Source organism: Zootoca vivipara, chromosome 6, assembly GCF_965207765.1.
Source record: "Zootoca vivipara chromosome 6, rZooViv2.hap1.1, whole genome shotgun sequence".
Lineage (NCBI taxonomy): Eukaryota > Metazoa > Chordata > Lepidosauria > Squamata > Lacertidae > Zootoca > Zootoca vivipara.
Window position 1 is genome coordinate 89261183 of NC_142589.1, and position 282810 is coordinate 89543992.

Genomic DNA, 282810 nt, shown 5'->3' on the forward strand with positions numbered 1-282810 from the left:
GTCTTGCTCTGCTTTCCTTTGGACCCCCACCAGCGAGGCCGAGAGGGGGGGGTCTTGGTCATCTGGGCAGCCCAGGACCTCCAGACACCCTGCCCAGGCTTGCACTTAGGGAGGTCACTTAGTCGCTGCTCACGGAGTGGTTTGACTTCACCCCATTGTGTCTCGAGACAGACAGATCCTGAGACGGAGACTGCAAAAAAAACATGTACAGAGTGCTAAGACTGTTAGGCCAAAACTGAGGGTTTCTCCCTTCACCAATGAAGTTTGCTGGCTGACCTCAGGCCAGCTGCTGTTCCTTAGAATCATAGAATTGTAAAGTTGGAAGAGACCCCCCAGGCATCATCTAGTCCAGCCCTCCAGAGCAGCAGGAAACAAGCGTGCTCCCTCCTCCGTGTGGCAGCCCAGCAGATATTTGAAGTTGACTGTCTCCTCACAGGCTCCTCTTTTCCAGGCTATACATACCCAGCTCCTTCAACCCTTCCTCATCACCAGGCTCGGTTTCCAGACTCTTGGTCAGGGGTCAGCAAACTTTTTCAGCGGGGGGCCGGTCAACTGTCCCTAAGACCTTGTGGGGGGGCTGGGCTATATTTTGGAAACAAAATATGAACAAATTCCTATGCCCCACAAATAACCCAGAGATGCATTTTTTAAAAAAAGGACACATTCTACTCATGTAAAAACACCAGGCAGGCCCCACAAATAACCCAGAGATGCATTTTAAATAAAAGGCATAGCTGCCAAGTACCCCGTTTTCCCCGGGAAACCCCCGTTTTTACTTACCTTTTCCCGGTGGTCCCCCATATCACTTCGTCTCCCGTTTTTCTCTGTTATTTTCTCCTGCCGGCGGTCATTTTTTTCTTTCTGATTTGCCCTTCTATGGGCACCAAAAATGCCCTCCGCTGGCTTCAAAAGTCGCATCTACGCATGTCCGGAAGTGTGTAGATGCGACTTCCGGTGTTGGCGGCGGCCATTTTTGGTGCCCATAGATGGGCGGAGCGACACCGGAAGTTGCGTCGACGCACTTCCGGTCATGCGTAGAAGCGACTTTTGAAGCCGGCAGCGGCCATTTTTTGTGCCCGTAGAGGGCAAAGCGACACCGGAAGTTACGTCGACGCAACTTCCGGTGTCACACGGCTGCCGGTCCCGGATTCTGCAGTCCGGGACTTGGAAGATGTTATGTACTGAGCTGAATCATAGAACAATAGGATCCAGAATCAGCAGTCTTATTGGTCCGCAGGAGCCACCCAATCCAACTCCAGGTGGAAGTGAATCCGCAACCTGATTGGCCTGCAGGAGCAGCCAATCAGGCGGCTGGCAGAAGTGAATCCGCAACCTGATTGGCCTGCAGGAGCAGCCAATCCGGCTGCTGGCAGAAGTCAATCCACAAACTGATTGGCCCACAGGTGTAGCCCTGAAGTAGCCAATCACGCAAAGCCCATTGTGTAAATAATGTATATAAGCAGATAGTTTTGGGGAAAGGGCATTCTTCTTCTCTTCTTCTCCTTGATGACTACGAGCTGAATAAAGAGCATGAAATTCACTCTCGACTCCGAGTATATTTCAGAAGGTAAGATAAAAGGACACATTCTACTCATGTAAAAACATGCTAGAAGGCGATTGGGCCGCATCCGGCTCCTGGGCCTTAGTTTGGGGACCCCTGCTCTTGATCATCTCAGTCGCCCTCCTCTGCTGCACACCTTCCAGCTTGTCAACATCCTTCTTAAATTGTGGGGCCCAAAATTGGACACAGGACTCCAGGCAGAATAGAGCGGGACTGTGACTTCCCTTGATCTGGACACTAGACTTCTGTTGATGTATCTTGGTGTGTGCGACCAGGTCGCTGGACTCCAGGGGGCTGCTTCAGTGCTCACCTGTTCCCACATGCCCCCCCTTTCCCACTCAGGTGTGGTTGCTGGGTGTCAGATTCTGGTAAGGAGCACAGTCGACTCCCCTCGCCTCAATCCTGGCCCTCTTCCAAGAGATCAGAGACTATTTATGTATGCCACAACCGCAGCTAGGACTTTATTAGCCCCAAAATGGAAATTACAAGAGATACCGACGATCGAGGAGTGGCAGACGGAAATGATAGACTATGCAGAGTTAGCAAAGTTGGCCTGCGGGATCCGTGACCAGGGAGAGACAAAGTACCAAAGGGAATGGAGTAAATTCATTGAATATATGGAGAAGAACTGTAGAAGTTTAAAGACACTTGCAGGACTGAAATACAGTGGTACCTCGACTTACAAATTTAATGCGTACCCAACGCACATTCGTAAGTCGAAAAAATTCGTAAGTCGAATCCCATAGGAATGCATTGGGAGAAAAAATTCATAAGTCGAAGCAACCCTATCTAAAAATTCGTAAGTCGAAAAAAATCCTATCTAAACCGCATCCAAGATGGCGGGCGGAGCTCCGTTCATAAGTCGAAACATTTGTAAGTCGAGTCATTCGTAAGTAGAGATACCACTGTAAATTCTACGAACAGGTTTAAAATGTGGGTAAAAAGGAACTGCGAGATGTTGTTGTTTAGTCGTTTAGTCGTGTCCGACTCTTTGTGACCCCATGGACCAGAGCACGCCAGGCACTCCTGTCTTCCACTGCCTCCCGCAGTTTGGTCAAACTCATGTTCGTAGCTTCGAGGACACTGTCCAACCATCTTGTCCTCTGTCGTCCCCTTCTCTTGGGGCCCTCAATCTTTCCCAACATCAGGGTCTTTTCCAGGGAGTCTTCTCTTCTCATGAGGTGGCCAAAGTATTGGAGCCTCAGCTTCACGATCTGTCCTTCCAGTGAGCACTCAGGGCTGATTTCCTTCAGAATGGATAGGTTTGATCTTCTTGCAGTCCATGGGACTCTCAAGAGTCTCCTCCAGCACCATAATTCAAAAGCATCAATTCTTCGGCGATCGGCCTTCTTTATGGTCCAGCTCTCACTTCCATACATCACTACTGGGAAAACCATAGCTTTAACTAGACAGACCTTTGTCGGCAAGGTGATGTCTCTGCTTTTTAAGATGAACTGCGAGGAAAGAGTGAGTAATAAAGACGAATGGCGGGAGGGAGGGAAGTCACAGCTCGGCAGAGCGAACTGAACTGAGATGAGGGTATATAAGAGGAATTGTAATTGTGTTTTTATGTTTTTTGTTTATGTGTTGTTTGTTTATTTGGAAAATTGAATGAAAATTATTTATTTGGGGGGGGGGAACGAATCCTGGCCCTCTTCCCTTGTGTTACAGCAGTTGCCGGAGGCGAGCAGGTTAACAAGCCATGTGGAGACCAATCACAAAAGCGCCCATTCAGTCCATGCAGCTGCTCAAACTTGGCCCAGCCACTGCGTCCATCAGAGGCAAAAAGATTCTGATCTCAGCTAGAACAAACTCACTGGAGGGACGAAGGCACAGCTCTGAGCAGCTTAAAGCAAAGGGCTGGAGGAATCTGTGGACATGCGATCGTGGGATTTCAGAGATGGGAGATCCCTTAGCCCAAATCTTTGCTGAATGCCGGAACCTTGCAGCGGGGTGAACTAAGCGACCCTCCTCCAACTCTGCAATTTTTTGGTTCTGTGATTAAGGGTTTGGTGTGTGCTTTTTTAAGAGGGATGGCTCGGTTGGTAGAGTAAGAGCCTCTTCATCCCAGGGTTGTGGGTTTGAGCCCCGCTTTGGGTGAAAGATTCCCGAGTTGCAGGGGGTTGGACTAGATCAGACATCCCCAAACTGCGGCCCTCCAGATGTTTTGGCCTACAACTCCCATGATCCCTAGCTAACAGGACCAGTGGTTGGGGAAGATGGGAATTGTAGTCCAAAACATCTGGAGGGCCGAAGTTTGGGGATGCCTGGACTAGATGATTCCCCGGGTTCCCACCTAGAAATCTGAGGTTCCGTATCGTGAATGTGTGGAATTAGCTGCCAAATGATGCGGTGGTGACATTAATGTGTAAGGCAGGCATCCCCAAACTGTGGCCCTCCAGATGTTTTGGCCTACAACTCCCGTGATCCCTAGCTAACAGGACCAGTGGTCAGGGATGATGGGAATTGTAGGCCAAAACATCTGGAGGGCCGAAGTTTGGGGATGCCTGGTGTAAGGGGTCTAGGCATGCAGAGAAAAAGGACAAGAAAGGGTTAAGTCAGGTGTGCCGGTTAATTTTGGGGGGGGGGGTGTCCTGCACCTGCAACTACTTGAGCATGTGCGAGTGAGTCAGAAAGCCTGTGACAGTGTCTCAGCACAAACTAAAGCAGGGGTCAGCAAACTTTTTCAGCAGGGGGCCGGTCCACTGTCCCTCAGACCTTGTGGGGGGCCGGACTATATTTTTTGGGGAAAATAAGGAACGAATTCCTATGCCCCACAAATAACCCAGAGATGCATTTTAAATAAAAGCACACATTCTACTCAGGTAAAAAAACACTGATTCCTGGACCGTCCGCGGGCTGGATTGAGAAGGCGGTTGGCCGGAACCAGTAATGAGGTCCAGTATATGCTAAATATTATTTTTGTTGTATGAGAGTTTGGGCCTCTTTCCTAAAGGTTTCACTTTTCTTCGTAGCCACTGGTTTCAGGTCATTGCAATACCAGTTTCTGCGTCCTGAAACTCATTTGAGCTCTGCCCCTTTCAGATTTCAACAGAGTGTTTCCCAACCAGATGATGCAACCCAAACCACAAGGGCCGTCGTGTGCTATTTCTGAGAAGGCTCTTGTTCCCTCCCTTCCTCTTCAACTTCCCAGGGGTGGAGAACCTTTTGGGGGACCGGAGACCTCCTTGCGTCAATCCCTTGCTTCCACGATAAGGCAAAAGTAGAACAGGTCCACTGTGGAAGGGTTAGTTTGCTGGGCGAAAGCGACCAAGCTGCAGGTAAGAGACCCTCGACCTTTCTTCTCCCTGTCCTTCGTCCTGCACCAATGTCCCCTGGCTCATCTCAGCTTCCAAGAATCTGAATTGTGGAGGCTTCAGAACAGGGAGAACGCTATGTCAAAGCGAAGCTGCGGATGTGGGAAGAGGGAGGAACAACAACTACATGCAAGAGATTTGAAGGGTCTGGACATATTCTTCCTTCCTGTGGCTGCAAAATGCAGTACTTCTTGTTGTTTCCCCAAGTTTCTGGTTTTTACGGTTCTCCGGGGTATACAAGTGTCTTTCCCAACCTGGTGCCCGCCAGATGTTTTTGACTGCAGCGGGGCATGTTGTATTCATAGTAGGACTGAACCCTCTGGACCAGAGTTTCCCAAACTTGAGTCCCCAGCTGTTTTTAGACTACAACTCCCATCATCAGGTCAGGGATCATGGGCCTTGTAGTCCAATGGAGACCTAATTGGACTGGAGACCTAAGTTTGGGAACCGCTGCTCAGACTGTCCTTATGACAGTGATGGGCAACCTTTTGAGCTTGGTGTGTCAAAATTCGCCAAAAAAACGAGCATAACTCAGGTGGTGTGTCACTTCGAGAAAAAAAACATAATTTCACGATATTTATAGTTTAAATAACAAAAAATGTATAATTGTAATATATAACTGCATTTAATAAACCAAAAACTAATTATTTAACCTAACCAAACCAAAAACCCCTTATTTATCACAAAGTGCCCAGAGTTGTTGAGCTTTTTTGGGGGAGCTGCTGACCAAAGTTTTGGAGGGGTTTTTGAGGGGGTGCAAAAGTTGCTTTGCTTTGGGGGGGTGCCCCAAAGCTGCTGTGCTTTTTTGAGGGAAAGAGAACAGAAATAAATGATGAATAATACCTTCACTGGAACTAACACGCAGCACCGACATAGTCTGCCAAAGCGCCAAAAAACCCAGCACAGAACGGGTTAAAAAATGAACGTTGTTACACCCAATCATAGTCTGCCAAAGCACCAAAAAAACCCAGCACAGAATGGGTTAAAAAACCAATCTCTGGCTACCAGCAACAGCGGAGACAAGCTGTAGGAGGAGCGGAAGAACAAATGGGGGGGAAACAACAACAACAGCGCGAATGGGCCGATGGGGCGCGTGCCAGCAGTGAGGGCTCTACGTGTCACGTCTGACACGCGTGTCATAGGTTCGCCATCACTGCCTTATGAGGTTCTTTCAGCCACTCAGTGGGGATACATCATGCCTCCCAGATCGAGCACAATAGCAAACATCCTTTTAATACTGAGTCCTCATCCTGAATAGTGAGATTTTCTACCAAGTCAGACCATTGGGTCTCTCTACCCTGACTGACTCTCCAGGATTTCAGGCACCGTTTCTCCAGCCCTGCCTTGGATTGAACCTGCGACCTTCTTCCTGCATTGCTGGGGGTTGGGCTAGATGACCGCCGGGGACCCCTTCCAACTCTGCGGTTCTAGGATTCTAGGATTCGTGCAAGGCATGCGATCTAACCCTGAGCCAATCAACAGAAATTGGCGGACAATGTTTCCAAAGGTATTTGGTGCTCCGTACAAGCTCCTGCCACCCCCGCCCACTCGCCTCCGGTCAACAAAGACAGAATAAATGAACAAAAAACTAGAGATGTGATGCAAAAGCACTCAGCTGGCACAAGTCCTCCGAGCTGGAGAATTTGCAATCAGCTGGCCACAGAACATTGCGGAATTTTACAAGTGGGAGGGAGAAGCAGAGGAGGAGGAAGAGCCTTTTTTTTTAGAAAGAACAAGAGGGAAGAAGTTCATTTGCCAGCCAGCCAGCCATTCCCTTCTCTAGAGAGCTCCATTCCCTCCTCACACACACCCTGGCTGCCACATTCTGTTCCCGCACTCAACACTCAGCATTCTGCGGTCACCACTACTGTGATCGTCGTGACTTGTGGCCAATGCAAATATCACAGGATATATCCTGGGAACTGTAGCTTAGTGCTTAGTCCCAGAGGGTCTGGTTGGGCCCTTATACCTCTGTTATGCTTAGGACTAACACAGGAACACCACAGGGATGTGTGCTTAGTCCGCTCCTTTATACTCTTTATACATATGATTGTGTCGCTGCCCACCCTAGAAATAGGGTTATCAAATTTGCAGATGACACAGCCGTGATCAGGCTCATCTCTGATAAGGAGGGTGACTATAGAGATGAGGTAGAGCAGCTGACAGAGTGGTGCAGAGTTAATAACTTGCTCATAATGTACTTTTTGAGAATTTTAAGGAAGAACCATCTTCCACAAAAGCTGCTGCTTGCCTTCTATCACTGTGCCATACAGAGCGTGCTCACGTACGGTTTATGTGTGTGGTACGGAAGCTGTACTTCTCAGGATAGAGCAGGGCTGTGTAGAATTATTAAAACAGCAGAGAGCATTATTGGCTGCTCACTCTCCACCTTAGAACAAATCTACACCACCAGGTGCCATAGAAAAGCACTAGACATATCAAGAGATCCAACGCACCCTGGTCACCATTTCTTTGAGCTCCTGCCATCGGGACGGAGATATAGAACAATGCAGGCAAGAACGAGCCGTCTCAGGAACAGTTTCTTCTCTAGAGCGATTTTGGCCTTAAATGGAAAGCCTGGACTTTGAAGTCATCTTATTTTACTTTTTATTTTGTATCATATTTACTGTTTTTAATTAGGTTTTGTAGTAATTTTGGATGATGCGGAATGCTTTATCTGAGTGGATGTAGCAACCGAGTAATTCCGTTGTTCCCGCAAGGGGACAATGACAATAAAGATATCTTCTCTTACCCCTCTAAGAATGACAATTCCCAGCACCCTTAACAAATGACACTCCCACAGTGTGCTTTAAATGTGCAATGTGCTTTACATGTACGATGTGGATGTTGTTGTCTGTCTTGCTATGTTTCTCATCCTAGAATTGCAGAGGTGGGAGGGGCCGCCGGGGTCCAACCCCCTGCAATGCAGGAATCTTTTGCCCAACACAGGGCTCGAACCCACAGCCCTGAGATTTAAGGGTCTCATCCCAGCTTCATCCACTTTATCCACTCTGCCCAAATGATAAGTTTTGCTTTCTCAAGCTGGGCAGGGGACCATGCAGGTATTTACAGGGATGCGAATGAATGAATGGAATCTTTATTGCTAAAAGCTATAAGGCGTCACAACCGGTCACAATGCATAGAATACAAATAATTGATTTAAAACTGAACAACAACAACAGCACAGCAAAGCAAACACACAAAAATGCAAAAATCAAGAGCTCCACATCTCACACTCCCCCTTATGATACTTGTCTTGGTGCCTAGCTCTCAACTTACTTGCAGCCAAGGCAAATTCTCAGGGATGCAAATAAACTCTCTCTCTCTCCCCATCCATACAGAGTCACATGATGGATTCCTCAGTCCTGATCTTTATTGTTTGCGTGGTGTTATCCCTCCACTGCTGCTGCCTCCAGGCTCTCCAGTGCCCCCCTGTGGCCACCCCAAGCAACATCACCGAGTTTTCCTGCACCTCCCCGTTCCTTAGCCATTTCCCAGCTGGCTTCCCTGAGCAGACGACCCTGATCTCCGTCGAGTTCACGAACATCTCCAGCATCGGCGAGGATGCACTGCTGGGGTTGCCCAAGCTTCAGGAGCTTCACCTTTCCAACAACAGGCTGAAAGGCCTTCCCAGCGGCATATTCTGTGACCTCCCGGAGCTGCACACCTTGGACCTCACAAGCAACCTCCTGGAAGATCTGCCTCTGTCTATATTTGAGAATTCCAGCTCGTTGAACCACCTGTTTCTCAAGATGAACCAGTTGGCCAACTTGCGGCCACAGTGGTTCCAGCCGTTAAGGCGGCTTGAGACCCTGGATCTCTCCAACAACCAGCTGAAGGACGTTCCCCCCTCCTGCTTCAGCAAACTGGAGAATTTGACAGCTCTGGACCTCTCCTTCAACTTCCTCCGCCAGCTTTCTCCGCAAATCCTGGAAGGGATGCCTCTCCTGGAGAGGTTGGACCTAGGAGCCAACCAACTCCACTCCATCGCAGACAAGACCTTCCAGGAAGTCCCACGCCTGGGTTTCCTCTTCCTCCTAAACAACAGCTTAACCCATCTCCCACCAGGAATCTTCGAGCCTTTGAGGAATCTGGATACCCTGTTCATCTCTGACAACCAGATCGCTTCCTGGGACCCTCGGTTCTCAGGCCAGCTCACAAAGCTCAGCCTTGACCTCGCCAGAAACCCATGGGCGTGTGATTGCCTCATGCGCGCCTTCGTGAACTGGGTGGTGCGTCATTCTGCCGTCCTGTACTCCAGGGAAGAAGTGGTTTGTGCCTCCCCCAAGAGCCTCGAAGGCCGGGTGGTGATGTCTCTCGGCGAGGCCGAATTTGGTGTCTGCTGAATCCTTACTACATAGCCAGGGGTTTGCAAGAGCCAGGCCCTGTCCCAAAGGAGGAGGTCAGGATGAATCTCCAAAATCATGTATTAGACTATTTGTCCCAGGATTCAGCTATCTGCTCAGGCAGTGAGAAGGGTCTATTCCCCCGCCACCAACTGTGCTACCTGATCTTTTTAAACTGAGAGATGCTAGAAATCGAACTCAAGACCTTGCACAGGCAACGCTGGGGTTCTGCCGCAGAGCTACCCTATGGTTCCTCTCCCCAAATTGCTGCCATGCCCTCATCCGCAATCTGCATTTAAAACAGTACAGTCAAACCTCGGCTCCCGGATGCCTCTGTTTTGGAACGTTTCGGCTCCCCAATGCCAAAAACCCGGAAGTAAATGCTCTGGTTTCCAAATGTTTTTCAGAAGCCGGACGTCCGACTCAGCTTCCGCTTGAGTACAGGAAGCTCCTGCAACCAGTCGGAAGCTGCGCCTCGCTTGTCGAACATTTCAGACGCTGAATGGGCTTCTGGAACGGATTACGTTCGACAACCAAGGTTTGACTGTATCCATACAGTCATGGCTTCCTCTGAAGGCTCTTGGGAACTGTAGTTTGTTACAGGTGCATAAGAGCTGCTGGGAAGTGCCTACTTGTCTCCCCAAGCTGCAGGGCCTCGAGTGGTTTAACTATCAATCCCCCTTCTAAGGGAACTCCAGGAATCATTGAGCTCTCTGAGGGAAATGGAGGGGGGGTCACCCGGACAACTCTCTGAACCTTTAGCAAACTACAGTATCCTTTGAGGGAAGCTAGGGCCATTTAAAGTGGTATGATACAGACAGTGGTACCTTGGTTCTCAAACTTAATCCATTCCGGACGTCTGTTCCAAAACCAAAGCTTTCCAAAAAAAACCAAGGTGCACTTTCCCATAGAAAGTAATGCAAAATGAATTAATCCGTTCCAGACTTTTAAAAACGACCCCTAAAACAGCAACTGAACATGAATTTTACTATCTAGCGAGGCCACCGATCCATAAAATGAAAGCAATAAACAATGTACTGCAGTCACACAATCAATCAATCAATCAATCAGTAGCTGAACTGGGTTCCACACAGTCACAAAAACGAAACGAAAAAGAGCTGCGAAAACAAAAACGGCAAAATAAATTGCAAAAAACAGACAGACCTCAGCGTAATACTCAAAACGGACGTGTGGCACTCAAATGGGAAGTGTAACACTCAAAACGGAGCACGTTCGGCTTCCGAAAAATGTTCGCAAACCGGAACACTTACTTCCGGGTTTGCAGTATTTGGGTTCCAAGTTGTTTGAGTACCAAGGCGTTTGAGAACCAAGGTACCACTGTACTGCTCTCAATGGAGACTTAAAGTGCAGAAGGAGTGTGACTTGGAGAAGCTCAGAACTCTCCCAGTGACACCCACCCTCCCCTCCTCAAAAGCCCTCAAAGCTTGTCTACAGGGGCAATGCTCCCATGCACAGAGTGTGCCACAGGTGGGGGAAAGTTCCATGCTCCTCACTCGCCAACCCCTCTTGCAGTTAAAAGCAGATCCCTCCTTCCACCTCCCAGGGGCAGTTTTAAGTCAGCGCAACTGGGTGCCAGCACCCCAAGGGCAGTGCCGGATTTACGTGTAAGCTAAACAAGCTGTAAAAAAAACTTAAAGGGAAAAAACTGGATGTACGTTTCCAAAATATAAGATAAAAAACAAATAAAATAAAACCTCCATCCAGCAACTCCTGCCAACCTAGCAGTTCGAAAGCACGTCAAAATGCAAGTAGATAAATAGGAACCGCTACAGCGGGAAGGTAAACGGCGTTTCCATGTGCTGCTCTGGTTCGCCAGAAGCGGCTTTGTCATGCTGGCCACATGACCTGGAAGCTGTACGCCGGCTCCCTCGGCCAATAATGCGAGATGAGCGCGCAACCCCAGAGTCGGTCACGACTGGACCTAATGGTCAGGGGTCCCCTTTACCTTTACATCCAGCAACAGTGTTTTGTGTTGTGTAGGCTCCTAGGATGTAAGTCAGGCATCCCCCCCAAACTTCGGCCCTCCAGATGTTTTGGACTCCAATTCCCATCATCCCTGACCACTGGTCCTGTTAGCTAGGGATCATGGGAGTTGTAGGCCAAAACATCTGGAGGGCCACAGTTTAGGGATGCCTGATGTAAGTAACGGACCCCGTCTGCTAGCCTGCTCCCTAAAACATCACTGGTTTGCTCACTTCTATATAATACAGTGTCTACATTCTACGTCGACTGGTCACATGGCAACATGTGCAAATGGCTTGAGATACCTATTAGGTCCATCAATTACCATCTAGCATAGATTCAACACAAAAAACAGCGGCCATTTGTTGTCAACGAAGGACAGCTGGACATATAAAGGGTCCCATTACCTTCAGTAGCTGAGGGCCTCATCAAACCTAAATCCGGCCCTGCCCAGGTGGCACCGTAACGATGATGTGTAACGGAGTGCGAGAGGCAGGGGGCGCTATGTTATTAGCGCCACGCAGGACGCCCCCAAAATCTGACAGCTCCAAATCTGCCGTTGCACCTCCCTCTCTCTACCACAGTTTAAGGCAGCACCATGTTTGAAAATTAGAGAGCATTCACACAATTAGCCATTGCATGGCCTTCCCAAATACATGCAGCCAGCTTTCCGACATCCTGCTGGCACTCGGCAGCTGAGTTTGCAATTAGAGGGAGCAAGAGTAATGGTATATTTATTTGCCTCCTCAGTTAGTGTGGTTCCCCCCCTCCCTCATTCTCCTTTTCTTTTCCTCTCCTTGGCCCTCTCCCCATTAAAAAAAGAAAAAGAAAGAAATGCTGTTAATTGGGAACAAAACGCACCATCTTATCCACGAATCTCTCTCGCCCGGAAATTTATTGTGAAGCTGCGCTCCCGTGGAAGTTTTAAATTAAACCCAATTGCTTAAGATGCTGGGCAATTTGCTGTGATTTAGCTGTGCAATAAAACCAGAGCGTCAAAGTGTATTCGCCAACCCAAAGGAGGCTGAGTGCTTTGTCCTGTGTCGGTCTGGTCTTTCGTCCCCCCCCCTTTCTTTCCTTAAATAAGAATAAACAGAACTGTTTGTGCACACAGGAAAGAATAAAATTAAGAATCAGACTTGGGCGAAGAATCCTCTTCAGCCCGAGGGCCGCATTCGCTTGCAATGAACCTTCTGGGGGCCGAATGCAAGTGTCAGGGTGGGGCCAAGGGCAAAATGGGGTGGAATTCTTATGCTTATGTGCACATTTGTGCCTCGAAACACTGCAAGGTCGTTTCAAGCTGCCTTTTTAGGTGGAGAGTGTGGGATGTGATACATAAGTAGCAGTCAAATACAACATTCCTTGTTTTCCTAGAGTGGACATGCGGAGGAATGTTTGGTCCAGCCAGTCGAGAACTTCCTGTTTCCTCCTAGCTGGGACCTACTTCCTTTTGCATGTGACTTGAGGCTTACTTTTGAGTAAACTTGGATAGTGTCGCACTGTGCGTTAGCAATAATTTTGAGGACCGCTCCCCCCCCAAAGAACCAGTCTTGCCTATCAGATATTAATATTAAAGATATTGGGCTGTAGCCAAATAAATCCTACTCAGAGCAATTAATGAAGTTAATGGATCTTAGTTAATTGTGTCCTTTATGGCTCTGCCCCTAGGAGGACTAACATTGGGTATGAGCCATGCAGACAAATTCTTTTCTATTATAAAGTTGCAATAGTGTACATTGTTGGAAAATTGAGATTAATTTTGAAATAATGTAGGGAAATGGATTTAGTGCGCTTTAATGATTTTGAGCAATGTTTGCATCAGCGTCTTTTGTAGAGTAAAACAAAATGGAAGCTATTTTGAGCATTACCCGGTATTAAAGGGAAAACAGGTCCAGTTCGTTGCTGTGTTGTTGTTTATAAAGTACTATTTTATTGATTTACAAAGCAGCATCCTATATGGGTCTGTTTGGAAACTGAGCCCTATAAATTCAATGGGGATTGCTCCCAGAGAAGTGGGCACAAGGGTAAGGAATTTGGGGCATACCCAGCTAAGTCCTACTCTGAGTAAACCTATTGGAATGGATAGATCAATGCGAGCCAGGCCATAGCTGCCAAGTCTCCCGTTTTCCCCGGGAAATCCCCGTTTTTCCAGCTGTTCCTATTTTTTTGTTTTTTCCCGGTTTATTCTGGCGTGGTGGCCATTTTGGAACTGGGCGGAGCATGCTCAGAAGCGACTTTTGATGCTGCTCTGCCCAGTTCCAAAATGGCTGCAGTGCGACTTCTGGCGTGGCGGCCATTTTGGAACTGGGCAAAGCAGCATCAAAAGTCACTTCTGAGCATGCTCCACCCAGTTCCAAAATGGCGGCAGCGCTACTTCTGGTCTGCTATTTCCGGCCCGCTCCCTTATTTCTCTGACAGCAACTTGGCAGGTATGGAGCCAGGCCCATTAATTTCAACAGGCCAATTCTGAGTAGGGCTTCAAGTGCATTAGAATGAAAGGGAAATATCAAAAACAATGCAGAAAATAATGTAATTGATTGTGTAACATTCACAAGACCAAAACACACACCGTTTATGTTTCGCCTGCACTTCTGTTCCTAAGGTCTGGCGATGCTGCCCATTTTGGCAGCTTCCATTTCTGACAGAATTCCCCACCTTGTGCCTGAAGGTATGTTGTGCCAGAGCTGTTTCTTCCAAAACAACTCCCTTTTGTCCAAAATGGGACTCTGTACCCTCCTGCAGATGGTGACAGCAGTCACGAAATTAAAGGACACCTGCTTCTCGGGAGAAAAGCGATGACAAACCTAGAAAGCATCTTAAAAAGCAGAGACACCACCTTGCCGACAAAGGTCCGTATAGTTAAAGCTATGGTTTTCCCAGTAGTGATGTATGGAAGTGAGAGCTGGACCATAAAGAAGGCTGATCGCCAAAGAATGGATGCTTTTGAATTCTGGTGCTGGGGGAGACTCTTGAGCAGGGGCCAGCAAACTTTTTCAGCAGGGGGGCGGTCCACTGTCCCTCAGACCTTGTGGGGGGCCAGACTATATTTTGAAGAAAAAAAATATGAATGAATTCCTATGCCCCACAAATAACCCAGAGGTGCATTTTAAATAAAAGGACACATTCAACTCATGTAAAAACATGCTGATTCCCGGACCATCCGCGGGCCAGATTTAGAAGGTGATTGGGCCGTATCTGGGCGCCGGGCCTTAGTTTGGGGACCCTGCTCTTGAGAGTCCCATGGACTGCAAGAAGATCAAACCTCTCCATCCTGAAGGAAATCAGCCCTGAGTGCTCCCTGGAAGGACAGATCGTGAAGCTGAGGCTCCAATACTTTGGCCACCTCATGAGAAGAGAAGACTCCCTGGAAAAGACCCTGATGTTGGGAAAGATGGAGGGCACAAGGAGAAGGAGACGACAGAGGACGAGATGGTTGGACAGTGTTCTCGAAGCTACGAACATGAGTTTGACCAAACTGCGGGAGGCAGTGCAAGACAGGAGTGCCTGGCGTGCTCTGGTCCATGGGGTCATGAAGAGTCGGACAGACTAAACCACTAAACAACAACAACACCCTCCTTGCAGAGAGAGCTTCAGCAGAACAGAGGCAGAGGGGTTGCCATGGTAACTCGGGCCAGCAACACAAATGGAAACTGGTGGTTGAAGGCAGCGCCCTGCAGTTGTCATAGTCACAACTCCCAGGCTGCATCCATTTGGACCAGAAGAGCAGGGAACTCTTCCAGGTTTCAAATCAGTATTTGCTGGTGGGGCAGTGTGGGTGGGTGGGGAGTTCCCCCTGCGAAGAACCCACAGAGTCATGAGGTCTTGCAAACTGCAGCCCTCCAGATGTTTTGGCCTACAACTCCCATGATCCCTAGCTAGCAGGACCAATGGTCAGGGAAGATGGGAATTGTAGTCCAAAACATCTGGAGGGCCGAAGTTTGGGGATGCCTGCTGTAGTTCATCAGGAACCCCCCCTCCTTCCCCTGTTTGTTTCTTACAACAGCCCTGGGGTGTAGGGCAGACTGAGGGGGGTCAACTGGGTCAAAGTCACCTGGCAACACAGCATCATGGCTTAATAAGGAATGAGTGGCAGACTTAATAATAATAATAATAATAATTTATTATTTATACCCCCACCCATCTGGCTGGGTTGCCCCAGCAACTCTCATGGAAAGCTTCCCTAAACAGGGCTGCCTTCAAATGTCTTCTAAAAGTCAGGTAGTTGTTTATTTCCTTGACATCTTATGGGAGGGGGTGCCACCACCGAATAGGCCCTCTACCTGGCTCCTCACTTCTCGCAGGGAGGGAACCGCCAGAAGACCCTTGGAGCTGGACCTCAGTGTCCGGCTCTCCAATTTCAGTGGCACCCTATACGATGCTAACATCCAGCACGTGTGCCCCCCCCAACACCTCTCACGCTCCATTCTATGGCATTTTGTAATGGTGCCCCCTGCAGCGCAGTGAGGCCAAACCGGTCGCACTACCCCAAAACCGCCTCTGAAGGAATCAAGCCCAGATCTCCCTTGTCCTAGACCTAGAGCATTATATTAAGCATGGTTCTTGCAGAGACATACTTCCAGCTTGACAAACATCCAGGATTTGATCATGTGAAGGAGTAATCGGAGACGGGAACTTGGCTCTCCAGAAGACCATGGGGGATTCCCACAGGGAGCGGGCTTCTTCCTGTGAAGAGGAGCATGTGGTTTAGGGGTCAGGCACTTGCTTTCATGCACAGAAGGTCCTTGTTTTAATTCGCATCCTCCTCCAAGGAGGTCTGGGAAAGGTCTCTCTTTCTCTCTCTCTTTCTGCCAGACATCCTTTTTTTTAATTGCGCGTTCATGTCAAATTGTGCACCTAAACATTCATGTCAAATTGTGCACCTAAACATTAGAAAGAACTTCCTGACAGTAAGAGCTGTTCGGCAGTGGAATTTGCTGCCAAGGAGTGTGGTGGAGTCTCCTTCTTTGGAGGTCTTTAAGCAGAGGCTTGACAGGCATATGTCAAGAATGCTTTGATGGTGTTTCCTGCTCGGCAGGGGGTTGGACTGGATGGCCCTTGTGGTCTCTTCCAACTCTACGATTCTATGATTCTATGATTCTATCAGGGTGGTCAGACGCGGTCCCAATTTCAACTCTGTTTTCGTCTGCAAATGTTTCATTTCCAGTCAAGCTCATGCTCGCGGGATCTTCTTGCTAAAGTCCGGTAACTGGTTTCTACCCCGCAAATGTTCTGGTACATTTACGCCCTGCTTTTGTCAAGCTGTAGCAGCCCACTCCAGACAGCAATAATCTGTGAGCCTAATTGGGAAGCGCCAAAGAACAACTATATCCACCAATAACACACCATTTGTTCTGTGAAGAACATGTTATATAAGAGAGAGAGAGAGAAATCTTGGCCTGTCTCAAGAGACAATGGAGCGTGCCTTCAGGGGCGGCATTTGTAGTACTGAAGTGACCTCCCCAGACAGTTGTGTCCAGAGGTCTTGTCCTCGCTGATGTGGTCCAAAGGAAAGCTGAGCAAGTTGTCTGGCATAGATGGGGATTCGAACTCTGGTCTCCCAGGTACTAGCCTGACATGTTTGTTTGGGCAAGCCTATCCAGGCATCTGTGGGACAGGGTGTGCTCCCGTCTCCTGCCAACCTAGCAGTTCGAAAGCACGTCAAAGTGCAAGTAGATAAATAGGTACTGCTCCGGCGGGAAGGTAAACAGCATTTCCGTGTGCTGCTCTGGTTTGCCAGAAGCGGCTTAGTCCTGCTGGCCACATGACCCGGAAAAACTGTCTGCGGACAAACGCTGGCTCCCTCAGCCTGTAAAGCGAGATGAGCGCCACAACCCCAGAATTGTCTGCGACTGGACTTAACCATCCAGGAGTCCTTTACCTTTTAAGGTGCTACTGGACAATATTTTCAATTTTTTAATTTATAGAGCGAGATGAGCGCGCAACCCCAGAGTCGTCCACGACTGGACCTAACGGTCAAGGGTACCTTTACCTATCCAGGCACCTAGGAACGCGGATGGCACTGTGAGTTAAACCACTTCGCCGCTTGGGCTTGCCAATCGAAAGGACGGCAGTTCGAGGCCCTGCGACGGGGTGAGCTCCCGTTGCTCCATCCCAGCTCCTGCCAACCTAACAGTTCGAAAGCATGCCAGTGCAAGTAGATAAATAGGTACCGCTCTGGCGGGAAGGTAAACAGCGTTTCCATGCGCTGCTCTGGCTTCGCCAGAAGCAGCTTAGTCCTGCTGGCCACATGACCCGGAAACCTGTCTGTGGCCAAACGCCGGCTCCCTCGGCCTGTAAAGCAAGATGAGCGCCACAACCCCAGAGTCGTTCGTGACTGGACTTAACTGTCAGGGGCCCTTTACCTTTACCTTTTTATCCAGGCATCTAGAATGTTGACATTAATTTGCTTCAACTTGCTTTTAAAGCTTATTGTTGGTTTCAATTATTTTTGAATGTTTTAAGTAGTTTGGGGTGTTTTTAACCGACATTTTGATTACTTTATTCTTTTTGCAAAAAGCTTTGAGGTTTGATTACGATCAAGCAAGAGCTAGGGTTGTAAAATAAACAGATACAGTAAATCGGGCTCGGTGTCCGATTAGACACTACGGCCCTTAACGAAGCGGGACCACATAAAAGTGATCTGCAATTTACCTGGAAAGGAAACCATATGCAGAGAGGGCTCCGGATGTTTTGCCTTCTAATGTGAAATGTGACCAGTGTCTCTTTAAAAAATACCCAAAACAAATGAAAACAAAACCACTATACTGTACTAATTCCAGCGCCATGTTACAGAAGCAGAAAACATTCAGACTAGCTACTGGTGACCATGCATTAATACCAGGTCCCTGCTCCTCCCACGCCCACCTGCGACCCACGTGCAAGACGAAGCTCTTTTAAGTGTATTATTGATTTCCTTTGTAACAAGTTCGCGACGCCACGTTCGGTTCCCCGCCGCGTTCCGCCGCTCCCCATTGGCTGGGCGTCGATTCCACCCCTCGCCCGATTGGTTCCGACGCGCCGCAATGTAGCAAAGCTGGCGGGCCCACGTTCTGTCCCCACCCACGCCGGTGAGTAGCGAGTCGAGTCACCTCCCCGTTTAGCTGCGTGCCGATCGTTGCTGGAAGACCTTCGTTGTTGCTTTGGATCCGGGGGTAGTTGAAAGGTATGGTCGTGGTTTAATTGTTTCAAGGTTAAAAAAGCAGTTTCTTGGGGGGAGGGGGGGTAAATGAAATTCCTGGGTTTAACGGGTCCCAGATTTGTTAGGGAACGATTTTAAAAACTGGGTGGGTGAGATTTCTTAATTTTAATGGGTGCTGATGCGTTGGGACTTGCTGGTCTACGGCTTCATACCGCGCGTTTAAAATACCCCATAGACTCCCTCCAACTCCCTCTTCCCCCTCCCCATCTCACAGTCCTGTAAAAAACTTGCGCCGCGGTTTTACGGTATACCTGCTTACCTGGGAGCAAACTCCATTGAAAACTGAGTTGGCATGCCTAGGATTGTACTGTTAGGAACTTGGGATCGTAAAAAAAACCCCAAACCCTCCTAATTCCTAGAAAAATTGATTGTATGATACAGTATCTCCTTTAATTATGCGTACATAAATTTGGCTAAATGTTTTGGGATTCAAAACTAGCAAATGAAAGATTCCAAAATGCAAATAGTATTGTTTTCTTTTTAAATGCAAAAATGGGATCAAAATATGCCTCAAAACTCCCCGTTTGGATATTTCTGGAATGCTTTTGTTTAAAAGTGGAGCGGGTTGGGGGCAGTTCACCCCCCTCCCCCTCCATCCTTCTAGGGTTTGCTTCCGGAGAAGAGGTCTTTTTTTTTTTTAAAGGAACTTCAGCGTGTTGTGAGGATGTATTTGCATGTAAAAGTGTTTTCTGTGTGGCTTCAATAAAAGGAGATCTTGGCTTCACTGCAAAGCAATTCAGAGTTTCCCAAAAGACACACACACCCCGCCCCTAGCTAATAACAAAAGAACCCATGGGGTTTTAACTTCCAAGGCAAGGAAGTTCGGCATTGGCAAGTTAATGAGTAGGCCTACCGTAAATAACATCTTGGTGATCCTGGTGAGAACTTCTAGCTTTCTTAAGCAACTTGGACTTCCTAAGAGGGCGATTTGGTCCTGGTGTTCAGCTGCAGTCTTAACAACCTTCTCTGCTCTCATTCAAGAGGTCAAGCGAAGGCATGTGCATTTAAGGAGAATTGAAAAAGCTCATGTGCTATTTAAAACACTTTTTTAAAAAATAAAAGGGAACCCTTTTCAATCTAAGGGGGCTGCACTACATGCAAAAGCAGGCAGAGCAGTTAATGCAAATCTTAACTTTGTAAAGTGTAGAGCAGGCATCCCCAAACTGCGGCCCTCCAGATGTTTTGGCCTACAACTCCCATGATCCCTAGCTAACAGGACCAGTGGTTGGGGAAGATGGGAATTGTAGTCCAAAACATCTGGAGGGCCGAAGTTTGGGGGTGCCTGGTGTAGAGACACTCCTTTGCTCTATACAGGCAAGAAGCAGATTTAGATCAGGGTATCGGCAACGTTTTTTGAGGCCGGGCCGGCAGATGTCTCGGAGCGTGCGTGCCCATGTGTGCACTCAAGCTATTTCCAGTGCTCTTCTGACTCGGAAGTCTGTCTCCGCGGTGCTGTGAGAAAAGAAAGCATGGAAACCCCACGCCGATCCACAGAACGGCCATGGGCTGGTTCCAAGAAGCTTGTGGGCCAGAATCGACCCACGGGCCTTAGGTCGCCGACCTCTGGTTTAGATCTTTAGATCAGGGTTGCCCATACTTGGGTCTCCAGCTGTTTTTGGATGGCAACTCCCATCATCCACACTGTGGTCAGGGACGATGGGCATTCCAAAACAGTTGGAAACCCAAGTTTGTGAAACCCTGTTTGGGGATGTGGGCTTATTGCAGGTGTGAGGGAGCTGTGGCTGAAATACAACTCCCATCATCACTAGCTAGCATGGCCAATGGCCAAGGGGTGATGGGCATTGGAATCGAGGGGCAAAGGCTTCCCACACCTGGTTTATAAGGACCCAAGTTAAAGTAGCTGTGATGAGTGAGTCTTAACTGCATATAATTAGCCGCCAAAGCAGGCATATACAAAGTCCAGTCCAGGGGTAAAATCATAAAGAAAGAAAAAAGCTCAACAACTTTGGTCAGCCCTCATGCATGTTCACTTCATCAAACCTGGCCCTCTTTGAAAAAAGTTTGGACACCCCTACAAGGGTGTGATCCTATGCATGCTTTTAAGTGGGACTTACTCCTGTGAGAGGGACGCGGGTGGCGCTGTGGTCTAAACCAATGATCCTCTTGGGCTTGCAGATTGGAAGGTCGGTGGTTCGAATCCCTGCAACGGGGTGAGCTCCCGTTGCTCTGTCCCAGCTCCTGCCAACCTAGCAATTCTCCCGGTCGGTGAATTTTGATGGGGAAGGAGGCAGTTGTGGTGTGCAAATTGCAATGCACAAGCATGCTCCGAGGTTGCAAGGCTGGGCCTGTACGTGCTCTGAGTCATCAAAGGCTGACCTTCCAGGCAGGAGGTTGTAAGCTGCAGGCTGTGTTCTCAAATGAGTAAGGCCCTTCTCTGCCAGAGGCAGGCAGCCCACTAGGGCAAAGTTGACTCTGAACGGTACCTGAGCGCATTCGGCTGACATGCCCAGGCGGGTCTGCGCTTGATCACACTTGTCACTTCTTGCCTCTGTAGCTCAGTGCTGGCATGCAGGCAATTTGTGCAGAATGGTCAAGTTTCAATTCCCTGTATCTTCAAAGTCAGACTGGGGCTCTATTGATAGAGCATGGGACTCTTAAACTCAGGAAGGTGTCCCCTCCCAACATTTCTATGATTTTATGATTCTAATACAGTGGAACCTCGGTTTACGAATTTTCGGTTTACGAATGCCGCGGACCCATCTGGAATGGATTAATTCACTTTCAATGGGAAAGTTCGCTTCAGTTTATGAACGCTTCAGTTTATGAACAGACCTCCGGAATCAATTGTGTTCATAAACCGAGGTACCACTGTAATAATAATTATTATTATAATTATAATAAATAGTTTATTATTATTGTTGTTGTTGTTGTTGTTTAATAATAATATTATATTTATTATAATAAATATTATTATTATTAATAATAATAAATAGTAGTGGCACCCACCCTATGGAACACCCTCCCATCAGAGGTCAGAGAGATAAACAACTACCTGACATTTAGAAAATACCTAAAGGCAGCCCTGTTTAGGGAACTTTTTAATCTGTGATATTGGATGTATCTTAATGTTTGTTGGAAGCCGCCCAGAGTGGCAGGAGAAGCCCAGGGTATAAATAATAAATTATTATTATTATTATTATTATTAAATTTATTATTTATATCCTGCCCATCTGGCTGGGTTTCCCCAGCCACTATGGGCAGCTCCCAACAGGATCTTGGGGCAGGTGATTCACACTCACACACACACACCCTTGCTATAATAATAATAATAATAATAATAATAATAATAATAATAATAATAATAATAATAATAATTTATTATTTATACCCCGCCCATCTGGCTGGGTTTCCCCAGCCACTCTGGGCGGCTTCCAACAGAAATATTAAAATACACTAATTTATTAAACATTAAAAGCTTCCCTAAACAGGGCTGCCTTCAGGTGTCCTCTAAAAGTCTGGTAGTTGTTTTTCTCCTTTGACATCTGGTGAGAGGGTTCTTCCACAGGGCGGGTGCCAGTACCGAGAAGGCCCTCTGCCTGGTTCCCTGTAACCTCGCTTCTCGCAGGGAGGGAACTGCCAGAAGGCCCTCGGAGCGGGACCTCAGGGTCCGGGCAGAACGATGGAGGTGGAGACGCTCCTTCAGGTATACTGGACCAAGACCGTTTAAGGCTTTCAAGGTCAGCACCAACACTTTGAATTGTGCTCGGAAACAATGGGATTGTTAGTGTGGTGGGGAGAGCTGGATTGCACGCGCTGCAGCAGCAGCGGCCGATCGCGGGCCCGATCCGCTCTGGGGAGAGTGCGATTGCACGTGCAGCGGCAGCCGATCGCGGGCCCGATCCGCGCTGGGGAGAGTGCGATCATGCACGCGGCGGCAGCCAATCGCGGGGTTAATCCGCGGCGGGGAGAGCGCAATCGCGCACGCAGCAGCCGATTGCGGGCCTGATCCCCCGAGGCCGGCAGAAGGCCGGCCTTGCAGCGGCGGAGAGAGCCTGATCGCGCACGCAGTAGTAGCAGCGGCTGATCGCGCAAGGCCGGCAGAGCAGCAGTGGTGGCGAGCGCGGGGCAGCGTAAGTCGAAGAAATTCGTAAACGTGCGGTCATTTCCCCCCTTCGTAAGTAGAAAATTTCGTTTGTAGAGTCGTTCGGAAGTCGAGGTACCACTGTAGTTGTTTATTCCCTTGACATTAGATGGGAGGGCGTTCCACAGGGAGGGCGCCACCACCGAGAAGGCCCTCTGTTTGGTTCCCTGCAACCTCACTTCTCGCAGGGAGGGAACCACCAGAAGGCCCTTGGAGCTGGACCTCAGTGTCCGGGCTGGACGATGGGGTGGAGATGCTCCTTCAGGTATTCTGGGCCGAGGCTGTTTAGGGTAGGGATCAGCAACCTTTTTCAGCCGTTATATGGGGGGGGGGGAATGAACGAATTCCTATGCCCCACAAATAACCCAGAGATGCATTTTAAATAAAAGGACACATTCTACTCATGTAAAAACACGCTGATTCCCAAACCATCTGCGGGCCGGAATGAGAAGGCAATTGGGCCGGATCCGGCCCATGGGCCTTACCGTAGGTTGCCTACCCCTGGTTTAGGGCTTTCAAAGTTTCTCAGAGTTGTTTAACAATTGATACCTATTCACAAGGAACTTCTCCTAACAACTCAGTTGTCGCCTCCCTTCCCACAATTGGCCTGCAGCTGTCAAGTTCCTGGACCACTTGTGACGTTTTCCTTGGAACCATGTCCAAGCTTTCAGTTTTTTGCATTTCAAAATAAACATTTTACAAACTTTATAAAATATCCAATGACTTCCCTTCTTCTCCCTCCATGGTTCATATTACATATCATACATTCCTGCATATTTTGCTAGAAACATTCAAATCAATTTTCTGCTTTTACATCAATCAAACTGTCGGATTTGTTTCAATGCTGCCAGCGTTTTCAGCTGTGTACAATTATTTCCGACATTCAATAGATATTTTCCACTCTTCTTTAAATATATGTTCTTCTTGCTCTCTTACTCTGTGTTTTAAGCCTGCAACTTCTGCATATTCTAACGTCTTAAGTTGCACACATAAATAAACTTTTCTGGCACCTGGGAATTTCTGTCTGGGTTATTCCCAACAATAAGGACTCTGTTTTTGGGGGGGAGGGAGCTAAATTTAAATATATATTTTTTCAATTCATTAAAAATCATTTCCCAATAATGTACTGTTTGAACCCCATAACGGAAGAAACCTGAGTTTCAAGTCTGGAAAATGGGTCAGGTTGGGCTTAGGTTTGCCAGGAATTAGAGAGCAATTTCCATTGCCACAGAGCTTGTTGGTTTGCTTAAGCAAAAAATACAGCGTGACCCATCAAACTTGGACGCACTGGTTTCTGTTCACACTGTAACTTGGGAACCATTGTTTCTTGTCCACTTACTGGGATTTGAAACAGTGGAAGGTTTCGCTTATCTGCCAAGCATCCAGGGAGCAATGCAGGCTTAAATTTTTAGACACAGCGACAGCCACCCGCTTGGATGACTTTAAAAGAGGATTGCACAAATTTGTGGAAGCTGTCTTAATTCAGTTTCCATTTCAGTAAATCAGAGCTGTCGATAGAACCATCTTCCATGAATTTGTACAGCCCTTAAAAAACAAAAAACAACAACGAAGGCCTGCTCAGCGATCGTCCTTCAGCGTATCATGTGTTGGGGAGTTAACTGGCCATTGTGGGGCAGAAGCGGGGTCCCTCCCCCTCCTGCCTCTCCTGCCAACTTCTTCCTCCTCTCTTTTAGCCGTGCCATCATGTCGGAAGGATGTCCCGTGAGCGACACGGCTCCCGAAAACCAAGAGCCTGATCAGCAGGTATGTGGGGTTGAGTCGTACCCACCCCACCCCACCCCCCGCAAGCTGGGTTTTGGCTTTTTCATTTTTGGAGAGAGGGTGGAACATTTTATACAGTGACTAGCTGCCCCTGCACGCATTGCTGTGTGTTAGTCTGTGAGATGGAGGGTAATAGACCCCCTTCAGATCCCCCTGAGCCTCAGAGTCCCCCTGAGCCGAGGCGAGATACTGTGGAGAGGGCAGGTTTCATCCCTGTGTCTCCCCCCACCCTGTTCTGACCCATTATCTATCCCTGCCCCCTATTCGGACCCCCACCCCCAGACAGGGCCCTACCTCCACTTGGCAATGTTGGGCCTTGTTGCTGCAAAAGGCCTGTTGGTTTGGCCTTCATGGATCTATGTGAGTGGTGGATCTCGTGGTGGAGGCAGGGTTTGTGGGTGTGGTGTAGATTTCACAGGAAGGGAGGGGTGTGGGAGGAGGAGCTGAGGGAATAAGGCCTCTTGAGGGCGCTGTTTTAGTTTGTGGAAAAGCAGGTGTGTACCTGCGCAGGTATGAGATGTGAGGCATCCGAGGTTCTGCGAACACTTTGGATCGTTGTGTCCAAATTTCAGGGGGATCGGTCAAGCGGTTACCGAGAAAAGTGGAGCCCACAGTTTCACCATTTTTACATTTTTATATATAGAGATACTAAAATCCGTTTTGTCAGCTAGGAATAGCTGGGAAAACGGGGATTTCCCAGGGAAAACGGGAGACTTGGCAGCTATGTCGGACATTCCGCTTCCAACGGAACACTTACTTCCGGGTTTTCGGTGTTTGAGAACCAAGGTACCACTGTAAATGAGCTACCCGAGTGATAATAATTCTTCTCTTTCTCTCCTGCCCTGGTAGAATGTGGTCAGTCGAGTGGTCAGCCTCCCGCTGGTCAGCTCAACCTTCGACATGGTCTCCTCGGCTTACGCCTCCACAAAAGAGACCCACCCCTACCTCAAGTCCGTTTGCGACGTGGCAGAGAAGAGCGTGAAGACCCTCACGGCGGCGGCTGTTGGCGGCGCCCAGCCTCTCCTGACCAAGCTGGAGCCTCAGAGTGGGTGGCACTGTCAAACTGCTGCTTTTTTTGCGTGCGCCGAGGTTGAGAAACGGCGGCCTCCTCGCTGTATGCTTAAAGCGCTGGACTTTCCCCCCAGAGGATCCTGGGAACTGTAGTTTGCACCTCACCACTGGCAAACCATGGTTCCCAGGATTCTTTGGCGGGGGAAGGGAGTCGCATGCTTTGAATATGTTCCTGGTTCATGGCGTGACATAAAAAGCAGGATCTCGTAGATCACACCCATACTGTGCATTTTGTAAAAAAAATAAGAACTTTCCCAAAAAATAAGTCCGGGAACTGTAGTTTGCTTCTCGCATCACGCCCCTGGCAAACTACAGTTCCCAAGATTCCTTGGTTGGTGGTGGTGGGGAGAACAAGAAGCAACTATCCTCCATTTCTGGATCGCTCATTTGGTAGAGCATGAGACTCTTTATCCCAGGGGCGTGGGTTCGAGCCCCACGTAGGGTGTTGCAGTGGGTCAGGCTAGATGGCACTTGTGGCCCCACCCAACTCTCCATATCTGCGATTCTGCAGATATATGGTGTGGATGTGACTTTAAAAAACAGGGTCTCGGAGAAATGTAAAATGTAAAGTACTACACTTGGGCAAAGAAAATGAAAGGGACAAATACAGGATGGGTGACACCTGGCTTGAGAGCAGTACATGTGAAAAGGATCTAGGAGTCTTGGTAGACCACAAACTTGACATGAGTCAACAGTGTGATGCAGCAGCTAAAAAAGCCAATGCAATTCTGGGCTGCATCAATAGGAGTATAGCATCTAGATCAAGGGAAGTAATAGTACCACTGTATTCTGCTCTGGTCAGACCTCACCTGGAGTACTGTGTCCAATTCTGGGCACCACAGTTGAAGAAGGATACTGACAAGCTGGAACGTGTCCAGAGGAGGGCAACCAAAATGGTCAAAGGCCTGGAAACGATGCCTTAAGAGGAACGGCTGAGGGAGCTGGGCACGTTTAGCCTGGAGAAGAGAAGGTTAAGGGGAGATATGATAGCCATTTTCAAATATATAAAAGGATGTCATATAGAGGAGGGAGAAAGGTTGTTTTCTGCTGCTCCAGAGAAGCGGACACGGAGCAATAGATTCAAGCTACAAGAAAGAAGATTCCACCTAAACATTAGGAAGAACTTCCTGACAGTAAGAGCTGTTTGACAGTGGAATTTGCTGCCAAGGAGTGTGGTGAAGTCTCCTTTGGAGGGAGGTTTTTAAGTGGAGGCTTGACAGCCATCTGTCAGGAATGCTTTGGTGGACTTTCCTGCTTGGCAGGGGGTTGGATTGGATGGCCCTTGTGGTCTCTTCCAACTCTATGATTCTATGACCTCCAAACCGTGCATTTTAAGCGCAGGAGACTCTCCTCCCTGAACCATGGGAACTGTAGTTTGCCCTCACAGGGCACGAGCCACAGCACCCTTAACAAACTACAGTTCACAGGGTTCTCAGGAGTGGGAGCTGCGGGCACTGAATTTGTGACCGCCGCCTGCAGAAAAAGCAAGACAATCGCTAAGACGAAGGAATTCCAAAACCCTCCAAATTCCAAAGCGCCTCTGTTGCTGCTAAACTACAACTCCCATTCTCCCTGGCCATTGGGGGCTCATGGGAGTTGGAGTCTCACAACTTCTGGAGGGTCCACCCTGCTTTATTGGGGCCAACCCTATTGGGGGCAAGCCTTTGCATTCTTCAGGTGTTGAACAAAGCAGGGGTGCCGGGGTGGGGGGCTGACAAAGACTGTCCTCTCCCAGCAGGCCCCCAGTTCCAGACCAAAACCTTATTCAGCCAACTCTCCAGCTTCTCGGCTTTCACTAGGCATTGGGCACCCATGAGGACTAGCAGCTTGGCAAGGCATACCTTTACTGGAAATAAAAAAAAAATAGTTCCCTAGCCACTGCTGCCAAGATGGCCGGCATGCTTTCCCGAGTTGTCCTGTTCCCACATTGCTGGTTTTCGGAAGCTAGCAATATAATCTCTTTGTCTGTTTAGTTGCAACAGCCAATGAGTATGCATGCAAAGGGTTGGACAAATTGGAAGAGAGACTGCCTATTTTGCAACAGCCGTCGGAGAAGGTCAGTATTTTTTTCTTCTTCTTTCGTGGCATGCTCTGCTCAGTGGTACATTATCTCTGTTGAATGCAGAAAGCTCAATCCCAAGTTCCCTAAAACCATGGAGGGTTGCTGCCAATCAGTGTAGACAGTGCTGAAATCAGTGGACCTCTGGTCTGACTTTTCCTATGTATTTAAATCTGCCCTTTTTATACACAGTGGTACCTTGGTTCTCAAACTTAATCTGTTCCGGAAGTCCATTCCAAAAACCAAAGCATTCCAAAAACGAGGCGCCCTTTCCCATAGAAAGTAATGCAAGACGGATTAATCCGTTCCAGACTTTTAAAAACAACCCCTAAAACAGCAATTGAACATGAATTTTACTCTCTGAGACCATTGATCCATAAAATGAAAGCAATAATGTACTGCAGCCACACAATCAATCAATCAATCAATCAATCAGTAGCTGGACTGGGTTCCACACAGTCACAAAAACAAAACAAAAAACACACAAAACCGCAAAATAAATAGCAAAAACAGACACTCAAAATGGAAGCGTAACACTCAAAACGGAGCATGTTTGGCTTCCGAAAAATGTTCGCAAACCGGAACACTTATTTCCGGATTTGCAGTGTTCGGGCTCCAAGTTGTTTGAATACAAAGGCATTTGAGAACCAAGGTACCACTGTAATCATGGGGACTAGAATCCTGCATTGTTTTTTTAGAAGAACCACAGCTCATTGGAAGGCCATCTGCTCTGAATGGCGAAGTTGCCAAGTTCAGTCTTCGCTGCCTGAAACCCTGGAGAGATGTTGCCAGCCAGTGTAGGAAAAACTGAACCAGGTGTTTTTAGGCGATATGCAGAATAAAAACAACATTGCAATAAAAACGGCAAACACGTCAGTTGGCTGGCTGAGAACATCTGATTTGGAAGGCCTGCCTGAATAACGCAGGTTGGGGAAGACATCTTGAAAAATCAGCAGCGATGGCTCTTGCTGAACCTCTATTGGCAAGGAGTTCCGCGGGGCAGGGCCTGCCCCACTCAAGGTTCAGCCCTTGATATGGGTCGGCTGAACTTCAGAGCTGCGGGGACACCCAAAGTGCCCCAACAGGCAACCTTACCAATCAAGGAGCATAAGGGAAATTTGGGTGCCATTTTTTCTTTTTTGCCATATGACATATTCTGGACTTTGATCAGGAGGAATGCCCTTTGGAAGCTACTAAAACAGTGGATTAAGGGCCGTTTCCAGTGTTCTCTGCCTGCCAGCACAAGGGCTCTTTGCACTAGTGGACGGCTGAGGGTTTTTTTTTGCCTTTGTGCGACAGAGGAATGCAACACAACAGTTGCACCGGCAGAAGCACATTGTGCCACATGTTGCAGCTCTGGATCAGGCACCCCCAAACTTCGGCCCTCCAGATGTTTTGGACTACAATTCCCATCTTCCCCGACCACTGGTCCTGTTAGCTAGGGATCATGGGAGTTGTAGGCCAAAACATCTGGAGGGCCGCAGTTTGGGGGTGCCTGCTCTAGATTTAGGCCATGCAGACGGTTTGCCCACACTGAACCAAGGGGAGCGGGGACACAAAATGGTAAGAGATCCATTTGGGGGTAACCAAATTTCCTGTTGTGCCGTGATGTATGTGGGAATGTTTAGGGTGGCAGGAGAGGATATATTGTTTATTAATATCCTACCTAACTTGCGCTAGCAAGTTCCTTTATGTAGCAGAATTACATTCCCCCTTTTTTTAATATGCACAGCAGATAGCTGGTTGCTGGCTCGTGTAAGCCTCTCTCTACTATACAATTCAATCTGTCTCAGATAGAATTGTACTTTCCTGGTAAGTTCCCTTGAATCCCTCTTAAAAGAATAAAGAGGCCACAATCTTATTCAAAGTCAATAAAAGACGTTTACTCACATCAGTTCACAGTTGGATTCCTGAAGGCAGACCTAGTTACAAATACCGGTATGTACACGTGGTTCTACCCCATATGCGGGAATAATCTCAGTGCTTCTGCTAGCTGAGAGCTAGCAGAGCAGTCCTTTCTAAAAGCTGGTCAAACGAAGAAGGAAGTCAAAAAGAGAGAAGGGTGCTGTGTGACTTGTCCTTTTGTTACCTGGACAGGTAAGGCCACGCCCACCTTCTATCACATGCAAAAGGTAGGATGCTTCAGCCAGGAGAAACGGGAAGTTTTGACTGGCTGGACCAAACATTCCCTCGCATGTCTTCTCTAGCAATACCAGGAATGTTATACTTGACTGCCTCTGATGGATCAAATCCCACAATGTAAACAGCAACCTGCTTTATGTGCTCTTTTGCACAGCAAGATTCTGCTGGTGCAAAACTCTTAACTCGTCACTGCATTCAAGAATACCCTTGCAGCTGAAACGTCAGGAACATCCCATCGTATTTTATCTTGCAGAGTAGAGACTGACTCTCGCATGATGGGAACTTATCCCTGTCTGTGACGTAGGATTGCTTCTCCCCACAGGTTAGGGAGAGACAATACTTGCCTTACCCTGGACGCTAGCAACCCATGCTGCGCCACTGCTAAAGATTGAAATGGAAACATCCAACCATTTCTGCTGCATTTGCCAGAGTGAAACCTCCTGTCTGGCGCAAACTTCGGTGCATAGCATTTTGCTCACCATTTTCCAGGTGGTCGCAGACACGAAGGCGCTGGTCTCTACCAAAGTGACCGGAGCCCGGGACACTGTCTCTGGAACCCTCAATGGGGCGAAGGATGCTGTGGCCGGAGGCGTGAGCGGGGTGGTGGAAATGGCCAAGGGGGCCGTACACGGCGGCATGGAGATGACCAGATCCGTGGTGGCTGGCAGTGTGAACACCGTCCTGGGGTCCAGAGTGGGTCAGATGGTCGCCACTGGCATGGATGTGGTGCTGGGGAAGTCCGAAGAGCTGGTGGACCATTATCTCCCGATGACGGACAAAGAACTTGGTAGGTATCATCCTCATTAAGGGGATTCCTTCCTTCCTTCATTCATTCATTCATTAAATTTATAGGCCACCCTTCCTCCCAGAGTTGCTCAGGGCAGCAAACACACAAGCAGTAAAGCAATGAAAACATATTAGAAACCAATTCCTGGACAAATGCAGACTGGGAAAGATATCTGCTTTCGTGTTTTCTTTTCTTTTTTGGTTGCCAATTTTTATTGCAACACCAAATTAATTCAGATTAAGTTGACTTCCCACCTTGAGGTTTCAGTTCCCTCCCATACTTGCTGCTCAATGTTACATGCATTTCCAAATTACAGTGGTGCCTCGCTAGACGAATTTAATTCGTTCCATGGGTGTTTTCTTATAACGAAAAATTCGTCTAGCGAATCCCATAGGAATGCATTGAAATTTTTTTGAATATTTTTTTTTTGCCCATAGGAACGCATTAATTGAATTTCAATGCATTCCTATGGGAAACCGCGATTCGCTAGACGAATTTTTCGTAAAATGAATTCGTCTAGCGAGGCAACCTCCTCTCGAAAAAACCTTTCGTTAAGCAGGGCATTCGTTAAGCGAGGCACCACTGTACATTTCAAGAACTTAAAATATTTGAGCATTTTATCCTTATTTTCTTCGATTTTCCTCTACTGCTTCCATTTTCTTGATAGACCGCTGTGCTCGCCCGTTATCTGCATATTGTTTTTACATACGCCGCTCAGAAAGTTAGATGTTTTAAATAAATATTTAGAAGATGAGAGAGAGAGAGAGAGAGAGAGAGAGAGAGAGAGAGAGAGAGAGAGAGAGAAAGCACCTGCCTGATATTTAACAGGAGGGGATTATGTTTATCATACTATATTTATTTATAAGCTAAAGTAGCCCTCCTGTCTGAACGGGTAATCTGTGCTCACCATGAACCGTGATGTCAGCAGTTGGTCCTAGATGTCCCAAGTCCCTGATGTGCATGGTGGGAACTTTCCCCTGAACTTTCCCTTGTCTGTGACAAAGGATTGCTTCTCCGCACAGGTTAGGGGCCACAGTAATTTCCTTACCCTGGACGCTGGCAACCCACGCTGTACCACCGCTAATGATTAAAATGGAAACATCCAACCATTTTTGCCGCATTTGCCAGAGTGAAACCTCCTGTCTGGTGCAAACTTCTGTGCATGGCATTTTAAGTACTAGGCATTCAAACAAGCTTTTTATGCATATTTAACTTATACCTTTTACATATCTGTGGTGCCCTTGAAGCCGTAACCACCACCCCCCTCTCTCTCATTCCCAGCTGAACTCGCTACCTCTGTGGAGGGTTTTGAAATCGCCACCGTGGAGCAGCAGAAGGAGCAGAGGAGCTACTTTGTGCGCCTGGGGTCTCTCTCAGCCAAACTCCGTCACCGAGCCTACCAACACTCTCTGGGCAAGTTGAGGAATGCCAAGCAGGGCACCCAAGATGCCCTCACCCAGCTGCACCAAACCATTGAGCTGGTAAGAATGCCCCGAGAGCAGATCCAGAGCCTTTTATTCCTAATCTATGCTCTTCACACTCCTTAACTGGGCTGGGGGTGCTTATGTCTGGGGTGGCGGGCATGTGGTTTATTGGGATATTTTGCTATTGTGTATGAACTTAATAAATAATAGTGATTTACAGCTTGAGAATAATAGTGATTTACAGCTTGAGAAGTGTCCTTTTGCCTGCCATTGGCTGAGCTGCTATGACGTCACGTAAGGCACATTTCAGCTGCCCAGGGTGAAGGTTCCGGCGATGGAATGTTGGCAAACAATTAGGGAGGGGTTGGATTGAATGGGTAGGAGACACAAGGGATCTAGGGCATAAAGGAGAGTTTGCCAGAACAGGCCAGTGGTCTAGTGATCACCCAGATTCTTCTGGGAATCCAGCAAGCAGGGAACAAGCACAACAGCCGTTTCTGATTCCCAGAAAGCGGTATTCTGAGCCCCTACCACATCCGATGGTGGAGGTGGAACACAGCCATCGTCCCTAGGATCTGCCGATAGCCTTCTGGTCCGTGAATTTGTCCCATCCTGTCCCCAACCCTCTTTTAAAGCCACCCAAGTTGCTGGCTGTCGCGGCCTCCTGTGGCAGGGAGTTCCGCAGTTCAGCTGTGAGAATAAGGACTTTCTTTTGCCTGCCCTTCCTCTTCCAACACCCAGCTTCGTGGGATGCCCACCACCCTCCAATGTTGCGAGAGAGGGAGAAGAGCCAGTGTGGTGTAGTGGTTAAGAGCGGTAGACTCGTAATCTGGGGGACCGGGTTCGCTTCCCCGCTCCTCCACATGCAGCTGCTGGGTGACCTTGGGCTAGTCACACTTCTCTGAAGTCTCTCAGCCCCACTCACCTCGCAGAGTGTTTGTTGTAGCGGAGGAAGGGAAAGGGGAATGTTAGCCGCTTTGAGACTCCTTCGGGTGGGGATAAAGCGGGATATCAAATCCAAACTCTTCTTCTTCTTCCTCCTCTGTCCACTGTCAGGGGGCATCATGGTGGGTTGGGGATGGAGGTTCAGGACTTGGGGTGGTATATGCAGAGGGGGGACCGGAGTGAGATTTAAGAAGGCAATGTTTGAGGACCCTGGGGAGAACAACCACATGGACCGCAGAGGCGGCGTTGGAGTTGGTAAGCAATGGCCGTTTTGCATGGAGGCACAAAACAACCCTCCGTCCACATCGGGCCTTGTCTACACATAACTCAGAGCGCAGTGCTGGTTACGCCAAGGTTGCAGGTCCATTTGCCAGAGTGAAACCTTTTGAAAGGGATGATCTTTGGGGGTTCCGTCCAACTCCATGATTCTATAAGAGGTGAGGCTAATGGGAGTTGCCGTCCCACGCCATCTCCAGAGCCCAAAGGCTTCTTCTTGACCTATAAGCTATAGCAGGTTATGGGAGAACTGTAAGAGAGAGGGCTTGCAGAGAGCAGCCCACTCTGCTTACTTCCATCAGAGGGGAGAGCAGCAGCAAGAGCAGCAAGCCTGGGAGGGAAAACCAGGAACAGGAAGTGGTAAAGACGGGTCCAGGGCTCTGCAGGGACCTGGAGGCTCAGCTCCAGGTTGGAAGCAGGCGAGGAGCTAGCTTCAGCAGGGGCTGGAAAGGAGGGAGGAGGTAGAACGGCACCTCAGGAGCCTGGTTTGGGACCACGGAGGACCCGTAGAGCAAGGAGGAGGGGCGTTTGGATGCCCAGTCTTAAAAGGGGGGGGTCAGAGCCCACGAGACACCATTGCGGGCTTCTGCCCCATGCAGAGCAGACATGATTTGAGACATCTCACCACTGTATATAGCATGCACAATAAAACTCTGAAAATCCAGAGGATGTGTGGAGTGCTTACTCGGGAGTAGCCAACACCCTTCTGTGACAAGAACGATCAGATTTTTATTTTATTTTTTATTTTTTTAAAAAGCAAGCTTCTGGTGCCGTTCCCCTCCGACCCTCTCTTGTCCCTTGTCAGGTGGAACATGTCAAACAGGGCGTGGACCACAAGCTACAGGGCGGCCAGGAGAAGCTGCATCAGATGTGGCTGGATTGGAACCAGAAGCAAGCTCAAAGTGATGAGCCGCAGAACTCCTTGGTACAGCCAGAGGTAGCTCCTCCCTTTCTCTCGGCGGGGTGGGGCGGGGGGGAGACCAGCCCCTTCTAAAAAAAAACCCCCAAAATCCCTTGAGACACAAACCTGCAATAAAGAATCTGATGCTCTACAGATTGACCTAGTCCACTATCAATATACAGGTGAAACTCAGAAAATTTGAATATCGTCGGAAAGTGCATTTATTTCAGCAATGCAACTTACTGTTTTTTTTTTATTTTAATTTTTACAAATACTTTCCTTTGGAAATTCCACAGTAATAAAACAAATAGTTACAATAATACAAAACTAACATTGCTATTACTGTACATTTCATTAATTACATTCCATTTATAATTGATCCGCCTAACGACAAATAATTACAATCACAACAAATAAAGGCTTGACATATCTTGCTATGCATGTCATGCATCTATCTCAATATTGGTTTCACCATTTAAGTTGCATTACTGAAATAAATGCACTTTTCGACGATATTCTTATTCACCTGTATGTGTATATTAGGGTTATAACTTTTTTATTTAAAAAGAAATGATGGAGAATGAATTTTAAGGAATTGTATTTATTCATTCATTCATTTCATTTATTTCATTTCATTTCTATACCACTTCATATTTTAAAGAAAAATCTCAAAGCAGTTTACAGCATATTAAAACATCAATAAAACAATTCAGGATCAAACATTTCTGAAGAAAGTCAAATATCGAGTATACCGTCAAAGCAACATAATTAACAGAAAACTAAAATATTATCTTAAAGATTTCAAAACATTACAAAGGAGGTCAGCTACAGAATACATATTTAACACAAACAAAGTTAACAAAAGAAATCGTAAACATTTTTTTAAAAAAACACCCATCGCTAAGTGGTCAAATAATGCACATTTAAAACAGCAATAAAAACTAACAAATTAATAAAACAATTACATTTGAGGAACAAGGCATATGTCGTAGTGAATGATGGTATTAAACAGGCACCCCCAAACCTTGGCCCTCCAGATGTTTTGGGCTACAATTCCCACCATCCCTGACTGCTGGTCCTGTTAGCTAGGGATGATGGGAGATGTAGGCCAAAACATCTGGAGGGCCGCAGTTTGGGGATGCCTGGTATAACAGAACAAATACCACTAGCCCAGGGCACAAGAAAAGGATGCCACCATATCCCAATTTTATTTGTATTGGTCTTGTTTGAAACCCTGGCCGATTTAATTAGAGACGATGGAAATATACAGCCGAACCGCTACTTATCACAGCCTCTTCTTACGGTACAGTAGTTCCAAGTCGCGACCGCGGCAAACCCAGAAGTAACCGGCGGGTTTGCCGCCGTTCGCACATGCGCAGAAGCAGGCAATCGCTGTTCGCACATGCGCACAACAGCGCCTCTCCCAGTGACCCGTTTCATCCTCCGGACAGACCTCCGGAACGGATTATGGTCACAAATAGAGGTTCCACTGTAAAAGGAATAAGCAATAAAGGAAAAGAGAAAATATGCTTATTTGCCAATGACACCTTGCTAACAGTCGAGAATCCGTTGGAAAATATGCAGGTAATAGAGGCACATTTGGGGGGGAAATTTGGAGAAATAACAAGGTTGCAATTTAATTGGTCCAAATCAGAGATGATGATATTTAACTTCGATGCAAAGTTGGAATCACTGTACAGTATATGAAATGTTACTACTCACAAGTATTAGCCAGGGCCGTCTCAACCAGGTCGGGCGCTGAGGCACGGAGATCGCTCTGGCGCCCTTGCAGCGTGCATCACGGCTTCCGCACGGCTTTGTCGTGCAGCGCCCCCCCTGCCGGCCTGGCACCCTGGCGCCCTGCACCACCAGGACTACACCTAGAGCCGGGCCTGTTATTAGCACTTTCAAAAAAAAACTTTATGGAGCTGTTTAGAACTTTCACTGGTGTCTGAAACTACCTAAAACTGTTTAGAACATTCTAGAGCAGGGGTCAGCAAACTTTTTCAGCAGGGGGCCGTTCCATTGTCCCTCAGACCTTGTGGGGGGCTGGACTATATTTTGAAAAAAAAATATGAACGAATTCCTATGCCCCACAAATAACCCAGAGGTGCATTTTAAATAAAAGGACACATTCTACTCATGTAAAAACACCAGGCAGGTCCCACAAATAACCCAGAGATGCATTTTAAATAAAAGGGCACATTCTACTCATGTTAAAACTTGCGGATTCCCGGACCGTCCGCGGGACGGATTTAGAAGGTCATTGGGCCACATCCGGCCCCCGGGCCTTAGTTTGGGGACCCCTGTTCTAGAGGAATCCAACTGTTGGTCTGTATAAGAAAGAACAGGCAGTCAACGTGACGCGGGAACTTTATGGTGCTTGCCGCAGAAACAAAAGACAAACTACAACCTTGATTTACTCTTAAGCGGTAAGAAGTGGTGCACAATGTGCAAAACATTGTACCAGTATTAGAAAATTTGCAAGCACAGTTTTTCCTGTATTATATAATACACGCTATGCAAATTACAGAATTCATTATACAGCTACATCTACAAAAATCTATTTATTGATTTCAGGGTGAACGGCAGTTCATTCCTTTGTTTTTAAGGCCAAAGTTCATCTAACTAAGCTACGGGAACATGAGGTTGTAGAAAAAAAGTTATAACCCTAGTGTATCTAGGGATGCACAATGGTATCAGTTTTGGTATCATTTTCTCCTTCCCCCTCCCCAATCTGGATTTCCACATCAGCTTGCAGGTTTATTTATTCTTAAAGTCCTCCTGAATTTTTGCCAGAGTTTTAGTCCAAATGCCTCTTAATATGTTTGTACTACTGTACATCTTTTTTGCGTGGTTTTGTAGATTTCGTACAGCACTTTCCCCTAACGTTATGTATTTTAATTTGTTGCTTGCAAGAATGTGTGACTTTTTCTGCTACAGTTTACCCCAGTACACAGCATACACATTACTTGTTACTTGGGGGGGGGGTCTGTGGCTGGGGGCTTCAACGCTACTTGCAGATTCCAACTACCTCCCTATTTGTTTTTCAAAATACAGTGGTACCTTGGTTCTCAAACTTAATCTGTTCCGGAAGTCCGTTCCGAAAACAAAGCATTTCCAAACCAAGTCACGCTTTCCCATAGAAAGTAATGAAAAACATTTTCCCATAGAAAGTACATGTGAAAAGGATCTAAGAGTCTTGGTAGACCACAAACTTGACATGAGTCAACAGTGTGATGCAGCAGCTAAAAAAGCCAATGCAATTCTGGGCTGCATCAATAGGAGTATAGCGTCTAGATCAAGGGAAGTAATAGTAGCACTGTATTCTGCTCTGGTCAGACCTCACCTGGAGTACTGTGTCCAGTTCTGGGCACCACAGTTCAAGAAGGATATTGACAAGCTGGAATGTGTCCAGAGGAGGGCAACCAAAATGGTCAAAGGCCTGGAAACGATGCCTTATGAGGAACGGCTTAGGGAGCTGGGTATGTTTAGCCTGGAGAAGAGAAGGTTAAGGGGTGATATGATAGCCATGTTCAAATATATAAAAGGATGTCATAGAGAGGAGGGAGAAAGGTTGTTTTCTGCTGCTCCAGAGAAGCGGACACAGAGCAGTGGATTCAAACTACAAGAAAGAAGATTCCACCTAAACATTAGGAAGAACTTCCTGACAGTAAGAGCTGTTCAGCAGTGGAATTTGCTACCAAGGAGTGTGGTGGAGTCTCCTTCTTTGGAGGTCTTTAAGCAGAGGCTTGACAGGCATATGTCAAGAATGCTTTGATGGTGTTTCCTGCTTGGCAGGGGGTTGGACTGGATGGCCCTTGTGGTCTCTTCCAACTATGATTCTATGATTCTAATGCATAGAAAGTAATGCAAAACAGTCCGTTCCAGACTTTTAAAAACCCCTAAAACAGCAATTTAAAGATGAATTTTACTATCTAATGAGACCATTGATCCATAAAATGAAAGCAATAAACAATGTTCTGTACTATAAAATAAATAAGACAGTATTGTAGATGATAAAAATTAAAATTATTTTTCCCCCTTACCTGCACTAATTATAAGTCATTGTTTGGATGGGGAGCTTTTATCCATTTCCGCAGTCACACAATCAATCAATCAGTAACTGAACTGGGTTCCACACAATCACAAAAATAAACTCAAACCGAAAAAGCCTCAAAAAACAAAAACGCAAAATAAATAGCAAGAATAAAAGTTTGACTTCTGAAATGTTTGAAAACCAAGGCGCAGCTTCCGATTGATGCAGGTGCCCCAGAAACAATAGCCGACAGCCGCATCGGATATTCGGCTTCTGACAATTGTTCAAAACCCGGATCACTTACTTTCGGCGTTTGAGAATCAAGACATTTGAGAACCAAGGTACCACTGTACAGGTAGATTTTGGTCAAAGGCCAAGCTTCTAGTCCTTCTTGAGGTGGAGCAACACCGGTTTCTAGAAGGGGGGGGGGACGTTGTGCAAGGTTGCCAACGCGGTTCCTTGTGTCTCCTAGGTGGAATCCCACTCTCTCGCCATGCTCCGGGGCCTCACCCAGCAGCTGGAGCTCTCCTGCGTCACCCTCATGTCCAGCGTTCAAGGCCTTCCTGCCGGCATCCAGGACAAAGTCCAACAGGTCCGCCACACCGTGGAGGGTCTCCACTCGTCCTTCTCCGGGGCTCGCTCATTCCAAGACGTGCCGACCGCCCTCCTGAGCCAGAGCCGCGAGAGGATCGCCAAGGCGCGCAGCTCGATGGATGAGATGTTGGACTACATGGTGCAAAACGTCCCCCTCCCGTGGCTGGTGGGGCCCTTTGCCCCCAACCTGGTGGAGCTTCCAGATGTGCCGCGAGCCGATGGCGAGGAGGCAGAGGGAGTTGGCTCCCAGGCCCAGGAAGAACCCGTCGAAAAGCCTAAGAGCCCGCAAAAGGAGCCCTCCGAGCCGGAGAAGGAACTTTAGAGCTTCTGCGCTGTGCGTTCGAAAGTCTGCGGTGCCCGCAGAGAATCCTTGGGAACCGTAGTATTGCAGGAAAGTCGAGAATACAGAACCAAATGTTGTGGCTCTCAGCTCCCAGCAGCCCAGGAATACCTGGAGGCCCATAAGGTTCCTCGTTCCCCGTCTCAAAGACCTGGTGCTTTTTTATTTACTTATTGCAGAACTACAGTTCCCAGGGGTTTCTGGGTGAGCAGAGGTTCAAACAGCCCCTGTTGTAATTTAGATGTGCCTTTTTGGAATGCTGAATGGTGGCAGCGGCAACGGGAAAAAATGGCCTAAACAGTGAGCTGCTTTGTGTGTTTGACAAACACATCCCCCATCCTCTAGAACAGGCATCCCCAAACTTCGGCCCACCAGATGTTTTGGCTTACAATTCCCATCTTCCCCGACCACTGGTCCTGTTAGCTAGGGATCATGGGAGTTGTAGGCCAAAACATCTGGAGGGCCGCAGTTTGGGGATGCCTGCTCTAGAAAGAGAATATTGTCGTATTCCCCCACTGCCCCTCCACTTAGGAGCATTTAAAGTCCCTCACAAATTCTGAATTTTTGAAATGGAAGGAGAAGGGGCCTTGGGTAAGTTACTTACCCAGTCTGGGGGCCACTAGAATTTTTGGAATTGACTATTCAAAAAAAAAGGGAGAGAAAAATGGTTTTCTCAAGCTAAGTTCTACTCAACAGTTGACCGATTTAAATTAACGGTCCGAAGCATCTACTGCTGGCCCTACTCAGAAGTAGACCCATGCCCAGCATTTCATGGTTCTACTTCTGAGTAGGACTGACAGTGGCTGCAAACCTGTTGAAACGCCAAGTGAGCCATGGGTGCATTATTTTCAGCTAGTCTGCTCTTGAGTAAGACTAACGGCCATGATCTAACACGGAATCATAGAATTGTAGAGTTGGAAGGGACCCACGGGGGTCCTCTAGTCCAGCCCCCAATGTGGGACTCGAACCCACGACCCCTGGGATTAGGGGGTCTTATGCCCTATCGAGTGAGCTATCCATGTGTGTGCCTTAGCTGCCCTGTAAATCTTGGTTTTCTAGGACCTTGAAAGCTAACATTCAGGAAATCCCAATGCTTTTAAACATAGGTTTGAACTGCTGTTCTAACTATTAGCGAAATGTCTCCTTCCTTCACTCTCGCCAACCCTGTTGTGGCTTTCAGTTTTTGACAATATTTCTCTTCCCTACCCCCCTCATCAATTTCTCAAGTTTCTTCCCAATGCCATGGGGGTGTCGGTAGAGGTCTGACTCTCTTCGCATGCTGCAGGAAAAAAAGACCCCACCACATCAGCTCTTAATGTGGCTCCAGCATGAATCTTGCCTAGCAGCCTCAGTTGGTGGCCTTTCTTTTGTAACTGAGGGCTTCGTCACAATTCCTCTAGTCCTGCTGCTGCCCTCCAGGGTGGGAAACTGCTCTTTAGTGCTCATTCAGAGCAAACAGCCATTCAGGTTTCCAGTGGGCTGCTGCTTGTTCCTATTTTGAGCTAAAGAACAGGTTTTGTTTTTCTTCCTGGGAAAGGAGAAAGGCAAGGAGGCAAACCACTTGGAACTGCCTGAATGCAGGTCAAGAGGAACTTTGGATGAGCCCTGAATCAGTGCCAGTCCCGAGAAATCCAGCCTGACTTCTGAAGTGCCACTATCGTTTTTGTACCTCCGTAGAATTGTTTTACTTCCAGAATAAAGAAATGACTTCTTTTGAACTGTGGATCTCTCAGCGGTTTTTGATACCATCGACCATTGTCCAGAGGAGTTGGGGGGGGGACTGTTACGCAGTGGTTCCTCTCCTTCCTCCTGGGCCGTGTCCAGAAAGTGGTGTTAAAGGATGAGTGTTCAGACTGCTGGCCTCTCATTTGCGGGGTGCCTCAGGGCTCCATCCTCTCCCCCGTGCTTTTTAACATCTATATCAGGCATAGGCAAACTCCAGCCTGCCAGATGTTTGGAACTACAATTCCCATCATCCCTAGATAACAGGAATCAGGGATGATGGGAATTGTAGTCCCAAACATCTGGAGAGCTGGAGTTTATGCCTGATCTATATGAAGCCACTGGGAGAGATCATCAGGGGGTTTGGGCTGGGCGTTCAGTAGTATGCGGATGATACCCAGCTTTGCCTCTCTTTCAAATCAGAACCAGTGAAGGTCCTGTGAGAGTGTCTGGAGACGGTTGAAGGACGGATGGTGGCTAACGGGTTGAGATTGAATCATGACAAGACAGAAGTACTGTTTTGAGAGGACAGGGCGGGGGGTGGGTGGAGGACTCCCTGGTCCTGAATGGGGTAACTGTGCCCCTGAAGGACCAGATGCGCAGCCTGGGAGTCATTCTGGACTCACAGCTGTCCATGGAGGTGCAGGTCAATTCTGTGTCCAGGGCAGCTGTCTACCAGCTCCATCTGGTACGCAGGCTGAGACCCTCCCTGCCTGTAGACTGCCTCGCCAGAGTGGTCCATGCTCTGGTTATCTCCCGCTTGGACTACTGCCATGCGCTCTACATAGGGCTACCTATGATGGTGACTCGGAAAGAACTAATCCAGAATGCACCATCAGATATTATTATTATTAGAGTGGCTTCCTTCGAAGCAAGGAAATGTGCAACATCGTGTTCCACATAGTGACCAAGCAAATGCCCCCATGGGAAGCCCATAGCCGGGACCCGAACACACTGGTGTGTTCTCCTGCTCCTGGTTCCCGATACTCAAAGACAAGCTGCCTCCGATCTTGGAGATGTCTCACAGATGTCCTGACTAGCAGCCACTGATAGCTGGATCAGGCCAGTGGCCCATCTAATCCAGCATCCTGTTCTCAGAACTTGAGCATCATAATCATAATTATTATTTTTACGCTGCCCATCTGGCTTGGTTGCCCCAGCCACTCCAGGCAGCTCCCAACAAATAAAAAAGCATAATAAAACATCAGGTATTAAAAGCCTCCTGATACAGGTGTCTTCTAAAAGCCATGTACAGTGGTACCTCTACTTACGAATTTAATGCGTTCCAAACGCACATTCATAAGTCAAAAAAAATTGTAAGTCGAATCCCATAGGAATGCATTGGGAGAAAAAAATTCACAAGTAGAAGCAACCCTATCTAAAAATTCGTAAGTAGGAAAAAATCCTATCTAAACCGCATCCAAGATGGCGGACGGAGCTCCATTCGTAAGTAGAAACATCCGTAAGTAGAGTTATTCGTAAGTAGAGGTACCACTGTAGTTCTTTATCTCCTTGACATCTGACGGGAGGACATTCCAGAGGGAGGGTGCCACTACCGAGAAGGCCCTCTGCCTGCTTCACTGTAGCTTCCCTTCTTGCAGTGAGGGAACCAGCAGAAGACCCTCAGAGGGAGGACCTCAGTGTCCGGGCCGGACGATGGGGGTGGAGATGCTCCTTTAGGTATACTGGGTCATTGAGGGCTTTAAAGGTCAGCACCAACACTTCGATTTGTGCTCGGAAATGTCCTGGGAGCCAACGAAGATCCTTTAGAACAGGTGTTCTATGGTCCCAGCAACCCAGTCTGGCAGCCGCGTTCTTGTCGCTTCCGAGTCACCTTCCAAGGTAGCCGCACAAAGTGCATGGCAGTAGTCCAAGCAGGAGAGAACCAGGCCTCATTTGTTTGTTCTTGTGACCATGTTGATGGTCAATAATAATAATAATAATGTATTTCCATGCCACCTATCTGACTGGGTTGCCCCAGCCACTCTGGGTGGCTCACAACAACAATATAGGAAAAACACAATACAAAACTTCCCTGAAAAGCTTATATGCAAAGCTTTATATTTTTAAGAAAAGAATCTCAAGGTGGTTACAAACATACCTCAAAGCGTCGGATAAATCAATTCAGAATGAAACATGGCTGAAGAAAGTAAAATATAAAGTATACATTCAAAGCAACGCAATGAACAAAAGAACATTCTCTTAAATGTTTTCAAAATAAAACATTACGACACAAGCTATAGCTTAGGGCCCCTCTCTCTTGGGGGCCTCCAAAAAAAAATTAAAAGGAAAAAAAGATGTACATTTCCAAAATATAAGAGAAATAACAAATACAGCATACAGCAACGGTGTTTACTTATGATGTAAGTAATGGCCCCCGCCTGCTAGCCTGCTCCCTAAAATGTCACTGGTTTGCTCATTTCTATATATAGGGTGCCTACATTTTGCAGGTGCAGATGGCTTGAGATACCTACCGGTATTAGGTCCATAAATTACCACATTGCATATATTCAACACAAAAACCAGTGAAAAATTGTTGTTGACAAAGGACAGCTGGACATATAAAGGGCCCCATTACCTAAATCCAGCTCTGATTACGAAGGAGGTCGAGCGCAGAATGCTCATTGAACGCAGCAAAGTTAACACACACAAAAGTTTCGCTTGATTGTTTTGAAATGAAACATTGCTAAAGGTGGCCTCTGGCTTTTTCAGCAGCCTCTGCTTTTGTAGCTGGAGTCAGTCCGGGTCCCACCCTCCCAGGCCAGGAGAGGTTCTGCCAGACTCACAGCCAAGATTATGGCCAAGTCTCTCTTCTGGCAGGATACACAAACTTAGCATTTGAAGTCTCCTCCCATATCACAGCCTCTGCACCTGTGGGATTTCTGCCTGCAGTGCTGTAAGATGCCACGCTTCACACTAGCACCGGGAGTTCTCGCCAGGGTCAAAAGGAATGCTATAAAGAAGGTTATCTCTGAGCATAAGCAGAGTGATGGTTCCCCTTTCCCTGCACTCCACAATTTATCTGTGTCTCTGGGCGGACTCGAGAGTTGCCGTTTCCACCCAAATCGTAAGCACATCTTTACTCAGAAGTAAGGCTCGCTGTTTTCCAAGACGGGAGCTACTTACAGGGAAATTGTGCCGGCTACGGCCTCTCGCTGTCATTGCGGGCTTCCCGACCCAAGGACTCCCTACACTACAGGGCTTACTCCAAATTAAAGGAAGCATAGGATTGCAACCTAAGATTATCCGCTTGCTTTGCATATAGGGTTTCCAGACTCAATAGAGGACAGGACTTCTGTGCCTTTAATTGCCCTGCTCTCTTTTGAGTCTGGAAACCTTAAAGAGAAACCAGAATTCACATGATGCTTGGAAATTAAACAAAGGGTCTGCTGGTTTCTCTTTAAGGTTTCCAGACTCAAAAGAGAGCAGGGCAATTAAAGGCACAGAAGTCCTGTCCTCTCTTGAGTCTATTTGCATATCAGCTTCACAGTTGTATCAGGAACCATTTTTTAAGATTTGATTTTTCACCAAGAGGGAATGAAAGCAATGCTGTTTTCATTTAGCGGGCTGGGAACCACTAACCACCCCAAGAAAATGAAGCTGCGAGAGGGTTGCTGCCCCGGTTGGATTTCTGCCTGCCAGTGCAGGGAGAAAGCTGCTACAGAGGATCGCAACGTCGGCTCCGAATTCACCCACTTCCACTTTCATTTCCTCCAGCGGGGGTGGAGCTTCGCTTCACTTCGCTCGTTTTGAAGCAAACTTTCCAGAACTGGAGGAAAAAATCGCCTTCTCCCCCACCCTTTGCCTCTGGCCCCACCCACATTCCGGAATTCACATGATGCCTGTTTGCTTCCTCGCACACAGCAAGGGAGGGGAGTCACTCCGGAGTATATTAGGAGGTGGGCGCGGTCGTGTCTCTTACAGTTGCTGGAGCTGAAACTCCGTAGGACCCATCAGGTGAGCTAAAAGTTTCTTTCTTTCTTTCCTAATTCAGGTCAGATACTTCGATTTCACTATTCATCTCTTCTTTTAATGCTTCGTATTATCTCCGAGTCTGTATTTGTAGGGCTGTAGCTGGATTTGAAATGTTTAGCTGCCTACCGCAAGTTTTGGGGTCATGGCCAGCTTTTCTATTATTATCGCAAAGTCTAGGGATGTAAAGCTTGCTTAGTTGAGGTATCCTCACATCGCATTTCCCTGCCCCCACGAAATGCTGGGAACTGTAGCTGAGCGCTCATATAGAGCTACAGTTACCAGCATACTGTATTCCGCAAACTATAGTTCCCATGATTTGGGGGTTAGGGTTAAATGTGCTTTCAGTATGGGGGAAATGAATGAGTAGGGCTTAAAGTGTAAAGTAGAGGCAAAAAAGGTCCTCATTTCACATATAGAATTTTAGAGTTGGAAGGGACCCCAACGGTCATCTAGTCCAACCCCCTGGAATGCTGGAATCTCAACCAAAGCATCTCTGGCAGATGGCCATCCAAACTCCCTAAAAACCTCCAAGGAAGGAGAGTGCTCTCAACTGACCTGGAGTGAGACCTTGGGCTGTTATGATTAGTAATTAAAGGTAAAGGGACCCCTGACCATTAGGTCCAGTCGTGACCGACTCTGGGGTTGCGGCGCTCATCTCGCGTTATTGGCCGAGGGAGCCGGCGTACAGCTTCCTGGTCATGTGGGCAGCATGACAAAGCCGCTTCTGGCGAACCAGAGCAGCACACGGAAATGCCATTTACCTTCCCGCTGAAGCGGTACCTATTTATCTACCTGCACTTTGACATGCTTTCGAACTGCTAGGTTGGCAATTACCCATTGACAAATGTTAACACCAGCTCAAAACAGCTTGCAGTCTCAGAAATAAGGCAGTCGTGCCTTGGATCCTGAATGCCTTGGTACTCAGACGTTTTGGCTCCCGAATGCCGCAAGTTTGTGAACATTCTGTGGAACCCAAACGTCTGACAGGGCTCCGCGGTTTCTGATTGGCTGCAGGAGCTTCCAATCAGAAGCCGCGCTTTGGTTTCCGAACGTTTTGGAAGTTGAACGGAGTCCGCTCGACTTCCAAGGTACGACTGTATATAAAATCGCGATAAAACGAACAGAGCTACTGTATGAAAAAGGCTAATTCTCGCCTGGGCCAGCATCCTGTTCTCAAAGCCATCATTGCTAGTAGCCGTCGATAGCCTCTGTGCCTTCCTAGGGAGACTTGGGAGAGGGGCAGAAACTAGATTTCTGCATTGTTGGGTTGTGCGTTACTTGCAAAAGGAATCGCTTGTTGTTTCACCTGCTTAGGAAAATGCTTTAGACCTACCTGCTCAGGGCTGCACTCTGCATTTGAAGCAGGATTGTGCCGTTTTAAGCAGCCCCATCTTCCTTCAAAGAATCGTGGGAACTGTAGTTTTAAGGGTGTTGAGAGTCGCTAAGAGTACCCCCCCCCCGCTCTTTCCCCTCCCAGAGCTACAATTCCCAGAGTTCTCTGGGAAAAGGGATTGATTATTAAAGCACTCTGGGGGGGATTTTTGTTAGAAGAGGGGGGTCATCTTTCAGCATCCTTAACAGCACACCCGACTGTTGAGATTGGACTCCTTTCAAACTCAACCATCCTGTGATTCTAGTTTTGCGTTGGGGTGATCTGTCCTGGCTGCCATTGGCTCATGGCTGATCCTCATAACATGCTCTAGCGCATGTTCAGAGATACTCCTATCTTATTCCTCCACGTGCAGCCATGCTTGGATCTCTGTCGGCTTCCAGGCTGTCGCTATTTGGGGTAGGGTTCAGTCGCACAGTGGCAAGCTCAAGTTGCACAGTTTGGGGAGGCCTCGTGGAACAACACTGCTTCCTGAAAAGCACAGAATACCTTTTTGTGTGTGTGTGTGTGCTAAGGAAAGAGATGAAAAGTAACACAGTAACACAGGAAAGTGCAAAATGACACCTGGCTGTGACTCTTGTCTAACCCCCTCGCAAACAAATTGGAAGGAAATGCTTGGTAAACGTCGTCCGGACAAGCCTGTGGCTAATAATAATAATAATAATAATAATAATAATAAATTTATTACTTATACCCCACCCATCTGGCTGGGCCTCCCCAGCCACTCTGGGCAGCTTCCAACAGGATATTAAAAACACAATCAAACGTTAAAAACTTCCCTTCAGGTGTCTTCTAAAAGTCAGGTATAGTGGTACCTCGGTTTACGAACTTAATCCATTCCGGCAGTCCATTCTTAAACCGAAACCGTTCTTAAACCGAGGCGCGCTTTCCCTAATGAGGCTTCCCGCCTCCAGTGCCCTTCCACCGTTCGGCTTCCATTCTTAGACCAAAGTAAAGTTCGCAAACCGGGACGCTACTTCCGGTTTTGCAGAGTTCGTCAACCAAATTGTTCGTAAACAGGACTGTTCTTAAACCAAGGTACTGCTGAAGTTGCTTATTGCCTTGACATCTGATGGGAGGGCGTTTCACAGGGTGGGCGCCACCACCGAGAAGGCCCTCTGCCTGGTTCCCTGTAACCTCACTTATTGCAGAAGGCCCTCGGAGATGGATTTCAGTGTCCGGGCTGGATGATGGGGGTGGCTACAATTGCTTTGTTAAACATTGGCTATCCGGTTCATCTTAAAACAACTGCGATGGGTTTTGTCTCGCCAAAGAAAAGTGTGTGATGTCGAAACAGCTCTGCTTGAGTAAATGGTGGGGAGTCTTGCAAAAGTTAACTTTTTGGGTGAAGGTTACAGTCCTTCCCATCCCAGAAAATGTGGCAAGGGTAGTTGCCTAGGCTTATGTCACCACACAGGGCTTTCTCTTGCCAAACAAAGAACTTCTGAGTTGGAGGTTGTTTGCCAAGCCAGCCCACCTCCCAAAAGCAAATGATTCTCGGGAGCCTTTATACTGAGTCAGGCCATTGGGTCTTACGACACCCAATGGCATCAACTCTCCAGGGTTCTGCATCCAAAGCCAATTCTGCTACGCCAAGCTTACAGCGCTTCTCCAGGACTCCTGAGTGGCTCACAATTGGTCCATTGCCATTCGGAGTCGGTGTTAGGTTCAATTCTCATATCAAATCATATAGAGCCAGAGTTGGCATTTTGCAAAAGGGGGGAAAAAACACCCACCCAGGGCCAGGTTGAAGACCTCTGCTCCAAACAGGGTGGATTTGATTTAAATCAAATCGATTTAAACCATGATTTAACTCACCAGTCAGTAAGACTTGATTTATTTATTTTATTTTATTTTTTACAGAAAGACTCATTCTTGCTGGTATAATCTTAATATTTCCAACCAGATGAAGGTTTTGTTTTTGGAATAATAAATTTCAAGAGTGGTTTTCACAGTTATAGCAAAAATTACTGATTTGGTTATACTATTAGTATTTTCTTTTCAGCTGTACTTTATTGGAAGGAGAAAAGCAATCATTTCCTTCATAACAATTTAACTAAAACAATAGCATTATAGCATAGGTAACCATGTTTGTTAACTGATGTGGTTAAAAATTTTTTTTTTTAAAAAAAAAACCAACAGACTAAGTTTTAGCACACGTGAAAAACTTAAGATGAATAGCCTTTGGACTATAATGTAACTTAAAGAGAAAATCTTTAGAAATATTTTTCCTCCAAAAGCATTTTATTTTAAAAATCTAGTTTAATTTTTTTTTTAAAAAAAAAAATTACATTTTTAAAAATCCAATTTTTTAAAATTTAATTATTGATTTTTATCCACCCTGACTCCAAAGCACATTTTCCCCCATGTGGTGCACAGATTTGCAACTAGGAAACCTTGAGCCAAGTCCAGCCTCAAGGCCGGTTCCCTGTCAAGGAAAAAGAGTGGGGTGTCTTATTTTCTTTTTGTAAAGAGACTTGTAAGCAGCCCACGTCAAGGGCAGGCGTGATTCTTCCCCCAATCCCAAATCGACCTTCTGGACCTTCTGAGCTGCTAATCGCATGTGGCTGCCTTATCTCCTGACCTCCAACCAGGGAATGTCTTTGTGGCCCTGGATTTTACCCCCAAGATTATCTCTGTATGTGTGACTCAAGAGAGTTCCTTATTACTTCTTAGCTGCAAGAATGTCGTCTTCGGAAAGTGCTGCTGTTGCTTCTACAGTAACCGAAGAACAAGACCCGAAAGTAAGTGGCTGGTTTTGTTTTTTTCCAACGATTTGTGTTTTGTATAGTTCAACCTTATTACAATTTCCATTTGGCATGTCTGTTTCTCCGTTTCCTCCAAAGAGCTCAAGGCAGCGACTCTCCCTCTCTCTGCCCCGCATTTAATCCTTCCCGAAAACCTTCCGAGGTTGATTTTGGCTGAGGGAGAGTCCTTGGGCCCCAAGGACACCCACCGAACTTCCTGGCTTGAGTGCGAGATTTGAACCCGGGTCTCCTAGTCGGGCACTCTGACCGCTACACCACACTGCCCCGCCCCCCATCAAATGCCAGTGATGGGTTCCTCGGCACACTTGACAGATCCTTACGCAATTGCCAGAGGCCCAGGGCAGGGTTGGCGGCAAGGTCTAAGAGGAGGAGGAGGAGGAGAGTTTGGATTTGATATCTCGCTTTATCACTACCTGAAGGAGTCTCAAAGCGGCTAACATTCTCCTTTCCCCTCCTTCCCCACAACAAACACTCTGTGAGGTGAGTGGGGCTGAGAGACCTCAGAGAAGTGTGACTAGCCCAAGGTCACCCAGCAGCTGCATGTGGAGGAGCGGAGACGCGAACCCCGTTCCCCAGATTATGAGTCTACCGCTCTTAACCACTACACCACACTGGCTCTCAAGAGGGACAGAGTTCGAAACGTGTGCAAGAGACTGCGTTCGGATCTTCCCCAGAAACAATGGGGGCTACTCTAAAGAGTAGAAAGCTTTAAGCGCTGGAGCTTGCCGTTTCAAAATCCCTGCTTAAATGTGATTGCAACAAAAGTGGCACAAAGGCAGCCCCATCTCACGGGAGCAAAAGTCAACTCCCGGCTGCCGTGCTCGGACTGGCTTGTTTCCAAAGGAATTGCATTTGATGGGCTGCCCCAGGCCTGACCGTCTTGCAGAGCGAAGCTGAAATAACAAAACTGTCTGGTCCTATTTTAGAGGTTGGGCAGTGGCAAAGGTCAGCACCAAAACTTTGAATTGTACTTGGCAATGGCAGCCAAGTAGCAGATGGATAGACAAACAGGGCACCTCTGCAAACATTACTGCAGTTCACTCTCCCTTCCCACGAGTTTGGGCTGCAATTCCCAGCTCCTTTAAACTACAGTTCCCAGGAATCTTTCCTGGGGGGGTGGGGGGTAGAGAGAGAAGTCGTGTGCTTTAAACGCACATTGGATGTGCTTAAATGTATTTTGGTGTACTGTTGCATTGCCAGTCGAGGGACCTCAAAGCACGGCTGGCTGGTGTTTTAATTTTTTTGTGATGATTTTATTATTAGAACCCTGCCCATCTGACTGGGTTGTCCCAGCCACTCTGGGTGACTTCGGGCATATACAATAACACAATAAAACATGAAAGGAAAAAAAAAACTTCCCTTTGCAGGGCTGCCTTCAGGTGTCTTCTAAAGTTCCTCTGAACTTTGCCATTTTACAGCATCATTAGCCTGACTAGCCAACAGTGACTTTTGGTAGCCCTGAGTGCGCAGTTCATAGACGACAATTGATTCCATTGTGAGGTCGGCTGGGCCGAGAGATGACAGTGACTGGCCCCGGCTTGAGTCAGGATTCGAACTCGGGACGCTCGGACGCTCTAATCACTGTCTACGCATGGCAGCACAATTGTCTTCCCTCTGCCCATCGACCTGCGAGTCACACTGCCCCGGTTAACCACAATTTCTAGTTTTTCTGCAACTTTTATTGAGGTGGAAGCGCCATGCCTAAACTCAGAATGCCAAATCTTCGGCAGCTGTGGGCTCCTGTGGAGAACTGAACGGCTCCTCTTTAATCCCCTTTTCTGGCTTCTACGTTCAGAGGCTCCCAGTGGACTAGAGGCCAGAGTTCGAGTCATGCTGCGTCATGAAACTCATGACTCCCATGCTATCTCTCGCCCCAACCTACTTTATGAGGTCAAATGTCCAGGTTGCACAATCAGGATTGATTGATTGATTTGTTTCCAAGGGGACTGAATTGTGACAACCCACCGTTGGAGACTTCTGCTGCGGCAGCATGGGAAAAACTAGTTTCCTTTTGCAGAATCTCTTGTCTCGGATAATATTCCCTCCTTGCAGCCGCTAAGATCCTCAGAACCCTAGCTGGCTTTGTGGAATCATAGAGTCAGAAGGGACCCTAAGGGGCATCTATTCCAACCCCCAGCAGTATAGGAATCCATCTCTTGGGTTCGCAGAGTCCCTGGTGCGATTCTCGCTGCTAGGGAATCCCTGTTTCATCATAGGATACCTTTCCTATTACTGCTTTTGAGAGGTGAGGGGACCTCTGGTTTGCAGATCAGTTTAGGCCTGCCCAAGTGGGTCCAGTTCAGCCCCAGATGCTATCGTCCACAATATCTCAGGTAGGTACAGCATGAGACTCTTAAACCTCAGGGTCGTGGGTTCAAGTCCCGTGCTAGGCGAAAGATTCCTGCATTGCAATAGGTTTTTGAACTAGCTGGTCCTTCCCAACTCTGCAATTCTATGGTTGACTATGCCCCTTTTAAACATGTTTGTTTTTGTTTCGTGCTCTCATTTTGTATCGTGTTATGAACTTCCCTGTCATCTTCAGAAGAAGAGTGTTACACGAAATAAATGCAGAAATAAATTAAAACCCATTGAGATTTCAGTGGGAAATTCTCCGAGTCTCCACCACCACCCCAAGCAATGTATCGTTGCATGTCATTTTCACAAATATATGCATTTTTTTAAAATGTGCCCTTTCTTGTACACCGTTCTTACCTGGATTCTATGTTTAAAGGAGAAGGGGAGACAGGATCCCCCCCCCCAAAAAAAACCACTGACATTTGAGGCTGAAACAAGAGCTGGGCTGTGTGGCCTGTCCTAAAACCTTTTGCAAAAGGGGGCACTGAAGGGTTTCACAGAATCGTAGAATCGTCGAGTTGGAAAGGGACCCCAGGGGTCATCCAGCCTGACCCCCTGCGATGCAGGAATCTCAGCTAAAGCATCCACAACAACCTCTGCTTAGAAACCTCCAAGGAAGGTTCCCTGGCTGGTTAGGCACTTGGACTGGTGGTTAGGCACCACAGTTCAAGAAGGATACTGACAAGCTGGAACGTGTCCAGAAGAGGGCAACCAAAATGGTCAAGGGCCTGGAAACGATGCCTTATGAGGAACGGCTTAGGGAGCTGGGTATGTTTAGTCTGGAGAAGAGAAGGTTAAGGGGTGATATGATAGCCATGTTCAAATATATCAAAGGATGTCATATGGAGGAGGGAGAAAGATTGTTTTCTGCTGCTCCAGAGAAGCGGACACGGAGCAATGGATTCAAACTACAAGAAAGAAGATTCCACCTAAATATAAGAAAAAACTTCCTGACAGTAAAAGCTGTTCGGCAGTGGAATTTGCTACCAAGGAGTGTGGTGGAGTCTCCTTCTTTGGAGGTCTTTAAGCAGGGGCTTGACAGGCATATGTCAAGAATGCTTTGATGGTGTATCCTGCTTGGCAGGGGGTTGGACTGGATGGCCCTTGTGGTCTCTTCCAACTCTATGATTCTAAACCGCACTCAAGGGATTTTGAGAGATGCCGCAGGGCTTTCCTCCCCGTACCCGCAGAGAGAAGGGAGGAGAAACCTCTTCCCCTCTTGCCGCCAGCCTGCTTTTCCTGCTACATTCGCTGCCCTTGCCCTTTCCTCTCCAGGGTCTGTTCCCTTAAACTCACACATATCTCTGGACCTCTTTCCCAAGAAGAGCCTGCTGGATTAGTCCAGCATCCTGTTTTGAGCCAGGAATGCCGTTTGGCTCGCCTATATGATTCAGCCAAGTTTCTAGTCCTCAACTAGTCCTTCCATTCTTTTTCTCCTCCTCCCTTCCCCTCCCCAGCCCCCCAAAATATCCTGGTCAGGATGTAGCAGGCATGGCCTTGATAAATCTTGCCTCACCTCTTTCCATACTTTAATGCAATTGTTCTGGGAAAGCGCTGCAGTTTTTGTGTGTTAACCAAATATGCCAACTTTTCTCCACCCCAATGTCTGTTTTGTTTTGCAGACCCTCTTGATGCGCCGGGGTTCTTTTGCCAAGATTTTAGTTTTATAGAAAACAGCCAAGTCTCCAAATAGTTTTATCTCCCTTCGTACCGTCTTCGTGTTTCCCAATGGATGATCAACAAATAATAACTGTGTTGTCTGCAAAGGCCCTAAATTTATATATCTACGTTATATCTTCCATTCTTTTTCTCCTCCCTCCCCAACCCCAAAAATCCTGCTCAGAATGTAGCGGGCAGGGTAGCCAACCTACCACTGGTCAGTTCTGCCTACAACATGGTCTCTGCAGCATATACTTCCACGAAGGAGAGCCACCCTTATGTGAAATCCGTCTGCGACGTGGCCGAGAAAGGCGTCAAGACCATTGCTTCAGCGGCTGCCAGCGGTGCTCAGCCCATCTTGAGCAAACTCGAGCCCCAGAGTGAGTGGCCTGCCCAGTTGCCGGGAGGCGGGGGGGGGGTTGCCGTCCTGCTTGCTCTGGTGGCAACGCTGCAGTTTGCACTTCAGCTGTGTTTTGGAGGCGAACGGGGGACTAGGGCCGTACAGTGGTACCTCAGTTTATGAACACAACTAGCGTCATTCAGCCCGTTAAGTAAACGGGCGCTAGCCGGGCGGGAACGGAGGGGAAGCCCTGGGACCGCGCAGGCGTCGCCTCCGCCGCCGCCTCCACCGGCGGGGATGTGCGTCGAGGTCTTATACAGTGGTACCTCGGTTTATGAACACAATTGGTTCCGGAAGTCTGTTCATAAACTGAAGCGTTCATAAACTGAAGCGAACTTTCCCATTGAAAGTAATGGAAAGTGGATTAATCCATTCCAGACGGGTCCGCGGAGTACTCAACCTGAGGCATACTTAACCCGAAGCATGGGTGTAATTGGTTACGGAAGTCTGTTCATAAACTGAAGCGTTCATAAACTGAAGCGAACTTCCCCATTGAAAGTAATGGAAAGTGAATTAATCCGTTCCAGATGGGTCCGCGGCGTTCGTAAACCGAAAATTCGTAAACCGAGGTGTTCATAAACCGAGGTTCCACTGTATTAAGAATATCCAGCCCTGTGGTGCAAAGCTCCCTCTGGCACCCCTTCCCCCGCTTTCCCAGAGTTTTTTTTTAGGGAGGACGGCACTGCCGGCGGGGCTGGAGGAGGCGGGCAGCGGCTGGAGGGCAGCTGCTCCGGCGGGGAAGAGGCAGAGGCTGGACACGGCACCTCCTGGCTCAGCTGGCCGCTTCATGCCGCGGTGGCCACGGCAGACAGAGGCTCCGGGCCAGGCGCTGCTTCGGCAAGGCATGGAGGAGGCAGGCAAGGGCAGTGAGCTGATGCCAGGAGGCACCGCGTCCAACCTCCGCCTCTTCCCTGATGCCCTCCAAAACTTGGCGCCCAGGGCGCTTCTATGGGTAAGACACCCCTGTGGGTGACCTTGCCTTGATGAACCTACGGTCTAAAATCCAGGGTATGTCAAAAGCCCAATTGCTTGGTTACAGGAGTGCCAACTTGGCCCCACGACCGTGGGTTCCCAGGGCCATGGGTAAACCGCCGAGCCTCTTGGGCTTGCTGATCAGAAGAACAGCAGGTTCGAGTCCCTGCAATGGGGTGAGCTCCTGTTGCTCTGTCCCAGCTCCTGCCAACCTAGCAGTTCGAAAACACGCCAGTGCAAGTAGATAAATAGGTACTGCTCCGGCGGGAAGGCAAACGGCGTTTCTGTGCACTGTGGTTTCCATTACGGTGCCCCGTTGCGCCAAAAGTGGTTTAGTCATGCAGGCCACATGACCCGGAAAGCTGTCTGCGGATAAACACCGGCTCCCTCGGCCTGAAAGCGAGATGAGCGCCGCAACCCCATAGTCGCCATTGACTGGACTTAACCATCCAGGGGTCCTTTACCCTTACCTTACCTTGCATGTCCCCGGCCCCTTCATGGGGAATTTTGTGGGTGCTTGAGAACCCATGGCCCCAGGGAGTTAGCAACTATGCTTGGTTGAAAGCTCTGGAGAACATAGTTATTATCTTTTATATAATTAACTTGCAACCTGAAAGGAAGCCCAGGGCAGCAAACTGACTCCAGGATGATAACGATGATGATGATTAAGATGATAATTAATATTTCACCCATCTGACTGGGTTGCCGCAGCCACTCTGGGCAACTTCCAACAAATTTAAACACAGTAATCAAACATAAAAAACCTTCCCTAAATAGGGCTGCCTACAGATGTCTTCTAAATGTCAGGTAGTTGTTTATTTTATGACATCTGTTGGGAGGGCGTTCCACAGGGAGGGCGCCACCACTGAGAAGGCCCTTTGCCTGCTTCCCTGCAACCTCGCTTCTCGCAGTGAGGGAACCACCAGAAGGCCCTCAGAGTTGGGCCTCAGGGCCCCCTCTGTGGGACCCCCCCCCATCAGATATCAAGCAGCTGGGTAGCTCTGCAACCTTTAGAAGACATCGGAAGGCAGCCCTCCATAGGGAAGCTTTTTAACGTTTAATGTTTTATTATGTTTTTATATGTTGGAAGCCGCCCAGAGAGGCTGGGGCAACCCATTCAGATGGGTGGGTTATAAATATATTATTATTATTTTATTATATTTAGGATGTGGAAATGGGTGGGGAAAGAAAAGTATACTACATCGCCAAAAGAATTAACAATTACAATTCCATATATTCTTGTCTAATATATAGATACTATTACTATTATTCCTCATTCAGTTTCAACAGCCAACGAGTTTGCCTGCAAAGGGCTGGACAAGCTGGAGGAAAACCTGCCGATTCTTCAACAGCCCACCGATAAGGTAAATAGCGATGTCCTTCCTGGAGGGCAGGACTGACTGTTCCCTCTTCCTATGTCCAGGGAATTCTGCAATGTGTATTAACTCTGCAACATCCTGACTGGGTTAAACAAGTTAGGGAAGCGTCCCAGAGAGAGATTAAGGTGGGGGCGGGGCGGACTTGCTGTTCATTTTTGTTGTTGTTGTTTAGTCGTTTAGTCGTGTCTGACTCTTCGTGACCCCATGGACCAGAGCACGCCAGGCACTCCTGTCTTGCACTGCCTCCCGCAGTTTGGTCAAACTCATGTTCGTAGCTTCGAGAACACTGTCCAACCATCTCGTCCTCTGTCATCCCCTTCTCCTTCTGCCCTCAATCTTTCCCAACATCAGGGTCTTTTCCAGGGAGTCTTCTATTCTCATGAGGTGGCCAAAGTATTGGAGCCTCAGCTTCAGGATCTGCCCTTCCAGTGAGCACTCAGGGCTGATTTCCTTCAGAATGGAGAGGTTTGATCTTCTTGCAGTCCATGGGACTCTCAAGAGTCTCCTCCAGCACCATAATTCAAAAGCATCAATTCTTCAGCGATCAGCCTTCTTTATGGTCCAGCTCTCACTTCCATACATCACTACTGGGAAAACCATAGCTTTAACTATACGGACCTTTGTCGGCAAGGTGATGTCTCTGCTTTTTAAGATGCTATCTAGGTTTGTCATTGCTTTTCTCCCAAGAAGCAGGCGTCTTTTAATTTCGTGACTGCTGTCACCATCTGCAGTGATTAAGGAGCCCAAGAAAGTAAAATCTCTCACTGCCTCCATTTCTTCCCCTTCTATTTGCCAGGAGGGGATGGGACCAGTGGCCATGATCTTAGTTTTTTTTGATGTTGAGCTTCAGACCATATTTTGCGCTCTCCTCTTTCACCCTCATTAAAAGGTTCTTTAATTCCTCCTCGCTTTCTGCCATCAAGGTTGTGTCATCTGCATATCTGAGGTTGTTGATATTTCTTCCAGCAATCTTAATTCCGGCTTGGGATTCATCTAGTCCAGCCTTTCGCATGATGAATTCTGCATATAAGTTAAATAAGCAGGGAGACAATATACAACCTTGTCGTACTCCTTTCCCAATTTTGAACCACTCAGTTGTTCCATATCCAGTTCTAACTGTAGCTTCTTGTCCCACATAGAGATTTCTCAGGAGACAGATGAGGTGATCAGGCACTCCCATTTCTTTAAGAACTTGCCATAGTTTGCTGTGGTCGACACAGTCAAAGGCTTTTGCATAGTCAATGAAGCAGAAGTAGACATTTTTCTGGAACTCTCTAGCTTTCTCCATAATCCAGCGCATGTTTGCTATTTGGTCTCTGGTTCCTCTGCCCCTTCGAAATCCAGCTTGCACTTCTGGGAATATTAACAACAAGCAGAATATTAAAAACACGATAAAACATATGAAACTGTCCTCTAGATCATTTCGGGCACCAAAGATCTGGTGACCTCCACCATGACGGGAGCCAAGGACGCCATCAGCAGCACGGTCTCGGGTGCGAAGGACGCCGTTGCCAGCACCGTGACCGGGATGGTGGATCGAACCAAGGAGGCAGTCCAAGGGGGCGTCGAGATGACCAGGTCCGCAGTGGCCAGCGGAGTCAACACAGTGATGGGCTCTTCCATGGGGCAGATGGTGACCAGCAGTGTGGATGCTGTGCTGGGTAAATCGGAACAGCTGGTGGACCACTACCTTCCCATGACGGATGAGGAGCTGGGTGAGGCCCTTCACGCTTTCAGCTTTCCACAGAGTTGGATTAGACCCTGGTGGTCATCTAGACCAACCCGGGAAGAGTCATAGAATCATAGAGTTGGAAGAGACCACAAGGGCCATCCAGTCCAACCCCCTGCCAAGCAGGAAACACCATCAAAGCATTCTTGACATATGCCTGTCAAGCCTCTGCTTAAAGACCTCCAAAGAAGGAGACTCCACCACACTCCTTGGCAGCAAATTCCGCTGCCGAACAGCTCTTACTGTCAGGAAGTTCTTCCTAATGTTCAGGTGGAATCTTCTTTCTTGAAGTTTGAATCCATTGCTCCATGTTCTTGAAGTTTGAATCCATTGCTCCGTGTCGCTGGATTGTCTCCCAAGGCTGACAATCTCAGCAGGCTGGGGTTACGGGGCAGCTCGCCTGCAACCCGCTTGTTACCTGGGGTTTCTAAAATGGGCTTCATTTAGTGCTCCTGGGGGAGCCCTGAAATTCTTAACAAGAGCCCTGCGAGGGAGACCGCTTCCGTCTCCGCAGAGGGACTGATTCAGCTGCAAACAAGTGAGACTTGTGACAGAATATGAGGGTGCGTTCTGTCCTGGGAGTAGGAGTGTTCCTGTTCAGGGTTCCTGCCAGCCCCTGCCCTCTTTCCACTGCCTTTCCCATCTGGCAACATATGTACCCGGTGTGGTGTAGTGGTTAAGAGCGGTAGACTCCTAATCTGGGGAACCGGGTTCGCGTCTCCGCTCCTCCACATGCAGCTGCTGGGTGACCTTGGGCTAGTCACACTTCTTTGAAGTCTCTCAGCCCCCCTCACCTCACAGAGTGTTTGTTGTGGGGGAGGAAGGGAAAGGAGAATGTTAGCCGCTTTGAGACTCCTTTGGGTAGAGATAAAGCGGGATATCAAATCCAAACTCTTCTACCCCTTTGGTTTCAGATTTAAGAATTGAACACCAGCGCCGTCCGTTAAGAGTTTGGGTGTAATCTTTGACACCTCCCTTTCTATGGAGGTGCAGGTTGCAGCCATAACAAAGGCGGCATTTTTTTCATCTCCGCTGAGCTAAGCAGTTGGTCCCTTACCTCTCTCGCCCTGATCTGGCCACTGTGATCCACGCAACAATCACCTCCAGGCTTGATTATTGTAACTCACTCGACACAGGGCTGCCCTTGAGACTGACCCATAAACTCCAGCGGGTGCAGAATGCCACGGCAAGACTCCTTACGGCGTCTTCGCTGCGGGATCACATTCACCCAGTGCTATACCAGCTGCACTGGCTCTTGGTGGAGTACAGGATCGGGTTTAAGGTGCTGTTTTTAACCTTCAAAGCCCTATACGGCCTAGGACCCTTGGACCTACGGGACGACCTCTCCTGGTATGTCCCACGGAGGACCTTACGGTCTTCATATAAAAACATCTTGGAGATCCCAGGCCACAGGGAGGTTAGGCTGGCCTCGACCAGAGCCAGGGCTTTTTTGGCCATGGCCCCGATCTGGTGGAACGCTCGGTCACAAGAGACTACGGCTCTGCGGGATTTGACATCTTTTTGCAGGGCCTGCAAGACAGAGCTGTTCCGCCAGGCCTTGGGCCAAGGCACAGTCTGACCCCCCTCCCTCCTTCTGTAATGCTCACAGAATTCTAGATCAATGGTTGCTATTGAATTGATTCTGAATTGATTTTAGAATGTATTTTAATTGACTGTGCGATTTTATGTGCACTGTGCTATTTTTATCTGTTGTTAGCTGCTCTAAGCCCCGCTTTGGCCGGGGAGGGCGGGATATAAATAAAAATTTATTATTAATAATATTAATATTATTATACTCCTCCGGAGTTCATGCTTAATACCTTACTTCGGGTCAAGGAGCCACTATAGCTGCTGGAGGGCTGTGAAAATTCGAGTCCCAGGCTTTTTAGATTCATCTACTCATGTACTACGGGGCGCGGGTTAAACCACAGAGCCTAGGACTTGCTGATCAGAAGGTCGGTGGTTCGAATCCCCGCGACGGGGTGAGCTCTCATTGCTCGGTCCCAGCTCCTGCCCACCTAGCAGTTCGAAAGCACGTTAAAGTGCAAGTAGATAAATAGGTACCACTACAGCGGGAAGGTAAATGGCATTTCCGTGTGCTGCTCTGGTTTGCCAGAAGCGGCTTTGTCATACTGGCCACATGGCCTGGAAGCTGTATGCCGGCTCCCTCGGCCAATAGAGCGAGATGAGCGCCGCAACCCCAGAGTCTGTCACGACTGGACCTAATGGTCAGGGGTCCCTTTACCTTTACCCATGTACAATTTGAAATCCAAGTAGAGCCAGATGTGGATTCCCCCCCCCCAGCTCTCCTACCCCACTAGGGTTTTGCCTCAGGTGCCAAACCGTCTCTGGCTGGCCCTGAAGAGTTTCCAAGAAGACACTTAAATGCTTGGGTTTTCTCCTAGCTAAGCTGGCCACCTCCGTCGAGGGTTTTGAAATCGCCACCGTGGAGCAGCAGAAGGAGCAGAGGAGCTACTTTGTGCGCCTGGGGTCTCTCTCGTCCAAGGTCCGCCACCGAGCCTACCAGCACTCTCTGGGCAAGCTGAGAGATGCCAAGCAGGGCACCCAGGATGCCCTCGCCCAGCTGCACCAAACCATCGAGCTGGTAAGAAGCATTCTGGCTAGAGCAGGCGATGGGGCAGCCCAGATATTGCCGGGCTCGCAACTCCCATTAGCCCCGGCCAGCATCATGGTTGGGGGTAGTTTGTTTATTTCATAAATTTATACACCTCTTGGTTCTGAAAACTGCAACCTCCAAAGCCGTTTGCAGAAAGCTGAAGAGAGAGAGAGAGAACAACATTCAGCTCTTGCAAGATTTTTCTTAAAGCACGCTATAAATTCATTAAAGTTTGGAGGGTTGTGTTCAGTTGCTCAGAGTAGACCCATCGGAATCAATCAGCCCGTTAGTGGCTGTTGACTTCAGTGGGTTGAATATGACCTGGAATTTTTTTATTTTTAAAAAATTGAAATCATTTTTTATGATTTTACAAGTGTAGAGTTATAACAATGCAAAATACATATCCATATTTAGAGATTTCTCTGAGTCTCTAGACTTCCCACCTTTCCCCTCCATGGGTCCTGTTATAAACCTTTTCAACTGCATATTATTTCATCATCCAAATTTTAGGTGTCTCCATTTTATCTGTAGTGTCTTCTACATTACAAGTGTTACTGCAGTCCTGCTAATGTTTTCATCTGCTTACAGTGGTCTCTCAAGTAATTTTGTTTTTAAAAATTCCATTCTTTATTGAAGTTTTGGTTTTCTTGGTTCCTGTGCTTCCTGGTCATAGTTTTGCCATTTTGGCATAATTCCAACAGTTTAGTTTGTCATTTTCCCCTGGTAGAGACTTTGTCTTCTTTCCATCTCTGGGCTAATAACATCCGCGCGGCTGTCATCGCGTACATAAAAAGCCTTTTCTGCTCCTTTGAGATCTCTGTATCTACAAGTCCTAATAAAAAAGCTTCTGGGTTGTTGTTTTTATATATAAGTTATTTTAAACATTTTTTTTCAATTCATTGTACCGTCGTACCTTGGATCTCAAACACCTTTGCTCCCAAACAAATCGGCTCACAAGCGATCGAAACGCGGAAGTGAGTGTTCCGGTTTTCAAATGATTTTCAGAAGCCGAACGTCTGGTGCAGCTTCCGATTGGCTGCAGGAGCTTCCTGCAGCCAATCAGAAGCTGTGCTTTGGTTTCTGAATGTTTAGGAAATTGAAAGGACTTCCGGAATGGATTCTGTTCGACTTTCAAGGTACAGTGGTGCCTCGCTTAACGAATGCCCTGCTTAATGAAATTTCCGCTTAATGAAAGGATTTTTCGAGTGGAGGTTGCCTCGCTAGACGAATTCGTTTTATGAAAAATTCATCTAGCGAATCGTGTTTTCTCCCATAGGAATGCATTGAAATTCAATTAATGCATTCCTATGGGCAAAAAAAAAATCAAAAAAAATTCAATGCATTCCTATGGGATTCGCTAGACGAATTTTTCGTTATAAGAAAAGACCCGTGGAACAAATTAAATTCGTCTAGCGAGGCACCACTGTACGACTGTTTATCATTTCCCAGAATGCTTTTATTACCTTGCACGTCCACCACATAATAATAATAATAACTATTATTATTAATTTATTATTTATACCCCCGCCCATCTGCCTTGAGATGCCTTCTAAAGGTCTGGTAATTGTTGTTCTCTTTGACCTCTGGTGGGAGGGCAGATAGTTGTTTCAAAGTCAGGTAGTTGTTTATTCCCTTGACATCTGATGGGAGGGTATTCCACGGGGAGGGTGCCACCACCGAGAAGGCCCTCCATAACTTGGCTTATCGTAGCGAGGGAACCACCAGAAGGCCCTTGGCACTGGATCTCAGTGTCTGGCCAGAACGATGGGGGTGGAGACGCTCCTTCAGTATACTGGGCCGAGGTCGTAAAAGGTGTCTGGAAACTCTTCTTACCCTGCGAAAGAGTCTCATGGCTGCAAAAGGGGCTGCTGTTGATTGTCTTCTTCTGTCCTCCCAGATGGAACATGTCAAACAAGGGATGGATCAGAAGATCCAAAGTGGGCAAGAGAAGGTGCACCAGATGTGGAGGCAATGGAGTCAGAAGCAGTCCCCCGAGCTGAGCCAGGAGAACGTCCCTGAGCCTGAGGTACGTAAATCACTTTCGGGAGGCCCCTGCGAGATGCCCCAGCCTTTGCAAAACCTTGACGTGATCTTTTTTTGGGGGGGGGGAAATATATGATAAGAATAATATTGGAGAAAACTGGGTATTGAAACTTGCTTAACCTAAATCATATATCCCAGTTTCCAGCGGCCCTTTAAAGTACGTGTCACGCAGAGTATACGCAGTCAGAAGTCGACCTGGCTAAGAAAACACTACCAAGAGCGTAGGGAATTATCTCCCTTATATGAAATCCCTTACTAGCTGCACACTTGTAAAAGTATACAGATGAAAATATAAACAGTTGGGTTTCTTTAACTGAAAAAACAAACTGACTCAAAGAAGTATCTGAAGAAGTGTGCATGCACACGAAAGCTCATACCAAAATAAAAACTTAGTTGGTCTTTAAGGTGCTACTGAAGGAATTTTTTTATTTTGACTCAAAAGAGACTTTAAACTAAAGATGAATGCTTTCTCTCTTAGCAACTTTATCTACCCACATTCCAACCTTCAATCCATTCCAAACCTCCCACAAACTCCCACATAGCTCCCATTAAACTACCCAAGAATTAACAGCAAACTAGCTTTATAACTAAACAACTTTCATACTAAGATTCAACTTGGAATCTCTTAAACTGAGAACAACTGAAAATCAACTAAGTATTCTCCAACTACGGTACTGATCTCACTGAGAGATAACAGTTCTCCTAAGAGATACATTCAACTGAGAGAGTGATCTACTAAAAGATACAGAAAGCTTTCTGGCAGAGCCTTCTATACAAGGAGCAGAGCCCACGCCTGTGAACAATTAACAGAAATCACCGGCACCTGTTTCTCTTAGACAGCCAGTATTTACATTAGACAGGCTCTAAAGTAACTTGACTATTCAAAAAATCCAACATGATATTGCCCTCTTCCAGCAGATGGAGACTCAAGCCTTGGAGGTCTCCCGCAGCCTGGCCCAGCAGCTTCAGTCTGCCACCATGACGTTGGTCTCCAACCTCCAAGGCCTCCCGGCCAACCTCCACGAAAAAGTGGGCCTCCTCCGCCAGAACGCCGAGGAGATCCGCCTGGCCTTTGTGTCTGCCGAGTCCTTCCACGACCTCTCCGGCACCATCTTGGCCCAGAGCAGGGAGAAGGCCTCCAAGCTCCGCCAGCTGACCGACGAGTTGATGGACCACGTGGTGCAAAACGCCCCCCTCTCTTGGCTGGTGGGACCCTTTGCTGCGTCCGGCAAGGCGGAGGCAGAGGAAATAGAGATGCAGTAGTAGTAGCATGCAAGAGTGCCAGACCTTTTGAAGGCCTTGAACCAAGGAGAAGACCCCAACTCTAGGACACATCCATTTAGTTTGGGAGACGTAAATTTGAGAGGGAGTGTTTTGAGGGGTTAAGTTACTGTTTTTGCCTCTTTCTTCAGTTAGGCACCAGCTTAGCTGAACAGTCATCTTGGAGCAAATTCCTTGCACGCGACTAGTTTTTTTTTTGTACCAAATTCCCTCATTCTCAAGAAGGGGTACTTCTTGAGATTGGGGTGAACCGCTATCTAGTTAAGAGCAAATCCCATTTTCTTCTCCTTTCCTCCCAAAATACTTTCCTCCCCTCTGAGTAAAGCTTAATTGACTGATCCTGAATCTCAAGCCAACGGAATAGTTGGGTAGAGGTGAAATGAGATGGCAGTTCGGCTTCCTCTCAGCCATCCATGTGTCCTTAAAAGATTGTATTGTGTATGTTCCTTTTATGGAATTTGTCCCTTCCACGACTTCCTCCTAGCTCCACGTGTCACATTATGTACACTCAGTGCCTTGATTCGTAAATAAAACACTTGCCGCATTGAAAATACGAGCCGTCTTCAATTAGCAGGGAGGTGGGCAGCAGTCTTGCTACATCGACAGTCCATGGGGGCCACCTGTGATGGTCCCTTGGCGGACTTGCTGGCATCTCCAGAGAATGCTACTTCCCATGGCCTCCAGGGGGAGGTGGAATAGTGAGGACTAGAACCTTGATGGCGGATGACATGAGGTGGAAAAGATGGGGTGGATCCTGCATACAGAAGAATGGGAGGGATCAAGTTGGCTGAACTGAGGAAACTGGAGGAAGTTGAGGACTTGGGCCAGCCCAGAAAATGTCATAAATGTGTGGGGAATGTTAAGGATTGTAGGAAAGGTAAGTATTATAAATTGAGTAAGTATTATCCGCTAGCGAGTGATGTAGCAGAACAGATTCCCCTCAATATAGCTGGAAGCTAGTTTGCAGATTCGTTTGAATCTTTTAGTTAAGATTATTTCCTGGTGCCCCCTTTACAGTGATACGTCCGGTTGCAGATAGGATCCTTTCCAGAGGTCCGTTCGGATCCCGAGGTTTCCGCAACCTGAGCACCACTTCTGCGCATGCTCGCCGGCGAAACCCGGTAAAATACTTCTGGGTTTGCCGTGCGCACATCCTGAAGTTTACATAACCAGAGGGTTACGTAAACGGAGGTACGATTGTAATCCCTCCTTAAAAGAATAAAGACATGAGAGTCTTTCTGAGTAAAATAGCAAAGAGCTTACTCACATTTCAGTTCATGATTTGATCCCTGAAAGGCAGGCTTTTCTTAGGGGTTGCACAATAAACTATGAGTTCATCTCATAGAATCATAGAGTTGGAAGAGACCACAAGGGCCATCCAGTCCAACCCCCTGCCAAGCAGGAAACACCATCAAAGCATTCTTGACGTACTGACTTCCGGTCTGGCGCCATTGGAGAGCCGACGGGGAATTTTCAGGTTCCGAGGTTCCCGGTCACTCAGAGAGGGGGTTGCGCCGCCCGAGTGAAGCGGCCACCCTGAGAACCCCCGAATTTGGCTTTTCGGGGACGTGGGCATCCAGCAGAGCTCTTTTGAGCCCAGTTCGTCGCCCGAAAACCCCTTTTTCTGAGGGGTGACGTGCGCAGGCAGAGCGGGACGGAGCCCTGGGTTACATTGCTACTTCTGAGACGTTAAGCTCCGTGCCGGCGACAACGCGCGCCAGATACCTCCAAAAAGAAAGAAAATTTTTTTGGAACTGTAAGTACATTAATTCTATGATTTGGAAAGAATTTGGACTGAGGAGGGGAACCTAAAAGGTAATGGAGGTCGTCCCCCCCCCCCACGAGAAATCAAGAAGCAATTGCCGAGCCTGCAGCTACAATGCTGGAACGGGACTCTGGATTTCACTAAAAAGCATTTCAAACCCCTTCCCAGTGGCAGCGGAGCCAAGGGAAGGTGAGGGGTTTTTTTTCAGTTGGATTTCCGCATTTTTGGACATAAAAAAGAACAAGCTCTCCGGTAACGGGGTGGCGGAAACCTGGATGCATCGGCCAGCTAAGGGGGAGATTTCCTCTCAGGCACAACAGCCTATGCGCCATATTGTAACCTGTAACTTGAGAAGACAAAGGACGAAGCTAGTCAAAACATTTGGACATGGCGTGCGAGAATGGGATACAAAGTGTATGGGAAAAAATACAAGAGGTGAAGACAGGAGTTAAAGAGCTTGTAAGACTAACAAACCAATGTATCGAAACCCTACACCGACCTCTCTTCGTAGACAGCATTGAGACACAGACTGCAATCGACGAAAATAAGAATTCGGGCTGCTCCGACCCCCTCCCCCCCCCTCCGCAATCGCCACGAAATGCAGCTTTGGGCAGCAGTAAAGAAAACAAGTAGCAAATATATTTGGGGGTAGGAGGGGAATGAAGCAAATCTATTCGGGGGGGAGCTTCGGGGGGGGAAAGCTTTTTAGTCTTTCAGCTTCTGTCTACCTTTTCACAACTCCTTCACACAGTGAAATCGGTCAAGTAAATAAATAAAAAAGCAAGAGTGCATTCCCCTTCTTACTCAGCAGAAAGCTGGTTGCAAACCCATGTGAGTTTTTTTTTTAAGACAATGAGCAATTCAATCTGGCTTACTCAGGTTGAAACGTGTTCTAATATTTTCCTGCTAAGACCCCTTGAATCCCTCCTAAAAGAATAAAGACACCACAATGTTGTTCATAAACAATAAAAAGAAAGTTTACTCATGATCAGGCAGTGCACAGTGTGATCCTGGAAGGCAGGCTTAAGGCTTAAAGTTACAAGCATATACAAACAGGTTTACCCCATATGTAGGTTGACCTAGTGACTGCAGTTAGTAGTCCCGGAAGTTTGCAGGATGAAAGGAAGATGGAAAAGAGAGAGGCAGCATGCCTTGTCCTTTTACCAGGTCTGGAAAGAGCATGCCCACCCACTAGTCACATGCAAGGAAGGATGCTCCAGGCCAGGAGGAACAGGAAGTTTCAACAGGCTGGACCAGGACATTCCCTTGCATGTCCACTCTAGCAAAACAAGGAATGATGTACTTGACTGCTCTCAGGCTTTTGGGTGCCAAACTTGTCTTCCAATAAGGTAAGAACACAAGCTGTGGTCTCCAGGGACGAGGGTTTCTTAAACCGCCATGTCCAACAGGTAGATCGTGATCTACCAGTAGATCACTGGACGTCTGTGGCAGATCACTGGCTCCCCCCAAAGAAGCTCAAAAACTTTGGCTCCCCTATAAAAAGCTCGACATTTTTGCCCTGCACCCCTTAAAAATGTGGCTTTCCTCCTCCCTAAAAGAAGCTCAACAACTGTGACCTGAACCCCTAAAAAGGGGGTAGATCACCGCCAGGTTTTAACTCTGTGAGTAGATCTCAGTCTCTTGGGAGTTTGCCCCCCCTGCAATAGAACACACCCAAAGTGAAGAAATATTGGAGGAAATAAAGAAGACAGACCGAGGGCTTTCTAATATTTGTAGTAATGACAAATTGCTAAACTAGAGAACTATTGTAGAATATTATATTATTTGGAGAATCTTCCTTGCATTGAAAAATTAATGAACTGGAGATCGAAGACTGGGGAAATCAGCTACCATGTTTCTCCAAAAATAAGACACCGTCTTATATTTATTTTTCCTCAAAAAAAAAAAAAACCACACCACGGTGGCTTATTTTCAGGGGATGTCTTATTTTCGGGGTATGGCGTATTTTCGGAGAAACACGGTAGCAGAGGCAGGAACACCTGAAGGCCCTCTGCCTGGTTCACTGCAACCTCACTTCTCGCAGGGAGGGAACCGCCAGAAGGGCCTCAGAGCTGGACCTTAGTGTCTGGGCTGAACGATGAGGATGGAGACGCTCCTTCAGGTATACTGGGCCGAGGCCATATAGGACTTTCAAGGTCAGCACCAACACTTCGAATTGTGCTCGGAAACGTACTGGGAGCCAATGCAGGTCATTCAGGACCGGTGTTACATGGTCTCAGCAGCCACTCCCAGACACCAGTCTAGCTGCTGCATTCTGGATTACTTGTAGTTTCCGCGTCACCTCCAAAGGTAGCCCCACACAGAGAGCATTGCAGTAGTCCAAAAGCAGGAGATAACCAGAGCATGCACCACTCTGGCGAGACAGTCTGCGGGCAGGGAGGGTCTCAGCCTGTATATCAACTGCTTCCGGATGCAACTTTAGCATGTAGAGGACCCCTAGCTCCTGTGGGATGGGGGGATGGGACAAAGAAAAATATACCCAAGGAAATTCCTCCTGATTCCTGCTTTTGGGGCAGAAGGCATTGGGAGACCAGATGCCCCATGGGCTTTTGAACCACGGAAGCAGAGTTGAGTTCCTCTTTGTCTAACATAACACACATGTGGCTCATTTGGGGGGCCTTTTTCTAATCCAAAATATGTGGGGATTTTGACACTTAAATGTTCCCCACAAAAGCAATTTGTGTAAGTACAGTGGTACCTCGCTAGACGAATGCCTCACAAGACGAAAAACGCGCAAAACGAAAGCATTTTGCGATTCCAATGGAGACTCGCAAGACGAAGTTTCCTATGGCGCGCTTCGCATGACGAATTTTTTTCGTCCCATAGGGTGCCTCACAAGACGATTTTTTTTACCGTCTTGCGAGGCACCCTATGGGAAACCGCACTTCAATGCATTCCTGTGGGAGCCGCTTCACAAAACGAATTTTTCGCTATACGAAGCGACTCGCGGAACGAATTAAATTCGTCTAGCGAGGCACCACTGTAGTTTCTTGCCCCCAGGGCAGTTTCAGTGTGGCCGAACGTCTGTGGCAGCTGAGGAAAGAGAGATGCAGGCAATAGAAGCCAGCATTCTGCCTAGCGGCTCTTCGAAACGCTGAATAAACAGGTGGCCCCAAGGCAGACTGGCGGCTGGTCTTCTGGACATAGTGCCATTCCAAGCCCCGCCGGTTACCTGCCTTTTTTTCCTCTCCGCTTTGCGGTTGTGACTGTTCCAAAGCGCCCCCTTGGAGGGAGAGCAGGGGTGGTCCAGCGCCTGATCTGTGACGTCACACCTGTGACATCACACCGCGTCACAAGGGGGAATGTATGGAATGGTGGGGGAAGCTGAGCTGTGCCGCTCCTCAGCAGGGAGGCTCCAGGTCTCCTCTACCTGCATGGGAAATGATGTTGCCCTGGTGATGCCATGATTTGCACCCTGCCAGTTGGGCAGCGATCATGGCAGATAGTGAGTAGGAAAGCAGGCTGGCATCTCTCTCTCTCTTGCTCTCTGGATTATGGGATGGTTGGTGATGATAGGCCTGGAACCAACTCTGGGTGTGGCCTTCTATATGCACCTACCTGTCGAACCTGCTATTTACCTTCCAGATTCGACAGGTAGGCTCGAACTCACCAGCTTCTGCCTCATGGCGCAAACTGCAGCTCGCTCGGAAGTTTCCAGCGCGGGCTAAGATTTAAACCCCACACAAAGGGGGCTTGTCTCTTTTACAGAGTAAAAGCAGTCTGGTGCTGGCCTCGAGGGAAGAGGTGGGAGTCAGGATCCAAGCGAGGAGGAGCAATGAGAAGTATCCATTCTAAGTCCAGCTTCAGAGTTAGGGATAGATAGGTTCGCCATATTTCAAAAAGTGAAAATCTGGACACAAAAGTTGCTATTTTTGGCCAAAGTTGAGCTTTTTTTGGGGGGGGTGTTATGTCCAGGAAATTCCAGGCGTTTGGCAGGCCTAGAGATAGACGTGCCATTTTGGTTCTTTTCCTTTCTCATTTCCCCAAACTTAAACCCAGTTCCACATGTTAGCTTTTTTCAAGTGATTCTTATCAGGAGGCAAAAACTGGGTAGTTGAGCCCTTTAATTTGTTCCGTGCTTTGGGTCTAGTTAGCTCATCTGACGGACATCATGTGACCTCAACATCAGAAGACCCTCCAGTCAACACACCTGGCATGAGGTCGCAAGAGGATGAGGTTTGTATGTCACAATACTTTCCCTTCCGAAAATAGGGAACCCCAATCAGACCACTTGGTCCCTATGGCTCATTATTTGGCGACACCAGGGGTCGCCAAACCATCATTTGTGGGCACTCACAGCAACGAAAAGAGGGCAACGAAAATGGTCAAAGGCCTGGAAACGATGCCTTATGAGGAACGGCTTAGGGAGCTGGGTATGTTTAGCCTGGAGAAGAGAAGGTTAAGGGGTGATATGATAGCCATGTTCAAATATATGAAAGGATGTCATATAGAGGAGGGTGAAAGGTTGTTTTCTGCTGCTCCAGAGAAGCGGACATGGAGCAATGGTTTGAAGCTACAAGAAAGAAGATTCCACCTCAACATTAGGAAGAACTTCCTGACAGTAAGAACTGTTCGACAGTGGAATTTGCTGCCAAGGAGTGTGGTGGAGTCTCCTTCTTTGGAGGTCTTTAAGCAGAGGCTTGACAGCCATCTGTCAGGAATGCTTTGATGGAGTTTCCTGCTTGGCAGGGGGTTGGACTGGATGGCCCTTGTGGTCTCTTCCAACTCTACGATTCTATGATTCTATGATTCTATCCTTCACTGGGGTTCCCAGCCTAGGACCCTGGACTCTGAGCAATCCCATAATAGCCCCAACTATACCTCGGGGAAATGGAATGCAGCTAATGAATGAAGTCAGAACTGTGGTTGACATGCCAGTTGTTTGCATGCAGGAATCCCCCGGCTGTTTCCCCCTTGGAAGCACTTTCCCTGCTTCTGTCGTATTTTCTGGGCAGAAATCCAACAGTTTGAGCCAGTGCCCGGATTTACGTATAAGCTAAACAAGTTATAGCTTAGGGCCCCACTCTCTTGCGGTCCCCCAAAAAAAATTAAAGGAAAAAGAAACTGGATGTACATTTCCAAAATATAAGATAAAAAAACAAATACAATAAAACCTACACACAGCAAACATGTTTTGTGTTGTGTAGGCTCCTAGGATGTAAGTCATGGGCCCCGCCTGCTCGCCTGCTCCCTAAAATATCACTGGTTTGCTCCTTTTTATATATAGGGTGCCTACATTCTGCATGGACTGGTCGCATGGCAACATGCGCAAATGGCTTGAGATCCCTATTAGGTCCATAAATGACCATGTAGCATACATTCAACACAAAAAAACAGCAACAATTTGTTGTTGGCAAAGGCCAGCTGAACATAGAAAGGGCCCCATTACCTTCAGTAGCTTAGGGCTTCACCAAACCTAAATCCGGCCCTGTTGACAGGCGAGTTGTTTGGACATGGGAATCCCTCGGCAGCGGCTGTTTCCCCCTTTCCTTAATAATAGTAAATAATAATAATAATAATATTGCAATTTTTCTGTCGAGGGAGACCTGGGCTACCTTCCGGCCACACTCCTTCAAGTCACAGCGAGCACAGACAGCGCTGCCCCACAATGCTCCGCGGCACCTCAGGTGCTACGGAGCATTGTGGGGCAGCGCTGTCTGTGCTCGCTGTGACTTGAAGGAGTGTGGGCGGGCATGCACATGAGGTGCCATGGAGAAAACCTGTCGGGGCGGCAGCTAGGGCTCCCTGGACTGCAGCGCCGCTCTGCCGTTTCGGCCGAGCAGGCAGAGGTGGAGCACAGGTGGCAGCGCCCCTGCCTGTCGCGCCGCGCCCTCCGGCTGCCCGCTGCGCCTGGCCCTGCCCAGCGGAGCACGAGGGGCGCCGGAGGGATTGTTGCACCACGGTGCCCGATACACTTAAGACGGCCCTGACTGTACTTATATACCCAAATGTTCTGCCACGATTTCAATTTTTTGTTTTGATTTTCTTTGCTTTCACTTTGCTCCCTCACTGAAAACATTACATATACCGTACTTTTACGTGTATAAGACAAACTTTTTTATATACTAAAAAAGAATGTTTAAAAAGGTGGGGTACTCTTATACACGGTGGCAATCTCCCTCCATTTTCTTAATTTTGAGTTCCCCAGATGTTTGGGGACTACAACTCCCATCATCACTAGCTAACAGGACCAGTGGTCAGGGATGATGGGAGTTGTAGTCCTAAAACATCTGGAGGGCCGAGTTTGCCTATGCCTGCATTATATATATATATATATATATATATATATATATATATATATATATATATATATATATATATATAACACACATACAGAGTGCTTTTTTTCTGGGGGGATGCATACCCCTAAACATTTTGCGAATCTTTGTACTTTTGTCCATTTACTGCATTTATTTTTCCCGATTTGAGCTATAGAATGGTGATTTTCTTGAGTCAAAATGAGAGTACCCCTAAACATTTTTTTAAGAAAAACAGCACTGTTTGTGTTTGTGTTTGTGTGTGTGTAGATCGATAGATAGATTGATAGATCGATAGATTGATAGATCAATTCGATTAGATTAGATTAAGGGATTGGGACTGTAGTGCTTTTGTCGTTAAGAAGCAGAACCTTGTTTTTTGGGGGGTTGTTTGGAGACTCTGCAAACCAACCACCTCACCTTTATCCCTCAGCTTTCAGATACAAGCTTTCAGATCTTGCACAACCCAAGCTGGCCTTCCGACGCGACAGACCCTCACAGCACAAGTAGCATTCTGTGTGTCCCCGATGAAGCCATCAGGAGGATTTCCACCAGGACCAAGAGCAATAGCCTTGCACCCTCTAACACGAGGTATTTAAGTGAGTACCAACCAGACTGGCAGGCGAGCGAAGACGGGGAGCTGGTAAGCGGCGTCTCCCGAGATGGGCTCGCGGGCAAGAAAGCTGACACGGTGTGCTTTTCCCCACAGCCACAGAAGCTCAAGCGAGACTCGAGAGGCTGTCCTTCCAGGGCGAGGAGCTGCTGGGCACCAACGAGAACGAGCTTGTGATGCAGACGATGCTATCAGAATATGAGCTGCTCCCGGGAGCGGAAAATAGCTTTTCTCAAGAGGGACCAGGGAGTGGGCTGCAGCGTTCTTTCGAAGACCAACTTGCCGCTTCCAGGCCTCTCGAAAATAAGATAGCGTCCCACCAGGAATTGCCAGATGAGGTACGTTGATTTTTTAAAAAATCAGCTAGGTGGGGACCAGGTAGGGATGTGGTTTGGTTCACATTTATAGGAATGGTACACAGGCTGAGACCCTCCCTGCCCGCAGACTGTCTCGCCAGAGTGGTGCATCCTCTGGTTATCTCCCACTTGGACTACTGCACCGCGCTCTCCATGGGGCTACCTTTGAAGGTGACCCAGAAACTACAACTAATCCAGGATTCAGCTACCAGACTGGTGACGTGACAGCGGCCGCCGAGACCATATAACACCGGTCCTAAAGGAGATACACTGGCTTCCAGTATGTTTCCGAGCACAATTCAAAGTGTTGGTGCTGACCTTTGAAGGCCTCAATGGCCTTGGCCCAGTATACCTGAAGGAGTGTCTCCCCCCCCCAATTGTCCAGCCCGGACACGGAGGTAGAGCTGCGAGGGTCTTCTGGTGGTTCCCTCACTGTGAGAAGTGAGGTTACAGGGCCTTCTCGGTGGTGGTGCCCTCCCTGCGGAATGCACTCCCATCAGATGTCAAGGAAATAAAAACTACTACTTGACTTTTACAAGACATCTGAAGGCAGCTCTGTTTAGGGAGGTTTGTAAAGTTTGGTGTTTTAATATTCCATTGGGCAACGCGGGTGGCGCTGTGGTCTAAACCCTAGGGCTTGCCGATCAGAAGGTCGGTGGTTTGAACCCCCACGACGGGGTGAGCTCCTGTTGCTCGGTCCCAGCTCCTGCCAACCTAGCAGTTTGAAAGCACTCCAAAAAGTGCAAGTAGATTAATAGGTACTGCTCCAGTGGGAAGGTAAACGGAATTTCCGTGCGCTGCTCTGGTCCGCCAGAAGTGGCTTAGTCATGCTGGCCACATGACCTGGAAGCTGTACGCCGGCTCCCTCAGCCAGTAAAGAGAGATGAGCGCCGCAACCCCAGAGTCGTCCGCGACTGGACCTAATGGTCAGGGGTCCCTTTACCCTTTACCTTTAATATTCCATTGGGAATTTATTATTATTATTATTATTATAATTATTATTATTATTATTATTATTATTATTACGGTATTATTATTCTCAGTAGTGGCTCCTGCCCTTCCATCAGATGTCAAGGAAATAAACAATCTTAGAAGACATCTGGGGATGCAGGTGGCGCTGTGGTCTAAACCACTGAGCCTCTTGGGCTTGCCGATCAGAAGGTCGGCGGTTCGAATCCCCACAATGGGATGAGCTCCCATTGCTCGGTCCCAGCTCCTGCCCACCTAGCAGTTCAAAAGCATGTTGAAGTGTGAGCAGATAAATAGGGACCGCTCTGGCTGGAAGGTAAACAGTGTTTCCATGCGCTGCTCTGGTTGGCCAGTCATGCTGACCACATGACCTGGAAGCTGTCTGTGGACAAACGCCGGTTCCCTCGGCCAGTAAAGCGAGATGAGCACCACAACCCAGAGTCGTCCGCGACTGGACCTAATGGTCAGGGGTACCTTTACCTTTTAGAAGACACCTGAAGGCAGTCTTGTACCGGGAAGTTTTTAATGTTTGATGTTTTATCATGTTTTCAATATTCTGCTGGGGAAACCCAGCCAGACAGGCGGGGTATGAATACTAAAATGATTGTTACTGCATGCTCCCAGGATATTTATTCTACAGAACTTGTCACTTCTTTTAAACTCCTTGGTCAGAAGCTCTGCGGTGCCAGTCCATACTTAAAAAGCGATTTCTTTCCCTTAGGAAGACGAGGACTGGAAGGAAGCGTCGGCAGAAAATCTCCCGGAAGAGAAGGGTTCACAAGAGTGGGTGCTGGCGTCTTCGCCTCCACCAGCACCCATGCTACCACCGCCACCAGCAGAAGGGGAGTGGGTGACCCCTCTAACAGCCCCAGACAGGGAATGGGTGCCCCCTCTGACACCTCCGCAGAGGGGGCGAATGAGCCCCCCAGTGCCAAGAGATTCTCTGGAGAGCGAGTGGGTGACATTCTCGAGGACACTTGTAGAGAGGGAGAGGGAGACCCCGCTGACTCCACCAAAAGAGAGGGAGTCACAAGTTTCTCTGCCGCCACCCCCTCAAGTGTTGCCTATCGTTCCACAGCCACGGAAGGAGGACCCTCCGCTAGCAGCGTTCATGGAAATAGCCGCCACGCACCAGCCGCTGCTGCCAAGCCCTGAGCCCCAACCAGAGAAAGTGAGGACCCCCCCTCGGCAGACGTCAGAGGAAGAGCCGCTTATCCCCTGGGCAACAGCCTCAGATAATGAGTTTTCGGTTTTCCTGCCGGTGGAAAAGGTACCGTATTTTTATCATTATTTTTTTTTGGGGGGGGAATATTATTTCTTAGGACTGTTACTTCTTCAGGAGACAGTAAGCAGCAGAGGGAAATCAGGGGAAAGGAAGGAAATTGCAAAACAACAACAACAACAACAACAACAGCTACAACAACTCATTTTTGCTTTGTTATTTCTGCTGGTTTTGACCGGAATGAATCCTCTCAAAGGGCCTTTGGAAAAACGGGTAAATGTTTGGGTGGCGCGAGTACCTTGTGTACGGGAAAGTAGAGGTACACAAAGAATTTCTAAACCATATTGTACGGAAATCACTTTATAAAGTATGGAAAAAGTATAGGTGGGTATTAGAGCCCAAAATACCCCTCTGGGTCTCACCCTTGGCGGTGGCAGCGATAAGAAAAAAGAATACAGAATCAACCTGTCCAACGTATTAACAATTAACAATGGGAAAAAAGGGGAGCTTAAATTAAAACCTTATGAAGAAATTGGCGAGTATTGCAGCTTGTTGTTTAGTCGTTTAGTCGTGTCCGACTCTTCGTGACCCCATGGACCACAGCACGCCAGGCACTCCTGTCTTCCACTGCCTCCTGCAGTTTGGTCAGAATCATGTTCGTAGCTTCAAGAACATTGTCCAACCATCTCGCCCTTGATGGCAGAAAGTGAGGAGGAATTAAAGAACCTTTTAATGAGGGTGAAAGAGGAGAGCGCAAAATATGGTCTGAAGCTCAACATCAAAAAAACCAAGATCATGGCCACTGGTCCCATCACCTCCTGGCAAATAGAAGGGGAAGAAATGGAGGCAGTGAGAGATTTTACTTTCTTGGGCTCCTTGATCACTGCAGATGGTGACAGCAGTCACAAAATTAAAAGACGCCTGCTTCTTGGGAGAAAAGCAATGACAAACCTAGACAGCATCTTAAAAAGCAGAGACATCACCTTGCCTACAAAGGTCCATATAGTTAAAGCTATGGTTTTCCCAGTAGTGATGTATGGAAGTGAGAGCTGGACCATAAAGAAGGCTGATTGCCAAAGAATGGATGCTTTTGAATTATGGTGCTGGAGGAGACTCTTGAGATCAAACCTCTCCATTCTGAAGGAAATCAGCCCTGAGTGCTCACTGGAAGGACAGATCATGAAGCTGAGGCTCCAATACTTTGGCCACCTCATGAGAAGAGAAGACTCCCTGGAAAAGACCCTGATGTTGGGAAAGATTGAGGGCACTAGGAGAAGGGGATGACAGAGGACGAGATGGTTGGACAGTGTTCTCGAAGCTACGAACATGAGTTTGACCAAACTGCGGGAGGCAGTGGAAGACAGGAGTGCCTGGTGTGCTCTGGTCCATGGGGTCACGAAGAGTCAGACACGACTAAACGACTAAACAACAACAATTTGAAACGCGCAGAGAAGAGCAAATAAGAAGATAAAGGTAGGATATGAGAATTAATTATTGATGGGATATAGCACAACTACGAGAAAAGTTAGAAAATGGAGATCATGCACGGGTGAGGGGAAGTGAGGGGTGAGGGGGATTTTGGAAGTGTTTATTTCATTGTATGGGAAAGACTGAGGGCACAAGGAGAAGGGGACGACAGAGGGCGAGATGGTTGGACAGTGTTCTTGAAGCCACCAACATGAGTTTGACCAAACTGCAGGAGGCAGTGGGAGACAGGAGTCATGGGGTCATCAAGAGTCGGACATGACTAAACGACAACAAATGTGATGTTTATGGCATGGGTGTACCCAGCATGGGGCAGGGGGGCAGCTGCCCCCCCTAGAATCAGGGCAGCTGGAGAGGACAGGCAAGGACGCTGCCTGCTGTGCTCTGCCTCAGCCTGCTTGGCTGAAGCGAAATGGCAGCAGCAGCAAATGAGGTGCCGCGGAGCATTGTGGGGCAGCACTTTCTGTGCTGTGCTCGCTGTGACTTGAAGGAGTGTGGGCTGAAATTAGCCCAGGTCCAGGTCCAGGTTTCCTTCAACAGCGACAGTTTTGCTGCTGCTGCCCTCGTACTAGTCACTGCTGCCATTAAAGGAGCGAGCGAAGCAGGAGTGCAAGCGCTGGTGGCTCCATGTGCTGCCTTGGAAATGGCCCCCTTTCCTCTGGGGGGGCGTGGATGTTGACCATGCCTCCTGGAGGGATCCTGGCCACGTCATTGCCAGCCAGCCAATTGGGTGGCTGGGGGGCGTGGCTGGAGGTGTGGCTGGTGTGCGCCCCCCCCCCCCCAGTTTTGATCCTGGGTACGCCCATGGTTTAAGGTATTGTATGTTATGTTTATTTTATGGTTTGTGTATTTCTTTGTTCTCTTTTTGTGAAAATTCAATATATATTTTTAAGGAAATAGCCGCCACGCATCAGCCGCTGCTGCCAAGCCCTGAGCCCCAACCAGAGAAAGTGAGGACCCCCCCTCGGCAGACGTCGGAGCAAGAGCTGCTGATCCCCTGGGCAACAGCCTCAAATGAGTTTTCGGTTTTCCTGCCGGAGGAAAAGGTACCATATTTTTATCATTATTTTTTTGAGGGGGAGAAATATTATTTCTTAGGACTGTTACTTCTTCAGGAGACAGTGAGCAGCAGAGGGAAATCAGGGGAAAGGAAGGAAATTGCAAAGCAGCAGCAACAACAACAACAACAACTCATTTTTGCTTTGTTATTTCTGCTGGTTTTGACCGGAATGAATCCTCTCAAAGGGCCTTTGGGGAAACTGCCCAACGGGTAAATGTTTCTTTTCTATCAGTCATCCTGGTCTGGAGAGCAATGCCTAATGGCAGATTTAGTCTCCTCAGGAAATCTTGAGGTGGGTTTTATATCCCCACAGATATAAAGGGGGGGTCTCTCCTGAGAACAAGGCTCCTGAGAACACGTAGAGTTCGGCTCCTGAGTCGGTGTCAGAAAAAGACACCCCTCCCCCTTGATAGTCCAGAGTCACCCGGATCCCCCTGGGCTCCCAACTCGGGGACTGTTATGTACTGAGCTGAATCCTAGAACAATAGGATCCAGAATGCAGCAGTCTGATTGGTCTGCAGGAGCCACCCAATCCAGCTCCAGGTGGAAGTCAATCCGCAACCTGATTGGCCTACAGGAGCAGCCAATCAGGCTGCTGGCAGAAGTCAATCCGCAACCTGATTGGCCTACAGGTGCAACCCTGAAGTAGCCAATCACGCAAGGCCCATTGTGTAAATAATAATAATAAATTCCTTCAGTAGCACCTTAAAGACCAACTAAGTTTTTATTTTGGTATGAGCTTTCGTGTGCATGCACACTTCTTCAGATACACTTCTTCAGATACACTGTGTATCTGAAGAAGTGTGCATGCACACAAAAGCTCATACCAAAATAAAAACTTAGTTGGTCTTTAAGGTGCTACTGAGGGAATTTTTTTATTTTGCTTCGACTCAGACCAACACGGCTACCTACCTGTGTAAATAATGTATATAAGCAGACATTTTTGGGGAAAGGGCCATTCTTCTCTTCTTCCTCTATTGCTACTACAAGCTGAATAAAGAGCATGAAATTCACTCTCGACTCCGAGTATATTTCACTGGCGACGAGGATGGGATCCTGCTGAGCTGACCGCCACCACGCACTGCACTGCAGCACCGCCACCTGCCGCACCGCTGCATCGCACCGTGCATCCAGGCTCCAGCTCCAGGACCCAAGGAACCCAGAATCGCACCGACAGCAGCTTCTCGTCATTCAACCCAGCATCAGGAGACTGGGAAGGGTATGCCACCCATTTCAACTTCCTCCTAGAAGCGAAATAAGTCACCAACGACGCCAAGAAGAGGGCGACATTCTTCAGCGTCTGCGGAGAGGAGATGTTCGAAATCGCCCGGGCTCTCCTTGCACCTAGAGATGCCGCTACCGTTTCTTACAAAGCAATAATGGAACGACTGAAGGGGCACTTCTCGCCGCAGCCCTCGGTGGTAGCTTGCCGAAATGCCTTCTACGCAAAGCAGCAAGCCCCCGGGGAAACCATAACTGGGTTTGTGACCTCCATCCGCCAAACTGCCTGGTTATGCAACTTCTCAGAGTTGGAGAACGTGCTTCGTGACCGCCTTGTCAGTGGCAATGAGGGGAGATGAAGGCTCTGGATCCCTCGCGTCCCAACACAGAAGAGCATGAGTTGCCGAATCTCTCAGGGTTCTTGGGTACGTCTTGCTTCCGGTCTCCCCATCTCACGCTTCTCCGATCCTCCGACCGGAAGAGCTCCGGATGGGCCATGTCTCCTTCCAGAGTGACCTTTGCTCTCTGGAGATTTCTGGGCGACTGGGCGTCTTTCTGAATCTGTTTTCCTGAACAGCAGAGCATCAGTCGTTCCGTCGCATCCTCCACAAGGCGATTTAGATCGCAGGATTCCAAGATCCTGTTCCTCAGCTCTGGGGGGAAAGGCAGTGGATTCTCCGGACAGCTTCTCATATTCTAAAGGAGTTTGCTCGCTGGCTGCTGACACTTTCCCTCCATCTCCTGGATGATCCTCTCAAGGGAGGAGAGTTTCCTGGAGAGTCTGGCCAGCTCCTCATCCCTTCTCCACCTCTTTCACACGAGGCAGCAGTCGTTCTTCTCGCTCTTCCAGGAACTGGCGCAGTTGTCTGAACTTCTGCACCATCTTCAGCCTCTCCGTTTCCGTTAATTTGAGGAGGTCTTTGCATTTGTTGTCCAGGTCTGCTCGGCAGGCCAGAATCTCCTCTCTCTCCTTCCTTAGAATCTCCAGCCGGCTACAGATCTCTCCCTTGCATTCCTCGAAAGCCTCCTTCAGAGGAATGACCTTGTGATTTTCATACGCATTTGATCTGTCACGCACCACGCAGATGGGAGCTTCGTGGACTTTGCAGAAGACTCCTGGGGCTCCTCGCAGGCTCCTCTGAGAGCCAGTGTGGTGTAGTGGTTAAGAGCGGTAGACTCATAATCTGGGGAACCGGGTTCGCGTCTCCGCTCCTCCACATGCAGCTGCTGGGTGACCTTGGGCTAGTCACACTTCTTTGAAGTCTCTCAGCCCCACTCACCCCGCAGAGTGTTTGTTGTGGGGGAGGAAGGGAAAGGAGAATGTTAGCCGCTTTGAGACTCCTTCGGGTAGTGATAAAGCAGGATATCAAATCCAAACTCTTCTTCTTGCTCCTTTTCTTTCTCCTTTTTCCCCTCCTCAATCTCCGAGATTCTCGATTAAGGCCACAAAGTTTGCCAGTTGCCGATTGGAGAGGAGGCTTCTCTGCCGCACTCTTTCTCTGCAGTGAGGGCGGGAAGCTTCTGCCTCAGATCCCCCACAGCACTAGCTCAAACAGGACCGGCAGAAGTTGCGCCCACACACTGTGGTGGTGATCACTGGAGCCTTAAAATATTCCAGGCAGATGGAGCAAGTGGCTTCATTGCAAAGATTCTGGAAGGGACGCCCAGCAGGAGAAGCCATGGCTTCCTCGTGCCAAGAAGAAAGCAAACTTTGACTTCATCAGTTTTCAACCCACTGGCAGTTTCCTTTCCTGGAAATGACTCGGAAACTAAGTGACCATGTGATTTTTAAAATATATATTAAAATATATATTTTTTAATGTCCCCATGTCTTTGCAGTTGCTGAATGTTTTCTCAAGTAGCAGGGAATGCTGAAAAGGTGCCCTACTATCAGGTTGCCTGTCTTCAAAAGAATGGGGTCTGAAGAGCAGAGGGGCAAGCCCCTGTTAATTTATGGAAGGTGTGTGCTTCTAGAGCAGCGCTTCCCAAAACTTGGGTCTCCGGCTGTTGTTGGACTACAACTCCCATCATCCTTAGCTTGCAGGACCAGTGCCCAGAGATGGTGGGAGTTGTAGTCCAACAACAGCCGGAGACCAAAGTTTTTGGGAAACGCTGTTCTAGAGCAAGGATAGGGGACATCTGGGCCCCGCCGATGTTGTTGGATTCTGGTTGATCTTTTAGTCCAGCAGCAGGTACACTTCGGAACTCCCTGCCTCTTGATGCCGAGCGCCTTCACTGCACAAATAGACAAACTCCCAGTATGGCCCAAAATTCAAGGATTATTTTTTTTTTGAGAACTTCTACTGCAGGGAAATATTTGGGGTGATTTAAGAGAGTCGGAATGCCGTTGGGGTTGCTGCCCTGTACTAATTCATATGTGGTTTACATGTTTCGTATGTGTGTTTACCTTGTGCACCCATGAAAACCCATTCCATTTTCTACACCCCATAATTTGTGTCCCAATAGCCCTCTCCCTCCATGAATTTGCCTAATTCTCCTTTAAAGTCCTCCAAGTTGGTGGCCATCACAGCATCTTGGGGCAGTGAGCTCCACAGTTTGACTTTGCGCTGCGTGAATAAGGGCTTCCCTTTTTCCTGCCCCGAATCCCCCAACTTTCAGCTCCTCTTTTCAGCGCTGTCCCTTTCATTCATTTTCGCTTCCAGCCTGAAGCAGCCGCAGAGAAAGTCTCTAAGGAAAAATTGCTAAGGAACTACGAACTTCCCATGGCCTCCCGCTCGGGAAAGGAGATTGTGACCCAAACGGAAACTAAGGTAGTTTTAGGCCAGCTAGAGCACGGTACTGTTATTTTTCCATTTCTTCTATGAACCACTTCCTATAAAGCAGCGTTTCTCAACCGCTGTTCCGCGGCACAGTAGTGTGCCGTGGGACGCTGGCTGGTGTGCCGCGAGACGCTGGCGACGAGAAGGGCGATTTGCTGCCCTGTCACCTGACTGGCGGCCGCCATTAAGGGCGCTGACCCGCCGGAAAGGAACCCGGCCGGGTCACGACGGGGGCGGGGCGAGCACTGCTCTCAACAGCCACCACCACGGCCTGCTGCTGTTTGTCTCGCTCTCGCTCCTCTTGCTGGCGGCGCCCGGGGCTTGGTCGGCGCGGGAGTGAGCGGCCTCTTCGGCAAGGAGTCCTGCAGAAGGTGAGGTGCTCTTCTAGCTAGCCCAGGGGTCGGCAACCCGCAGCTCTGGAGCCGCATGTGGGAGCCTCAAAAGGGAGCCTCACCAAGAAGCCCCAGCCCACGCAGACAGGGACCGATCGGAGGTCGGTCCGTCGTTTGTTCCCTTCCGCTGCAGAAACTCCGCCGCCGGGGCTGCGCGCACGGGGAGAAGGCGGCGAGTGGCTCCGCCAAGGACATAATGCAGAACAGACCCGCAAAGGAACCCCTCAACAGTCTTTTGCCATTAAACTCCAACTTTTACACCATGCACTTTTTGCACCCGTGTGTGTAATCTACCTCTCTCTGAGGACCGCCAAGAGATAGACAAAGTGGGCTCCAGCCTTTAAGGTGCCACGGAAGACAGCCTCTCTGTCTTGTGGGCTTTTCTTTTTAAAAAAAAAAAAACCCAAGAACTGCAAACTAACTAACGCCTCTGCAAATGGACGCACCACCCTTCTTCAGTGGCATGCTTTACGTCTCCCCTCCAAACTAAACTAAATACAGGGTGGCACAGAGTTGGTGTGCCGCGGGATTTTTTTTTCATAGAACAAGTGTGCCGTGGCCCAAAAAAGGTTGAGAAACACTGCTATAAAGCATCTCAAAACGATTCCACAACAAAAACTTGTATTTAAAAACTGCACATATAAAGACAGTTAAAACCATTGTATAACGGGAGTGCGTGGCGCTGTGGTCTAAACCACTGAGCCTTTTGGCCGATCGGAAGGTTGGCGGTTCGAATCCCCGTGACGGAGTGAGCTCCCATTGCTCGGTCCCAGCTCCTGCCAACCTAGCAGTTCGAAAGCATGTCAAAGTGCAAGTAGATAAATGGGTACCGCTACGGCGGGAAGGTAAACGGCGTTTCTGTGCACTCTGGTTTCCGTCACGGTGTCCCGTTGCACCAGAAGTGGTTTAGTCCTGCTGGCCACATGACCCGGAAAGCTGTCTGCGGACAAACACCGGATCCCTCGGCCTGAAAGCAAGATGAGCGCCACAACCCCGTAGTCAGGTTTGACTGGACTTAACCGTCCAGGGGTCCTTTACCCTTTTTTTACCTTTATATAGCCCTAATCCCTGGCATGGCTCACGAATTCTATGAAACCAAAAAAAATCAACTGAATTTTAAAACCAGTTTTGAAATTTCAACCTGCCATCTTGTATCCAAGGATAGACAAAATCCTGCTCCCTTGATCTCAGAAACCACCATGCAATATTTGCTTACAATATAGAATCATAGGTGAAGGTATAGAGCAGGCATCCCCAAACTTGACTCTCCAGCTGTTTTGGAACTACAATTTCCATCATCCCTGACCACTAGTCCGGTTAGCTAGGGATGATAGGAGTTGTAGCCCCAAAACATCTGGAGGGCTGAGCTTGCCTATGCCTATCGCACACTTCTTCAGATACACTGAAACAGAAGTGTATCTGACGAAGTGTGCATGCACACGAAAGCTCATACCTATGACAAACCTAGTTGGTCTCTAAGGTGCTACTGGAAGGATTTTTTTTATTTTTTTTTGACTGCATCAGACCAACACGGCTACCTACCTGTAACTATTCCTAATAAAAGTTGTTCTTTTTTAAAAAAAAACATGAAATATATGAAAGGATGTCATATGGAGGAGGGGGAAAGATTGTTTTCTGCTGCTCCAGAGAAGCGGACACGGAGCAATGGATTCAAACTTCAAGAAAGAAGATTCCACCTCAACATTAGGAAGAACTTCCTGACAGTAAGGGCTGTTCGGCAGTGGAATTTGCTGCCAAGGAGTGTGGTGGAGTCTCCTTCTTTGGAGGTCTTTAAGCAGAGGCTTGACAGGCATATGTCAGGAATGCTTTGATGGTGTTTCCTGCTCGGCAGGGGGTTGGACTGGATGGCCCTTGTGGTCTCTTCCAACTCTTCTATGATTCTATGAAATTCCCTCTCGTCAAGAACAAATTGTACCGCCAAGTGGCACGAACGCAGAAACCCTCCATTCAACAGCACCAGATTTAGAATGTTTCGGGCCGTTCCCCTGCACAGAACATCAAGCCAAAGGGGTGAAAATAATAATAATAATAATAATAATAATAATAATAATAATAATAATAATATGCATATTTATATGGGTACCTACTGGGAAGAGCCATTAAAAAAACAACTGTACTGGGGTATTTGGGGAGGGAGCGGCCAATGTTTGTCCTCGCTCAGGGCACCGTATTGCCTAACCCTGTCCCTGCTCCTAACCTCTCTTAACCTCCTAGGCCTGGCCTGCGAGGGTGGACCCAGCCCCTTCAGACATGACGCGCTTCAAGCCCAAAGCGGCCGTGTTCACCCAGAGGGGAAAGGACAAGACGTTTCACAACGCCATGGAAGACATTGCCTCCGAGATTCAGGATGCCAGCACTTCCTCCATGGCAAATAGCATCAGCTCGTTTGTGGAGTCCCCGGTCGGGAAGGTCTTTGCAACAACCATCGACCGAGCCCTGGAAAAGTCTGAGCAGTGGCTGAATTATTATCTTCCTCCACCAGACACCAGCCCCGGTGAGAAACGGACACCATGTTGGGAGCCAAGGGTGTTTGCTTGTTTGTTTGTTTAAAACTTGAGTAGGCAAACTAAGGCCCGGGGGCCAGATCTGGCCCAATCGCCTACTCAACCCAGCCCACAGACGGTCCAGGAATCAGCATGTTTTTACATGAGTAGAATGTGTCCTTTTATTTAAAATGCATCTCTGGGTTATTTGTGGGGCCTGCCTGGTGTTTTTACATGAGTAGAATGTGTCCTTTTATTTAAAATGCATCTCTGGGTTATTTGTGGGGCCTGCCTGGTGTTTTTACATGAGTAGAATGTGCCCTTTTATTTAAAATGCATCTCTGGGTTATTTGTGGGGCCTGCCTGGTGTTTTTACATGAGTAGAATGTGTCCTTTTATTTAAAATGCATCTCTGGGTTATTTGTGGGGCCTGCCTGGTGTTTTTACATGAGTAGAATGTGTCCTTTTATTTAAAATGCATCTCTGGGTTATTTGTGGGGCCTGCCTGGTGTTTTTACATGAGTAGAATGTGCCCTTTTATTTAAAATGCATCTCTGGGTTATTTGTGGGGCCTGCCTGGTGTTTTTACATGAGTAGAATGTGTCCTTTTATTTAAAATGCATCTCTGGGTTATTTGTGGGGCCTGCCTGGTGTTTTTACATGAGTAGAATGTGTGCCTGGGGAAAAGGAAGATGGGGCGGTGGGGGCGGACCGCCCCGAGCGGCGCGATCCCAGGGGCGCCATCACGGCTGCCCACCCCGCCCCCAAAACACGCGCCCCTCCCCAAAATGCACGTGAGGTGGCGTCACGCTTGTGGGTGGCATGACACCCCTTGCTGGCCCGCCCCTCGCCTCCGTCCAGGGAGAGAGCGTGCCGCAGCAGGGAGTGTGTGCGCTGGCTGCGCAAGCCCCTGCAGCACCTAGCAAGGTTTTCGCCGGGCGGCTGCCGGGACCGGCTTCCTCCCTCGGCTGACGCGCGGTCTCCCTTCCTGCTGTCACGTGCTCTCCCTGGGTGGATTTGAGGGGCGGGCCAGTGAGGCAACGCTTGTGATGCCCCTCGACTCCGCAGCAGGAAGGGAGAGCGCGCGTCGGCCGAGGGAGCAAGCCGGTCCTGGCAGCCGCCTGGTGAAAACCTCGCTAGGCGCTGCAGGGCTTGCTCAGCCAACGCACACTCTCCCAGGATGGAGGCGAGGGGCGTGCCAGCAAGGGGTGTCACGCCCATGCGTCATGACGTCACAACACTACGGAGCGGTGCCCCGCCCTGGGGGGGGTGCCTCTGCTTTGGCGCCCCAGGTGCCAAAGCGGCAAGCAATGCCCCTGATGTGTGCTTTTATTTAAAATGCATCTCTGGGTTATTTGTGGGGCCTAGGAATTCATTCATTTATTTTTAGTTGTTGTTTAATCGTTTAGTTGTGTCCGACTCTTCGTGACCCCATGGACCATAGCACGCCAGGCACTCCTGTCTTGCACTGCCTCCCGCAGTTTGGTCAAACTCATGTTGGTAGCTTCGAGAACACTGTCCAACCATCTCGTCCTCTGTCGTCCCCTTCTCCTTGTGCCCTCCATCTTTCCCAACATCAGGGTCTTTTCTAGGGAGTCTTCTCTTCTCATGAGGTGGCCAAAGTATTGGAGCCTCAGCTTCAGGATCTGTCCTTCCAGTGAGCACTCATTTATTTATTTTTTTCAAAATATTGTCCGGCCCCCCACAAGGTCTGAGGGACAGTGGACCGCCCCCCTGCTGAAAAAGTTTGCTGACCCCTGGTTTAAAGCAATGTTGCATATTATTTTCCCGTTGTTCTCTGAATACAGTGGTACCTTGGTTGTCAAACTCAATCTGTTCCAGAAGTCCGCTCCAAAACCAAAGCGTTCTGAAACCGAGGCACGCTTTCCATAGAAAGTAATGCAAAACGGATTAATCCATTCCAGGCTTTAAAAAATAACCCCTAAAACAGCTATTTAAGATGAATTTTAGTATCTACCAAGACCATCTTAAAAAGCAGACATCACCTTGCCGAGAAAGGTCCGTATAGTTAAAGCTATGGTTTTCCAAGTAGTGATGTATGGAAGTGAGAGCTAGACCATGAAGAAGGCTAATCGCTGAAGAATGGATGCTTTTGAATTATGGTGTTGGAGGAGACTCTTGAGAGTCCCATGGACTGCAAGAAGATCAAACCTATCCATTCTGAAGGAAATCAGCTCTGAGTGCTCACTGGAAGGACAGATCCTGAAGCTGAGGCTCCAATACTTTGGCCACCTCATGAGAAGAGAAGACTCCCTGGAAAAGACCCTGATGTTGGGAAAGATGGAGGGCACAAGGAGAAGGGGACGACAGAGGACGAGATGGTTGGACAGTGTTCTCGAAGCTACGAACATGAGTTTGACCAAACTGCGGGAGGCAGTGCAAGACAGGAGTGCCTGGCGTGCTCTGGTCCATGGGGTCACGAAGAGTCGGAAACGATTAAACGACTAAACAAGAACAAAAATAAGAAGACCATTGATCCATAAAATGAAAGCAATAATCAATGCACTATACTATAAAATAAATAAGACAGTATTGTACATTTAATTTTTTTAAAAAAATTCTTACCTGCACTGGTGATAGTCATTATTTAGATGGGGGGGGGCCTTTTATCAGTTTCCACAGTCACACAATCAATCCATCAGTAGCTGAACTGGGTTCCACACAGTCACAAAAACAAATGAACCGAAAAAGCCTCAAAAACAAAAATGCCAAACTTAAGCTGTTCCAGAAATCCGTTTGACTTCTAAAATGGTCGAAAACCAAGGCGCACCTTCTTATTGGTGCAGGCACCCCGGAAACAATAGCTGACAGCCGTATTGGACGTTTTGGCTTCCAAAAAACATTTGAAAATCAGAACACTTGCTTCCGGGTTTTCCGGGTTTGGAAAACAAGGTTCCACTGTAATCTTGTGCTTGGTTGCAAATCACCTAAGGGTAGCTGGCTGGCGGGGGTGGGGGTGGGGATGTTAATCCCCAGTATCATCATCATTTAAAAATAATAATTTCAAAACCATTGTCCTACTCAGGCATCTGTCTCCTCATCTGCTTACTTAGGTTTACAGCCTCTTCGAGGAATGATTCCCAACTATTTTTTATAATTGCAGTTTTTACATTGTTGTTGTTGTTGTTTAGTCGTTTAGTCCTGTCCGACTCTTCGTGACCCCATGGACCATAGCATGCCAGGCACTCCTGTCTTGCACTGCCTCCCGCAGTTTGGTCAAACTCATGTTTGTAGCTTCGAGAACACTGTCCAACCATCTTGTCCTCTGTTGTCCCCTTCTCCTAGTGCCCTCAATCTTTCCCAACATCAGGGTCTTTTCCAAGGATTCTCCTCTTCTCATGAGGTGGCCAAAGTATTGGAGCCTCAGCTTCAGGATCTGTCCTTCCAGGGAGCACTCAGGGCTGATTTCCTTAAGAATGGATAGGTTTGATCTTCTTGCAGTCCATGGGACTCTCAAGAGTCTCCTCCAGCACCATAATTCAAAAGCATCAATTCTTCGGCGATCAGCCTTCTTTATGGTCCAGCTCTCACTTCCATACATCGCTACTGGGAAAACCATAGCTTTAACTATATGGACCTTTGTCGGCAAGGTGATGTCTCTGCTTTTTAAGATGCTGTCTAGGTTTGTCATTGCTTTTCTCCCAAGAAGCAGGCGTCTTTTAATTTCGTGACTGCTGTCACCATCTGCAGTGATCAAGGAGCCCAAGAAAGTAAAATTTCTCACTGCCTCCATTTCTTCCCCTTCTATCTGCCAGGAGGTGATGGGACCAGTGGCCATGATCTTGGTTTTTTTGATGTTGAGCTTCAGACCATATTTTGCGCTCTCCTCTTTCACCCTCATTAAAAGGTTCTTTAATTCCTCCTCACTTTCTGCCATCAAGGTTGTGTCATCTGCATATCTGAGGTTGTTGATATTTCTTCCGGCAATCTTAATTCCGGCTTGGGATTCATCTAGTCCAGCCTTTCGCATGATGAATTCTGCATATAAGTTTAATAAGCAGGGAGACAATATACAACCTTGTCGTACTCCTTTCCCAATTTTGAACCAATCAGTTGTTCCATATCCAGTTCTAACTGTAGCTTCTTGTCCCACATAGAGATTTCTCAGGAGACAGATGAGGTGATCAGGCACTCCAATTTCTTTAAGAACTTGCCAAAGTTTGCTGTGGTCGACACAGTCAAAGGCTTTTGCATAGTCAATGAAGCAGAAGTAGACATTTTTCTGGAACTCTCTAGCTTTCTCCATAATCCAGCGCATGTTTGCTATTTGGTCTCTGGTTCCTCTGCCCTTTCGAAATCCAGCTTGCACTTCTGGGAGTTCTCGGTCCACATACTGCTTAAGCCTGCCTTGTAGAATTTTAAGCATAACCTTGCTAGCGTGTGAAATGAGCGCAATTGTGCGGTAGTTGGAGCATTCTTTGGCACTGCCCTTCTTTGGAATTGGGATGTAGACTGATCTTCTCCAATCCTCTGGCCATTGCTGAGTTTTCCAAACTTGCTGGCATATTGGGTGTAGCACCTTAACAGCATCATCTTTTAAAATTTTAAATAGTTCAGCTGGAATATCATCACTTCCACTGGCCTTGTTATTAGCAGTGCTTTCTAAGGCCCATTTGACTTCGCTCTCCAAGATGTCTGGCTCAAGGTCAGCAACCACACTACCTGGGGTGTACGAGACCTCCATATCTTTCTGGTATAATTCCTCTGTGTATTTTTGCCACCTCTTCTTGATGTCTTCTGCTTCTGTTAGGTCCTTACCACTTTTGTCCTTGATTATGGTAATCTTTGTACGAAATGTTCCTTTCATATCTCCAATTTTCTTGAACAGATCTCTGGTTTTCCCCATTCTATTGTTTTCCTCTATTTCTTTGCATTGCTCATTTAAGAAGACCCTCTTGTCTCTCCTTGCTGTTTTTTGGAAATCTGCATTCAGTTTCCTGTACCTTTCCCTATCTCCCTTGCTTTTTACATTAGCCCGCTTAAATGCATTCCCCCTCATTTTCTACTGTCTAAAACAGGGCTCAACAACCTTTTTCAGCAGGGGGCCGGTCCACTGTCCCTCAGACCTTGTGCGGGGGGGTGGGGGTGGTGGACAATATTTTGCAGGGGGGAAAGAACGAATTCCTATGCCCCACAAATAACCCAGAGATGCATTTTAAATAAAAGGGCACATTGTACTCATGTAAAAACACACTGATTCCCGGACCGTCTGCTGGCCGGATTTAGAAGGTGATTGGGCTGGATCCAGCCCCCGGGCCTTAGTTCGCCCACCCATGGTCTGAGAGGTTCCCCCCAAAATACCCTTCCAGAATAGGCTTTGCTCTTTAGCTAAGAACACGTGAGATAGACCATATAATTTTGGATTTCCCTGTCTTCGAACACCTTGGAACTTGTACGTTTTGGCTCCCGAATGATCGAAAACCAGGAAGTGAGGGTTCCAGTTTTCAAATGTTTTTTTGGAAGCCGAACCTCCATTGCGGCTTCTAATTGGCTGCAAGATGGTCCTGCAGCCAATCAGAAGCTGCGCCTTGGTTTTTGAAAGGTTCCAGGACTCCCGGAACGCATTTTGGCTGATTAGCATTTTCTATGTGCATTTTCAAATGTGTTTGTGGAAAGGGGCTTGTTGGTTTATTGTTGTTCTTATTACTTGTGTTCTTGTCTTGTACTTTTAAGTTGTGAACCGCCACATGATTGTTTAATTAATTAATAACAACAACAACAACCTACCTTGCAAGGTTGTTGAGAGGATGAAATGGGGAGAGAGGGGCCTTGAGCCTTCTTGGAAGAAAGGTGGGATAACCAGGCAGGGAATCAGGCAGAGGGCCTTCTCGGTAGTGGCACCCGGCCTGTGGAAGGCCCTCCCATCAGATGTCAAGGAAATAAACAACTATCTGACTTTTAGAAGACATCTGAAGGCAGCCCTGTATAGGGAAGCTGAGGTTTTCTTATGTTTTTATATCTGTTGGAAGCTGCCAGAGTGGCTGGGGCAACCCAGTCAGATAGGCAGGGTACAAATAATAAAACTGTTGTTATTTAGTAAAATGAATAAAAATAAATTTAGGAAGGAAGCTGTGGCAAGCTGGTTTCTGGAGCTGACATCTTAAATGGGCCAGATAGTTCTTAATTGCAGTGTGAATGAATGAATCTTTATTTGCGTCAGCCATTGGCCATAGCAATAAAACAACAATACGATATACAAAGAATAGAAATTTAAAAGCAATTATATAAAATACATTTTAGGGTTTCGAATCAATAGTCAAATAGTGGATGTTATTCTGATTGCCCCAGCTAAAAATCTTGCCACCTTTGCTGTCACCTGCTCACCTTGATCTGCCCAGAGAAAGGACACTGTGGCAGTGGCTGGGCGACCCAGAATGGACAATAAAAGAGGGGCGATAATCTCATTCCTCAAGTCTTTATAAAGAGGGCAAGCCAGAAGGGCATGATATGACTGGACCTAATGGTCATACCATGGGCAAAATTTCCTTATTGTGGCAAGTTGTTCTAGTGCTTTATATCATTTAAAGGTAAAGGGACCCCTGACCAGTAGGTCCAGTCGCGGACGACTCTTGGGTTGTGGCGCTCTGGAGTTGCGGCGCTCATCTCGCTTTACTTTAGATGCCAACAAATTAGACTGCTTTACTAAAACCCAGGTGTAGGGACCCAGGTGGCGCTGTGGTTAAACCACTGAGCCTAGGGCTTGCTGATCCGAAGGTCGGCGGTTCAAATCCCTGTGATGGGGTGAGCTCCCGTTGCTCGGTCCCAGCTCCTGCCAACCTAGCAGTTCGAAAGCACGTCAAAATGCAAGTAGATAAATAGGAACCGCTACAGCGGGAAGGTAAATGGCGTTTCCATGTGCTGCTCTGGTTTGCCAGAAGCGGCTTTGTCATGCTGGCCACATGACCTGGAAGCTGTACGCCGGCTCCCTCGGCCAATAATGCGAGATGAGCGCGCAACCCCAGAGTCGGTCACGACTGGACCTAATGGTCAGGGGTCCCTTTACCTTTTACTAAAACCCAAAGTGAGTAGCTGTTGTGGTGATAAACCACAAGAGCGAAGTTTTTGATAGACAATTTTAGTCCGGGCGCTCTTGTGACAATCTTGCAGTACTAGGGATATTAGACCGGGGGGATTTGAAGTTAGGCGAAGCCAATAGTTAAGTGTCCTGCGGCAAATCCGTAATTCTACCAGGGGAAGATTAGCCTCTAGGCGCAATGATGTGTTTGGGACACAGGGTGGGACAGAGAAAATTTGCCTTACGAACTTTGATTGGACCGCTTCCGTAGATCCAAGGTGAGTGCCAGTCCAAATCTGAGCCCCATATAATTGAAGTGTCTTGCACCTCCTATCCGCATGTTTTTCTCAGCTGACGCTAGCGTGAAGAAAGAAGAGCGTGACACGTCGAAAGACGACCTCTGCAAGGAGGGCTGTTTCATGAGGATCAGCCTCCTTTCCACCCAGCTGAGAAACCGGGCCTTCAGGTTTGTGCTGCACCGGCTGAAATCGACCCGCAAGAACACCAACGAACAGCTCTCGCGGCTCGATCAGGTGTTGGACATGGTAAGTGAGGCTGAACATCGGGCAGAAGCGGCTCGCTGCGAATTCTCCGCAGTTCGGAACTCTCCGCCGTTATGTGCTCCAAACATTTCCCAAGTTAACTGGGAGCAAATCTGTCAGTTTCTCCTTTTTCCAGTCTCGTCATGAACCTACCCAGGCACTGAGATCTTCAGGGGAGGTCCTTCTCTCAGTCTCCCCATCCTCACAGCCATGCTTGTTGGGGACGCAGGAGAGGGCCTTCTCGGTGGTGGCTCCTCCCAGGCAACTTTGGAACTCCCTCCCTAGAGGAGCCAGGCGGGCTCTGTCCTTGCTGTCCTTCCACTGGCAAGCTGAAAATTTCCTTGTTCCAACAGGTCTTTAGGAACGGACTGTGTTTTAGGAAAGGGCTGGTGCCATCCTGTGTTTTTATTATTGCTGTTGTTTTTACTTTTAACAGATCTTTTTATTGCTGTTTTAATTCAAGTAGTGCTTAATGACTTTTTTATTTTTTAATAATTTTTATTAGGTTTTTTTGATAATTTTATACATTAAAAACATGACCTGTTCAAACATTCAAATACAAGAGTGGCTGGGGAAACCCAGCCAGATGGGCGGGGTACAATTATTTTATTATTATTATTATTATTATTATTATTATTATTATTATTATTTTAAATAAAAGGGCACATTATATTCATGTAAAAACAAGCTGATTTCCGGACCATCCGTGGGCTGGCTTGAGAAGGCGATTGGCCGGATCCGGCCCCAGGGCCTTAGTTTGCCTGTTGTTTAGTCGTTTAGTCGTGTCCGACTCTTCGTGACCCCATGGACCATAGCACGCCAGGCACTCCTGTCTTGCACTGCCTCCCGCAGTTTGGTCAAACTCATGTTCGTAGCTTCGAGAACACTGTCCAACCATCTTGTCCTCTGTCGTCCCCTTCTCCTAGTGCCCTCAATCTTTCCCAACATCAGGGTCTTTTCCAAGGATTCTTCTCTTCTCATGAGGTGGCCAAAGTATTGGAGCCTCAGCTTCACGATCTGTCCTTCCAGGGAGCACTCAGGGCTGATTTCCTTAAGAATGGATAGGTTTGATCTTCTAGCAGTCCATGGGACTCTCAAGAGTCTCCTCCAGCACCATAATGGGTAGTTTGCCTACCCATGATCTATTCAGACCAGGTCTCTCCATAGTTTTCAGTTTCATATTTTCACAATTTTTCTATTAAACTTTCAAAAGTTTTAACACACATATTTCAATACATAAATGTGTCTTTTTCTGACTTCCCGCCCCATCACAGAAGGCCAGCCAATGCAGCTCCCAGGAAGCAGACGCCCTTCAGGTTTTAGCATGTTGCAAAGTAAATGGATTTCTGTGCAAGCCAGAGTACTTCTTGTTATGTCACAGCAGTAACCTCCTCTCTCTTTCTCTCTCTCTCTTAATTCCCCCCCCCAGCTAGATCAGTCCCTTAGCCCGGGCCCTTCCAGTTTCCAAAAGGTCTCCGAAAGCTTGTCAAACATTTTGCCGCAGTGGACTACAAAGCTGGAGGCCGCCTCCCAGAAGCAGCCGCCCGGTGGCATGCAGAGGTCGCTCTCATTATTGCCTGAGGTATCTTGGTGAGGAACGGAGGCGTCCAAGGGCAAATTGGCCAATGGGCTGGGCGTCTGCGGAAACAGCCCTTCTGGCGAGGGGGAAGCTGAGAAGCACTATCAACCTCAGGCTGCCTCTAGTGGCGAGGGGTGGAATTACAGGAGCAAGCCGTCTTCCTGAGATATAAGGGGCGGAGCCTGAGAATGAAGGGTCAGTCAAAGGGAGTGTTAGAGCAGGACTCGTTCAGTGGCATAGTGTGGGGAGGGCCACAGGGGCGCAAAATTGCCAGGGGTGCACAGTTTCAATACAGCTCTGCACTTCCGTAGCTGGCTTCTCCATGTGAACCAGGAAGCGAACTCTCCAGACAATGGAACAACTCTTCATTTCTTATCTCTGTGGCTGCAATCTCCTGTGCGATGTGGACGCCATTAGGCAGCCATGTGACACCAGAAGTTGTGTCGAAGTAACTTCCAGTGTCGCTCTGCCCATCTATGGGCACCAAAAATGGCCGCCGCCGACACCGGAAGTCGCGTCTATGCACTTCCAGACATGCGTAGATGCAACTTTTGAAGCCGGCGGTGGCCATTTTTGGTGCCCATAGAAGGGCAAACCAGAAAGAAAAAAATGGCCGCCGGCAGGAGAAAATAACGGAGAAAAACGGGAGACGAAGTGATACGGGGGACCACCGGGAAAAGGTAAGTAAATACGGGGTTTCCCGGGGAAAACAGGGTACTTGGCAGCTATGATCCTCCGTCCATTTCCCTCCCTCCGCATGGCTCCATGCACTGGCAACCCACGCTATGCCACTGGCCTCAGTTAGGTGAAGTTCTCCCTGTTCTTCCATGGTGGCCTTTGCTCCACTTAAAAAGGGCTCTATCCTCTTTCAGCAACTGGAGATGAAAGCTTTGACCATGACCCGGGTCCTGGCCGACGAGTTGTACACAACCTACCGCAATCTCCTGCCGCATGTCGCCGAGCTCCCTTCTCACCTCCAGGAAAAAGTGACTCGGGTCTACGAGAGCATGGAAGAGCTCCACTCTCATCTGTCCTCCGTCGCCTCCCTCAGGGAGCTCCCAACCTACCTGATCCTACAGAGCCGAGAGAGAATCAACACCGCCAGGGAGAACCTGGACGAGCTGCTAGATTACATGGCCCAAAGCCAGCCAGGTCAGTGGCTGTCCCAACCGAGCACTTCCAGGATAGGGGTTGCCTTGCCGTCGGCTGGGGCCACGCCACCGACAACGGGGAACGTCGAAAGGAAAGGGGAAGAAGGAGGGTCCACGTCCCGGCAGCGTTCACCACCTCGCCCGTCGTCTTCGTAGTCAAAAGATTTCCAGCTCTAGAACCAGATGAAGAGTGTTCCTCCATGGAACTGAAGCTTTTGGGTTACTACAGCTCCAGCTGCGGGCTACTACAGCTCCGGTTTCGTGCAACCCAGGAACCGTTAACCCCACGGAAGCCAACTTCGCCAGCACCATCCTCCGCCTGTGATGCAGGCAACTGATCCCATTGCAATTAAAGGTCTCTCCGAAACAAGACTGCGCTTGCGTACTCCTTTGGAAAAGGTTCTGTGCTCCCAGCTTACCTTCCAAGTCCCGGACTGCAGAATCCGGGACCGGCAGCCGTGTGACACCGGAAGTTGCGTCGACGTAACTTCCGGTGTCGCTTTGCCCTTCTATGGGCACCAAAAATGGCCGCCGCCGGCTTCGAAAGTCGCTTGTACGCATGTCAGGAAGTGCGTCGACGCAACTTCCGGTGTCGCTCCGCCCATCTATGGGCACCAAAAATGGCCGCCGCCGACACCGGAAGTCGCGTCTATGCACTTCCAGACATGCGTAGATGCGGCTTTTGAAGCCGGCGGCGGCCTTTTTTGGTGCCCATAGAAGGGCAAATCGGAAAGAAAAAAATGGCCGCCGGCAGGAGAAAATAACGGAGAAAAACGGGCGACGAAGTGATACGGGGGACCACCGGGAAAAGGTAAGTAAAAACGGGCTCCCAGTGTGATGTCGAGGGTCTCATCAGCTAAGCTGGGAGGCAGGTACAAGCAGGGTGAAAGGAGAGGGTCAGTTTGTGCTGAGGGCTGCGAGGAGCCTGGTCAATCTGTTGGGGTCCTCTGGTAGCCTCCTCTGGTAGCTCCTGCAATATCACCCCCTGGTCATACAATGATGCTGCCGTGACGCACCACTTGTCCATTCGTTTCTAAGTTCAATTTCTCCACATTTCTGCATCGCTTTTATTTTATTTTGAATTTAAAATTCTTAGGACAAAGTAATAATCATAAATAAATGAGAATAAAAGTGTGCGCCCCAACACTGAGACCATTCCATTATAACTATCCAACCTCCCAAAATTTCAACACCTCTTGCGATGGTTTGACCCCCTTTTCCATTTTAACGGTACAAATTCTACAAACACCCTCCATATCTCCTCAAAATCATTCCTCCTGCATATTCCTCGTCTTACCTTAATGGCACATGTTAATTTCTCGACGGCCATCTTTAGCATATGCGCCACCGGGGGGTGCAAAGATCCGCCCAGTGCCCCCCCCAAAAAATTTAGTTTAACCCCCAAATTAACTTTTGTTATGCTTATGTCACTATTATCATTTGATAAAGAGCGCTCACGCCTGCGCGGCTCCAAAAGGAGGTTTGTGTGTGTGTTTTGTTTGAAACCAGCTTTTCTAAAGAAGACAAAGAACACATTGGGAGTCGGTGTAAAGACTCCACGTGTGCGCTGATGGTCATAGGGAGGTGTCTGAAAAATGAGACGGGTGGCATTGTGCGCATGCGTGGCAGAGCCATCTCGGACACCCTTTCATTGTGGGAGCAACCTTATTTCTAGAGGAGCTGGGAGGGCCCTTACGAGCGCACATATACGAGTTCTTCTTCCGGAGCCTGTGAGTGCTCCCGTCACTAGATAGGAGCATTCTCTTTCTGTCTGTCTCTCCCTCTTTCCTGTCACTCCCTGTGACGATGTGTCCCACTCTCTCTTACTATCAATGCGACACAGGAATTCAGAGGGGAAAACACCACCCTCTTCTCCTGTCGCCTCAAAAATAAACCCTTTTTACTTATGGGGTTCCTTAGTAAGGAGAACCTTCCAGCTTACGTGGCCTGGTACCTTAAGAAACTCTAGGCTGTCCGATGGAATAACCTCTTGCCTACAGTAAAGGGTCTCTCTCAGTCTGATTCCCTACTGTAAAAGTTTGCCCTTTTCACTCTGGCAACTTCTTGGCGCCTCAGGTTACCCTACTAAGCCTCCTCCGTTTAACTCCAGGACACAAACTGCCACCTCCCTGCCTGAGGTGAGTTTTGCCCTCTCTTGAGCCACCACGGCTGTGAGTCCTGGTACCTCGCTGGAATAATAAAGACGAACCTTTTTGGCAAAACAGAGATGAAGTTTTATTGTCTTAAAAGCATAAGTTTTTCTTTAACGTGTCATGTATTTATCTGCCTTGTTTCAGTTGTACAAAAAAAAAACTCAGTCAAACATTTAACTTCAAGTTTTCCTAAATCTTATCTAAATTCCCAGTCTCCTGACCTCTCCACTTTCTTCATATCACACCACACCCTCCTCCCTCTCCCTCCTAACTGACCAAACCGACACTCCCTCCTTTTTGAACCGGGCACAGTCCCGCCCCCATCAGAATTCTATGTCAGTCAGGCTGGAGGTGGCTTAACTCTTTGCCAGCCAGGTAGGAATAAACATTTCAAAACTGCGTCAATTTGTCACACTCCCCCTCCTCCCGGCTTTGGTGAGCGGCAGGCAAGTGGCGTGAGATCAGTCGTGCCAAAGGTGCCACTGACCCCGCTGCCACATAGCAGCTCTATATAATATGCTTAGGCGGCTTCAGCGGCGGATGCCTGGTGCCCCCCAGAATTCGGCGCCCAGGTGCCCCGCACCCCTTGCACCCCCCGGGTAAAGACGGGCCTGAATTTATCATTACCAGCTATGTCCCACACCTCTTCATACCCTTCTTCCATTTTATATTCTGCTTGCCCCCTTCCACTTCCTGGCTATAATAATTTGTGCCACTGTCAATAAATTTGTGGGCAAGTCCTTCATAACCTGTGAACCTTCCATCTGCATCATTTTTGAAGAAAATTCATCAGCATTCCAGCGTGACTTTCGGCTAACGTGCCAATTTTCTGTATGCAGTTTTTTTGGCCCAATAGGTTACATGTGTATGCCAGAATCCCACCCCACTCAGGAACCCCTCGAACAGGTTCTGTAGAAAGATGAGATCTTTTGCATGGAGTCACTCATGAATCAGGGACCCAGGTGGCGCTGTGGGTTAAACCACTGAGCCTAGGGCTTGCTGATCCGAAGGTCGGCGGTTCGAATCCCTGTGACGGGGTGAGCTCCCGTTGCTTGGTCCCAGCTCCTGCCAACCTAGCAGTTTGAAAGCACGTCAAAATGCAAGTAGATAAATAGGAACCGCTACAGCGGGAAGGTAAACGGTGTTTCCATGTGCTGCTCTGGTTTGCCAGAAGCGGCTTTGTCATGCTGGCCACATGACCTGGAAGCTGTACGCCGGCTCCCTCGGCCCAAAATGCGAGATGAGCGCGCAACCCCAGAGTCGGCCACGACTGGACCTAATGGTCAGGGGTCCCTTTACCTTTACTCATGAATCACCCTAAGAACAGGAGCCAAGCTTGCTGAATCAGGCAAGGCTTTATATATCATTACACACCACCCCAATCTCCAAGTGGTGCAAGAGAGCATGATATATTCATGTTGTACTCACAGCAGACAAATGTATTCACAGACGTGGGTGGCGCTGTGTAATGGTGTGTGTAGCTTCCTCACGAGTAAGCGGCTCGCGGCTCCAAACCCCGAGCTTGGTTTTTACAGGGTTTTATTATATACATACCGGTATGGATAAGACAGAACATCAAAAAGCATGACTGTACTAATCCGATTCAGAATCCGGAAGTGCCTCCCTTCGTGATTTCCGCCAGCATAACCCCCTGAACCTCCTCCATTGGTCCCTCCTCTTTCCCCCCCTCCCCTGTTGGGGTGAGGGTGCTGGTGGAGCCCCCTCCCCACTAGAGCTGCTCAGTTGAGGGACCGCAGCTGCGGCTCCTGGAGCCTCCTCCCCTTGACTGCTTGGGTCCGCCCTCTGCAACACTCCCTCTGGAGCTCCCATCTCCACAACATCCCTAAGGGTTTGAATCTCCTCCTGGGCCTCAGTCCCGCCTTCCGGAGGAAGCTGCCAGACGCTAGGCGCTGGGGCTCTGGCAGCGTCCGAGACCCCTCGCTCCGACCCACCAGGCTCTCCGCTGACCCCTGGTGGTCCCCTGACACCCTGTGGTCTAAACCACTGAGCCTCTTGGGATTGCCCGTAAGAAGGTCGGAGGTTCGAATCCCCGCCACAGAGTGAGCTCCCGTTACTCTGTCCCTGTGCCTGCCGACCCATCAGTTCGACGGCATGCTAGTGCAAGTAGATAAATAGGTACCATTGCGGAGGGAAGGTAAACGCCGTTTCCGTGCGCTCTGATTTCCGTCACAGTGTCCCGTTGTGCCAGAAGCGGTTTAGTCCTGCTGGCCACACAGCCTGGAAAGCTGCCTGCGGACAAACTCCATCTCCCTCAGCCTGAAAGCGAGATGAGCACCACAACCTCATAGTCGCCTTTGACTGGACTTAACCGTCCAGGGGTCCTTTACTTCTTCTTCCCCCCCCCCCAGCAAATGGGCAGCTGGGGCTCATCAACCTAGGAAGGGAGCCCATCTAGGAGAAGGAAAACTCTGATCCTAAACCTCCACTGCCTTATGGGACATCTTTGGGAGAAGGATCAGGAGTAAACCCAACACATATCCAGAGCGGAGTCCCTAAGGCGGTTGGATGATGCCTTGTCCGCCTCCTTCTGGCAACTCCTGCAGCCAAGCTGGTGCCAAACATCTGGCTCTGCTTTCCTTTGGACCACATCAGTGAGGCCGAGGGGGGGGTCATCTTGTCATCTGGACCACCCAGGACATACCCTGGGGAGGTCACTTCATTGCTGCTAACATACCTTCCGACATTTCTGTTCAGTTACTGTTAATTGGTTCTCATGGGAAACTTACAGATTCTTGCTTCATACAATTAACTCAAGGCAGTGTCAATTTACTCTTGGCAGAAAGCCAAGGTCTGCCTAGCCTGGCAACAACTCTCTGATTGGCTAACGGCCAGCACTGAACTCTGTTATCTAGGAATGCTAGCACAGTTGTTTCTTGTTGGGTGTTAGGAGTAGAAGTGCTGCGTATGGTTGAAGAGAGAGAGACAGAGAGGATTTATTTTGCTTTGCTTTGTATGCAGAAACTCTGCTGGTTTTATTTTCTTTTAATAAATCCTATAAATAGTTATTCTGCGTCTAGCCGACTAGTCATTTCCACCTCCACTAGCTTCTGCGCTGTGCAGGAAAACTCTGCTACGTTTGGGCTAAAGCCACTATAGCTATGCCTGACACTTCAAAATTCTAAGAATTTCTCCCATGAAAACAGGGATATCCCATTCTAATTCTGATAGTAAGAGCTGCTCGACAGTGGAATTTGCTGCCAAGAAGTGTGGTGGAGTCTCCTTCTTTGGAGGTCTTTAAGCAGAGGCTTGACAGCCATATGTCAAGAATGCTTTGATGGTGTTTCCTGCTTGGCAGGGGGTTGGACTGGATGGCCCTTGTGGTCTCTTCCAACTCTATGATTCTATTCTCCATCAGAAAGCTTCTCCAGTGTTTAGACTCATAGAGTTGGAAGAGACCACAAGGGCCATCCAGTCCAACCCCCTGCCGAGCAGGAAACACCATCAAAGCATTCTTGACATATGGCTGTCAAGCCTCCGCTTAAAGACCTCCAAAGAAGGAGACTCCACCACACTCCTTGGCAGCAAGTTCCACTGCCGAACAGCTCTTACTGTCAAGAAGTTCTTCCTAATGTTTAGGTGGAATCTTCTTTCTTGTAGCTTGAATCCATTGCTCCGTGTCTGCTTCTCTGGAGCAGCAGAAAACAACCTTTCACCCTCTTCTATATGACATCCTTCTATATACTTGAACACCACACACGTATACACATTGACATCTGTTGCTATCAGCCAATGACAACATTTCCGCCTTGCCTACCTCGGAGGATTGTTGTAAGAAAAAACGTGCAAGGGAAGACATAATGTACAACAGATAAATGGACTGAAATAAAATGTTAGCTGTAAGCTGCCTTGGGTCCATCAGGTGGAAAAGGCAGGATACAGTAGTCGTAGTAGTAATGAAAACTAAGGATGATCAGGAACATACCAGAGAGTAAATCCTATTGAATTCAGTGGGACTTACTTCCGAGTAGACAGTGTAAGGCTCCATTTACAATAAAGGAATAAACACTCTCCACGAGAAGAAATGGGTGGCTGCGGAAGCGCAGCAATGGACGACTTTGAAGTGGGTTGGTGACCTTTTCCCTTCAAAATTATAGGGAGGGCTTCGCATGCCAGACTCCCCATTTGGTGCAGGGATTCCATTTTCTGTATAAACAGGACTCTGTTTTTGCAACACCACTTTTAATTGTTCTCTGAGACATGGGGAGGGGGGAGGGGGGAAAAGGAGAACTGGGACACTCTGTGATCAATCCAGAAACTGGGACGGCTTCTGTCATTCTGGGACTGTCCCTGGAAAATAGGGACACTTGGAAGACCTGGGCTAACGCAGCAGTTTCATTTCACCCCTGGAGGCACACTCCATTGTTTCTTGAGACAGACGGCTTGCCAGCTCACACTGGAGCCTGGAGGGGGTTCAAAGCATTACACTCAAAGTCTGTTTCTCCCATTGCTGCCACATTGGATATATGTATATAAATCAGTCCCTCTGCTCAGCTTGCTGCCTTCAACAGACTGCCACTTTATCTCTGCTAGCTATCTCTCCTGGCCCACAGAACATCCATTGCTCTTCTCCCAGGCGATTTCCTATGCATGGATAGAATCATAGAATCATAGAGTTGGAAGAGACCACAAGGGCCATCCAGTCCAACCCCCTGCCAAGCAGGAAACACCATCAAAGCATTCTTGACATATGGCTGTCAAGCCTCTGCTTAAAGACCTCCAAAGAAGGAGACTCCACCACACTCCTTGGCAGCAAATTCCACTGTCGAACAGCTCTTACTGTCAGGAAGTTCTTCCTAATGTTTAGGTAGAATCTTCTTTCTTGAAGTTTGAATCCATTGCTCTGTGTCCGCTTCTCTGGAGCAGCAGAAAACAATCTTTCTCCCTCCTCCATATGACATCCTTAGGACAGATCGTGAAGCTGAGGCTCCAATACTTTGGCCACCTCATGAGAAGAGAAGAATCCTTGGAAAAGACCCTGATGTTGGGAAAGATTGAGGGCACTAGGAGAAGGGGACGTCAGAAGACAAGATGGTTGGACAGTGTTCTCGAAGCTACGAACATGAGTTTGACCAAACTGCGGGAGGCAGTGCAAGACAGGAGTGCCTGGCGTGCTATGGTCCATGGGGTCACGAAGAGTCGGACACGACTAAACGACTAAACAACAACAATCATATCACCCCTTAACCTTCTCTTCTCCAGGCTAAACATACCCAGCTCCCTAAGCCGTTCCTCATAAGGCATCGTTTCCAGGCCTTTGACCATTTTGGTTGCCCTCTTCTGGACACGTTCCAGCTTGTCAGTATCCTTCTTGAACTGTGGTGCCCAGAACTGAACACAGTACTCCAGGTGAGGTCTGACCAGAGCAGAATACAGTGGTACTATTACTTCCCTAGATCTAGATGCTATACTCCTATTGATGCAGCCCAGAATTGCATTGGCTTTTTTAGCTGCTGATCACACTGCTGACTCATGTCAAGTCTGTGGTCTACCAAGACTCCTAGATCCTTTTCCCATGTACTGCTCTCAAGCAAGCATTGCGACACTGCTAAATTTGGCATCCGGCAGCCCGATACTCCAAGCATTGATTAAACTCCAACAAACACCCACTTAGACCCAGGATTTCAGCGGGGCCGAGGCACCCCCCCCCAAACTTATAACAATATGTTAAAGCAAGACCTTAGCTGACTGGTGGTCACGGCAGAAGCCTCAGAAACCTGGCAAAGCTACGGAACACTGCTGATCCTCTTCCTCTAACCCGGTTCCTCTGCCAAGCGAATTAACAACGATGATAATAAAACCTTGCAATCTAGAGTCGCTTTCCGAAGCAATGATTATTATTATTTTTTCCTTCCTCCTTAGGGTTGCTGGGAGGTAGAGAGACTGTAGCAAGTGAGCCGATGCCAGCCATCTATGACATCACCCAGCTTGACAACAGCTGCATGGAATTCTGGGAGTATCCTGGGCCCCAAGACCCCATGGAACGAGGGAAGATGCTGCCATGAACTGTGGGCTCTTTTTAGCCCACCCTGCCAGGCCAGAGACCGGAGACCATGGCTAAGGGTGAGTGTTAGGAAAGCGAGAGAGATGGGGGGCCTCTTGCATTGCTGTTTCGGGAGCGGAAGGACGCCGGCGGTGCAACATTCGCCCCTCGGTGTGCCGCCTCCGTACCATACATAAAAAGCACATGGCAGGTCATCCTCGAGGGCTCCCCACTGGCCCTTGCGAGAACAGGGTACAGCCAGCCTGTTCTTACGTTCTTCGGACTTTTGCTTACAGTGCTAAGAATATGCAGAGGCAGACCATTGGTCCATGGTCGCTCATAAGAACGTAGAACCAGAGTCTCGTAGAGGAGATCAGGATCAGGTCATTCGCCCATCTAGCTCAGCATCCTGTTCTCCCACCAAATGCCTGTGGGTGGACCAGCAAGCAGGATTTGACAGCAAGAGCCCTCTCCTCTCTCCGGCCGTTTCCAGTGGCTGGCATTCTCAAAGCTGCCAAGTTCTCTCTTTTTTTAAGGGAAATTCCCTTATGCTGAATAGGCTTCCTCGCGAGAAAAGGGAAAACTTGGCAGCTATGCATTCTGAAGCATCAGGAAGGCAGAGCATGGCCCCTGTGGCTGGTAGCCATTGAGAGCCCTCTCTCCTCGCTCCATTTATTTGTCGAATCCTCTTTCAATGCCATCCAAGTTAGTGACCATCACTTCCTCCTGGGGGGGAGAGTTCTGTAATGTCTCAGAATCCGTTCAAAGGGAGAATGGGCACTCCATGGGGGATTTCCCCTCATGTTCTTGTACAGGTTGTGATTGGGGAGCTATAGAATCCTAGAACTGTAGAGTCGGAAGGGCACCCCCCCCAAGAATCATCTAGTCCAGCCCCCCCTGCAATGCAGGAATCTCAGCTAACGCAACCATGACAGGTGGCCACCCAGCCTCGGCATAAAAACTCTGGCGGGAGTCCGTTCCACTGCCGAACAGCTCTCACTGTCAGAAAGTCCTTCCTGATGTTCAGTCGGAATCTCCTTTCTTGTAAGTCACGGGTTCGAGTCCTACCCTCCCGGAACAGGATGAAGCAAGCTTGTTCCCTCTTCCACGTGACAGCGCCCTTGAGATATTTGAAGATGGCCTCCTGCAGCTTGCAAGGTTGTTTGGTCTACTCTCCTATTCTATGTAGGGCTGAAGGCAGTTTGGAAGCCACCCAGGGTGGCTGGAGAAACTCAGCCAGATGGGCGGGGTATAAATTTATTATTATTATTATTATTATTATTATTATTATTAAGCTTGTGCAGAATTCCGGGTTTCTCACCAGGGCAAGACAGGTTGAGCATATTACACCAATCCCGGCCTGATTGTGCTGGTTGCCGGTTAATTTCCGGGCCCAATTCAAAGTGCTGGTTTTGACCCATAAAGCCTTAAATGGCTCAGGACCGCAATACCTCAAGGACCGCCTCTCCCCATATAAACCGAGTAGCTCTGCATCCATCATCTGAGGCCCTTTGTTTGCCTCCTCCATGAGAGGTTCCAGCGTGTGGCAAAACGAGAACAGGGCCTTTTCTGTGGTGGCTCCCCGTTTGTGGGATGTTCTCCCAGGGAGGCTTGTCTGAGAGCCCCTTCCCTCTGTATCTTTAGGTACCTGGTGAAAACGTTCCTCTTCCACCTGACCTACCAATTTGTGTCCTTTTAAATGTGTTTGTGGGATGGAGGTTATCAAGTCTTTGTTTTTTTTGTTGGGAATTTTGCGTTTCTATGGCTGCGATCTTTGGACATAAATTTAATAAATGAATGAATGAATAAATAATAATTTCATTTCCCTTTTGTTCTCCCTTTGGAAACCCCACCCTGGATGGCAACCAATGGATGGCAGTGCGAGACAGAGACCAGGTACTTTGGGGGCACAGCAGAGGAAAATGCAGTGGCAGATAAGAACTCCGTCCATGCTCAGAGGCGCTAAGTGCTTTTCTTTTATCACAGCTAAGCATCCCATGCCATAGATCAGGGCTTCCTAAACTATGGACCACGGGTGACCCATGAGTTTCATTTGTGTGGCCCGCAGTGCTCCTGTGGAGAACACCGGGAATTTGAACTCTGTAGGGTTACGTGGAATTAATATTGTACAGTCGTCCCTTGGTTGTCGAACGCCCCAGAACTTGTCTGTTTCGGCTCCCGAACAATCAAAAACAGGAAGTGAGTTTTTGAACAGTTCTGGAAGTCGAACGGACTCCCAGAACGCATTCTGTTCGATAACCAAGGTATGAGTGTAATGGAATAAAAGAAGCAATTAAAATGCAATTTAAAAATGGCGCGGTGCATTACAATTGCTGCAGCAAGCTGGGGGGGGGACCCCACTAAGCAGCTTTTACATCCTCAGCTCTTTCCAAGTAGTTTATGACAAGAGATGGGGAAATCCTGCCTTAAATTTAGGACAAGGTGGGGTTCGGCTGCCTGCCTTGTATTTCACATCTCTCTCATGCAAGCAGTTTGCCCCAGATGTAGAATTGACCATGCCAAGAATCAATTTTCTCTCTCTCTCTTTTTTAAAAAAATAAATCTGATTTTTAACCCTTAAAGCAGGAAACAACCCACTTAAAAATGTTAGAGTGGTGTTTGATGGAATATTCCAAGTGGCAGTGGCATAGCATGGGTTGCAGGCACCCAGGGTGGGCAAGCTGCCAACCACACTGGAATGCCTGCCCCATTGGAGCTAAGCGTGGGGGGGGGGAACCAGCTGGTTAATGTGGCCCTTGGCAGGCAAATTCTTCCACCACTGCCATGCAGAAAAGTCCCAATGAAAAGGAACAACAATGTTAATGCTGAAAGCAGATAAAGTCCCAACCAGAGAAGAATGGCAGATCAAGTCGATGGATTACACTGAAATGGCCAAAATGACCGGAAGAATCAGAAATCAGGAAGACCAAAATTTTAATAAGGAATGGGGAAATTGTATAACTTATCTTAAAAAAAACCATTGTAAAAAAAGTTAGAATCGTTAGTAGGATTGGAATATCACTTGTAGTTTAAGGGTGAATTCTGGATACAATGGAGATGTAAAAGATGTAGATTATCATAAAAGATGCAGGAGGAAATGATTAACAATAGGACCCACAAAGGGGGAGGGAAGTCCAGGAGATTCTTTGGAATCTTGCTTCTATGTTGTATGTTGGATGTGACTGTAAAATTTTAATTTGAAAAACCAAATAATAATTATTATTATTAAAAAGAAAAAAGTTAAAAAGCAGATAAAAGCAGTCACTGAAACATTCCGGGGTGGGGGGTGGGACTACCAACATTGATGAGAAGGATTAAAATCAACAGAAACACCAGTCCCATGTTAATTTAGTTTTGTGTTACTTGGAAGTTTATATCCCCAACTTGTTAGCCAAGAGGAGGGGAAAATTCCAAAAGAAACAGGTTGCTTAACAAAACAAAACGGTGTTACTTTAGTTGGGCCTAATGAAGTCAGGTTACAGTTACATTTGTTAACAGGGACATGGGTGGCGCTGTGGTCTAAACCACTGAGCTTCTTGGGCTTGCCGATCAGAAGGTCAGCAGTTTGTATCCCCACGCCGGGGTGAGCTCCCGTTGCTTGGTCCCAGTTCCTGCCAACCTAGCAGTTCAAAAGCACGCCAGGGCAAGTAGATAAATAGGTATCACTGTGATGGGAAGGTAAACGGCGTTTCCATGCGCTCTGGTTTCCATCACGGTGCCCCGTTGCGCCAGAAGTGGTTTAGTCCTGCTAGCCACATCACCCGGAAAGCCGTCTGTGGACAAACGCCGGGTCCCTCGGCCTGAAAGCAAGATGAGCACCACAACCCCATAGTCACCTTTGACTGGACTTAACCGTCCAGGGGTCCTTTACTTCCAGGGTCTTTCTTCTTCAAGTTTTGTGTTATTTGGAAGCTTATATCCCAACCTGTTAGCCAAGAAGAGGGGAAAATCCCAAAAGAAACAGGTTACGCAACACAACACAACAGCATTTCTTTGTGACTTTAAAGGTAAAGGGACCCCTGACAGTTAAGTCCAGTCATGAACGACTCTAGGGTTGTGGCGCTCATCTCGCTTTACTGGCCGAGGGAGCAGACATTTGTCCACAGACAGTTTTTCCGGGTCATGTGGCCAGCATGACTAAGCCGCTTCTGGCTAAACCAGAGCAGTGCATGGAAACACCATTTACCTTCCCATCAGAGCGGTACCTATTTATCTACTTGCACTTTGACATGCTTTCGAACTGCTAGGTTGGCAGGAGCAGGGACCGAGCAACGGAAGCTCACCCCATCGCCGGGATTCAAACTGCCAACCTTCTGATCATCAAGTCCTAGGCTCAGCAGTTTAGACCACAGCGCCACCCGCGTCGCATAGCCAGGCATAGAGTACAGCTATTTATTTGTATTTGCTTGGGAACCACGTCAGGCAGAGAGTCTCGAAACCACTTTGAAATGCACCATGTGGACACGTCCTAACAGATCCGTTGCTTGTGTTGGTTAGCTTAGCGAGAGAGAAACGGACAGCCTCGGTTCAGACTCGGTGTCCTTAAGGGATGAGAATTCCAGCATCTTCAATCTGGACCAAGAAGAGCTGGAGGAACAGTGTGAGTAAGGGGAACGGGGCCAAAATGCAAGGCGAGAGCCAGCAGGGTCGGTGGGAGCCTCCCCAATTCAAAATCCTCTGTGCAGCCGCTCCCCAGAGTTGCCAGATCTGGCATGGGCAAGATCTTCTGGATCGGGTCCAAGGCGCAGCTGCTGCAACATCTTAACAGCAAACCTATATGAAGTGTAGGTGGATTCCCACAAGGCAAGACACAGTGATAACAGCAGGCATCCCCAAACTTCATAGAATCATAGAGTTGGAAGAGACCACAAGGGCCATCCAGTCCAACCCCCTGCCAAGCAGGAAACACCATCAAAGCATTCTTGACATATGCCTCTCAAGCCTCTGCTTAAAGACCTCCAAAGAAGGAGACTCCACCACACTCCTTGGTAGCAAATTCCACTGCTGAACAGCTCTTACTGTCAGGAAGTTCTTCCTAATGTTTAGGTGGAATCTTCTTTCTTGAAGTTTGAATCCATTGCTCCGTGTCCGCTTCTCTGGAGCAGCAGAAAACAACCTTTCTCCCTCCTCCATATGACATCCTTTCATATATTTGAACATGGCTATCATATTACCCCTTAACCTTCTCTTCTCCAGGCTAAACATACCCAGCTCCCTAAGCCGTTCCTCATAAGGCATCGTTTCCAGGCCTTTGACCATTTTGGTTGCCCTCTTCTGGACACGTTCCAGCTTGTCAGTATCCTTCTTGAACTGTGGTGCCCAGAACTGGACACAGTACTCCAGGTGAGGCCTGACCAGAGCAGAATACAGTGGTACTATTACTTCCCTTGATCTAGATGCTATACTCCTATTGATGCAGCCCAGAATTGCATTGGGTTTTTTAGCTGCTGCATCACACTGCTGACTCATGTCAAGTCTGTGGTCTACCAAGACTCCTAGATCCTTTTCACATGTGCTGCTCTCAAGCCAGGTGTCACCCATCCTGTATTTGTGCCTTTCATTTTTTTTGCCCAAGTGTAGTACCTTACATTTCTCCCTGTTAAAATTCATCTTGTTTGCTTTGGCCCAGTTGTCTAATCTGTTAAGGTCATTTTGAAGTGTGATCCTGTCCTCTGGGGTATTAGCCACCCCTCCCAATTTGGTGTCGTCTGCAAACTTGCTCAGGATGCCCTCAAGCCCATCATCCAAGTCATTGATGTTGAATAAGACTGGGCCCTCCAGGGGCCCTCCAGGTGTTTTGGACTACAATTCCCATCATCCCTGACCACTGGTCCTGTTAGCTAGGGATCATGGGAGTTGTAGGCCAAAACATCTGGAGGGCCACAGTTGGGGGATGCCTGGATAACAGCAAGAACCTTTATTGAACTACATAACTAGGAAACAGGGGCAAAGCAACTGCTTATATACATTCCTGAAAGCTTGGGCCACTCCCACTCTCCACGTGATTGGCTGTCTACACTTCCAAGCTGCGAATCAAGACTCAGAGCTCAAGGGCCAATGGCAGAGGCCCAAATCCTGATATGTTCTGTGATTGGACACCATGTATCGAATCAGAACACAGGAGCTCAGATCCCTTAGTCCAGACTCAAGCTCGGGCTAACACAGACCACTGAATACATAACAGGAAGCCTGTGCATTACTTTGCTGAAGAGCTGCATTGCAAAAATTGGAGACATGAGGATTATGGAAGACACCTGTGTTCAGTTTTCATATTTTGGGGGGAACTGCAGACTGGGAACCTTTGCCTTTTAAATGGAAACAGAGTCGTGTTTCTCCCCCCATCCTTAGCGGAGCCCCCTGCTATAAGAATTCTAAGGTGCCAAATATGAAATAAATGTTCAAGGTATAAACCATGTGTCTGAAATAGTACAGGAGAGCAATCCTTAAGCCATATTGACTCTTAATGACCCCCAATATTTCCTCTGCAGAAGGAAAAATCTTGGAGAAAACTTTCCCAGAAGTTCCCCCCCCCACTTACAAATCCTGTTTTGGGGCATATTTGGTGTATGAATAGAGTAGGATTCAAGAACTAAAGTATTTGCCATCTCAAAAGAATGGTCCAGGCTGGCCAGGTAATGCAATCAGTGACCATCCTCAGGTATCCTGGCAGACAGGACATAAGCCACACTCTCAAATTTCTCTTGTAGGCTGTCCCTTCTGTGACATGTGTGTATGCTTCTTTTGGGGTGTAGGGATATGGGTGGTGCTGTGGTCTAAACCACTGAGCCTCTTTGGCTTGCCGATTGGAAGGTCGGTGGTTCGAATCCCTGAGACAGGGTGAGTTCCCGTTGCTCTGTCCCAGCTCCTAGCAACCTAGCAGTTCGAAAGCACGCCAGTGCAAGTAGATAAATAGGTACTGCTGCGGCAGGAAGGTAAACGATGTTTCTGTGCGCTCTGGTTTCCATCATGGTGTCCCATTGCGCCAGAAGCGGTTTAGTCTTGCTGGCCACATGAGCACTGCAACCCCATAGTCGCCTTTGACTGGACTTAACCATCCCAGGGGTGCTTTACTTTTACCTCTTTTTGGGTGATCTTTGGCCAAGGGGTTGAACTATTTCTAATGTCCTCAAAGGCTCTTGCACACCTAGCAGGGGGGGGGGCTCTGTTGCAACAGAAGACTAAAGGCCTGCCTTGCTTTCATGGGATCCTGCCTCCATCCATTCTGCATTTTCTTTTCTTGCCCACACCCTGTGGAAATGTGTGACGCAGCCACTATTCACATGTATTGTGAAGGCTAAACCTTTTCCCTGACCCTGATCTCACATGTATTGTATCCCTGATTCACATGTATTGTGAAGGCTAAACCTTTTCCCTGACCCTGTATTCTGCTCTGGTCAGACCTCACCTGGAGTATTGTGTCCAGTTCTGGGCACCACAGTTCAAGAAGGATACTGATAAGCTGGAACGTGTCCAGAAGAGGGCAACCAAAATGGTCAAAGGCCTGGAAACGATGCCTTATGAGGAACGGCTTAGGGAGCTGGGTATGTTTAGCCTGGAGAAGAGAAGGTTAAGGGGTGATATGATAACCATGTTCAAATATATAAAAGGATGTCATATAGAGGAGGGAGAACGGTTGTTTTCTGCTGCTCCAGAGAAGCGGACACGGAGCAACGGATTCAAACTACAAGAAAGAAAATTCCACCTAAACATTAGGAAGAACTTCCTGACAGTAAGAGCTGTTCGGCAGTGGAATTTGCTGCCAAGGAGTGTGGTGGAGTCTCCTTCTTTGGAGGTCTTTAAGCAGAGGCTTGACAGCCATCTGTCAGGAATGCTTTGATGGTGTTTCCTGCTTGGCAGGGGGTTGGACTGGATGGCCCTTGTGGTCTCTTCCAACTCTATGATTCTATGATTCTATGATTCTATGATCTATGTATGTGAATCGCCTGAATCTCTGCTTCTGTTACTGTTTTACTGGCTTAAGGTTTCGCTTTGGTTTTGATGGAAAATGTTTTCGTATCGTGCAACAAGCTTAAAGATTTTTTTTCTTCAAAAACATTTGAAAGGGAAAAAAGAGACACCCATCAACAGCTAATAGTCTTGGTAGGGCCACACACAGCCCCAATCTGCCTATATCAGGCATAGGCAAACTCGGCCCTCCAGATGTTTTGAGACTACAATTCCCATCACCCCTGACCGCTGGTCCTGCTACCTAGGGATCATGGGAGTTGTAGGCCAAAAACATCTGGAGGGCCGAGTTTGCCTATGCCTGACCTATATATAATTGGGGAAGGAGACCTCGACAGCTGTAGGGCGAAGATGGTTAGTTGGGGAAGGGGAGGCATCAGGTAATAGGCCATGCCATTTGGGGGGGGTGCGTGAAACTCGATTTTTTCTTTTTTTTACTTTTCCAAATTCCTTCAGCGAGAGGTCCAGAACTGGACACAGCACTCCAGGTGTGGCCCAACCAAGGCAGAATTAAGCAGTGCTGTTATTACCTTTTATCTGGGCACTAGGCTTCCGTTGATGCTGGAAAAGCCCCTTGGGAGGATGTCTACATTTGTGGAATGTAATCTATTGGTATATCACAGGGGTGGCCAACTCCCAAGAGACTGCGATCTACACAGAGAGTTAAAAACTGGCAGTGATCTACCCCCTTTTGGGGGGTTCAGGTCAAAGTTGTTGAGGTTTTTTTTAGGAAGGAAAGCCCTGTTTTGGGGGTTCACGTAAAAGTTCTTGAGCTGCTTTAGGAAGGAGGAAAGCGACTGAGCTTTTATCTTAGGAAGGAAAGTGCTGTTTTTGGTGGTTCAAGTCATTTTAGGGGTGCAGGACAAAGGTGTTGAGTTTTTTTAGGGGAGCCAAAGTTTTTTAGCTTCTTTGGGGGGGAGCCACTGATCTTCTAGTGATCTACCACAGACGTCCAGTGATCTACCGGTAGATCACGATCCACCTGTTAGACATGCCTGGTATATCAAATGCAACATTCCTTATTTCCCTAGCGTGGGCACAGACAGGGGGACATCTAGCCAGCGTATCTTCCTGTTCCGCTGGTCTGGAGCATGTGACCTGGGAGATGGGTGTGGCTCTGGCTGACTCCACAAAAGGGCCGCATCACGCAGCTGTTTTCTCAGCCTTGCAGTTTTGCCTCTTCTTGATTGTCTTGTTCTGTCTTTTGCTGCCATGCCGCTCTCCTGCAGCCATTCTGTTGCCTTAATGCACTGACAGCCAAACTTGGCCCTCCAGCTGTTTTGGGACTACAACTCCCATGACCCCTAGCTAGCAGGACCAGTGGTCAGGGATGATGGGAATTGTAGTTGCAAAACAGCCGGAGGGCCAAGTTTGGCCATCGCTGTCTTAATGTAATTTTGCCGTCTGCTGACTCTCAGCCAACAGCACATGATTTCAGTCTCCCTATGACATGAACTCACACGGTTTCTTTATGTAACTACCAAGTATGGCATGCCTTTCAGGGATCAAATTGTGAACCTCAAAAAGACTCATGTCTTTATTCTTTTAGGGCGGATTAAAGGGGACACCCGGAAAATAATCTTAACTAAGAGATTCAAACGAATCTGCAAACTAGCTTCCAGCTATATTGAGGGGAATCTGCTCTGCTACATCACTCGCTAGTGGATAATACCTATTCAGTATATCCTTTCCTACTATCCTTAACATTCCCACGGGATCTAAAAAGTGTGGGAGACCTCCTGGCTACCAAATTCCCTGCACAAGTCCACCAAAACGTTTTCTTGCCTGTCGCTGCTTTTCAGATGCCTTTCGTCATTAACAGGGGGTATGCTCACACCATACATTTAAAGCACACAGCTTACACCCCAGAGAATCCGGGGGGATCCAGCCATACATAAAATAAAATATTGCTCAGTAGTTAAGTCTCACATGTGCTCAGGCAACTAAACCCCAGATTCCCCCCCCCCCAGCCCTCTCATCTTCCAGGAGCAGGAGCAGAGATGAGGAACTGGAAGAAATAGAGTATGTCGAGGGGGTGGACGAAGGATGGAATACTGACGAACCATCTCCACAAGCGTCTTTCATCGTCCCAGAAGTAGTAACGGAGCTTCTTTCGGACACAGATCTCAGAGGACATCCGCCTACCCCTCCCCCTTCGCTGGATGGGGTGTTCCGAAACACCCTGGTGGAAGAACCCAATTTCGCAATAGAGACGGTGCGTTGATGCCTGCCGGCCACTTGCGCCAAGGAGCCAGATCAATTTAGGGCTCCTCCGGTGCCCTTTCCCCCCGGAGTAGGAGAACGGAAGGAATTGTTTTTGAGGTCTTTCGTTGGGGAAGGGTCCAGAACGCGAGAGGTGCGAAATGGAGAGACTGATCTTAAAACCCAGGCAGGTCTCTAGGGAAGGATATGACCCTAATAGGAACCAAGCCTCAGACTACAGAAGCCCTGGCCAACATTTTTGTGCGCTGCCAAACTTACCTGTGGCTTTCTTTTGTACGTGTAATTACTCCCCTACGAGCAGATACACACCGCACGTTCGACCACATTCAACAAACATTGAAAGCATGTGGCTTTCCTCAAACGATCCTGGGGAACCGTAGCTTTCACCTGCTGGAGCTACAATTCCCAGCACCTTTTAGCAAACTATGGTTGCCAGGATTTCTTGGGCGAGGGGAGATCCTTGTGCTTTAAAGGTGTGTTGAATGTGCTTTAAACACAGGGCAAATCAGCCCCATCTGAATTGTAGGTTTTGTATGAGGTGGGTGGGGTATAAATAAATAAAATTTATTGCAGTGGTACCTCGGTTTATGAAGAGTCCTGTTTTACGAACTATTCGGTTTACAAACTCTGCAAAACCGGAAGTAGTGTCCTGGTTTGCGAACTTGACCTGGGTCTAAGAATGGAAGCTGAATGGTGGAAGGGCACTGGCGGCGGGAAAATGAGCCTTGGTTTAAGAACGGATTCAGTTTAAGAACAGACTTCCAGTCCCCCCCCCATGTATATTAAATAAAATAGAAACACCGTCACCTGACCTGACCCCCCCCATCTACTTCTATCTCCCTCTTTCTTCCCAATGTCTCAACAAATGAAACTGATTTGTAAACATGTTATAAGAGACATTGCATATATTTCTGTAACTCAAGAAAACCTTTAATAAAGGGGGGGGGGAGAGAACGGACTTCCAGAACGGATGAAGTTCTTAAACCGAGGTACCACTGTATCTACATGGCTGCATAGCTTAGATCAGGCATCCCCAAACTGCAGCCCTCCAGATGTTTTGGCCAGTGGTCAGGGAAGATGGGAATTGTAGTCCAAAACATCTGGAGGGCCGAAGTTTGGGGATGCCTGGCTTAGATGAACATGTTTTAATTCATGAGGTCTAGAATCTTTGCTTCCTTTAGAGTTTTAATCATCTGATTCTACGAGGGCCAGAACCTTGCTCTGTTTAAGATGAACATGTTTTAATTCAAAACCACCAGGACTCTTTATTGTCATACTTATATTTTCTCTTGTTAACTGTGCTGTTTTAAATGTGCATTTTATATTTGACTTCACTTAGCAATTTTTTTGAAATGTTTAAGATTTTTTTCTGTTAACTTTGTGTTAAATATGTATTCTGTAGACCTCTAACGTTTTAATTTGAAATCTTTAAGATAATATTTTAGTTTTCTGTTAACCATGCTGCTTTGACTGCATACTCTATATCTGACTTTCTTCAGGGTTTTTTTTATTGATGTTTTAATATTCTGTAAACTGCTTTGAGATTTTTCTTAAAAATATAAAGCGGTATAGAAATGAAATTATTATTATTAATAATAATACTAATAATACTTGGACGGACGCAGTCTGACCCCACGGTTACCCTCCCCTAAGGTTTTATCTCATAATGGTTTTATCTTATTTGTAGATTTTTAATTTTAAAATTGAATTTTAACATTGTATTAATCTGCATTTTAACTGAATTGCTTCTTTTACACTTGATATTCTTTGTTGTTAGCCGCCCTGAGCCCGGTCTTGACTGGGAAGGGTGGGGTATAAATAAAATTATATTATTATTATTATTATTATTATTATTATTATTATTATTATTATTAAATCCATTGACAACACATGAATTGCTCCACTCTCTCTCTCACCTTCAGGTTTTGGGAGAAGTGAGAGCAAATATCTTGACGAGGGCAGAGGAGGAAGCGAGGGCCCTGGCTGGCGAATTGAGGGATAGCGATGACGACGACGGAGAATGTGAACCACACAATATCATGACCTGCAGGATATGCCAGCTGTTTGTACGAACCGTCGACAGACTGCTGGACAAGTCGGAGGAGCTAATGGATCATTACCTACCTCTTACCGAAGAGGAGATTGGTAAGCATGTGAGCGTGGCGCCAGGAGAGAAGGCAGCCAAATCATAGAATCATATACGTAGTTGGAAGGGACCCCCGAGGGTCCTCTAGCCCCAAAATCCTGCAAGGCAGGAATCACAGCTAAAGAATCCCTCAACAGACGGCCTCTGTATCAAGACCTCCAACGAAGGAGAGACCACCACCTCCCAAGGGACATAGCTCACTTGGTTGGAGCACGGTGCCGATAATACTACTACTACTAATAATTTATTATTAATAGCCCACCCATCCGGCTTAGGAGTTTTGGAGGCTGAGGTTTCCTTTTTTTAAAAAAAGAAATGGGACACGTCTTTTGTCGCTTGCAGGAAATGCAACCGACCTACCTTTTAACCCGCATTGGGGAAACCCAAGTATTGGAGAGGAAGTTATTAAGTGTGCTGGCTGCAGACACTGGTACTGCTGGTCCAAAATATGCAGCAGGCGAAGAAGGCAAGCTATTCAGAACGAAGTTTCCCTCTCCCTGTCGATACGCAAAGGACCAGGCCTGGTCTGCAAAAGAATCACCCTCTGCCGTTTTACCAAGCTTGCAGATTCAATCCCCTTATTTGAACACTGCCCAGAAACTTCAGCTGGCTCAGAATGCTGCAGCCAGATTGCTGGCCTGGGCTGGTTGCAGGGAGCAGACAACTTCCTGGCTACAACACAGCCCCCCCTTTTATGCAGGCACAGTTCAAAGTGCCGGCCCATGACTAATAAAGCCCCTACATGGCTTACGTCCAAGCTGCCTGAAAGATTGTATTCCATCATACGACTCTGCCCGTTCTCAGAAGAGATCCTCGGAAGCCCTTTTCCCACCATCACAGCTATGTTTGTTGGGGATGCGGGAGAGGGCCTTCTCAGTGGTGGCTCCTCCCAGACTTTGGAACTCCCTCCCTAGAGAAACCAGACTGGCCCCCACCTTGCTGCCTTTCTGCAAGCAGGTGAAGAGGCCTTCTCATTCCAACAGGCTTTCGGGGGACTGACTGCTTTTCATGAAAGGACTCAGCCCCCTGCTCTTTTTATTGTCATTATTTGCATGGTTTTAATCGGGGGGAATGTGGGATATAAATAAATATATATTGATGACGTCGTCTTCCAGATATTTAGAGCAATTCCCATCATCTGATGGGACCTTTCATCCAAAACATCTGGAGGGCACCTCCAGCCGGATTAATCTCTTACACCCTTTAAGGAGCCTCTCTGCCTGACTTAACCCTTTCTGTCCAGAAACTTGGGCCCTTTCACGAAAGCCAGGACACGAATAAATCTGTGGGTTTTCCAAAAGCCATGTGCAGATTGGCGAGTGGCGTCAGGCGTGCTCTGGCTCTCAATCTCTCTCTGCTTTCCCCAAACCCCTCACCACTCCTGACTCGGTGCAGGAAATCTGAAGAAAGCTGTCGCAGAGATAGAAGATACGTCCATAGACCACCGGATGCAAGCCTGCCTTGTGAGGATCAACGATCTGTCCAACAAACTCCGCCAAAGGGCCTACATGATGGCACTGAGCAAGCTGCGCTTCACGAGGCGCAGTACCCAAGCGAGCATCAGTCAGTTTCACGAGACGTTGGACGTGGTATGTCACAACTCTTCTCTTCGCCTCCCATCCCGATTTAACAATCCCTCTCTCCCTGCAAGATCTATGTACCTTTGGAATTCTTGTCCACTGAAGAGGTGTGGGTGGAATGCCTTGTTCAGAGGGACGTGGGTGGTGCTGCGGTCTAAACCACTGAGCCTCTTGGGTTTGCCGACCGGATGGTTGACGGTTCAAATCCCCGCGACGGAGTGAGCTCCTGCCAACCTAGCAGTTCGAAAGCACACCAGTGCAAGTAGATAAATAGGTACCGCTGCGGCAGGAAAGTAAACAGCATTTTCGTGCGCTCTGGCACTTGTCACGATCCTCCTTTGCACCAGAAGCAGTTTAGTCCTGTTGGCCCCATGACTCGGAAAGCTGCCTGCAGACAAACGCCGGCTTCCTCGGCCTGAAAGCGAGATGAGCGCCACAACCCCATAGTTGCCTTCGACTGGACTTAACTGTCCAGGGGTTCTTTACCTTTACCTTTTTACCTAACAGGAGCTCAAGGTTCAGCTCCCACCAGGGGGGGGGGTTCTGGAATTTTAGTCTCTGAGTTAGGGCCCCAGTGAACTCTTGACACATGACAATCACAGCAGCCAGTGAGTAGTGAGTAAAGGCAGAGAGGGAAATAATATATAATATGCATAAGGATATGTCCCCCCCCCATCTGACTGGGTTGCCCCAGCCACTCTGGGAAGCTTCGAACAAATTAAAACACAGGCAGACATCAAACATGGAAACTCCCTATACAGTCTACCTTGGTTCTCGAATGTAATCCGTTCCGGGAGTCCGTTCGACTTCCGAAAACGTTCGAAAACCAAGGCGTGGCTTCCGATTGGCTGCAGGAGCTTCCTGCACTCGATTGGAAGCCGTGTCGGACGTTCAGCTTCCAAAAAACATTTGCAAACCGGAACATTTACTTCCGGGTTTGTGGCGCTCGTGAGCCAAAATGCACGAGTACCAAGGCGTTCGAGAACCAAGGTACGACTGTACAGGGCTTCTGTCAGGTGTCTTCTAAAAGACAGTTGTTAATTTACTTGACATCTGATGGGAGGGCGCTCCACAGAATGGGTGTCACTACTGAGAAGTCCCTCTGCCTGGTTCCCTGCAGCTTCACTTCTTGTACTGAAGGAACTGCTAGAAGGCCCTCAGAGCTAGACCTCAGGGTCCGGGCTGAACGATGGGGGTGGAGACGCTCCTTCAGGTATACAAGGCCAAGGCCGCCTAGGGCTTTAAAGATCAGCACCAACACTTTGAATTGCACTCAGAAATGTACTGGGAGCCAATGTTGAAAATGAAAAGAATTAGCCATGGAAAATTACAATGTCCCCAAACATCCCCAGCCAGTCTCTGACCTTTCTTGGAACACCGTCGGAGACGGAAAGAGATTCTACAACCTCCCAGGGTATACCTGAAATTAATGGAATTAAAGGGCGGTTTAAAGCCGCTGCACCAAAACCCATTTGAGCTTTGTTCATGGGCTCCCTACATACCATCTTCCCAAGACTATAACCAGGGAGGTTTTACAAAGAGATGCAGCGGTGGCTGGACCATTGGGCCAACCTCAGCCTGCCTCCACAAGCCAGTCTTCTTACTTAAAACCAGCCCAGGGGTGGCCCTGACTGTCAAGCTTCTTCGTCCTTGGTCTGAGTGTTGCCCTCATTGAACTTGGCAAGGAGGAGGAGGATGTCAAAACAAGGGTTGGTTGGCACCGAGCACCATTGGCTCTGGCTCCACCTCCTTTTGGGTTTCCTGCCCAACAAGACCCAATGGCCACAAGCCACCACGGCTGAAATCATATAAGAACAGCAACACCACCTAACATTTCTCGCTCGCACAGAAATAGGCCACGTATTTGGTACCCTGGAGGGCTCCTGCAGCACACAGGTGTGCAGACCAAATTCATTGTGTTATCCTCTTCTTTTTCCCCATCCCATGGCCATTTCCAGATCGAGCAGGTGCAGCACAGAGCAGAGCTGGAGATTGGTCCGTCCAACGAACGAATGAGCATGGTCTGCGTGGAGTGGAGCGCGAGCCCGCGGCGGGATTCTGTCAGAGTAAATGAAGATTTCAGCACCCTGGACACTGGGGTGCCTTGTGTTCAGAGCACCGTGATCGAGAGAGAAGGACCTGGGGAGCCTCGCGATCACAGCACCACGATTGAGTGCGAGGAAATCGGGCTGTCTGAGGCTCACAGCACCACAATCGAGTGCGAGGAAATTGGGGTGCCTCCTGCTCAGAGCACCACGATAGAGTGTGAGGAAACGGGGCTGCCTCGTGCTCACAGCACCACAATCGAGTGCGAGGAAATTGGGGTGCCTCCTGCTCAGAGCACCACGATAGAGTGCGAGGAAACTGGGCTGCCTCGTGCTCATAGCACCATCATAGAGTGCGAGGAAATCAGCCACCCGGAGGTCGAGATGGTGCCCACAGAGGTCAGCCCCCCAGAAATAGTTGAGGTGCCACCCCCACCAATAATCATCCCGGTTGAGGTGCCGCCCCCACCAATAATCATTCCGGTGAAAGTTGAGATGCCACCCGCCCCGATAATCATCCCAGTGAAATTTGAGATGCCGCCTCTACTCCCCAGTCCCCGCAAGAAGGTGCAGGTGCCCAAGGACCGCTCCCACAGAGATGTGTCTAACATAACATTAACGGCACCAGGTTGCGATGAGGAGGACGAGATCACCCTACGGCTGCGTGACGAGGAAGATGAGAATGACAGCCCTACCTCTGAGGTACCCTGTTCTTCAAATTCTGAGCCACCGTGTTGTTACAAGGGGTTGCCACTGGAGAACCTTTGTGGTCCCTTCCAACTCTACGATTCCATTATCTGTGGAAGTCTCCATTACCCAAACCACGCTCCTTGGCACATTATTGTGCTGTGGAAGCGGATTCAAATCTCCCATGAGCCCAAAGCACCCACCCACAGAGGAGCTGAATTGCTGCTTCTCTGTGCAAGTCACTGTTCCCGACTTCCAATCTGGGGGCCTTTCCGGAAGTGGTGACTCTTGCTGAGACAGGCTCATTTCCGAGGATTTTATCCTAAACTTATCAACCTTTTATGGCCTAAGAACGGTGCCCGCAATTTCATTTTTTTGGGGGGGGGGAGGCAAACAACCTTAAATTTGAAGTTTGGGAAACGCGGGGTTATCGAACAAAAGCACCTTCTCTATGCAGTTCTCGCAATAACCGTGGTGCAGCTGAGAAACTGTGATTCACTAAACACCAACCTGCCCTTTTATTCCTTTACTAGTGTCATTCAGCCCGTTTACAAAATGGGCGCTAGAGGATATGTGAGAGGAGCAGCGGGGCCGCGGCCTTCCCCCCCCCTCTCTGCGCTCGGCCCGGGGCGCGCCGGGAACACAAGTAAACAAACTCGCTCTCCCGTCGTGCCCCGCAGCTGAGCACAGAGAGGGAGGGAAGGCCGCGGCCTCGCCGCTCCTCTCACGGGCTCCTCCGTCGCTGCCCATGGAGGCCGGCCCCCTGAGGGCGAGGAGCTCAGGACGGGCAGAGACCAGGGAAGGTGAGGCACGCTCGGCCCGGGCTGCTCCCGCTGCTGCTGTTACCGCCGCCGCCTCCTTCCTTCGCCAGAACAACGGAGGCTGGTGGCGAAGGTGGCTCCGGGGGCGCCCATGGCTGTCGCGAGGCCGAAGCCGGGGTGGCGGTGGCGGGAGGGGGCAGGGATCCTCTAGGCGCCCATGGAGGGCAGCGCTGGGAGCGGCCCGCTACCACAGCCTCCGGCGCCGCATGAGAGTGTCCTGGGCGCGCGACCGAGATATTGTCTCTGTGTCCAATCCCTGTGTCCCTGGGGCACATGCGCATTAGCGCGGAAAACGGGACACACAGAATCTGGACGCAGAGACACAGGGACTTTATTATATAGGATGACAGTTGTTTCTTTAAAAAAGAAGCAAAACATTGCATTTTATTACAATGCTGTGGTAATTTTAGCCAGTTCGGGCTGCTCATTTTGCAGATTCAGGCCCAATCTCTGCCTCCGGCCCTGCAGGGCTTTTAGACCCTTTGGATAGGACCAGAAAATTCAAGGACTATCAGCCCCCTTCTCCTGGTCTCCAGAGGAAGGAGGAAGACCTTAGCGGGCAGGCAGCTTTCTTTTATTATTATTATTTTTTTTTAATTTATTTTTATTAAAGTTTTCTCAGTTTACAAAGACATGGGCAGTGTCTCTCATAGTATTTTTACAGATCAGTTTCAATTGTTGAGACATTGGGGAGGAAAAGGGGGAGAGCGGTAGATAAGGGGAGGGGGTGGGGGTAGTGTGACAATGTTTCTAGTTTACTTAAAGTGTGTTGGGGGGGGTTGTCAGCATCGGTTGTGCAGGTTCTTTGTTGTGCATTTGTTTTCCTTTGATGGTGAGAGTTGTTGGGGTTGGCCTAGGATATAGTTTTCTTTTGTGGTTGGCTGTGGTGGTCTGTTTTATGTGAGTAGGGTGGGCGGGTCAGGTTAGCCATATTGATTTGTATGCTGTTGGTGGATTTCTGTCGTTGTCTTGTTGCGCTGTGTATGTGATAAAGGGGAACCATACTGGGGTGAAGCCGTCTTCTTCTATTTGACCCCGTGTCAATTTCAACTTATTGGTTAATTTTTCTAATAGGGCTATTTCCCATACCGTCTGGTACCATTGGTCCATGTTTACTCCTGCCAGGTCTTTCCAGTGTCTGGTTATGGTGTTTCTGGTAGCTGAGAGTAAGTGGGTTATGAGTTCTTTGTGATGTAGGTGGGCATTATTGTCCTGGAAGATGTTTAGCAAGGCCAGTTCTGGGGTAAGTTCTAATGTTTGTTGGGTTATTTTACCTACTTCTCTTACGGTTGTTCTCCAGAATTTTTGGGCTTTGGGGCATTCCCACCACATGTGGAAATATGTGCCTGTTGATGTGCATCCTCTCCAGCATTTTGATGAGGTTCCTGGGCGTATTAGTGCTAGTTTTCGTGGTGTTAGGTACCACCTGTAGATGGTTTTCAGAGTGAGTTCTTTCCTTTTTGCTGATATGGATTTAAATGGGGGTTTAGACCACATTCTGGTCCATTGAGTGGGGTTGATTTCATAGCCTATATCTTCTTCCCATTGTTTTTTTATTGCGTCTGGGGAGTTTGTGGAATTTTGGAGCAGTATTTTATATATTGCAGATACCATCCCTTTGCCGTGACCCTTTGTCGTTAGAAGGAGGTTTTCAAAAGGTGTCAGAGGTCTTGTTGCTGCTGATTTTATTACTGGCTTGTTTAAGAGGGCATGTAATTGGTGAGCTTTCTTTTATTATAAGCTGCTGCAGGGCTGTCCTAGGCTGCTTGCCGCCTGAGCCAAAAAAGAAAAGGGCACACAGAAGCTGCTTCTGCCTCCTCTTCCTCTGCCATCCCTCCTATCACAGCCTGAGACTGAAGGCACCCTGAAGTAGTCCTGGTTTGCTGCTTAAAGAGGATTGCAAAATAGATCTGGGGACTCCTGGGATGTTGATATGGAGGGTTTTTGAGGCTTGTTTGGGTTTTTTTGCACACAAAGTATTTAGAGAAAGAGGAGGAAGCAGCTCTGAATTTTATGTGGTCAGTATAGAATAAAGATTTGGGGAGGTATTTGGTATGGGATGGAGTTAATGGGGAGTTAGAGCAGCAAATGTGAGAGAATAGGTAAGATCATGGGTTTGCTTGGGTTAGAGAACTGCGTAACAAAGGGGGAATAATGAGAGGGGAGTATATTAAGCCTGGGGGGGAATGGATCTGCTTTGTGAAAAGGGGAATTGGGTAACAAGGTAAAACAGAATTATTTTCCTGGATGTTTATGAGGTATGTAAAACTCGAGTATGGTTAACTAGGATGTTGTTAACAGGATGATTTAAGTTGTACTGGAGGAAGCACGATTTGAAATTACGATTCATGGGGATAAAGGAAGATTTTAATTCTATTTAATTGGTAAGATAGCCAGGTAAATGTCTAAACAGGAACTGAACATGTACCGTCGATGGAAATAGGAATGGATGGAAACATATTAGAAATTAAGAATTTTATTATTATTATTATTATTTACTGTAAGCAGAAAAAGAGGGAGGGAAAAGGAGCACCTTCAAGTGGAGGGAGTCAAATTCTAAATCTGGGTTAAATTTGAATTAATTTGTTGTTTATTTGTTAATTTTTTTGAAAACTAATAAAAATTAACTGGCATAGTGCAAAAGGAGAAAAGTAAAGTCTAGTGGTAGTAGCCATCAGCCACAGGGAAAAAATGGACCTTCCATGTTCAGAGGCAGTCTACCTCCAAATTCCAGTTGGTTGATGAGATTTGTAAATGAGGACTGATGCTTTCCGATTCTGCTTAGGGGCTTCCTAGAGGCATCTCTGCTTGGCCACTGTGAGAACAGGATAAACACATCTTTCGGGGCCCTCATTTTTGGGCTGAAACAGCAGAAGTACAAGGAGAGACATTCTTGAATCATCTCCCTTGGTGGAGACTCTCTCCAAGGTGCTTCCATGAGCATCTGTTGCACCTGTTAAGCAGGTGCTTCGAGCTCAGGGTTAAATGAGGGGGAATACCTTAGGGTTGCATGGGATTCTATTTGGTTTTGCGGAGGCTTCGGGTCCTTGTGGACACGGGACTATAAATCTGAACAAGTGTCCTTTCTATTCTGACAGATAGAAGCCAAGACATTGGCAAAGTCCCGAAGCCTGATCCAGAGCCTCCACGGCACGTACGAGAACCTCGTGGCCAGCCTGAAAGACCTCCCAGAAGAGCTCCAGAACAAGCTGTCCCAAACCAGCAGGCACATAAAGGAGCTCCAGTGCGATTTTGCCTCAGCCCACAATTTTGGAGATTTGGCTGACAATGTCTTGAACAAGAGTTTTGCAATCATGGCTGAAGCCCAGGGCTCCATGGATGAACTGATGGAGTATGCTTTGCAAAGTCCTGAATCTCTCTTGTGGTTGAAGGACCACCTTCCTAACCCAGACATGACTGAGGAAGAGGTGGTGAAGGATACCGCCATTTTCATGGAGAAAGAAGAGGAGGAGGTACAATCTTCTCACAATCAGGAGTTGGAGCGGAACTCAATGAAAAGCCAAAAGTCGTACGAGCAAAAAGGTGGTGATGAGGAAACTTCTTCAAACAAGGAAGAGGAGGCCCAATCTTTGCACAATCAAGAGTTGGAGCGGAACTCAATGAAAAGCCAAAAGTCATACGAGCCAAAAGGTGATGATGAGGAAGCTTCTTCAAATAAGGACGAGGAGGTCCAATCTTTGCGCAATCAAGAGTTGGAGCGGAACTCAATGAAAAGCCAAAAGTCATATGAGCCAAAAGGTGGTGATGAGGAAGTTTCTTCAAATAAGGAAGAGGAGGTCCAATCTTTGCGCAATCAAGAGTTGGAGCGGAACTCAATGAAAAGTCAAAAGTCGTATGAGCCAAAAGGTGATGATGAGGAAGCTTCTTCAAATAAGGAAGAGGAGGTCCAATCTTTGCGCAATCAAGAGTTAGAGGAGCGGAACTCAATGAAAAGCCAAAAGTCATACGAGCAAAAAGGTGGTGATGAGGAAGCTTCTTCAAATAAGGAAGAGGAGGTCCAGTCTTTGCGCAATCAAGAGTTGGAGCGGAACTCAATGAAAAGCCAAAAGTCGTATGAGCAAAAAGGTGGTGATGAGGAAGCTTCTTCAAATAAGGAAGAGGAGGTCCAATCTTTGCACAATCAAGAGTTGGAGCGGAACTCAATGAAAAGCCAAAAGTCGTATGAGCAAAAAGGTGGGGCTAAGGAAGCTTCTTCAAATAAGGAAGAGGAGGTCCAATCTTTGCGCAATCAAGAGTTAGAGGAGCGGAATTCATTGAAATCCCAGAAGTATGAGCAAAAAGGTGGGGCCAAGGAATCTTCTTCAAATAAGGAAGAGGAGATTCAACCTTCTGGCAACCGGAAGACAGAGAAGCAGAACTCACTGAAACTCCAACAGGTCTACGAGCCAAAAGGTTGTGACGAGGAAGCTTCTACAAATAAGGAAGAGGAGATTCAACCTTCTCACAAGTGGGAGATGGAGGGAAGGAGCATCCTCAAAATACAGCAGGCTTATGACCCCAAAGGTTGTGACGAGGATGATTCTACAATTAAGGAAGAGGAGGTTCAACCTTCTCACAAGTGGGAGATGGAGGGATGGAGCATCCTCAAAATACAGCAGGCCTATGACCCCAAAGGTTGTGACGAGGAAGAACCTTACAGCAAGGAGGAAGTGGTCCAAAGTTCTACCAAACCGGTGGAGGACATCCTGAAAATCCAGGCGACATATGACCCCAAAGGTTGTGAAGATGAATCCTATACGGGCAAGGACGACAACGAAACTCCTTCTAGAAAAGAAAAGACCCCACCTTCTGGCAAAAAGGAGGCAAAGGAGTGGAATATACTGAAAATCTTGCAAGCTTACAAACCAAAATTTGCTGATGATAGATGGGAGGAGGTGGAGGAGGACGTCACACCTACTAGCCAAGAGGAGGACAAAGAGCGGAATATACTGAAAATTCAAGAGGCCTATGACCTGAAAGGTTGTGATGAGGAAGCTTCTATGAATAAGGAAGAGGTTCAACCATCTGACAAGCGGGAGATGGAGGGGTGGAGCATTCTCAAACTCCAGCAGACTTACGACCCGAAAGGCTGCGATGAGGAAACACCTTCCAGTAAGGGGGAGGAAGCGGTCCAACTTTCTGGGAAAGTAGTGGAGGACATCCTAAAAATCCAAGAGACCTATGACCCCAAAGGCTGCGATGATGAGTCCTATACGGGCAAGGAGGAGAAGGTGTTCCGGACTTCTGAAACACAGGAAGTGGAGAATGACGAAGCTCCTTCTATGAAAGAGGAGACCCCACCTTCTGGCAAAAAGGAGGCAAAGGAGTGGAATATACTGAAAATCTTGCAAGCTTACACACCAAAATTTGCTGATGATAGATGGGAAGAGGTGGGGGAGGATGTTGCACCTATTAGGCAAGAGGAGGACAAAGAGCGGAATATACTGAAAATTCAACAGGCCTATGACCCAAAAGGTTGCAACGAGGAAGCTTCTATGAATAAGGAAGAGGAGGTTCAACCTTCTGGCAAGCAGGAGACCGAGGGGTGGAGCATTCTGAAACTCCAGCAGACTTACGACCCGAAAGGCTGCGATGAGGAAGCACCTTCCAGTAAGGGGGAGGAGGAAGTGGTCCAACCTTCTGGCGAACCGGTGGAGGACATTCTGAAAATCCAGGCAACCTACGACCCCAAAGGCTGCGATGATGAATCCTATACAGGTAAGGAGGAGAAGGTGTTCCGAACTTCTGGAACACAGGAGAATGACAAAACTCCTCCTAGGGAAGAGATCCCACCTCCGGGGAAAGAGCAGGCAAAGGACTGGGATATATTTAAAATGCTGAAAGTTAATATGCCGAAATTTTCTGATGGTGAATCACCTTCCAGCAGGAAGGAGATGGAAGTCCCACCTCCCAGCCAAGAGGAGGACAAAGAGCGGAATATACTGAAAATTCAACAAGCCTATGACCCAAAAGCTTGTGACGAGGAAGCTTCTACAAATAAGGAAGAGGAGGTTCAACCTTCTGGCAAGATGGAGATGGAGGGAAGGAGGAACATCCTGAAAATCCAGCAGGCTTACGACCCAAAAAGTTGTGAAGAGGAAGCACCTTCCAAGACAGAGGAGGTGGTCCAGCCTTCCGGCAAACCAGTGGAGGACATCCTGAAAATCCAGGCGACTTATGACCCCCAAGGCTGCGATGATGAATCCTATACGGGCAAGGAGGCAAAGGTGTTCCGAACACAGGACCATGACAAGGTGCTGAAAATCCTGCAAGCTCACACGCCAAAGTTTTCTGACGGTGTGTTGCCTCCTGGCAGGGAGAAAGCGGAAGTGCCGGTGGCCCCACCTCCTCAAAGGGAGGTGAGGGAGTGGAACATACTGAAACTCCAACAGGCCTACGACCCCAAAGAGTGTGACGACGACTCCTCCATCGGCAGAGAGGAGGCCCAGCCTTCTGGCAAACCGGAAATGGAAGGCTGGAACATCCTCAAAATCCAACAGGCCTATGACCCAAAGGGATGCGACGACGAAAGCCCCAAGGAGGAGTTCCAACATTTCGGCCAGTGGAACCTGCAGGGATATAACCTACTGAAGATACAGCAAGCCTACGACCCCAAAAGCTGCCCCGAGGATGATAAATAAGGCAAGACTCTGAAAGAGCAGAGCTACAGGCTTCTGGCCCCAATAAAGCTGGCAAACTGGGGTGGATTTCACTTGAAAGGCTTGCCCGAGTTTTCCAAGGGACGGGTCTGGGGCTTGGTCACTAAAATAAGAGAGGCAATTTGGAACTTCATTTCAGCCATTGATGTGTTTTGCTTGGGCAGTACCCCCTTCCCCGCTGGGCCTAGGCTATACAGGACAATGGGCATGGCTGGCTGTGGTTTCTCCTGGTGCCCTGCTTGTGAGAGTAATTTTCTAACAATGCAAGCCTGCTAGGTGCTGGTGGGTGGATTTTAAGTCTCGGGGGGGGGGGTAGAGGATCGGACTAAAAGGCCAGGTGGGGCGGAGGAATTCCCTCTCACAAGATGGAATGGAATTCCATCTTGCAAGATGAGCCATGGGTAGTTTCGCAAGGGGTTGGACGAGATGATGCTCGGGGTCCCTTTCCAGCTCTATGATTCTAAGAGGCAGTGATGGCCACTAACTCGGATATCTTTAAAAGAGGAACAGACAAAATTCGTGGAGGAAAAGGCTACGTGTTGCTAGTAACCTGGGATGGCTGTCAAACGCAAGTAATGCTTCTGAGCACCAATTGCTGGAAAACACGGGGGAGGGGGAATGCTCTTGTGCTCAAGTCCTCTTTTTGGGACTTCTCATGGGCCACTGTGATAACAGGGTGGACTAAATGGGCCACTTATGTCCTTACTGGACAACTTATCCCCATTTTATTCTCATAACCCTGCAAGATAGGGTCTTACACTGTAACACCCCCCTCCCCCCGGTTTCGGCTGCAACTGATACTTCTTCTGGTACACCCACCTTCTGAATGAAATTTTCAGGTAACATTTTCCCTCTGCTTCTGTGCCTGCCCCCCCGCCCAGTGGCTGGAAGCTAATGCCCACAGTGAGCATCACAAATAGGCAAGTTATCCATATTATAGATACATCTCTACTTTCCAAACAAGACAGGTGTGAGGATGACACCATCTGCCGTTGTTGATCTGAGGGCTGCACCGCGCCCGCCAAATATATATATATGAAGGTATAAAATGTATTATCGCAAATGCATTTACTGAAATTTCTCTCTCTCCCTGTGTCCCTCCTGAAGCCTTTGCCACTGAAAGCAAACTAGATGGGCTTTTCTGCTGGCCAAATCTCTCTGCTTATCCCATAAATCCAGCAGGTGTTTTGAGATTTTGACAAAGGGAACGAAGCCTCGCTCACTGCTATTCGATTCAGAGAACTAGTGGCAAAGCCTATTTGATGGCCCGCCAACCTTTAACAACAAACAAACAAACAAAAAACAGACTGGCACAAGTGGAAGTCAGAGCTGTTTAAAAAACCTTCATCTTGATGTTTTATCAAATTAAAGCTTAGTACTATTAATTGATTTGATGTATCACACACCCTTCATCATAACAATTTAAAACACAGCAACAAAAAATTTAAAACTGGACCCTTTAGGAGAGCTTAAAAATTTGTGGGGAACAGGTATGGGGGCGCTATTGCATCAGATGGGAAATAGAACAATATGTGGTCTTCTATGCTACGCAAAACCTGCTTCTGCATACAATCAGGAACACTAAAATTTCATGTATGTGGCACCACAGACTGATAACAGTTGTCCTGTGACTTCAGCAATGACACTGCTCTGCTGGCAGGGATATGGGGCATGATAAATGTTCTTTTACATTCATGGCAGTAGTTCCCACTTTCTTTTTTTGTAGGTTTCAGGTCTCTGGTACATACAGGTCCAACTTACCGAACAGAAGGCATTCCCTGGAAATGCTTCGATTGGCAAGCGCTCACGTTACGAATCGATGACTCCCACTGATTCCTATGGGCAAATTTCTAATGCGTTCCTGACCACAGAATTTTGACTCCAAAAAGAACTGGGGGAACACAGCAGGGAAACGCTCTCTGATCACTTTCTGCCCCCTCAGCCAAAGGCAATCAAGGAATTTTTAAAAGTTCCATGTTTGGAAATCTGAATTTTCCAGTATGTTAAAGCGAGGTTTGGGTACAACAAAAGGCAATCAAGGAATTTTTTTAAGTTCCATGTTTGGAAATCTGAATTTTCCAGTATGTTAAAGCGAGGTTTGGGTACAAATTCATCGTGCCCAGATTAGTAAATCTTTGCACAGCGAACTGGGACCTGTGTGTACCTTAAAAACTGCTGTACAAAATATATCGGAAACGTTAAAATAGTGTATGTTCAGGAAATGGGTAAATGGATAACAGATGGATAAGGATAAGAAGTTAACAAAATAAATATTGTAATGTAAGGTCAGTTTAGGGAATGGAATGTGAATTAGAAACAACTGAGAAAACAATGACCAAATTATGAAAACAATGAGGAAATTATGGACACATCGAGGATGGAGTGCAAGAAGCCATTTTTTGGGGGGGGGGGAATTGTATTCAATTTGTTTTATATGGGATGGCGATTCTCAAAAATTGCCAATGCAAGAACTGGTAATATACCATGATGATGGAAAGCCCTTGTGGTATAAAAAAGATGTATGGAACAGGGCGATTGCAGAAAAGATTACTCTGAATATAAAGGTTTCTAAAGGGACCCAGGTGGCGCTGTGGGTTAAACCACTGAGCCTAGGGCTTGCTGATCCGAAGGTCGGCGGTTCGAATCCCTATGACGGGGTGAGCTCCCATTGCTTGGTCCCAGCTCCTGCCAACCTAGCAGTTCGAAAGCACGTCAAAATGCAAGTAGATAAATAGGAACCGCTACAGCGGGAAGGTAAACGGCGTTTCCATGTGCTGCTCTGGTTTGCCAGAAGCGGCTTTGTCATGCTGGCCACATGACCTGGAAGCTGTACGCCGGCTCCCTCGGCCAATAATGCGAGATGAGCACGCAACCCCAGAGTCGGTCACAACTGGACCTAATGGTCAGGGGTCCCTTTACCTTTAAAGGCTTAGAAGATCCCGAACGTTTTTATTCTGTGTGGCAGGACAACCAACCTCTGGAAACTCTTGGAACTCTGAATGCTTCCGTTAACATCTTCTGAATTCGTTGGCAAGAGAATAGATATGAGGCCATCTTTGTCATTTCTGTTCTTTTTAAATATGTTTACTTTTGTACTTACAAAAATAAAATAAACAAAACATCAAAATGAACTCTCTTTCCCGCCCATGTGTTCTTTCACCATCCTGCTAAGCTATTTTAAAAAGGAGGGTAGGAATCTATGGTTGGGAGGAGGGAGAGGAGAAAAGCAGGTGTGGGGTTATTTTCTTCTCCTTTTGTAGAAGGAAGAGGACTGTGGGCTTAACCCTTAAGCAGAACATCCTGCCTAGATATCAGTCAGAGGCAGCCCACACAGTTCTAAGTGTGTGGGGAGGCAGGAGACCAAAGCTGCTTGGTGATAAGACTAAGAAACGGGCACCCCTGTGTTCCAGAATTCAGCCCTGCTATTGGAGACAGATTTCTGGGCTGCCCTCAGAACTGGGCTGTTATGGGGATCCAATTCTAGGGTGTTTGTGCGGGACAGAATGGCGACATGAACTTATCTCCAATCAAACGATCTCCTTCTCTAGCATCACACACACCCAGGTGCCACGATCCACCCGCTCATTGTTTTCTGAACGTAAAGAATTACAAACGCCTTGGTACTCAAACAACTTGGAACCCAAACACTGCAAACCCAGTACAGTAGTAAGTGTTCTGGTTTGCGAACTTTTTTCAGAAGCCGAACGTGCTCCGTTTTGAGTGCCACGCTTCCGTTTTGAGTGTTACGCTGAGGTCTGTCTGTTTTTGCTATATTATTTTGCGTTTCTGTTTTTGTGGCTCTTTTTTTGTGACTGTGTGGAACCTAGTTCAGCTACTAGATTGACTGTGTGACTGCAGTACATTGTTTATTGCTTTCATGTTATGGATCAATGGTCTAGTCAGATAGTAAAATTCATGTTCAACTGCTGTTTTAGGGGTTGTTTTTATAAGTCTGGAATGGATTAAGCCATGTTGCATTACTTTCTATGGGAAAGCGCACCTTGGTTTTGGAACGCTTTGGTTTTGGAACGGACTTCCGGAACAGATTAAGTTTGAGAACCAAGGTACCACTGTATGGCCAAACCAGAGATTCAGAGATCCAAACAGTCTGTGCTTGCCCACTTCCTTCCTTGCTTGTTCTTTTCTGGTCAGTGGTTCCCATTTTTGGGCAGAAACCATGCAGGGGATTGGACAAATCAGTTTTCCTTTAGTCTCTTTTTGGTTGGTTGGAGCCATTTCAAGGGGGCGGGGGACAAAAACATGGAGCGGGGGGGGGGGATCACGGATTTGAAATGTTACCATAGGAATCAATGGAAATTGTGGACTCGTTATACAAACACTTGCCTAGCAAATGATTTCTAAGGAATGCACTGTGTTCAGGAAGCGAGACCTGTGTGTTTTTCTGTACAGTGGTACCTCGTGTTACAGACGCTTCAGGTTACAAACTTCACTAACCAGGAAGTGGTTAAGAACTTTGCCCCAGGATAAGAACGGAATTTGCGTGCCAGCGGCGCAGCGGGAGGCCCCATTAGCGAAAGCACGCTTCAGGTTAAGAACCGTTTCAGGTTAAGAACGGACCTCTGGAACGAATTAAGTTCTTAACCCAAGGTGCCACTGTATATACCGTGTTTCTCACAAAAATAAGACGTGCCTATAAAATAAGCCATGGCACAATTTTCTTGAGGCAATAGAATATAAGACATATCCTCAAAATAAGACGTACAGTGGTGCCTCGCTTCACGAATGCCCTGCTTAACGAAATTTCCGCTTAACGAAAGGTTTTTTCTAGTGGAGGTTGCCTCGCTAGACGAATTCGTTTTACGAAGAATTCGTCTAGCGAATCGCGGTTTCCCATAGGAATGCATTGAAATTCAATTAATGCGTTCCTATGGGCAAAAAAAAAAATCAAAAAATTTTTTTCAATGCATTCCTATGGGATTCGCTAGACGAATTTTTCGTTATAAGAAAAGACCCATGGAACGAATTAAATTCGTCTAGCGAGGCACCACCGTACTGGGGTACTGGTAGTGGTGGGAGCAGGTCTGCATGGTGCTTCTGCAGCGCGCGCCGTGCCCCAACTGAACAGGAGCCGGCAAGGGCAGCAGCGCGCGCCGCGCCCCGACCTAGCAAAACTCTCTGAAAGCTTAATAAAAAATAAAAAAAGCTTAATAAAAAAATAAGACATCCCCTGAAAATAAGCCGTGGTGTGTTTTTTGGAGGAAAAAAAAATATAAGACGGTGTCTTATTTTGTGAGAAACACGGTATAATCCGCTGTAGTTCTTGTAACAGCATGGTGAGAGCACACTACAGCTGTGCTGGTTGGGTTCTGAAGGGCACCAGGTTAACAAAAACGGAACTAGAACTTCGATTTTACAACCTAAACATACACAGAGCAAGAATTAGTAACGACTTGAAACAGCATCAAAGCCGGCACGTGGCTTAAACCACCCAAGTAAAGCCCTGTCCGTTTCAACAGGAGAAGATTTTGACCAGGCTCCGTGCCCTTTAGGTTCAACCACTACCACTTCCTTCAAAAGTTAGTTCTGCACTGCTTACCACATCCCTTCCTATGCTCTGCTTTCAGGAATTCTGCACCAAGGTTACACCCTCCCAACACTCAGCAACAGGACTCTTCTTCAAACTGTATAAATGACGTAAATTAAACCATTTCTCTTACCTTCCCTATTTTGTTCTCTTTTTTTGCAAGCCGTAAGGAGCCCCAGAAGGAACTGACCCACATCCAGACACTCTGGAAGTGGCATTCAGTAATTCCTCTCGCAGATGAAATTTGATATTTCTTGCTTGCAAGCTTGCTTTAACAACAAAGGGTTGTCTCCAATGCCCGTCCTACTTTTAGCGGACCCGCCAAAATCAATGGGCACAGCTCAGTTAGGTTCATTCACTTCAATGGGTCTGTTCTAGCATTGGAAAACCCAAAAGCCCAGATATTTTGAAAGCACGATTCTGCAGCCAATTCAGCTGTTCTCTCTCCTGTGTTCTACAACTGACAGTCAAAACACTCCTCTTTCTTATCAGACAGGAACATCTTTATTTCATGGTTTCCAAAAACAAAACGCTTCAGACAATATTTCGGCAGTTTCATCCTCTGATCTGGATTCCGCCTGGATAAAGCAGTTTGGAATTAAGTCTGCTTCAGTTGTTTAAAAAATGGTAATAATCTGAAACGCACACAGACACCCATAGCCTACGGTGCTCCAAAAAGCCAAGACTCTCTTCCACTAACCTAAGGAGAGAGAAAAAGAGAGACTCACGGAGGAACACAGAATTTGCCAGTCCCACGAGAAGGCGTGGCCCAAACAGCCAACCGGCACTCACAGAGTGCCCTGTTGCATTTTTGAATTTGCCAAATTCAAGGAGTGGAAGTGGTGTGCGAGTGGAAAATCGACAGGACAGTGACATGTGAAGAAATGGCATCTTTGCACCTGTGTGTGCAGGTTTTTGAGCCACGTTGTCACCCACAGCCTCAGCAGGAAGAGGGGGCAGAAACTGTGCAGAAACTGACCCATATCAGCACAGTAGCACTTCCTGAAAGGCCTCTCTATCACAGCTGGAGAGGGTGGTGAACCAGCAACTATTGTAAGCGGCAGTGTACCAGGGAGTAGGGGAGGCACAACGGTGACCATGAAAAGACCTGGAAAAAATCCCCTATAGGCTGTAACACAACTCGGAATGGAGATAAAATCAAAGCTGAATGCCCTGCTAGGGAAACGTAAGGAGAGAAGCTCAGCCAGATTCTACAACAGAGAAGGAGAACCTTTGGGCCCTCCTAGATGTTGCTCAACTACAAATCCCATCAGCTCCAACAAGCATGGCCAATGGCCCACATTGATGGAATTTGTAGTTCTGCAACATCTGGAGCAGAGAGTGATCACTACTCCTTTGTTTGAAATGCAAAGAGTCCAGACCCTGCAGAAACAGAATTTGATAGGCGGCACCCTTGAAATCTGAAGCCACAGACCACCCCAACCCTGGATGATTTAAGCACGATCTTCCTCCCTCCCCCCTCCATCTCTCTCCCTTTCCCCCCCCTCCGAGAGAGAGAGAGAAACTCAATAAAGTTTGACAAGGATGAATGGCATTTTCTTTTCATTAAAAAACAACCCTTTATATATTCATTTCACGTCTGTTGAAATCACAAGAGTAAAAGGGGCGGGGTGGGTGGGTGGGGAGAGACTGGGCAGAGAGTGGGGGAAATCAAAAACAGGGAACCAATACAAACATACATCGGTTGTGGAGCTGCCCCAGAAGTTCATAATCCTCCAAGGAGCGATAAGAGGACTGGGAAATGGGAGGGAGGGAGGGGGAGAAGAGGGCTCAGGGAGGAAGGGATATGACTTAGGAACAAGCTTCCCCAACCAGGTGCCCTCCAGGCACTGCTGGACTCCAACTCCCATGAGCCCCCAGCTAGCATGGCCAACGGCCATGGGAGATGGGAGCAGAGGCCTCGGAAACGAAATGGAACCCACACTCTGGGGGGCACCAAGTCAGGGAAGGCCGACCTAGAACGTCATCTACTGTGTGGCTTGGAAAAGCATCTCTGAAAGACAGGGGCAAGGCAGAGACCTCGCCTCCCCCGGGGGCTGCAAGCGTCGCAACCCGTCCGGCGCTGCTTCTTCGCAGGGGCCTCCCCCCCTCGGTTTCAGCTCCCGTCATCTTCCTCCATGGAGTCCGACTCCATGTGGATCGCCTCCCGTTCGGCTCCTGCCCGCTCCGTCACAGAATAGTCTTGCGTTCTGCAGTAGCACAGAGAGGAAGGGGTTGGGAGACAAAGTGGGACGAGAATGATCTTCTACCACCCCGAGGAGGAAAACCAAGGTTTGGGGGGGGCAGGGGGACCCCCTGAGGTGGGCCAGGAGCCTGACTCTGGATAATGCAGACTCCTCTGATCCCAATAAGGGTCTTTCCCCGTCCCTTGGATTTCCAAATTCTGTCCAAAATTGGGTTTCTGAAGTTATATGGACTGCAGGGTTTTTTGTTTGTTTTTTTAACACTCCCCACCCTGGGAAATTCCCCTAACTGCAGCAGGGACAGCCTCTGGGGTGTGGAGGCACGGCATCTCCTAAGCAGCACAACCAAACCCACAAGAAAAGCCAGAAAGAACCCCTACTCGTTGTGGGTGTCTTCGGGGGAAGCCCCTCCCTTGACGTCCCCAGAAGTCCAATCTTCATCTCCATCCTTGTTCTCTGCCGCACCTTCTCCTTTCTGGGCTCCCGACTCCCCATTCACAGGAGCTGGGAGGTCTGGGGAAGAAAAGAGATGTCAACCCCCCAGGCGATAGAACAGGAAGGGGCAATCTGTTGTCAGGAGTGTGGGTCAGCAATTAAAAAAAACCCACGGTGTCCATGAAATAAACTCTTTATTCAAAACAGTGCAGAACTAGTGATCACAGCCACTCTTCCCAGTAGGTCTTGCCCCAATGAGGCAGTGGTGAGGACTTCCCACTGCTCTCTAAGGCTCCTCCTCTCCAAGGTCTTTCCCAAGCAGCTGCAAATTGCGTCTGCACACAACCAACCTCTGCTATTTTTTTTAGTTTCGCTGTGTGTTCTAGGAGACCAGGGTCATGGGGGTAACCAGGGGGGTGCAGCTGCACCCCCTAAATCAAGTCAATATAAAAATACTTGACTAACAGACCAGACACCGTTGCAGAAAAATTGGTTCTGCCCCATCGAACATCCTACTCCCCCTAACATAAATCTTGGCTATGCCCGTACCCGTGGGGAGGGGAGTTGGTCACAGCTGGAGGAGGAGACTCTCTGGATTCTTCAGCGGCCGGACTCCTCTCTGCCTCTTGGCCTCCCTCCTCAGAGTCTGAACTGCTCTCTGCCACAGCCTCTTCCTGCTCAGTAAACCCTGTTGATTCTTCAATGTCTGGCACCTTGTCCTCTCATTCTGCTCCCTCTTCTCTCTCCGACCACTCCTCCTCCTCCTCCCACAAAAAGGTAAAGGACCCCTGGATGGTTAAGTCCAATCAAAGGTAACTCTGGGGTTGCGGCGCTCATCTCGCTTTCAGGCCGAGGAAGCCGGCATTTGTCCACAGGCAGCTTTCCAGGTCATGTGGCCAGCAGGACTAAACCGCTTCTGGCGCAACAGGACACCGTGACAGAAACCAGAGCGCATGGAAATGTCATTTACCTTCCCGGTACAGTGGTACCTATTTATTTACTTGCACTGGCGTGCTTTTGAACTGCTAGGTTGGCAGGAGCTGGGACAGAGCAACAGGAGCTCACTCCGTCGCAGGGATTCGAACCGCCGACCTTCTGATCGGCAAGCCCAAAAGGCTCAGTGGTTTAGACCACGTCGTCACCTGCATCCCTATCACCATCACACAACCACTCCCCTGGCTTTGAGCCTTCTTCCCATGGGGTTTTCCTTGGGGGTTCCCCAGCTGGTGCCTCCCACCACTCCCTCTGCATCCAGCCAGTCCCTGACATCTGTCATAAAAAGATTAAGCTCCTCCCAGTTCCTCCATCACTGCCCACTTGGGTTACCTCCCTCCCAGCCAACTCCAACCCCATTCAGAAAGGATTTCTCTTGCCGCCAGCCCCTTACCAGCACTCGTCTCTTCCTCGCCTGTCTCATTCTGCGTTTCTCCTTCAGGCAGCTTCTCCTTGTCTTTGTCCCCCTCCCCTTTGTCCTTCTCCTTCTCCGAATCAGTCCTGTTGACTTTCTGGTTCGCCCCGACCTTTGGCCCCAGGACACGGGACTTCAGGCATGTGTAGACCTCGGCTGCCTTCTCCATCACTTCTTTGTTGGCCTTGTAACGCCGAATCTTATTACAAACAAACAGGGCATTTTAGACACTTTCAAATTGGGCACGGTAGTGTCGATATAAAATGCAAAAGGCTCTACCTTGGTGGATTCAAAACGGCAAGCTTATCAAGGTACAGCTTAGTTCTCGAACGTTTTGGCTCCCGAACACCGCAAACCCAGAAGGGACTGTTCTGGTCTGTGAACTATTTTTGGAAGCCAAACATCCGACTGGGCTTCTGGTTTCTGAACGTTTTGGAAGTCGAACAGTTTAGCGCAGCGTGGGGGGGGGGGACTTGCCGAGCGGGTGGCTTGGTGACCGGGCGGCTCGTGGGCCGGATAAACGGCCTCCATGGGTTGCCAATGTATGCTCTAGCAACTGAGCTACCCAGCTTGGGGTAAATGTTCACTAAAAGATGCTGCTTCTGGCAACCTTGAAAGTTGGCTAAGAGAATGCAATTGCTTTTAACTGCTTTAATAATGTTTTAAATTACCCCACCAAATGATCCTTCTCCTGTGAAACTCAATGGCTACTGCACATTTAGGTTCAGAGGCCATGAGCCACAGGGGAGCTACAGCAGAGGGGTGTATGACTGGTCACTGCTCAACTGGGGCAGCCCTTTGGGACCTGACTCTGCAAGACCCCTTCTTACACGCTTAGGATCCTGGAGAGATAGGTGGCTTGCTAAAAGGAAAGACGTGTCGCCCAGCAATATTTTATATGGGAAACGCGGCTTCGTATATAATTAAACTAATAAATCGAAGCAGAGGAGGCCATTGTAAGCAACTGAGTTAATGCAGCAAGAAAACAGCATTAAGAGACAACATACTCAGGCGCATCCGAGGGGCACACACAGGGTCAAGCAGGCAGCAGGGGGGGGGGGCGTAGCAACGGAAGCAAGGTTGTAAAAGGTAAGGGAACCCTGGATGGTTGAGTCCAGTCAAAAGCGACTATGGGGTTGTGGCGCTCATGTCCCTTTCAGGCCAAGGGAGCTGGCATTTGTCTGCAGTCAGTTTTCCAGGTTATGTGGTCAGCAGGGCTAAACCGCTTCTGGCGTAACGGGACACCGTGACGGAAACCAGAGCGCATGGAAACGGCGTTTACCTTCCCGCCGCAGCGGTACCTATTTATCTACTTGCCCTGGCGTGCTTTAGAACTGCTAGGTTGGCAGGAGCTGGGACAGAGCAACTGGAGCTCACTCCGTCGCACGGATTCGAACCGCCGACCTTCCGATCGGCAAGCCCAAGAGGCTCAGTAATTTAGACCACAGCGCCACCCACGTCCTCAAGGATGTGCACAAGTAGTAGGGCCTCCTCAATCCCACCCACCCCCCTCTTACCTTTTTCAGAGTGGCCACGACGTTCGTGTGTTTCTGGAGGATCTGAGAAGTGACTTGCAAGCTGCCCAGTTCTTCCAATGCACTTAGACACCTCTTGATGTCCTAGAGAAACAGGATTTTGGGCACAGTGACCATTTGGCCCACCAGAGGTCACACAAACTCTACTTACGCTAATAATAATAACAACAAGAACAACAACAATAATGGTAATGATGTTTAGCCGTCCATCTCACTGGGTTGCCCCAGCCACCTGGGTGGCTCCCAATAGAACACCATAAATACACCATAAATACATCAAACACTAAAAACATCCCTAAACAGGGCTGCCTTCAGATGTCTTCTAAAAGTCATGTAGTTGTTCATTTATTTGACATCTGATGGGAGGGTGTTCTACAGGGAGGGCGCCACTACCTAGAAGGCCCTGTGCCTGGTTGCCTGTAACTTCACTTTTCGCTGTGAAGGAACCACTAGAAGGTCCTTGGCACTGGATCCCAGTGTCCGGGCTGAGTGATGGGGGTGGAGACGCTCCATCAGGTATACAAGGTTTATACCATTAGAAGCAGCACCTGGGGGTGTCCTGTTTCCTGGCCTGTATCAACTCAAGAGTGCAGGTGGAAAGGGGTAGGGTTTATGTCTGGATGTCCCACTGCTGTTCGTTGGATTGGAGAAGGGGAAAACAGTGGAACAAGAGACCCATCCCCTCGGCTCCAGGGCTGGGGACCTGCAGCCCTCCACTTATTGATGCACCTACAACTCCCATCAGCCCCAATCGGCATGTCTAACAGTCAGGAATGGCAGGGGTTGGAATCCTGCACCATTTGGATGGCAGCAGGAACCCCACACCTGCCTCAAGTGGACACCACAGAAGAGTTCTCCAGCAGCGGAAACAGCAAGCAAATCCTAAAGGTGGGCAGGAACCTGCAGGCAAGCCTGGGACTCGTAAGGGGAGCTGCCCGGGGGGGGGGGGGGACAGGCTCAAAGGAGAGAGGGGCTCCTGCTTACCGGATTGTCGACTTTCAGAGCAAACTTGATCTCGCTGTGCAACTTCTGGAGTTTCTCCTCAATCGTGGGTTCTGTAGACAGCACAAATGTTTTTTGAAAGCCGGGAAAAGCAAGTCACTTCCCCACCTACTACCCCCATCACCAAAGCAAACTCCTACTCCAATTACATATCCCCTTTCTCTCCTTCTCCAGCCCTTGTTTTTACCTTTCTTCTTCTCCACCCTCCTTTCCGGGAGCAGCTCTGACTTTTTCCGGCCTCGTTCTGCTTTCAAAGCTCTAGAGACAGAAGAAAAAGAGGGTAAGAAGCAGAACTGATGCTACGGAGCGGGCTGTGTCTACTCCATGCCTAGGGGGAAAAATGCAAACGGGCAACCCAACACTCCCTAAAATGCCAAAGCCTGCAGCTAGTTGGTTTGACTACTGCAATGTGCTGTATGTGGGGCTGCCCTTGAAGGTGGCCCAGAAACTGAAGCTAACAAAGAACTGGGTGCACGACTCTAAAACTGGGACTGCTTGCTGGGCACATTCCTTGCCAGTAATAAAAAGGACTTCACTGGTCACCAAACTGTTTCAGAGCCCGATTCAAGACCCAGGCGCTGAACTTTAAGGATCTGAATGATATGGGTGGGCCCATAAACGGGCGAAGGAAAGCTGTATTAACAAATTCAGCTCTCAATGTATTTGGAGGAAATTCCTACCAAAGGGAACGTAAGCTTAATGCTTGGCACTGGTTTTCTCTCCCAGCTCACCGCAGAAGCTCTTCCTAAGTATGTTGTGAGCTCTATGGATGAAGGGTGTCATACAAAGAAGAAGAAGAAGAAGAAGAAGAAGAAGAGGAGGAGGAGGAGGAGGAGGAGGAGGAGGAGGAGGAGGAGGAGGAGGAGGCGGGGGAGAAAAGTTGCCCCAAGCAGTTTCATCAAACTACATTAAACCTCCCTCTTCAAAGCATGTTGGGAACTGACTCAGGTATACTGGGCTGAGGTATACGGCCTCGGCCCAGTATACCTGAAGGAGCGTCTCCACCCCCATCGTTCAGCCCAGCCAACTGAGGTCCTCCTCCGAGGGCCTTCTGGTGGCCCCCACCCTGCGAAAAGTGAGGTTACAGGGAACCAGGCAGAGGGCCTTCTCGGTAGTACAGCCCTCCCTGTGGAACGCCCTATCAGATGCCAAGGAGATACACAACTATGTGACTTACAGAAGACACCTGAAGGCAGCCCTGTTTAGGGAAGTTTTTAATGTTTGGTGTTTGATCGTGTTTTTAATATTCTGTTGGGCTGGGTAAACCCAGCCAGATGGGCGGGGTATAAATAATAAATTTGTTGCTGCTGTTGTTGTTGTTGTTATATAACCTGTTCCGGGTCTTCTCGTCTCCTTGGCCCCTCTTCTCCTTTTGACTCTGTTTCCTCGAGATCTCAGCGGGCTGCTGCTTCTTCAAAGGCTTTTTCACCTGGAGGGGGAAAGAAAACAAGAAGGTCACAAGATAGGCGATCACATCCCAGTGAAAAACCTCCCAGGCTTCCCCTGCTCTTTGATATCTGGAGGGCTATGGTAAAATAGCTGCTTTCCTATGTACAAGCTCAGGACTGCAGTGCCTCAAAGCACAGCCACTCCCCCTATGGACTAGCCCAAACACTGCCGTCTTCATCTGAGGCCCCAGCCAGGGAAGGTACGAGAATGGGCCTTTTCAGTGGTCTCACCTATGGTCTGTATTTACAGCTTTTATTCCCCATTTTCTTCCTGTTAATCATTCTACCCAACTCCTTTATATACTGCTCTCTTCTATTTCAGTTATGTTTCCGTCATTTGCCTGCAGCGATTTATATAAGCCTTTCCAACATTATCTTACTTCTCGGTCTGCATCTGGTCCCTACCTCAATGCAGCAAGTTCGCCAGAGCCAATACAGTGGTGCCTCGGAAGTCGAACAGAATCCGTTCGACTTCCAAAACATTAGGAAAATGAAGGTGCAGCTTCGGAAGCCATGGAAGCCGCATCGGAAGTTCGGGTTCCAAAGAACGTTCACAAACCGGAACACTCACTTCTGGGTTTGCAGTGTTCAGGAGCCAAAACGTTCGAGTCGCAAGGTGTTCGTCAACTAAGGTATGACTGTAGTGGGGTAGAAGAGCTGGGGGGGATTTACATCTCACAACCAATGTTCCCCTTTGGTTTCAGATAGCACATGGGCAGACGACTCTAAAAAAAAAGCCTGGGGCACAAATTTTTGCATCCCTCTAGCAGCTATGGCGGCTCATTGACCAGAAGTAATGTATTTAGCATTAACTCTGGAAGTGTAAGGTAAAAGGTAAAGGACCCCTGGATGGTTCAGTCCAGTCAAAGGTGACTATGGGGTTGCGGCGCTCATCTCGCTTTCAGGCCGAGGGAGCCAGCGTTTGTCCACAGACAGCTTTCCGGGTCATGTGGCCAGCAGGACTAAACCGCTTGTGGTGCAACGGGACACCGTGACAGAAACCAAAGCGCATGGAAACGCCGTTTACCTTCCCGCCGCAGCGGTACTTATTTATCTGCTTGCCCTGCCATGCTTTCGAACTGCTGGGTTGGCAGGAGCTGGGACGGAGCAACAGGAGCTCACCCCGTCGCGGGGATTCAAACTGCCGACCTTCCAATCGGCCAGCCCAAGAGGCTCAGGTGTTTGGACCACAGGGCCACCCATGCCCCTGGAAGTGTATAAACTAACCTGACCAAACTAAGCCTCCTGGTGTATATTGTGCTCTAGGATGTGATTTATGACCCTTTAGACTGCAGCTGACTTTGTTATGATGGAAGGAATTTAGGCCACGAAGAGGCTGAATGAAATGGGACGCAGCTTGGCATAGTGACGATTATCATAATAGGCACAGAGTTGCATTGGAGATGATGTCTTGGCATCCTGATGGCTGGGCATTACATGGTTCCCTCTCCGAGAGACTGCGGTTTGATTCTGTTATCTGTGCAAAGGAATGTGACCTTGGGCAGAGTGGGCAGAAACCAAGGAGCTGTAATGAAATCAGCCAACGGGGATTTGAACAAGGATGAGAGAATATTTAAGTTGGAAAACGACACCGAACTCTGGAGGGAAAAAAAACTTATTAAAAACCCAAGTAAATGATTTAAGTGAAAATGGGGGAAATAACACGCATGCTGTTATTGAATATATACACTAAGGTTTACTTGGTTTATTTGCCATTTGCAGGGACGTAAAGGGGCAGTTGATGGAAAATATTATTGGCAATTACTGAGATGTCAACTAGAGATTAATTGAGAACTAATGCAGCAACAGGGGGTCTATCTTGGACATATCTTGTAAGGAGAAAGGGGCAACTGGTTTTGGAAAATTGTATTAAATTGCATCAGTTCGGTAATGATTTGCAGTAATTTGGAAAATCAAGAAAATTGGCAGAAAAGAAAAGCCTGGGGCTACGTTCAGAGCAGGGAAGTGGGTAATGGTCACTGGCAATCTGCGTGAAGAACAGGGTTGTATAAGTCCGAATCAGATAAGTGTTGGAGATGTAATGAGATTGAGGGTATGTTTTATCATATGTGGTGGACTTGCAAAAGGGTAAAAAGAGTATTGGGAAATGATATATAATTAATTGAAAAAATGTTTAAAAGTACTTTTCAAAAAAACACACAAAAAAACCAGAGTCCTTTTTGTTGGGGATAATTCAGAGGAAAATTCCCAGGTGTCAAAAAAGAATATTTATGTACACTACTACTGCAGCTGGTTAGCGCCCAAAATGGAAAACGAGCGAGGTCCCAGCTAAAGAAGAATGGCAACTTAAACTGATGGAATAAGTGCAGCTTGCAGATGTAACATACAGAATAAGAGAACAAGAAGAATGTACATTTAAATAAACTGGAAAATGTTTGCTGAATATATGGGTGAAAATTGTGTTCATTTAAAAACGCTTGTAGCATTGAATTCATATTCAACAGTGAAAATAAGTTCTGATGGATGTAACAATGGGTTACTGAATGGTTTTGTTTATGTAAAATACGCAGGGATGGACGGTATGCAAAAGGAACCATGGAAAGAGAAGAAGGGAAGTCATCGATTTAAGGTTGTTTAAATGAAAATTTGGAAATGTAAATCAGAAAATTTAATAAAAATTTACACACAGAGAGAGAGGGGGGGGGTACCTTGGTTTAAGAACACCTTAGTTTATGAACAACTTGGATTAAGAACGCTGCAAACCCGGAAGTAGGTGTTTTGGTTTGTGAACTTTGCCTTGGACTCCAACCCATTTTCCTTTGCCGTTGGGCCAGGCTGGCTGAGGCCAGTGGCAGTCCAAAAGCAAACGGAGGGGCCACAGCACCTCTGCACACCCAGGGTCCTGAGCCTGAAGTGTTCTGGGATAAAGCTCAGCCTGGCCCCCTTCCCACGGGGCTCCCATCCCATCCCTGCCTTGCCAGCTCACCTCTTTCTCCACTTCTGAGTCGGAGGATGACGGGGCCTTGGGCCGCCCCTTCTTGCTCTTCTTGGGGACCTCGTTGTCCACGCTGCTGTCGCTGTCCGAGTGCTCCACTTCTCCCTTCTCGGCCTTCTCCTTTTTTCGCTCCTTCTCCTCCCGCTCCTGCTCCCGGAGGCGGCGCATCTCCTCCTCCTGCTCACGCTTCCGCTTCTCCTCCAGCTCCCGGCGGCGCTCCTCGTCGCGCCGTTTCCACTCACTGATGCGGTCCACATCGCTGTCGCTGTCGCTGTGAGGGGAAGCAGGCAAGGAAAGCAACAATAAATGACTGCTACTCAATAGTATGGGTCCGCTCACCTCCTAGGACCAGCAGGCACTGCCGAGCGCCAGACCTGTTAAAAAGATCGCACGGAGCCTCAATGCGGCAACCGCGGCAAGCCACATCCTTGAATGAATGTCCTGCATACATGCTACCAGACTAGTCTGTCCTTTATTTCAGTTGCCTCCACTGCTTGGTCCCTAGCTCAGGGAGGGCTGTGAGAGATAAGAGGTGCACTTGTGCAGAGAGAGAGAGGGAAGATATACATTTGTGACGGTGTGTGTGTGTGTGTGTGTGTTTTCCTCCTCTAATCTAGATTCCACCTGGATAAAGCAGTTTGGAATTAAGTCTGCTTCAGTTGTTTAAAAAATAGTTATAATCTGAAACGCACACAGAGACACCCATACCCTACGGTGCTCCAAAAAGCCAAGACTCTCTTCCACTAACCTAAGGAGAGAGAAAAAGAGAGACTCACGGAGGAACACAGAATTCGTAAGTCCCATGAGAAGGCGTGGCCAAAACAGCCAACCGGCGAGCACAGAGTGCCCTGTTGCATTTTGGAATTTGCCAAATCAGTAGCAGGAGTGGTGAGCGAGTGGAAAATCAACAGGACAGTGACATGTGAAGAAATGGCATCTTTGCACCTCTGTGTGCCATACTGTTACCGGCAACGGGGGGGGGGGGGCGGCAGGAAGAAAATCTGTGCTTTCTCAAGATGGCCTGCAAGGCACTGCTAAACGGAAGCCTCTATGATGCATTTCTCAAAGGGCAGGGGAGAGAGAAAGGCAGGCCAGAACACTTCCTGACCTGCCCCTTCAGAGCTTCTCCAAGCTTTGTGAGAGGTGCACTTGTGCAGAGAGTGTGTGGAAACATACTGGGAAATATACTGTATACATTTGTGACTGCATCTCTCTCTCTCTCTCTCTCTCTCTCTGTGTGTGTGTGTGTGTGTGTGTGTGTGTGTGTAAGAGACAGAGGGAAAGAGGAATGTTCTGTGTTGTTATCAGACAGCAATAATAATAATAATAATTTATTATTTATACCCCGCCCATCTGGCCGGGTTCCCCCAGCCACTCTGGGCGGCTTCCAAAAAAACAGAAATTCTAAAATACAAAAATCCATCAAACATTAAAAGCTTCCCTAAACAGGGCTGCCTTGAGATGCCTTCTAAAGGTCTGGTAATTGTTCTCTTTGACCTCTAGTGGGAGGGCATTCCACAGGGTGGGTGCCACTACCGAGAAGGCCCTCTGCCTGGTTCCCTGTAACTTGGCTTCTCGTAATGAGGGAACCGCCAGAAGGCCCTCGGAGCTGGACCTCAGTGTCCGGGCAGAACGATGGGGGTGGAGACGCTCCTTCAGGTATACCGGACCGAGGCCATTTAGGGCTTTAAAGGTCAACACCAGCACTTAGTGTGTGTTACTAATCATTGTGTGATCTCCAGAGTCAATGATCAACAGGACGTAGGGGATTTCCCCTGACAAGCACGAGGTTATCGGGAGGGTTTGGGAGGGAGGCAGCAATGGCTGCACTCTCTCCCAAATTCTGTGCTCTGCCACCCCACCCCCAACAGCCACTGTGCAATTGATGCCCACGGCACCTTCTCTAAACTCGAGGCGTGCCCGCTGGTCCTAGGAGGTGAGCGGACACCTGCTCTAGGACCCCGCATTAAGCAGCGATGGCTCACAACAGCCCCACCTTCGCTCACCTGTCGCTGCTGGAGCTGCTGGGAAGCCTCTCTGCCTTTGGCTTCCTCCCACGAGGCTTCGGGGGCGGCTTTTCCGCTGCTGCCGGGGGGGAGGAACAAGTAGAGAATTAGCTATAGCCATCTCCTAGCCACCCTGTTCCTCAAGTGAAGCAACCCACCCACACCCCATGGAAAAAGCTGCAGGCTTTTCTTGTGACTTGGGGAAGGGCATGAGCGACATAGGAACTCGGCTGCAGCGGAGGGAGAGAAGGGAACCGTTCGGACTGGGCATTGCAGATGCCCGAGAGTTTGCTTCTATTACACTCTTTGCATTGTGCATGTAGACTATTAATCTTGAGAGGGAACAATCTGTCTTATTGATGTAAAAATGCTTCCAATGTGCAAGGGAACCAACAAATAGGAAGAGTCCTGCTAGATCAGTCCAGTCCAGCAAGCCCTCAGCTTATACAGGGGTTACGTTCTGGGGGGTCGTGCCTAGAGCCAAAATTGTGTATAGTCAAAACATATTGGGTGCAATGTGCCCAAGTCTTTTTCCTTGGGTGCCTGGCCTCTTTTCCCCCTCTTTTTAATTTTAATTTTTTTTGGCCAAGTGCATAAAGCTGGATGTGCGCAAGTTGTGGGCTTACTGTCCCCTGTTTCTAGTGCCTCTAGGAATCTCGCAAACAGGGCAAGAAACAGTCCTCCCCCATCAAATGGCACTCAGGTGTGTGCGTCAGTAGAAGCATTCTCTTGATCCCTTGAGAAGGATCTCCTGCTTTTAGCCTTGTATTATTCTTACCATACTGTTTTATGGTTCATTTGGGATTTCATACTTTGCAAACAGCTTAGAAGACAGTCTAAGCCAGGCATCCCCAAACTTCGGCCCTCCAGATGTTTTGGACTACAATTCCCATCATCCCTGACCACTGGTCCTGTTAGGTAGGGATCATGGGAGTTGTAGGCCAAAACATCTGGAGCGCCGCAGTTTGGGTCTAAGCATTAGGCAGTATATAAATCAATATACAATATATTGTATATTTATATACAATATAAATCAATAAACAGCAGCAGCAGTTGTAGTGCTGGTATAGTAGCAATGATAATAGGTTATTTACTTCTGAGTTTTCCATCTGTTTTTTAAGCACCAGAAGGCATGTAAACCCCTCCTCTTTCCCTCACAAGGACAAATGTGCCCGATGAACACTACAGCAGACCCAGGGGGCAATATTCAATGGGCTTCTCTGGTTTGCACAAGGATTTGAGCTTGTGCAATGAAACTTCTCAACATGTCCTCCCCAGATCTGCTTCAGAGGGTTGGGAGAGCCCACAGACCAGATTGGGGGAGGGAAAAAGTTTTGTCATGCAAGAAGAAATCTTTGTCAGGAAAGGAACAGGTTGCTTGGCAATACAATGGAAGGAATACAAGAAACGACCAATTGATGCGCCAATTGACACACGACTGTACCCAACCTGGAAGTGACTTTAAAAATGGCAAAAAACAGCCCTAAAAGAGGCCAGAAAGGGGGGAAAAAGGCACGAAAGCAGCACCCGGCAATCCCACAAGTCTTTGCAAGTGCAATCCCAAGAGCCTTTGCAACAGATCATTGAAGCCTTTGGAGAGTTGGGAGTTTGAGCAAGGTTTGGAGGGAGTGGTTGTGGCAGAGCTTGGCCCAAGCACTGCTGGTTTTTTAAAAGGGGTTTCAAAGGGTTTCCAGAGGTTCAGAGGACGTTATGCAGGCTTTTCCAACGGTGTTTCCAAATACACACGATTCCACCGACGAGCCACAACCGCCCGCGTAAATGGGGAGTTGCCTGTACAGCATAGCATTAAAGGCAAATGTTTCGTCAGCACAAGGAATTCTGCTTGCACAATGGAACATCCCCCCTCCCCTCCCCCCCCACTGTGCCCTCCAAAAGTCTGCCCGGATGACTTGACTGACAGCACACATGGAGGAGAGGGCGAGAAATCCTGTTGCACAAGCAGAAAGCCTTGTGCATAAGTGGGACTAGCATGGGCCGCAACCTAACATCCCACAGCTCTCTTTCGCTCAGCAGGGATGTGGAGGGAGGAAGCATGACAAGTCACAGAGCAGCTGGTGGCGCTGCTGGCTGGCACTGCTGAGAGCTGAAGTCCAAAACAGCTGGGCATAGAAGCCTGCAAGAGCCAAGTTTAACCCTAGCATTGTTTGCACCACGTGTGGGGAACCTTTGGGCGTCCAGATGCTGCCAAGTTAAAATAATAATAATTGTTTTTTTAAAAGAAAAATAGATAAATTTAATAATTATTACTGTGTTCTTGCCAATTTATTTTCGCAACAAAGGAGTTTCTGACTAAACAGCAGGAAAAACTTTGACAGTAAGAAATTCCTTTGGGAGGTTGTGGACTCTCCTTCCTTGGAAGTTTTTAAGCAGAGATTGGATGGCCATCTGTCATGGATGTTTTAGTTGAGATTCCTGCATTGCAGAGGGTTGGACTTGATGACCCTTGGGTCCCTTCCAACTCTACAATTCTGTAACAATAATAAATTTATTATTTATATGCTGCCCATCTGACTGGGCTGCCCCAGCTACTCTAGGTGGCTCCCAACAAAATATTTTAAACATAATGAAACATCAAGCATTAGCAACTTCCTGATCTAGGGCTGCCTTCAAATGTGTTCTGAAAGTCTTGTAGTCGTTTATCCGTTTGACATCTGTCAGGAGGGCATTGCACAGGGAGCGCACCTCCATCAAGAAGGCCCTGCTGCCTGGTTCCCTGTAACCTCACTTATTGCAGTGAGTGAACCGCCAGAAGGCCCTCGGAGATGGACCTCAGTGTCCGGGCTGAGCAATGAGTGTAGGGAAGCTCCTTCAGGCATACAGGGCTGAGGCCATTTAGGGCTTTAAAGGTCAGCACCAACACTTTGAATTGTGCTCAGAAACATAGTGGGAGCCAGTGAAGAGCTTTAAGGACCGGTGTTAAACGATCCTGGTGGCTACTCCCCGTCACCAGTCTAGCTGCCCCATTAGTTGTAGTTTCTGAGTCACCTTCAAAGGTAAACCCACGCAAACTCTCTAGGAAACATAGCAGAGAAGATGAGAGTTGTGGTTCAGTAACATCTAGAGCAGTGTTTCCCAACCCTGGGTCTCCAGCTGTTTTCGGACTACAATTCCCAGCATCCCTGACCACCGGTCTTGCTAGCTAGGGATGATGGGAGTTGAAGTCCAAAAACAGCTGAAGATCCAAGGCTGGGAAACACTGATCTAGAGAGCCAAAGATTCCTCTATCCCTGGTTTACTCAGAATGTCAGCAGCTCTCCAGGTTCTCGGCTTCCTCATCACCCGGTAGCTGCTGCTTTGAACCAGAGACCCTAAGGTGTGAAAAAAAGTGACTTTCTGTGTGCAAAGCAGTTCTCCACCACCGAGCTATGATGCTTCCTGAATCTCTAAAAAGGACTCCACACCCTCGCCATCCTTACCACCATTCCCCTCTTTCAATTAAGGAAAAGAACAGCAGTTCAAGCGAGTTGGGAGTGGGCACAGGGGGGGCTGCTGAAGAAGTACCTATTTCATGTCAAGACAGCCAAAGAAGATTTTTGAAGGCATCAACTCACCCTTCGGACAAAAACACACAACACACACCCATAAACGGGCCGAGCTACGGGAAGAAAACCAGGTCGCCTACCCGGCTTCCGTCCCCGGGAGGGCTTCTTGACGGACTCGTCCGAGTTGGAGTCGGAATCAGACTTGGGTGTGGGAGCCTTGGCATTCTCTCTGTTGTCATCGTCGTCCTCCTCTTCCTCTGAATCAGCCTTGGCATCTGAGTCGGAGCCCGATTCGATTTTCTGCCAAGACACAACACAATACAAGGAGACCCCTACCAGGCCAGAGCATGTGTGTGCCTCCCTGGCCAATGATCAGGGCACAAAAGTAACAGGGTCAACTTGCCCGCCACTTGGCAGCTGTGTTCGAAATTCTCCTGCATCCTAGTCCGACAGACCGCTAACCACTACACCACACTGGCTTCCTAGGGTCCTTCTGGGTCATTCCATGCCACGTGATCCAATGACTTTCACCTTACCATTTTATACTGGTTTCAGTTTCCTAAAAGTAGTATAAGAGAAGTTCCCAAATCTCAGTTTTTAATTATTATTTTTATCTCACCCTGTTGTTGAGTTATGAGGGTTTGAAATTTCAAAAAACAAAAAAACCTGACAATTTTGGTCTTGCTAAACTACACATAAACCTTAAAAGCTCAGGCCAGAATTGAGATACAGTCAAACTTTGGTTGTTGAATGTAGTCCATTCCGGAAGCCCATTTGGCTTCTGAAATGTTCAACAACCAAGGTGGAGCTTCTGACTGGATGCATGAGCTTACTGCACTCAAGCAGAAGCTGCGTTGGGTGTTCGGCTTCCGAAAAATGTTCGAAAACCGGAACATTGACTTCCTGGGTTTTTGGCGTTTGGGAGCCGAGCTTTGGCTGTATTTCAAAACTAAAAATACCAATCTCTTCAAAACTTCATGGGATTGAATATGGTATGTCACATGATGGACTTTAAATTTTAAATATAAGTTTTACCAATTTTAAAAGTGATTTTAAAAAATGGAATACGATTTTAAAACGCCCCAAAAGTATTGATTATTTCATATTTCTAAGAGCTCCCTGCCAAATTTCATCTTGGAATCTCAATGAGATCACATTTAAAAAAAAATATTTTGTACACCCATGCCTGCCTTATTGGGTTCTATTTAGGATAAATGGGTATTCTTGGAGTGAAATGTGACAGAATAAACAATACTTCAAACCATAGTATCAGTTACTTCAGGCATTTCTTTAAAAAGCTATTTGATTAAAAGGTTATCTGAAAAGCTAGTCAGGCTTTTCTTTTAAAAATAGGCTCCAAAGTGATGCCTTTGTATTTAAAGGGCCCTTTACCTTTTTCTTCCAGCCGCCTGCAGCCACCCTTCGTGGAGCCCTTGGCGGAGGCTTCTTCTCCGGAGTGAAGTCCTGCAGAGGGAGACACAGGAATTTGGGTGAGGTCAACATCCTTGGCCTGTCACAGGGGAGGAGGGAAATATTCTAGTTTTTCAAAAGCAGTCTACCCGGGGACCTTTTAAGCAGGAAAGCAATTGGAAGACCACCTGATTTTGTGGGGGAAACTACATGGTAAGCACAGTGCCAATCGCAACACCAGTAGCTGGCAGTAACACCAGCCTCCTTCACAAATTCCCTTTGCAGAGGCAATTCTCAGGGGGTTGGGCGGGATGACGTCCAGGGTTCCTTCCAACCCCACAAACTGGTGGGGGAGAATTTGGGATGCCGGTCATGCCTCCAGCACCTGCCCCAACCACGCCAGCAAAACAGCAGCCAACTTACAGTCATACCTCTGGTTGCGTTCGTTTCATGTTGCAGATTTTCGGGTTGTGAATGCAGCAAACCCGGAAGTGTATACTTCCGGGTTTCGTCATGCGCACATGCACAGAAGTGAGCTGTGCGCTTCGCGCATGCACAGTACCAACGCTCTACTTATTGACTTTTCAGGGTGTGAACGGCACCCCGAAACGGATCGCGTTCGTAAGTAGAAGTACCATTGTATAATGACATAATAATAATTTATTCATTGTACCCCGCACATCTGACTGGGTTCCCCAGCCACTCTAGAGGCACTCAACTACAATTCATGGCAATAGGTAAAAGGTAAAGGTAAAGTACCCCTGGACGGTTAAGTCCAGTCAAAGGCAACTATGGGGTTGCGGCGCTCATCTCACTTTCAGGCGGAGAGAGCCGGCATTTGTCCCCAGACAGCTTTCTGGGTCATGTGGCCGGCAGGACTAAACTGCTTCTGGTGCAACGGAACACCATGACAGAAACCAGAATACATGGAAACACCATTTACCTTCCTGGTGCAGTGGTACCTATTTATCTACTTGCCCTGGCGTGCTTTCGAACTGCTAGGTTGGCAGGAGCTGGGGCAGAGCAACAGGAGCTCACCCCATCACAGGGATTTGAACCACTGACCTTCTGATCAGCAAGCCCAAGAGGCTCAGTGGTTTAACCCACAGCGCCACCCATTCATAAGAATACCAAGTCTTACTATCTATTTTTCACTTAACACAATGGATATACTGCTTGTCTGTAATAAAACTTCTGAGCTGTTTACAATGTACCATATTTTTCCTTGTATGAGATGCCCCCGTGTATAAGATTGTTTTTGGGGACTTCAAATTAAGAAAATGGAAGGAGATTGTATTCGTGTATAACACGACCCCCAATTTTAAAAGAAAAAAATCCTAGTCTTATACATGGGAAAATACGGTATTTAAATTATAGGAGGTGCCATCTAAAAGATTGATTTCTTTTTTGCTTATAGCTATCCAATACCCTCATTTCGTTCTTTCTAATTAGTTCATGCCCCAGAAATCAAATCTCTGTATCATCAGAAGACAGCATCCAACACTATAGTCCTTGCATTTCAGAAACCCTCCAGCTATAAAGGCACATGCCAACATTGTACGGATTTCGGCATGCTTGGGGGGGGGGAGTTTTTATATTAACAAACATGTCTGGAATGTTAATTTTAATCTGACTACTTTTTTTAAAATCCACCGTTTTACGTTACACTTTATTCTGTATTTTATTCCGTTGCGCATCACGTAAGAAATCTCAGGCCACCTAAGCTCACTGTCTACGCTGACTGGCAGCAGCTCTCCAAGGTTTCAGAAAGGAATCCTTTCCACTCCTACCCAGAGACTGAGCCTGGCGCCTACAAGCATCCCGACACTGGGCCACAGCCCTTCCCTCGATGCCACTGCATATAGGCAAGTCCGCCCGCACGCAGAAATTCCGCAAAAGCACAGAAAAGCTATGGAAAGTTCCATCAGGCACAGCACCCTAGAAATCTTGGATTGCTTTGTAAATAAGTTTTTGGCTTTTAAGAACTGCAAAGATACAGCTAGGAGTTAGTGGGAGATGGCTGGCAAAAGCTCAGAAGCCAAGTTCAAGCTGGTATATTATTTATTATATTATTATTTGTTGAATTTATATGCAGTGGTACCTTGGTTTACCACTGGCGGATGGCGCTGTGGGTTAAACCACAGAGCCTAGCGCTTGCCGATCAGAAGGTCGGCAGTTCGAATCCCCGCAATGGGGTGCGCTCCCGTTGCTTGGTACCAGCTCCTGCCAACCTAGCAGTTCGAAAGCACATCAAAGTGCAAGTACTGTAGATAAATAGGAACCACTCCAGCAGGAAGGTAAACAGCGTTTCCATGTGCTGTTCTGGTTCACCAGAAGCAGCTTAGTCATGCTGGCCACATGACCCAGAAGCTATACGCTGGCTCCTTCAGCCAATAGAGCGAGATGAACGCCGCAACCCCAGAGTCGGTCACGACTGGACCTAATAGTCAGGGGTCCCTTTACCTTTACCTTGGTTTACAACCATAATCCAGTCCGGAAGTCTGGTTGTAAAGCAAAACAGGTTGTAACCCAAGGCGCGCTTTTGCCAATGGGGCCTCAAAAAAGGGGGGGGGAGGGTTGTCATCCCAAAAAAGGGACATGCACTTCTGGGTTTGATGTGGGTGTAATCCAAAACGGTTGCAAACCAAGTTACCACTGTACTGCTCTTCATCGGAGGATCAGAATTTAAAAACACAAAAATACATGACACAGTAAGAAACAAAACAGTACACACAGTTTAAAAGGCCGCAGATTGTAAAACTAGCCAAAAGCCCGGTTGAAGAGGTTATTATCTCTGAACCAATTCAATAAACTGGTTCTGTGAAGAAGCACATGCTGTTTTTCTAGAAAAAGAGGTGCCAGAACTCGCCCTGAACACCTCTCCTTTGTTCTGATTGGCTGCAGGAGCTTCCAATCAGAAGCCGCGCTTTGGTTTCTGAATGTTTTGGAAGTCGAACGGGCTTCCGAAACAGATTCCGTTGCGACTTCCGAGGCGCGACTGTAGCGAACGGCAGAAAATCAAACAATAAAATTGCATCCATAAAACAAGGGTCTATTCAATCACAATTTAGCAGGTAGAATTACAGGCAATGTAGTTGGATCAGCTGGCACCTGCCTGATGTTGACTGGGAGTGCAATCCAAAAAGCAGGTGTCCTGCTCTTAATGGGCATAAGGCGAGCCCTGAGAACATATGACACTATTACCGTATTTACTCGAATCTAATGCTCACCTTTTTCCGCCAAAGGACGTTGCGAAATTTAAGGTGCGCATTAGACTCGATGGCATGTTTACATTCACCAGCAAATACTTTTGGGGGGCGGGGGTTTCAAGGTTCTGAAAAGTGAGGTGCGCATTAAGATTTGATGGTGCATTGGACTTGAGTAAATTTGGCAGGCATGGGCCACGTTCCAATGTTAAGTCCTACACAGAGCAGACCCATTGAAATTAATGGACATGGCGGAGGGAAGGGGACCTTGCTAGCATTTTAAAGTTTTCGAGGAATAAATGGTCAATGGTCTTTGCAGGCTGGTTTCTGTGACGATGTTTGCTGGGACTGCAATGGAGAGAGCTCTTCTTGTTTAGAGTTAACGCCAGGTGGCTGTCCTTGAGAAATAATCTTACAATGGATAAGAGTGTGGAGGGATCATGAATTCCAACGCAATAAGGAGCTGGACAGGAAAGGGGACACTGGTCTTGAGGAGTGCAGACTGAAAAAGCAAAGGTGAAAAGGTGAAGGAGGGTGGAGAAGAAATTAAAAATTATAAAACTAATCAATATTGTTTGGCCAAAAGAGAGACAAATTAATGGACAAGGCTAACTTAATTTCAATGGGTCTACTGTGCGCAGGATTTAGTTGGATACAGCCATAGGTTCATTATATATTTAGGCCTCTATTGAAGACACTGACCCAGCCGTCTATGGAACAACTGCACATCTGAATAAATTGCTTTATTGCTGAAATCGCTTTGGTTGCTTTTATGTGTACACAGCTTTAAAGTTATGAAGCTTTCTATAAATCTGTTAAATAATAACAATCAATGAGCATCTCTCACAACCAGTGACTGGGCTGTACAAAAGGTAAATAAACCTGCTCCAAGTTGTCCAGGGCTTCATATGTCAATAACAGGATCCGTCAAACTCCCCCTATCAAAACCACACTTGCCACCTAGCCCCCCCACCCCAGATCAACTGAAACTCACCTGGTCGCTGTACTTCTCAGACTCAGAGGAGCTTTCAGAGTTTTCCTCCTCCTCCGACGGCGATGGCGTGGCCTGGTCGAGGTCACTGGATGATTTCCGCGGCCGTTTCGCCGCTGGCATCTGAAACAGGGGAAAGCACAAAGGACGGGGATGACTTGCTGGGCAAAATAGGGGAAAGCCTTCTCTTTGTAGGGGGAAAAAAGAATCAAGCTAATAATCAGCTCTAGAAAACGAGACTGGAAAAACATGAGGAGCCCTGCCAGTGGCCCACCTGTTCCCTAAACGGCCTTGGTCCTGTATACCTGAAGGAGCGTCTCCACCCCCACCATTCAGCCTGGACACCGAGATCCAGCGCCGAGGGCCTTCTGGCGGTTCCCTCATTGCGAGAAGTGAGGTTACAGGGAACCAGACAGAGGGCCTTCTCGGTAGCAGCACCCGCCCTGTGGAACGCCCTTCCATCAGATGTCAAGGAAATAAGCACCTACCCTAATTTTAAAAGACATCTGAAGGCAGCCCTGTTTAGGGAAGATTTTAATATTTAATGCTGTATTGTTTTAATATTCAATTGAGAGCTGCCCAGAGTGGCTGGGGAGACTCAGCCAGATGGGCGGGTTAAATAATATATTATTATTATTATTATTCTCACAGTGGCCAACCAGATACACTAACCCAGGGTTCACCAAACTTGGATCTCCAGCTGGTTTTGGACCACAATTCCCATCATCCCCGACGACTGGTCTTGCTAGCTGGGGATGATGGGAGTTGTAGTCCAAAAGCAGCTGGAGACCCAACATTGGGAAACCCCAAACGCAACAGTACACAACAGCCCTCTCTCCTCCTTCCAGCAGCAGGCACTCATATGGCAACAACAACATTAAACGTAAAAAAGCTTCTCTGTACAGGACTGCCTTCGGACTGCTTCTGACAGTTCCATAGCAGGCCCTCTCTTCTTTGGGGCAAACAGCTGCTGTGAACTTCTTTGCCAGGGCTGGAGTACTTTCATGGCAGCCATGTTGCAGGACACACACACACCCCAAAATACCCTCTGAGTTAACAGCACCTATAAATATCACACTGCTGTTTAACAGTGTAGGTTATGGCACTGAGGTCCAGCTCTGAGGGCCTTCGGGTGGTTCCCTCCCGGCGGGAAGCGAAGTTACAGGGAACCAGACAGAGGGGCTTCTTGGTGGTGGCGCCCGCCCAGTGGAACGCCCTCCCATCAGATGTCAAGGAAATAAACAACTACCTGACTTTTAGAAGATACCTGAAGGCAGCCCTGTTTAGGGAAGTTTTTAATGACTCATGTTTTAAGGTATTTTTAATATTTTGTTGGAAGCCGCCCAGAGTGGCTGGGGAAACCCAGCCTGATGGGCAGGGTATAAATAAATAAATAAATAATAAAGATAGAACAACCAGAATGATCCAAGGGGCTGGAGCAACTCCCCTATTGCAATGTTCGGTGAGTTGGGGGATTAGTTCAGAAAACGAACACGTTAAGAGGAATACAAAAAAGAGCTGCATAAAATTTGCAAACGACAGCAAAATGGAAGGGGTAGAAGGCAGAATTGGGATTCAAAATGACCGTAACAGATTGAAGAACTAAGCCAAAACCAACAGAATGCATTTCGGTAGGTGAGGTTCCGCACTTAAAACAGGAAGAACCAGCTGCACAAACATGAGAGACACCTATAATGGCAATAGCACATGTGGAAAAGATCTAGGGGTTTTGTGAGTCAACAGTGCGGATGCAGCAGCAAAAAAGAAGAAGCCAATTTTTCTATTCTCGGCTGCATCAACAGAAGCATAGTGTCCAGCTCACGGGAAGTACAGTCATACCTCGGAAGTTGAACGGAATCCGTTCCGGAGGTCTGTTCAACTTCCAAATGTTCAGAAACCAAGGTGCGGCTTCCTGCAGCCAATCAGAAGCCATGCCGCACCTTTGGGTTCCAAAGAATGTTTGCAAACCAAAACACTCACTTCCAGGTTTGCAGCATTCAGGAGCCGAAACGTTACACTCGCAAGGTGTTTGGGATCCAAGGGATGACTGTAATAGTATTCTGCCTTGGTCAAATCCCCACTTGGAGTACTGGGAAATGGTTGTTGCCTCTTGGGCTTCCCAGAGGCATCTGTTTAGCCCAGGGATTGTCAACCTGGTCCCTACCACCCACTAGTGGGTGTTTCAGGACTCTAGGAGAGCGGAAAGGGGTTCTATGGCACAAGCTGAATCCTCCTTCCATTGAGCACTGGTGGGCGGTAAGGAAATTTTACCATCAAGAAAGATGCATTAGTGGGCGGTAGGTATAAAAAGGTTGACTACCCCTGGTTAGCCACTGTGGGAAAGACAGGCCAGAGGTGGAGAATCTGTGGTCCTCCAGATGTTGCCAGATTACAACTCCCATCACCCTTGACCACTGGCTATACTAGCCAGGGATTGTGGGAGTTGGGGGTCCAACAACATCTGGAGGAGGGCCATGGGTCTCAAGCTACCCCCGAGACAGGCCTTTGGTCTGTTTTAAACAGGGCTCTCCTTATATTAGGCAGAGAAGTTCTGTTGCCCAAACCAGCCACTTTAGACAGGGTGCCCACAGTGGGAAACCACGGCTGGAGGTGGGGGGTGGAAGCGCTTTCACTCACTTTCATGGCTAACGGCTTCCGCTTCAGACCACTGTGATCGCTTCCTCTGTCCGACTCGTCCTCGCTCTGCACTTTCTCCACGGTCACTCCTGCAGCACCGACTGCTGCCATCGGGGCAGATTCCTCCTCCTCCACGATGTCGCTTCCGCCTCCTCCGCCAACTATGGGGTCAATGTCAGGGACTTCACTATCGGAGGAGCTTATTGGCTGATGGGGGAGGGAAAGGAAGACAGGCAAACCGTTAAGATGTTTTCCCTAAAAAACCTTTGTAAATCCCCATGCACAATTCTGCAAAGAAAGAAACAGAGGGGGTCCGGAGCTGGGAGCAGAGGCCTATCAACGGTGTCGGGCTCGGACTAGGGAGACTCAAGTTCACCTCCTCACTCAGCCATGAGTCACTGTTGCTCAGGCTAACCTTCCTCACCTCCATCTCTTAATCCAGGGGTCAGCAAACTTTTTCATCAGGGGGCCGGTCCACTGTCCCTCAGACCTTGTGGGGGCGGCGGACTATTATTTTTTGGGGGGGGATGAACGAATTCCTATGTCCCACAAATAACCCAGAGATGCATTTTAAATAAAAGCACACATTCTACTCATGTAAAAACACCAGGCAGGCCCCACAAATAACCCAGAGATGCATTTTAAGTACAGTAAAAGGACACATTCTACTCATGTAAAAACACGCCGATTCCTGGGCCGTCCGCGGGCCGGATTTAGAAGGAGTTGTTAGTATTATTAATTCCATTTCTATACGGCATTATCTTTTTATGAAAGTTGCTAATTTTACACCTATTTTGAAAGAATCACATTGCCTACCTATTTGCTCCTGAGCTCAATTTAAAGTGCTGGTAAAAAGGTAAAAGGTAAAGGACCCCTGGATGGTTAAGTCCAGTCAAAAGCAACTATGGGGTTGCAGCGCTCATCTCGCTTTCAGGCCGAGGGAGCCGATGTTTGTCCGCAGACAGCTTTCCGAATGTGGCCAGCAGGACTAAACTGCTTCTGGTGCAACAGAACACTGTGACAGAAGCCAGAGAGCATGGAAACGCCATTTACCTTCCCGGCACAGCAGTACCTATTTATCTACTTGCACTGGCGTTCTTTTGAATTGCTAAGTTGGCAGAAGCTGGGACAGAGCAACAGGAGCTCACTCCGTCGCAAAGATTTGAACTGCCAACCTTCTGATCGGTAAGCCCAAAAAGCTCAGTGCTTTAGACCACAGCACCTGCGTCCCTTAAAGTCCTGGTACTTACATTTTAATGCCCTAAACAGCTTGGACCCAAAATACCTGAGGGAGTCCCTCCATTTTTTTTAAACCACAGTGTTAATTGGCTTCTCAGTGCCTGGATGTCTGTGTTACCAATGACAAACGCTTCCTTGGTGGCTGGCCATTGTGTCACCATTCATATTTTCAGAAACAAACGATAAATTGCAAGAACTCAGGCCAAAAGAAGATGGATTTCGAATAAGTCTTCGCTAGGTTTTATTGATGTGATACGGAGTTTAAATGGGAATCAATCCCAATGTTGAAGGCAAATAAAGGTAAATTCCAGTAAAAATCAGGACAAGGCCCTGTTTCGACTATTCTTCGTCAGCACAGATTCACAGGTCAAAGTGTACCAAATACGTTTGCCAAGGCCTTGACTCACATCAATAAAACCTAGTGAAGACTTATTTGAAATCCATCTTCTTTTGGCCTGAGTTCTTGCAATTTATCGTTTATTTCTGGACTTTCCCAAGAACTCCCAATTTCTACTACCATTCATATTTTCTGCATTTCATGTCCTTCCAACCTTGCTGCGTACAGTCCCCCCCCCCAAACAACCCCATCATGAATCAGGTGTAGTCCACACAAGCTTGTGCCACTATCGATTTGTACGTCTTTTAACATGTTGTGAGGCTGTTGCTTTTGATGCAGACGACCGACATGGCCATACTGTTGGGTGCAGAATTATTTGTGACAGGGGTTGGGCATGTTTGGCCCTCTAGACAGCAGGACCAACAGATGGGAGTTGCAGCCCCACGTTTGGAGGGTCAGAGGTTCCCCACCCCATGTATGGTTGCCCTGAGCTCATGCAGGCCGGGGGGGGGGGGGTACAAAGCCAACTATTATAGCTCCAGCAGGGCTGTCCTTAACGCCACTTACCGGAGGCGCACTGTAACTGGCATGAGGGTTGTTCTGGATCTCCCACAATCCTTCGTTGAAGCCTTTCCGTTTATTGGGCTTCCCATATTTGTCCTTGTATTTCTCGTAAGGGAAGAGGTCCTTGGGTCCCAAGAAGGCCCTGGGGCAGAGAAGGAAAGCAAAGGTTAGAGAATGAAGCAGGGCGGCATTGAGCAAACAAAACACGGGAAAGCTGTGCCCTCCCCCAGCTTCCGAGACCGGAACTTACGTCTCGTGGGTGCCGAAGAAGAAAATGGGATATTTGTTGGGTGGGGGCTTCACTGCGCCGTCAATGATATCGTCGATCTGAAAAGAAGAGCAAGTCAAATGGGATCAGCATGGCAGCTTGAGTGATTACTGCAGAGAACCACCTTGGTATCATGGTTAAAGCGGGGCTGGCCAATGTGCAAACTACAACTCCCATCATCCCCGTCCATTGGCCATGCTTGCTGGGGATGATGGGAGTTTTAGTCCCACAACACCTGCTACACTTGGGTTAAGAGCACAGAAAAAGCATTTTGGTTCCTGAAATTCATTCCGATTGTGCATATAAAATATAACCGATAGAATTCTACAGGACAACAGTCAAGAAAACAGGCATGCTCCTGAGCAATTACGTGGGCATCTACAATTGCCCCTTTCAACTCCAAGTTCTCAGGCTTCCTTCAACAAACCCTGTTCAGGGGAGAGTCCTTTTAAGATCAGTTGAAGTGACAAGGAGGGGGAAGCGAGGTCCTTTGGATCCATCACCGTGTTTTAAAAATAAAAAAAGGTCTCTCGTTAAATATCATTATATCCACTCCCAACAGACTTGCTCCACAAGAATAACAGTTGATGACATCAATTTGTACAACGTGTACCTGAATAAGTTCAAAGTAACGGAGCCAGTAATTAAATCATTTTAAGTTACCCTGTTTCTCATATTTTAAGGCATCCCCATAAAATAAGCCATAGCAGGATTTTTAAGCATTCAAGGAATATAAGCCATACCCCGAAAATAAGACATAGTGATAGGAGCAGCAGCAATGCCGGCCGCGGCAGGAGGAGGAGGAGGAAAAAAATAAGACATCCCTTGAAAATAAGCCATAGTGTGTTTTTTTGAGGAAAAAATAAATATAAGACGTGTCTTATAATATGAGAAACACGGTAATGTCTGAATCAGAACTGAACAGGATGAGAGAAAAGAAATACCGTTAAACCTCTTGGTTTAGTTCAGCGTTAGGGCTAGGTCTCAGCTTTGCCAGTTTCAAAATGAGATTAAATTGCACACTTCAAGGAAAGAGTTTGCTGCTGCTGTACTACTTTGCAAGTCAGGTGGTTCATCAGCAGGCTGTGCTCTTTTGCTGAAGCACTATGGCATGAGCCGGGTGACTTGCTCCATAGCAAAAAAAAAAAAAATGCTGCTGTGTGCCTGCCTGCCAGCCAGTCAGATGGTGGAGATGCCATGTGCAAATACGCCTGGTGAGTTTCGATCGCTGGGTGCAGGTGTGACCATCAGCTAAGCCCTCCCTATGCAAGATGATAAGAACAACATGATGCCGTGAACCACAAGTGCTGAGCATCCCTTCTCATGTTTGGCTTGGTGAGCGAAACCTTAAATATGTGGGCTGTTTTCCCCTCCCACGCTCACCCCTACCCCCACAACAAGATCTCTGAGAGCAAGAAAGCAGGTTTAGGGTGCAATCTCCATGTACTTTTCATAGCGCCCTAAGTCAAAACCCCAAAGCCGCTAGAAAGGAGCTAGTCCCCGGATAATGACAGGATATATAGGCAAAGGATTTTGTCTGTCACAAGCTTTCAAGGTGCAGAAGTGAAGATGTGGGGTGGTGGGGAGCCAACCACTGTAATGGTTTGCATTGCAAGACCAGAGTACTGCCAGTGCAAATGACAAATTCTACCCGAGAGAAGACTCCAGGAGTACATGGAAGCAGAGAAGCAGGATCCTTGCATGTTGCACGGCACACTGAAAACCAAAGCAATGCCCAATGGCAGGGCCACCTGTGGGGAAGCTAGCTTGTTGATAGGTCAAACTGCACACCCCCAGTTTTGTTGGTTTGTCAAAGGGCCTTGGGATCATAGAGTTGGAAGGGATCCCAAGGATCAACCCAATGCAATGCAGGAATCTCATGCCTCCTGCTATGGAATCCTTATAACCTCAGGAGAGGATGGGGGTCGAACCTGGCACTTTCTGAGCCCAAGGCCAGAGCTCTATCCGCTCAGCTACAGCTTCTCCCAGACCTTCTTTTAAAGCAAAGGGCAGGAAGACAAAACACCTGGTCCAACAACAGTGTGATCCTGGGAGATGCTCAAACGATGCCTGATCGCGTTCTATTCTCCCTCCATCTTGGTACGGGAGGACCAAAAGAAGCAGGCAGGGGGCCAGCTGTGGCTCAACTAGCCCACCATCCTGCCCCCAGTGTTACTGACCGGATGTCCTGGTAAAAAGCCAGCAAGCACAACTGGAGTGTAACAGCCCTCTCCCCTCCTGTGGTTTTCAGCAACTATCATTCAGACGCATGCTGCCTCCAACAGCGAAGGTACAGCAGAGCCATCGTGCCCCATGCTACATCTAGGAATGAAGCAGTGTTTGAAATCCCCCTGGTGCCAGGCATGTTGTGCTACTGGCACGAGTCCAACTGCAACCATATGGATATCTCTGGGTGCCAGGTTGGCGACTGGCATCCCCATCTGGCTGGCCCCTCCAGCTTTCTTAAGCAGGTGAGTAAAAGATATTATCTATTGCATTTATATCCCACCTTTCCCCCCCCCCCCAGTACTTGGTTCATGCCCCTCCTCTGTTAATCCCTACAACGACCCTGTGAGGTAGGTTAAGAAGCTGTGACTGACTTCAAGGCTACCCAGTGAGCTTCATGACAGTGTGGAAGTCCTAGTCTAACACTCTAACCACTATCCCACCCTGGCCTCCTAGAGTCCTTCTGTTATGGGGCAGATCTATACATTAAGTAGGTAAATAAATACGGGGAAGGCAAAGTGTCTCCTAGAGAAGGATCTGAAATATTTTCCTGGAAGTCTGCATTTGTAACCATCGTAGAGTTGGAAGGGGCCCACGAGGGTCATCTAGTCCAACCCCCTGTAATGCAGGAACCTCAGCTAAAGCATTCTGGATTGTTTTACTATGGATTGTTTTATTTTAATGTCTTGTAAACCGTTTTGAGGTTTTCCCTTTAAAATATAAAGCAGTATACTGTAGAAGTGAAATGAATAATAAAAACAATAACAATAACTTGAATGGTGCCTGGTCATCCCATTGTGGTGACTGCAACCCAGGGTTTAAGGTGCCATATGCCGATTGACTTATATATCTGAGTTTCTGACCCTGAAGAAATTCCACTGGAAGTGCTAGAATCCTAAGGAAGTGCTAGTATGTGAATCCACGGTACAACAGGGGGCAGAGAAGAGAACCCCATCTGGATAGCAAACATATAGGCTGGGCTCTTGCAAAATAAGGCTAGTGTGCTTAGAATGTCAAGCTAGGATCAGAGAGATCGGGTTCAAATCCTCACTCGGACATTAAGTTCAATGGGTGACCCTGGGCCAGTAAGTCTCTCAGCCTAAGCTACCTCACAAGAAGACAAAGTGAGGGGATGGATTGTAAGTGAAACAAATAAATAAAACAGAAAACTGGAATCCTTCCCATTCCATTCCAACACCCATTTTATAACTGGGAAGGGGGATCCAAAGGCCCTGGGGCAACAAATATAAGGGGTGTATTCTGCACAAAAATATTCTGCCTCGTGCCCAGCACAGGTCCCAGAGGATATTACTATCATTATCATTATTATTTATATGCAGTCCATCTAACTGGGTTGCCCCAGCCACTTTGGGCAGCTCCCAACAAATTAAAAGATCAAATATAAAGCCATATAATATAAAATCACATAAAACCTAGAAATTTAAATTTCCCCTGTTGTACAATGGGGTTGCTGATGGACGCCAGACATACAGCTCCGATGCCCCCCCCCCAAAGTCTTGGAAGCATAAAAACCATTGCACAAACTCCACTTTCAAGCAAGCACCAAATATCCTCATTGCATTTTCCAGGGTGGGGATGCAAGAGAGTCTGCTTAAAATTGAGGGCCGTGACCCATTGGTAGAGCACCTGTTTTGCAGTCCCCACAGCATCTCCTGTCTGGGCTGGAGGACAATCCCTGCCTGAAACTCTGGCCTGCTACTGCCAGCCAGTGTGGGTGATACTGAGCTAGATGGACCATTGGTCGGACTCAGCAAGAAGCAGTTTCTTATGTTCCTAAGGTAGCAGCTATGCCTGCTGAAGAAAAACAACTCTTCACCCCGTCTCCCCAATGGTAGTGCCCAAGGACCATTTCTTCTCCTGTGCTTGCTTTATTGCAGGCATATCCAACAGGTAGATCACTGGACGTCTGTAGTAGATCAATGGTAGATCACTGGCTCCCCCCAAAGAAACTCAAAAACTTTGGCTCCCCTTAAAAAAGCTGCACAACTTTGCCCTGCACCCCTAAAAACAGGGCTTTCCTCCTCCCTAAAAAGCTGCACAATTTTGACCTGAACCCCCAAAAAGGGGGTAGATCACTGCCAGTTTTTAAGTCTGTGAGTGGATTGCAGTCTCTTGGGAGTTGGCCACCACTGTGTTGTTGGAATACTGAAGCCCAATCACGGCTGCGAAGTCTTGGATGCAATGGAAGGGACCAACCAGTTCAAAGTAACCCAGGTTCCCGCTAAACCAGGATTGGCCAATCGGCCCAGAATGTTGCAGAAAGCCTGCTAACTTAAGGTAAAGGAAGCTGCCTTCTACAAGGTTAGTTCTCCTAGCCCAACCTTGTCAACTCTAACCAGCAGCAGCTGTTCTCCTGCTGCCTTTTAAACAGCTGAAAACGGTATGAATTCAAACTGGGACTTTCCTCATGCATAGTAGCTGCACTGCTGCTGAACTATAAAGCCTGAGACTCTTAATCTCAGAGTCATAGGTTTGAGCCCCATGTTGGACAAGAGATTCTTGCACTGCAGGGGGTTGGACTGGATGACCCTCGGGGTCCCTTTCAAGCCTACAATTCCATAAAGCCCATTCTCTTCCCTCGCCATGTTTAGAATGGAGGCTGTATATGAAGCCAATTTGCTCCATTGCACAACTGGGGGGGAAGCGATGAAAGAAAGAAAAAATTGGGAGTGGGGAGATAAGCACCCCTCCCCTCAATTTCCCAAGGCTGGTACACTAGGATGCCAATTATCTAGGGCTGCCATATTGTATGATTCCTTTTGCAGGAGGAGGGGGGGAAAGGGGGCCTCACCACAGTGATGGCAGACATTAGGGATAACCCCATCAAAACTCTTAGGGTACGGGAAAATGTACTTCTCTCTCCTCATTGCACAACACTGCTCCAACAAGAGGCTGCCCACACACCGTACACACAGTTTTGGAGGGATACAAATGGCATGTAAGGCCAACTTCATAGAAAATCCTGGATGCAAAAAAATTCACCCCCGTCCCAAACTACCCACTGTACAAACCTTTCTGCCACCAGTTTAACAAAAGTCTTTGGTTAGTAACGCACAGTTGGGACGGAGATTCCAGGGAGATCCTCATGGGCTGTGTGTTTATGTTGTTTTTTGGGGGGGGAATGCACGGACTATACTTATTGCACCTCACAAGACTTTGCAAAGATGGAGAAAAGGATAAACATAACATCTGAGTGAGTGAGTGAGTGAATGAATGTGTGTGTGTGGATGGCTTGCACTAAGTCTTTGTCACAAAGTCTTGCAGGGTACAGTGGGAGGTTCCCCCCAATTCCACAGCCTCACCCTCAGCATTATTTCTGAGGGAGTAGACAGGGCCCCTATTGGAGACCCTATATATAGAGTCTCCACAGGGGTCCCGTTTCACCTCATTCCCCACCCCTCCCAAATTAGCGAGTGGGAGCAAACTTAACGATTCCATTAACTATTAATATCCCGGGGTCTTAAGAGTAGGCAGTGGAGCCACCTTGGCGAAGCTCAGCAGATCCAGATCTGGTCAGCGCCCGGTCGACCGCTTAAGGAAAACACCTGGGGTTCCAAGATGGAATAGGATATAAATATAACTAAATTTAAGTATTATGCACACATGCCCAACAAAATCCCTCCAACTCCCTCCTCGGACTTAAGAGGCACATTGAGTGGCAGGCTTCCTGACCCAAACCCCTCTGCGCCAAACCTCGAGGGCGAATCTCTCCTCAGCATTGCAAAGGCTTCACCCATACATGTTAGCCACCTAGCTTCTATAGGCCCAAACTGGAGGTCCCCCCCCAAAAAAAAATCTGCACAAACAAGCAAATGCATGTCCATGCATGCATGTATAGTATAATCACATGCATTATTAGTATCATTATTAAAATTTGTATACCGCAGTAGCTTCTGTAGGCCCAATCTCCCTCTTTCTGGGGGCCCATCCCTCCCCCCCCCCCGCTCCAAAAATTAAAAATCTGTACAAGCAAGCAAACACACGTTCATGCATGCATAATCACACATATTATTATTAAAATTTGTATACCGCCCTGGCTACCCAGTTCACAGGATTGGAAACCACAATGCAAAAAATAATAATTCCACACACACAAAACTGCACATGCATTTTAGAGACACATCTGGGGCCAGGCTCCGCCGCACCCCCCCCCCCGAGTCTCATGGTGGGGTTGCAATGCCAGCAGTTGCCCTTCCTCTCTCCCTTGCCCCCACCCCTTTCCTCCACCCCAGCCCTCTTCTGGTGGTTGGAGGAAGAGGCCTAACATCACCCCCCCAAAAAAAAAAGGTAGCGATAACAACCACAACAAAAAAAGCCTGGTGACCCATGAAAGGGAGGCGGGCTCTTTCCAAGCTTCTCAAGGTGCCGCCTCCGCCGCTAGAGGGCGCCGTAGAACAGCCCCTAAGGCGCAGCCTCAGAAGCAAGAGAGGAAAAGCGGGGGGGGGGAGTAGAGAGACGCCACTCCCTCCTACCCCCCCCCGCTCATGGCGGTTGCTAAGCGACGAGGAGCCCCCCTCCCCCCTCAATATCTATATCCCCCCCCACCGCTCTCCTCACACCATATATAGATATATACTGTATATGAATCTCTCTCACCCTGGCCGGCCAGTGCGGGTATCCCTTCATCTTGGCGAAGACGAGGTCTCCGGCCTTGAAGCCGTGCGGCATCTCGGCGGCTGGCTGGCTGCTGGCGAGCAGGCCCCAGCCAGGCCTCAGGCTTCGCCAGGCAACCGGGAGCGGGGGTGGGCGTGGCCGCCGGGCCTCTTGAAGGGGAGGGAGGGAGGGGGGAGAAAAAGGAGCCTGCGAAGGATCCGATTGGTACGCGCAGCCTGCCGCTCCGCCGCCGCCCTCCTTGCTCATTGGCCGTTCGGCCGGCTCGCGCGCGCGCCTCCCGCCCAACCGGAGGGGGGCCTCTCTCCGGGGAGGCGGGGCCTGTTGGGGCAGGCTGGGTAAAAAAAAAAGGGAGCGGGAATGGGAAAGGGGGCGGGGCTTTTATTAAAAAAAAGGAGAGGGGGAGAGCCGTTGGGAATCGCGGAAAGGAGACCCCTGGCGGTCATCTAGTCTGACCCCCACCCCTTGCATGGCAAGGAATTGTGCTCGGCCCAACGTGGGGCTCCTCGGACCTACGAGATGAAAGGGCCTCGTGGCTCTGCCGACTTGAGCCCGCCTCAAGGGTTTGGTGACGGGGAGGGAGGGAGCACTCTGCACATGCTCTGGATAGCTCTTGGTCCCCCACAGCTGAATTCTCAGACACATGGGAAATGAATGGATGGCCGGTCAAAGGGGAAGAGCGGTTGCTGGGTGTTCTTGTTTTTAATTGCACGTTTTGCATTCTCGCTTCGTACTGTATTCCTGTTGCTGCAAACCGCCCTGGGATCTTCGGATGAAGGGCTGTATACAAATCTTCATTAATAAATGCAATTATTTCATCGAGCCTATTCGTGAGTTGTTGTTGTTGTTGTTTTAAATACCATCACTGAAACAGGTGTCTTCCTAGGTTAGAAAGTTTGCATAAGTATTAACACTCTGCAAGGGAATATTGGGCAGGGAGAGGAGATACAGAATAAACTTCAGCTTTCTTTTAAAAATGAATTAATAGTAATAAAAGAAAATTGTCGTCATTATTTCTTAAATTTATATACCGCCTAAGGATCACAGGGAAGATTTTTGGGTAGTTATACCGTAAACTGCCCTGTGATCCTCAGATGAAGGGCAGTAATTAAATTCTAAACAAACAAACCAATAGCCAGCCAGCACCCCCAATTGAGAGTGCTAACACTGGACATTTGTTTATTCATTTATCTCATTGATTGCATTTACCGTATATCTCACCTTTTAAATCCAAGGACCTCAAGGTGAGGATTTGAACCCAGGTCTTTGCCGGGCACCCCATAACTGCTGCACCACCATCTGTGCTTAACATTGCTTATTCCTAAGGTTGTTTCCCCCTCCAACCCCCCCCCCCAAAAAAAAACCCTCTGCACGTGGTCTAAAGCAGTCTGGCCTTGCACTGGGTGTTTTGCCATGGTTTATTCTCAGTCCTAAAAAAGGGTCCCTCTCTGAGCTGGCATTGGTATTTTTAGAGGCTACTTCCTGCTCATAGAAAGGGGAAGGGTATTCCAAGGAATGTTGTTTTTGTTTTTGTTTTGTTGTTGTTATTTATTAAGGAACTGAAGATGACTCCCATGGTCCTCCCTCTCCCATCTTGCTGACATGACATGGCTAGACCAGGGGTTGGCAAGGTTTACCTTGCCTGGGCCAGTTCACTCCAGCACATACATAGCTGTCAAACTTTCCCTTTTCTCGTGAGGAAGCCTATTCAGCATAAGGGAATTTCCCTTTTTTTTAAAAAAAAAAAAAAAAGGGAGAACTTGACAGCTATGCTCCAGCAGAGATCCTTCTGTGGGCCAGATCGCGTGTGCGCCCACGATTTCCGGCCCCAGCGCCTGCCCAGACATGATTTTCGGCACCTGCGCAAACACGGCCAGTTAAATGACCCCCCCCCCATGGACCGCTTGTGGCCCATGGGCCTTAGGTTGCCAACCCCTGGGCTAGACTAACAGAGGAAAAGGGTGTGATTGAGTCAAAGGCACCCAGTCTATGTCCAACAGTCTATAAATATACCCCACCAAACTTTGTGCTCAAGGGTGCATGAGAGTGCTATGAAAAGTGTGTGTGTGTGGGAGAGAGAGAGAGAGAGAGAGAGAGGGATGGAGAGGAAGCAGAAAAGACATTGCATTTTTTTTAAAGCATCAGATTTTTAAAAGATCAGCTCTCCGTTTGTAAATGCAGCTACTTTAACGGTGCTGCCTGGAGCTACGAAGTTGGCATCTCGTTCCTAATTGGCATATGCTGCAATCAGGCCCCAACCTGTGTTTTGCCCAAGGCTCCAAACTCTCAAGTGGAAAGGCGTTTTTACTTTTTCACTGGGGAAATAAAAGCAATAAATGTGCCTTAGGAGGACTAGTCATGCAGCATCAAACCTGCATGGGCAAGACGCCTCGTTTGCATTACAAATGCTTCTTCCATATTTATCTTTTTCAGCCAGGTCATGTGATCTAAAAAACCGGGTTATTTGCAAATAGGACTATGGAGCAAATAAGACTGTCCTGGCTTTGGAAATGTTTGCTAGGACTAATTACTGAGTAGTCCTAGCAAATGTTTGCTAGGACTAATTACTGAGTAGTCCTAGTCCTGACTAATTACACCCCGAAGAAGGAAACCTGATCCCAGGCTCGTAGCACAAACCTACTGAGTAGGTTTGTGCTACGAGCCTGGGATCAGGTTTCCTTCTTCGGGGTGTGATACTGCACCACATATTTCAAGTACATGGCTTCCCCCCTGTTGCTGGCATCTATGCAGAGTGTTTGAGGACAGGGACATTTGCAGGGAAACCAAAATGCTTGTTTACAAAGCTATTGTACTACCAACTTTACTGTATGCTTGTGAAACATGGACCACTTATAAACACCATCTCCAGCTCCTCGAAAGATTCCATCAATGGTGGCTCCGAAAAATTCTACACATCACTTGGGAAGACAGGCAAACTGATGCCAATGTACTGGAAAGAAGCAAAGATAACCTGTGTCAAAGCGATGATTCTTCAACATCAACTTCGTTGGACCGGTCATGTTGTGCGGATGCCTGATTATCGTCTTCCAAAGCAACTACTCTATTCCGAATTTAAAAATGGAAAGCGTAATGCTGGTGGTCAACAAAAGAGGTTTAAATACTGTCTCAAGACAAATCTTTAAAAATGCAGTATAAACACTGACAACTGGGAAACACTGGCCTGAGAGCGCTCCAGTTGGAGAACAGCCTTCACCAAAGGTGTCATGGACTTCGAAGACACTCGAACTCAGAATGCAAGGGAGAAACGTGCTAAGAGGAAGGCACACTTGGCAAATCCACACCGTGATCAACTCCCACACTTGTCAAACCCTCCCTGGGATAAACTTCTGCCCGGGAACCCCACTGTGGAAGGACGTGTGGATCCAGAATTGGCCTCCACAGTCACTTACGGATTCATTGTTAAAACTGTGTTTATGGAAGACAATCTTACTTGGCTACGAGTGATCACCAAAGAAGAAGCAACAGCTTTAATAAAGATCAAGCTTACTAACTGCTTTGCTTCTCAATATTCTCAGGTTGGCCTCTGTTATTTCCTTCTACCGATGGAGAAGCTACAAAGAACTCTATATGGGCTCTTGTGTACCCCATAAGGGAAAAGGAGCAGTTTTTGTTGTCAACTTAAGTTGCCACTTTTCTTTGGTTGGGACCTTGCTCATTTTCCATTTTTGGGCTAACAAGGAAATATTATCTGGAATGGTATTGAAATATGGAATATAGATGAGGCAGAACAGAAATTTAGTCCTGGGTTGAATGAAGGAACAAATGAAGGAGCCAGATCCTGGGGTCCTGCAAATACACAAGCGTTCAGTTCCCAGGGATTCTTTCAGGGAACACTCTGGCCTTTAAATGTGCTTCATGCATGTAAGTTGCATAGCTCCGTTGGTTAGAGCGCTGTGCTGATGACCCCAAGGTTGCAGGTTCGATCCCCGCATCGGATGGCTGAATATTTCTGCATTGCAGCGGGTTGGGCTAGATGACCCTCAGGGTACATTCCAACTCCATGATCCTATGACTTAATGGCCTCATTTAAGGACTTAGTAAACTTTGACCATGGAGAAGGAAGGTCACTTGCCTAGAGCGGCCTTCCTAGCCGGGAGCGGGAACCATAGACGTCTAACCATCCAACGCCCATGGTTTCCACTTGCGGCTCGGCTCGACGCCAGTCGGCACTCTACAGGGGCAGCGCTCAACTTCCGCCCTCAACAGCGACAACCTCCCGTTTGAGTCAAGAGAGGGCAGAAGTGGCGGGGCACGTGACCGGAAAGCGCGTCCCTCTTCTCTCCCGCAACCGACTTCCGCTTCCTGTTTACGGCGGAGCGTCGAAGGAAACGAAAGTCGAGGGGTGGGTGTGGTTGCTGATATGTTTGGGGAATCGTGAGGTGGGGGGAGGAGGGGGAGGAAAAGTAGGGCGCCGGGAAGGGGCGCTTTTGACGCGCCGCCGTCGCCATGAAGAAGTTTTTCCAGGATATCAAAGCGGAGCTGCAGTTCAAGGGAGCCGGGCCGGGCCAGAAGCTCAGCGAGTCGTCTAGGTAACTAGTCCCATCCCACTCCTCCGCGCTTGGTGGGCGGGGTCCCCGTGGGGGAGGGGGAGAAGAGAATGAGGGGGAGGGGAGGGGCAGGGGTTCCCCAAAGGTCATCTAGTCCAGCCCCCTTGCAAGGCAGGGGTCTCAACTAGACGGAGGGCCATACAACAACATCTGCTTAAAAACCTCCAGGGAAGGAGACTCCACCACAGGCATCCCCAAACTACGGCCCTCCAGATGTTTTGGCCTACAACTCCCATGATCCCTAGCTAACAGGACCAGTGGTCGGGGAAGATGGGAATTGTAGTCCAAAACATCTGGAGGGCCGAAGTTTGGGGGTGCCTGGCCCACCACCTTCCATCCCAGTCTGGACAGCTCTTAAATGTCTCCCTAATGCTCACTCAGAAAACTTGAAGCCGTGGGTTCGAGTCCTACCCTCCAGACCAGGAGAAAACAAGCTTGCTCTCTCTTCCCTGTGACAGCTCTTCATATATTTGAAGATGGCTCTCCTATCTCCTCTCTTCCAAGCTAAACATGCCCAGTCTTTCAAATGCTCCTCATAAGGCTTAGCTTCCAGACCCTTGATCGTTTCAGCTTGTCAATATCCTTCTTAATTTGTGGTGCCCAGAACTGGACACAGGACTCCAGGTGGGGTCTGACCAAGGCAGAACAGCATAGCTGCCAAGTTATCCCTTTTTTACAGGGATTTTCCCTTATGCTGAATAGGCTTCCTCGCGAGAAAAGGGAAAACTTGGCAGCTATGGAACAGAGTGGCACTATAACTTGTTCTCTCTTCCTTGTGACAGCTCTTCAGATATTTGAAGATGGCTATCCTGTCTCCTTTCAGTCTCCCGTTTTCCAGGCTAAGCATACCATGCTCCTTCAACTGTTCCCATGGGGGGGGGGGAAGGGGGAAATGAGGGGAGGTGATGGGGGACCACAAGGGTCATCTAGTCCAGCCCCCTTGCAAGGCAGGAGTCTCAACTAGACAAAGGGTCACCCAACCTCTGCTTAAAAACCTCTAGGGAAGGAGAGTCCACAACCTCCCGAGGGAGACCGTTCCATTGCCAAACAGCTCTTACTGTCAGAAAGGTCTTGTAAGTTTCTTCAGCCCATAAGGGACATCAGGAGTTGTCTAGAAAGGGAAGGCTTGCTTGTTCTGTTTGCGAGTGTGGCAGGTTAGGGGAGAGAAACTTCACAAACTTCATGTGCTCCGGGAGCTGTTGCTGTCGATATCCCCATGCAGTTTACACCGCCATGCAATTGGGGGGCCAGCCCACCAGCCGACTCTGCCCACCAGCCTCCTTTTTTAAGTCATTCACTAACCAGACCACAACCTGCCAGTCTAATGCTAGATGGCCTTCCATCCCACTGCCAAATGGCTCTTTCTGTCAGAAATTTCTTCCTGATATTGAGTCGGAATCTCCTTTCTTGAAGCCATGGGTTCGAGTCCTACCCTCCAGAGAGCAGGAGAAAACAAGCTTGCTCCAACTTCCTTGTGACAACCCTTAAATTTTTTGAAGATGGCTATCATATCTCCTCTCAGTCTCCTCTTTTCCAGGCTAAACATCCCCAGCTCCTTCAACCGTTCCTCATAAAGCTCGGTTTCCAGACCCTTGATCCTCTGCCCACCTTTCAGCTTGTCAACATCCTTCTTAAAATGTGGTGCCTAGAATTGGACACAGTATTCCAGGTGTAGTCTGACCAAGGCAGAATAGAGTGGTACTATTACTTCTTGATCTGGACACTAGACTTCTGTTGATGCAGCCTAGAATAGCATTAGCCTTTTTTGCTGTTGCATCACACAGTTGACTCATGTTCAGCTTGTGGTCCACCAAGACCCCAAGATCCTTTTCACATGTACTGCTAGCAAGCCAGGTGTCCTCCATCCTATATTTGTGCATTTGGTTCTTCCTGCCTAAGTGCAGAAGCTTAATTTGTCCCCATTGAAATTCATTTTGTTAGCTTGCGCCCAGTTCTCCAATCGGTCTTTTTGAATCCCAATTCTGTTTCCTGTGGCATTCGCTACCCCTCCCAGTTTGGTGTCATCTGCGGATTTGACGAACGTCCCCTCAATTCCTTCATCCAAGTCGTTTATGAAGACGTTCTGGTGGGCCTCTGGCTGCAAGTGGGTGCTCCCCAGCCCCTTTGTGATGGTGCTGTGACACTGTGGGGACAGTGGTGGCTGGACAGAGTCCATATTGCCTTGCTTCTCTGCTGAGCTTGGGTTTGCCAGGATGAGTAGAAGACCCCACCGCAGAGTGGTGTATGTACCCCCTTCACTATATCAGTCTGTTTGTTCTCCTGGGAGTATTTCTCTGTTTTGCGTGGAATTCCCTGCGCTGTATGAATAGGTGTGTAAGTCATCTACATGGCCGTTTATCTGTAATTGGGCAGGTAGCCAGCCTTGCCCTGAGAGTTGTGAAAGACTGTAAGCTCCAATCCCAGCTCAGCCAGGGATGTTCTAGGGAAGCTGGTGGAGGCTTTTAAACATCTAGAAAAAGATCGGCTCCATCTTGAAAGGCATTGGAGTTTAAACAGGCTGGCCATATATACAGTGGTGTCTCACTTAACGAATGCCCTGCTTAACGAAATTTTAGCTTAACGAAAGGTTTTTTCTAGCGGAGGTTGCCTCGCTAGACGAATTCGTTTTCGTCTAGCGAATCGCGGTTTCCCATAGGAATGCATTGAAATTCAATTGATGCGTTCCTATGGGCAAAAAAAATATTCAAACAAATTTCAATGCATTCCTATGGGATTCGCTAGACGAATTTTTTCGTTATAAGAAAAGACCCATGGAACGAATTAAATTCGTCTAGCGAGGCACCACTGTATATCATAAATATTGATGATTTTTAGTTCTATACATTTCAATAATTTTACAGACATTTTAACATTTCAAAACTTGACTCCCTTCCCCCTCTTTCTGCGGATCCTTAAATTATTTTTTTAAATATTTTCTGCATATCCAAATTAACTTAATTTGTTCATTTATTCATCTGCTTTAACGATATACTTTTTAATAAAACTGCAGCTTGTTAAAATAACCCTGCCAATGTTCTTACCTATTTACAGTTTGTTTGTAAATATTCAGTGGTCTGTGAATCTTTTAGTTCTCTTCACTGGCGCAAAATTCCCGCTGTTTTATGAAATTCCTTCTGCAGGGGTGAGGAATCTGTGGCTCGCCAGATGTTGTTGGGACTACATTTCCCATCATCCCTGACTGGGGCTAGTGGGACTGGGAGTCCAACAACAGCTGGAAGACTTCGTGTTTCCCAGCCCTGCCTTACCGCTTAAAAACCAAGCTAGCATTCTCTTGCACTTGCTCCTTCCTTATGGGAGCTCTTCTGTAGCTTTCTTGACCCAGCTCTTTAGCCTCACTGGCAACTTCTCTCTCTTTTTAAAATCTTTTAATTTATACTTTTCAAGTTTATTTATTCCTTATTCCTTCTTCCTTTATACATTTCATTAGTTTTATGACTAATTTAACATTTCAAAGTTTGACTTCCTTCCCCCTCTTGCTGTGGTTCCTTAAATTTATTTTTTAATATCTTGTGCATATCCAAATTCATTTAATTTGCTCGTTTAATTATCTACTTTAAATATATACCAGGCACCCCCAAACTTGGCCCTCCAGATGTTTTGGGACTACAGTTCCCATCATCCCTGACCAATGTTCCTGTCAGCTAGGGCTGATGGGAGTTGTAGTCCCAAAACATCTGGAGGGCTGAGTTTGGGGATGCCTGATATATAACCTTACAAAACTGCAGGTTATTACAGTAACCCTGCCAGTGTTTTTATCTGTTTGCAATTTATCTGTAAATATTCAATAAACCATTTCCATTATTTTATTTTAAAAAGTTTGTTATCTTGATTTCTTATTCTTCCAGTAAGTTTCACCATTTCTGCATATTCCACACGTTTTTGTACCCATTCTTCCTTTGCTGGGACTTCTGCTTCTTTCCACTTTGGGGCAAGTAGCATTCCTAAATACATTTCTATGCAATTTAGGTAGTTCTGTCCCTTTAATTCCCCAAAGAATGTTGGGCACACTGGCATCTTCTTGAACAGGTTTTTTCTCATTTGCTCACACCTTCCCTTTCATCTCGAGGTAGAGGTGACTGGAGGCAGATACTGCTCCTGTTCCTTCTCAGTGTTCATGGCAAGGAGCAGAAGGAACAGCCCCCGGGGGTGCGGGCTGGGGGTTGGCAGTGTTGCCCAGTGATGCCCGCCCTGCCTCCAGCTGCTGGGGGCCACCACCTGGAAAGGGGTTGGGCCGCTCGTGATCCTCATGGCGACAGTAATAATAATAATAATAATAATAATAATAATAATAATAATAATAATATATTATTTATTCCCCAGCCACTCTGGGCGGCTTCCAACAGAAAAATAAAACGCAATAATCTATTAAACATTAAAAGCCTCCCTGAACAGGGCTGCCTTCAGATGTCTTCTAAAAGTCTGGTAGTTGTTTTCCTCTTTGACATCTGTTGGGAGGGCGTTCCACAGGGCAGGCGCCACCACCGAGAAGGCCCTCTGCCTGGTTCCCTGCAACTTGGCTTCTCTCAACGAGGGCACCGCCAGAAGGCCCTCGGCGCCGGACCTCAGTGTCCGGGCAGAACGATGGAGGTGGAGGCGCTCCTTCAGGTATACTGGACCGAGGCCATTTAGGGCTTTAAAGGTAAGCATTTCTAGTTGACAGGCTCCCTGGCACTTGTGTTCTTTGCTGGGCCTTCAAAGCACTCGCACTTCTCTGCCTTCAAAGTGTCTCCGTTTCTCTCCAACAGAGAAAAAGCTCCCAAAGAGAAGCCCAAAGCTGACCCTCCTGCCAAGTCTCGCCAAGGGCCGACAAATGAAGCCCAGATGGCTGCGGCGGCAGCCCTGGCCCGGCTGGAGCAGAAGCCCAAACCTCGTCCCCCCACTTCCCAAGACGCCATCCGGAATCAGGGTAAAAGGGCGAGGGGCAGGAGGTGCTGGCCTGCGTGTCTTAATGAAAGCTCTCTCTCTTTTTTGGTTAGTTGTTGATTCATATCAGGGCTCACCAACCTTTTTCAGCCGTGGGGGGCCGGACTATATTTTTTTTGGGGTGTGTGTGAAATGAACAAATTCCTATGCCCCACAAATAACCCAGAGGTGCGTTTTAAATAAAAGCACACATTCTCATGTAAAAACATGCTGATTGGGCTGGATTGAGAAGGTGATTGGGCCGCATCCGGCCCCTGGGCCTTAGGTTGCCTACCCCTGATTTATATGTTCTGAGGATCCAGGGGGCTGTCTTATTCCACGGGAGGCAAGGGAAAGTGCAGTAGCTGTGCTTTGGGGCAGCGAATCCAGTTTCCTACACACCTTGCAAAAAAGCCTGCAGAGTCCTGCTCATAGTAGTCCTGTTGAAATCAACAGCAGCTCTTGCCAAGCTGGAACTCTCGGACGTCCAGGAAAGCTGAACGGTGGAAGGTTCAGGATAGGCAAAAGAAAGTCCTTAGTGCAGGGTTAAACTCTAGAACTTGCTGGCACACGATGCAGCGATGGGTACCAACTGGGATGGCTTTGAAAGAGGATGGGAAAATTCATGGGGGAAAGGGCAAAGCTATGCTTTGCCTCCAGGGTTAGAGGCAGTAAGGCTTCTGAATATCAATTGCTGGAAACCACAGGAGGGGAGAGGGTTTGTGTGTGCTTGTATTTTGCTGGAGGGTTCCCCACAGGCCTCTGGTTGGCCACTGTGAGAACGTGGACTAGATGGGCCATTGTTCTGATCCAGCAGGAATCTTCTTATGTTAATGGGCCCAAGTCGCATAAGTTATTTTCATTGGGTCTACTTGCATTGAAGGTACAGTGGATGCTCAGGTTGCGAATGTGATCCGTGCGGGATGCACGTTCGCAACCAGCAGCGGTCGCAACCCGCATCTGCGCACGCGTGGGGTGTGATTCGGTGCTTCTGCGCATGCACAAATGCAATTTAGTGCTTCTGCGCATGCACAGGCGCCGAGCCCGGAAGTAACCAATTCCAGGACTTCCAAGTTCGGTGCAGAGCACAACCTGAAAGGACGTAACCCGCAGCGGACGTAACGTGAGGTATGGCTGTAATTGTGCACAATGAGAGAGCGAGAAGGTGATGTAAATTGGGACAGAACTTTAATTTATAGCACACCGCCCATAGGTATAGATCCCGAAGACTTTGTTGCACCTCTCCTCAAATTTCACTTTTGATACATATCTTTGTTTTAATGGTTCTTCTAGTGAAAAAGGAGCTTATGGCTGAAGCAGCTGCAAGTGATCAAGGAGCCTCTGTGGATCAGAAGGTAGGAACAGTTGCGTTTGAAATAATGGGGAAAGGTGGCCCGCATTTGTTGCCTTGCTATTTATTAGTAGGTTTTTGACCTGCTCTTTCAGTATTTATTCAAAAGGTTGTGTTTTCCTTTATTTACCGTATTTTTCCATGTATAAGATGCCCCCTATTTTTGGAGACTCCAAATTAAGAAAACACCGCTCAGCACTACCTGTGTATAAGACGAGCTGCAATTTTAAACCTTTTTTTTTTTGGTGTATATATATATATATATATATATATATATATATATATATATATATATATATATAAAACCCTAGTCTTATACATGGAAAAACACGGTATTTATTGTTTTAAATTTGTATGCCGCTTTTCTATGTAAATATGCTCCAAGCAGCTCACAAATGCAAAATCAAGGCTTCGCTATTGCAATAACAATCAGGTGTACAGGTAAATCATTTCAAAACCTAATGATCCTATCCAATACCTCAGCTGGATCTGTATGGACATTGCAGCAGCTAAAGTAATCGCAAAACAAACTACAATGGGTGTAGGCCTTTTCTTTTCCTTCCTCCAATGGAGTGCCTGTGTTGAATCCCCGCCTCTCTTTAGAATTCTTTACCTGCTCTTCAAGAAGAAGATCCCTCCATGCTGTCCGTCTCAGGAGTCTACTTCACTTGCCCTTTAACTGGGGCCACCGTCCGGAAGGATAAAAGAGAGGCACAGGTCAAAAAGGCCATCCTTGAGGTAAGGTTATTTTGGGGAGTGTGTCGGGGAGGGAGGGAGGACCTCTGATGTCTCGACAAGAGTGCGCATTTCTCTACCCCCCCTACTTTATTGATCTGTTAACAGGGGAAAAAATACACAAACATAACAAGTTTTGTCTGGGAAGACAAAAGTACAGTGGACGCTCGGGTTGCGAACGTGATCCGTGCAGGAGGCACGTTCGCAACCCGCAGCGCCACATCTGCTCACACGCAGGTTGCGATTCGGCGCTTCTGCGCCTGTGCAAAGCATGATTTAGCGCTTCTGCGCATGCGCGATTGCCAAAACCTGGAAGTAAGCCGTTCCAGGACTTCCGGGTTCGGCACTGTGTGCAACCCGAAAACACACAACCTGAAGCTGCCGTAACCCGAGGTATGACTGTACCAGAATGCAGCACGGCTGCAAAGGGATAATAAAGCATCAATGCATGCAAATGTTTCCTTTAAAAGTAACACATCTATATATATAAATGATCCCACTGCGTGCACGGATGTCCCAGCCTTTCACCGTAACCGCTGAACCGAATTGCATCAAATTAGGACAAAGCGTACCTTGCCCATCAGGGAGGGATCTTGCATAAATTCTTTTTCCAAAAAAGCATGCCTTTCATACCTAAAATAATGATTAAACACAAAAAAGTGGCACCCAAATTATACATCACCAGCAGAAGCTCTGAAGACTCCAGCAGCATCCAATAGAAAGGCAGATCGCGCACGGTCACCAGCAAAAGCTCTGAAGGGCGGCACCAAATAATGACGTCATCAACCGAGCAACTGAAACCACCAAGGCGGCCATTACCAGACAACCCATAGAGTCAGGCCGGGGCCAAGGAATGGAGATACAGGGCGGAGGCCTCGGCTCGCATTTAAATACTAGCTCAAGCCAAAGCCGACAGACTAGGCCTCGCCTCTACTTTAAAGCCTACAAACTAGGGCTCTGCTCTACTTTACAGCCTACAGACTAGGCCTCAGCTCTACAGCCCTTTAAATACTATCCCGAATGGAGCCCTGGGTGGGGGTGGGGGGAGGAGGGGCCCAGATAGGTCATGGGCTGACGTAGGGTGGGGGGAGGGGGGGACGGGATACCTCATGGGTCGCTACAGGATGGGAGTAAACACAGGGATGAAACACAACCACCGGGGGGGGGGAGGAAAAAACATAGTCCAGGGGAAAACGGACACATCCTCCCCCTTTCCTGGGAAACATTGACTCTGAGCATAGCTGTCAAGTTTTCCCATTTCTCGTGAGGAAGCCTATTCAACATAAGGGAATTTCCTTTTACAAAAGGGAGAACTTGACAGCTATGACCCTGAGTCAGGCACAGTAATGCGTCATGGATCGTCACAGGGTGGGGGCAGCCACAGGGATAACCCACAGCAACGCGTGGGAGGGTCAACTAGTATAGATTTTTTTTAAAAAGGAGTTGTAGTGTAAAAGATTTTCCAAGTCCGTCTTGATACCATGTGGATGGCTGCATGCAAGACTTAACGTCTGTATCTGTCTTGGTAGACAGCACTTTGGGTTTGGCAATTGTTTTTAAAATTATCAAAGTTTTGTAGAAATAAATGAAAGTATTCTCCACCCGTGAGCTCCATTGTTATGGCGGACAAAAGGTTTTATATACAGTGGTACCTCGGAAGTCGAATGGAATCCGTTCCGGAAGTCTGTTCGACTTCCAAAACGTTTGGAAACCAAGGCGCAGCTTCTGATTGGCTGCAGGAAGCTTCTGAAGCCAATCAGAAGCCGCAGAAACCCCATTGGACGTTTGGGTTCTAAAGAACGTTTGCAAACGGGAACACCCACTTCCGGGTTTGCAGCGTTCGGGAGCCAAAACATTTGAGAACTTAGCTGTTCAAAAACCAAGGTACGACTGTAGTCTTAAACAAGCCAGACATTTGCATACACTGGTGGCATTTGCATTAACTGTGGTACCTTGGGTTACAAACACTTTGGGTTACAAACACTTCGGGTTACAAACTCCACTAACCTGGAAGTAGTACCTCGGGTTACAACCTTTGCCCCAGGATGAGAACGGAAATCGCGTGCCAGCAGCACGCCGGTGGCAGGAGGGCCCATTAGTGAAAGCGCACCTCGGGTTAAGAACGGTTTCGGGTTAAGAACGGACCTCTGGAACGAATTAAGTTCATAAGTAGAGGTACTGAATGACCACGTGCCTCTGTATGAGAAATACAATGACGCTATGTAGTTCTGGCTTTTGGATCCTTGTAGTTTGTAAGATGGCTTTTCAAGAAGGGAGTCTGCCAAACCCTGGAATAACTGTAACCCAAATGATTAAGATTAGAGGGCCTTCGAGGAGTTGGCGGCACAGCCCCGGGTATTTCTGTTTCTTCATCTCCCCAGCATGCTGCCCAGGACCCCGTGGCTGCTGCCATCATGGAAATCCACACTTGCAACAGGGACCGGGAAAAAGTCAAACTCGGTGTGGAAACCATTGCAAAGTAAGTGGAGCCTGGTGGCTGTCGGTGTCCACCCCCCCTTCTTTTTTGTAATATGTTATTAAGTTGTACAATTTAATATTCAACACATTTATCATATATAAAAAATAGAATAAAACACAACTCCCACACCCCACCCCGTGACTTCCCTCAACTTCTCCTTCTGGTTTTTTTTTAACAATTTGCCACTTCTACTTAAATTTTCTCTTTATTTTTCATCTTTTAGCTGAATGCTCTTACATTCTTATCATTTTTATACCAAATTTTCTTCCAGTTACTTATTACATTTCCATCTTGTCATTTCTTAACCTTTACTCTGGTTTTCTTAACCGTAAGTGTTTCACTCAAACCCGGCTAGTGAGTCCATTTCTTTGCAATATTTCTGTAAATACAACATGAACGATTCCCAGTCTTTTTTAAAAGTCTCTGTTGTCTTTGTCTCTGAGTCTTCCCGTGAGTTTTGCCATTTCTGCATATTCCATAAGTTTAACTTGTCACTCTTCTTTCGTTGGTATCTTGTCTTTTACTTTTTTGGGCTAGTAAAATCCTAGCTGCTGCTGTAGCATACATGAATAGCTTCTTCTGTTCTTTTGGCTATTCCTGCCCTATAATACCTAACAAGAAAGCTTCTGTTTTTTTAACAGAAAAAACCCCTTCTGACAAGCCCCCTCTAAAAAAAGCACTATGAAAATGGTATAAAAAGTCCTAATTATTATTATTATTATTATTATTATTATTATTATTATTATTATTATTTACAGGTAGGTAGCCGTGTTGGTCTGAGTCGAAGCAAAATAGAAAAAAATCCCTTCAGTAGCACCTTAAAGACCAACTAAGTTTTTATTTTGGTATGAGCTTTCGTGTGCATGCACACTTCTTCAGATACACTAGAAACAGAAGTGTCAGACCCTTATATATATACAGAGGGTGGTGGGGGTGGGTGGGAATGGGCGATGGGCTGATAGGAGTGGTAAACCTGTAGATGGCTGTTAACGACTGCTGATGACTGCAATTAGTCCTGGGGGGGGGGAGCAAGGGCTGAGGCGCTAAAGAAAGCTTGATCATGCATAATGAGATAAGAATCCGATGTCTCTATTCATCCCAGGTGGCTCCATGGTTTTAAGCTTGGTAATGAGTTCCAATTATTAATAATTATTTATTATTTATACCCCTCCCATCTGGCTGGGTTTCCCCAGCCACTCTGGGCGGCTTCCAACAGAAATATTAAAATACACTCATTTCTTAAAGATTAAAAGCTTCCCTAAACAGGGGCTGCCTTCAGATGTTCTCTAAAAGTCTGGTAGCTGTTTTCCTCTTTGGCATCTGATGGGAGGGCGTTCCACAGGGCGGGAGCCACCACCGAGAAGGCCCTCTGCCTGGTTCCCTGCAACTTGGCTTCTCGCAGCGAGGGAGCCGCCAGAAGGCCCTCGGCGCAGGACCTCACTGTCCGGGCAGAGCGATGGGGGTGGATTCACTCCTATTGAATTGGCGGTACTTCCTTTTGAGAGGATGCTTGCGCGGGATGTGAGCAAGCGGGTGCCCCGAATGACAACTTGCCTTTCTTCCTAAGGTACCTTGACAACATCCACCTCCACCCAGAGGAAGAGAAGTACCGGAAAATCAAGCTGCAGAACAAAGTGTTTCAGGTGGGTGTGTCTCAGAGAAGAGTCCCTCTCGTCCCAGACAACTGCCCCTGCCAGCAGCTGGGCCTTGTGGGAGTTGAGGGCCCAGGAATGTCGCATGTTCCCAGACCCTGCTGTCTGGTAGAAACCATCTCACAGAAAAACGAGGACTAGGAAAGTGAAGGCGTGACCCAACCAAAGTCAATAATAATAATAATAATTCATTATTTATACCCCACCCATCTGTCTGGGTTTCCCCAGCCCCTTTGGGCTGCCCCTAACAGAATATTAAGAACACGACAAAACATCAAACGTTTAGAACTTCCCTAAACAGGGGCTGCCTACAGATGTCTTCTAAAAGTCGGATAGTTGTTTATTTCCTTAACATCTGGCGGGAGGGAGTTCCACAGGGCGGGTGCCACCACCGAGAAGGCCCTCAGCCTGGTTGAGCATTTGTTTGCCTGTTGGGAACATTTAAGGCCTGGAACATTTAAGGGCTGGAAACAATGCCTTATGAGGAACGGCTTAGGGAGCTGGGTATGTTTAGCCTGGAGAAGAGAAGGTTAAGGGGTGATATGATAGCCATGTTCAAATATATAAAAGGATGTCATAGAGAGGAGGGTGAAAGGTTGTTTTCTGCTGCTCCAGAGAAGCGGACACGGAGCAATGGATTCAAACTTCAAGAAAGAAGATTCCACCTAAACATTAGGAAGAACTTCCTGACAGTAAGAGCTGTTCGACAGTGGAATTTGCTGCCAAGAAGTGTGGTGGAGTCTCCTTCTTTGGAGGTCTTTAAGCAGAGGCTTGACAGCCGTATGTCAAGAATGCTTTGATGGTGTTTCCTGCTTGGCAGGGGGTTGGACTGGATGGCCCTTGTGGTCTCTTCCAACTCTATGATTCTATGATTCTAAGTTAATCGTCATCGTTGAGCCTTCCAGAGTTAACACGAGCGACACAGACCTTTCTCAATGACCTTACAGTCTAAAACAGATGGGGACTGAGAGGGCAAGAAACAGTCCCTTCAACTCATTATTATTCTCTTAAGTGAGAGCAAGAGGTGCAATTCTGGGGCTCCATCACCGCTTGTCCGATTGAGAAGTTCAGGTTTCATTGCTTAGCCACGTTAGTTTGTTAAGGCCATGGTCTTATATGCACTTTCCTGGGAGCAACATCCCATTGAACCAGTGTTAGAAACTCAGATATATAAGCTAGGTGGCAAATGGCTTCTTCAACCAAGGTTGTACTCTCCAAAACGGAATGTCTAGTAGCCATTTCTGGCAAGGCGGCTCTGAAGTCTTATTTTTCAAACAGTGGACTTTACTGATTGATTATCAGGTAAAAGATCTGGCTAGTTCAGATGACAACCTCAAGCTAGGTTAAGAGCTTTGAGAACTGACAGAAGAACAAGTCCCTTGATCCGGGGACAGTCCCCTTATATATATTGGCCTATTCCGACCTCTTTTTCTTAATGTTGACACGTTTATAACGTAGGAATATTCTTCACAACTGTGAGCAGGGCAGCGGAGTGGGGTTAGTGAAACTCTAATGTTGTTCACCATTCCTGCTCAGGCTGCAGAGTAAAAGCATTTTGGTTCCAGAAATTCATTCCGATTGTGCAGATAAAATAGAATGTATAGAATTCTATAGGGTGTGGTATGAGTGTGTGGGGAAAAAAGTCCATATCCAATGATCGCCTGGCATGTACCTCCAGATGGTGATGTCAGGAGCCGCCTTGGCACCGAGGGCATCTTCACTTGGTCGCAAGTGGCTGATAGCCGGTGCAAAATGCCCCTGGCACCTGGCTAATTTCGAACACTGAACCTGACATAACTTCTCTCTTGAGCTGCACTGGAAGTAGTGTACAAAGTGCTCAGAGTTGGCAATGGGGCGGCAGGGCACTCTGCAGATGGCAGCTTTGTGGAACATTTGTCGAAGCAGCTGCCCCACAGCGTACGTGATTTCAACTTTGCGCGGTTTATGGCTGGCCGACTGAAATCGCACAGATGTATAAACGCACAGAAGGCAGGGAGCTTAAAAGCTCTTTTTGCGCAGGGTTTTCATGACATGGAAAGAGCTTTTAAGTTCTCCTCCACCTTGGATGGCCCTGCTAGAGCTCTCTGCCTTGCTTGCAGGCAGGGTGGGTAAGACCCATTTGGCATGCCAGCTCGGGGGGCTAAGATTGCTTGAAGCTAAGATTGCTGTGACATCAGGTATGGGGCAAGTGGGCATGGTTTGGGGCGAGGCCCATGCTGGGTCAGATTTGGCCCACAGCTCACAGGGTCTCCATCCCTCGCTTAAATCGCCTTATATTGTGGCAGGGTGCAAAGGCAAGCAACATAAAACTGAAACAACCAGCCCCAGGGATTCTCTAGCTGGCTGGCTGGGTTTGGCTGTCGGGAGTCATGTGTGATGTCAGGAAAGGCTTGCAGGACAAGAAATAAGCAGCATGGATTCATTTGGCTTCCTCCTAGGAAAGGATCCACTGCCTGGAGGGGACGCACAAGTTTTTCCAGGCTGTCGGGTTTGAAAAGGCCACCCTTAGTGTCCCAGGACAAGGTAAGAAGGCTCAGCGTAGCAGTTGAAAGCCTGAGCTCATGAACTCACAAGGTGGCCCTGGGCAAAGCCGCACAGAATCTCGGCAAGCCACAGATGGGGACAAGCATAAGACCCACTGAACTTGCAGAGTTGTTGTCAGGATTGCAAGGCGAGAAGCACTTTGGACACTCTGCAGAATGCTTCTGGTTCCGATTAGGTCAGATGGGGGATTCCTGGGGTGAGGGTTTCTCCAGGCCCTTTTAAGTTTCCCTTCTGATTGGAAGCTTTTCTGTCCATCTTCAAATAAATCGCTGCGGTGGCGATTTATTTATTTTAAGTCTTATCTCCGTCTCCTCCTCCTCTTCCTCCGTGAATTGCTATCGTGAGAGAAGTTGCATTGCAAGAAGTCTCTGCAGATCTTATTATTAAATTTATATGCCACCCATCTAACTGGGTTGCCCCAGCCACTCCGGGCAGCTCCCGACAAAATATTAAGAACGCAACAAAACATCAAACATTTAGAACTTCACTATACAGGGCTGCCTTCAGATGTCTTCTGAAAGCAACATAGGTGTTTATCTCCTAGACACGTGTTGGGAGCGTGTTCCCTGTAGCTTCACTTCTTGCAGGGAGGGAACGGGCAGAAGACCCTCGGAGCTGGACATCAGTGTTTGGGCTGTGGAGACGATGGGGGTGGAGATGCTCCTTCAGGTATACTGGGCCAAGGCTGTTTAGGGCTTTAAAGGTCAGCCCCAACACTTTGAATTGTGCTCGGAAACATACTGGGAGCCGGTGAATATCCTTTAGAACTGGTGTTATATGGTTCCAGCAGCGGCTCTCAGTCACCAGTCTAGCTGCCACATTCTGGGTCAGTTGTAGTTTCTGAGTCACCTTCAAAGGGAGCCCCACAGAGAGCAGTAGTCTAAGCAGGAGATAACCAGAGCATGGACCATTGTGGTGAGACAGTGCGCAAGCAGGCAGGGTCTCAGATTGGTCTGGTGGACAGCTGCCCTGGACACAGAATTAACCTGCGCTTCCAGGGGCAGCTATGAATCCAAAACGACTCCCAGGCTGCGCACCTGGTCCTTTAAGGGCACAGTTACCCCATTCAGGACCAGGGAGTCCCCCACACCCAACTGCCCCCTGCCCCCTTAGCAATTGCCGAGTGCTAAGAGGATCCCTCTCTTTCCCTCCCCACTCCATCCCCTTAGAAGAGGCCACGGAGGACTTCTATGTCCTGAAGGAGGGGAAGCTGGGTGACCTGAAGGAGCACAAGGAGAAGCTTCTGAGCGGGGAGCCGCTCCGGGCCCTGCTAGATCGCCAGCGCCGCATCTTCAAGCCGTCCCCCCAGGCCTCCCGCTTTGAGCTGCCAAGCGACTTCTTCAGCATCACCGCCGAGGAGCTCAAACGGGAGCAGAGGCTCCGGTGAGTGATGCTGCCTCGTCTGAAAGGTTCACAGGTCACACGTTTTTGCTGCTGCCTCCCCAGCTTTGAAAATCATTTTTATTTAAATACAGTGGGCGCTCAAGTTGCGAACATGATCTGTGCGGGAGGCACGTTCACAACCTACAGCGTTTACAACCCGCAGTGCCGCGTCTGCGCATGCGCGGGTCGCGATTCGGCACTTCTGCGCAAAGCGCGATTTAGTGCTTCTGTGCAGGGGCTGAAACCCGGAAGTAACCCATTCTGGTAATTCCGGGTTTGGAGCGGGACGCAACCTGAAAAGACGCAACCTGAAGCGTCTGTAATCCGAGGTGTGACTGTAAGTGTTTAAATACATTTCACAGAACATCAGGACTTGAGCCAAGAAAGCTGTTGCTTCACAGGGCCATGAGTTGTTAAAAGCAGCACTCCACAATGACAAACCTATTTTAAAACTCCACCCTTAACTTTAAGCCACAGATTGAGTCTGCTACTGGTGTGCCTGGGAGAAACCCCTAATACCTTTGAAGGAAGATTCCTTCATATGTACAAAGGCAATTCAGACCCAGACCCTGCACTCTGCCCACTTAAGTGTCACAGTTCATTCTGGACAGGCACCTCTAGTTATTAGCCTCAATTTCTATGACATGCTGGCCTGAAAGTGTTTTAGACAGTCCCCAACACAGCCAAAACATTCTTGACCTCTTATCAGGAGTGTCTTGTGTAGAATAAGCTACTGGCTTTACATCACAACTGGGCCTGGTTTAAATGAGGAACAGCAAGAAGACACAACTGTGGGCTCTTGTCAGTTTATTCCATTGCTGAGTCCAGAATAAGGGGAACCTGCTGCGATTACATTATGCAAGCTGGCTTGTTTTAAACTACGTAGTGATGCGGGGCACAAGGAATTTCTCATCTCAGGGAAGTCTTCCTCCTTGAGACTTTGGTGAGCCACAGGGACTTAAAACCCATGGACTTTCAGCTGGTCGTCTTTAGCCAGTCCAAACTCAATGAGGAACTTACATACGTTCTTCCACTGGTCCCCTTGAAGCTGAATCACCTCTCCATACTCAATGAGTGCTCAATCACAGCACCATTGCAGGCAAATTTCTTCTTGAAGGCCTCCACCAGTTTCTTTTTGTCATAAACATCGGTGATACCCTGGACTGTGGTGAGGGTTTTTTCTGCTGTTTCTCTGCTGGATCCTTATACGTACAGTGGTACCTCTACTTACGAATAACTACTTACGAATGTTTCTACTTACGAATGGAGCTCTGTCTGCCATCTTGGATGTGGTTTAGATAGGATTTTTTCTACTTACGAATTTTTAGATAGGGTTGCTTCTACTTACGAATTTTTTCTCCCAATGCATTCCTATGGGATTCGACTTACAATTTTTTTCGACTTACAACTGTGCGTTCGGAACGCATTAAATTCGTAAGTAGAGGTGCCACTGTACAGTGGGACCTCGTGTTACATACTTAATCCGTTCTGGAGGTCCGTTTGTAACAGGAAACCGCTTGTAACATGAGGCATGCTTTCGCTAATGGCACCTCCCGCTGCTGCCGTGCCGCCAGAGTGCGACTTCTGCCCGCATCCCAGGGCAAAGGTTGCAACAAGGGGCATCTACTTCTGGGTTAGCAGAGCACGTAGCCCGCAGCATTTGTAAGGGGGGACGGTACGTAACATGAGGTACCACTGTATGGATGTAGTCCTCAGTCCCATCAGGAAGTAAGTCATCACCCTTATTTGCATCAGCAAAGGGGTCAAAGGAGTGGAGCTTCTGGATAGCGGACATACAACACGCTTCACTTCCCCCAGATTGGAGGCAACAGCAGCGATGGCGAAAGGAGGAGGTGGCAATGTAAATGGCTCTTCAACCTCTGCGAGGGGGCACCAAGAAAAGGGGAAAGGCATCCAGTGCAGGGCTGCTTTGAATGAGGCGCTCATTGTATTTTAGATCTGGAAACCGCTGTGGATGTGTAGGCAACACCAGTTGTTGGGTCCTCGTTCCAATGTGGTCCCTCTTTTTTGTTTTGCTTTTTGCCTCTGAAGGACAGAAGCTGTTGAGAAGGCGTCGATGCTGAGAACGAAGGCCATGCGGGAGAAGGAGGAGCAGAGGGAGCTGAGGAAGTACAACTACGCCTTGCTGCGCATCCGCTTCCCGGACGAGTACATCTTACAAGGTACGTCCGAAAGATCTGGGTGCGAACCAGTGCCCGGGCAGAGGCCACCGGCCACCCAATGCTCAGTCGGCACAGGTGCTTCATCATGTCAGAGCCTTTGGGCTGGAAGAATGGATGCCTTAAAGAGATATTATAGCACGATGACCTCGCAAGCTGTGTTAGAAGCTGAGATATGAAAGCTAGGAGCTAAATGGCACCCTAAACCTAGGTTATGGGCGCAACAACAGAATGTATTCTTATAACAAGAATACAAAGCTGAAAAGGAATGAACTGCAGCTAAAATCTTATGTTCGTTTTTCACATGGTCTAGTTCTTCCCCTGCCCACCCCCACTAATATTCTTAAGAGCATGGGTAGGCAAACTAAGGCCTGGGGGCCGGATCTGGCCCAATTGCCTTCTAAATCTGGCCCGTGGACAGTCCAGGAATCGGCGTGTTTTTACATGAGTAGAATGTGTGCTTTTATTTAAAATGCATCTCTGGGTTATTGGTGGGGCATAGGAATTCATTCATTTCCCCCCCTTCAAAATATAGTACGGCCCACCACAAAGTCTGAGGGACAGTGGACTGGCCCCCTGCTGAAAAAGTTTGCTGACCCCTGCTTAAGAGGGTGTCTTCTCCAATCTTCAGAAAGTGGCTAGAAGTGGGGAGGCAGAAAAAGGTCCTCCTTTCCTTCCACTCCACAGTTTGAATCTGAAATCTTAGGCACAGTACTCTCCAAACCCAGAGCTGGCCCTCCAAGTACCTCTTAGCCAAGCCCTAAGGGACACGGGTGGCGCTGTGGTCTAAACCACTGAGCCTCTTGGGCTTGCCGATTGGAAGGTCGAATCCCCACGACGTGGTGAGCTCCCATTGCTCCGCCCCAGCTCCTGCCAACCTAGCAGTTCTAAAACACACCAGTGCAAGTAGATAAATAGGTACCGCTGTGATGGGAAGGTAAACGGCGTTTCCATGCGCTCTGGTTTCCGTCACGGTGTCCTGTTGCACTAGCAGTGGTTTAGTCATGCTCCTACATGACCCTAAGCTGTTTGTGGACAAATGGCAGCTCCCTCAGCCTGAAAACAAAATGAGCGCTGCAATCCAGCAGGCGCCTTTGACTGACTTAACCGTCCAGGTTTACCTTACCTGTACCTTTTAACCAAGCCCTGCCTGGGAGGTGTCAGCGGGGAGGGAAATGAGAGACCAGGAATGGCGGAACAACCATCCAGAATATATTAACAGCAACAGGATTTCCCCCTTTGTTCTGGGGAATTTTTATGGCACCCTTGGCTTTTTTTTTTTTTGCAAATGTCAGCTGCAGTGGGAGCGAGGAGAATAGGGTGAGATCCGTGCCGTACATCTGAAGCACAGCCGGGGCCCGTTTAAAGCCTGCGTCTTCCCCCAGAGAATCCTGGGAACTACAGTTTGCTAAGGGTGCTGGGAATTGTAGATTTGCAATGGAGAAACCATGGTTCCTTGGATCCCTTTTGAATGAAGTCGCAGGCTTCAAATGCGTGTTGAATGTGCTTCAAATGCATTCCATGGGTTTGCCCTGAAACTTTCCGAATTTGCACCAAACACTAGAGAGCAAATTTTCTTTCTTTCTTGTGCAGGGACGTTCTACGCCCGGGAGCCCGTCTCAGCCCTTTACCAGTTTGTGCGAGAGACGCTGGAGAACAACTGGCTCCCCTTTGAGCTTCTGGCCCCCGGAGGCCACAAACTGACCGACGAGAGCATGGCGCTCAATGAATGTGGCCTGGTAAGTGGGGCCACCTTGCTTAAGTCTCCTTGCCAATGACGGGGGTCAGGTGAAGTCCTTGTCCATGTTGAAACCTGGAGCAAGCAGCATTGAATATGATGGGGCTTTCATGTCGCTTAACGGCAGGATCCTTCCTTTGAACTGTGCTCCTCTAAGGAAGCTTGAGATGGGAAGGACAGCTGTACACCCTGTGTGATTCAGTTGTAATTTTCATTTTGGCCTAGGTGATTTTTGGAAGAACTTGGGGAGAAGGGCAGGAGGCTAAATGACAAGTGTCTGAAATCTGAGGATATAACAATGCATTGAGACCACATAACACCGGACGTGAAAGACCTACATTGGCCCCCAGTCCGTTTCTAAGCACAATTCAAAGTGTTTGTGCTGACCTTGAAAGCCCTAAACGGCCTCGGCCCAGTATACCTGAAGGAGAGTCTCCACCGCCATCATTCAACCCGGACACTCAGGTCCAACTCCAAGGGCCTTCTGGCGGTTCCCTCCCCACGAGGTTACAGAGAACCAGGCAGAGGGTGGGTGGTGCCCGCCCTGTGGAACACCTTCCTTTCAGATGTCAAGGAGATAAAGAACTACCTGACTTTTAAAAGACATGTTTAGGGAAGTTTTTAATGCTGGATGTTTTGTCGTGTTTTTAATATTCTGTTGGGAGTCGCCCAGAGTGGATGGGAAAAACATGGCTATTACATTTCATTAGTTACATTCCATTTATAATTGAGCTGCCTAATGACAAATAATTACAATTACAACAAATAAAGGCTTGACATATCTTGCTTTGCATGTCATGCATCTTATCTCATATATTGGTTTCACTTTTTAAGTTGCATTACTAAAATAAATGCACTTTTCGACGATATTCTAATTTCCGAGTTTCACCTGTATATAGATATCCTCCATGATAATTGTTAAACTACAAGTAAAATAAAAATCCTGCCAATGCTTCCATTTGCTTGCAGTGGCCTCCTAAATAACTCATGAATTTTTCCCATTCTTTTGTAAAGTTTTTATCCTCTTGGTTTCCAAGTTTCCCAGTCAGTTTTGCCATCTCAGCATAGTCCATCAGCTTGGTTTGCTACACCTCTCTGCTAGGGACTTTGTCATCCTTCCATCTCTGGGCTAGTGACATCCGGGTGGCCGTTGTTCCATACATAAAAAGTCTTTTCTGCTCCTTTGGGATATCAGTACCTGTAATTCCTAATAGAAAGGCTGCTGGTTTCCTAACAAAGCGCGGGTGGCGCTGTGGGTTAAACCACAGAATCTAGGGCTTGTTGATTGGAAGGTCGGCGGTTCGAATCCCCGCGACGGGGTGAGCTCCTGTTGCTCGGTCCCAGCTCCTGCCAACCTAGCAGTTTGAAAGCACACAGTGCAAGTAGATAAATAGGTACCGCTCCAGCAGGAAGGTAAATGGCACCTTTGGAGCTGACACCAGGCAGGTGCTCTCACTGTACTCTTTCTGGCAACTGTTCAAAACATTTTCATTAGTGATAGTTGCCCATCTGAACACATAGAAGCTGCATGCGATTTACTTCCTTTTAACACTGCTGACTTTCATCATCTTTTGAATACTACCTGCTTTTAACTGTGTTTTATCAGTCATTTTAATATTCTGTTGTATATTTTTGTAAACTGTTTAGAAAGCTCTCTTACCATCATGTGGTTTATAATATATAATAACAAATTCAATTACAAAAACACACACACTCCTTTTCCTTTTCAAACAGAGTTTGAGCCTTTGTGCAACATACTATTCAGTAACTGGATGTTGGCTACTTCTGGGCCTGGCATGCAAAAAACATTACCTTATGCTTTGCCCCAGCTGTCCTCAAGTAGAGATGGGAAGGCCTGGGGAAAAACTGGAAAAATTGGGAGAAAAACAGGCTGTTCCCCCGGGTTTTTCAAAGCCGTTTTCCAGAAGTCCATGAGAAAAATGACAAAGAGGAAGAGCAAGAAGAAATGGGAAATGATAGTACTGTAGTTCAGAAAATGAGATAGAATAAACTGCATGTATATGTTGTGTCTTCTGTGGGTTTTTTTTCCCCTTTTGGTTTTCTTTAAAGCACTACTCAAACGGTAGACCATCTATGGAGCTTAAATATTGAGGTGGACCGTAACTTTATTTGCTGTTGGTGCTAAGGGGCAAATCTGATTATTTTTTATGTTGATGGTTTCTTGCTTTTTTTGTTGTTGCTTTTGAGGGAAAGGGTGGTTACCTGTTTTATTGCAAGCACGATACTTTTATATACACCGTGTTTCACGCAGTTTGTAAAGCCACTGAGCTTTTCTTTCAATTTCCCCCAAATTTCCATTTTTTCCCGGAAAAAAAAGGGAGTGGGGAACGTCCCCCCCCCTTTCAAGGCTTTCAAAATTTCTGGAAATTTTACACCTCTAGTCCTAATAACGCGAAGTTCCTTTGTTTCTTCCCCAAGGTGCCGTCTGCCCTTCTGACGTTTGTATGGGATGCTGATGTCATGGCGGATATCAAGGCTTCCGGCGGGGAGCACATGGGGAGCGTGCTGAAGCCGGACCTCCTGCTGACCGTGCAGACCCTGTCCTGAAAATAAAAGCAAACCGGGATGAGATCCAGCCCGTCCGTCCCTCATGCTCCCCTTCTCCCGTGTTTCTTACGGAGGCTGCTTCGGACACTCCCGTAACTCCCTGCCTTGTGAACACTAAACAGGGGCGGAAATGGGGGGTGGGGAGGCTGCTGTTTTTCCTAGTGCGTGTTAGGGCCCTGGAATCAGAGTAGCCATGGCCAGAGCAGTTGCCTCGCCGGGCAGTAGCGCATTGAGGACTTGGAACTGGTTCAAAACGAGATGGATCAAGAGAGATATTTTTACAGTGCTGCTTCCCCCCCCCCCTTTCTATTTATAACCTTCCCTCGGAGGGGTCTTGTCCTCTTTCTAACCTCAAAATGAAGCTTCTCGCTGGGGTTAAAAAAAAAAAAGATGAAAACACTACCCTGCCCCGTGGACGGTGGCGGCACGAATCGGTTTGTGCCGAGGGGCCAGGAGCACACACTTTATGTTTCCGATCCACAAACTTTGTTCCTCCCTGATCCCAGGCTAGGAGAAAGTGCTTTTTTTGGTCTGTCTGTAACTGTGTCAGCCTACAACTGGCGGGAGAAGCTGTTAGCTTTATTAAAGGAAGATGTGCTCCCACGGCTACTCGGGGTGTTTTGTCTTCCAGAGCAGCAGGTGACAAGAGTGGTGAACGGAGAGAAGTTGTGGCTTGGTGGTAGAGCATCTGCTCAGCGTGCAAGTGGGAGGGGGGACTCCCTGGCCCTGAATGGGGCAACTGTGTGTGCAGCCTGGAAGTCATTTTGGACTCACGGCTGTCCATAGAGGCGCAGGTCCATTCTGTGTCCAGGGCGGCTGTCTACCAGCTCCATTTGAGACCCTGCCTGCCTGCTCCCTGTCTCGCCAGAGTCATGCATTCTCTGGTTATCTCCTGCTTGGACTACTGCCATGCGCTCTGCGTGGGGCTACCTTGGGAGGTGAGTTGGAAACTACAACTAATCCAGAATGCGGCTGCCTGATTGGTGACTGGGAGCGGCCGCCGGGATCACATAACACCGGTCCTGAAAGACCTACATTGGCTCCCAGTATGTTTCCGAGCACAATTCAAAGTGTTGCTAACCTTTCAAGCCCTAAATAGCCTCGGCTCGGAATACCTGAAGGAGCACCTCCACCTCCACCATCCAGCCCAGACACTGAGGTCCAGCTCTGAGGGCCTTCTGGTGGTTCCCTCCCTGTGAGAAGTGAGGTTACAGGGAACCAGGCAGAGGGCCTTCTCGGTGGTGGCGCCCTCCCTGTGGAACGCCCTCCCATCAGATGTCAAGGAAATAAACACATAGTGACTTTTGGAAGACCTCTGAAGGCAGCCTTGTATAGGGAAAAAATTAATGTTTGACATTTTATTATGTTTTTCTATGCCCAGAGTAGCTGGGGCAACCTAGCCAGATAAGTGGAGTATAAATAATAAAATTACTAGACCCCAGGTAAGATCCTACGTGTCGCCAAGGTAAGACATTGAAACTCTGCTATCCTTCATGTGCCTCCATGAGAGGTCTGCAGGGCGGCAACACGAGAACGGGCCTTTTCTGTGGTGGCTCCCCATTTGTGTAACGCTCTCTCCATGGAGGCTTGCCTGACACCTGCACCACCTATCTTTTAGGCGCCGGGTGAAAATGTTCTCGATAACCAGGCCTTTGGTGGATTAACATTCTGCAGCCTTTTAAATCTGTAGGAGAGGGAGGGCCGTTGGTTTTTGTTTTATTATGTATTTTGCAGTCCCATTTTTTATTTTTATGTCGTGAGCTGCCCTGTGATCTTCGAACGAAGGGCAGTTATACAAATTTAATAAAGTACTATTGCCACGACCTTCAGGTCTCATGGTGGGTTATAGCAATTTAAAATTCTATATTAAATATTAAAAACAAACTTAGAGTCACAGGAATAGGGTGAGGGGCGGGAGAGCTGTGACCACTCTGGAAGTCGTTAAGTCTTACAAATAATTCTCAGCATGGGCAAGGATAATGCCCCCCACCTCTGCTTTACACCCAGAAGCTTCCATTTAGTCCATGCCAAGACGACTGCAGACTGCTTCACAGAAACAAGTATGTACCTTAGATGGAGAGATGAGCTATAGAAGCAGTTTGCTCTCTTCACCTGTTTTTGGATTAATCTGGAAGAGGGGTTTTCTGCTGAAAGGGATGGATGTCGTCTTTGGCAATCACTTGTAGCTGAGTAGTAAGATTGCCTTCCACAAACACGGTCTTAACCAGGGGTCAACAACCTAAGGCCCATGGGCCGGAAGCAGCCCATGGAGGTCGTCTGACCGGCCCATGAGCTGCCCCCAAACTGAGGTGCCCGCTTGCGCGCTGCGCTAAACTGGCACGGCACGGCAACTTGCATTCGTGGCGCCGGAAAACGCATCTGCGCAGCCATAGAAAATCGTGGGCAGGCATGCTCACACGCGCTCCAGCTCACAGAGTGATCTCCATGAGACTGATCCGACCCACGCAAGATAAACCTTGCTGACCCGTGGTCTTAACAGTGAGTCCATAAGTGACTGTGGAGGCCAATTCTGGATCCACATGTCCTTCCACAGTAGGAACATAGGTTTCCAGGTGGGAGTTCATCACGGTGTGGATTTGCCAAGTGTGCCTTCCTCTTAGCACGTTTCTCCCTTGTGTTCCGAGTTCGAGTGTCTTCGAAGTCCACGACACCTTTGGTGAAGGCTGTTCTCCAACTGGAGCGCTCTCAGGCCAGTGTTTCCCAATTGTCGGTATTTATACTGCATTTTTAATTATTTGCCTTGAGAGAGTATTTGAACCTCTCTCGTTGACCACCAGCATCACGATTTCCATTTTAAAATTCGGAATAGAGTAGTTGCTTTGGAAGACGATAATCAGGCATCCGCACAACATGGCCAGTCCAACGAAGTTGATGTTGAAGAATCATTGGTGATCTTTGCTTCTTCCAGTACACTGGCATCAATTTGCCTGTTTTCCCAAGTGATGTGTAAAAATTTTCGGAGACACCATTGATGGAATCTTTCGAGGATTGGAGATGGTGTTTATAAGCGGTCCATGTTTCACAAGCACACAGTTAAGTTGGTAGGTTTGCAAATTAGCATTTTGGTTTCCCTGCGAATGTCCCGGTCCTCAAAACTCTGCACCTCAATCTGGAGAAAGCTGTACTCGCCACTGGAGGAGGAAGAGAGCTGACTGGAGCACTGACCCCGTTCTCACCTCGGCCCCTTTTCTAACAGCTTGGATTCATTCGTGAAAGTATAACGCAGGAAGGCTATGGCGAGGAAGGGTTGTAGCTTAGCGGCAGAGGCCCTGCGGAAGATCGAAGGTTCAAACCCCAGCAGCTCCAGGTGGAGCTTCATAAAACTGCAGCCAGTCAGGGTGGCAGACGCTGAGCTAGATGAGGCTTCCTGTGTACTGCGCTGCTGTTATGATTTAAAATAAATTTAGCTACCAACATGCTTGTTGCTTTATATTGAACTAGCTGTGTGGTGGTAGCAGCAGCAGCAGCAGCAGTATCTGCGCTGTAGATTTTCTTGTGCTAAGGAAGAAGTTTAAATGGGGTGGGGGGAAATAGGGAATAGCTGCCTTTAGGGTTTCATCCAATGGATGAGCTTTCACGCCCTCGATTTACGTGAACGGCGAAGGGCCGTTGTGCCTCATATGGGTCACAAGGCTAGGCACTGCCCCCTTAGTGTGGGACAGGACCTGGTTACAGAGCAGTGGGCTACAACAGGCCTGTGGTCCACAGCTGGAGAAATTGTGGTCCACAGCTAGCAAGGGTTCCTTCGACGCCATCTCCCCCAACCCACAAATCACATCCAGTGTCGTGTGATATTGGTCTTTGTAAGGGAATTGTGCTGGGGGGGGGGGAACGACAGCTCTCTGGCAGAGTACTTGCCTTTTCCAAAGTTCAGCCCCCAGGCAGGGCTTGGGGTCTGCCCACCAATGCGGGCAATACTGAGGTAGATGAACCAATAGCCTGATGTGACATAAATCAGCTCCCTCTTTTCCAGAGCGCGGTCTGAGTGCGCTTGATAGCGATCTTGCTGAAGCTAAGCAGGTCCAAGGCTGGCGTAGGATGTCTTTCTCGTTGCTTCGAATTTAATCCTGGAAACCCAGAAGTTGCAGCAGCTAACATGAGCAAAGTGGAAGAAATGCCTCCTACAAGGCTTGCCCACTCAGCAATCTAGCTGTGGCCTGATAAGGGGTGTGTGTGTGTGTGTGACTTATGTACAGATGGGCCTTGTGTTTAAAGGACCCAGCAGTATCTCCAATTCAGGAGGAGTATCAGCTTAGCGAGGGACGGGAACCTGCTTTCTCCGTCCAGCACCAAGACCAGCTGAGCAAAACAACACTGCGAAACGTAGGCGAGGAATCTGAACTGCCACAAAGCCGTTTCCTTTCTGGAGTTATGCTTTGCTTGAAGAACAGGGACGACGTGGCACTCTCGAAGAGGCATTGACTCTGGGCATCAGATTAGTGGCACTCAATTTTTGGTTGGGGTGGTGGTGGTATGGCATAGGATTGCTGCAGCTGGAAACCAGCCCCCTATTCTGCCTGGTTTGGAAGTATGGGAGGATGTTGAGAGGTTGCAAGACATGACCACCCTCGTTTGCTTGCTGCCCACTGACCACAGGTGCTTGCTTCACGCCATGAAGGGATGCACTTGGGCAGGGAGGGAGGTGTGAGAGACAGAGTGGGTATGTACATATGTGGTCAGTGCCCTAAATGTTCCCAGTAAATTAGAGTATTGAAGCCTGGCGCCTCCTTCCCAAAACACCAGGAAGCTGCTGCCTGGCTTAGGAAGGCAGGCACCAAGTTCACGCGCAGAATGCCAGAACGTCGTGACTTAACTGCCATCACAAGCTGGTGCATCTGGCCCTAACTCTTCCCCTAAAAAGAATATACAAAAACGTCCAGGCACAGGAATAGCTTTTCCCCCCTTGTGCCATCAAGTTGTTGAATCTCTAGTTGTGGGTGGGAGGGAGGTCAGTTGGTGGTATGGGGTCTTTTCGCTGTGCTGTTGTATTGCGAGGGGAATAGTGGTTGTATGAGGTACTTTTTTTCTTTTCTTTACATTGTAATGTAGTCGAAGCAAAATTCCAAGTATGGTTGATACTTGGCCAATAAATTATTCTATTCTATTCTATTCACCGCACATCACCTTGTATACTTCCCCCCCGGGACTAAGGAATGGGTCCTGCTCCTAGGCAACAGTGTGCATCCTGAAGTATTATGGGATGTTTGCAGGACATACAGTGGTGCCTCTCTTAACGAATGCCCTGCTTAACGAAATTTCCGCTTAACGAAAGGATTTTTCGAGCGGAGGTTGCCTCGCTAGACGCATTCGTTTTATGAAAAATTCGTCTAGCGAATCGCAGTTTTTCCCATGGGCAAAAAAAATTTCAAAAAAATTTCAATGCATTCCTATGGGATTCGCTAGGCGAATTTTTCGTTATAAGAAAAGACCCGTGGAACGAATTAAATTCATCTAGCGAGGCACCACTGTAGCTGACTTCCCATGGTAATGTGGCCCCCGGGGAGCAGAAGCAGCGACAACTTGATGTGCCATGCCCCGCCCCAAATTTCAGGACTGCTGCCCACTGATCAAAAAAGGTTGGACGCTGCTTGTTAGCATTTCACTCTTCCATTGCTGGGTGCGTGATTGTTACATCACATGTCAGTGTATACTTTCTAGGCTTGGAAAGTGTGAGAACGGAAGTCAGTCTTATCTCTCTTCCGCTGCACTGTAACTTTGTACTTTTCTTTACTCTCTCTCTCTCTTGGGAGAAGAAGTGAGAGGACGCCATGATTGCTTTGTCCTGTATATATTGCTTAATAAATACTTAGAATGCACACACTCACGCTCCACAGTCGTTTCTGCTGAGTGAGCGTGTGCACGTCTTTAGATATGTGTCGCTGGTTGTGCACTGGGACTGATTTGTGAACATCCCGGGCTGCACTTCATCAGGAAGACGCCCGGAGAGGTCTGTCTCGTTCTGGGGGCTGTGTGTGCCCACCCACCCAGGCGCGTTCAGACACTGCTGGTGCAATCTCCAGTTCAGCTTCTTTAGAGCATCGGATGGGAAAGACGCAAGACACACATACACCGCCTGAAACGCTGAGCTGCTGCCAGTTAAGGTAGACAATGCAGGACTACATGGTCAAGAGGCAGCTTCCATGTTCCTAAAGGAGACGTATTTTAAAGCAAACATCCCTGTGCAGACTAAAGTGGCGGCTTGGTCACTTCTGGCCCTGGGTTTCCTCCTCTAGCTGCCGGCAGCCACAGCTACCAGAGTGGATGTGAAAGGAACAGAAGGGATGAGCATTTCACTGGATTTGAGGCATCAGATGCGTTCTTGGCATACTTTTAAACCCCTCTCCTCCCCTAGACAAAATGCGACAGGTATCCCAATTCGTATAGGGCCCACTGAAAAGGTCAATAATGCTTTTATTAGAGAGAGTATAAGTGTATTTTCATCTAACCCTGCCCCCCCCTCCCAACTAAACCTCTAAAAAGTACGTCTTGTGCTTCCACTGATCTGAAGCAGAACAAAGTGCTGTCTTCTCTTTACAAGGAATACAGAGTATGTTCAAGTATCTTATAAAAAAAAAGATACAGAAGCGTTTTTAAAAAAACATTCTAAGGAATTCTACATACATACAGAGCAGTAAATGGGTGGGGACTGTGTATATCAAACGGCATTAGAGGAGTCGACAGCAACGACTGAAGCAGCTCGCTCTCCCTCTGATGCGATTTCCGGGGTCTCCAACGCAGGTGCTGTGAAGACACAACATTTCCCTCAAAAATAGAAAAGGTGGGTCTGCATTTCCACATGCAGCAGGGAATCCTCCTGATGTGGAGTTTCCTTTGGAGCTAACCTGTTACAGCTCCCAGATCTTTTCCCTAGCAGGCCAGCCCCCCTTGGCTGAATTGTTCCCAGCTGAGGTTTGGCTAATACCAAGATACAGAATGAGCAGCTGCTCCTCTGTAGAGTTGTGGGTGCACCAGGAAGGGTTTTTCACTGTCTTCTGTGTTCAGAAAAGTGATCAACTCCCCCCCCCCACCTATTATAGAATCGTAGAGTTGGAAGCGACGTCCATGATGTAACATCCCCCAAAGTTTTTGCATTAAAGCAGGGGTGGGTGGGTGTGCCCAATTCTTATTCTAGATCCAACAAGCCATGGTTTATTGAACTCAAGACCAGGGGTCAGCAACCTTTTTCAGCCGTGGGCCAGTCCACTGTCCCTAAGACCTTGTGTGGAGACGGACTATATATATATATTTTGGGGGGGGGGGAATGAACGAATTCGTATGCCCCACAAATAACCCAGAGATGCATTTTAAATAAAAGGACACATTCTACTCATGTAAAAACACGCTGGTTCCCAGACCGTCCGCGGGCAGGATTTAGGTGATTGGGCTGCATCCAGCCCACGGGCCTTAAATTGCCTACCCCTGCTCAAGACTGACATGGAAACAGAGCCAGTGCCTAGTTAAACACAGGCACTATACAAAAAATTGAGGCACAACAGCTATTGCCGCAGGCTCTTCTCACTCTACCCCTGAGTGGCCCTAAGGAGCATAAGGCCAAGAAACTGACTACCTTATTGCTAGCAAAGTGAAGGGTGGGAATGGGCTGGGGAGATGGGGAGGAATTCCACCCCACAATGATGCTATGGGTGTCAGAAGAGCGAGAAGCAGCAACAAACATACTGCATTTTATTATTATTTTACACAATCTTGCATTAAGTGATCCACCTGGAACAGAAAGCAGGGTGGAAATTAAACCCAAGTCTACTGAATGTGAGGCCGCTTGTTCACAGGAACAGCAGTTAATTCAGAGTGCTTGTTGTCCCCCAGACCCCCAGTCATTTGGGAAAGATTTTTCCACAGATGGCTCTGGTCATCCTCTCACCTCTGTGGGTTGACCTGTGTGAGAGATGTATTGGGAAACAGCAGTGTGCTTATTTTTCCAGTCCTTTAATTCTCTGCCACTGTGTTTTCTGAGTCCTGTCATGACAAGGGCTACAATCTTTTAAAGCAGGCTTCTTAAGCAGCCTTTGGAAAAAAACGCGCAAAGACAATAGGCAGCTTGTGGAGGTGGGAGGGTGTACCTGTGCGTGGGTGGCCAGTTACCTGAACCAGGTGCCTCACCTTTGCTTTGCTGCATGTCCACAATCATGCATTCGTCGTCATCCTCTTCCTCTGTGTCAGCCTGAAATCCATCCATCTCTGTGGTTTCAGTCTTGGAACAAAGAGAAGGGGGCGGGGAAGGAAGGTGTCTTCAGACATCAGCAACTATTAGGCAGGTGAATTATGCCACCCACTAAATGAAATCTAAAATGAAAAAACTATGACCCAAAAGAGTGGCAAGATTTGTTAGGATCGTCCTACACTCGTGTAGGACCCTGGCAGAGAAACATGTCAGACTGGCAAGTTCTCTCCCTCCTGGTCTGTTGCTCGGGAGCTTCAAAAGCTTTCTTCAGTCCGAACATCACAGCGACTGATACCAAGAAGCATCGGCACACCGCAGAGTATTTGCAGTTTGCGTAACAGAACTCAGTAGCACAGCATTTTGGCTAACCTACATTTATTTACATATAATACACTCGGAGCATTCTGACTTAGCTCCTTCCTCTTTCTCATCAGATAGCAAAGAGAGAAAGAACAAAGGACAATAATCCCACTTCACGGAACACAGTAATACCAAAACATCCTGTCTCCGTCACTTCCCACACTGTGGAGTGAAAACATACACTGTCATGTGATAAATAATCCCATGACTGCAAACACGGAGAAAGAATCCTAAAAAGATTAAGCCTGGAGGCAGAATGGCTAGGAGGAGGAAAGAACAGAGGAGAAGAAAGGGAAATCTTCACACCGAAGAGGGATGTGGGCCCAGGTGATGATGGGCTCTGTGTTCTTGTCTTCTCTGATCACTGGAGTTGGAATCCAACAGCTTCTGGAGGATCACAGGTTCCTTATTCCTTATGTGGGGCTTGTGGACAAAGAAGCCTGTCTCCTTCCAGAAAGGCAAGGGAATTGAGGGGCAGGACCATAACTCAGTGGCAGAATACACTCTGCATGCAGATTCAGCTCCCGTTAAAAAAGAATCGGGTAGCAGGTGATAGGAAAGACCATACCTGGGCCTTGGAGAGCCACTTCCAAGCCAGTGCAGACGATACTGGCCTAAATGGACCATAGTCCCTGGCTGGCAGGGACTGATCCAATGAACCTCGTGGCTCATTGAGGGAGGATTCGAACCTATGCCACACCATAGCTGCCAAGTTCTCCCTTTTTTTAAGGGAAATTCCATTATGCTGAATAGGCTTCCTCGTGAGAAAAGGGAAAACTTGGCAGCTATGTGCCACACTAGCTCGACCAGGGCTGGGGAACCCCTCCCTCCATATAGTGTTATGCTCCAGGATCCCTTATCAGCCCCAGTGAGTATGATCAGTGGTCAGAGATGATGGGAGCTGGGTGATAATGTTGGTAAATTGTCTGAAACTGGTATGGCGTTCAGATCGTGATACCGGTTTCAGACATTCTGAGCTGGCGATATATCACGCAGTGGGCGGGGAGTCGGGGTGTATTCCCAGCTCAAATTGCCTGCAAAGGTGCAGGCAGGCAGATGGAGCCTGAGGTGGTTCCAGCCTCTGCCTGCGCCTTTGAGGAACCCTCCCCCCCCCTCCGCCTCACACTAGCCAGAGTGGCATGGGGGCTTGCTCAGCTTTAGTGCTGCGCGATGTATCTCATCTGCCCCTTCCTCCCCTAAGGTGGGGAGGAAAAAGCCTCCGAGATACATTCCAGGCATCGAGATATATCAGCATATCGCGATATTTAGCTGCCAGATATATCATGATGTTGAAAACCGGGTAGCACCCAGTCCTAGAGCTCTCATCCTCCAGACCTTGCTGGGGAAAGGCTCCCCACCCCAGAGCTGCTGTTAAAATTTGTCAGTCGCTTTTCTCGCAGAGTGACGCAAAGCGGCTTACATTAAAGATAGCTTAATGCCACAAGAACACATGAAAGAGGCAGAATTCACAGAATTCAACGACACCATGCTTCAAATTAAGGGCCTTCTGCAGCAGGTTGCTAAGGGCCTGGGGAGCATGGCAGTACTAGCCTAGGCAGAAAACAGAGTTCCTGAAAGGAACCTCACCTGTTCAGCGCCGAGAGCCCTCTTCATGAACTTGGTGATGGACATGCTTCCTGTCGACTTCCGTTTCACAGAGACCGGGGTGGTCTGTATCGCTGCCCCTCCTGGCAAACTGCTGCTGGCGTCCTCCTTACCCACCGAGGACACTTGGGTGATGTAATTCCACTGGCAGGGGACGGGCAAATTCTCTTGGGCGTAGCTCTTCAGCACCTCGGGGTGCACGTACCAACACATCCGGTGGTCGGGCCTCTTCTCGTATACGGAGTTCTCGGAGATGATTCGTTTTAGCCTGGCTTTGGAAGGGATGGCGGAGCCATCGTGGGCAGGGGCCTGGGCCCAGGAAGTGTTGGGGCTTGTGGGGCTGGCATCCCCGCTCTCCAAAGCAGAGATGGAGTTGTTGTTGCCCTGCAGAACCCCCATGCGGCAGCACTCCTGGAACTCTTGGATGATGACCTTGCTTCCATTAACGTTCCCGTGAAGCAGAGGAAGCAGCTGTCCCAAGACTGGAGCATGGCGAAAAGAAGAACAGATTATTAGGATGTTGTTTCATAAAGGTGCAGCATAACAGCCAAGTCATCAAGAGATTATCCAGTTGTCAACTTCAGGCCAGCCCCCTCCCCTTTCCAAAAAAGCAGAACCTGCATTCCTAATAAATAATAATAATAGTAATAATATTTATTACCCCCCCCCCCCCAAAAAAAATCTGGTTGTCTTCAGGTGTCTTCTAAAAGTAAGATAGTTATTTATTTCCTTGACATCTGATGGAAGGGCGTTCCACAGGGCGGGCGCCACAGCCGACAAGGCAGGCCCTCTGCCTGGTTCCCTGTAACTTCACATCTCGCAGTGAGGGAACTGCCAGAAGACCCTCGGCGCTGGACCTCAGTGTCCGTGCTGAACAATGGGGGTGGAGGCACTCCTTCAGGTATACTGGGCCGAGGCCATTTAGGGCAGGGGTCAGAAAGGCTTACCGGGCATGGGCCAGATCACTCCCGCGAAGATCCTCCGTGGTCTGGACCAGTGCAGCACGACACCGGAAATCGCGCCTGCGCATGTCTGCAACGCTGGAAATCACTTCTGCGCATGCCCAGACGCTGAAAATAGCACCTGCGCAGAAGCGATTTCTGGAGCCGTGGAAGAGAGTCCCCGCACTGCGCTGGTTTAGTGCAGTGCGCGGGAACTTGCCAAGCGGGCGGCTCGGTTCGGGGGTGGCTCCCGGTTAAATGGCCTCCCTGGGCCGCTTCCGGCCCATGGGCCTTAGATTGCCAACTTTAGGACTTTAAAGGTCAGCACCAAAGACTTTTGAATTGTGCTCGGAAACGTACTGGGACGTGTCCCCATAAAACCCTTTGTTAGGCCAGGGTTCGCGTAACAAGCCCAGAAATTCCGTTATTTCCTACGGGAACATTTCTAATCTGCTATCTCTCTCCCCACGGTTTCCTGCCAACCAGCAAAAGGGAGACAAAGGGAAAACTGATTCGTCCAATCTCTCTCCCAACCCCCTCTCTGTGGTTTGTGCCCGCAAATGGCTGATAGCATCAATGTGCAGCCTCCCTATGGCTTTTTAGGAGGCTGACATCATGTATGCATATTTGTATTAATAAAGGCCTACTTTTCACTTAACACCTGAGTCTATCGGCGTAGATCACTGGACGTTTGTGGTAGATCACTGGCTCCCCCCAAAGAAGCTCAACAAGTTTGGGTCCCCTGAAAAAAGCTCAACAACTTTGACCTTAACCCCCAGTCTTTAACTCCATGAGTGGATCGCAGTCTCTTGGGTGTTGGCCACCCCTGCCATAAACCTTTCCTTACAGCATCGTCTCCTCTGCCTGCGATTATGGGCATGCTGCACCTTTAGCCAAAGCCACCCTTGCTCTGTGGAAGAGACTTTACTCTTCCTGCCCCCGGCTTACTTTGCTGGTCTTTCGTTTTCTTTTTGCTGCTTTTTTCTAACGGATCTTCATCGGCAATCGTTGAGTCCAAGATAGAAACTGTGAACTGTTGCAGGGGCCTCAGATCTGCGTCACTGTTTTCCTCGCCTTCCCAAATGCAGCCGATCTTCACAGGCTGAAGGATGCGGAATCTCTTCCCCTTGGTGATCAGCTCATCCCACTCCTTCGCTTTCAGCTTCTGGCGAGCTTTGTAATTCTCGGGGTCACATTCCTGGAAGGGGAAGAAAAGCATTACTCTGATGAAGAAGAACGACGGCTCAAAAGGTTGGGTGTTTGCAGAACTAAAGAGAAAGATTTGGTCATTCTACTATTGAAGTACAGTCGTACCTCGGAAGTTGAACGCCTTGCGAGTCAAACGTTTTGGCTCCCGAACACCGCAAACCCGGAAGTGAGTGTTGCAGTTTGCTAACATTCTTTGGAACCCGAACATCTGACGCATTTGTATCAGTGCCAGGGTTAGAAACGCAGCTATATAATCTAATCACCAAATAGCACATTAAACCTAGGTTACAGTTGCCACGATAGAATGTCTAGGTGCCATTCCCCCCCCCCCCCGCCCCTGTGAAGTTCTTTTCTATTACAGTCGTACTTTAATTTTTGAACAGCTTAGTTCTCGAACGTTTTGTCTCCCGAACGCCACAAACCCGGAAGTGACTGTTCCAGTTTGCAAACTATTCTTGGAAGCCAAACTTCCGATGCAGGTTCTGTGGGTTCTGATTGGCTGCAGGAGCTTCCTGCAGCCAATCAGAAGCTGCGCCTTGGTTTCCGAATGTTTTGGAGGTCGAACGGACTTTTGGAACGAATTCCGTTCGACTTCCGAGGTACGACTGTATTTCTAAAGTAGTCTTGGAAATAAGGCTACGAACATTCTTGGCTGTCAGGAATCACAGTCAGGCATAGGCTAGAAATTTAAAAACCCACGGCGTCATTGAAGTTAGCGTAGGCCTAGTGATCCCAGCATCTCTTCCCAGGAGGTCATGCCCCAATGAGGCAGCTGTGAGGACTGAACGTCCTTTCCACCGCTCTCTTAAGGCTCCTCGCCTCGTTCCTTCCCCAGCGGCCTAAGGCTCCACCTCTCCTTGCCCCGCTCTCTTCATTTCTCTGCATATTCTGCAAGACCAGGGGGAAGAGGAGCTGATCACAGCAGGAGGCGGAGACGCCCTGCCTTCTTCAGCAGCCTGTCTCAACTCTGCCTCTTGTCCAACCTCCTCTCTAGCCTCAGAGTCCGAACCATTCTCTGCCACAGCCTCTTGCTGGCTCACTAAACCCTGTTATCTCTTCAGCTTCCCACACCTCCTCCTCTCCCAGTCTTCTCCCTGTGACCATTCGTCATCCCCCCACCACCACTCCCCTGGCTCTGAGGCCTTCTTCTACTGGTTCCCCCCCCCCAGCTGATGCCTCCCCACACTCCTCCATATCCAGCCAGTCCATGACACTAGCATGCAAATGCATTTTACTAACCTGGCCCGCGTTTCCATTCTGGACAGAGAGGATAGGTAACTTCCTCCTCTATACCCAGCATGGACACGCAGCTTCACCCACAGGTCTCAGGGCAATACACAACACAAAAATACTCAATATAAAAGTGCAAAATACATGATAAAATCAGGAACAAAAAAGGGAGAGATGCAAACCAATAACCTTGCTCCCACAAACACTGAAGTACAGACCAACCCTAAATCTGCAGGTGGCAAGCGTCACTGGGAAGGGGAGTTTAAAACAACGCATTCCCACCATGTCCCTCCCCTCACTGCTTGGAGGGAAGAAGGCATGGGTGTGAGGAGTAGCCACACCCACTTCGGACATGCCCACCAATGGTATGCAGCACTCAGAGGGTTGGTCAATAGGGAATGTGCCCCCCTGGCTGTATATCCCGCCTACCTCCCAGCTTAGCTAGCCAATACGAGACCAGTGCTTTGAATTCTAAAACTTATAACCAGAGATTTTTGTACAGATTATAACTGGCAAGTTATTGGTGCCGCAGGGACGGTTGCATCACTGCCAAGCTGGGTAGATCAAGTTACCCTACACAAGTAACTGTTTGCAAATTTATTCCCTAGGCAGTTCAGTCTTGTCGTAAGGTGCTCTGGAATTCTGTGGCTTACTTCAGTAACACCTTCATCCTCTGAGAGGTACCCATGGGGCACAAAGAAGCCGTCGTCATCGTCTTCTTCCTCTCCCCCCTCATCGTCATCATCCTGAAAGATTTAAAAGTAGACGTCAAGAAAACCTGGAAAGGGGCACGTTTTAAACGGCGTGGTGTCAACCTCTTTCTAGAGCAAACAGCAGCAAAAGACTCTTGTATCATATTAAAGGTGAAACAAATTTATTACGGTGTAAACTTTTGATGGACTGGCATTCAAGCTCCAGCACATTATGAAACTTGTTAGGCTTTAAGGTGCCACAGGAGTAATTTCAGTGCAATAGGGCAACACAGCCATCCCTCTGGAAACTTTTAATAAACAGTATTGTCATATCAGATGGGATATATATACCTATATAGCTAAAAAAAGGTAAAGGACCCATGGGCGGTAAAGTCCAGTCAAAGGTTACTATGGAGTTGCGGCGCTCATCTTGCTTTCAGGCCAAGGGAGCCGGCATTTGTCCACAGACAGCTTTCTGGGTCATGTGGCCTAGGCTGCTTCTGCCACAACGGAATAGCTATACACACAAACAAGGCAAGCTAGAGTATCTCCATGTTGCAAGCCTGGGCAGTATGTTCGGAGGTCCTGGGATGCCCAGACGACAAGACCCCCCCCCCTCAGCCTTGCTGATGTGGTCCAATGGAAAGCAAAGCAAGACATTTGGCACTAGCTTGTTGGCAGGAGTTGCCAGAAGGAGGCATACAAGGCACCATCCAACTGCCTTAGGGACTCCGCTCTGGATTTGTGTAAGGTTTATTCTTTAACCTTTTCTTCTCCCAAAGGTATCCCTCAAAGCAGTGCGTACTGATTTTTCCTTTGGGTTCGTGACCAAAGCCTTTCTCGTGAATGAGTGTAGCCACATAACAGGACAAAGAATGCATTTAACACATGACAAAAATCAGCCAGTGTAAAAGCTGCAGTATGGGCCAGGTAAGCCAACCTCCAGGTGTTCATTTACTCAATTTACATCCCACCTCTCCTCCAAGGTGGCATACATGCTTCTCCCCCTCTCTAGTTTATCCTTACAACAATCCTAGGAGGTAGGATTAGGCTAAGGACACCAAAGTCACCCACTGAGCTTGATGCAGCTGAATGAGGATTTGATTCATGCGTGTTGAACCCTGTCTGGACAACAACACCCAACATGCCCAACCATTGGTCCGTGCTGGCTGGGGATGATGGGAGCTGATGTCCAGTAACCTCAAGCCCATTGGCAGGGCACCACACTGGCTGGCCCCTAATCCACAGCCTTAACCTCAGCACAAACTGTCAACAAAAACAAGGCATGACACTATGGACGTATTTAAAGACAGCTAAATATATTCAAAAGCTTTACCCCTAAAACATGCCCTACTCTAAACATATCTCCTTTGAAGACTCACTGAAAGGTCAGTAGCATCAAGTCAGCTGCAACTCCACTTCAGAGGTTTGTAAAATGATATATAAATGTTTTCAAATACATCATAAAAACAAACAAACTTGGGAGAAAGGGAAATTGCTTGCATGCATCTGCAGCTATGTCCTTGTTCAGAAAGGTATCACTGCAATTATTATTAATATGATGATGATGCTGATTAAAATTTATATGCCACCCTTCATCAGAAGATATCAAGGCACTTCACAAGGTAAAAGCACATATAGTTAAAACAAAAACAAGTGGGGCCTCCAGTAGTGGAAGCTGCTGTCACACTGCAACTTATCCCTCCATGCATAAAGGTTCTATAAAGAACCTCAGCGCTGCTGGAACTTTGGCAGGGAAGATCTAGGCATTGGCTTGCTTCTCTGACATCATGAGCCTCCCCCCCCCCGAAAAGCCGGTCCAATGAGGACTGAGCATGCTCAGTGTGGCCACAGAACATGGATTGACTGCTGGTCCCAGAAGGAGGCATGGCCAGTTGCAACCCACGCTGCAGCGTTTTCCTGCAGGTGATCCCACTTGTCCCTATTACACCCTGGTTCCTTTGACAAAGAAGTCTCTGAATGTGGAACTTCCCACTTGTGGACAGAAGGTGGCCATTCGTCCCTACCCCTTCACTGTGAGAGAGAGACTCCCCAGGCTCCTCCTCCTCCCATTCTTCGTCACTCTCCACTTCGTAGTCCAGAAGTTTCTGCAAAGGAAAGGAAAGAAGAAACAAAAAAAGAGCAATACTGAAAAACCATTCTGCCTTGAGAAGTATTGCAGGGTGTTCAGAGGATTTTGGAGAAGGAACAAGAGGCAAGATTCTGCCGGGCTGGGAGGAGAGGGATCTGCAATACAGGACAGGGAGTGAGGGAATCTTCCTCTTTGCTCGCCAGGGAACAATTTAAAGAGCAGAGAGGGTGATTTTCCTTCACACTGCAGCACCGGGCAGGAAACCTCAGTTGCAGCTCCACTGTGCAAGTGAACTTACGGAGCCGATTGCCAAGCAGACAGAAAATAAAAGCCACCAAACTGCACTAAACCACACAGAAAGCTGTCTTATACCACGTCAGGCCATTGGATTCATCTATGTCAGTATCATCAGCACTGCCTGGCAGCAGCTCTCCAGAATTTCCCCAGTCCTACTTTCTGTGGATCAGGGAATCTTTAGCTGCAAGTCCTCCTTTGCAGGGGGCTGGAGCAGATGGCGACCCTTGGGCTCCCTTCCGGCCCTACAAGTCTATGATTCTGGAGGTGCTGAGGATTGCACAGCCCTCTGCATACAGAAGAGGTGCTCTCACTGCTCAGCTGTGGCCCTTGCCCATGGTCTCAGGCAGAGAGGCTGTTCTCCCAGCCCAAGAGCCAATAAACTGGATATTCCAGAGATTATAATCGGATACAATTTCATATATACACCATAGCTGCAGGTATGGTGGCAACCACAGCCTTATTATATATTGGCGATTTAAACCTGGACTTTTTTGCTTAGCTGTAGCCCCTTATGGCCTAAAAGCGGTTGAGTTACTTCAGCTGAAACGAGAGGTGGATGCAGTATCACATGCTGACCTCCTCTTTTGACCAAGGGTTTCTTGGGCGTATGGCTGAGGATTTCTTGTTCCACGTGCCCCAGTAGGCAGGGCGGTGATTCTCACAGAACTGCAGGAGCTTCATCCTACCGAACTTCTTCCTTTCCGGCACATCTCCTGCTTGGCTGCTGCCCACAATGACCACGTCGCTGTTGAAAGGAAAATGCTGCAATCAGTCATGGGTATGCTGCCCACCGGGGTTCCAAGACAGTGAGAGAAAGACCACTGTGTAAGTTGACTGACCATGTGTAAGACTCCTTTATCCCTGCTTTCCACTGAAAAGGATTTTTTTATATAGAAGCAATGCTAAGATGGCAACACTGGACTAACAAGAAAAGGGGATATTGCCCCCCACTAAAGGTCTTTCATTACTGGAAACTAAATCAAGTTAAACCAAATGAAAGAAATGCAGGGGGTGGAATTCTTATTTTTTCCCCTTCCAGATTTCTAACTCTCATAATAATTCCCTCTATCTGATGATGCCGGGGGTGGGGGACATGGTGGGAGGGAATGAGCCAACATGGGACGTTGCAGAATGCCAGGTGCCCTGCCGAGGAGAGTTTGAGAAGAAGTGCTGCAGATTAAGGCAGTAGCAATGGGCAGCCTTCTACAAGTAGCATAGCTCAAAAGAGAATGAAATTCCACAAAACTCGCTCCAGCATTTTGCCGGCCAGGGAAAGCCAAGGTTTAGGACTTGAGTGCCGGGGGAAGACCGGGAAGAACTCTCTTTCTGTATCAAGAGCTCATATGTAAAGTGGCCTTCAAAATCAGTGCTTCTCAGCACAGGCAAGGGTAATAGCTGCTAGTCTGGACAGCTACATATTGCCTCTGGTATCAGTCAGTATGCCTCTGAATGCCAGTTACTGGGAATCACAAATGACTGGAAAACAGAGGAAGACTCTGATGTTCTGCTGGAGCTGTGCACACCCTGCTGATCACACTGGTCAAAGGTTGGCGTAGTATCAACAACCAACAATAGTCCCAAGTCTATCAGGTTATGGGCCAACTGACTCCTACAAGTCTAACACTCCTCCCCAATCATCTGGGGCAGATGGGAGCTCTAGTTCGGGGCCAAAGGTTCCCTACACCTGATTTGCTCTGCATAAGGTCTATTAGGGTTGGGAGATATCTGGTTTTCAACAAAATGATATATCACCAGCTAGACACAGCGATGCACCTATATATCACTATGTCTGAAACAAGGACGGAGCTATGTAGAAGCACTGGCTGGCTTCAAGGGCTTTCCCAGATTGTGATTGTTTGCTGGCGCCTGCCCTTGTGACTCACTGTCCCCTGCAGCACGCAAGGGAGAGCAGAGCTGGCAGAGTTAACAGGGGGTGCAGGAAACGAGAGAAGCATTGGCAGGCTTCACAGTTTTCCCCACAATTTGATTTTTGCATTACACACCCATGCACTATAATTCAAGATATATTGCCAGGTTAAAAATTATGAAACCGTTGTCACAATAAGGACTCCAAACCTGCTTTGGACAATATATTGATATGATATATATATCACCTAGCCCTAATGTCGCGACATGGTTTGGAAAGCTCTGGTCTGCACTGACTGACTAGCTCACTAGGATTTCAGACTTTCCCAGCCCTGCCTTGAGTTTCTGGAGTTTGAACCATGATCCTTCTGTACAGAAAACCTAATTCACCATCACTGAGAGCATTTCTCCTTGCTTGGGGTCTCCACAATACAGTATTCGTTCCAATATGGTAACATTTGGTGCAAGTCATGTGCCAATGATTGTCACTCATGATGCGGAAGAGTGCTGGCACAAATAAACCTAACTAACCATCGCAATACCAAGAAAACTAACCTGTTGATAGCGTCATCATTTGGGCTGCTGGCAAGGGTGGGTCCAGTTTTACAGGGATCTCTGCTTTTCAGTTCTTCCAAAAAAGAAGCACTGTAGCTCTGAGCTTGCAGGAGCCAGTCTAACTGGTCCATGAGGTCCTGATCGACCGCAACTCGGCAGATCGGCGCGAGGACCATGTTCTCCTTGATCTCAAATGGAGCAAATCTGCCACACCAGCCAGCCAGAATCTGAAATCATGAGGAAAATGTTATACACAAGCTCTTGGTCTCCCACCGACCCCCGACTACCTCACCACCAGCACCAGCTTCCTATTCTCTCCTGGGCATAATTCATATTTTGACCAATAAAGCCTGAAAAACACGTGGATACTGGATATATCTGGCGACTTTGATGTGATGGCTGATATTTGCTTCTTAATCCAGGTACCAATTTTTTGCGACCATCTATTCCCTCCCTTTCTGGTGCCACTTGAAATTCATTTCAGGCTGCTGCAAGCTATGAGTAAGCTACGCTTTCTGACCTTTTTTTGATCTCCACAACTAGCTAAAGCAGGGTTGGAGAACCTGTAGCCTTCTTCCAGAATGAAGGATGATGGGAGCTGAGTTTAGCAATGTCCTTAGAACCACAGGTTCCCCATCCCCCCAGGCCAAAATAACCCTCAAAATGGTAAGCAGAGAAGGTACTCCCAGTAGCTTCTCCAACAGTATAAGCAGCCCACTTCTTCTGGAGCCACGCTCCCCCCCCACTTATTTTAGAATCAACACATGGAGACATCTTTCTTGGCTGGCTTTTGGTGATGGGCTTTGAGGTGGCAGAGTGTTGGGTAAGAGTTTTTAAATTATGCATTAAAAAAAATTACTTGCAGGACTTCATATTTGTTTGTAGCACACTTGGGACATATTCCTTGAGGGTGGGTAGAGCAACAGATCTAAAAATCCGGGTTTTGTGTTTGTATTCTACTTTTGATTTGATAGAAAGGCAGAGTAAACATATTTTAAATAAAAAAGACACACAAACCTCAGGGGTTTTTGTGCATGTACAACACAGTGTTTAAAATGTGAAGTGTGTTGGCCACCTTGGGCTTGAAGGCAATTTCCATTGCCCTGGAAATCTTGCATGGATTTAAATGGCACTGCAGGAGAGCCAGACAAAGGCAGACAAACAGCAAAACAAAACTCACCTTTGGAGCAGGCTGGGTTTTGGGCTTTTGGAAGAACCTGGTGATCTCTGCCTTCTCTGCTTTGATACGCTAGAAATGGAAATATGGATAAAATGAAATGCAAAATGATTTGAATTATTTAAAAGCATTTCTGCGAAAGCATCCCCCTCGCTCTGAATGATTACAAATACCACTGTGAATTCTGGCCCCAGCCACCTACTGATAACAACGTAATTCATAAAAACATAAGAAGCTGGCTGACTCAGACTCAGACCCTTGTAGTCCACCAGGCTCAGTATTGTCTACACTGACTGGCAGAAGCAGTCCAGGATTTCCCGACGGATGGGCTAGGCTGGCCTTCCCCTCACCAGGATGTTTTTGCTGGGAAGCAAGGAAGGCAGCCTCCTCCAAGTCCTCAGCATCCAGCCAATGGCAGAGGCCAGAGTGTGCTTCTCTTCAGCTAGACCAGACTTTCCCCAACTAGTTCCTCTCCAGATTATGGTGGACTACCAGTCCCACTGTATGCTGGCTGGGGCTGATGGGAACTGGAGTCCAACTGGAAGGCTGAGCGAAACAAAACTCCAGTTACCTTTTCTTCCTCTTTCAACCGCTTCTCCTCTTCTCTCTTCCTTTTCTCTTCTTGCTTTGCCCTTTAAAATAAAATCTTTATTTCAGGGGGGGCGGGACACCAAGCAACCATTCACACATGTTCAAGCATGAGCCACATGTAAAAAACCCACCAGAGAGTACAACTTACTCCAGAGCTTCCTGCTTCTCTTTCCGTTTTTCCTCTTTCGCCCGCAGCTTTTCAGCCTTCTCTTTCTCATCTTTCTCCCTTTTCTCCCTCCTTTCCTTATCCTTCAACTCTTTTTCTTCTTCCTTCTTCCTCTTCGCCTCCTCCCGGGCGCGTTCCTTTGCGGCCTTTGCCTCCTCTTTCAGCCTCCCCTTCTCCTCCCGCTCAGCTTGCTGCTTTTGAAGTTTCTCTGCACGTTCCTGATCCTGGGTTGTGAGAAACGACAACAGACACCCCAATCAGAAGAGCTCTTTAGGCAACTCTCCACCAACGCCCCACAAAAGTCAAGCACTGCCTAATCACAGGTGTCAAGAAGCTGCTCAATCAGGCTCCATTCGTTCCATCAGGCTCCTCACCTTCATCCACTGCTACCAGGCAGCAGACAGTGCACCAGGTGGCAGAACAGAGGGAGAGAAGGGAAGCAGGCAGACTCCACCAGTGCTGCTGAGGGACTAACAACGTTAACCCCTTCCTCTCGCTGAGCTGTTACCATTCCCGTTGACCATTGCAACCAAGCAGTAGTGCCAAAGTTTGCTTCCCCTGCCCCTTCTCCTTCCTGATCCCCTTTCCTTTTGTCTAAGCCTGAGGGCAGGGCTGCCATGTTACGGGTAACTAAGCTGCTCTGGAAGCCTGAAGGGCAGGGTAAAAATGCTTCAAAATAAATAGACAAAGCAGCACCTCCTTTCTGTAATCGTGCTAAAGTTCCTGCTTCTTGAGAGAAAAGGATAACCCTTGAAACCAGGGCACAGAAAACAAAAAGCCCCACAGCACAAAACTTTAAAAAGCAGCAAGCCAATCTGAATTGGGGTGGGGGACCTTTTTCAGCCAGAGGGCAACCTTCGGGATCCATATGCCAGTGGTGGGTTGGACCTTCAGCATGCAAAGCAGAGGTCAGGAAACTGGAAAAGGGATGTGCTCTCCGCTCAATACCAAAAGTGAACAAATAAGGTTTCTAGGTCAATACGGGGGAAAACACCACTTTACCCTCTGCAGCTTTAGTTTCTCCTTCTCCTCAGAACTCCGGTGAATTTTCTGCGGTGCCTGGAATTGAGAGGACAGAGACGAGCATGTGTTAGTTACACCCCTTTAAAGCAACCAAAATGAAGAGTCTTGTGGGACTAGCGGTCAACAGATTTGTTTTCTTTTTATGTAAAAATCTGAATTCCTTGAGCAACCTTTAATAAAACTTGGGGAAGCTTTGGGTGCCGGAAGAAGGGTGCAGCTCTAAACCAGGATTTTTTTTATTTAAAAAAATTCAAAAAGGTTTCACGTGTAGAACCTGCAATAAAATGTTGCACTATGTAATCACCCAGTATTTATTTATAAAATTTATATCCTGACTTTTCAGCCAAAGGAGTTCAGGGTAGCTGTACGGAATACCTACCAGGCACTTTTTCGGAAAACTCTGTTATAACTCTCCCACCCTCAAGAGCATCTTCAGTCTTCACCAAGTTGTTCGCCTCCCCCAATTTGTACTTTTGTAAATCTTAGGAGTTTCTTCATGCTAATGAAGCCTGCTAATATCTCATGCGCATAAAGCATCCTTAGCCCAAGACTGAAAAAAGCAACAGTTGAGCATTGCTACAACATTTGATTAGATTATTGGATGTTAGATATCCAGGGAGTATCCAATGTTTGTCAAGACTAGAGTACAACCACTGAAATTGTCATTGCTAATTTAGGAATGCATAGCCATACCTTGTTTGCTGAACGCCTTGGAACTCATACGTTTCGGCTCCCGAACGATCTAAAACTGGAAGTGAATGTTCTAGTTTTCGAATGATTTTTGGAAGTTGAAAATCCGGCGCGGCTTCCGATTGGCTGCAGGAACTTGTTACAGCCAATGAGAAGCCGCGCTTTGGTTTCTGAATGTTTTGGAAGTCAAACTGACTTCCGGAACGGATTCCATTCAACTTCCAAGGTACAATTGTACTCCAACCATGGCTAACACTGGATACACCAGTTTCCAAAATGTTGCACAGAACGTCTTCAGGCTTTTGACCCAGGAGCACTAAATGGAGAGTTGCTTGTACCACTAGATGGTTTTAACATGCTACTTTTGTACGTTGGATACAACTGATGTAAAAACTTCACAAATCAGTATATTTCTAAAGATTTAGAAGATAAAAGCTTTGCTTTCAGATAAACTTTATAAATATACCAAATTGCTAACGTAGACATATTTCATGTTTTTACACTTCCAAAGTTCAGGTCTAAAGAAATGCAACATATTTCAGTAGTTCTTTCCACCCACCATCGGCATTTTCGTTTTCCTCCCATCCTACTTTCCCCTTGGGCTTCAAGGTTCTCATCTTATTGTGGGCGAGTAAGTAGACCCAGAAGCTGTATGCCGGCTCCCTCAGCCAGGAAAGCGAGATGAGCACTGCAACCCCAGTCGCCTGCAACTGGTCAGGGGTCCCTTTACCCTTTAAGTAAACTAGCAACAGTTTTATGGGTTAGTAACTTATTCTCTAGTAGAGCCAGGTGATATCTGGTTTTCAACATTGTGATGTATGACTAGCTAAACTTTGCAGTACAGTGGTACCTCGGTTTACAAACTTAATCCATTCCGGAAGTCCGTTCTTAAACCAAAGCTGTTCTTAAACTGAGGCACGCTTTCCCCAATGAGGCCTCCTGCCACCGGTGCCCTTCCACCATTCAGCTTCCGTTCGTAAAGTTTGCTAACTGGAACACAACTTCCGGTTTTGTGGAGTTTGTATACCGAATAGTTCGTAAACAGGGCTGTTCTTAAACCGAGGTACCACTGTATACTGATATATCATGATGTCTGAAATAAGGATGGAGCTATATAGAGGCATCGGCTGGCTTCACAGCTTTCCCTGCATCGTGAGTTTTGCCATGCTTGCTCTTGTGATTTGCTGCCCCCTGCGTGAGGCAGGGGAGAGCTGAGCCGGCAGAAGTAACAGGAATCGAGAGAAGAATTGGCTGCTTTTTCCCACACTGTGATTTTTGCATAGCACACACACCACGATTCACGTTATACTGCCAGGTCAAATATTATGAAACTGATATCACAATACGGACTTCAAACCAGTTTTGGACTATATATTGATATATCGGCCAGCCCTAGAGAAAATAGCAGTACAAGAGTCTGGAAGTAAAAATAAAACAGTGGGTTGCATCCAACTATATCATACTCCCAAGTTATAAGGAAGGCAGGAAGCTGGTTTATACCGAATCAGCTCATTACTGTCTATATTGAGTGGTAGCGACTCTGCATGGGAACATCTCCCAGTCCTACCCAGAGGCACCAGGGACTGAACATGGGACTTCTGCACATAAAGCAAGATGTTCTGCCAATGAGTTATGGCCCTTTCCTGAGGGGCACTGAAAGAAAAGGCATGTGCAAGGATTGTGGACTTTAACAGTTAAGGCCACATCAGCAGACAAGCCTTATAGGATGGTTACGGAATGTCAGACGGCTGCATATCAGCTAAAAACTCTCCAGCTCCCAACATATTAGAATCAGGACTTCTGTGACAGCACTCACTGGAATAGACCACCACTACAGCCCCCCTCTTTTTTGCTGCATACAAAAGCCATTTTGTGCTGGCACCCGCAGCACTTTCATCAATACAAAATGCCGGCACCCCCCCAAAAACCTTAATGCATCCCATTAAATTTCAGTAGGGCCTGGGAAGAAACTGTGCCCCATCCGAGCAGCAGCAGCAGCAGCAGCAGCAGCAGCAGCAGCACACCTTGCGCTCCACACGTATTTCCCCAGAACAATAAAAGGAGGTGATCAGAATCAAAGTTTGCACCAGATTCTTCTGTTTAAACATTATCCAGCGTTTTTCCGGAACGCCATCCTTCCCTGACCTGAAATTAAGCAATACGAAAAAAAAAATATTCTGGAGCCACTCAGTTATATTTAAATTGCTATATCTCCCCCACCTCACTTTTCTTGGGTTGGTTTCTTTTTTCAGGCCTTTACATCTCTACATGGGAGATTAACCAACTTTAACATCACCACTGCTCTGTGTGGTAAAAAGGTACAGTGGTGCCTCGCTAGACGAATTTAATTCGTTCCACGGGTCTTTTCTTATAACGAAAAATTTGTCTAGCGAATCCCATAGGAATGCATTGAAATTTTTTTGAAATTTTTTTTGCCCATAGGAACGCATTAATTGAATTTCAATGCATTCCTATGGGAAACCGCGATTCGCTAGACAAATTTTTCATAAAACAAATTTGTCTAGCGAGGCAACCTCCGCTAGAAAAAAACCTTTCGTTAAGCGGAAATTTCATTAAGCAGGGCATTCGTTAAGCGAGGCACCACTGTAAAGGTAAAGGGGCCCCTGACCATCAGGTCCAGTTGTGTCCAACTCTGGGGTTGTGGCGCTCATCTCGCTCTATGGGCCGAGGGAGCCAGCGTTTGTCCGCAGACAGCTTCCGGGTCATGTGGCCAGCATGACAAAGCTGCTTCTGGCGAACCAGAGCAGCGCACAGAAACGCCGTTTACCTTCCTGCTGGAGCGGTCCCTATTTATCTACTTGCACTTTTTGGCGTGCTTTTGAACTGCTAGGTGGGCAGGAGCTGGGACCGAGCAACGGGAGCTCACTCCGTTGCAGGGATTCGAACCGCTGACCTTCTGATCAGCAAGCCCTAGACTCTGTGGTTTAACCCACAGTGCCACCTGGGTCCCTTATGCTCTGTGTGGTAAGGTAGGCTAAAACATACTTGGAAGTCTGCTGAAGGCCCTTCCCCGCTATATATGTTGTAGCAAACATTCATGTGGGAGTGAAACTTTTCCCAGGGCTTCATTTTTCTGCAGCAATGTTTCCATTTTACAGGATCTTTAGTAACAATGAATGGATGCCAATCACAAATGCAGCATTAAGTATGGCTAACAGTTTCAAAGTTTTTAGTGTAACTTTACAGTATTAAGCACAAGTAAGCTTGCTAAATTAGATCACTCTGTTGGGTGCCAGAAAGTTTTCCAATAAAAGCTGAACTTTTTCCAATGCAATTTAGCTTACTTTGCATAGGAGACCACCCCCTCCATCCCACTTCATTACTACTGTGCCTGAGAGAGGAGACCGTTCCTGTCACACCAACACAGTTATTTTTGAAGGGGTTGGCACTCAGATGACTATTTCCAGCCTATAACAAGTGGTGGCCAAAATTCCAACCAGTCAAAAAGAAGATCCAGTAGAGAGTTAAATATATTTAGAACATGCCACTCCTATCAAGACTTAGATTTCCACTTTGTATCTCAGCCAGCAGATTCTAATTTCCAACCTATGCTACCAACCAATCATTTAAGCCACATTCCGATAGCAATTTAAAACCCAAATCTTTCCCTGTTCTAGTGATCTTTAGTTCTGAAAGCCTGCAGGTGAATTTTACCTAATCATTTGAAGTTGTACCTTTCTAAAAAGTGTGCTGGGGTGGGGAGAGACATCTCCATTTTTTACCTTCTTTAACCAGACCACCCCCCTGATTCTGATCAGACTATACCACCATGCAATATCAGAAACATTGTATGTTCTTGTTCAGAATCAAGGACACAGTAACTTCAAGCTAAGCTAAGGTTAGGCAGCTACCAGTCCCATGGAGCAACTGTACAGTACAGTGGTACCTTGGTTTACGAACTTAATCCGTTCCGGAAGTCTGTTCTTAAACAGAGGCGTGCTTTCCCATAGCAGTGGGGGACTCAATCTACAAATGGAACACACTCAACATGTTCTGCTTCCAAGGCAAAGTTCACAAACCAAAACACCTACTTCCGGGTTTGCAGCGTTCTTAATCCAAGTTGTTCATAAACTAAGCTGTTCTTAAACCAAGGTACCACTGTATTTGACAATTGGCGGCAAAAGTAAGAAGTCTGCCCACAAGTTTCACTTTTAAGGAGAGGAAGATAGCAATGAAAAGTTTAGAGCATGGTGTATTTCATGCTTTGGTGCGATGTCTTTCTTGCTTTTGTATGCTTAGTAGTGAGCTGGGCATTCACACACTTGCTCCCTAAGTCAGGTCCTTAGTAGACACGAATTTACAATATCATAGAACTGTAGAGCTGGAAGGGACCACGGAGGAATGCAGGAATCTTTTACCCAACCTGGGGCTTGAACCCATGACCCTGGGATTAAGAGTCTAAAAAGCCTGGGGCACAACTGTCCATGGCTCTCTGGCAGCGATGGACTTAGTGTTAACTCTGGAAGTGTATATACTTGATTCTGACCAAACCTATGCCTCCTAGAGCAAAATATACATAGAAGATTCTAACTGCCAAGGAAGCAAGTATCAAACAAACAAACAAACAAACAAGCCCCACTGACAAAAAAGGAGAAGTATGTAACAGCTTTTAGAAGTCACTGTGCAATGTGGAAACCAGTGTTTGAAGTTGAAATCCTAAGGGAGAACCTGATAAGGAAAGACGTAGGACAGGCGTGTCCAACTCCCAAGAGACTGTGATCTAATCCCAATATTTAAAAAACACGCAGTGATCTACCAATTGTCATTGGAGGGAGGAGAAGCGTGCGGTTTTGGGGGGGAGGATTGCCAAGAGTTGTTGAGCTTTTGGGGGGGAGGGGGTTGCCAAGTGTTGTTAAGCTTTTGCGGGAGGGTTGACCAGAATCTTTTAGCTTGGGGGGAGGGGGGGAGAAACACTCAGCCAAAACTCCAACACTCGCAATCACACACAGCACTAAAGAAAAGATTACTTTCGCTTTCCACTGTGCCCGGCTTTCAATGCTGCTGCCGCGCCAATAGAGAAACCTAGCGCTGGGGGCAGAATCATTCCTTGCCCATGATCGACCACAGTCCCATGATCTACAAGGAAACCCCCAGGGATCTACCTGTCAATCGCGGTCGACCTGTTGGACATGTCTGACGTAGGAGATACAACAGACAAGGACTGTAAAGGCACCAAAGCTTGAGTAAATTAAATGGGCAGAGGACACTTGAGAAATGAACGTGCGGATAAGGCAGGAAGCTGGGAAAGAGAAGATCTTGCTAAGGAATATTTACCATCTTTATTGCTTCCCTCTCAACACATACTATACCTTTCCAACAGGTGTTGAAGCAGCTATCGGACTAACATTGTCCTTGCATCCTTGTACACGCAGAGATTCAGGTGAACTGGTAAGGGAGGCAGAACTTAACGAGGAATTTGTATAATCCTTGCTCTCTCCAGGACAAGACTCAATTGTCTCATTTTCAGAAGACAGGCTCCTTTCCAAAGGTGAAGCTTGGGGAGATCTGGCCGTCATGATATCCTCCAGGACAATGACGGGCATTTTCCTTTCAAATATGACATTATTGAGTTTGCTCTCTGTAGTACTATTGGTTTCTGTTTTGGTCGACACCATATCTGATAATTCATCCTCATCTGGTGTAACTGGGCAAGTTGCTATCAGAACATCCATATGGGTATTACAAACAGGCTTTTGTGGACCAGACTGGGCTTCCATTTCCTCGTGAGTTTTCTCTACAGGTGCCACTACTTTGTTTGATTTGCAGTGGTCTGTGTCAGTATCACTCAGTCTGTGGTTGGAATCCTCTGTCAAGTCTATGAAGGCCAACTGACCTGTGCTATTTTTTGTGCTTTTCTGCACAAAGTTATCTAACGGGCCCTTGCCATTAATAAGTTTTGGAACAAATTGTGTCTCGGTTTCCTCATGGCAGCTGTTCTCCACATTGTCCGGTAACGGGTGTGACAAACCAGGACATGGCGTGTTTTGATCAAAGACATTTTGAGAGTTCCTGCCTCTTTTGACTCCTGGGTTTCCATCAGCTTTCTCCTTTGGTATGGGATTCAAACGCTTGAAAGGCAATCGTGCTGGAACAGAAAAAAAAAGAAGCAGCTGAAGAATGGTAGCTTACAATTTTGGGCAAGATAAAAAGGAGGCAAGTGATCTAACATATGTATTTTTCCCAATAAAAGTACATATTTTAGAAAGCTGGACCTGTGCACCCAAGCTTACTAAATAACACCAATTTGCAGGGGGAGGGGGACGGTGAGAAGGAAGAGGCCTTGGAGATAACCTAGCACAGCCTCCTATGCAATTACAGCATCCCTGATAGATGCTGAACCTCTGCTTAAATAGCTGCACTGAAGAACAGCCCACATCTCCCAAGGCAGACTATTCCTGTATCAAACATCACTTACCATTAGGAAGTTTATGTTTTTAAATCAAAACTGTCTGCAGACCTCTTTGGTAACAAGCAACAAACGTTTAATACTACGAATAATAATTTCCTCCTAATGTTTAACCAAATTCTACGTTGTTGCAGTTTTCATTCCTTAACTCTAGCCCTCCCCTGTAGACCAGGGGTCAGCAAACTTTTCCAGCAGTCCACTGTCCCTCAGACCTTGTGGGGTGTGTGTGTGTGTGAACAAATTCCTATGCCCCACAAATAACCCAGAGATGAATTTTAAATAAAAGCACACATTCTACTCATGGAAAAACACCAGGCAGGCCCCACAAATAACTCAGAGGTGCATTTTAAATCAAAGGACACATTCTACTTATGTAAAAGCACACTGATTCCCGGACCATCCGCGAGCCGGATTTAGAAGGCGATTGGACCAGAACTGGCCCCTGGGCCTTAGTTTGCCTACTCATGCTGTAGACTGTAGAGCCACAGGGAACAAGCCTGCTCCATACATGCAACAGCGTGGTGTAGTTCAAAGATACTACACCACGTGTCCCTTCAGACGCTGTTGGGCTCTCAGCTTCTATCAGCCCAACAACCAGGCCAATGGTGAGGGATGAAAGGAATACCCAGCGGGACACAAGTTCCTCAATCGCAGATGCAGGTGATAGGTTAGGACTGGGAAGAACCAGGTTCCAAAGATCACAAATAGATCACTGGGCGACTTTCAGCCTATCCCAACCCATAAAGTTGCTGTGTGGATAAGAGCAAATACAGCCATATACACCATCCTGAACTGAAGGATGGAATAAAACAAGCAGCCAAAAACTGAATAAAAATGCAACTCTCATCTTTTAAACAGGGAAAATATGGTGGCAACATATCAAGATGGTCCTGAGATGACAGAAAAATATTTCCTCTTGCAAAAATCGTAACCATTTACAAATACAACAAGTAGCAGCATACTACAAATATACGTACGACAGGGCACTGAATAACTTCTACTTTGCAAAGATTGTAGCTAAACACCATTGCTTTCCCTCAAATTAAATCAATATTGCATTCCTGTAAATGTAGCATTCTGAGTTCAAAGGTTTATGTATAGTATCACACTTAATTATAAAGAAATCTTACAAGCCTGAAGGAAAAGAGTTTAGCAAGTCTGTGCCATGCAGAAAGAATAGCCTGGGCTGAAAATGAGTCAGGGTTTTGTTTTGGTTTTTTGCATGAAACGGGTTACCTTGTATCAGTTTTCGGGCTGGAACCGCTGATTTATCTCGACACTCCATAGCTGTCAATGGAAGACAATCAATTTAATTATAAACTGCATTTTTGATGAACGCATTTGCAGAAAAGGTTTACGAAAACAGTCTATAAACACAATAGTCTTAATATATTGGAAAATGTAGTGTCGCAAGGAATAATTCAACATTTCATTGGAAACATCAAACATGTGCATGAACTGAAAGCTTTCCAAATTATTAGGCATCTAGGATTGCAACAAATTACATGCAACTCAGAGCAGGCTCACTGATATTAATGGGACTATGTTCGTCACTTCTATTTAACTTCCCATAGAACTGGAGAGGCTTGGCGGGTTTAATTAGGCTGATGGGCCAGAAGCTCCCCATTGCCACTGTACTCCACTGATTCCTCAGGGGTGACCAGTACAGTACCCCTTTCCCACACCCAACTCTCATTACGTTACCAGTTGCTCCCTGTGTTCCCTCCCTGCCTCCTTCCTTGGATCTCACGCAGACCCAATCACTCCTCAAACCACAAGTCCTACTCCATCACTATTCTACCCCCTCCACTAACACCCAGGTGTGGGAGCCACAAGCACGGCCGAACTACACCTCCCATCAGACGCAGAAAACACAGCCTCAGATTATGAGAAGTGCAATTCGGCAACATCTGGAGGGACAAAGGAACCCAATGCCAACATTAACCTTTTCAATATTTTTCTGACAGCGTCAGTTCTCCAAGCATGTCTACTCAAAGGGCAACCGTTCGAGATTCAAGGGAGGTTTACTGCCATGCTAAGCCTGCATATCACTGACTTCCTTGCAAGTCCAAACACAGTGTCTTTCCAATCCATCACCCTCATTCCAGCAGTCAACTAGATGCCAACATGCCCTTCTTGGCCAGATGTTTACTTGCAACCCATCACAGAGTTAACAAAAAATGCAGCCCACATGTTTTAAGACTGTGTTGTGTAATGGCTTGTGGTGCTAGAACAATATACCAACAAATGGATGCTTTACATTAACATATACCGGTATGGTGCATATTCGTGCGTGATCACCACCAAACATTAACCTCGCTTCCTCAGCAACAACACTGGTTGCCAAATGAAGGAACGCTCAAATGATAAGAGGTCCACCTTATGCCTTGTGACAGCACCACCCCCTATAGATGCCATGATTCAAGATGAGTATAGCAGGGAGCTTTCGTCAAGGGACTCCCCTTCCTTCATAATTCAAGCTCTGGGAGTCACCCTCCATGGCCCATCCAACACTTGCTGGACCTAAGCTCTCCTTCCTTAACTCCCCCCCACCTGCCTCAATTTCCTCCCTGCCTCAGTTTCTCTCAGGCCACAATATGTTCTCCATTTCCCATTTCCCTCCCTTGGGATCCCCCTCCAAAAGCTCCATTTCCAGCGCCATAGAACTGTATAGTTGGGACTCCCAGGGGTCATCCATCCCAACCCCCTTGCAGTGCAGGAATCTCAGCTAAATGTTAGAGAACATGGGTGTGCAATTATCATAGAATTGTATAGAGTTGGAAGATAACCCTAGGGGTCATCCAGTCCAACCCTCTCGCAGCCCACCCATAAGGTCCCTCCTTCCTTGCTGCAGCGCCTTAAGTTTCCCCTCTGAATTCCTGCAGAACCAGTGGCTAGAGAACATGGGTGTGCAGTGGGGGGGGGAGTAGAATTGTATAGAGTCGAAAGGTACCCCCAGGGGTCATCCAGTCCAACCCCCTGCAATGCAGGAGTCTCAGCCAAAGCATCCCTGACAGATGACACCCCATCCAACCTCTGCTTGGAAACCTCTGCTTCTCCCCCCCCAAAACCCCCCCCAATTATCATAGAATTGTGTAGTTGGTAGTTGGAAGGGAACCCCAGGGGTCATCCAGCCCAACCTACAGCAGCCCGTACGATATTCCCTCCCTCCCCCTCTGCTGCAGCACCTCAAGTTTCCTCTCTCCAGAGCCACCCTATCCACCCCTCAGAACGACAATTATTTTTCCCCAACCCTCCCCACCCCCAATATCCATCTCAGCAGCCACAACATGCCTCCCCACCCCCACCTTAATAGTCGCAGCGTGACACACACACACAACCCCACCCCACCCCCTTTCCCGCCTCAGTTTCCCCTCAATATCTCCCCACACACAAACCCACTACCCTCCTTCCCCGACCTGCTTCAGTTTTCCCTCCCCTCGAGTCCTTTTCCCTCCCCACGAAGGGTCGTGGGATGATACCTCATATCTATTTCTTCCCCTCCCTCTCTCACCTGCTACAAAGTTTTTCCTTAAGATGAGGCGCTGAGGGAAGAGGAGGGAAAGGCCTCTCTCTCGCGCGCGGGAGAGGCCGAGCCAGGCTCCGCCGGCAAAAGCCGAACTCCTCCCCCTCACGAGAACCGGGGAGGGGGGAGAACGCGCGCGTCCCCGAGGCACGCTCCTGCGCCTGCCCCCTCACAGAACACCTCACAGAAAAACCACACAAAGCCGTCCGTTAACCGCGACGGCGGCTTTCTGTCCCCTCTCGCAGCCCGTCCGGCTCCCGCTTTCCTCGCGCCCGCTCGTATTTGGCGGGATTTCGGGAGGACTTCGCGCTCCGGCGCCCTGATTGGGCGGGACGCCGCGCCCCACGTGACTGGGTTTCCTTTCTCTTTCTCCTCCTCCCCTCTCTCCGACGCCTTTATTTAGTCTCGCGGAGTATGTAAGCGAATTCTCGCGACAAGAGGAACGGGAAAGCCCCGGACGCGCACGCGCGGATCGCTCCGCCGGAAGGTCCGCTTAGCCCCCGCCCTCTGGCCACGCCTCCCTGCCCACCCTGCCCAATGTCTTCTCGCATGGAGGTAGCGTGGGAAAAAACAAGACTAGTTATCGCGATAACTGACGGGGAACGTGACGCATACGCCCGAGGTTCATTCGCCCGCCCATAAAGATAAAATCAAAGGCACCAAGAGGCTCAATTCTCGGGTCTAGTGCTAAAGCTGTAGTAGTAGTAGTAGTAGTGGTAGTGGTGGTTACTATTATTATAATATCTATAATATTACTATTATTATTATATCTATTATATCTGGCGTGCTCTGGTCCATGGGGTCACGAAGAGTCGGACACGACTAAACGACTAAACAATCTATAACCCCAATAATTATCATTAATTATTATTATTTATTTAAGAATTATTGATTTATTAATAATTGTTGTTTTATCTATACCCCGCCGTTTTCCCTGACATAGGCTCAAGGCGGCTCAAGGAGAAAATAAGAACTAAAAACAAGTCAAAAACAAGGGAGGCACACATCTCTCAGAATGCCTAGATTTTGATAATTATTTTAAACCATGTAATGCATTTTATTCTGTTTTTCTATGGTTTTAATAATAATAATAATAAATATAACTCTTATCTAACTGGTGCACGTTCTCGCAAGGGATGATGGGAGTTGTGGTTCAGAACGACCAAGCGCGCGAGGTGGAGGAGGCGGCGGCCGGCTACTACTTTAATACATCTCGATAAAAAGCTTTCTGCAAAGGAAGACAGGGGGCGCTTTGGTTCCGCTTTTTGTCGAGCGGAATGGGCGTGGCCGCGGCGTGACGCGCTTGCGTTCCGGACGCTCTGTGCTGCACACATCTATGGTTGGAAGCGTGGAGCCCGGATCTTTCTCTCTCTCTCCTTCTCATTTCACACCTTTATTTCCGGCGAAGGAGCGCGTATTCCTCCGCCGGGGTGCGCGCCTGCGCGTCAAGGGAGGGGTGGCGGAAGTGAAGAGCCGAGGGGAGCCAGAGAGCGAGCGGGGGCAGAGCTCAGCCCGAGCCTGGATGTTTTCCCCCTACCCCCTGTTCTCCCCGTTCCTCTTCCCTGGCTGTTTCTCCGACCTGTCTCCTCTCTGCCTTTGGCGGGTGGGCGCGGGCATTACTTTGTGTGTCCGTCCGCAGTCTTAACCTGTCAGTCCTTGTCCTCCTTTCTGTCTCATTCCTCTCACCTCCCTCTGTTGAAGCCTTCTTTTTTAAAACAACAAAAACCAAAAAGAAAAAGGGAAACATTCCCCTTCCGCCAAGCCTGGCCTCTTCTCCCTTTCTCTCTCTTTCTCAGGGACTACTTTTCCTGCCTTCCTTTGCTTCACTGAGGACTAGCCTCTTAGCCTCCCAAACTGCCCAGGAGCAGATGTGTGAACTGTCTCTGCCTGTCTCTCTTTGTTTCTGTCTCCTTACACTCATTTGTCTCTCAGAAGCGTCTCTTGCCTTTTGTTTTTAGTTAGAGGGAGCTACTTTCATCTGCCCCCAGACACTTTTGTCTTTTTCTGTGTCGTTTTGGGTCTCTCTCTCTCTCTTTGTCTCAGGCACAGATTCTGTGTGTCCCCCTTTTTTTCTGGGAGCCTTTCCTGACCCTCTCTGCCTCTTGGGACGTGCCTAGTCTTCTCTTCATCTCCTCCTGCTAACTTGACCAGTGGCCTCTTCATTTCAGGTTCTGGGGTCTGCCCCCCCCCCAAGCTTCCACCAACCTCTGTGCCTCTTTTTGACACAAATCATATAGTCCCCGGGGCATCTGCCTGCTCCCCTCTTTCCTCTGCCTCTTGTTTGTTTTCCCCACCGCAGTGAGCTAGTTTTTCAGTAACTCCAAGGAGGCACCATGTCTGTGGCCGGGTTAAAGAAGCAGTTCTACAAAGCCAGCCAGGTGAGAAACGAGAACATGTCTGTCTTATCTGTTTGGAAAAAAGAGTGGGGAGGGGTTGCACAGATGAGAGACCCTTGGGTTCAGATTGCCTCTGGTCTCATTTATATACGTATATATACAACTTTTTAAATTACTTTTCAATTACAACCCAACAATAGCCTCATCATAACAATACCAAATTATAAACAATTACTAATACCAATCATTCAAATACCGAATAATATAATTTAGGTGCCCACCCCCCGCGTGCTAGAATTCATGGTTTGATGATTTTCTTTATTTCTGCGTTCCAAAATCTTATTATGTCAATTGCATTCCGGTCAAAATAATAACTTCTATTCGTGATGTCACATTAAATGATTTATAGAGCTACAAGTGAGGCACTCAAACTACAGTGGTACCTCTACTTACGAATAACCCTGCTTACGAATGTTTCTACTTACCAACGGAGCTCCGTCCGCCATCTTGGATGCGGTTTAGATAGGATTTTTTCTACTTACGAATTTTTAGATAGGGTTGCTTCTACTTACGAATTTTTTCTCCCAATGCATTCCTATGGGATTTTTTCGACTTACAAATGTGCGTTCGGAACGCATTAAATTCGTAAGTAGAGGTACCACTGTAGAACCTTGTTCTTCCTGTGTGCGGCAACCTCCGGTCTAATTCTTGATCCATCTTCCCTTTTAATGCCAGCCTCCCTCCCTCCCCCCCCTCCATTATGATGGTTCTTATTATTATTGCTGGTTGAAAACTGTTGGGCGCCGGGTTTCGAGGCCGCTTGAAACAGTGCAACTCTGACTCGCAGGTCTTCTCTGGAACAGGGCAGGTGGATTGAGGAAGGTGTGTGTTGGCCCTGGCCACCAGGTTTGTTGTGAGCAAGCATTGCACCTCCATAGCAGCTGCACTGGTACGGTGCCCTCTCAATGGTTGGAAATGGAAGGGGGCGGCAACTGCCTAATACCAGGACATCCACTGTCGGGTCAGCACCACTGAACCAGCATTGCCCGGAAAGCGCATTTGAACAAAATGCCAAAAACCCTGAGCCCAAGGACAACGTTTCGGGTTGGCTCGTTGCTTCATGGCAGGAAAAAAGGTTGTGTTCTTCATGGCTTTGTGAGGTGGCGTACCTGTGAATGCCAGTTGCTTGGAATCACAGGTGGGCAGAGTGCTGTTGTGCTCTGGTCCTGCTTGTGGGGCTTCCCTATGCCATATCTACCGGTAGATGCCCACTCGAGGTGTCCTTATCATGTTCTTGTGCGGCACCAGTTTGGGGTTGAGTAGATTGCTCAGAGGGGACCCAGGTGACGCTGTGGGTTAAACCACTGAGCCTAGGGCTTGCTGATCAGAAAGTCAGTGGTTCGAATCCCTGTGTCGGGGTGAGCTCCCGTTGCTTGGTCCCAGCTCCTGCCAACCTAGCAGTTCGAAAGCATGTCAAAATGCAAGTAGATAAATAGGAACCACTACAGCGGGAAGGTAAACGGCGTTTCCATGTGCTGCTCTGGTTTTCCAGAAGCGGCTTTGCCACGCTGGCCACATGACCTGGAAGCTGTACGCCGGCTCCCTCGGCCAATAATGCGAGATGAGCGCGCAACCCCAGAGTCGGTCACGACTGGACCTAATGGTCAGGGGTCCCTTTACCTTTACCTTAGATTGCTCAGAGTCCCTCTTTGTAACAGCTTTGCTTGGCTGGCGTGGCGAGGAACCATCACCTAGGCGACTAGAAACAGGTTGCACTTCGCTTTATTGTGATTCGCAGATTTTTCTCCTTCCAAGGACTTGGGGACAGCTGCTGGCAGCCCGGGAGATTCCAGGTGAAGGGAGACACACACACACACACACTGCTGCCACCGCCCCTCTTCTGGCCACAGGAGTGAAGCAGGCTGGAGCTGGATTTCCCCCCTCCTGCCCCTGCAGCCAGGTGCTCCTGGGTTAATAGACTGCAATATAGTGTAAGCGTAAATTTTATATGCCGTGGGAAACCCAAAAAATTGTGTGACTTGCTTTGTTCGGTTTATTGTGGTTGTCTGGGACAGAGCGCACAATATTGCCTGTATATGCCTGCAGTATCTGAAGCACCGCCTCTCCGTATATAAACCAATCCAGACTCTGCATTTTTCATCTCAGGCCCTTCTTTGTGTGCCTCCTCCACATGTGGTCTGGAGGGTGGCAACACAAGAACAGGGCCTCTTCTGCGGTGGCTCCCCATTTGTGGAATGCTCTCCCCAGGGAGGTTCAACTGTCACCTTCATTGTATATTTTAGGCACCAGGTGAAAACGTTCCTTTTCAGCTAGGCCTTTGACTGATTAATATTCTACAGCAGGGTTTCCCAAACTTGGGTCTCCAGCTGTTTTGGGAACCACAACGCCCATCATCCCTGGCTAGCAGGACCAGTGGTCAGGGATAGTGTGAATTGTAGTCCAAAAACAGCTGGAGACTCAAGCTTGGGAAACCTAGTTCTACTTTTAAATGAGTCTGTGGGAAGGGGGGTTATTGCTTTGTTTCACTTATTTTCGTGCTTTTATCCTGTACAGTGGTACCTTGGTTGTCGAACTTAATCCGTTCCGGGAGTCCATTTGACTCTGGGAACATTTCCAAAACCAAGGAGCGGCTTCCGATTGGCTGCAGGAGCTTCCTGCACTCGATTGGAAGCCGCGTCGGACGTTCAGCTTCTGAAAAATGTTCGCAAACTGGAACGTTCCCTTCCGAGTTTGCGGCGTTTGGGAGCCGATTTGTTCAGGAGCCAAGCCGTTCAACAGCTAAGGTACCACTGTAGTTTGTTGAGTTCTGTGCTGGTCTGAATTATGAACTTTTTAAAAAAAAAAAACACAACACTACAGTATTTTGGGAGCTCTTTTTAATGTGCAAACTTCTAGAGTCTGTATCGTTTTTTGTTTTTATAAATGCCTGTATCTGTGGTGGTTTTGGGATGGGACCATAAATCAGTGGCAGAGCCTATGCTTTGCTTCAGAAGCCAGCATCTCTAGGGACGGATGGGAAAGTCTCCTGGTCTGAATTCTTGGAGAGATGCCAGGCAATGTTGAGGTATAAGAACGGACAGACTCGTGTGCTCCTAAAATGATCAGAATATCTATCACAAAGAGGGACAATCACATGGGCCAAACCAAGATTTTTTTTGGTGGTGGGGATGCCCATTGTTAGGAGGGCAGAACTTCATTTTGCTATGTATTTTTATTGCTTTCGGGGTTGTTGTTTTTTGTCAACACTCCGTAACAAAAAAAATTCCTCTTGTTGAAGATGGAAGTCTGCAAAAATATGTAAATGTACACACAAGGGAGTTGGAGTCCAGCAACATTTCAGGGGCTGAAGGTTTTGTTGGATAGCCAACTCCTTATCAGCCCCGGTCAGCAAGCCTATGTCCAGCAGCTTCTTGATTTTGTTAGAAAGCTTGAGTTTCTAAATACTTTGAATAAGATGCATAATTAATATACTGGTGGGAGGGGTTCCTATACTTGCAAGGGACACAGATGGCGCTGTGGTCTAAACCACCGAGCCTCTTGGGCTTGCCAATCGGAAGGTTGGCGGTTCGAATTCCCGCGACGGAGTGAGCTCCCATTGCTCTGTCCCAGCAGTTCAAAAGCACGTCAAAGTGCAAGTAGATAAAAAGTTACCGCTGCGGTGGGAAGGTAAACGGCGTTTCCATGCACTCTGGTTTCCGTCACGGTGTCCCGTTGCGCCAGAAGCGGTTTAGTCTTGCTTGCCACGTTGCCGGAAAGCTGCCTGTGGACAAACACCGGCTCCCTCGGCCTGAAAGCAAGATGAGCGCCGCAACCCCATAATCATCTTTGACTGGACTTAACCATCCAGGGGTCCTTTACCTTTACCTTTTACTGTACTTGCAGAAACTCAGCAAGGTATGCAGAGGTGTGTGTTTGTTTGTTTTTAAATCAAATTAAAAGTAAAGATCCACATTGGACATCCTTGTCCAATGAAAAGTGAGCATGCTCTATACCCTCCCAGTTCCTTCTAGCTCCAGAAGTGTGATTGTGGGGATTGGGGAGGGGGCGGAAATGGGGGTGGAGATTGGATTGCTTGAGCCCTAGCAGCTTATAGTATTGCTGTGAAGGGGTGGGTGGGGTGGGGATGTACTGCAACAATTTGTTGTAGGTCCTCCTTGTAATGTAAGTGTATTCCCCCCCAAAAAAAACAACAACTGCTCATGGGTTCTGGGTAGCTATTGTTATAAGTAACTGAATGGGCCTGTGTGCTACATCTGTGTGCACTTGTGTGTGGGGGGGGAATAATGCCCATTTGTCTTGTGCTGGCCCCATGCCTATACTTATTAATATAAACTATATTTGCGGTAAATGTGCAGGGTTATCATAGTTCAAAATCCATAATTTTTTTATGGTGTGGCAGGATGGGGCTCCCACTTTCGCTCCGGCCACAAAGCACAGTCTCTTCTGGCCATAGAAGAATTGTAAATTTGGATGAATTATCGGTGCTGGGTGGGTGGGGGACACGATGACGATGATACGATAGCACATTTCGAGCGAACCACTCTGGTTGCGCAGAAAGGAATCAAAAGCCCTTTTCAGAGCACACATCTGTCAAACCCAACAATCCCAGCTGAGAAATGCAGTATACTGACAAGCCAATTTAGAAGTTTGCAGCCCTCCTCCCGAGCTACCGCATGATGGGGAATGTATTATTCTGTCCAGGGCGTAGAAATTATCCCCAACCCACGCGGGATAGCCTCTTGACGTCTCCACCATCTGGAAGTGAATGCTTGAGGGATCACTGGATCTCGACAGTTTTCACAAGCTAGCAACACATCCTGTAGAATTCTATCTGTTCTGTTTTTATCTGCACATTCAGAACGATTTTCAGGAAACAAAATGCTTTTTCTGTGCTGCCTGAGCAGAGGAGTGGACAATACTATACCGGTAGCTAATTGTTGTCGCTTGTATTCACTTACAGCCCCCCTCGCCCTCCTCACAGTTGTGAAGAATATTCCTACGTCATGAATGGTCCGCCTCACCATTAAGAAAAAGAGGTCGGAATGGCCCAATATATATGTGTGGACTGTCCCTGGATCAAGGGACTTTTCTTCCTTTAGTTCTCAGAGTTCTTAACTTAGCTCAAGTTTCGCCAGCTAGCCAGATGCTTAATTGATAATCAATCACAGTCAGTCCGTCTCTTGAAAAATAAAGACTTCAGAGCCGTCTTGTCCCAAAATGGCAACAATGCATTGCGCTTTGGCAACTGTAACCTCTGTTTAAGAAGCCATTTGGCGCCTAACTTATATATAGTGTAACCTCGGTTTATGAACACCTCGGTTTATGAATTTTCGGTTTACGAACACCGCGGACCCATCTGGAACGGATTGATTCACTTTCCATTACTTTCAATGGGAAAGTTCGCTTCAGTTTATGAACGCTTCAGTTTATGAACAGACTTCCGGAACCAATTACACCCATGCTTCGGGTTAAGTACGCTTCAGGTTGAGTATTCCGCGGACCCATTAGGAACGGATTAATCCACTTTCCATTACTTCCAATGGGAAAGTTCGCTTCAGTTTATGAAAGCTTCAGTTTAAGTACTCCGCGGACCGTCTGGAACAGATTAATCCACTTTCCATTACTTTCAATGGGAAAGTTCGCTTCAGTTTATGAACGCTTCAGTTTATGAACAGACTTCCAGAACCAATTGTGTTCATAAACCAAGGTACCACTGTACTTGAGTTTCTAACACTGCACGGTTGCAATTAGAAGCTTTGGCACATTTGTGCAGTGGCCATGTGAGGATACGACAATGCATGGTTCATCAGAGGAAGAAGTGTTTGCACGCACGTACGTGCATGCATGCACAGCACCCATGTAGCAATCCAAACATCATCATCATCATCATTTATTATTTATACCCCGCCCATCTGGCTGGGTTTCCCCAGCCACTCTAGGCGGCTTCCAACAAAGTATTAAAATACAATAGTCCGTCAAACATTAAAAGCTTCCCTAAACAGGGCTGCTTTCAGATGTCTTCTAGAAGTCTGGTAGTTGTTTTTCTCTTTGACATCTGGTGGGAGGGTGTTCCACAGGGCGGGTGCCACCACCGAGAAGGCCCTCTGCCTGGTTCCCTGTAACTTGGCTTCTCTCAGCGAGGGAGCCGCCAGAAGGCCCTCGGCTCTGGACCTCAGTGTCGGGGCAGAACGATGGGGGTGGAGATGCTCCTTCAGGTATATTGGCCTGAGGCTGTTTAGGGCTTTAAAGGTCAGCACCAGCACTTTGAATTGTGCTCGGAAACTTACTTGGAGCCAATGTAGATCTTTCAAGACCGGTGTTGTGTGGTCTCAGCAGCCACTCCCAGTCACCAGTCTAGCTGTCACATTCTGGATTAGTTGTAGTTTTCGGGTCACCTTCAAAGGTAGCCCCATGTAGAGCGCATTGCAGTAGTCCAAGCGAGAGATAACTAAAGCAGGACCACTCTGGCAAGACAGTCTGCAGGCAGATAGGGTCTCAGCCTGCATACCAGATGGAGCTGGTAGACAGCTGCCCTGGACACAGAATTGACCTGCGCCTCCATGGACAGCTGTGAATCCAAAATTACTCCCAGGCTGCGCACCTGGTCCCTCAGGGGCACAGTGACCCCATTCAGGACCAGGGAGTCCTCCACACCTGCCCGCCTCCTGTCCCCCCAAAACAGTACTTCTGTACATCACAAAAGCTCAGGATGAACCTGAAAAATCATATCAGCTCTTACAGACCCAATTGATTGCTGTGTTCTGCAGATGAGGGTCTCCTGTAGGTACCGCCTTACCGGGAGGCCTGTTCTGTACTTGTGAAAAAGAGAAAAGGGATTGTGAGCACATGGTAGGGTGTAATTTCCTCATCATAGAGAAAGCAACGCTGATTCTGCCACGTATTCGGAATGAAAGGTAAGAGCTTAGAATCATAGAGTTGGAAGAGACCACGAGGGCCATCCAGTCCAACCCCCTGCCAAGCAGGAAACACCATCAAAGCATTCTTGACAGATGCCTGTCAAGCCTCCGCTTAAAGACCTCCAAAGAAGAAGACTCGACCACACTCCTTGGCAGCAAATTCCACTGCCGAACAGCTCTTACTGTCAGGAAGTTCTTCCTAATGTCTAGGTGGAATCTTCTTTCTTGTAGTGTGAATCCATTGCTCCGTGTCCGCTTCTCTGGAGCAGCAGAAAACAATCTTTCTCCCTCCTCCATATGACATCCTTTCATATATTTGAACATGGCTATCATATCACCCCTTAACCTTCTCTTCTCCAGGCTAAACATACCCAGCTCCCTAAGCCGTTCCTCATAAGGCATCGTTTCCAGGCCTTTGACCATTTTGTTTGCCCTCCTCTGGACACGTTCCAGCTTGTCAGTATCCTTCTTGAACTGTGGTGCCCAGAACTGGACACAGTACTCCAGGTGAGGTCTGACCAGACCAGAAGCTCTGACCAGAGCTTCCTTTTCCCCAAGTGTGGACCTCTGGTTAGACTGGAAATCAGGAACTGAAATCGGGAACCCCTGCAGGACCGGTTAGTGGCCATTGCACAAAACGTTAGAAACTGAGAGATGAAAGCTAGGAGCTAAATGGCACCTTAAACCTGGGTTATGGGCGGAACAACGAAATGTCTAGGCATGCTTTTTTTTTAATAACAAGAATACAAAGCTGAAAATGAATGAACCACAGTTAAAATATTATGTTCCTTTTTCACACGGTCTAGTCCTTCCCCTGCCCCCACCCCCCTAATATTCTGAAGAGGGTCTCTTCTCCGGTCTTCAGGGAGTAGCTGGAAGTGGGGAGGCAGAAAAAGGTCCTCCTTTCCTTCCACTCTGCAGTTTTAATCTGAAATCTTAGGCGCGGTGCTGTGCCCAGAGCTCAGAAACTGCTCGCGCTAATGAAATGTTCCCTGTCGCAAAACGCGCCTAGAACAATGGGATTTTCGAACACTAATTGCACACCTCATTGAGTTCAGGCTGCTTATTGGTGACCAGCAAAGAAATGTGGCCAGTAAATAGACATGTAATTAATTCTTTGTATTCTATTTTAAGCCTTCCCCAGATTAATTGGGGGGGGGCGCTCCTGGACTTGGAAGCCTCATTTTGCTGTTGCGACTTCTTAAAAGAAATTTGTAGCCTCGTACCCGTTACTTGGTAATTCTGATTTCTAAGAAACCAAAAACTAAAAATCAGCGCAGTATTTGAGAAAAAATCAGCCTGCCGTATTGATTCGAAATAGCATCCAGTTGTCTCCAGACATAGGAGAAACCTGTTCCTTGATTTGGCTATGGTATTTTAAAGGAGGTGTTCAAATGTGTAATGGATATATATAAGTACATAAATATACATGCATGCATATATATACCGCACCCTACAGTCGCTGAAAAAATAAACGCATGAAGTCACCAGCTATTTTGGTCTCGGATCTGATTTATAACAAAGTTGATTCGTTCTCCCCAACGCCCGCACCATAAATTGAGCAGCACTGTTTTAATTGCAGAGATGGAGGGCGGAGTTTGTTTGCAGCTGGCTTCCTCTTTTCACCGACTCTCGAGTCAAATCCCCAGGAACAATTTGACAATACATGGCAGTTTTAAGCAGTCTTCCCTTCGGGATGGATCAGGCCCTGAATATTTGTATAGTGGCTAAAAATTGGGCATGGGGTCTGTTGCTCCGGGGGGGGGGGGGAGGGTTGCAGTCAGCAGTTGCGCGAGGCTCAGTTGTGCAATCAGGGGATCCGGTACCTCGGCGGAGAAGCCCTTGCGCTGAATGCGAAGGTCAGTCCCCTAGCACATACAGTCAAAAAGTGTAGGCTTACAGAAATGGAAAGTGGGGAGGGCACCCCAGGGGTCATCAAGCCCAACCCAGGTACCCTAAGCCAGTCAGAGCAAACAACTCCGGGGTTAGGGGCCATGTTGTATGTTCACATTACCACCTTAGCGTGCAGCGAAGTGTTTCCCCTCTCTCGTGTTTCGCAGCTCTTCTCCCCTCCCCCCTCCCCCCACCCAGCTGTTCACATCAACATGGCATTGTTAGTGTCAGATCTCTGTACATACCGGGGGGGGGGGTATTAGCAGGGAGTGGGGCATAAAGTTTTCCATTTTTTCAATATTACATCATAACAAATAACATAATCCACAATTCCAAAATTTCCCCATTCCCCCCAGACTTCCCTCAGCCTCCTCCTCTGGTTTATTTCGAAATACCGTAATATCATTTCCTGCATATTTCCTTTTTCAGTCCTTTTTTATATTTTAACTTATAAATTTTTGCTAATTGTAAATGGTTATTCAAAACCTGCTAATGAGTCCAGTTCTTTGCATTGATTCTGTCTGTATGTAGGCCGAAAATGGTTTCCAGTCTTTCTCAAAGGATTTTTTTTGTCCTTATTTCGAAGTCTCTCAGTTAGTTTTGCCATTTCAGCGTGTTCCGTAAGTTTTTCTTGCCATTCTTCTTTGGTCGGTATTTTATCGCTTTTCCATCTTTGTGCCAGTAGCACCCTCGCCACGGTTGTAGCATACATGAAGAGTTTTTGTTTGCTTTTTGGCAAATCTTGACCTAAAACTCCCAACAAAAAAGGCTTCTGGGCTTTTAACAAAGGTTATCATGAACATTTTTTTCATTTCAATATACATCATTTCCCAATAATTTTTAACTGTTTTGCAATTCCAGCATAAGTGGAAAAAAGTGCCTTCCTTCTCTTTACACTTCCAATACTTATTGGAGATGTTCTCACCCTGGCTCAAGACAAATTATGAGCATCTTAAGGACCACAGTTGGTGTGCGGTGGTTTGAATCCCAGAACCGCAGAGTTGGAAGGGACCATAGGGTTCATCAAGTCCTGCGGGAATCTTTTGCCCGACGACCCTGAGATTAAAGAGCCTCATGCTCGATTTTGGGCTGAGCTATTTATACCCATCAATGCATCCAACAGTTGCACCGTATGAGAAAGTACAGAACACGTAGATCTTGGATAACGTCGCGCAAGGACAAATTGGAAACGCCGCGAGCGTGCATTAAATGGCCGTTCGAACACAGCCTAGGAGTCTGAAGTGCTTTGTTGAAACCTTGCTGCAAAACTCACTTTGAGATTCGTTTCTGGGTTTTGTTGTGGCCGCCAGCTGAGAATAAAACAGCTCTCTGTGTTGTTAACCACGATACCTCATAGGATATGGTTGCCAGACGTCCCCGTTTCCCGGGGACAGTCCCCAGATTTACAAATCTGTACCCGGACAAAATCTGTCCCCAGAATGTCCCCGGATTTATATTTTAAGTGTTGTAGATTTATTAGTAGGGAATGAATGTTGCGTGATTGGTTCAACAGCACAAGACACATCCTTCGGGGACTTCCGGCAAGGCAAAATGGCGGGCGCCACGGCAGCGAGCAGCTCCTGAAGCCAGCCAGGGCCAACTGCGCTACCAGGTTGGTAGACTGTTGAGACTGCTGCCGTCGCCACCGCCGAGGGGTAACCGGGGGATGCCTGGCGCATCAACTGGGGGAACCGCTGCCCCCCCAGGCACCCAAATTGAGCTGGGAGCGAGAGCACCCAGCCACCTAGCCGACTGCCCAGCGGCGCTCCGGGGCCAACGAGGGAGAAGGAGGAGAGGAGGAAAAGGAAGAGAGAGAAAGAGGAAGGAGAAAAAAGAGGGGAGCCCCGACCTTGCCGCGCCACTGAGGACGAGAGGTAGGAAAGCACCGGGAGGGTAAGGACACGTGGCCGAGCCCAGGCCCGACCTGAGCCTACTCTACGGTGGCTAGCGCTCCAAGAGAGCAGGTTGTGGCCCAGAGGAAGGCCACGCGACAGAAGAGACCACAAAAGAGAAGATATTATTTCATAATTCTTTAAAAAATTACTTTTTTTATTTCTTTTCAAAAAGAAAAAAAAGTGTCCCTGGATTCTTTGAAAAAATCTGGCATAAGAAGCATCATCATTCTGAACCGGAGAGTTGGTTATTGACGCTGCACTGACTGGAAGCAGCATCCCAGGGTTTCCTTGCCTGGCCTTGAGACGCCGCGGGTTGAGCCTGGGGCCTTCTGCATGCAAAGCCAGGTGCCCTACTATTCTTATTGCTCCCAGACCCCTGCCCTGTGCTGCATCTAGTTCACCTTTCCTTCTGCTCCCTCTGCGTCGGGTGAAGAGAACGAGCAGATGGCTGCTTATTCTTAACTTGCCGTCTCCCTTCTCCGTTGCGATTTGGTGCCGGTTGTGCATATCTTAAAACCATCTGTCCCTTTCTCTCGGCACCGGGAACTTTTTATTCGTTCCGTTTGCCTCGGTGCATTTATACTGGCAAGCGCTCTGAGAGTATCTGTGTGCTTGCATCAGGTTTTTTTTCTTTTTTTTGGGGGGGGGAGTCCTTCTGGAGGCCCAGCTTGCAAGCCTCGTTGCTTCAATGTGAGACTTCTTGGGCAGTTTCCTAGTTCTGCACTGCGGGAAGAACTTGCAGATATTTGTGGCTTGGAAAATGGAGGAAGTGGTGACATCGTTGTGCTGAGAATCGTGGTTCAGAGAAGACTCAGGCAAGGCAGGGGCGGAGAGGTGCTTCTCATTTCCAGTCAGCAAGTTGTCTGAATAAAGAGTCGCGTTGCCATAAAAGAGTTGCGTTGCCAAAACCGGGCTCAGAGTGGCTAACGTCAGATATTTGATGGCTGTTGTTGTTTGTTGTTTAGTCGTTTAGTCGTGTCCAACTATTCGTGACCCCATGGACCATAGCATGCCAGGCACTCCTGTCTTCCACTGCCTCCCGCAGTTTGGTCAGACTCATGTTCGTAGCTTCTATGACACTGTCCAACCATCTCGTTCTCTGTCGTCCCCTTCTCCTAGTGCCCTCAATCTTTCCCAACATCAGGGTCTTTTCCAGGGAGTCTTCTCTTCTCATGAGGTGGCCAAAGTATTGGAGCCTCAGCTTCACGATCTGTCCTTCCAGTGAGCACTCAGGGCTGATTTCCTTAAGAATGGACAGGTTTGGACTTCTTGCAGTCCATGGGACTCTCAAGAGTCTCCTCCAGCACCATAATTCAAAAGCATCCATTCTTCGGCGATCAGCCTTCTTTATGGTCCAGCTCTCACTTCCATACATCACTACTGGGAGAACAATAGCTTTAACTATACGGACCTTTGTCAGCAAGGTGATGTTTCTGCTTTTTAAGATGCTGTCTAGGTTTGTCATTGCTTTTCTCCCAAGAAGCAGGCGTCTTTTAATTTCGTGACTGCTGTCACCATCTGCAGTGATCAAGGAGCCCATCTTTTGCAAGCTCTATCTTTTGCATGGCTATCCACCCATATTTAACCAAAGCGTGTGTTTCTCCTCCTTGCATACTGGGACACGTTAATTGTCACAGGAGCAAGCTACAGTCATGCAATGCAGTGGAGATCACAGAGTCATAGAATTGTAGCATCGGAAGCCCCCCCACACACCCCCAAATAGACATTCCATTGTGGTGACGGCTACCTAAACTTTAACTTGTATATCTTGAGTTTCTAACACTGCTCTGAAACCCTGAAGAGCCAGTGTGGGAAATTCTGGGTGATCCAGTTTCTCTGCCCCAGTGCTTTCTTTGCTCCTGAATGAGATGACAAAAGAAGTTGTTACGGTATCCTGCATGGGAATCCTGGGGTCCAAATTCTTCCCTGCATCCTCTTCTTGCCCCTCTGCTTATTTCTGCTTTTCTTGATGCGGTCGGTGGGAGGAAGGGGCCTGCGATCCAGCCCCGGGTGGCCTCCCTTCCACTTTTTGGAGAAACCGGAGCCTGCCTGCTGTTCCCACCCCTGCGGGAGCCTCCCCCAAAAGTGTGCCGAACATTTCTCTTTCAGAAACCAGGGCCAGGGGGAAGCGCAGCGGGAAACCGGAGCTTGCAAAAGAATGTCAACAGTACCTTCTTTTTAGACGGGGTGGGTGGGTGGCTGGGTGTGCGAGCTCTAGTATGCATCCTGTTTTCTTCAAGTAGGTTTCAAGATGCTGGTTCCCTCGCTCCCCCCTTTTCCACTCAAACCGCTACACCCCCCCAAAAAAATGCCCATTGCCTGTCCAGCCTGACCCCTCTCCCCTCATTCGAGCCTTAAGAACGTAAGAAAAGCCCCATAGGATCAGGCCAGTGGCCCCATCCGTCCTGTTTTCACAACGGCCAACTAGATGCCTGTGGGGGAAACCGGCGGGGGGAGTGGGGGCGGACCAGAGCACAACAGCACTTTCCACATTTGGAGAGCCAGCTTGGTGTAGTGCAGGGGTCGGCAACCTAAGGCCCATGGGCCACAACTAGCCCACGGGTGTCATTTTACTGGCCCACGAGCCTCCCCCGAACTGAGCCGCCTGCTCGGCGAGTCCCTGCGCGCTGCGCTAAACCGGCACAGCGCGGCGCAAGGACTCGCTTTACGGTGCTGGAAATCTCGTCTGTGGAAACACCGGAAATCATGTCTGCGCAAACACTGAGCCCGCAATCCGGCCCACCGGGGGGGGGGGGCTCCACGGCAGTGAACTGGCACAGGCAAAGTAAGCCTTGCCCACCCCTGGTGTAGTGCATGAGTAGGCAAACTAAGGCCCGGAGGCCGGATCCGGTGTTTCTACATGAGTAGATTGAGGTTGAATCCTGACAAGACAGAAGTACTGTTGTGGGGGACAGGAGGTGGGCAGGTGTGGGGGACTCCCTGGTTCTGATTGGGGTAACTGTGCCCCTGAAGGACCAGGTGCGCAGCCTGGGAGTCATTTTGGACTCACAGCTGTCCATGGAGGCGCAGGTCAATTCTGTGTCCAGGGCAGCTGTTTATCAGCTCCATCTGGTACGCAGGCTGAGACCCTACCTGTCCGCGGACTGTCTCGCCAAAGTGGTGCATGCTCTAGTTATCTCTCGCTTGGACTACTGCAATGCACTCTACGTGGGGCTACCTTTGAAGGTGACCTGGAAACTACAATTAATCCAGAATGCGGCAGCTAGACTGGTGACTGGGAGCAGCCGCTGAGACCACATAACACCGGTCTTGTAAGACCTGCATTGGCTCCCAGTAAGTTTCCGAGCACCATTCAAAGTGTTGGGGCTGACCTTTAAAGCCCTAAACGGCCTCGGTCCAGTATACCTGAAGGAGCGTCTCCACCTCCATCGCTCTGCCCGGACACTGAGGTCCAGCGCCGAGGGCCTTCTGGTGGTTCCCTCACTGCGAGAAGCAAAGCTACAGGGAACCAGGCAGAGGGCCTACAGGGAACCAGGCAGAGGGCCTTCTCGGTAGTGGCACCCGCCCTGTGGAACGCCCTCGCACCAGATGTCAAAAAGAAAAATAACTACCAGACTTTTAGAGGACATCTGAAGGCAGCCCTGTTTAGGGAAGCTTTTAATCTTTAAGAAATTAGTGTATTCTAATATTTCTGTTGTAAGCCGCCCAGAGTGGCTGCGGAAACCCAGCCAGATGGGTATAAATAATGAATTATTGTTGTTGTTGTTATAGCAGAATGTGTGCTTTTATTTAAAATGCATCTGTGGGTTATTTGTGGGGCATAGGAATTTGTTCATTCCCCCCCCCCAATAAAATTATAGTCCGGCCCCCTGCTGAAAAAGTTTGCTGACCCCTGGTGTAGTGCTTAGAACTTCTGACTAGGTCCTAGGAGCAGGGCTCGAAATTCCTCGGATGCCAGGCATGTTTTGCAGCTGGCACGGGTCCAATTGTGGCCATGTGGAGATCTCTGGCTGCCTGGTTGGCGACTGGCATCTCCATCTGGCTGGCCCCTCCAGCTTTCTCAAGCAGGGAAGCAGAAGAGCTTATTTGTTTCCTTTAGATCCTACCTTTTTCTCCAATGAGTCCCTGGTTCACTCCCCTTTACAGTTAATCTCTACAACGCCTCTGCGAGGTAGGCTAAGAGGATGTGACTGACTCCAAAGTCACCTCTTGAGCTTCATGACGGAGGGGTGATTTGAACCCTGATCTCCCAAGGTCCTAGTCCGACACTCTCACCACTACCGGTACACCACCCTGGCTTCCTAGAGTCCTCCTGCTATGGGGCAGTTCTATGAATTAAAGCAGGTAAATAAACAGGGGGAGAGCCAAATGTCCCTTAGAGAAGGATCTGAAATATATTCCTTGAAGAAGAAGAAGAGGAGGAGGAAGAGTTTGGATTTGATATCCTGCTTTATCACTACCCTAAGGAGTCTCAAAGCGGCTAACAATCTCCTTTTGTTTCATTGGAGGTTTTGATGTGTTGCAAACCAATTTGAGATCTTTTCCCTTTAAAACATAAAGCCATCTAGAAATGAAATGAATAAGAAAAACAATAATAGTAATCTATATGGGGGACAGGGGGAGATGGCGCCTAGATATTCTGTTTTGGCGACCGCAACCTAAGTTTAAGGTGGTATTTGGCAATTGGCTGCTATATCTGAATGGAGTTGGATGCGGGTGGCACTGTGGTCTAAAACCACTGAGCGTCTTGGGCTTGCCGATCGGAAGGTCGATGGTTCGAATCCCCACAATGGGTGAGCTCCCGTTGCTCTGTCCCAGCTCCTGCCAACCTAGCTGTTCGAAAGCACGCCAGTGCAAGTACCAGTAGATAAATAGGTACCACTGTGGTGGGAAGGTAAACGGCGTTTCTGTGCGCTCTGGTTTCCGTCACAGTGTCCTGTTGAGCCAGAAGCAGTTTAGTCATGCTGGCCACATGACCTGGAAAGCTGTCTGTGCACAGACGCCAGCTCCCTTGTCCTGAAAGCGAGATGAGCACCACAACCCCATCGTCGCCTTTGACTGGACTTAACAGTCCAGGGGTCCTTTACCTTTTTACCTTATATTTGAGTTTCTAACACTGCTTAGAGCACCTGCTTTGCACTGTATAAGATTTCAGATCCTTTAAAAAGATTATTTTAAATCCATTTTAAAGAGTAGGGGGACAGTTTCTCTCCTGTAGACCTTGACTCAGCTCTTCATTACTTTGGGGAAAGAGTCTGACCTGGCCCACTATGCCTGTCTTTCCATGGCTGACCCTGTCCTTTCTCCTTACCAAACATGCACTTGGTGTCAAGGATGGAATTGAGAAAGAGGGCGAGCTTCCTTTCACCCGGCCTGTTTCCTGTTCTAAACATGGCATGGGAAATAAACTAGGCTAAAGGCGAACACATGCTCCCAGCTAGGTGTTGAGTGCTGCAATTCCCTTGGCAAGGAGAGATGGAAAAGAGGCAGGCAGGCAGACCTGGCCCCACCTGGGTGGAGCTGCTCTCTGCAACTTTAGGGCTCTCGCTTCCTGGGCTCTGGTATCGGCTCGGCATGGAAGCTGCAGGCAGCCACGCAGGAAATACACGGTGCACCAGATTCCTGGAAGTCTTAAGAGGCTGATTCACACCGCCACCTGATCCCCACTGGAACCCGTGGGTTTTTAAATTCGGTGTTTACATTTGCAGGAGTCTGCAAGGTGTCGTGAGCTACATGAGGTGTTCTTTGTGGTGGTTTGGAAGCTTCAGCCGGTGCAGAATTCAACGGCCAGGCTGCTCGCCAGGACAAAATGGTGTGAGCACGTAACCCCAAGCCTGGCCCAACGGCACTGGCTGCCAGCTAGCTCCCAGGCCCAATTCAACGAGATTGTTGTTGTTGTTTAGTCGTTTAGTCCTGTCCGACTCTTCGTGACCCCATGGACCAGAGCACGCCAGGCACTCCTGTCTTGCACTGCCTCCCGCAGTTTGGTCAAACTCATGTTCGTAGCTTCGAGAACACTGTCCAACCATCTCGTCCTCTGTCGTCCCCTTCTCCTAGTGCCCTCAATCTTTCCTAACATCAGGGTCTTTTCCAGGGAGTCTTCTCTTCTCATGAGGTGGCCAAAGTATTGGAGCCTCAGCTTCACGATCTGTCCTTCCAGTGAGCACTCAGGGCTGATTTCCTTCAGAATGGAGAGGTTTGATCTTCTTGCAGTCCATGGGACTCTCAAGAGTCTCCTCCAGCACCATAATTCAAAAGCATCCATTCTTCGGCGATCAGCCTTCTTTATGGTCCAGCTCTCACTTCCATACATCACGACTGGGAAAACCATAGCTTTAACTATACGGACCTTTGTCGGCAAGGTGACAACGAGATAGTTTTGACCTATAAAGCCTTAAACGGCTCAAGACCTCTCCCCCATATGAACCAACCCAGACCCTGCAATCATCAACCTAGGCCCTTCTTCAGGTGTCCCCTCCGCAAGAGTTTGGCAACATGAGAACAGGGCCTTCTCTGCAGCGGCTCCCCATTTGCGGACGCTCTTCCCAGGGAGGCTTGCCTGGCACCTTCATTGCATATTTTTAGGCACCAGGCGGAAACGTTTCACTTCTCTCAGTAAACGATCTATGTCCTTGGTACTAAAATTTTTTAAAAGCTGCTATCTGTCGTCCAACCCCCCCACCCCATGTGTGCAGTAAGTCATAGGCTGAGCTCAGGTTTCATGAAATGTTTATGAGCACTGCTCAAGATCCATTGTGTGAGCAGAAGAACATTGAATGACAGAATCTCCGTTGAGAGGGAAGGGAGAGGCCAGGAATGTTTTAGCAAGAGGACTGGGTTCCCATAGCTGACAGAAAGCCAATTGGCCACGGATGGAGCAGGGGAACTCGAGGAATGAATAGAGAGAGGAGGTCAACAGCTCGTGGGAGGGAGGGGGGAAAGGCAGAAGAGACCAGGTTCTGATGCCGGGGAGCAACAAGGAACTCTTCAAACGGGAGGCATATCAAATGTACTCCAAACAGGCTAAGCTTGCTTTGGCCTGAATCACGATGACCTGACTGGACCTTGCAGAGCTTGTTCTTTCCCAAGAACAGGTGTAGCAAGCATTAAATCTGCTTGCTGTCGTTGTGGAGCCAGGTCTCCCTTTCCTGAGCCTTGCCGGACGCTCCCCTCGATAACCGCAGAGCCGGGGGGGGGGGGGCCATGCACCCTCCTTCCTCAAGAGCACAGTTTCATCCCTCTTGCTGCAAACTTCCTTAGCAATTAATGTGCTGCCTCCGCCAATTGCTTTTGTGTGGTGGTTCTTCACGCTTCCTGCCCCAAAGTACCCCCTTTCCAGAGTGAATTTTCTGCAGAGGGTGTCTATTTGTCCATCTAGCCCAGAATTTACTACTCTGACTGGCAGCAGCTCTGCCGGGTCTTCGGCAGAGAGAGGCTCTTCACCATCACCTGATATTTACAATTCTGACTAGCAGCATCCTTTCACAGTTCGGGGCAGAGCGACATCTTAGCTCTGCCAGCTCAGATCCCTTAACCAGGGGCTTATTTTTGTCTCATTTATTTCTTGGCCTTTCCCTCCTTAGAGATCAATGCTGGTACATGATTCCCCCCCCCCTTCTTCACAAACAACCACACACTTTATCCTCTCAGTTGGGTCGGCTGAAAGTGTGTGGCTTAAGATCGCCTGGTGAGCAGCAGGATTTGAACCTGGGCCTTCCTGGTTTGATACAGGGGTAGCCAACATGCCCCCCCAAAATGTGTTTTTGGACACACAGGGCTTGGAAAGATTCACTTCTTAATGGAAGTATTTCCAGTTCGGGTCCAGCCTGTACCCCAAAGGAACTAATTCCAATTCACATTTGCCCCTTTGCAATGATTTTCTCCCCCAGCATCCAGAATGTTGGAGGCTCATGTGCTGATGTGTAAAAATACGCTTTGGAAGAAAACATCAAACCCGTACACGCACATAAATGTGAATGGTTCAATTTATTTCCCCCAGCATTGGATCTTGAAGCTTTGCAGCCCAAAGGGGTAAAAAAATAAAAATAAAAATGCAAGGGAATGAACTTGAAGATCAGCTAGGAATCATTCAGAATTCAACTCCCGAAAATAATAAAGTGGTACCTCGGGTTACGAACACGATCTGTTCCGGGATGCAGTTCGTAACCCAAAATGGTTGTAACACGAAGCACCATTATGCACAATTTCTGCGATTTCTGCGCTTTGCGCATGCGCAAACTGTACATGCTGCTTCTGCGCATGTGCAGAACGCACGCGCGGCGAAAATACTTCCAGGTTTGTGGGGTTCGTAACCAGAGATGCTCGTAACCCGAGGTACGACTGTATTTAATTCACGTTCAGTTCAGCTGGCAGTTAGGAGAACTGCTTTCAACTGCGGTTCGGAGGTTTTTGCACTAATTCAGCGAACATTAAGCCAAACTAGTTCACTCTGCAAGCATTGATCGAATGACAATTCCCAGCATCTTTGACCGTTCCAGTCATGTAGGGAACAGCTACACTTCCTCTAGTAATGCCATTTTTTGTTGTCGCCTCTACTCACCTGGAAACATAATTTGCTCGCCATAGGTGACCATGCAAAGTTGCTTTATGCTAACCAGGTTCCTGTTTAGTTTGAGCTTTGGGGTGGTGGTGGTGTTTGTGTGTGTAGCTATTATGTCGCTGTGTCCCCAGAGCTCTTGCTGTTAATGATTTGTCCCCCTTTGAGGGAGACGAATAACTATGCCTAATTAACCTTACTCCCTCGGTGTTATATTCTTTTCCTGGCTCTAGCATGCATGCGCCAGTAGTCCTCCCTGAATCCCATTTAAATCTCTCTCTCTTGGAAAAAAAGTGAGTCAGCAGCTTGTAAGGGGCAGGAAGAAGAGAATTGGGCAGGAGATGCCAGCGCTGCTGGGAAAAGTGGCTTTATCTGGGCCAGGGTCCAGGCCTGGAAAATGTCATCTAAAGTGGAATACTGACGTGGGCGGGTGTACGTTGCCGCCCTCTTTCCCCCAGAGATCTTTTCTTGCAAGCCATGCAATAACCTTTTTCCAGATGCTGATGCGGTCTCTTCTTTTCCTAGGAAATTCTGTCCACAGAACTACGTTTTCCCTCGCAATTTCTTTGTAAATGCACCATGTGGGTGGTTGTTGTTGTTGTTGTTTTAACAAATTTTTATTAAAGATTTCTTGAATCACAAAGGTGTGTGCAGTGTCTCTCATATTTTAACATGTATCGTTTTTGCAAATCAGTTTCATTTGTTAAGACACTAAGAAGAAAGAGGGAAAACGAGGTTGATAGGGGGTGGGAGGGTGGATGGGGGTGGGAGTAGGAGACGATGTTTCTGTTTTGCTTAATATATGTAGGCCGTGATGTCAGCTTTCTTTGTGTTGGTACTCCTTTATTCGCTTGTGTTCTTTTGATGGTGAGAGAGATTGGAGTTGGCCAAGGGTGTGGTTGTTCATTTGTGATTGGCTATGATGGCCTTTGTGTTCATGTGTGAGTGGGGTGGGTGGGTATTTTTGGGTCAGGTTAGCCGTACTGATTTGTATGCTGGCAGTAATTTTTTGTCATTATCTTGTTGGGCTGTGTGTGTGATAAAGGGGAACCATAGCGGACTGAAGGCATCCTCTTCTATTTGTCCCCGTGCCAGTTTCAGCTTGTTGGTTAGTTTTTCTAGTAAGGCTGTTTCCCATACTACTTGGTACCATTGGTCTATGTTTATTCCTGCCAGGTCTCTCCAATGTCTGGTTATGACATTTCTGGTTGCTGTAAGTAGGTGGGTTATGAGGTCTTTGTGGTCTAAATGGGCATTATTATCTTGGAAGATGTTTAGTAGGGCCAAATTCTGGGGTAATTTCTATTACTTGTCCGGTTATTTTACATATTTCTCGTATGGTTGTTGCCCAGAATAATTGGATTTTGGGGCATTCCCACCACATGTAAAGGTATGTACCTGCGGAGGTGCATCCTCTCCAGCATTTTGGTGAGGTTCGTGGGAGTTGTTGTTGTTGTTGTTTTGTGCTCTGCAGAATGCACAGTTTGGCACCTCGTACGCAATCTTTGTTTTTCCTTATGGACCTGGGGTATGTGTATGTGCTGTATTAATTTAATAATGTTCCCTAGGTGGCTTACCAAGCAGTATTTAATTACTATTAATTAAAAACACACAACAGAAATAAGAGCCTGAGGGTTGCATCCAAAACAACACCAAGTCACAGACCACTCCTTGCAAGGATTTTTGTTGCTGCAATGGGATTCCCACCTGCCCACCTCGGTTGCAAACGCTAACTCTCTAGGTATTCCCTCAGTCCTCTGCGGCAGATTCAGGGAGGTGTTCTGTTACGCAAGTGAAAAGTGAAAATCCTTGCACTGACGGAACACTCTGTTTGGCTCCTGCCCTAAGATGCTCTAAAAAACTCCTTATAACCGCAACACTTTGCAGCTCGGGGTAAACTCCACTCAACAGCTCTTATGCAATTAAAAAGCCCAAGGGAATAAAAAAGTAAACAATTGCAACCATACTTTAAAGCATGCAACTGTATCGCAGTAAAAACCAGGCCTTCTGTCCGTTTTTCTTGGTCCCATGCTTTCTTTGATTCCCTGACCAGCTGAGATCTACACGTGACTTTCGAACATGGGGAGAATTTGCATTGGCTAGAATTCTCCCTAAAATCTCCCTATTTCAATGCAAGAGTTAAAATGCCAAAACAGATTTTAAAAATTGCATGGAACTTCCTAAGTAGGTTTGTCTAAGCAAGGATGTTTTCCTCTGGTGTCAAAAAGGCCGTAGATAAGGAACAAGGCGAGCTTCTCTCAGGAAGCTATTACTGGGCCCACCACCAAGAAGGCCTTGTTCTCTAGTAGCTTATCACTTCACTTTCTAGAACAGGGCCTTTGAAGGAAGATCTTGGTGTTCAGGTAGGCAAACGTGGCCACGTGAACAAACACCGAGAGAGGGGTGTCTGTGGCTGAGAGCTGTGGCTCTGGCCTGTTGTTGTCTTCCAAGTGTACAAACAGCGGGAGGAAATTTGGGCTTGTATCTAGGGCTAGATTGATCTGTTGGTTTCAGTTTCTCCCGGTTGTTCTTTTTATTCTAGTCTTAAGTTCACATTTCCACATCGGTTTGTGATTTATTGTTTTTAAGCCCTCCAGAAAAGGCACAGGTCTCTCCTAACACAAACACACACAGTTGTACACACAGATTTGCCTAAAACACGTTTGCAAAGCAGTTGCCCCAATATAACACAACATTACATGTTTTCACAAATATATACACTTGTATGCACGCTTTACCCTAGTACTGTATATACATTTTTTGTGCAAGCTACTTCTTTGGAGAACTGTGCTGCAGAATTATGAGAAGTGCACACTTTGAAGGATATCTGGGTTCCGTTTCCCCATGTTGTTTCAGGAAGTGTGAATTAGGGAGGTTTGCCCTTAAATGTGAATTGCATTGAATCCCTCCTTACCCCCCCCCCCCTCCATCCCTGGTTGTAAATTCTGCTAGGACTAGATCTAGTGCAACGGATGAACCTTGGGCACAATGGCACCCTTCAACAGTGGAATGGTTTCCCTCAGGAGGTTGTGGACTCTCCTTCCTTGGAGGTTTATAAGCAGAGGTTGGACGGCCATCGGTCTAGATGAGTTCCTGCATTGCAATGGGGTTGGGCTAGATGACTCTGGAGACCCCTTCCAACTCCTATGATTCTGTGATTTTATGGGACAGGACAGATGAGGTGCTGTGAACACTTGAAAATGCCACGACTTACTTAAGAAGATTTGTACTGGAAATAAAAACCCACAAGCAGCTTTCCTAGAGCATTAAAAATATGCTAAAATCGGCACACACAAAATCGACATCAAGAAACCAAGTTTAAAGTATGCATTCTGAACTAAAAGTGGATTCAAGTGCAGATCAACTTCACATGTGTAGGTAGGCTTGCATAGACAGAAACGTTTTGGGCGCCTGCCAAGCACTACGCCTAGCGTCAGTGAGCAGGGAGCCCCAGATTGTAGGAGCTGCCACGTGGAAAGATCGGCTCCTTACATAATGCCAGTTCCGCAGATCAAACCAACCGTGTGGGGTGAAGGCTTTAAGCTGGGTAAACACTTGCTAAGAATTGTTGCTCTGTCACGAGGGCCAGAAACCAGCAAGTTAATTTAAAAAAAGAAAAAATCGGCATGCATGGTGCTAGGAATAGTTTGGATTACACACAGCACAGAGAGCTTAAGTTCGGAGCAACGTAAAGTGGGAATAATTTCCCCTGATTCTCCTGACAGAGAGTTGGCTGGGGTCAGGCGCAGTTCGTCCAGGGCAACCTCTTGAAAGTCCTGAAATAATAAATCTGCAGCAGGTAAACAACTGCATTTCCCCTGCTGCTGAGTAATCTCAGCTGCTCCCCAGAAGCAGGCAGGCTTGATCAAAAAAACAAATGCCCTGTGCAAAGCTCATTGGTCGCCTGCAAGAGGAAGCTCTTTGAAAATGTTTTTGCCTGTTCTCGGCCTTGGCGGGGGCTCCTCTTTCAGCACTTTGGTTTATTTTTTCGGGGTGGGGGGTGGGGTGGGGTGGAAAGTACATCCTCCTTTTCACATGCGGTTTCCTCCACCGCATCCCATCGAACTGCAAGCCCATCACTTTCAGAGGTTGGCTGCTGTTGACAGGAAGCGGACAGGTCCAGCAACCCAGGCTGAGTTTGCGACAGCCGAGATGCCCAGGTTGCAAAAGGAATAAAGCAATCTTGCTTTTGAGAACGAAGCTGCTTTGCCAAACAGGAGGGTCTCTTGTTTTCAGTCCTGGGCGTCTGCTGGTAGCCCTAGGGACAAGCCCTGCCTCTGAAACCCCGCAGGGCCTGTCAGCCAGTAGTTAGAGATCATGGGTGTGCAGTTATCATAGAATCGTAGGGTGGGAAGGGACCCCTGAGGGTCATCCAGCCCAACCCCCTGCAATGCAGGAATCTCAGCGAAAGCATCCGTGACAGATGCCCACCCAACCTCTGCTTAAAAGCCTCCAAGGAAGGAGAGTTCTCCACCTTCCATCCCACAGCTCTTACCATCAGAAAGTTTTCCCCCCCCCTGATGTTTAGTCGGAATCTCCTTTCTTGTAACTTGCAGCCATCGGTTTGAATCCTGCCCTCCAGAGCTGGAGAAAACAAGCTTGCTCCATCTTCCGCACGACAGATATCTGAAGATGGCTCTCATATCTCCTCTTAGCCTCCACTTTCCGAGGCTAAACATACCCAGCTCCTTCAACCGTTCTTCATCAGGCTTGGCTTCCAGACCCTTTGGAGAGCCAAATGTCACTTAGAGAAGGATCGGAAATATTTTCCTGGAAGCTCCTCCTTTCCAGGCGGAACATATCCAGCTCCTTCAACCGCTCCCTGCATCTCCATTCAGTGTGGCCTCCCCAACCCCAAAGAGAGAACAAAGGGATGGTGGGTGGACGATGGGGAGAGAGGGAGCGGGTACCACTATTTTCCTTTAAAGGTAAAGGTAAAGGGACCCCTGACTATTAGGTCCAGTGGTGACTGACTCTGGGGTTGCAGCGCTCATCTCGCATTATTGGCCAAGGGAGCCGGCGTATAGCTTCCAGGTCATGTGGCCAGCATGACAAAGCCGCTTCTGGCGAACCAGAGCAGCACACAGAAATGCTGTTTACCTTCCCGCCGGAGCGGTCCCTATTTATCTACTTGCACTTTGACGTGCTTTCGAACTGCTAGGGATGGCAGGAGCAGGGACCGAGCAACAGGAGCTCACCCCCCATCTTGCAGGCAAGAACGAGCCGTCTCAGGAACAGTTTCTTCTCTAGAGCGATTTTGGCCTTAAATGGAAAGCCTGGACTTTGAAGTCATCTTATTTTACTTGTTATTTTGTATTATATTTACTGTTTTTAATTAGGTTTTGTAATTTTGGATTATGCAGAATGCTTTATCTGAGTGGATGTAGCAAACGAGTAATTTCATTGTTCCCGCAACGGGACGATGACAATAAAGATATCTTATCACAGGGATTCGAACCACCGACCTTCTGATCAGCAAGCCCTGGGCTCTGTGGTTTAACCCACAGCACCACCCGCGTCCCTTTAGCCTTGCCCAATTTTTGGTTCGGCGGAATGGAACGAAAGCATGTAGAATGCTTTCTGGGGATTAGAGAACCCTTTTTGCAGTCTGAGGGCCGCATCTCCTTCCGGACAGGCTTTTGGGGGCCACATGCCAGGGCTGGGCTGGGGCAGATTTCCACACTCAGGGGAAAGCACAAAGCGAGGCTGGTGAGGGGAGTAGCCTGGGGAGAGTGCCAAGGGCCAGGTAAAGAGATTTGGAGGGCCACATTTGACCCTGGGCCTGAGGTTCCCAGGGTTGCAGATAAAACTGTGCTGAGCTAGATGGACCTTTAGTATGACTCAGGGCAGTGCAGAATGGCTCTGTCAGGTGTGCAAACCTGGGGAACTGCAAGTGTCTTAAAAGCAGGATGTCCTAAAGAGGGCAAGAAGCAGGTGATAATAACAAGGGGGCCACTGAGTATAAGCAGAGTTCATTTTCCTTGCTGGCGACCCATTGTAGCTGCCAGGGAACGTTGATTTTCCAGTTACGTTTTCTGAAAAAGGTTTCCACTGAAGCTGAGGTCTGGTTTAAGCAAACATCTTTTGACTTTTACGTGCTGAACAAATAGCAGCTGAGCTAGTTGATGTGGAGGGTGGAGTTGGGCAAAGCTGTAGTCCGATGAACACCTGTTCAGAAGTAAGCCACATTGAACTCTGTGGGTTGCAGTCAGGTTGAAGAAGGTTTGGAAACTGCGGATGGTGCAGAGTTGTTGACCCGGCACAAGAAGGTCTGGGCATATAACGCCAGCTCAATTACCTACGTCCCTTAATCCATTTATCGCTACTGCAAACGGCCGTCCAAAATGATCACAGGATTGGAACAGCCTCACAAACGAGGAAAGGATCACAATGGTTTGGCGCTGTTAATTATGGCAGGTGTGGAGAAAGTGGATAGATTTTTCTATCCCCCTTTCATAATACTAGCACCCAGTGTTCGAAATTAGCTAGGCGCCAGGCGCCTTTTGCACCTGACTTTCAACCACTTGCAACCTTTAGTTGCAACCAAGTGAAGATGCCTGGGCACCAGAATTACGCTTGATATCTCCACCATCTGAAAGTGCACACATGGGGACAATTGTTTCTAGACTAATACCCCCATCCTGTAGAATTCTATCAGTTATATTTTATCTGCACAATCGGAAGGAATTTCTGGAACCAAAATGCTTTTTCTGTGCAGCCTGAGCAGTCATCATTAAGAAAAAGAAGTCAGAATTGTAACTGAGAATCAAATCACAGCCAGTCCAGCCTCTGAAAAATGCGACTTTAGAGCCGTCTTGCCCCCAAATGGCAACTAGACATTCTGTTTTGGCGACTATAACCTTAGTTTGAGGAGCCATTTGGCCCCTAGCTTATACATCCGAGTTTCCAACACAGCTGGCACCCAATAAGCCCAAGAGGCTCAGTGGTTTAGACCCTTGCATGCAGGGTGGTATACAACTTCAAAAATCACGGTACTCGACTAAAGACAACAAGAGCATCAGTTTCTGTTATACTGATGTTGACCTTTACATGTAAAAAATGCATTGCTCATTGAAGGGAGCGGGTGGGGTTATCCAATTCCACTTAACTCAGGCATAGGCAAACTCGGCCCTCCAGATTTTTTGGGACTACAATTCCCATCATCCCTGACCACTGGGTCCTGTTAGCTAGGGATCATGGGAGTTGTAGTCCCAAAAAATCTGGGCCAAGTTTGCCTGTGCCTGATTTAACTGCTGCAGCAGGCGGAATGCTAAAATTTGGCACGTGAGGCGTTCCAGGACTCCTGGCTTCCCCCAAAGGAGTTTTGGAAACAATGTTTTTATGCTCGAGAGTTGAGACGTGCAGTACAATTGAGATTGCAGCCAAGCGTTCTGGAGGAGACTGAGCCAAGCCGTCCAACAGCCTGGAATGCAGGGGTGGGCGGGGGCGATTTCCCCCCTTGACACACTTGGACTGTAGTCTGGTTGCAGGAGGCAAGGAGGAATGGAAGCTGTGCCTGTGGAATGCAGCCTGGGTTCTGCCAATGCGCAGGCCAGTTGAAAAGCAAAAGCAAAAAAAAAGCAAAAGCAGCCACGCTGGTACGTAATAAACTGTGGTCTAAACCACTGAGCCTCTTGGGCTTCCTGATCAGAAGGTTGGTGATTCGAATCCCCGCAACGGGTGCTCCTTCCGACCTAGCAGTTCGAAAGCAAGCCAGCGCAAGTAGATAAACAGGTATCACTGCAGTGGGAAGGTAAACAGCGTTTCCGTGCGCTCTGGTTTCCGTCACAGTGTCCCGTTGCGGCAGAAGCGGTTTAGTCCTGCTGGCCACATGACCCGGAAAGCTGTCCGTGGACAAACACCAGCTCCCTTGGCCTGAAAGTGTGATGAGCGCTGCAACCCCGTAGTCACCCTTGATGGACTTAACCGTCCAGGGGTCCTTTACCGTTACACCTTTACCTAAACTCCAAAATCCACAACAGGGCAGCAAACTTTCTTAGGGCCCAACCAAGTTTTCTAAATATTTGCGATGCATCTTATTTTTGTGGAGAGAGTACAACTTTCCATTTTTGCTCCCAAAACGGAAAGAAGCAGAAGTCCCAGCAAAGGAAGAACAGATACAAAAACTTATGGAACATGAAGAAATGGCGAAACATACTTGGAGAATAGGGATGTGGGTGGCGCTGTGGGTTAAACCACAGAGCTTAGGGCTTGCTGATCAGAAGGTTGGCGGTTCGAATCCCTGCGATGGGGTGAGCTCCCGTTGTTCGGTCCCAGCTCCTGCCAACCTAGCAGTTTGAAAGCACGTCAAATTGCAAGTAGATAAATAGGTACCGCTACAGCGGGAAGGTAAACGGCGTTTCCATGTGCTGCTCTGGTTTGCCAAAAGTGGCTTTGTCATGCTGGCCACATGACCTGGAAGCTGTACGCCGGCTCCTTCGGCCAATAATGCGAGATGAGCGTGCAACCCCAGAGTCGGTCACGACTGGACCTAATGGTCAGGGGTCCCTTTACCTTTACTGGAAGAATAAGAAATCAAGATAACATTTTTAAAAAAATTAAAGAATGGAAATGGTTTATTGAATATTTACAGGTAAATTGTAAACAGATTAAAACATTGGCAGGATCATTGGCATAACCTGCAGTTTCATATATTTAAAGTATATATTTAAAGAAGATGAGCAAATGAGGAAATTAATTTGGGTATGCAGAAGATATTAAAAAACAAATTTAAGGAACCGCAGAAAGGGGGGAGGAAGTCAGGTTTTGAAATGTCAAAATGATTGTAAAATTAGTGAAATGCATAAACTTGAAAAGTATAATTTTAAAAAATAAATAATATTTGCCCTGCAACCGTAAACTTTCGCAGCGAACATTTTCAAGCACTTTGTTTTTTCTCTGTGGCAACAAACTGGGTGCTAATTGCAGATATTCCGCAGATTCTGTAGTTTCAGAGTTGGTGTGTGTGTTTACTAAATAAAAGTAAAATAAACCTGCTTAATTAGATACCTGTCTGAAGTGTGTGTGTGTGTGTGTGTGTGTGTGTGTGTGTGTGTGTGTGTGTGTCTGGCCTGCCTGCCAGGTGAGACTAAGCAAGTTTGGCAACCAAACCTGCCATCCGTACTTGGCGTTTTGGAGTGTGGAAGCTGAAGCCACAACAGCAGATGGGGAGGCTTTTGGCAAGCGAGACTTCCTGTCCTTGCTGATTAGCTGGGGACTCCATAGCACAGCAGATACCTGCTCCAATGCAGGGCTTCCTTTAAACACCGACTGATGCTTACAGCAAACTCTGCAGGAAAACGCTTCCTTTGCACATGCAGATTGATTTCAGTGGCGTAGGCAAAGGAAGCAAGGTTTGCAGCACCCACCAGCAAGGTGATTCCAAACTCCTCATGGCAGGAGGTGGACTGAAGCAGCTGTCGTGGGTGGTGGGATCCTGCGCGGCCACAACCACCCTCCCCACACGACCCTAGTATAAATGAGGTGTTGACTTGGAAAATGCAACTAATCCGAAATGTGGCAGCTAGACTGGTTACTGGGGGCAGCCAACGGGACCATATAACACAGGTCCTAAAGGATCTACACCAGGGGTCAGCAAGGTTTACCAGCCAGAGCCGGATCGCTCCCACGGAGATCATCCATGGGCTGGACTGGTGCAGTGTGGCGCCGGAAATCGCGACTGCGCATGTTCGCGGCGCTGGAAATGGCTTCTGCGCAGGCGCAATTTTCGGCGTCTGGACATGCACAGATGCACATCCGATATCTGCATGTACGCAGACGTAATTTCTGGTGCTGCTCAGCGAGTCGCTGTGCTGCGCCGGTTTAGCGCAGCGAGCAGGGGACTCGCCGAGCAGGCGGCTTGGTTTGGGGGCGGCTTGTGGGTGGTACAACGGTCTTCGTGGACCGCATCCGGCCCATGGGCCGCACTTTGCCGACCCCGATCTACACCATGGGTAAGCAAACTAAGGCCCGGGGGCTGGATCCGGCCCAATCGCCTTCTAAATCCGGCCCGCAGACGGTCTGGGAATCAGTGTGTTTTTACATGAATAGAATGTGTGCTTTTATTTAAAATGCATCTCTGGGTTATTTGTGGGGCATAGGAATTCGTTCATTTCTCCCTCCGCCCCCCCAAATATAGTCCGCCCCCCCCCCCACAAGTTCTGAGGGACAGTGGACTGGCCCCCTGCTGAAAAAGTTTGCTGACCCCTGATCTGCACTGACTTCCAAAATGTTTCTGAGCGCCATTCAAGGTGTTGGTGCTGACCTTTGAAGCCCTAAACTGCCTCGGTCCAGTATACCTGAAGGAGCGTCTCCACCCTCATCGCTCAGCCCGGACACGGAGGTCCAGCTCCAAGGGTCTTCTAGCCATTCCCTCCCTGCAAGAAGTGAGGTTACAGGGAACCAGGCAGAGGGCCTTCTCGGTGGTAGCGCCCACCCTGTGGAACACCCTCCCATTAGATGTCAAGCAGATAAACAACGATACAACTTTCTGAAGGCAGCCCTGTTCTGGGAAGCTTTTAATGTTGTTTCATTATACTTTTTATGTTCTGTTGGAAGCTGCCTAGAGTGGCTGGGGCAGGGTACAAGTAACAAATGGTGGTGGTTCTTGTTGTTTTGCCTCAGGCAATGAAACAGGCTGGGCTTCCCAATGCCTCATATTATAGGTACCTTTTGCCCATGTTGCTTCGCTTGTAAATAGAGATGTGAAAGCTTGGAAATCCCCCAGAAAAAACCCACACCCCCCTCATTTTTCCTCCCTCTTCCCCGAGCCCTCACACCTCTATTTTCAGTGTGCTACGCTCATAGATGGCACTGAGTAAATAAATGATCACGATGAGCTGTGCTAAGGGTTTTTTCTTTCTTTACATTCTCAAAGGTGTGGGCGTCTCTTTTGCACATCTCTAGGGAGCAGGCTTGGGGCTGGGAGAACCCAAGGGTTCCCAAAAAGCTCTGAGCTCTCCCGGTTCCTCTTGCAGCACTGAAAGCAATATGGTTCCGTGTTCTGCAGGGCAAAGATTTCAGTCTTTGGCCTATTGAGGCTCCTTAGGAGTGCAGAAAGCTGCCTTGACACTAAATCAGTCTATTGGTCCATCTAGGTAAAGGTAAAAAGGTTAAGTCTAGTCAAAGGAGACTATGGGGTTGCGGCGCTCATCTCGCTTTCAGGCCAAGGGAGCCGGCATTTGTCTGCAGGCAGCTTTCCGGGTCATGTGGCCAGCAAGACCATACCGCTTCTGGCGCAACACAACACCGTGACGGAAACCAGAGCGCACGGAAATGCCATTTACCTCCCCTCCACAGCGGTACCTATTAATCTACTTGCCCTGGCGTGCTTTTGAACTGCTAGGTTGGCGGGAGCTGGGACAGAGCAACGGGAGCTCACCCCTTGTGCACATTCGAACCGCCAACCTTCTGATCGGCAAGCCGAAGAGGCTCAGTGGTTTAGACCACAGCGTCTAGCTCGGTCTTATCTATAGTGGGTCTCCAGAGTTCCATGCCAGAGTTCCAGGGATCGTGGTGTGCCCTGAGCTCCGGGCTCCGGGGGAAAAAAGCTAGAGCACTTTGCACCGGGTGTAACTAGTTCAAAGTGAAAGTGCCAAAGGGAGAAAGTTGCACACAAACGTGCAGATCAGCCTAATATTTATCTGCGGTCCCGCGGTGCGTTGTGTGCCCAAGTGAGTCATTTGTCGAAACTTCATGATAGCAGGATGTTTGTCTGTGTGGTGGGTTTTTTTAGGTAAGGCATGTGTGCCACAGTTAGAAACTCAGATATATCGGCTAATCACCAAATGCCACCTTGAACCTGGGTCAGAGTCACCGCGCAACAGAATGTCTGGGCGCCATCTCTTCCCCTTTCAATGGTGCTTATTATTATTTTAGTTATAACTATACTTTACTTCGTTTCTATGCCACTGTATGTTTTAAAGAAAAGGTCTCAAGGCAGTTTACAACACCTTAAAACGTCCAATAAAACAATCCAGAATAAAACAAATTCAAGCTTGAAGGAATATATTTCAGATCCTTCTCTAAGTGACGTTTGGCTGGCCACATATTTATTTACCTACTTGATTTATAGAGCTGCCCCAAGGCAGGAGGACTCTAGGAAGCCAGGGTGGTGTAGTGGTTAGAGTGTCGGACCAGGACCTGGGAGATCAGGGTTCAAATCCCTGATCTGTCATGAAGCTCTTGGCCTACCTCACAGGGTCGTTGTAGAGATTAACTGAGGAGGTGTGGTGAACCATGTGCTCCTTGGAGAAAAAGGTGGGAGATAAATTATTGCTCTTCTGCTCACCTGCTTAAGAAAGCTGGAGGGGCCAGCCAGATGAAGACGTCTGTCGCCAACCTGGCATCCAGAGATCTCCACATGGCCACAGTTGGGCAAAACGCGCCTGGGGAATTTCTATCACTGATGTGTGCAGCTCTTGTGTCACAGATCTGTGCATGCGTGGATGTTGCCCTTCCTCCTCTTTTCAGGATCCCTTCTCAGGAAGGGCCTTGCCACTGAGTATCGGGGCTGAATGCTTCATCTTAGAACGGTAGAGTTGGAAAGGGACCGCGAGGCTCATCTAGTCCAGCCCCCAGCAACGGAGGAATATTTCACTCAGTGTGGGGCTTGAACACATGACCCTGAGATGAAGAGTCTTGTGCTCCGCAGGCAGAGACTCTGCAGGCAGCCTCCCCTCCAAGTGCAATGCTTTTCCCATAGAAGCGGGTGACCCTCCAGAGATGACCTTGCCGGTGGTGGTAGAAGGAAGGAAGGAAGGAGGGGAATTGTCATCCTGGTGGGGACAATATCCGAAGGAGCAGCACCTGCCCTCCCGCTGACCTGCTTGTGCACTGGAACAAACAGATGTCATCTTACAGAGAAGAGCTTTAACTGTAGAGAAGGACCTCTATCTACAGTGGTGCCGTCCCATCCATGGAATAACTTCCCCGCGGAGGCTCGCGTTTTTGGCACTTTGCCGAGACCTTTCTTTAATTGAGCTTTAAAACTCCGGCGGCCTTCACCCCCTTGTTTTTATAGGCTCTGCTAGAGCAATGTTTATTCTGTATTCCTTGCAACGATGGTTGTGTTCTTGGAGGAGGGCGGCAGAGAGGAAGGTGCAGAGACGGAAACGAGGGAGGGGGGGGGACACCTACCAAGCTACATTTTTCTTTTTTGAAATCATTTTTATTTGATTTTGCCAAATACATATCTGTATCCATATATAGAGATTTCTTTGAATCTCGAGACTCCCCCCCCCCCATCCCCTTCACGGGTCCTATTGCTAACATTTAAAACTGCATATTATTCCGTAGCCTATATTTTATATCAATCCATATTGTCCATAGGGACCCAGGTGGCACTGTGGTTAAACTACTGAGCCTAGGGCTTGCTGATCAGAAGGTTGGCGGTTCGAATCCCTGTGACAGGGTGAGCTCCTGTTGCTTGGTCCCAGCTCCTGCCAACCTAGCAGTTCGAAAGGACGTCAAAATGCAAGTAGATAAATAGGAACCACTACAGTGGGAAGGTAAACGGCGTTTCCATGTGCTGCTCTGGTTTGCCAGAAGCAGCTTTGTCATGCTGGCCACATGACCTGGAAGCTATACGCCAGCTCCCTCGGCCAATAATGCGAGATGAGCATGCAACCCCACAGTCGGTCACGACTGGACCTAATGGTCAGGGGTCCCTTTACCTTTATATTGTCCATAATGTTTGTTGCATTACAAGTGAGATTAAAATCCTGCCAATGTTTTCATCTTCTTGCAGTGGTTCCCTAGGTAGATGCTAATCCCCCCCCATTCTTTTTTAACGTTTTTGTCCTTACCAAGCTACAACATTTTTCTGATCAGATCCCCAGCCCTTTTCGAAGGAAGGAAGAGAGGGAAAGGAAAGAAAGAATGAAAGAAAGAGAAAACCCAAGTTAGGTTGGCATCCATCTGTCTTGGAAGACAATGGAGGAATGCACTTTTGGGAGTGAAGTCAAACTGAAGGATGGTTGCCGCTCCTGCTGTGGCTTTAGAGACCGTTGTGGGAGAGACATGTCTTCTTGCCGCCAGGACCAGTGTTAGAAATTAGCCAGGCGCCTTTTGCTCCTGGCGTGGGCCCAGTTGGGACTACATGGGAGATTACTGGGCACCAGGTTGGCAACCTCAGTTTACAAACCTCTGCCTTAGTCCATAGCTAATGCCATTTCCTTTTCCGCTGGGTGTGTCTCTCCTTCTCACGTACTGGGACAAGCGAATTGTTGTAAGAGCAAGTTGCAGTCGAGCGACGCAGTTGAGATTATAGGATCGTAGCATCGGAAGGGATCCCTAGGAGCATCTAGTGTTCAACCCGTCTGGTGAATGGACATTCTGTTGCGGTGAACTCATTGCTGTCAAAACAAAACAAAACAAAATCCTTCCAGTAGCACCTTAGAGACCAACTAAGTTTGTCATAGGTATGAGCTTTCGTGTGCATGCACACTTCTTCAGATACACTGAAAGAGAAGTCACCAGACCCTTATGTATAGTCAGAGGGTGGGGAGGGGGTGTTACTCAGAAGGGTGGTGGGAATGGGTGATTGGCTGATAGGAGCGGTAAACCTGTTGATGACTGTTAACGACTGCAATTGGTCTTGCAGGAAAAAGCAAGGGCTGAGGTGCTAAAGAAAGCTTGATCATGTATCATGAGATAAGAATCCAGTGTCCTTATTCAGACCAGGTCTCTCCATGGTTTTAAGCTTGGTAATGAGTTGCAAACCAGCAACTTCTCTTTCCAGTCTGTTTCTGAAATTTTTCTGTAATAAGACAGCTGCTTTGAGATCTTGTATAGAATGTTCTGTTTCAGTGTATCTGAACATGAAAGCTCATACCAATGACAAACTTAGTTGGTCTCTTAAGGTGCTACTGGAAGGATTTTTTTAAAAAATTTTTTTACTACGTCAGGCCAACACGGCTACCTACCAGTAACTCATAGCTGTCACGTTCTCCCTTTTTAAAAAGGGAAATTCCCTTATGCTGAATAGGCTTCCTCGCGAGAAAAGGGAAAACTTGACAGCTGTGGGTGAACTAGATTTAAGGTGCCCACTTGGGCACCTAGCTTATACACCCGAGTTTCCAACACTGGCTGGGGCAGATGAGTGTGCCCAGTTACGCAGCACCGTGCTGTTTCTTTCTCTCTGTGCTCCTCCTGTCGCTGCTACGGATACAGGACTTGACTGCCTGTCTCCCGGCACCGCTGTCTTTTGCAAGGGATTCCGCCAGCCTTCATGTCATGTTTGGAAACGTCTTTGTTGCACAGACTTTAAACGCCTGCGTTGGTGAAGATTTAACCCATGCCCAATTGCGTTACATCACTGCCTCCCCGCAACATCTCGGCCAAGGCTCACAGCTCTCCGTCCCACCCAGAGAAGAGAGAAAATGCTCTTGGCTGACTCAATTCACACCCTTTCCTTTCTTCCTCTCTCTCTCTGTCAAAGATACACCCAATTTTTTTTATTCAGGTCAGTAAGGCAGTGGTTTTCAACCCGTGTGCCGTGGCACCCTGGGGTGCCTTGAAGAATGGTCAGGGGCACACTGGCCTCTGTCCCTCTTCCCTTCCCTCCCTCCTCTGATGCCCTCTGGTGTCTCTCTGCCTCCCAAAGGCTTGCATGGCTGTTTGTTGCAGCAGCCCTGGCTACAAGCTCCCCAGGCGAATAGTGCCTATGGGGCTGGCCAAGGAGTGCTTCCCAGACCCCTGTGGGGCAGTAGGAGGAGGCAGCTCTCTTTGGGGCTGGGGGTGCAGCTCAGAGACCAGGGACGGTGACAGCAGCTGCCCAGAGGACTCCCAAGGAGAGGGGAGAAGAGAGGAGGCTGAGGGAGGGTGTTCATAAAGGGGTGAGGGGCTGCCGTCTCTGCAGGCAAGGGGTAGCACAATTGGACTCCTGAGCCCCACAGGGGTGCCGCAGAAAGAATGCAGTTGCTCAAAGGAGCCATGGACCCCAAAAGGTTGAAAACCTCCGCAGTAAGGGACTGCAGCCGGCTTTCCATCAGTAAGCAAGGAAGTAACTCCTGTTGTTTTGACCATAAGTCATAATGCAACTTACCACTTCATTAAATGCACACTCCAAACACACAGCCTGTTAAAGCAGGCAGCTTTTTGCCATGCATTCGCCTGTGTGTGTTCTCTTGTGTGTGTTGCCTCTGGAGACCTGTTGGGCCTTGAAGCTCAAATATCCTACCGGTACTTGTTGGAGAGAATAATAAATCAAACCATTCCCGTTCCACTCTGTGTGCGCTGTGATTTTATTTTTTAACGTACAGTCGTACCTCGGGTTACGACCACCTCGGTTTGCGAACAGTTCGGGTTACGAACTGCGCAAACCCGGAAGTGTTTCCGCCGCCCGCGTGCGCGCATGCGCAAAATGGCGGCGCCCATCGCGTTCGGTTTGCGAACTATTCGGGTTACGAACTGCGATCCGGAACTGATCGCGTTCGTAACCCGAGGTATTACTGTATATTTCATACCTACAGCACAGCACCTTGGAACTTTCTGGATGCTAAGAAATAATGCCAAGGACCGTTTGGAATAATTGGAACTGAACATTGAATGTAACGTGGATTCTGTAAAGGGATGAACGCGAACTGGAATCACTTCCATTTTGGACATCTTGAAACTGAACTGTTGTTGTTGTTGTTTAGTCGTTTAGTCGTGTCCGACTCTTCGTGACCCCATGGACCATAGCACGCCAGGCACTCCTGTCTTGCACTGCCTCCCGCAGTTTGGTCAAACTCATGTTCGTAGCTTCGAGAACACTGTCCAACCATCTTGTCCTCTGACGTCCCCTTCTCCTAGTGCCCTCAATCTTTCCCAACATCAGGGTCTTTTCCAAGGATTCTTCTCTTCTCATGAGGTGGCCAAAGTATTGGAGCCTCAGCTTCACGATCTGTCCTTCCAGGGAGCACTCAGGGCTGATTTCCTTAAGAATGGATAGGTTTGATCTTCTTGCAGTCCATGGGACTCTCAAGAGTCCCTTCCAGCACCACAATTCAAAAGCAGAAACTGAACTAGTTCCTTTAAAAATGTGCTCTCTAGGCTCTGTCACTAGCAAGCTTCCTTGCTTTCACTTAGCCAGCATATTTGTAATCTGTTCTTTCCTAAGTGAAACTTGGTTGTGCTTGGAATAAGGGTGTGAATCATAGAATCGTGGAGTTGGAAGGGACCCCCAGGTCGAGTCCCACTAAAGCATCCATGACAGATGGCCATCCATTAAATGTGTTGCTTTTTAGTTGTTGAAATAAATAAAACAATTTAAAAAACTGTCCAGTAGCACCTTAGATACCAACTAAGTTTGTTCTGGGTATAAGCTTCCGTGTGCATGTACACTTCTTCAGATACCATGCACATGAAAGCTTATACCCAGAACACACTTAGTTGGTCTCTAAAGCAGGCATCTCCAAAATTCGGCCCTCCAGATGTTTTGGACTACAATTCCCATCATCCCTGACCACTGGTCCTGTTAGCTAGGGATCATGGGAATTAGAATCATAGAATCATAGAGTTGGAAGAGACCACAAGGGCCATCCAGTCCAACCCCCTGCCAAGCAGGAAACACCATCAAAGCATTTCTGACATATGCCTGTCAAGCCTCTGCTTAAAGACCTCCAAAGAAGGAGACTCCACCACACTCCTTGGTAGCAAATTCCACTGCCGAACAGCTCTTACTGTCAGGAAGTTCTTCCTAATGTTTAGGTGGAATCTTCTTTCTTGTAGTTTGAATCCGTTGCTCCGTGTCCGCTTCTCTGGAGCAGCAGAAAACAATCTTTCCTCCTCCTCCATATGTCATCCTTTCATATATTTGAACATGGCTATCATGTTCTAAATATATTGTAGGCCAAAACATCCAGAGGGCCGCAGTTTGGGGATGCCTGCTCTAAAGTGTTACTGGGCAATTTTTAAAAATTTTTAATTTATTCCAACTGCGTCAGACCAACCTATTTTTAGTTTTATGGAGAAAAAAAATCCTCAATAAAGGAGCAAGATAATTGAAAGGTACCCAATCTGTTTCACCTGCAAAAAAAAGAAAGAAAAGAAAAGTTAACTGTTCAGAAATAGTCTGTTAGCTGAGCAGCTGCCTATTGAAACGTGCTTTGTGTTTGTTGTTTTCTTTAAAGATGGTCAGCGAGAAGGTTGGAGGAGCCGAGGGCACCAAGCTGGATGAAGACTTCAAGGAAATGGAAAAGGTGAGTAGAGGGGAAGCAACGTTGCACATGGGTGCAATGTGGGGGTGGCAACATTCATGCCTATGCTCTGGTAACCTCAAGGTTAGATTATTGCAATGCGTTTACGTAGGGCTGCTTCTGAAGACTTCGCCTGGCGCAGAATTCAGCGGCCAGGTTGCTCACCAGGGCAAGACAGTTTGAGCATCTTAAACTGATCCTGGTCCAACTGCACTGGCTACAAATTAGTTTCTGGGCCCAATTCAAAGTGCTGGTTTTGACCTATGAAGCCTTAAATGACTCAGGACCTCAATACCTCAATGACCACCTCTTTCCATACGAACCTACCTGGACCCTGAGATAATCTTCTGAGGACCTTCTCCATGTGCCTTCTCCTCGAGATGTCCAGAGGGTGGCAACACGAGAACGGGGCCTTCTCTGCAGTGGCTCCCCGTCAGTGGAATGCTCTCCCCAGGAAAGTTCGCCTAGCGCCTTCATTATACACCTTTAGGTGCTGGGCAAAAACGTTCCTTTTTAATCAGGCCTTTGCTTGACCTGATGGACATCCTTATACCCTTTTAAAATGTGGCTCTTTGGGGGAGTGTTATTGGATTACTTGCTTTTATTTTTGTTTTATATACTGTGATCTTTTTATGTGAGACCTCCGGGTATAGGGCGGTATATAAATTCAATCATCATCATCACCATCATTATACATGAAATGAGTCCTCTGGCAACTGGGCTCAACTTCAGGCTGGCCCACATCAAGGTTGGGGAACTCCCACCATCCCTAGCTAGCAGGGCCAGTGGTCAGGGATAATAGGAATTGTAGTGTAATGATATCTGGTGAGAAAGGCTGGTACAGACCTTCCCCAAACTGATGGAGGGCACTCCTTTGGGAATGTGCTGGTCCAAGGGTAATCCAAGAGGCGAGGTCCAGGGCCGGTCCGAAGCCTAAGGAATCAACGAGGGGTCAGCCCAATGAAGCTGAGTCAGGGTGCAGGGCAGGAAACTAGGCAAGGTCAGGAACAGGAACACAGGCAGAATCTGGCAAACAGCAATGTTGCTCCCGCAACCTGGGGGGTGGGGTCTGGCCGCCTTTTACCTCTGACGGGGTAATGGCCGGTCCTGATCCCCCGACGACTCACCACCCTGTCCTGCCTGAAGGCGAGCACTCCTCCTGCGAATACTCAGGTCTCTCCTTCTCTCAGACCTGAGTCTCTGCAGCTCGGGAGACGCCAGTGGGTTACTAGACCCAGGAGCTGCCTCAGCCTTTCCTGACTCTGCCAGTAGTGGGCTAGCTGTCGGTGATGACCTAGCTGATGGCAACGAGGTATTCCTCGCATCTGGAGCCAGGACAGGCTCAGGCTCCCGACTCGGCCCAGCTGGTGCTTGTTGCAAGGGAATCTGTGCAGACTGAGGCTCCTCAGAATCAGGCCCCAGACTTGGTTCAGCCGATGCCCGAGGCAGAGGATCCGGTGCAGACTGAGACTCCTCTGGTTCCGACCCCGAGTCCCAGGCCATCCCAGGGAAGGCTGTTCTAGGTCCTACATACCATGCGCCGGTGGCGCTGTGGTCTAAACCAAGCCTCTTGGGCTTGCCAATCGGAAGGTTGGCGGTTCGAATCCCCACAACGGGGTGAGCACCCGTTGCTCTGTCCCAGCTCCTGCCAACCTAGCAGTTCTAAAACACACCAGTGGAAGTAGATGAATAGGTACCACTGCGGCAGGAAGGTACTGTAAATGGCATTTCTGTGCGCTCTGGCTTCTGTCACGGTGTCCCGTTGTGCCAGAAGCGGTTTACTCCTGCTGGCCACGTGACCCGGAAAGCTGTCTGCGGACAAACGGCGGCTCCCACGGCCTGAAAGCGAAATAAGCGCCACAACCCCATAGTCCCCTTTGACTGGACTTAACTGTCCAGGGGTCCTTTACCTTTACCTTTTTTTTGTAACAATGTTCTGGATTTGCATTTCCACTGAAAGTGGTTAATCTTCTCCAGCCATTGGAGTCAACTGTGGCCTGCTGCTACTTCTGCTTCTGCTGCTTTTGTATTGTCAATGCATTGCTTCCATTTCTACAGAAAGTGGATCTCACCAGCAAGGCCGTTACAGAAGTCTTGGCTAGGACTACGGAATACCTTCAACCCAACCCTGGTAAGGCCCTTTGCCATGGCTAAGTGGCAGCTGAGCTTTTTTCTTCTTCTTCATTTTGCAAATTTTGTCTTGAATTGTTAAAAAAAAGCATTTGCTTTCCGAAACGAATTCTGCTTCCTTCATTGAGGCCTTCTTGGACTCCAAATCCCAGCAGCCAGTGCTAGGGAATGATGGGAGCTGGAGTCCAACAACATCAGGCATAGGCAAACTCGGCCCTCCGGATGTTTTGGGACTACAACTCCCATCATGCCCAGCTAACAGGACCAGTGGTCAGGGATGATGGGAATTGTAGTCCCAAAACATCTGGGGGGGGGGCGAGTTTGCCTATGTCTGAACAACATCCACAGCCCCCATTCCCCAGCACCGCAGAGTAAAAAAGAAGAAGAAGAAGACAGCACGTAAAACAGCTTGTGGACTGTTTGTTGCTAGACGAGAGGCGCTGCTCTTCCAGCAGAACCGAAAGATGTGATTTTGATGTGGAACATCTGCATGGGAATTTTGGCACTTAGCTCGGGTGGAAAAAGCAGCACAACCCATTCCTGCAGCCAGAAAGGGACTGGTGGTTTGGTTTCGCTTAACATTGCTCGATGCAACGTGAATTCTTCTGGCATGATAGAGTCCCTTGCATCTTATTCTGTAGCTGGTGCTATCCCCCCCCCCGCATTTCTTCACTGATATTACTGTCTCCGACTCTTTTTTTGTTTTTGCTTAGACCTGTGTGTGTGTTTTTTTTCTTACTTGATCTGTATTTTGTAGTCACGGGGGAGAAATAGTTTGTTGTTGTTGCTTTTCAGTGATCAGATTCTGGTTTAATAAGCTAGCTCAGGCATCCCCAAACTGCGGCCCTCCAGATGTTTTGGCCTACAACTCCCATGATCCCTAGCTAACAGGACCAGCAGTCAGGGATGATGGGAATTGTAGTCCAAAACATCTGGAGGGCCGAAGTTTGGGGATGCCTGAGCTAGGATGTGCTTGGGCTGTGTGAGCTCTCGCACCCTGCCCCTATTTTATTTATTTGTGCCGGTGGCTCTTACATCGCCTCACATTCCAAAGGAAATCTCTTAAGCGGCTTGCGACATCCTAAAAATATCGGAAATGAAAAGCCAGATACCAGAACTGCAGTGGGAGGGGAAATCCACATTTCAGAGCAGCCAAGGGAACACTTTTAAGACACCCAACTGAGCAGGCTCTTCAGAACGGGCGCTATTTAAAGCTTCCCCCTCTCCCACCTTTTCAAAGTCAGAAGACCCTCATGGCCCAGAAATATGGGACAGCGCCTCTCTTCTGCCTGCAGGGAGGACTCAAATTTAAGAAAATGGGGGGGAGATGGCACAGAGGAGTTGTTGAGCTTTTTTTTTTGCAGAGGATTGCCCAGAGTTGTTGAGCTTTTTTAGGGGGGATTGTCAAAAATAGCTCACCCGCAGCAGAAGCTGCCAATCACCCGCCCAACTGCCGGAGCATCAGCCAATCAATACCACCCATTGAAGCAGCAACCAATAACACGCACAATAGCAGCTGACAGCCTCAGCAGCAGCCAATCAAACATCCACCCATGTTTTGTAGTCCGAAAACAGCCAGAAACCCAAGTTTGGGAAGCCCCAATCTACAATGACTGGCAGTGGCTCAACAGGGTTTCAGACAGAATCCCCCCCCCAGCCCTACCAGGATATGCTGAGGCGTCATGGGCTGGTTGGGCGCAGAGGAATGGGAGGGAGAACCAGCTGGGGAACCCCCAAGGGAAGAAGGCTCAGAGCAGGGGGGTGGGGGGTGGGACAACGATGAGTGGTCAGAGGGAGAAGGCTGGGAGGAGAAGGCGCCGGAAGCTGAAGAGGTAAAAGGGTTTAGTGAGCAGGAGTGGGCTGTGGCAGAGCGAGGTCCAGAATCAGAGGCAGGAGAGGAGGGAGGCCAAGAGGCGGAGATGAGTCCAGCTGGGTAAGAGTCACAAGTGTCTCCTCCCCCTCCTGCAGTGACAAGCTACCCTTCCCAGAACCAGAAGAGGGCTGAAACGGGTGGAGCAGCGGCAGGCTGCACGCAGGCACAGTCTCTGATTGCTTGGGGGAAGCCTTGGAGAGGAGGGGACTTAGATGGCTATGGGGAGGTGGGGACTTTCAGCCTCGGCAACTGATTCACGGGGTAAGAGATACCGGGGATGAGCTGCTGTGCCCATTAGACCTGACACCCAGTTCAGAGTTAACTTCCAACTTTGAACTGGTGGCTTGCTCTTCGACATGGAGTGGAGGACTTGAACCTGAGACTTTCTGCACGCTAGACAGATATTCTGTCACTGAGCTGTAGGCCTTCTTCCCAAAATAAAGCCTTCGTGGTTCCGAATGAGTGCATGATTTTGGGAGCACAGGAAGATGCTTGAGAATCGAGTCGAGGCCACTGGCCTGTCCAGCCCAATATTGTCTGCACTGACTGTGGCATTCCAGGGTTTCAGGAAGAGAAGGGGTCTTCCCCACCCCCCACTTGCTCACCTGTCCCTTTGAGCTGAAGGTAGCTTTCCACACGCACTGTGCTCTCTGCTGCTGAGCCAGCCGGCACGACAGTCCTTGCATCCTGCTCCCGATTCTTGGCACTCGGGTTGCATTCCAGCAGGCTTCCCGTAACCACTTCTGCAAAGAGGACCCCAGGGATTAATTGGGATCTTTGCCAGAAGATCAGGGAGTCCGTAGCTTTTGCACACACACACCCCTCTCACTTCTGGCAAGTCCCGGGCTGAACTATTTTCTGCCTGTGATCCTGGAAAAACGACCATTACCTGATATTTCTGGGTTGTTCTAAGACAATAGATTTTTTAATTTTTATTGGCCGACGAGGCTGCCTCCCCTCAGTTTCCCTCCCCTTCTTAATTATTGGCAATCGACTTGACTTGTTGGCAAGACGGTCTGATGGAAACTCTCGTGTGGCTGCCGTCTCTTTTCTACACCAGCATCCCGGGCCAAGCTGACCATGTTGAACACCGTGTCCAAGATCCGGGGGCAAGTGAAGAACCCAGGCTACCCGCAGTCGGAAGGCCTTCTCGGAGAGTCCATGATCCGTTACGGCAAGGAGCTGGGCGAAGACTCCAATTTCGGTGAGGACCCCTACCCATATTATTATTATTGTTATTATTAGCTTGCTTGGTTGGCATCCGTCTGTGTCTCAGGTGACCATGGAAGAGGGTACTTTAACCATTGGAGAGTTACAGCGCCCCCTGTGACCATAGAGACCAATACAGGAGAGACATGTTTTGTTGCAGCTGGGGCAGAGAGAGGCGTCCTCTACCTGGGACCTTCCACATGCAAAGCAGGCGCTGTGTCGCTGAACGGTGGCCTGTCCAGTCTCACCCTTGTGGGTTTTGCACAGCCTTGTCCGGACTGCTTTGCTTTCTTGCTTTCCGTTTATTTCCTTTTATTTATTTTATGTTTAAAAGATGTTTCATTGGGTTTTTTTAGAATAGCTTTTATTTGATTTTACAAATCCATTCACACTCCTAATCACGAAAAATAAAAATTGCACAAGATTCTTTCGAATCTCAAAACGTCCCTCCTCCCTTCTGTGGGTTCTTCAAGGAACTTTTAAAAGTGCATATTATAAGTCCTTCTTATTTACAGTCCACCATTGTATCCAAAGTCTATGTATCATTGCAAGAGTTATTTTGTTGTTGTTTAGTCGTTTAGTCGTGTCCGACTTTTCGTGACCCCATGGACCATAGCACGCCAGGCACTCCTGTCTTGCACTGCCTCCCGCAGTTTGGTCAAACTCATGTTCGTAGCTTCAGGGCTGATTTCCTTCAGAATGGAGAGGTTTGATCTTCTTGCAGTCCATGGGACTCTCAAGAGTCTCCTCCAGCACCATAATTCAAAAGCATCAATCAGTTATTTAAAACCTGCCAAAGAGTGTTTACAGTGGCCTTTCAGATATGATATAAATTTGTCCCATTCTTTTGATCCTCCTGATTTCTGATTTTCCTGGTTAATCTTGCCATCTCTGCGTAATCCAGTAGTTCCACCTGCCATTCCACCCTAGTAGATACCTTCTCGTCTTTCCAACTCCGGGCAAGCAGCATCCTTGCAGCTGTTGTAACGGACATAAACAATCTTTTCTGTTCCTTTGGTATACTTTCCTTTTAACCAGCTATCTTGTCTCTCCCTTCCTCCCTGCTCTTCCGGCGCTGCTGTTTCCCTTTCGCGCCGCACGAAGGCGATGCGCTGCTCGATGCTGGCGAGTCCATGAAGCGCTTGGCTGAGGTTAAGGACTCTCTGGACATCGAAGTCAAGCAGAACTTCATCGACCCCCTTCAGAACTTGTGCGACAAGGACTTGAAAGAGATCCAGGTAACCGTGATTGCACTTGATAGGATAAGAACGTAGGCCGTTGTCTTGTCTGGGTCCATGCTGAGGAGGGCTGCACTGAAGAGTAACAGTGGGAGCCTCCCCTTCTCCCTGCTCAGGATCCTGAATCTTCCCAGGAGCAGGAGGACAGTACAGTCATACCTCATGTTACGTTCGCTGCGGGATACGTCTTTTGATGTTGCGAACGGGCCGAACCTGAAAGTCCCGGAACGGGTTACTTTCGGGTTCGGTGTGCGCACATGCGCAGAAGCGCTAAATCGTGCTTTGTGCATGCGCAGAAGCACCAAATTATGTCACGAGCTTGCGCAGACGCAGCGCTTCAGGATGCGGCCTTTTCAGGTTGCGAACGGGCCTCCGGAACGGATCCCATTCGCAGCCAGAGGTACCACTGTATAGATTTGGAGCAGTGGTTTGCAGAGGGGCACAGTTCAGAAGACTGAAGTTGGGAAGAACTGAGGGGTGAACAGCTAGGAGGATGAGAACTGGGAGGGAGAGAGAGTTAACAGACTTGCTGGAAAGCGTCCATCTGCTCAGCCCAAAATCAAGGAGAACAGATAACGTTGGCTGCACAGAAAGCACAGTGGTCACGATATGGTTGCAAGAGGCGGGAGTGATGGGGGTGACAAGGGGGGCAATGGGTGGAACCCTTAATTGGGAGCACCTCATCCCTGGATGCTTTGTTCCCTCGCTGTTCTTTGTTCTCTCGCTGTAATCAGTAAAACTTTGAACTGGTAAGAGACTCCTTTCACTTTGTTGTGCTTATCTACTGCCAAAAGGGGGGGGGGAGGCGGAGGAAGCCGAGTCCCTGAAGCCTGACAGTTGTGCTGGTCTGCCTGGCTCAGTATTGTCTACACGGACTGGCAGCAGCTCTCCAGAGTTTAAAACGGGTTTCCCACCCCAATACGATGTCGAGAATTGAACCCTGGACCTTCTGCATGCAGAGTAGAGGCTCTGCCACCTAGCTATGGCTTTTGGCTTTGGGGGCGTCTCTCAAAGGGCTTTTTATGCAGCTATGACATTTCATTTGTTTGTTTTGCGTAACGATCGCCAATATTTTAAATTGTGTACAGGCGTACCTTGGTTTTCAAACAGCTTAGTTCTCTAACGTTTTGGCTCCCGAATGCCGCAAACCCGAAAGTGACCTTTTAAACTGACTGTTCAGTATCTGAAGAAGTGTGCATGCACACGAAAGCTAACAACAACAACAACAACAACAACAACAACAACAATAAATTTATTCAAACCCTGCCCTTTCCGCTTTGAAAACAGGGCTCAGGGCGGCCAACAGCAAATATGAAACATTAATTATACCCAGAACAAACTTAGTTGGTCTCTAAGGTGCTACTGGACAATTTTTTACTTTATTTCAACAGTGTCAGACCAACACAGCTACCTACTTGTATTCAGTCACTAGTTAGGATTCTTTCTGTTGCTTTTAATAGTGTTTAATGTTCTGTAGTTGCACCCTGATACTTACCATCACCGCCCTCCATTGCAGGGGGTTCCTTCCAGCTCTACGAGTCTACAATTCTGTGATGGGGTAGTGTAGAACTACTTTTTGTAAATAAGGAAATGCTGGGTGCTCTTCACTTCCCCCATCCCCTGCCCTGTTTATCCTCACAAGCCAATCCCATGAGGTTGGATAGATTGAGAGACAATGAGTCGTTTCATGCCCGAACGGGGATTTTGAACCTTGGGTCTCAAGTCCTAGGGTGGAACTCACCCTTGCGCTGATACGATTGTTCCGTCAGAGAAACAGTTATCATAATAATTTATCGCTTGCACCCCACCCACCTGACAGGGTTCCTCCAGCCACTCCAACTGAATATAAAAGAGCACACGACAAAAGGTCAAACATTAAAAACTTCCCTAAACAGGACTGCCTTCCGATGTCTTCTAAAAGTCGGATAGTTGTTTATTTCCTTGACATCTCGGCGCCACCACCGAGAAGGCCCTCTGCCTGGTTCCCTGTAACCTCGCTTCTCGCAGTGAGGGAACCGCCAGAAGGCCCTCGGAGCTGGACCTCAATGTTCAGGCTGGACGATGGGGGTGGAGATGCTCCTTCAGGCCAGGCCATTTAGGGCTTGAAAGGTCAGCACCAGCAATTTAAATTGTGCTCAGAAACATCCTGGGAGCCAGTGTAGATCTTTTAGGACCAGGCCTGACGGAACGATCTCTCCTCTCCTCCCCCTTGCTGGGAGTTCTCCCAACCCTCCGGAATTTGGGAGAGGCATGGGGGACGCAGGTGAAATGTTCTGCTATTGGGAGTCTTCGCACTGGCTTCCGGTAGCACACTGAATCCGGCCTCTAGTCTCTTGACCACTTTGCTCGGCACCGGACACTCCTTCCAGAAGTGCCTCCCGAATGAGTCTTTATTCGTGGTTTGCACACGTCCTGCAAGATTGCTAATGTGCTTCCGGATCGGGGCGAGGTTCAAGACCCCAAAACCTGCTGTTACTTGTGCTTTTACGGGGAGGAATTCACTTCCCCCCCCCTCGACTTCTCCTCTCTGCAGCACCATCTGAAGAAGCTGGAAGGCCGACGCTTGGACTTTGACTACAAAAAGAAAAGGCAGGGGAAGATCCCAGATGAGGAGCTGCGGCAAGCGCTGGAGAAGTTTGAGGAGTCCAAGGAAGTGGCGGAAACGAGCATGCACAACCTCCTGGAGACGGATGTGAGTATGGTTTGAACCCAGGCTCCCCAGAACCCACGCCCCTCTTCTCTGCGAGTTAGGTTGTACGCTGATCCAGTCGTGGGTGTTTCTGCCAAAAGCCAGGACCTCTTTTTTTTTGAAAAAACAACAACAACCAGTCTCTTCTTCCGTTTTACTGCAGATTGAGCAAGTCAGCCAGCTGTCAGCGCTTGTAGACGCCCAGCTGGATTATCACAGGCAAGCGGTGCAGATCCTCGAGGAGCTCGCAGACAAACTCAAACGCAGGTAAACACTACTGTGTGGTTCCCAAAACACACACACACACAAATCACTCATTTTGCTGCAGAATGCACAACTCGGCGTGCAGTCCACCGCTATGGGACTGTAAGATCTTGGGCGTCATCTAATCCCACTTTTCCAATGGGATATTGCTCAAAGTGGCTAAAGGGAAATTAATCCAGGGACGGCCCTGTCTCGGACGGTGCAACGCCAAGAGTCAGTGCCCCTGTGGACACTCTGTCACCTCCATTGCCGGTGGTGAAGTGGTGGTGGCTTCCAGCGAGATCTTGCGGAAATCTTGCCGGAACCTGCTGCCATGCAACCCAGGTTTTGCCTCGGGCGGCAAAGCATGATAGGCCCACCCCTCTGTTGATCAGCTGGCAGGCTATACCTTAAAAACCACGCACCAAGCAAAGAAAGAAAGACTTAAGTCGTTGCTACAAGCTGCAGAGAGGTCTCACGGCCCTGTGCTGTGCTTTGAAGCCCCAACCATTGGGGCTTCAAAGCGCAACATTGTCCGATACCATATTGACATCAGGTGAGAGGCCCTCCCCACTAGCCACAAAAAGTCTCCCACCCGCTGCCGTACGGATTACCTCGAAGCTGAGTAAGGACTTTTAAAATTTTTATTGAGGCCTGTCAAGGTAATTTCTATCTCAAATGACTTAAGATATTTCAACTGGACGTTCCTTTCCCGCTTCAAGTGTAGAAAGGTGGGGACATTAATATAGGCAAGAGCTAATAAATATGCATAGGAATGACTTGCATTTGTGCCTTTCTGTCTTCCTTAAGCTTCGAATAAATGAAGGGTTGGTGTGGGGAGCCATTTTGGCCCAGCAGGCCAGATCTTAACATCCTGTAACTTGGCTAGAATCAGCGCTCCCCAGTTTAAGGCCACTGCTTTCCTCCTGAGTCTGTCCCGGGGTAGTGGTTAGAGTGCCGGACTCTAACCAGGGAGACCAGGGTTCGAATCCCCACTCGGCCATGAAGCTCACCAGGTGACCTTGAGCAACGCGTTCACTCTCAGCCTAATCTACCTCGCAGGGTTGTTGTTGTGGGGATTAAATGAGGAGGGGGAAAACCATGTAAACCACCTTGAGCTCCATGGAGAAAAAGGAGGGGTATAAATGCAAGAAATAAATAGAAATAAATAAAACCATCTCCCATTGACCAGCTGTAGGTTTTCCTCGACTTTACTCTTTTAAATGTGAGTTTAAATGTGGTGTTTGCTGTTGGACATGTTTATAATCATCTGTTTTAAAAAAATATCAAGTGAGTATTTTTTTAAAAAAAATTGGGGTGAGGGGACCTTGGTTTTCAAACAGCTTTGTTCTCGAACGTTTTGGCTCCTGTTCGACTCAGACCAACACGGCTACCTACCTGTAACCGGAAGTGACTGTTCCGGTTTGCGAACTATTTTTGGAAGCCGAACATCCAACGGGGCTTCCCCAGCTTCCGATTGGCTGAAGGAGCTTCCTGCAGCCAATCGGAAGCCGTACTTTGGTTTACGAACGTTTTGGAAGTCGAACGGATTCCGTTTTACTTCCAAGGTACGACTGTAATTTGAAACTTGGTTTAATCTCGCTCCTCATGACAAATCTTCTTCCTCCTGTGCCCAGAGTGAGAGACACTTCTTCGCGCCCCAAGCGAGAATACAAGCCGAAACCGAGGGAGTCCTACGAGTTTGGAGAGAGTGACCAATCCAACGGCGGCTTTTCCTGCAACCCCGCCCCCAAAGTCTCAGGTAAGGGCGGGGCCAAAGTAGCCCCTTCCCAAGCTTGAGTTGCTTGGGAGGGTAGCGGCTCGAGGCAATCCCAAGAGGCAAGGGGGCAGGTGGCTTCAAAGGGGACCCCAAATGCGTTGGATGGGAGACACCTCTGCTACACGAGACCCCCCTTTTTAACTGCAACCCCCATCCTCCCTATGCGTTTGCTGGGGCTTCTGGGAGTTGAAATGCAGCGACACCTGGAGGGCCAAAGGTTCCCCACTCCTGCGCTAAGCATTGAAGTGGTGATCAGGGACCGAGAACCTGAACCCGCCGATGTTGCTTAACGAGAACTGTCCTCCCTGACCATTGGCCAGGCTAGCTGGGGCTGATTTTTAAAAAAGGTAAAGAACCCCTGGATGGTTACGTCCAATCAACGGCAACCAAGGGGTTGCAGCACTCGTCTCGCTTTTAGGCCGAGGGAGGTGGCATTTGTCCACAGACAGCTTTCCGGGTCTTGTGGCCAGCAGGACTAAACCGCTTCTGGCACAACGGGGCACCGTGACGGAAACCAGAGCACACGGAAACGCCATTTCCCTTCCCGCCACAGCGGTTCCTATTTATCTACTTGCACTTTGACGTGCTTTTGAACTGCGAGGTTGGCAGGAGCTGGGACAGAGCAACGGGAGCTCACTCTGTCGGGGGATTCGAACCGCCAACCTTCTGATTGGCAAGCCCAATAGGCTCAGTGGTTTAGACCACAGCACCACTCACGGTTTTTTTTTAATCTGCACGAAAACCAGTAGAAGGAAAGCAAGGAAGATCTTTTCTAGAAAAATAGGGTAGCCACAGGATCGAATCGGACGTTGCTGCATGTCAGAGTTCGAAAGGGATGGGGAGTTTACCTTAGCGGGGATGCAATCCAATAGGGTTGCCATACATTTCCCGCACATACCCAGAACATTGTAGTTGGAAGCAGCGTCCGGGCGGAAATTGGCAAAAAAAAGTGTCCTGGAAATTCCAAACAACCCATGTCAGCAGTGTTGTTTTTGTCGGTTTCATGTAAAAATAGCTCAAAACCGCATCTCTTTTTGGCGATTTTTGCAAAAAACAACACCACCTCAACATCCGGGTTTTCACCTTTTGAAACATGGCAACCCTATTTAATTAAGTACACAATGGGTTGCATTCCATTCTAAAGTCTACTCTGAGCAGGACTTGTTCTCTGCTGTCCTAACAAGACAGCATCTAACCTTAGGGGTGAAGAGTAGATTTGAACGGAACGTCTGGGGGGACACCTTGATGGGTAAGATCCGGGGTCAGCAAACTTTTTTTGGAGGGGGCCGGTTCACCATCCCCCAGACCTAGTGGTGGGCCGGACTGCGCACGCAGGAGTGTGCATACGCAGAGGAGGGGGCTTCTCTCTCTCCCCCACCCCCTCCCCTCCCCCTGCCTGCCTACTCTGCCACTCTGCCTGTGGTTGGGAGCTGGCGGCTCCGGCGGCAGATCGGGCCGATCCAAGCGGTGATTGCAGAACCATTTGCAGGCCGGATCCAGAGAGCAATTGGACCGGATCTGGCGCACGGGCCATAGTTTGCCAACCCCTGGGTAAGATCAATTCTCCATGGGTTGCAATGTCAAAGCACACTGTAGCATCAAGTGCTTGGATTGTGATTCCTGAATTGCAGGAGGGTAGGAATTGGACTGGATGACCCTTTGGGGTCCCTTCCAACTCCGCAATGAATGAGCTAGCCCTCCCATCAGCCCCAGCCAGTATGGCCCAGCGTAGTCAAGGCTGGTGCAAGTCATTGGCCAACCGGTGTTTGGAATGAGCTATTTCCAAAATTTTCACGGAATCGGTTCAGAAAAACCTCCTACTTACATCTAACAAACAGTTCCCAGAATTGCTGGATGGCGTGTGAACTAGGTTCATCTTGGGGGTTTTCTAGTTTCTAGTTCACACCTTCAAGTTCATTCTCTTACACGTTGTTGTTATTTTTTTAAAGACCCTTTGGGCCTTGGAAGGTTAAAGATCATCACTGGGGAAAATAAATTAAACCATTCAGTATGTTTTTGTGTGTATGTTTTTTTTTAAGAAAAAAGTTTCCTTAAGTCTTCTAAAGTACTGTACTTTTCCGTGTATAAGACGCCCCCTACTTTTGGGGACACCAATTTTAGAAAATGGGCATTTGCACTATCCGTGTATAAGACACACACACCCCTAGATTTTTAACCTTATTTCAAAGTAAAAAAAAAAACCCTAGTCTTATACGTGGGAAAGTACAGTATAATTTATATTTCAGCACAGCAGATTGTAACATTCTGGGAGGGGGGTGATTTGCACAGGATTATTTCTTCTACTGCCATGTTGCTATTTTTCCTATTTACATTTTTTTTAAAAAAAAGGTATAATCAAAAGTAGAGGCAAACGAAAAGTAACTCATCCTTGGAGCTACTAAACAGGGGCTGTGTCCCCCCCCCCAAAAAAAAAAATTAAAAAGAGAGCAGACAACATGGAAAAATAAAAAGCTGCAAAACACACCGTGAAAGCCAAATTTGGTGGCGGCGGTGGCGAATAACACTACGGATTGCGGCAAGGTTCAAAAAGGGCAGAGTCGTGAATATTGTCCTGAATGCAAAAACGTGCCTGGTTCCCGTGACCAGGGAGAGCTTCCCCTTCGGGGCTGCCCCGGGTGACCTGGAACAATGAGAAGCGGGGGAGAGAAAGATGACCTGCCCCTTGCAGCAACTCTGGGGCATGTATCAGGATGTGTGCATCCCTCCCCGCAAGGGTTCCCATGGCCTCTCTCTCTGCATCCTATCCAGACCTGGGGGGGCGGGGAGAGATACCAGAACGAGACCGCACATCCCCTAACCTCTCGCTTCCATGGCTGTCCATTGCTGACCCAAGCGCTTCCTCACTAACAGACCTTCCACCACCCTGCACACACCCACACCCAATTTGTTTCCTGCGCCTCACATTTTTGGGTGTTTTGCATTAAACGTTTCGTGGGTTTTGTAAGCATGTCTGTGTTTTTGTTTGTTTGTTTGTTTTCGTTTCTGGGAGCAGCTTCCTCCTCTTTCCGATCCGAAAAACCATCACGGACCCCCAGCAGGATTTTTTGTGAGTTCCCTCCCCTGCTTTGACACCTCTCATCTCCTCTTCCTCCTCCTCCCCCCCCTTCACATTCCTTGCACGGCCTGTTCCCCTTCCTTCCTGCTTCCTTCCTCCATCCTCTGCCTAATCTGTTGCTGGCGTCCCTGTCGCCAGGCTAATATGATTTCCCGCCTCTAAAACATGCTCTCTTAATTGGGGCTGTGCACTTTTGAGTCTTCGCAAGTCACTCTCCGCATGCAGGGATTTCGGTGCCAGTTGTAGAACTCGTTTTGGAAACCCAAGTTCGTAGTCCTCATGGTCGTGAAAGAAAACAGGAAGTTCCCCCTGACCTCTCAGAAACCAGGGTGGCGCGGCTAGCCTATGTCTGGGACCACCTGCTTGCTTTTCCTGCATGCAAAAAACCCTAAGCTTATCCCCCAGAATTTCAAACTAAAGGGATCAGGTAGCAGGTCCGATTGGGAGGAGTATGAAACCCTGAAGAAACCGCTGCCAGTCAGAGTAGGCGCGTCAGAAGGGCCATTAGTCAAGCTCAGTGTTTCCCAAAGTTGGGTCTCCGGCTGTTTTTTTTAAACTACATTTCCCATCATCCCTGACCACTGGTCCTGCTAGCTAGGGGTGATGGGAGTTGTAGTACAAAAACAGCTGGAGACCCAACTTTGGGAAACACTGAGCTTGACTAATGGCCCTTCTGACGCGCCTACTCTGACTGGCAGCGGTTTCTCCAGGGTTCCTGCCCCATTTTGGACACGTTAGCAAACCTTGGTTCGGAAGGAGCCCGGTTTACTTTTTAACGATTGTCGAAATCTAGGGTGCAGGCCAACCCAGTGTTTCCCCAGAAGTTATGGGGAAGGACTGTAGCTCCACAGTTAGAGCGTCCCAGGTTTGATCCCCACAGGCTCCATGCAGAGCTGGGGAAAGACTTGTGTCTGAAACCCTTGAGAGAACAGCGGCCACTCGTTGTGAGCTCAATGGACCCAGTGGCCTGACTCATTTCCTACGGCCCTGTTCACATCTGCGCCAAACGGTGTTTCCTGCGCCTCAGCTCTCCATCGGCATTCCCATCGAGAGCCAGTGTGGTGTAGTGGTTAAGAGCGGTAGACTCGTAATCTGGGGAACCGGGTTCGCGTCTCCGCTCCTCCACATGCAGCTGCTGGGTGACCTTGGGCTAGTCACACTTCTCTGAAGTCTCTCAGCCCCACCCACCTCACAGAGTGTTTGTTGTGGGGGAGGAAGGGAAAGGAGATTGTTAGCCGCTTTGAGACTCCTTCGGGTAGTGATAAAGTGGGATATCAAATCCAAAAAACTCCCGCACCCCCAGCACCAGCTATCGTTGGCTCGTCCACAAATTGCCTAAAGGGCCTTGGTGATGATTTCATTTTTATTTTTTTAACACCTAGGCAAACAATAGGAAGCCAAAGACGAAGGGCCTCATAGCCATACGCCAAGCGTTTCTAGGAACTAGCTTAGGTTTGTAGGAGAAGTGCAGGTTGAATCTTGGATCTGGACGTCGAGAGCAGTAGGATTTCCTGGTTTAGAGGAGGAGGAGGTGGTGCTTATCGTGCATGGTGGGTTGGAGGGGGGTCAGCGGAGATTCAGTGCCCCCGCCCTAACTGACACCCCCCCCACTCCCCTTTGAATTCTCCAGCCGCTCATTTGGACCAGCCGTGTTGCAAGGCGCTGTACGACTTCGAGCCGGAGAACGACGGCGAGCTGGGCTTCAAGGAGGGCGACATCATCACGCTGACCAACCAGATTGACGAGAACTGGTACGAGGGCATGATCAACGGCCAGTCGGGCTTCTTCCCCCTCAACTACGTGGAAGTCTTGGTCCCGCTACCTCAGTGAAAGGGGACACACACACACCCCGCTCTCAAGCCGACCGCTTCCGTTCTTCCTCTTCCTTCCTCCCCCGCCCCTTGTCTGCTCGGCCTCCCGTCCACCTTTGCACACCGACAGGGGGGGCGAAAAAGAGAGAGGCCGAGGGCACACCTCTCCTCCCCACCCCTCGAACTTACATTCCATGTGGTATATACCCAACACTAATCCCCCGTCCAGCAAGCAGGAACGTTTTTTTGGGGGGGGGGGTGTAACTGTGCTCCTATCAGTAGCCCGGCCTGGCAGAGGTGATGGGAGCCAAGCTGTTTGAGTGGGGCAATGCACAAACTGACGCTCCTGTCTCCTCTCTCTCTCTCTCTCTCTCCTCTGCCCACCTGCCTGTTCTTTTTCCGGGCCCTGGACCAAATGGCACCCCTGTGCTTTGTACACTTGTGGCCTTCCCGTTTTGCTTCGCGATCTGGGCTCTCCTTCACGGCCCTGCCTTGGTTTGCGGCGTTTTGTCTTTCCAATGCCGAACAAAGCAACACACTGCCCACAGCCGGGGGGCGGGGAATTGTAGGGGGAGGCAGGCGGCTGTGATTGTCCCGAGTCGTCTTCCTTGCGCAATTGCAGAAGTCACCAGGCTGGCCTGGAGAACAGCCCTCTGCGGCAGGGTGTGTGTGTGTGTGTGTGTGTGTGTGTGTGTGTGTGTGTGTGTGTGTGTATGTGTCTTAGAAGCACAAAACAGCTCAACAAGATGAGAAGTCACTTGCCTGCCACCCAACCTTTTGCCATGGGCCTGACTCGTGTTAAACACTACCAGAGATCTGCTTTTCTCCTCGTACCCGGGGCACTTGCACCATTGGAAACGAAAACACACCTGACCCCTTTCAAAATTTAAAACCCCCTTTAAAGTCATCTCAAGGTGTCCCTTCTCCCCCCACCCCCAGGCTTGGTTTGGAGCAAAAAATTGGGCACATAACCTGTGCACTAACATTGGACGGTGTCGGTTTAAAGGCACGTTCCCCCCCCCCCTTCATGATTTTCTGGAAAGAGTGTGCAAGTCCCAGAGGCATACCCCTCCCCGCCTCTCTCCACCTCCCCAAATAACTTGGCCACAGCCGGCCAGCTGAGTGTTGCCCTCTCTGATCTCCGATTGCCTGGCATGCATCAGTGGTTTTTTTTTTGCCATGTTCATTGTATCAGCTGCAACTTGGTGGCGCTGGGGAGGTGGTCACCGTTCCCCCTGGCAACATGTTTTTAAGGGACCAGGCTGGCTCACTTTCAAAAGTGTGGGAACAGCCTCCGGGGTGGGGGGTGGGGAGCCAGCAGATCTTCTGCGAAAAGCCTCGCCTTACCGCCGCAACGGGCCAGGCCACGGGCTTCCTCTTGCCTCGGACCCAGTTGCAGGGCCTTCGCCGAAAGAAGGCACACAACCCTCCGTGTGTTTTCCGTCCCCTCTCTATGTGCCTTGTCGCCAGCTTCCTCTCGAACCCTCTCGAAATCCAGTTGGGAAAGAGAGGAGGGGAGCAATTTGTACTTGTCCAGACCCCCCCGTCCCTGAGCCAATGTCTCCAAAATATGCCTCTCCTTTTTATAGTCCTCTGGCTTCCAGGCTCCGTCGATTCCCTCCAGGGATGGTTTTCAGTAGTCCTCTTGCCCGTCGCGGCTCCGGCCAAGGAGTTGTGGGGGCCGAGTGCCCCAGGATGTGGTTCCTAATGAGCCTCCTTAGCTGCGCTGCCTCAGTTTCTGGACTGTAAGGCCAAGGGGGTGCCTTGCAGATGCCGCTGGTCTCCACCTCCCATCAGGCCAGCAGTGATGAGTCGGGGGTCCAGAGACCTCTGGGCGGCACCCCTGTTTAGCTACACCCTGCATGCAAGGTGCGGCAGTCTTACAGAAGCATTCCCTCGGGGGGGGGGGGGGAGTCAGAATTGGAGAAAGTGAGGCACAAACGCCAGCCCACCACCTCAAAAGGCCCCCCAGTTATCCTTTATAGTGCCAAGGATTGTGTATGTGAGTGCACGGTCCCCAAACTGAGCCGTCGCCGCCTTGGCTAAGCCAAAGGGGCTGCCCTGAGAAGCACCCACATCGGAACCAGCAGAGAAGCCCAGGAGGCTTCACTTAGAGGGGAGATTTGGGGGGGGCATCTTTACGAAAGGGCACACTGGGGCGGGGTTCCCAGGTGCTTGCCTTTTTTCCCCCCTCCCTGATGCGCAAGCTTTCTACAGGCGGGGGCATTTTCTCTATATACTGTTCAAAAACTCCTTCCCTCCCAATAAGTAGCAGTTCGGTGGTGAAAGCCC

General features: G+C 48.1%; 9 protein-coding genes across 16 annotated transcripts in view; 7 read left to right on the plus strand and 2 right to left on the minus strand.

Moving 5' to 3' along the window:
• The first annotated feature begins 4606 nt into the window (after nt 1-4606).
• On the plus strand, nt 4607-13101 carry LRG1 (leucine rich alpha-2-glycoprotein 1). Its single transcript, XM_035120683.3, has 2 exons — nt 4607-4842; nt 8220-13101. The coding sequence occupies exon 2, from the start codon at nt 8226-8228 to the stop codon at nt 9222-9224; it is 999 nt and encodes a 332-aa protein (XP_034976574.3). The 5' UTR covers nt 4607-4842; nt 8220-8225; the 3' UTR covers nt 9225-13101.
• A 5204-nt stretch (nt 13102-18305) lies between these two features.
• On the plus strand, nt 18306-40585 carry LOC118086455 (perilipin-3). Of its 2 annotated transcripts, XM_088672971.1 has the most exons (8): nt 18306-18371; nt 24204-24271; nt 25139-25334; nt 27334-27416; nt 30051-30348; nt 31630-31829; nt 33799-33930; nt 38406-40585. In XM_088672971.1, the coding sequence occupies exons 2-8, from the start codon at nt 24212-24214 to the stop codon at nt 38847-38849; spliced, it is 1413 nt and encodes a 470-aa protein (XP_088529097.1). In that variant the 5' UTR covers nt 18306-18371; nt 24204-24211; the 3' UTR covers nt 38850-40585. The 2 variants fall into 2 exon arrangements, with proteins under 2 accessions (XP_088529097.1, XP_034973961.3); XM_035118070.3 differs by lacking the exon at nt 33799-33930 and having other exon boundaries at nt 18306-18369; nt 24202-24271.
• Nucleotides 40586-44484: 3899 nt separating this feature from the next.
• LOC118086456 (perilipin-3) lies at nt 44485-63708 on the plus strand. Of its 3 annotated transcripts, none has more exons than XM_035118071.3 (8): nt 44485-44546; nt 48631-48698; nt 52921-53116; nt 55390-55472; nt 56905-57202; nt 59622-59821; nt 61731-61859; nt 62792-63708. In XM_035118071.3, the coding sequence occupies exons 2-8, from the start codon at nt 48639-48641 to the stop codon at nt 63137-63139; spliced, it is 1314 nt and encodes a 437-aa protein (XP_034973962.1). In that variant the 5' UTR covers nt 44485-44546; nt 48631-48638; the 3' UTR covers nt 63140-63708. The 3 variants fall into 3 exon arrangements, with proteins under 3 accessions (XP_034973962.1, XP_034973964.1, XP_088529098.1); XM_035118073.3 differs by having other exon boundaries at nt 62795-63708; XM_088672972.1 differs by lacking the exons at nt 44485-44546; nt 48631-48698 and adding an exon at nt 50707-51055.
• A 7735-nt stretch (nt 63709-71443) lies between these two features.
• On the plus strand, nt 71444-94480 carry LOC118087724 (uncharacterized). Its single transcript, XM_088672970.1, has 9 exons — nt 71444-71799; nt 71910-72151; nt 73860-74408; nt 76739-76891; nt 80790-80897; nt 83534-83813; nt 91190-91383; nt 92810-92962; nt 93832-94480. Exons 2-9 carry the CDS (start codon nt 71990-71992, stop codon nt 94264-94266), a joined length of 2034 nt encoding a protein of 677 aa, XP_088529096.1. The 5' UTR covers nt 71444-71799; nt 71910-71989; the 3' UTR covers nt 94267-94480.
• A 17719-nt stretch (nt 94481-112199) lies between these two features.
• On the plus strand, nt 112200-126443 carry LOC118087723 (uncharacterized). The gene is made up of 5 exons (XM_060275374.2): nt 112200-112444; nt 114375-114597; nt 115994-116187; nt 118137-118925; nt 122830-126443. The coding sequence occupies exons 2-5, from the start codon at nt 114492-114494 to the stop codon at nt 126370-126372; spliced, it is 4632 nt and encodes a 1543-aa protein (XP_060131357.2). The 5' UTR covers nt 112200-112444; nt 114375-114491; the 3' UTR covers nt 126373-126443.
• A 7047-nt stretch (nt 126444-133490) lies between these two features.
• HDGFL2 (HDGF like 2) lies at nt 133491-166069 on the minus strand. The gene is made up of 16 exons (XM_035120000.3): nt 165928-166069; nt 159067-159143; nt 158820-158958; nt 156677-156883; nt 154043-154162; nt 149825-149896; nt 148573-148732; nt 144930-145008; nt 142915-143194; nt 139851-139948; nt 138707-138777; nt 138502-138572; nt 137500-137601; nt 135962-136181; nt 134520-134652; nt 133491-134145 (listed from the first exon to the last, which is right to left on the minus strand). The coding sequence occupies exons 1-16, from the start codon at nt 165997-165999 to the stop codon at nt 134052-134054; spliced, it is 1995 nt and encodes a 664-aa protein (XP_034975891.3). The 5' UTR covers nt 166000-166069; the 3' UTR covers nt 133491-134051.
• A 4198-nt stretch (nt 166070-170267) lies between these two features.
• Nucleotides 170268-192666, plus strand: UBXN6 (UBX domain protein 6). Its single transcript, XM_060275373.2, has 11 exons — nt 170268-170492; nt 175277-175437; nt 176727-176788; nt 177388-177522; nt 179901-179998; nt 181566-181641; nt 184089-184173; nt 185364-185577; nt 187630-187760; nt 189351-189496; nt 191935-192666. Exons 1-11 carry the CDS (start codon nt 170410-170412, stop codon nt 192061-192063), a joined length of 1320 nt encoding a protein of 439 aa, XP_060131356.1. The 5' UTR covers nt 170268-170409; the 3' UTR covers nt 192064-192666.
• A 5793-nt stretch (nt 192667-198459) lies between these two features.
• On the minus strand, nt 198460-227056 carry CHAF1A (chromatin assembly factor 1 subunit A). Of its 4 annotated transcripts, none has more exons than XM_088672976.1 (15): nt 226916-227056; nt 222421-222471; nt 220088-220863; nt 214047-214103; nt 213027-213268; nt 212859-212919; nt 212291-212359; nt 211111-211337; nt 209269-209434; nt 208328-208408; nt 206262-206354; nt 204118-204367; nt 202211-202710; nt 200203-200293; nt 198460-198825 (listed from the first exon to the last, which is right to left on the minus strand). In XM_088672976.1, exons 1-15 carry the CDS (start codon nt 226941-226943, stop codon nt 198740-198742), a joined length of 2778 nt encoding a protein of 925 aa, XP_088529102.1. In that variant the 5' UTR covers nt 226944-227056; the 3' UTR covers nt 198460-198739. The 4 variants fall into 4 exon arrangements, with proteins under 4 accessions (XP_088529102.1, XP_088529101.1, XP_034976817.3 ...); XM_088672975.1 differs by having other exon boundaries at nt 209266-209434; XM_035120926.3 differs by lacking the exon at nt 226916-227056 and adding an exon at nt 224699-225142 and having other exon boundaries at nt 209266-209434.
• SH3GL1 (SH3 domain containing GRB2 like 1, endophilin A2) overlaps nt 226160-282810 on the plus strand; it is a 58623-nt gene continuing 1972 nt past the window's right edge. Inside the window, exons 1-10 of one of the 2 annotated variants that reach the window (XM_035118096.3) lie at nt 226160-227088; nt 264404-264472; nt 266528-266600; nt 269533-269676; nt 270786-270919; nt 273453-273611; nt 273772-273875; nt 275489-275613; nt 278645-278698; nt 280338-282810. The exon at nt 280338-282810 is cut by the window's right edge and continues 1972 nt beyond it. In XM_035118096.3, coding sequence (XP_034973987.1) covers nt 227044-227088; nt 264404-264472; nt 266528-266600; nt 269533-269676; nt 270786-270919; nt 273453-273611; nt 273772-273875; nt 275489-275613; nt 278645-278698; nt 280338-280537 — 1107 coding nt within the window. In that variant the 5' untranslated portion in view covers nt 226160-227043 and the 3' untranslated portion in view covers nt 280538-282810. The remainder of the gene's footprint in view (nt 227089-264403; nt 264473-266527; nt 266601-269532; nt 269677-270785; nt 270920-273452; nt 273612-273771; nt 273876-275488; nt 275614-278644; nt 278699-280337) is intronic. The other variant, XM_035118097.3, reaches the window with a different exon arrangement.

Excerpts from the sequence above, each read along its gene's own strand:
- CHAF1A (XM_088672975.1), bottom strand. The coding sequence starts at position 226,943 with ATGATTTGTGTCAAAAAGAGGCACAGAG. Across the intron at positions 212,360-212,858 it reads GGTTGAAAGAGGAAGAAAAG|CGTATCAAAGCAGAGAAGGC; the intron begins GTAACTGGAGTT and ends TTCCATTTCTAG. Across the intron at positions 208,409-209,265 it reads ACCCTTGGTCAAAAGAGGAG|AAACTTCTGGACTACGAAGT; the intron begins GTCAGCATGTGA and ends TTTCCTTTGCAG.
- HDGFL2 (XM_035120000.3), bottom strand. The coding sequence starts at position 165,999 with ATGCCGCACGGCTTCAAGGCCGGAGACCTCGTCTTCGCCAAGATGAAG. Across the intron at positions 158,959-159,066 it reads TTCTTCGGCACCCACGAGAC|GGCCTTCTTGGGACCCAAGG; the intron begins GTAAGTTCCGGT and ends TCTCTGCCCCAG. Across the intron at positions 145,009-148,572 it reads CTCCCGGGGACGGAAGCCGG|CAGCGGAAAAGCCGCCCCCG; the intron begins GTAGGCGACCTG and ends CCCCCCCGGCAG.
- LOC118087723 (XM_060275374.2), top strand. The coding sequence starts at position 114,492 with ATGACCTGCAGGATATGCCAGCTGTTTGTACGAACCGTCGACAGACTG. Across the intron at positions 116,188-118,136 it reads TTCACGAGACGTTGGACGTG|ATCGAGCAGGTGCAGCACAG; the intron begins GTATGTCACAAC and ends GGCCATTTCCAG. Across the intron at positions 118,926-122,829 it reads ATGACAGCCCTACCTCTGAG|ATAGAAGCCAAGACATTGGC; the intron begins GTACCCTGTTCT and ends CTATTCTGACAG.
- UBXN6 (XM_060275373.2), top strand. The coding sequence starts at position 170,410 with ATGAAGAAGTTTTTCCAGGATATCAAAGCGGAGCTGCAGTTCAAGGGA. Across the intron at positions 181,642-184,088 it reads TGCAGAACAAAGTGTTTCAG|GAAAGGATCCACTGCCTGGA; the intron begins GTGGGTGTGTCT and ends GCTTCCTCCTAG. Across the intron at positions 189,497-191,934 it reads CGCTCAATGAATGTGGCCTG|GTGCCGTCTGCCCTTCTGAC; the intron begins GTAAGTGGGGCC and ends TTCTTCCCCAAG.
- LOC118087724 (XM_088672970.1), top strand. The coding sequence starts at position 71,990 with ATGCAGACGATGCTATCAGAATATGAGCTGCTCCCGGGAGCGGAAAAT. Across the intron at positions 76,892-80,789 it reads TTTTCCTGCCGGAGGAAAAG|CCTGAAGCAGCCGCAGAGAA; the intron begins GTACCATATTTT and ends TTTCGCTTCCAG. Across the intron at positions 92,963-93,831 it reads CGCTCTCATTATTGCCTGAG|CAACTGGAGATGAAAGCTTT; the intron begins GTATCTTGGTGA and ends ATCCTCTTTCAG.
- LRG1 (XM_035120683.3), top strand. The coding sequence starts at position 8,226 with ATGATGGATTCCTCAGTCCTGATCTTTATTGTTTGCGTGGTGTTATCC.
- LOC118086455 (XM_088672971.1), top strand. The coding sequence starts at position 24,212 with ATGTCGGAAGGATGTCCCGTGAGCGACACGGCTCCCGAAAACCAAGAG. Across the intron at positions 27,417-30,050 it reads TGCAACAGCCGTCGGAGAAG|GTGGTCGCAGACACGAAGGC; the intron begins GTCAGTATTTTT and ends ACCATTTTCCAG. Across the intron at positions 33,931-38,405 it reads ACTCCTTGGTACAGCCAGAG|GTGGAATCCCACTCTCTCGC; the intron begins GTAGCTCCTCCC and ends TGTGTCTCCTAG.
- LOC118086456 (XM_035118071.3), top strand. The coding sequence starts at position 48,639 with ATGTCGTCTTCGGAAAGTGCTGCTGTTGCTTCTACAGTAACCGAAGAA. Across the intron at positions 48,699-52,920 it reads CCGAAGAACAAGACCCGAAA|AATGTAGCGGGCAGGGTAGC; the intron begins GTAAGTGGCTGG and ends AATCCTGCTCAG. Across the intron at positions 53,117-55,389 it reads GAGCAAACTCGAGCCCCAGA|TTTCAACAGCCAACGAGTTT; the intron begins GTGAGTGGCCTG and ends TTCCTCATTCAG.